At 40.2% G+C, this 288,358-nt stretch overlaps 5 protein-coding genes and 1 long non-coding RNA gene across 12 annotated transcripts; 4 read left to right on the plus strand and 2 right to left on the minus strand.

Annotated features, from left to right (window-relative positions):
* The first annotated feature begins 597 nt into the window (after nt 1–597).
* On the plus strand, nt 598–21,898 carry LOC124290209 (vicilin-like seed storage protein At2g18540). Its single transcript, XM_046726922.1, has 9 exons — nt 598–845; nt 1,580–1,846; nt 2,335–2,456; nt 6,888–7,029; nt 7,711–7,821; nt 8,700–8,847; nt 10,752–10,885; nt 18,426–18,527; nt 21,887–21,898. Exons 1-9 carry the CDS (start codon nt 675–677, stop codon nt 21,896–21,898), a joined length of 1,209 nt encoding a protein of 402 aa, XP_046582878.1. The 5' UTR covers nt 598–674.
* LOC124290226 lies at nt 18,136–69,518 on the plus strand. Of its 2 annotated transcripts, none has more exons than XM_046726939.1 (7): nt 18,136–18,527; nt 53,600–53,694; nt 53,952–54,032; nt 60,399–60,474; nt 61,454–61,564; nt 62,049–66,794; nt 69,353–69,518. In XM_046726939.1, exons 2-7 carry the CDS (start codon nt 53,623–53,625, stop codon nt 69,355–69,357), a joined length of 5,091 nt encoding a protein of 1,696 aa, XP_046582895.1. In that variant the 5' UTR covers nt 18,136–18,527; nt 53,600–53,622; the 3' UTR covers nt 69,358–69,518. The 2 variants fall into 2 exon arrangements, with proteins under 2 accessions (XP_046582895.1, XP_046582896.1); XM_046726940.1 differs by lacking the exon at nt 18,136–18,527 and adding an exon at nt 28,524–28,955.
* A 12,139-nt stretch (nt 69,519–81,657) lies between these two features.
* Nucleotides 81,658–94,485, plus strand: LOC124290220 (DNA damage-inducible protein 1-like). Of its 2 annotated transcripts, none has more exons than XM_046726934.1 (7): nt 81,658–82,070; nt 82,538–82,672; nt 83,834–83,974; nt 86,309–86,391; nt 87,190–87,278; nt 88,345–88,394; nt 94,261–94,485. In XM_046726934.1, the coding sequence occupies exons 2-7, from the start codon at nt 82,544–82,546 to the stop codon at nt 94,387–94,389; spliced, it is 621 nt and encodes a 206-aa protein (XP_046582890.1). In that variant the 5' UTR covers nt 81,658–82,070; nt 82,538–82,543; the 3' UTR covers nt 94,390–94,485. The 2 variants fall into 2 exon arrangements, with proteins under 2 accessions (XP_046582890.1, XP_046582889.1); XM_046726933.1 differs by having other exon boundaries at nt 81,659–82,105.
* Nucleotides 94,486–97,806: 3,321 nt separating this feature from the next.
* On the minus strand, nt 97,807–116,468 carry LOC124290196. The gene is made up of 18 exons (XM_046726892.1): nt 116,330–116,468; nt 115,965–116,069; nt 114,602–114,805; nt 113,911–113,988; nt 113,381–113,540; nt 110,877–111,034; nt 109,903–110,025; nt 109,487–109,598; nt 104,882–105,042; nt 103,847–103,948; nt 103,345–103,419; nt 102,751–102,874; nt 102,327–102,433; nt 101,328–101,513; nt 100,584–100,764; nt 98,918–98,950; nt 98,256–98,395; nt 97,807–98,135 (listed from the first exon to the last, which is right to left on the minus strand). Exons 6-17 carry the CDS (start codon nt 110,997–110,999, stop codon nt 98,259–98,261), a joined length of 1,464 nt encoding a protein of 487 aa, XP_046582848.1. The 5' UTR covers nt 111,000–111,034; nt 113,381–113,540; nt 113,911–113,988; nt 114,602–114,805; nt 115,965–116,069; nt 116,330–116,468; the 3' UTR covers nt 97,807–98,135; nt 98,256–98,258.
* Nucleotides 112,146–217,410, plus strand: LOC124290198 (myosin light chain kinase, smooth muscle-like). 5 transcript variants are annotated; one of them, XM_046726896.1, is made up of 11 exons: nt 112,146–112,177; nt 167,029–167,070; nt 206,393–206,457; nt 207,920–208,010; nt 209,392–209,595; nt 209,958–210,099; nt 213,251–213,450; nt 214,036–214,188; nt 215,032–215,077; nt 215,296–215,452; nt 215,933–217,410. In XM_046726896.1, exons 1-10 carry the CDS (start codon nt 112,161–112,163, stop codon nt 215,434–215,436), a joined length of 1,101 nt encoding a protein of 366 aa, XP_046582852.1. In that variant the 5' UTR covers nt 112,146–112,160; the 3' UTR covers nt 215,437–215,452; nt 215,933–217,410. The 5 variants fall into 5 exon arrangements, with proteins under 5 accessions (XP_046582852.1, XP_046582855.1, XP_046582853.1 ...); XM_046726899.1 differs by lacking the exon at nt 112,146–112,177 and adding an exon at nt 124,905–125,098; XM_046726897.1 differs by lacking the exons at nt 112,146–112,177; nt 167,029–167,070 and adding an exon at nt 177,849–177,950.
* LOC124290199 lies at nt 190,745–194,410 on the minus strand. The gene is made up of 3 exons (XR_006901854.1): nt 194,306–194,410; nt 191,745–191,800; nt 190,745–191,262 (listed from the first exon to the last, which is right to left on the minus strand). It is a non-coding gene; the product is annotated as an uncharacterized LOC124290199 (long non-coding RNA).
* Nucleotides 217,411–288,358: the final 70,948 nt, after the last annotated feature.

Below are 288,358 nucleotides of genomic sequence, written 5' to 3' on the forward strand. Positions count from 1 at the left end.
ACAAATGCATGCGATAGTCAAAGCGATATGACCGAGGTGTTGAACGGCGCCCTTCACTCAACAGTTACTCAGATTAAGGGCGTAGTATTCGATTATGACACATACATGTACTATCAATGCATGGTATACGCGAGGCTGACCTGAATTAAGAATACCCCTGACACTGTGTACAAATATGCCTGAGAGAATGACACAGAGTTGGCAATGTACTCTGACAATACTGGAACAACCAGACCATTGGACATTGAGGATATGTTGCCTAAATAATAAAATCTCATATACTTTTCTCCGATCCTACGTCTAAACCACCCTCGCTTCGGAATAATGAAGTTGGTGCATTCAGAATGTATTTCGGACGCCGCTTATATCAGTTTAAATGTAACTGGCGGTAAATAGGGGCTCGAATGAATGAGGTTGGAGTGAACTGTGATGAGTTTCAACTTAATTGAGTGCTACTGAAAAAGAATTATCACATTTTTGTCTTCTACTCAGATAGAAACACGTGTAGTATCTTCAATGGCTTTGACTATCAGTGCCATTATGACGTCATAATCACCTATGACGTCTTGTGTGGAATGCATGTTGTCATGGTGCTGATTGATGACGTCATCACAAAACGGCCACATAAACAAGCATGGCGGCCTTCATAATTATTGAATTTTCACCATAGAAAAATGGACAGATTAACCCTACCGCGGTTACAGAAGACCGTGGACGCGGGGAAATGTCTGCCGGCAGGAGACAGCCTACCATCTTGGTCCCATCTACCATTGGATGCCAAATTCCCCATGGTACCTAACCTTGCTGGAACTCTCACACTGTTTACATCAAAATGCGGAGCTGCAGTAAGTATAAAAGGATACCGGAAGATTTGTCAACGTATTGCCATGAATTGTTATCTGATATTATCATACGTTCATGATCAATAGATGTACTTGTATGTTCGTTTTTAAAATTGCACATAATTATTTTCTGTCGACTAAAACATTTGACTAATTCATGTTTTTGTCTCCAATAATGTTTGTTGTGGCTTTGTTGTCAGTTAAACTGTTCATTGCTTGTACTGTACTGATCTGTTGATCACTTTGTACCTCTGAAAAAAACTGGATCAAATGATCTTTCGGCTTGATTCCCACCCCTAATTACTCAGAAAATAACACCCGAAGGGAAGAAAAGACGATGTGTAGGCGATAAAGTGTATTGAAATGGAATGAGGCTCTGACTATTTCAAACTTGTACAGTGTATTAAATGATGGTACTCTGTAAAGTACCTTTTACGCACCCGTGAAGGTCCGGGTTAGAATATTGGCCTTCAGTAACCCATGCTTGTCGTAAGAGGCGACTAACGGGAAAGGGTGGTCAGGCTCGCTGACTTAGTTGACACATGTCATCGGTTCCCAGTTGCGCAGATCGATGCTCATGTTATTGATCACTGGATTGTCTGGTCCAGACTCGATTATTTACAGACCGCCGCCATATAGCTGGACTATTGCTGAGTGTGGCGTAAAATAAACTCACTCACTCACTCACCTTTTACACACGCATGATAACAATTAACTCATGAATTCATATATTGCAGAAATACCGCCGGAAGTCCAGTTCTGACTTTGACCTCACTGATCCGAATGGCATGTCCATGTCGAGCGAGTACCACCCCTTACATGACCCTCACCTTCGGTCTCACTACAGCGTTTCAAGAATGCGCAGACATCTCGTGCGCAACGGATTTATCACCGAATCTGGAATGGTCATATGTAATTTGAAGGAGTTCAACAAGTACAGGCAGTACCTCCGTAGAATATGTCTGATGGAACTGGTGCGGGAACGGAAGCGAGACACCCTCAGGGTGGGCAAATATACCACATTTCTTCCGATAAATATGTTTTTCTCTCATTGATAAAGAACTGAGTTCAATATTCACGAAAACACCCCACCCCCCACCCCCCACACAGGGGTTTGTAGAGTTTAATGTTCACGCAAATGTTCACGTACACCAGACCCCGGGAAAGTAAATCTTTATAATAGGTACAGACAATTTTTTGGTCTTAACTCTTAAGGTTTGGACCTAGGATAATATTTTGTCTTAAATCGGGGATCACGAACCTTGATCTTTGAGGATGTCTTGAGTGTTAGACCAAATTAAGACCAGGTTCCCCGTTGTGAGAAAAACAGCAGTGTCCCACTGCCTTATAGACCTACTCGTAGAGTCTAAGGGTACATGCATCAACTGAAAACTACATATCAAAACTCAATTTTATTAAATCTGTCTTTCACCGGTTGTTCCAACGCGTCGACACCTACCCTTTGACAACCTTCCTTCTTCCGTGTGTCCAGGAATCAAGCAGCGGGATGGGGATAGGAGAGCGGGCGGCTGATAACGACAGCAGCAGACTGACGTCAAGATTTGCCGAGACCAGACGAAGACATGCGGAGAAGATTGATGCCCAGCGAACTAGGTTAGTGACTGCGTGTTGTCTGGTTCTGTTGTAGGCTTATTGCTGCCTTCAAAGTCTAGTCAAGTTCAGTTGTAGCTTTGTTGCAGTACTGTAAGGTTACGCTTCCGCCTTATACAGTACAACAAGAAATTATTGAGAATTTAAAGATTGTAATTTTATATATATTTTTTTTCTCACTCATTACTCACGTATTAAATGTGAATATTAGCAGAACATAACTCCAGATTCAAAGACAGGTGAACAGTTTGTATTTTGTCAAGTCACCATGGGCAGCAATGCAGGCTTCAATGCGGCGGGGCATACTACTGATCAAAGAAGTTAGAAAGTCGTGGTCCATGCTGTCCCAATATCGGACCACCTCGTCTTTCATTTCAGCAATATTTGTCAGATTTTTCTTATTGACACTTTCCTTCATAAGTCCCCAAACATTTTCTATTGGATGTAGGTCAGGGCTATAGCTTGGGCAATCTAATAATGTAATATTTTGGGTCCGAAACCAGGCCTGTGAATGCTTTGAACGATGTTTTGGGTCGTTGTCCTGCTGGACAATTCAAATATTTCCATAGACCATGTGAGCAGATGGAAGTAAATGTCCCTCGAGAATATCTGTGTACCGCTCACTGTTCCTATTCCCTTCAAATACATAAAGGGGCGTTGCCCCTAACATAGATATGCCACCCCACACGCTAAATTTCGGACTGTACTTTGGACGCTGATACAAAGGTTTTTCAGTTTGTTTGGTCCAGAATTTCAGTGTATTAGGAAACAGCCACACAGAACTTTCATCTGAGAAAATCACATTGTCCCAGTTAAAATTTCTATGCTGTAAGCACCAGTTCAACCTTTGCTCCTTTTGTTCAGGTTTCATGATCGGTGATGGAATTCCTCGACTTTTCTGCCAACCCATTGCACACAGCTCAGTTCTAATTGTCTCTTTACAGACAGCCACAGTTCCTCTATCAGTCATATCCAGCCTTAAGTTTTCTAAACTCCTTCGTTTGTTTTTTAGAAACAAGAATACCAAGCCGCCTCCTGTCACCGACAGTCAATTTTCTGGGCCTGCCTGCGCCTCCCTGGTGCTCAGTGCCATATCCATTTGCAATATTTTTCAAAACACGATAAACAGTGGGCAAAGGGATGCCTGTTCTACTTGAAATCACTTTAGCTGATCTGATGTCCTTGTTATAATACTCTAAAATCAACTTCCTCTTCTCTAAATCATCCATACTGAGGATCACTGAAAATGTCGTCTGCTAGCAAGTAAACAAAGGGGGGATAACTCTTCACAAACTAATGAAAAAGGATGAACGGAGTTGTCTGTCTTGAATGAAACCAAGCACTTGATAGCTGGTCAAGGTTGTTTATACTAGAAATCCAGTTAAACATATTCCTAAAATTCTCAATAATTTCTGGTCATACTATATCTGTCTAGTTTGTTCAATGCCGCCTTACTGAGGGCTAGTCTGTTCAGTTGTAGGTAATATCAGACTGGTCTGGTTCAGTTGTGGCATATAATCCACAGGCCCTCGTGTCTTTGCGAGGATTAAAGATGTTAAAAAAAATAAAACATTTGAGATGACCCCCGACTCGACATGCTTCACAGTACAATACATTATGAGAAGGCCAGACACTTCGGTGTACCCTACCTGCCTGCTTTGCCGATCGCTACGCTACCAACGCATGCAATCGATTAAAACTTAATGTAAACATAATCATGGATGGTTGGCCCATCGAGCACCATTCATGACATCTACCAATTCTTTATTGTTATTTCTGCAAGTCGATTGAAACCCGATTTTGACTCTTAACTAAACGATCTTGACACAAATGGATGACGGTGTGTCCGCACAAAACGGGTGTGTGGTCAAAGCAAGCCCTCTGGTTGGTTGATGCTTGTTTAGGAGACATTTACAACTGATGCTCCCTTTTGAGAAGCCATTGCTCGAAAAATATTGTTACATTAAGCAGTCGATGAAAGAAAAAAATCCCGCGAATTTATAAAGAATTGCAGATTTGTAAGCGTTGACCAATCAGAGGGCTTGCTTCGACCACACCCCCGTTTTGTGCGGACATATCGTCATCCATTTGTGTCAGGGCGTGTCAGCTTGACGTAGGAGGAAAACCCGAAGTGATGCAGGTACTAGACGTTTGATACAAATGGTTTGGTGCTGACAAACCAAGACACAAAGTCTTGAACGCTCAAGGGACGCAAGTCTGCATATCGAACTTCGGTGCCTTTCACTTCTAGGTTTCATGAACCATCCCGAAATGGAAGACTTTTTGGGGTGAATATCGGGTGTTGTGAGGGGTGGTGTATTTACTTCCTGTCATTATAGGGATGGGGCATGGGTGATTGCTTTCACTGGCTGGGTGGTATTGATACAGTGATTATCTGTCACCATGTGATGTGGGTAATTGGGTGAGTTGGTTTCCCAAGCGACGAAGGTTGATAGCACTGTACTTTTAACTATTATTGAAAACAAAAGTGATGTTCACAAATTATTTTCACAAACATTCCCAACAAACCCCCCTGGCTATATTACATTGTACAGTTCTCTATTATCGGTCATTCTGTTGTATATGAAGTATGGACTTTGAATTGTATTTTCTTTAATAGCAATGAAAATACCGACTCTGTGGATTAAAAGCCCGATGCCAGAAACAAATTCCCCTTTTCAGCCTTATACACTTTAAGGAGGGATGTGTGTTCAGATACTGTTACCGCTAATCATTTTACATATACCTGAACATCCTTTTACCCTGCACCTTACCGGACACTGTCATAGTTATAAACTGGTGACAAGTGACGACAAGTGACAAGTTTGTTTCCATATAAAGCCACGCGGACCATAGTGCCGTATATATAATACATGCCCAAAGTGTGTTGCTTCTGCACTTGTATAATAATACATGGATGTTTATCATGGAAGATTTCGTTTCAAGATACATTTTTTATAACTGAAGAATTTACTGTTGACACAATCTGGTATAATTTATTAGTAGAAGGATTACTATAATAATGAGGCTGCAAAAACATTTCTATGCTCGACTGGAAATAAGGACATTCCAAGAGGAAGTGATACTCGTCATCAGTGGAACGTGAATTACAAGTGTACACAGAAACACTTGGGGATCATCATTTTCTTTTTACCGTTTAAACTGCGCTTTCAACTTACGTGATGCACAGCGAAATTTACAATACACACCCAATGAGTCCTAAGAGGAAAATACTTCTATTATATATTTCTCAACGTCCATTATATTTTTAAAATCACAAATTTTAAAACGAAGAATTTGAAATATTATCATGGCAATTCTGCAGCTCTATATCTTTACATATCTGTGAAAACATAGTCAAAAAGGCATTAACATTACTACAATCATGTGTAATCCAAACAGACCGGTTAAAAATAACGACTTACGAATATGAGGAACCAAGTTTTATTTTACCATTATCATGATGAATCAGTAACATATCACAGCAAGCCCTCGGTTATCGAACACTTTCCATATAAATAAGTCTGCACCAATACCCCATGCGCTAACGTACACACATGTAACTTCTGCCTACATCTCCTTACATAGGTTATAACTTGGGAATTGTTTGAAAACACAGTTTGTTCCCGAAAACTATATTTTCCTCTGTTTCGTCAAAGGAATGATTGTTTCCTGGAAATGCTTGATGACCTTTAAATACATGTCATGTGAAAAAATGTTCAGCTCATCCTATCAGAGAAAAAGATGCCGTTTCTACGCGCTACCCAAGGTCGTATTAAGACATTGCTTTTATGTGTTTGGAGAAGCATAATAGATGATTATAACATTGTATTAAACTATTTACGGAATTAGAACTTTGACGTGAAATGTGTTTTCAGGATCACAGATGTTGTGTAACGTTGCAGGCTCTCAAGGTCGACCGACAAGATGAAACATGGTGATAGCTATATTGCGAAATCATTAGGAACCTAATGGTCAACACTTTGTGAAAATCACACCGATTTCTATCTACCTACCTACCTATCTATCTATAGCTTGTAATATAACGAGTAGGCATCAAGAATCATTAGCAATTACTTTAATCAGGAAGGTTTTGTTTTCTGACTAGGAGCCATTTCAAGATACTCATGTGTGTGTGTTTGTGCAATGGAATCGCACGCACGCACGCACACACACACACCACATTAACCCACTTAATAGTAAGCTCCTACCTAACACATGTTGCCTAGGGCCAGCTTGCCTATACATTTATTTACACTGGCAAAGTTATCCGGTAGTTAACGGCTGTCTGGGCTGTGAACTTATCAAGCCAATGCCCAGGCCTTCTGAGAAAGCATCTAAGTGTATTATTACGTATTCGTTATAAATGAAAAAATGTCCGTCAGATACATGGACATGGATGACTATGGACAAAGCTGTGATATTTGGTTATAGACAGGAGATGATGGCAAAGTTGAAGGGCGAACAGATGGAGAGAAAGAGGCGAGAACAGAGAGAACGACATGCGGATATAATGAGGAGAAAACAGTACGAGGATGACAGAAGGAGGGACACACTGCTCAGGAACGCCGAGGAGGTGAGGGTTATTGATGAGGCGGTGATGAAGGAAAGCACCACACATTGTCTTTGGGGTTCCATGTTTTGCTGGAGGACACGATGCATGCAGGGAATATTATCTGCAGTCTGGTACGATACATTCCCTGGACCCACAACAACAACCTATGCAAAATACTCCTCTGTGCGAGAGATGTTCTCTTTAAGACTATCCTGTCATAAACAGGGACGATTGAAATGGTGACGTTACTTTCGAAACGAAGATACATGGATATGTTTGTTTGGCGTGGCGTGGCGTGGCGTGGCATCAGTTGTAAGATTCAATAACAGATTAAAATTTAATAACATTGCTTGCCAAGCGAAAGATATGTTTCACATTCAGGATAGTTTATCAACCCACCTGTGAAATACTGCATATTCCATTACACTCTGTATGTGATAAATAAGTATCACGATAAATTTGATTCAAAGTTTGTTTTCGTTCGAAAGTAAGATAGTATAGGTTTCAAATAAACAGAAAACAGATAACCACTGTAATTACCGTATGCAAAGAAGGTCGCCTGAACGCGTTGGTCTTTTGAGCACGTTTACATTTACAAGACTGCATCGTGCAGTTCAATCACGTTGCCACAAAATATGTCGTTTTTCTGAATATAAAAGCAGATACATTACGTCATTTTAACCAGTTTCTCTTTAACTGCAGACTGAGAGGCGGAACATGATTCTACTGCGGAAATGGCGACGACGAGATCGTGATCATGCTATCAGAATGGAAGCCATGAGGCGACAGAGGGAATCAGAACTCCAGAAAAGGGTAAGGGCTTCACAGGAGTAATTACGCAAGTAAATGAAAATAATATAAAAATCGCAACAGAAACAGATTTCGGGGGTTTATTGTGTAAAGGATTCGATGAGCTATAATACGAATTATGACAGATAAACGTTTTAAAGGGTATAGTTATCTTTGCTAACGTGAATGAAAGTCCGTTTCATTGGGATATTCAGCGATTAGAAGTCTTAGCTAAATCCTTGGGGAATGCGGTAGATGTGTCCCCTGTGTGGTCGAGTTTCCCCGCCGACATGGGTACACCAAGAGGCCGTATTCCCTAAGGAATATTGAATCTGCAACGAAAGAATCCCATCGACGTATTTATCATATTTAATTGATTTGAAAACAAACTGATGGACTCTGTGCATCACGTACATATAAAGTCAGTGATGATGATGATATATATATATATATATATATATTCTGCGACGTCATATAGCTGTAAGGAGCTTTAAAACGGTGCTGTAGCGCGGTACGTGGGCATCCATGATACCTCAACTGATTAATATAATTCCACATGTTAGTTACGGTTAACAAATCGACATCATTCGGGTGAGTGAGTGAGGTGTGTTTAACACCACCTTGAACAGTATTCCTGTTATATTACGGCGTCTCGGCTTGATGTGACAGGAAAGTGGTGAGAGAGTTTAGTTTTACGCCGCATTCAGCAATATTCCAGCTATATGACTGTAAAAAATCGAGTATGGACCAGGCAATCTTGTGATTGACAACTCCAGCATCGGTGTACACCAAGTAAAACTTACCAGTGAATCACAGGTATGCTTGGCCCAGGCTCGTTATGGCGGCCGTTTCATTAAACGTCAATTATTGAGCGTAGTTACTATTCACGTCCATTTTGTCAGAATAAAGATTCGTGGGAAACCAGAAAGCGCGTCCAAAGGGAGAGGCTGGACAGAGAGGCGGTCATCCGGGAACAGCTGAGACTTGCTACAGATAAGGACATCGCTCAACGGAACAGACACCTCGCGAGGCAGAGGGATGGCCAGATGTGTGAGTAGAGACGTGATCCAGTTTATGAATCTCATTATGATCAATGTAGTCAAAACAAAACAAAACGATATTAGAGCTGCGATTTCGGAATCTATTCCAATCAGAAGGGGAATTTTCCAGGGGGACTCCTTCAGTCCTTTGCTTTTTTGTTTGTCTTTAAATCCTCCGAGTTTTCTTCTCAATAGAGAGGATGGTTACCATCCCGGACCTCCTCAGCACAGATCCCCAACACCGCTTACTCATCTCCTGTACATGGATGACATCGAGCTCCTTGCCGAAGGAGATGCCAATTTGAAAGAACGGTTCTCCTTGTCGAGTCCTTTTCTAATGATATTGGCATGACATTTGGACTCGACAAATGTAATACTCTTCATTTGAAACGTGGCAAGGTATTTAATGATGGATCGGTCATATTACTAGGGGGAGGAGTTATTGAGCATCTTGTGGAAGATCAGGCCTACACCTATCTTGGAATGCAAGTTCGAGACAAGCAGCGATGGGAGTAAACCAGGTGAAGTCCTTCACCATGTCTGCCCAGAGTCGGTCTTTTGTGGAGAAGCTTTCTGAGAAACCATTGCATCGTGTGTACATGCAGTGTGTGGCACAGAATAGCAATCCCACCGACTCCTTCGCCTGTATGAAGTCGGCTGGTCTCAAATGTGAAACTGAGGACTTCCTTTTTGCTGCCCAGGACGAGTCACTTCCCACTCGTAATCGCATAAATGTGATTCTGAAGAAAATATCAATACGAAATGCCGCCTTTGCAATGAATTCACAGAGACTGTCCAACACCTTGTTAGTGGATGTCCTTCCTTGGCACAAACATCATATCTGAAAAGACATGATGGCATGGCTCGTTGCTTTTACTACCGTCCCCGTCATGCCTGTGGCTTTGACTCCGAGGTCCATCCACGGTACGACCCTGAACATGTCCAGGGCGTCATGGAAAATGATGCTTTTAAACTTTTGTGGAATATGCCTATATACAGCCTCAGAAGAATTCCAGCCAACAAACCTGATATTGTCCTTTTTGATAAAGCCAATGAATTTATTTATATCATTGAATTTTCTGTCCCTTTTGACAGCAGTGTGATTGGCAAGATTCAGGAAAAGCATGATAAATATGCGGACCTCGCCTTTGAAATGTCTCGCTTGCATCCCAAGAACACTGACGTCAGACTCCCCATTGTTCTCGATGCCTTTGGTTTGGTACCTCCTGATCTCTTGGCGCAGATCAGGAGAGTGACTAGGTTCTCCACCGGGAGCACAGCCCTTCTGACACTCTGGCTGCAGTGTTGAGTCTACATATTCTCCGGAAAGTTCTTGGTGGGTTCGACTAGGCAGCGTTTCCTGGGAGAAGTCCCATCGCTGTCTTGGCTGCATGTAGAGGGGGCGAGGGCCCTGAGCTGATGATGAGCCTTACCAGCCTGACTGTGCCAGGATCACCCGAACCTATCTGCTGCATACTTTCTTTAATCTGTAAAATATAATAATACAGTTTATTTGTAGAGCGCTAGACTCCATGCACAAGTGCATACTCAAAGCGCTACAAAATTTGTTTAGCAGGAATATTCTTTCCGGAACAGAACTGGTTTGAGGTGGGACTTGAAAGAATCTAAACAGGTGGCAGTCCTGAGTTGAACAGGAAGATCATTCCACAGTCGTAAGCCTATGTTTAAGTACGATCACCTTGGTGTTAAGATCGCTTTGTAGAACGGGTCCCAGGTGTGTCAGTTATCAAAACAAAGCGCAACAACTCCTGAGATTCCCATGTGGACTTGGTTCATACATGTATTTGTCAAAAGAGCAGACAAAATTTGATGGGTTTCGAATTTGTTTTCTCTCAAAACCTTTGGATCACGGTCGAAATATATATAATATTCCATACAAATGTGTTATTTCAGCGAAACTTCAACAGCTCAAGGCGTCTGCACGTGCTGCACGTGAAGAACGAAACAGGAGATGCGAGGCTCGCCTGGCCAGAAGAATAGCGGCGGCCGCTCGAAGAGGTAATTCCTTAATGCTGACATACTATGTGGTATTAGATGTAGAGGATACTAAACGACCTTCCGTGTAATACCAATTTTATTAAACGAGTTAATGATTTGGTATCAAAGATCGTTTGATACTAAATCTTTCACGAGTTTAATAAAAATGAGCTAGTTTCAGTTGAATTTGTCATATATATGAAATGAGAAATCATACATTTATCTGCGTTAACTTTCCTTTGGACAGCAGTTACAATTAAAAGAAAGACTTGTTGAAAGTTGTTTTCACAGTATCGCGTAGGGCTAGTAATTTTTGGAAAGGGAAAGGACTAGTGACATACAAAATCCACTAGCCCGGAGAGCCAGTTAAACTTTTTAGAGAGTGTCGATCCCTACTGTTTTAAAATAGAAATATAAAGCGAAGAATGTTCTGGATTTTCCTTTTTTCACTTTGAAAGAAGCTATGCAATGCACAATGGTTGCTCACATATACTGTGATTCAATTTGAAGGTAAAAGAATATTACCAAGTGGACAGATCTCAATAACTGTTCTTTCACAATACATTGCAATACTATCGGAATACAGAAGAGTGTATCGCAATATATCGCAATATGAAATTTGGGGCAATACACAGCCCTATTCCAGACTATGGTGGGTTAGCTTGTCGGTCGCCCATTTATGTTGGAAGACACATCTACAGCTTGTTCAGCTTGACCTGAGCTACTCTACATATGCATGACGCGGGAGGTCAAATAGCACAAATGGCAGATCGGGTTATCTTCATTAAATAAGGGTGCAGAGAATGTTATTCATGTTGCGTTCGTGCGAAGCGTGCATACATAGATTCGTTACAGAACTTGTCCCCGAAAACAACACTTCTGAAAAAAACCCCAATCATGTCATGTTTTAATTGAATTGTCTATACAGTCATATGCTATCTAGTTTGGTTTGCTAAGTTTACAACTTAAAGACAGACGTCAGTTACTTTCACAATCCGATTCACTCTCGCTATCACTCTCTACACCCAGTTCAATTATCACGTTTTCTATTTCATGTTCAACTGCAATATTTCTGTCCCAGTAGTCGCTTTCCAAATTTTTAACATGGGCACAGCAATCAGTCCACTCGTTTACACCAATCATCTGACACAGGTGCACCCCTTCACAATAATAGACCCAACCAGTTGTGACACGGTCACGCAATTCATTAGTGTTCACTTGTTTATTACCGAAGTCATCAAATTGAGTAAATAAACCCAAATCTACTTTGAAACATAGACTGGCTACCCGCCGTCGCCGCATGTAGAACGTAACGTCAAAGCATTGTTCATGACGTCACGTCACCATGACAAAGTGATATTTTGCCCTAGGGCATCGTATGGAAAATATGAACCCCGATATTTTCGCCTCGTAGGAAGTAAAATTACCTTCTTCAGTTGTAAGACTTATTGGGCATTAACAGACCGAATGCTACTAGAAACTGTAACCGTGACGTCTTGACGCCTTGATGGTAACCTTTACTGAGATGTAACCGTGACGTTTTGACATCTTGATGGTAACCTCTACCGATATGTAATTGTGATGTCATGACGCTTGATGGTAACCACTACCGAGATGTAACCGTGACGTCATGACGCTTGATGAGAAGAAGAAATAGAGATTATTATATAGGTAGTATTTTTCCTGTACCACGATTGGTAAAAAGACCGTCACATGATTGACTACAAAACACGATATTGACTTGAGTTTTCTGATAAATTACGATATTGACTTGGGTTACTAAAAATAGACAAGGAATCCCGTACGAAGGGGCTTCCCCCGCTTTTCAGCCAATCAGATCACTCGGATAGATGGCACAGTGTGTGCATTAAAAGTTTATGTTAAAACCCGTTTCTCTTTCATTATATAATAAAACAATTATAGACTCTTGTAAAGGTCGATATCGGTTTTTATTGACCTGAGAAAAACAATATCGGCCTCGCAAGCTCGGTCGATATTGTTTTACTCAGGTCAATAAAAACCAATATCGACCTCTACAAGAGTCTATAATTGTATAATCTCACCCAAGTGTCTACTGATATCAATTATATCAACACGAGTTGATAAAGTTACAAATATCCGAGGCTTGCCGAGGATATTTTTACCTTTATCAACGAGTGTTGATATAATTTATATCAGTAGACACGAGGTTGAGATTCTATTTATCATCCAAAATCATTCTTCATTAGTTTTCAATGAAACATGTACATCTCTCAACACTGTACTACCATTAGACTTGCAGTGCAGCGATGTCATAGCATTGTGACGTCATCAAGTTGATGACGTCATAGCATTGCCAGGGCATTGTACAAAATCTACTGTCAAAACGATATCTCCTAGGAGATATCATATGATCTCACACAAGCGATATCTCCTGTGGAACACAGTTTTGGATGATAAAAAAACTTTATTATCCTGAATGGGAATTTGCTGTACATCATCACAGAGCGCACATATGAATATAGGATAAATAAGATAAATATAAGAGCGTTTCTTACAGGTAAATGTTCTGTAATATTTTTTATCGAACACAGGTTAAAAATATGCGGGTAAAACAGTTATGATAACAACAGTGTAGGGCAAAAGTGTGTTTTATTACACTATACGGTAGTAGAGCGAACTGTATTTCTTAAGTACACATTTGCATGACGTCACACTCAATGACGTCACTGCCATGGTAACCGACGTCACGATGCATGCTCAGTTGTCATCGCCTCGTACAGCCTCCTACAGTAAACTACTCTGTTGCACCTCGTTTCTTGGTTTCCAGTTGCTTCATTCGGCTAACATCACTGGTGGAAACATTGCGTTTATATTTTCGTCAGATATAATGTCTCAGTTCGACTCACAATTAAACAGCGACACGGCAACGTTCGCAATGTTTACATTCCCACAATGCATTTAAGTTGTAGAATGAATGAATATTCACGTGTTTGTTATGAATGAAAAAATAGTTACGTCAGAATGTGACCTAATTGAGAGGTCATCGGTTATCCAATGAAATCGTTAGAATTTCATGTCAAGTCGTTACGACACAGCGCCCCGTTCCTGAAAGCGATCGTAGCGCTAAGGTGATCGTAACTCCCATACTTTAACATAGACTTACGACTGTCGTAGCGCTACGATCGCTTTGAGGAACGGGACCCAGGTCAACGCGATACGACACTCGTGTGACGTACGAGATTAATATGCAACTACCCATACGTTGACCACGTGGGTAATAAAAACTTTATTATCCTGAATGGGAATTTGCTGTACATCATCACAGAGCGCACATATGAATATAGGATAAATAAGATAAATATAAGAGCGTTTCTTACAGGTAAATGTTCTGTAATTATTTTTATCGAACACAGGTTAAAAATATGCGGGTAAAACAGTTATGATAACAACAGTGTACATATACAGGTACGGATAAGATTTGTATGTAAACATATATCATTTATTGCTTAAAAAGCCGATGCTAAACGGGATAAACGATTTCAGGGCTGTTTGATTTAAATTTTGGAATTTTGAAACGTGTGCCAGATGGTAAAAGTTTATATTCTCTGTTTAAAATGTGTGAAGAGTCATGTAAAATTTTACTTGCCAAAGTTAAAACTCTTTCCTCATACACGTAAGCCAAAGGGCCAAAGCCACTTTAAATGGGAACCTCTATCGAGATGTAACCGTGACGTCTTGATGGTAACCACTACCGAGATGTAACCATTACGTCATGACGCTTGATGGTAACCTCTATCGAGATGTAACCGTGACGTCATGACGCTTGATGGTAGCCTCTACCGAGATGTAACCGTGACGTCTTGATGGTAACCTCTACCGAGATGTAACCGTGATGTCATGACGCTTGATGGTAACCTCTACTGAGATGTAACCGTGATGTCATGACGCTTGATGGTAACCTTTACCGAGATGTAACCGTGACGTCATGACGCTTGAAGGAAACCTTTACCGAGATGTAACCGTGATGTCATGACGCTTGATGGTAACCTCTACTGAGATGTAACCGTGATGTCATGACGCTTGATGGTAACCACTATCGAGATGTAACCGTGACGTCATGACGCTTGATGGTAACCTTTACCGAGATGTAACTGTTACGTCATAACGTCTTCATGGTAACCTCTACCATATCTTCTCACATTGAATACAATATCACTTCACCTACAGACCCTGCACTAGTTACAGCTCATGTAAATAACAAACATGTCTCAAACAAACAAGGAAACGACTGGTTTGAAATATTTCTGACAAAACGTCATTAAACTATTGTTTCATTGGCTAAATGCATTACTTAAACAGATAGTTAAATATCCGTTGCTTCACTTCTAGATGTAACTCCCCTTGATACACGTCCTCTATAAGTCATCTGATCACACGAGTGAAAACATCCACCTCGGATATCATTCTAAAAAATGGAATTGGTAACAGGAACTGCCTACAGGCCGCGGTTGGTGCCGTCTAAACGAGTTCATAATGGCCAAACTGAGCTTCCATATACACTGACGCGACGCCCACAGTCTACCTTCTAAATACATTGTCTACGTGTAATCTAAACGTGCCTTTGGCATACTGTCTTTTAGCATAACGGCTGCTTACCGTGGGAAGCTGGGAGACTGGGAGTGTGTTCCCCTGTCATGCCATCTGTTTACCCACTGTGCCTTCACGTGAGAGTTGGTCAGCTGAGCCTGTGTTCGAATCCTTGGTTTGTCAGCACCCTGCTGGTGAACGTGAGTTAACATTAGTTTTACGCCGCTTTTAGCAATATTCCAGCAACATCAAGGCGGTGGACACCAGAAATGGCTTCACATATTGTACCCATGTGATGAAACGAACCCGGGTCTTCGGCGTGACGAACGAACGCTTTAACCACTACGCTACCCCACCGCCCCGCTGGTTAACATGAACATTGTTAACTTCTACTGTTTGTTTCAAGTTTTGTGGGTTATATTGAATATTTGAGACCTGGAATGAATATACTTTGATACCGAGGACCTTGGACGGAGGTTTCAAATGTCAGAATGTCCGCACATGCATACAATCACACATTTTCTGTCCAAGTTATAAAATGCAATCGTTGTGCAATTTGAATTTTAACTGAATTCCTGTTCAAGTGTTAAACCCATATCATTTACTCACTCTGAAGGACCCAACACTATTGTACACACTATGACATAGGCGAATGTTATTACCGTTCCAGACACACACCAGACCACCGTTCAGAACAGACTCATCACCTTTATCAATACTCAACTCACCATTTTTATCAGGGGGTCGTGGAATTACACCTTGACCAGTTCACTTCAGCCAGGCCAGATATAGTTCCGGCCCATGAGTAATTGCTGAATCAAATGAAAGATATTACTCTTTTTACTGACACAAAGATCGTTCTGTCGGCTCAAATGTTCTTTGTTTAGGTGATAACGATTAGAACGAATGGCACAATTTTGAAAGTCGAGCGAAGGAATCTTCGATTAAAGGAAAAAGATACCCAATATAATACCCCTTTTATCGTTATATTTTCATTTTGTTTCTATATTCTACTTACATAACATTTCGCTATAGAGCATAGTGTTGTGTTGCAATAAGCCTCTCTAATTACTGAGTTGCTTTGATGACAGATAGGTAATTTTGAACACTGAAGGACGCATTTGGAAAGATTCAATGTATTTGTTATTACTATGGAAATGACATACTATCTAATCAGAGGTTCGTGGAACAAAATGAAGAATTTTAATTTTTTTTTTTTAAATCAATAAGAACTGCGTAGGTTTATCTAACCACGCCATTGTGCCATAAATCAATACTCCATTACTCGTTTGTGATGTGACAACTACAATGAACGGTGAAAAAACGTTCTTCCGCTTGAACTGACTTTTTGTCAACAATGTTTTTATCTTCAATCGGAATGATGTGCGAGGCACCTTCTACTACAGCTGCGTACCTCGACCGGGATTATGATCAATCGCACCTTGACATAAATACGAAATAGACTTTCATTTCGCTTCTGGCTTGCAATAAACAACATCATATTGATATTCTGCGACATTGGGACATTGATGTCAAGTTCTGTTCATTTTCATATGGTGGTTGTAAAGGTATTGATCGTAACTGCTCGGGAATACATGTCGTGCTGACTAGGCAATAACTAACCTTTACGAAAGCACCGCTGGGTTTTAACCCACTTGGTAATATACTTGCGTTTGCTAAACGTAATGAATTGTGTTTGGATTATGGCTAAAAAATAGGGATTTTGTTTATTGGCAAGTTGTTATTATATGTTATTATGGCATTCCTTTTCATTACTAATATTTAAAACTGAAAGCCGTTTTATGACCGTTCATTATTCTTTCATCAGTATTGTACCAATGGGCGGAATTGTAGAATAGGCCCATTGTGCTTAGTATCGGTCCTAACCTACCTAGAAATAGGGGTTCGGTTAGGCATAATAGCATTGTGTGACCTTGGCCTCGATTAAGGCCGTGTTTTCAACGGTACCGTGAGTGAGTTTAGTTTTACGCGGCATTCAACAATATTCCAGTTATATGGCGGCGGTCTGTAAAAACCTAGTCTGCACCAGACAGTCCAGTGATCAACAGCATGAGCATCGATCTACGCAACTGGGATACGATAAAATGTGTCAATCAAGCCTGACCACCCGATCCCGTTAGTCGCCTCTTACGACAAGCATGGGTTACTGAAGATCAATTTTAACCCGGATCTTCACGGGTATCAGAATAACACAGTTACACATATGACATAAAGCTTCCGTTAAAATACCGTTCATTCGTGAATATCGAAGGGAAAAGAAGGCAGGTCTTTGAAAAAAATGTATTAGTACTTTATCGACAAAAAACCTTGACAATGTTATATTGAATCACGCATGACGGTGCTTTAACAGTTCATTGCAGAAAAATCTGTTGATAAGGTTACAGAAACCTTTCTTACCATAGGTTGGTGTTCAGTTTGTCGATAAGTTTATTTGACCTTATAGATTGAGGTCGAAACGTGCTGTTGGGTATATGTAGAGGGCAAGCGACGCCTCTGAGGACAACCTTCTTACTGTCCTTTTAAAGCTCTTACAGCATAAGTGACCTTTCGCGGTTGATTATTAATTATCCTTTAATTCTCCGATTATCAAACGAGCACGTCAAATCGTATCTGGCCCTGGGAGCGTGAATCGATCGAATCTGCAGTTGCTTTCATTCCAGTAAATCATTGCCTTGGAACTACGGTGACATTTTAAACGTGTCTGTGTATTGTACTTCAAGGACTGCTAATGGGGGCTTGAGATGTTTATGGTTGGAGACAAACCCCTTTAGCTCTCACTTTAGTCACATCATTGTCAAGTCTCGTCCAGTTAAGTCCATGTTACGACATTTCCCGAGAACACCGCTAGGTGGCCACCGTGGAGTCGGCTGGGGGCGACAGTGCCAGTGAGAGTAGGGAGGTTGGACGCCGCGGTACAAACTACTCGCTGCTTTGCCATATATGTAGATATACGTTTGTCGGTGGGAGGAAGGGTGATTGACTTGTGCTTGTGTTTTCCAGCACAACGGAGGTACCGTTCCAAGTGCAACCGGTCGCCTTTCAGGAGCGAATGGACTTTACAGCAAGTTCTCCGTCGGCTTAGTTTTCCGGATCTTGTCTCAGGTAAGTGCGTTGGAGATTGGAAGTTTGTTTTTGGGACATCCGTCTTGCTGGTGGACGAATGTCATTACAAAAGATTGAAGAAATCAGTTGAGGTGAATTTTGTGATTAATTTTGTAATTGATTCTCCAATGCGATGGGGTATGGCCGTATTGCGGCCGTATGGCCGTGGTGGTCTAGTGCAAATATCTTCTCACGTGTACTGTTTACGTCTGGACGGCATGTTCTCGTCAATCTAACCTTATTGTGAAGGAAGGTCGAACTGATTTAACACAAGAACGTACGTCAAAAGTGCAAATTCTTGACGTCAATCGGGAATTGTGGTTTTCTCAGACGGCGGACATGATCAGTGTATTGTTTCCCGAAACGAGATCTCTGTCGAATTAAGAAGTAATAGGTAATACAGAGTGAGTGAGTTTAGTTTTACGCCGCTTTGAGCAATATTCCAGCAATATCACGGCGGTGGACACCAGACATGGGCTTCACACAATGTACCCATGTGGGGAATCGAACCCGGGTCTTTGGCTTGACGAGCGAACGCTTTAACCTCTAGGCTACCCAACCGCCCCAGGTAATAGCGAATATACAGTGATGTGATAAGGTATTGCAACAAACATGGCAGACGTGGCCGGTGTAACATCAATAACATTCCCTAAGTAAATGTCATAGCAAACAAGCAGGTGAAGTTGCTGAATTATGCTAGTACTTGTCGATATATCCCTCCTGAATGAGACCACTGGAATTCCCTTCGGAATTGATCTGTACGAGCTTCGAATATAAACTTGCGGAAGAAAAGTCAAAATCTGCTGCACAGGTCAAATCCCGATGAGAGTTAATGTTTTGACCGTTTCATTTTCGCACATCTCCAGACATTTGCCATGAAATGAATACCCGGGGACTGTGCACGCAAGTCCTATTCGTAGTTTACCAGGCAGTGGTCTGACGTACCATGAACCATCATGAATGATCCAGAAACGTGTCCAAATTCTTTGTGGAGAATAGGCCACAGCTTTGTGTCGGGTATATCAATATTCTTTACTGAGTTTTCGCCTTCGACTGGTACCAATACATTTATCCCATTGCAGCTGACCTTTCAGCACATGCAGACATTCAGTCCTCCGCTTCATTGAGGCTTTTCTCCCAATACAGACCGCCTCCGTGGTGTAGTGGTTAGAGCGTCCGCCCGGAGAGCGGAGGGTTGCGGGTTGGATCCCCGACCGCGTCAAACCAAAAGACGTTAAACTATGGTACTTGTTGGTCCCTGCCTGGCGCTCGGCATTAATGGGTACATCAAGGACTGGTTGGCTCGGAGTCAGTATAATGTGTCTGAGTGGGGTATTCATGCTTCACTGCGGCATGGTATCTCAGTGGGCTAGCACTATAAAACCAGCTTCAGTCTGGGCTAGTACAAGCAGCCGCACATACACATACACACGCATGCACGTCGTCATATGAGCGAAATATTCTCAAGCACGACGTTAAACCCAATTTCACCTCACCTCACCTCCCAATACAAATGTTATTACGTTTTCCAATAACAACCTGTATCCAATTAGTCAACAACACTTTCTACCATCTGTTAATGCCCCATGTCAATTTCTCCCTGCACCACCTGACACGCTTTTGCAGGTTGATTTTCCAATATGTTATACCTATAGATCTTTCCCTGAAAACCTGCAGGCGTTTGTGAACTGCCCGTCTACACAGGGTGGAAGCGCTGTCCCTGCCAAATGTGGAGTTGCCCCAAAAGCTACGCTACCATCGCATGCACAAATGGATGGCGATGTGTCCGCACAAAACGCGGGTGTGGTCGAAGCAAGCCCTTTTGTTGGTTGATCCTTGTTGAGGAGACATTTACACCTGATGCTTTCTTTTGAGAAAACATTGCTCGAAAAATATTCGTACATTAAGCAGTCGATGAAAGGAAAAATTCACGCGAATTTATAAAGAATGTGCAGATTTACAAGCGTTAACCAATCAGTGAGCTTGTTTCGACCACACACCCGTTTTGTGCGGACATATCGTCATCCATTTGTGTCAAGATCGTTTAGTTGAGGGTCAAAATTGGGTTTCAATCGACTTGCAGAATAGCAATAAAGAATTGGTAGATCTTATGAGTGGTAATCGATAGGCCAATCATCCGTGATTATGTTTACATTAAGTTTTAATCGACTGCATGCGATGGTAGCGTAGCGATCGGCAAAGCAGTCGGATAGGGTGCACCGAAGTGTCAGGTTTTGTCATAATGTACTGTGTAGCATTTCGCGTCGGGGGTCATCTCAAAAAAATATTTTTTAAAACTTAATCTTCGCAAAGACACGAGAGCATGTGCTTCCACCCTGTGGTCTAGAGCCATTAGTGTGGTGCACAGATTTAAATTTAGTGGTTATATCTGACAAAGATTGTCGTCTGTTGTTACGTACCTACCGAAACAGTCTCCGATACTTTCTCTGTCCTACCAAATTCGGCTTTTCGCTTCGTTTCCTTTTTTGAAAATCTTTCCTATCAAACACTTATTCAATTCATATGATTCATCTTGCATAAATACTGTCGTGATTTGTTAATTGTTCGATATTGCAACAAGGAATATACCAATGTTTTATGAAAAAATTGAAAAACGAATGAATACATCCATAAATTTGAACGCTGATTTTGTGTGATTTATGACATTTTCCTTTCCATCATCGTAACCATGGTGACAGTTTACTTTTTGTGCTATCTCCCATATTGAATGACAATATCATATAATTTATAGCATTTGGTTTTTGCGCAATTTCAAAATTTGATGTAACTTCTCGATCAGGTTACCTGATAATATAAATGTTTTATAATCCACTCAGCTGCCTCCAGCAGGAAATTGACACCAAGTCTCATAAATGATAATATGAAACCTATTTTTAGAACACGGACTGTTTAACATGAGACGTTGAAACCCATATTTGCACTTGAGGAGAAAAATACATCGTTTAATTAACAGATATATACACAGGAAGAGGGACAATCGTTGCATGCCCTCGCGCTTTTCTGAGTTCGAATCCCATTACAATCCCAATAATGTATATATTTATTTATTATTTCTTTATTTACACTTTTTGGTTACATTTCCATTCATTTCAAAACATATTAATACATATATGTGCATGTAGATGTACACAACAATGAATCCCAATAATTTATACTATTATATTACATTCAATTGTTTTGTTTTGAGGAACCTCACGAATTGTGTGTTTATAACCTCTTTTTTATAAAGCTAGAAGTTATTTTCTTGAGGACGTGACCTGTAATGAAATTGGACGCAAGTAGGAGAATATTATGGGTGTAAATCACAGGGGGTTGTATCGCTTGTGTTTGTGCTGCAGCCCCGTCAGTGACAGTGTGTACGTTGATGCTAGTTTCTATTTGCGATACAAGCTCCTGCGTTTATAACTGACGTACGTCGACGTTAAAGAGTGAGAGTTAAGATCACCTTAGCACTACGACTGTCTTTAGTCCACGTGGTAGTATGAGTTACGATCCCTTTAACTCCGACATAAAGATGACATATCTTAAATGTGAAGTTGCTGTGTCCAATATTTCGATTTCACTGCTTGTCCAATTTAAAAGCAAAAAAAAACCCCAAAAACAACCATCGTTGGAGAAAGATTCTTGGTTTTCTCTGCCATGTAATTAGATACTTTTTTAAAAATATAACCATTTCCCTATTATCTCAACACATTCCGGTAACGCCGTCCGGTGATCAGGCCGGAGCGGATGTCTCATGGCTTAGTTAAGGCCGGATCCACTCTCTTTAGAGAACGAGGCAAATGAGGACCAATACCAGTGGATGATGTCTTGAAAGAATGAGCATTGAATATTCCATATTCATTTCAGTCGATTCTGTACGATGACTGGTTATGTTTCTCACATGTCCTAGAATCCCAACAAAGGTTTTTTAGATTTGTCTAACCGGCAAAATTTAGGATAAACAGGTGAGAATAATTACTTATCTGCCTTTTAGGTTGCCTTCCGATTTTCCTCTTCTATTTTCTCCCATGTTGTCAATAAAAGAAGAAGAAGACTGGTTTCTTTTCTTTTCATTGTTAGGTGAACATTAATTTACAAACATTGCCAATTCGAAGTCAAAGGCATGTTGAATCAAACATGTGTATGCGTATTATGGGAAGTTTATACCACCTTAATACTATTGGTTTCCGTCATTATCCGTGGCACCAACGTTTCACGATATACACTCACGTTCTGAAGAATTCAATAACATCGCTGTGCCTAAAACCATATTTTCTTTATTAGAACCGAAAGGATTTTATAAAGAAACGTATTTATGTGCTGTTGAAAATCCTCGGGATTTGCAGGTTTCCAATTTAGTTAAAACGATTTCCAATCAATCTGACTCATACTCACTTTTGTTACGTTAGTGGTGATGCACCAGATGTGCTATCGGCTCTACCGGAAGCGCTCTTAAAAGCTGCAGCACCTAAAGGTGACAGCTTACTTTCCCCCTGATCTGTTTGATGTGTATGTGTGATGTCGCTCTGGGGCTGTTATTAACGAACATGTAAACCTTTGTGGTGACGGCGGGTTGATGTTAAGAACATCACGGGTTAATTGTCGCGTAATCATCGTTTATATCCGTACGGGACCGAAGTATGCCCATAGAGCAAAACCTTACCGCGGCAATAGTCTGTAAGAGACGGAGATGAACCCAGTTATACAAGTAACTTCGTAGCGCTACGACATTCGTAAGCCTATGATAAACCGATATCGATAGGTCATAACTTTGTGGATCGGAAGGCTTTGTGGATCGGGACCTAGTTATATAAATGCTATGAACCAGTTATATAAATGCTATGAACCAGTTTTTTTAGAAGCAATGAACCAGTTATATAGATGCTAGACGGGACAATTTGAGGACTGAACTCGTAGACTGATGTATCTGTTGGGAATAAATTATCCCCGGTCCTTTTAAAGTACTGTAGACCGTTTGTGATTGAATGTGTTATTAACCTGGCTTAGAGAAGCGTTGTTGGTGTCTGGGTGACGACTCAACGGAAGCTGATGGCCAGTCCAGTTATTTCCATGTTAAGTGAGATGATAAATTGTCAGTGCGTCTAATCTGTTTGTAGTTAAGAGGATCTCTTTAGGAGCTGGATTAGCGGTCGGTGTCATTTGAATTAAATATCGGTTAAGGACTGCAGATAAATAACTTAATTAAGTACGAATCTTGGGAGTGTATCGGAATGGATGAAATGAATATGTCCATGCGTCAAATCTGACACTTTGTGACGATAAATTTCAGTTTTATACCCCGATGTTGTTCCTGCATCATTCACTTCCTCAGCGCCTGATGTAGTTGATGTGTGTGGGGGTGAGGTTGGGTGGGGTAGGGTATGGGGGTAGTTGATGCTGGTCAGTTCTGACAGTTTGCTGTCTAATGCTGCGCCCACAAATATTCTAGATGTATGACCGCGGCCTCTTAATAATCGAGCTTGGACCAGACGAACCAGTGATTAATTTTAAGATAAACGGTTTACTTTGTGATTTTGTATGAAGACTGTATATTTCATCGGCTGCTGATACGATATATGTTGAAACTACGAGACTAAGAGATATTTTAAAAAATCTTTTGAAACAATGTATTTTTGTCCCAGGCGAATTTGGTTTTGTAGAATTTCCTACGCCAGTGGATTCTTCGATAAAATCCTTGCAAGCTGAAAAAAACACATTAAACAGCCACATCTCCATACGTGTCAATATCCATAAATGTCAAAATATTAGGCGCTAATTACAAGTACTCGCGTCAGCAAAATGCAAATAACCTATCATCTTCCTTTTTCCATTAATTACACGCTTTCCTTCCCATTAGAACCGTTACCGTCAGATAGGACAGCTATGTAGAATAGGTATGGAAAAAGCAGTAGTACTAATGAAATTCGTTAATGTCGATCACGATCAGTTTCATAACACAGATGCCAATTACGGGTGTCTTGTCACATTGGTGCAAGCTTTCTCATCGCTACATTAGACAGAACGGTATTGTTTCCTGATAACCCGTTGTGACGGATCCGTCACGCTAACGCGCAGCCATCAAAGATAACATGTTGACGTTGTCCAGTAAACACGTTCACAAGCCACATGAGCGGTATTATTCAATGACGTACACAGATCTCCATGAGTTCGTTGAAAAACACGTTAAAGACTTTATTCAACTTTTACATGACGTAAATGTAACGTGTTGATAGCATTTGAACGTCTTTGATTATTTAGACACTAGCAGGAATTTGCGTGTTAAACTGTTTTATCTGGTTGGGTTGGGTTCGATTCCCCACATGAGGCTCATTTCTAGTGTCACCCACCATTATTTTTTGGGAATATTGCTAAAAACGGCACAAAACCATACTCACATATATCATATGGTCAGTAGAAGTGAGGCTATCATAAACGTTACCGTCATATCTTGACATCGGTAGAATGGTCGATATTAGTCATTTGCGAAAATACTGAAAATCATGTAATATAACAAAGGTTCATTTTACTTACAGCTAAGCTTTTCTATCAAGACTTCAAAGGCCTGGTTAAGTCATCCCAGAAATGTCCTAGTGGACAAACCAAGGGATGTTGTTACGTGATGATTCTAAAGTTGAACCTAAAAGGCTAACCCTAAATAACAGAGCTAATGTTAGGGGATCGGGGCCCCGTTCCTTAAAGCGATCGTAGCGCTACGACAGTCGTAGGTCTATGTTAAAGTATGGGAGTTACGATCATCTTAGCGCTACGATCGCTTTGAGGAACGGGGCCCAGTTCGTGATGGAACTTGGTATGAAACCAACACACAACCTCGCCATGTGATGTAATCAACAGTTGTATTCTAAAACTGACCACTAGGTTCACAAATCAATACAACACTCTACAAAGGTATCACTATGGCAGTACAGGGCCCCGTTTCACAAAGCTCTCCTAAGCCTAAGATCTCGTAACATTTCTCGTAGCATTCGTACCTCCTATGTTACAGTATAGGAGGTACGAATGTTACGAGAAAAGTTACGAGATATTAGGCTTACGAGAGCTTTGAGAAACGGGCCCCAGGTGATTACACCAATAAAGACAGTGACGGCAGTAGTCACATATATACTTAGCAGAATATACAGGTGAATGTGGTCATCGCAGACACTGCTTGACTTCCTGTAACCTGAGATGTAATGTGAGATGAGAGGCAAGAGTTAACTCCCCATATATACCTAAGACAAAGATGCTAGAACATTCTACAAAACTTAATAAGGGAGATGATTCTGAAATCAGCTTCTTGTAGCACTTTCCTGATCTTTCTGTCTAAATGTAGAACAAGTCTAAGTATAGAGCACACCACATCACCCTACTGAATGTCAGTGTATTACTATAATTACGCTTGGAACATTGTTACATAATGAATAACACTGCCACATAACGATATACTTCATATGACTCGTTGCTTGTCGACATACTGCTATACCATAGTCAAACCTTTACGGAGAGGCTTCAGATCTTACTGCCACTGTAAGGCCTAAAAAAGATATGTCTTGTTTCTGGTTTCCGTCCGCGTCAGTTTCAACCCAGCGCGTCAAGCGTATTTTTCCGGATTATAAATGGGCAAAGGGAGTGTGTACGATTAGCTGATCACTTATCAGTATTTTCTGCTGAACTTGAATCATTGAAGCTTGGAATAATTTTTTGAGACCTGTATCGGCGGTCATTCCATTAAATGGAACAAGTAGTTATACTCGGTGGTCTGGTTGACGTCGACAAGGACGTGGATCACTGATGATACTGAAGACACCCAGAAGGCCACATACATGAATACGGTGACGTCAATGGAATGGAATTCATCCGCGATGCGTCTAACGTCCAAAAGGACGCATTAGAACGCATCGCATTTAAGATTCGGGTTGAGTGTGTTTGAAGTAAGAAAACTGTGTTTTCTTGTATGCATCTAGTTTGGCCTGGAAAAACTGCCACAAGATGATTGCCATCCTGAGAAATGTTTTTGCGTCGCAGATTTAGACCCTATTACCAGAGTCACGTCACGCACCACCCCTCCACGTGTGTATCCGCTGAACCTTACACAGTTACTGTAGGATTATTGGTTTTAACTGCTTGTGGCCTTTCTTTCCACTACCTTAATTATACATCTGTATTTGGGAGCACGTTCGGATGGAAATTTGGTTTAAACCGAATTCGCGATTTTTCGACCGTTGAATGTCTCACAGACCCTGGCCTGGGATTCAGACATACATTAATTACTGTCCTGCTGACTGTTGTTCCTGAAGAGGATCATCCGGTTTGTGAAGGACTTGTACTGTCTGCGTGAGGTCTGGAGTCGTTTATTCATTAGCGAATACAACTGAAGTGGAGCCGTCTTGGACGCCGCAGTTTCGACTAAGAGGTGGGTCCCTCATGTGTGCCAGACACCTTAGGTCTCGGGTTCAAATCCTGGTTCTCATTGGGTATGTTTCACTGTCAGCACCATGACCGTGCTGGCTGGTTTAAAGAAACTAGTGAGCATGTTAAACCCGAACCCATTGGCCCATCATCCCACATAACATTGACACGATATGACTGAAATAAACCCAACTCACTCACTCACTCACTCACCATTTGAGTTTGATGAGTTCCAAATGATTTATGTCTGTCGTAAGAACAGAATTTAACAGGTAGTCCCAGTGCTATACGTCCTTGTGTGTCTCCATTACCAGTATGCTCCCTCCGAGCAGTCTTTGTTTCCTCGTTAACACTGAGCGACAGGCATGATCTGTGGCAGCAAGTACGAGCTGTTCACCTCCTTTGGTATGCATCGAGATCGAACCCATGACCCTCCGCTCTCCGGGCAGACACTCTGTCCACAACCCCAACGAAGTGTCTTTTCATGCTGCAAGACAGTGTCTTCAACGTTAGCCCATTTACAGACAGCTACTGAATTCACTGATTGTGCGTTTGATTTGAAAAACGCCAACTCTGTTGCTCAGACACTTAACCAAAGTGACACTTAAACTAAGGACTACATCACGTTGTATGTCCACCTTCGAGACAAGAGGTTGTATGTCCACCTTCGAGACAAGAGGTTGTATGTCCACCTTCGAGACAAGAGGTTGTATGTCCACCTTCGAGACAGGAGTGGTTGCATTCGACATACAACACAATGAAACAATGTCTTATCAATTTAACAATATCTGTTAAGTGTTTACTATTCAAAATTAACATTGTCAATAAAATGAAATAAATGTACACACACACGTTGATAAATAACATCGAATATACAGCATGGTTTCTGAGGTTCGAAGAATGTTGTGCATCAGACCACAGATCTAGTATGGATTCAACCGGAAGCATAGAGTTCCATCTTAAACGATATATCGAGTTGAAGTTCGAGCTAATATGTTTCGATCTGCATGTGTATGACTGCCAAGTGCCCATTACAATATGGTTCGGAGAAAATTGCATTGTTTAATACAAAGAGTTCGAGTTAATAACGGACTAGTCCTTTCATGACAGTTTTTCACGTATGATAAGGTATCCTTCGTCACAAACTATGCTGTTTAGCGATAGGCGTATTTTGAGTCCTAAGTAACGGTAAAGGAGGAAAATGTCTGTTAAGTATAGTCATATTATCCATATATCGATTTACGGACTTTCGATGTATTGATGTTTGATTGAACGTGAAATACCAACGGTGACGCCTTTGCAGACAACGTTCTTATTCTTGTGACAGTGATGGAACATAAGGTCACCCTATATGGCCACACGTCAATATGACCGCCAGACACCAAGAGGTTAATTGTTATACTCTTAACGCATCAATAGCATGACACAGAGTACAATATTTATTCATTTTATCATATGATCCCGTCCACCTTATCAAACGCTGCATCGATCTGTATGCAGCCTTGCCAGTTGTGACTGCACAATGCGCGGTTTGTCGCCTAAATTATCACATACTGATGTAGAGACTAGACAGACTCCGTCTAAACGCTTCCAATTCATACATACATACCACCACCGAGATACTGTGCCTGAAGGGAACAACGGCAACCATCGAGGTGTTCTGATTGGAATCGATCCGAACTCGCGTCAAGGAAACGTAGCGAACGGGAGAATTTTGCGGTACTCGTGACATGTTTGTGGCAAAGGTACAAGAAAGCGTCCAAATCAACCATTGAGAAAGGTAATTCGCCAGTTTGTGACGGACGGGGCAGTCGCATTGAAGACTGTCTTCAATCGGAACTGTTCGGAAGTGCTCGGGCCGTCATCATCTGTGCGGGAGAATTAGTGTCACTTTTGTTGCTGAAAGGGACATTTGGTTTGGTGCGGTGCTAGACAGAACCGTGTGCTCACATGATAGAATTCCTTTGGCGGATTGGCCCGTAGCGGCATTCTATCACTCCTTCATGATCTGATTTGTAGGTGAGTTGTGTACTTATGTTCTTACCATTTGTGGTTGGGGGTAATTTGTGGGTAACCTGGTGTTTGAGACTTTGGGGATATGGGCGTTTGTTTAGATCATGTATTGATGCCATTTTCTACTTGATTTATAATCATGTATATGGTGTTGGGATGAAGGTGCGCGTCATGTTTACGTTTGTGATATTATGTTTCACTGGACATTTCATATGTTTCATCATATATGTTTGAAACCTCTTGACATTTAATTTCATTTGGTCTAAATACCCCGCTGTTTCATATAAGGTGTTGTTGTTATGTTATTGAACAACAACAATTGAACAATTGAATCAATGTTTCATCATTATCCTTTCATCCCAGGCATGCCCTCTTGGGCAGAGGTCTGACGAAACAGTCGGCCATGGGAGTCAGCAATGCTGAACTGCCGCCATACAAAACGTGTAATGCAACGTTACGTCACTGCAGTTGCACAAAGGGTAGACCTGGCTCTCGAGAACCAGACGATACCATTCACACTGCCATTAACAACAATGAGATGTGTTCTCCCATGTGTTGTAATGCGACCACAGAACGTGACTCGTCCACCCCCAAACTGACGACGTTGAGTAAAGCAAGCGTCGCTAAAACGGTCTACCGGACCCCCATTCACCATCCGAGTTGTTGAGGTGAAATGTGGACTTATTATCTGTTAACAGTATACTGTCTTCTTGTGTACAGCTCGGCTTCTAATTGGGCTCAACCCCGAATTATCTATTAGCCGGTTGTGTGTCCAGTGTAGTATCGATTACGTCTAGGAATCAACTGACAATGATTGTCTTGTTGACGTGATGCACATGTTGACGACCGGTCCGCGGCAAGTAAAGGGTATTGTGTTTCATCGTACAGCTGAAATACTGCTGAAACAAATATATGCTCATGATATAGTCACAACTATATAAACGACTCCGCTTTTGGCAGAGATATCTTGTGGATGAGGAAAGGGTTTGGTCGCTTATGTTTCGATGGACACTGAAATGTCTGACAACTTCTTTTCGCGGCATACCTGGGTGCAGCATACCCAATGCGCATAGACGTTGGTTTTCAGCAAGCCATGGCTTTATGTAAGTGTTAATTCTCTGTTATTCACATTGGAAAAAACACCACGTGTCTATCATGCTCCAAAGAAACAGGCAAACAACCAAATTACGAGTTGCGCTTAAATTTGCAGGTGTAAATTGTTGATCATGAGATTGTTAATTTCAGAATAACTATATTCTCACTACACTTAAAGTGAAGCACTTACTTTTATCCTTTCATCTATAACCAAATCAATATTGAAAAATTGTTCTTTCGAATGTAATGATACAGTAACTCACATTGCTACTGGGTGTATGATGCTTTGAAGTTTCGTCAAGGAATTAAATACCATTGATATATACTCCTGATGTAAACATAGCTTCTTAAACACAATATCCTATACAGATCTGGATCTCAAAGCGTCATTTCATGTGTAATGTAATTTAAAAAATTCAGTGGTTTGGATTATGGCGAATGTTAAGCAATCGTGCACGCATAGTTATTTCGCAATCAGGGATAATGTGCCCTAGTGGAAGTCACTTCGTACGTTCTTTGGGAGGATTCCTTCCCGTACAGACAATATTCAGGTAGAAATTCTTTTCACCTTGACAACATGACGGAGTGAAGAAATACCCCCCTATTTTTCCGTGGTGTAATAGGACAGTGGTATATTCCGTTTTTTCATTCACTGAAACTTTTGAAAATTAGGTTATAAAATAATTGGCCAGCCTTGAAAAAGTAAAACCCAAACTTTGTTTCAGACTACCAATATATACCAAAACAATTTGTTCTTTTTTTTCCAAAACGAGCCTTACATTATCCTGCTGTTGCCCTTTGCGGTCAATACAACAGTGACGTATTTTGTATAATGGGAATTCTATTGTAGCAGATTTACGTCACGTCTTACTCTAGGTGTTCCAACCTGTTGATGGCGTCCTTCGGTTGAATGTGGCCAAGTCCAAATAGTCCATTACTTTTAGTGATGAGGTAAATCATGATGATAAAGTAAAACATACAGGTCCTTAAACCATCATGGTCAGGTCTACATAGATGGTCCATGACCTGTGATGAGGTATCAAACAGATTTCTCTGCCAGTCGCCGTGATATGGGGATGCCAAAATTATCATTTTCTGGACTTCAAGGAATGTCCAAATTCGCTATATGGACTATGTCCTTAAATGGTGATGTTTTATGCCAATTTACAGAAGTATAATTCATCACATGTCATTCTGAATTCCAATTTGAATTTCCCCTTACACATGCGGTTTGTCATTCCACGAATAATGAAAACAGAGTGATGATTGGCGTTATAAATCCCCCTTTAGTCCATATCATCAAGCATTTCATACCACGGGCTCACCAGGCACGTCCCCCCATGGGTTAAATAGGAAGCGATTTCACAAAGAGCGATGTAGATTTCAGAGACATTTGCACATTCCAATCTCCATGATTGGATTTAGCGATATTCTGGGGAGTGATGGCGAATTTCAAACGATCGGTAAACTCCCGTCACTCCGCAAAATGACCATTGCTTTCGGGCCTTATTAAATTTGCGGCTTATCTGTCGGAGAGTCACGAAATTACGGTTCGTTGTCAGTTTCCCGTCTCGTCAGTTTCGATCCGTTGTCGCGTGTCATGCAGTTTTACTTCCATTGCCACTACTTTTGAAGTGTGATAGGTCTCCGACGTTGCAGACGCCGAGGTTCTAGGTGGGTGAGCTGCACGGATACCTGATACTGTGGACTATTTACAGATACTTGACAGTTTCGACTATTTACAGAAAGGTCATTTCGCCTCCTCCCACACTCAAGACTGCGCGGGAGGTGACATTTGTTGTGCAATGTTGAGTACACAAGTAAGTTAGCATGATCCGAATTGCTTACATTCGTCTATGTCCGGATTATCAAATTTCCATCTGAACGAATCGTGTTTTCGAGTGGCGTGACTCCTGATGCCAACGTTGTTATTGTTTTATCATCCAGAAAATGGTGTGTGCGGATTATGGGGGTTTCGGGCTGACGAGGTTTCTCTCTCTGTGAGGTCCCGTGCGTGTGTGCGCGCATGCGTTGTCTGTATATGTGGATTATATTCCTTTCTTTGTGTGTGATATACTTATGTGTGATAATCTGAGTTCGAGTGAGTTTAAATACATTGAATTCAATTAATGTCTATGTCAATATATATTGTATCCTACGGGTTATACTGTATCGGTTTCTTCTTGAAGGGACTCAAATATGGTTTGTCTCCAGTTGAAAATCAATACCCCGATGATTCTGTGTAAACAATTCCCGGCTTGTTACTATTTTGTCAGTATCCACTGTAACCATACAGGATCGGAATTATTCAATACCGTAACTCCATGTACTTGAATATGACACGTTTTAATCTCATCAAATCACCAACTCCCACATTACTCATCAGCGTTAATGCTAGATCGATATTCGAATACAAAATCAATTTCTCTTTGAAAGCAGTTACATTTTGCTTCTTGGAAATGATTAGAGATTAGTGGAACTTTTCGGAAACGGTATGCCCGATCTGGACAACTTTGCTCGTTAGGTATCGTTTCCGCGAAGTATTAGGCAGGGTATTACGACAACTTACAGTGCACAGGGAAACGTACCTGCCAAGGTCATTGATCAATACTTCCACATTAGTGTACATTTGCAAAGATTGATTGCGGTCTAATTTTTCACTTTTATATCCTCCCCAGTTTCAGCAGCCTGTTGCGAGATACTGCGATTGCTAGAGATCTGTATTTATGCGAGCAATGCTGATTACAGTCTTCTTGGAGCGGTGTATTTTGTCTGATTACAAGCTCCTTATAGTGGCCATCAATTCTCAGAGCCTCGTTGCCTTCTTAACCCAGCAAATCATTCATTTTATCGTCAAAGAACTCCAAATAACAAACACACAGCAAGAGACGTTTTATTGCATGGAAATGTCATCGGTTTTATACGTATTTGTCCAAGATGATCAAAAAATTTGATTTAACGTTAATTGCCCATTTTCTTTGAGAATAGCTGAAGGTTTTATACAGTTGCCATGGTAACCGTTAATGTAACATGCCAAGTAAATACATGTACGTATGTATCCTAGTGTAAATCGATGGCCTGAATGCGTTATGTAATCTAAATTTCTCCAGTACGGAGATTATCCATAATGACATACGTGTTTAATAACATGGACATCTGGTGCCCAGACAACCTTGGAGAAAAATACGTATTGTTAGTAAACCAAGCTAAAGTGTGGTGCAGATGAAACATGTGTTTAGTCTAATGCAACTGTAGGCCGAGGCAGTTATTGGGGACTCTCTCTCTCTCTCTCTCTATATATATATATATGTGTACGTATGTATGTATGTATGGTGTGTGCGGATAAGGTGTGTGTCCGCCTGTTACATAATATATATATATATGTAAGGAAATCCACAAAATATTGAGAACAAACATGTTTCTAACTTTATATTCAGGTGATCACCGTACTGGAGGTAGGTAAACTTGAAACATGTAAGAGAGAAAGTCGTGTTGTGACATTCTTTTGGTTTTATTTCTTTACTCGTGTACTACTGTGCATTGCTGAACTTTGCCGCTTTATATGTAAATAGTTGCTGATGTTTTCGGACTCTGGTTTCCATGATGTCCTGATATTGCTGGAATATTGGTGCCACTCGCTCAGTGCCACTCGCTCAAGTGGTATTGATAGGTCCATGGTTTGACGTAGTTAATGTTGCGCTTGATAACACGTCTTTGATGTAGCCTTTGCGTAAAGGACTGACAGGAGGAACAAGATCCAATGGCCGTTATCATATTCTGTCTGCCACTGTGCCTTCAAAGAACAATTATATTGATGACAGATCTTACTTCAGCTGTTGGTCTTTCCCCTGCTCTGATCTTTTCAAAATGGCTTTGCTTTATCCGCTATCTGGAAGCCAAAACTCGGTCTGTGACACACTGAATGGTATTTTAGAGGCACCTGAACACTGTGTGAACAGGGCGAATGAGTTGGTCTCATTAGGTAGAAAATGAAGTCTTTTCCGGAGCACTGAAACACCGGACGTTAACATGGAGGGAAATCGAATTGCGTTGCGCAGACATGTTATGTTATCAGTCCATAAGATTTCATAAACATAACTCTGACATTTTGACACTGGTATGTTTTGTTCAAAGATTCCACAGAATTCTTTGTTATGCGTTAGGGCGCAAAAGTACTTCAAATGACACAAGTTGTTTCTCTCTTGAAAGTGTTTTGTGTGTGTGTTTCCTGTACCAAAACTGACCTCGAAGATTCTGTTAATTAACCATTTGTAAAGCAAGTAATTAAGAGTAGCGGTTCTTTGAATTGATATCTTCCTTGGACCTACCGCGCCAACAGGATAAATGTGAATACAATTTGCAAGTGACAGACACGGTTTTGACTGTATCATATTGACTGCCGGGCCTATGTGAAAGCTACACGATACACAAATCTTTCATTATACATGCCACACAATTAGGAAATGATATTCTGAGACTTCATCACCTGAAGGAAATGATGGCTTGGCTTTACCCTTTTCATTAGTTCCTGGACCTTCAATTTTCGCTTTGGTGCGTATATATTGCGAGTGTTTGTATTTGACAGGACTTCTGTTTGACTGAGCGGTCTGGGATGTAATTTGACGTACGCACGATGCCCCCGTCTTTACGGCGAGTCAGCGTTGCTATTTAACCTACATTTTGTCGAAAATCAATTTCCTAAGTTTCTATTGTAAAAACGGATAAAGAAATTAAGGGTTTCGCGACCTCTCGTCAAGCTCTCCTAAGAGATTGACCAGCAGACAATATTAACCTTTCACGACCAAGTTCCATTAGATTGTGATTTATCGCAGATTGTATGCGTCGACCAGAATTTAGTCTTCAGACTGGACGAAGGTTGTATACGCAGTCCTCAAGGCGTTAAGGTAGACATGGCAGAAGCAGACGGCTTCCGGTCCATCACGGTCTTTACGGAGGTTACTTCTCGGACAAACATCTGAAGGCTCTCGAATACTTGTCTGACCTTTTTGCTTTTCATTCAGATGTTGAACATATTAATATGCGATCTAATTTAAGAGATAGACGATGAGGGGGCGTTGTTTATGTTACAATATAACACTACAGGGGTTGTAAACCACGTGAGGCGCAGCGTTTTTGACTCCCTGAAGTCTTTTCAGCTGTAGGCTAAACAAACTCTTTGAGTATAGTAATAGCATTACAAGCTTTAGAAATATCAACCCACATTTAAGTAATGTTGTCTCCCTGAATGCATACAGATCAGTGCACGAGTTTACGTCAGGTACCATTTATCTTACTTATCCACCGAGCGAAACTAATCTATAGTTTCTGTTGCGAAACTAATCTATAGTTTCTGTTTCATGCACAACCTGAAAATGACGTCTGCTCTCATGGTCACAGTGGCGCAAGACTACATAACACCTTGGACATTGGTGACGTCATATGGCCTTCTGCTTTTAATACTCGTGGCTCGTCATCCTGTGAATTATTTAGTGAATATGTAGTGAAAGACCTGGCACCATTTAATAACACTCTAAAACCAGTTTTCACATAGACGTAGTTCGACCGGTGCACAACTAAATTACAGCGAGGAAAGCAGGACCTGACTTCAGTTCATTATGACGGTGTAGCAAATCAGGGACCTGGAGGTCGCTTTCACACAAGTGTATGATACAAATGAGAGGCTTTTTTGGCGGGTGTTAAGTTTGGTATTGCCTGAAAATTCTCTGAGACCAAAACATCCCAGTGAGATGATTTATTTACAACTGTTTACTCCAGCATGTGACTGTGAATTTTCCTCAACTCAACGTTCAGTCATTAATATGTCAATGCATTTATACCACAATAGAGTATCACATCATCGACAACAAAAAAGAAACAAATTATATTTCGTTTTCCTTTGAAACTGTATTGAAATTCAGGTCATATAGCAGAAAAGCCCCTTTGGCTTCAGATTTCTTTGAATGGCACAAAACAAAAAATCTCTTCGAAACGACTTGTTAGTGCATCAAACGAGGGCACAACTGTGCTGGTTAAAAATTTATGTTTGTTTCAAATACCACATGCAGACAGCCTGTTCCGTTTGTATTGTTACATCATCACATGGCCTTTATATGATTGAGGCGATTGATGGATTTGATAGTTCATGATCTGCCCGTGTTGGGGATTAAGTGAATATGAAAAAAATAATTTCCAGTTCATCAACTATGCTAGAAACCCGCAGGAAACATATTCCTTTTTTCAGGTCGATGGAGACTGACGGTTGTCTCTTTCAGTGTTCCAGCATGTAAGATGGTTGAAACGATCATGCTTATTCCACTAGTGACAACCGAATAACCTGATTGACATGATTGGTGAGGCTGACTGGATTGAGATACCGTCCTCATCGTCCTCACAGCTGTTGCAATGATGTAGGTGCAGTGTTGCTCGCCGGCCAGATTGCATATTGCAAATGTTGTTTTTACAAAAGATGTATTTGTGTATGAATAGAAAAATTTAAATTCGTCTGGGTTGTTAGGTGTAGTTAATATCTTTACATCGTCAGACGTTCGTTTGTTGATTAACAGACAGAATCAGCGGCTGTATACGTACTACTGGACCGGGTCGGACCATCATCAACTATACCTCTGAGCACACAATTGAGTGTGGTTTAGAAGGCTTTTTAAAGCCCATTTCTGGTGTCCCCCGCCGTGATGTAGCTGGAATATTGCTAAAAGCGGCGTAAAACCAAACTCAGTCAGTCAGTCAGTTGGAACGTTTTAATATCTCACGGATGGTCAAATGAACTTTTCCCGTGTAACTTTGTGCGAACCTTACCACTGCCTGCCATTAAAGTGATGTGTAGAGCTGACAGCCACATCTATATGGCCGTTTGTTCGATGCTACCTGAGCGGATTTTGGTTGATGCTCTTACACCCCTTGAACCTCATGACTTGGCCACTCATTGGTTGAAAGTGGCAGCTAAACCTTAAAGCGTCCGTCTGTATTTGTTGGCGATGTCGACTGTAAAGTGCTTATGCCCGTATTGGTGACACTCAAGTAAGCCAAAGCTTAATCTGCAGACTTATAAAGTTAAATAGGTGAGTTAAAGTGCAATGGGAATCTTCGACCGATTTGTATGGTCGTGTGTGTATGGATGCTATCATCAGGTCAGCCAGGTGTGCGAGTTGCACGTGTGAAATTGAAATTTCACAGCACACGCTTGTTGATTACCTGGCTGTTCTACCAGCAAGTGGTCCCCCTCGGAAAATATAGCGAAAAGTGACAAAATAATGGTCGTTTGTTGAGCCACTTTTTTATTCGGGTGTCCAAAATTATGAGACAAATCATCAGAGTTGGTCTGTCGATTTCATGTGACTGTGCAAAATTTGGTTGGTTGCAATAATTAGATTTTGTGAAGTTCATTGTTCTGAAATGAAATCAAATGGACTGTTGAAATAGTCATGTTCAAAGCGCAACCAGGGAGACAAGCTCAGTCGAAGGCTTAATGGAAGAGGTATATCTGAAGGTGGAATAGGCTGGAGAAGTACTGAGTTCAAGGGGGAAGACCGTTCCAACACTGGTGTTTATACAAAGTGGGAATAGTCAACCCATCACGCTTACCATTTAATTCCATTCTCTTTCCGTTTCTTTATCTGGTTCCTTTTCGAAAAATCGAAGGAAATCTGTGGGGAATGGCGTCCAAGGTTTTTTCAAATTGACAACTTCAAGTTTGCAGGTCGTAATATGTTTCTATTATCCCCAAGTCTCGGTAAAATGTAGTTCTCGTTTTATTTGTCCAGTTTATCTGGTTTCCTGGAGACCCTGGCACCATTTGACACATGAGGCTGAGTCGTGCACCACATAGGTAAAACTAAACCTATAATTATTATCTCACTCGTGTCTGTGTCTAACATGGATTTTTTCTGTTTCGGGAAAATAGCTGTTCGTCTGTAAATACTTAATGACCGGCTATTTTTTCTCACCTGCTAGACATACTACGTTCTTTCTTAGGATATAACGAATGTTTTCTTTCGTGGGCGTATATCCTTGACAACAGCCGCCATGCGTCATGGAGTTTTCGTTAGCGTCATCCGACCCAGTGGGCATTCCAGTTTGGAGTAGATGCCCTGTAACCTATGCATGTGTTAGAGGCGACTGAACCCCTGGTTGCCACATGGACAAACATGTCCCTGCTTTTCAACATTTTGCAGTGGAATATAACCAGACTCTGAGACTTTGGTGATTCCGCGTCGTACCCCGGCGGTGTGGAGATGTGCTCATTACATTAATCACCGGTGTGTCTGGTCCAGATTCTATTATCTATAGGCAGCCGTTATATGGGTTGAATATAGTTAAAACCAAACACACGAACATAGTTAAAAAAAAGAAAGAAATAATACAAAAATAAAGAAAAAGTAAGATAACATAAAATAAAATAAGTGAAAATAAATAAATCCGAAAACCCCGTAAAAACAACAAGCCAACAAAATAGACAAAAGCCACCCCAACCCCTGCAATCCACTCACCCCGAACTACCCACGAAATGGATATACTGTTAATCTTAATGCATCTGAGTTCATTGCAAATAGACTGTCTAAGAGGATTGTTTACATCTAGAATGAGAATCCTAGACTCCATCTTTACCAAAATACACCACGCTGATTTGGTCCATGCAGAAGTTAAATAGTCTCTGACTGTCATGTTTTGCTAATGTCTGAAGCGTGATTGATTGAATGAAAGATTCAATCATGTTTGTTTGATTTCGTGATATGAGTGACAGTTGTCCATGTCATCGGGTGTGCATGGTGACGTCAGGCCATTTCCTCGTCAATTACAATTACAGTTATCAAGTACACGAGCTTCTTGTCAGATGGAAGGCGTTTGAAGATGTATTAGATATCTTGAGAAACATTAAGCATGTGTTAGATACATTTGTCATTTCTGCCACATAGTGTGTAAAACTGATCTGGAAAAATGAAACGTTAGAATCTGGTCAAGCGCGTTTCATATCATTGTCACATTTTCTGTTGAAGCATCAAGTTACCAAATCTTTCAAATAATTCCAAGTCCAAGAGATGGGAGATTGAACCAGAGAAAATCTTGACTTGCTTCATTTGGGACTTTCGCATTGCAGAAAGAATGGGCGTAAGGTGTTCGCGAAACTATCGAGCAGAGTCTTGTTAGACAATAATACATCGTGGGTGCGGTGGAGTAGTCTAGTGGTTCAAGCGTTCGAAGGTCCGGGTTCGATTCCCCACATGGGTACAATGTTTGAAGTACCTTTCCGGTGTTCCCTATCGTGATATTGGGGGAATATTGCTAAAAGCGGCATAAAACTAAACCCACAAACTCACATACAAAGTGAAAGAGATGCTAAAATGTACACATACTAACTATTTAGAATTAAGAATAAAGTGAGTACAGGACCCAAATATCGGACAAAAAAACAGACATTTGTTCGGCACGATCCGTGACACGCCATGCCCCACGAGGCTAAATCGAAAAGTTCGTGGTCTCACAGATGTTGCTTCGTGTAGATATATTTTTCAATAAATGTTCTTGTAAAGACATAACACCAAATTACAGACTGTTTTCGAGAAGCAGTACCTAGTTAGATGATGAGATAGGAGTGAGGGAAACTGTGAAGGGGACAGGGAGATAGATGGACAAAAACAGTTTTGAGAACTAAGGCCATGTCACCAAAGAAGTACAAGATGGAGACCGAGGTAAACGCGCCTGTGGTTCAGATGAGAATAGACTGGGCCATTTGTATGGCAGCCATCCGAGATTACTTTGAAATTGAAGTGTGAACTATTTTGTTTGTGAGGCCACGACCTTGTCCATTTAACCTCTCACGTTTCTGTGTACGTTAAACCTCTGACCGTTACTTTTTGCTTTAATACGTGACTGACAACCACTTCTGGGTATATGATGGCTTCTTTGACAGGCCAATTACCGTAATTGTGAGCTTGCCGATTCCATACGCGCTGTGTCTGATCGTTTTCTTTAATCGAGTCACCCGTCAAGAGCTGATACTGATCCTTGAATTCTTATTGCGGCTGAAATCGCTACCGGATTGAGAAGGACTATGATTTACACACATCATCTGTCATACCGTACTTGTTATTGGGGAATATCGACAAGCTTTGACCCTGCTGTGTAGTAGGCTGAAGGAATGTGTCTGAGATATGGATTTTGGCTTTCTCAGAAACATATTAACGCCTATCACAAGCTTAACATATTACCGCACGTAGTTTGTGCTTGTTTGGAATCCACGTTTGCCCAGAGTCATGGCGCAACACTCCAGTATTTGAAAGCATTGTTAGTCTTAAAATACTAATTAGGCTTTGCTCAGTTAAATGTGCAACATTCGACAACATACAGTCTAAGTATGTCCATAGCTTTCAGAATAACGTATATCCCACATATTTAATCTATTTTTGATAAAAAGGCCAGGACTGAGAGTTGATCAATTTGATCGGATGATTTGTCTTTTGATAGATCGATTGTTTACAGACACCCGTCACATAGCTGGATGTTTCAGGCTGCAGTATAAATCAACAAATAAACAAAATTTCTGACTTTCCCTCGTTTATCAGTGCACGTCCCATACCAGTTTCATGCCATGTTTCCGACAAACAGTTTTCACGCATTAAGTCAATTGGTACAGTGAGCCGTAAGCGGCATCTCTCATCATCTAAGCTGACGGTCATTAACTCGATTAACAGGAATCCGCAAATTTGTGATTCCGGATTAATTCACAGTGATCGATAGCGACAGCACGAAATATGACCTTCATAGTTAATAAATGTCCTTGTGGAAACCAAGGATAAACATGAAACGCCGTCAGCCATGTTAGTGTTGGGGGGAATTAATACATGGAGATACATATCAGTAGTTCATTGCCAAATATCGTGACAAAGGCACTTGTCTTGTGGAATAACATGCCGGTACAGGATATAGCATGGACATCTCATTGTTTTGGATTAGCTACATGTGAAGGATAGGATCCATGCGGTGTAAGATAGCTACGCGATAAATCTGAAGTCCAAGAAGACCGAGGCGTCCATCAAGAAGTTCCTGGAGATTTGAACACGCTCACAACATTATGTATATTGAGGTAAAGAGTGCGTCTGAGAATATAAGGAACACAGACACAGACACACACACACACACATACGCACGCGCACACACGCACGTGTATTCATTTTTCATTTTTCTGACGTTTGTGAGAAAATGCAGGAAATGTCAAACAACCCCTTGTTCATTAAATGGGCTTGTGAGGCATTACTGAGATTGGATTGTATTCACGGAGCCCCCATTTTGAAATACTGTTAATATTTTTATAGTTTGTAAATATTATTAACATCCTTGATGGCAATGATTATATGTCTCACATATGAAACTTCCTTCGCAGTTAATTCTTTTAACAGTGTTGTTATGCACGATAGAAATACTTCCTTAGGTTGTTTACTTCTTAAATATTGGCCTCCGTTAGGTGAGAACAATGAAATGGTGTATGTTTACTTCCAGTTACCATTGTCATCTCAAGAATTACCAGGATTTCACTCTCAAATTATGTCACTAACACCTGAGACCGAGGCGATTTAGCTGTTCGTTCTACACTCACGACGAGTTTGTTACTTTTAGAGGATTGTTGACACATATAAAACCAAGACACAGGGAGGTCATTATTTCTCTGTGTTATTATCCATATGGTGAAACATAACGAGTGTTGATATATCATAATTATGTGCACATGTGCACATATCACTTTTGCCTAGCAACCATTGTTTCTTTATTTCGTCGTCTGTGACGTCATTAAACAATTAAACGTGACGTCAATGAAGAGGGCCGTCACACTTGCTTACCGTGTTTTACTGCACAAATGTACATGAATAAAATGGATAATAAAGAAATTATTATACTCGCAAGTGTGCCGCCCGACGTATACGAAACTCTCGCTCGGGCGATACAAAATTTCACACTCATTTCGTATAAGTCGAATGACACACTTGCTCGTGTAGTAATCTCTATTTGTCAAATTCCTAATTTGGTCAGAATTCGATGGAAAACTCCAGAAACTTGTTTTAATTTAGCATTTTCCCTTTCTACAGACTCCCATTTATCGGTGTTGTGAAGAGGCCGGTCTTGATTGATCGGTGTAGTTGGACGAAACGTGCTTGTTAAGCATTATGTTGACTTTCCAAGCTGGTTTTTACAGAGGAATGATAGATGCTCGTAAATAGAACTTGCATCAACAATTTCAACGATTTATGTGTTTCTCCCTCACTTTCTACATCTCATTGGGCGCTGTGGGGGTATTAAAACAAGATTTCTGTATTTTCGACTCATGTATTATTAAAATGTTTTATTTCTCGTCAAAATGAAAAAAATATAATGAAGTTTGATATTGACATTTGCAACTGGTGGTAACTGCGAGAGTTTCGTTTATCAGGGTGATAAACGAAACTCTCGCAGTACGTTAACCGGTCTCAGGTCTCGTTAACCGGTAAAGAAATTGTAAAATTACGTTCATTCAGAATTCTTTTGCAGCTTTAAAAAGTTCCCAGTTCACACAGAGATCGAGTCATGATAATCCGGTGGCTGATAATTCAAGCATTTTTCATGGGCCTCCTGATGCAGTGAGGCACTAGAAGCTCAGTTCCACAAAACGATCGTAACGTTACACCTATCGTAAGTCATGGGATAATAATACAGTTATAGACTGGTGATGACTGGTGAATACCTGTTTTTATGGCATATTGACTCCAATCCAGGTCCGACCAAAAGTCATATTGACCTGAGTTACTATGACGTCAAGCTTTTGTTTACATGTCACAGTATTGTTGACATAACGTTATTGGTTTGTAGTGAAAATAATATTACTTTTCTTGACTAAATGGACATGTTTTGGATTTTACATAATAAAACAATTATAGACTGGCGAATTCGGTCAATACCTGTATTGCGGGTCCATAATCAAATTAAATTATAATGTTATAATGTTTTTATAAGTCGCTCTGTGCACCATCCTCATTTTAGAATTAGTTCGTTCAGAAAAGATATTATTACCCACGTGGTCAACGTATGGGTAGTTGCATACTAATCTCGTACGTCACACGTGTGTCGTATCGCGTTGACCAGTGTCGTAACGACTTGACCTGAGATTCTAACGATTTGATTGGATAACCGATGACCTCTCAATTAGGTCACATTCTGACGTAACTATATTTTCATTCATAACAAACACGTGAATTCATTCATTCTACAACTTAAATGCATTGTGGGAATGTAAGCATCGAGAACGTTGCCGTGTCGCTGTTTAATTGTGAGTCGAACTGAGACATTATATCCGTCGAAAAACATAAACGCAATGTTTCCACCAGTGATGTTAGCCGAATGAAGCAACTGCAAACCAAGAAACGGGGTGCTACGGAGTAGTTTACTGTAGGAGGCTGTTCGAGGCGATGACAACTGACATGCATCGTGACGTCAGTTACCAAGGCAGTGACGTCATTTTGGTGTGACGTCATGCAAATATTGTACTACAGTACAAAACTCTTCCGCAACCCCTTTATGAAACCGGTTTCGGTTTGAAACCAAAATATTAACAAAAATACGCTATTTTGTCAGTTTAATGCATGTAAGACGTGGGTAATAAATAAAATACCACACTCGGTCTCATTACATACGAATTATACGAAACTCGTGGCCTTCCTATGTTATCTGACCTCGCTTTCGCTCGGTCAGATACCACAGGAAGGACACTCGTTTCGTATAATTCGTATGTAATGAGACCTCGTGTAGTATTCTCGATTTATTCCATATTAGGTAATATATATTCATTACATACTCATTTAATCTTACGACAACAACACAGCCGTGCAATACAACGGGCTCAGGCGAATTCCTGTATTCCGTATTGCACGGCTGCCAAATCTACTGTTTCCAATGTTCGGCAGTACTTGGATCCTTCCGTGTACCTGTGTACATTTAGTGAGAACCAGTCAGGTTAAAACAATATTTTTCTAAAACATTTGAAAACGTTGCGATCTCTGAAGGGTGTCCCAAATGAATTGTTTGAAATATTATTGTTACTGAATGAAAGTTGTTTTGTGTCAAATATTATTCTTTTATTGCTTTTATGATGAGAACTTGGCACTTGATTGATGACGTCAGGAGGAGGAGTGCGTATACATGTGTGATAAGGCCCTTGCGCGGAATGATACTCAGGTTACAGTAACGGTGCGGAATTTTCAATAGTGACTTTTGGAGTTAGATTAAAACGGTCTGTGTCATGAAAAGGGTATGTAAAAGATTCAGAACGTCATGCAAGCGCTTTTGGACAAAACGTATTTTAGACGGTTCACCGAAATATCCCAACTTATAGCTCCGTGAACGATGTTTGGCAATGGTGTCTCCTGAAGTAGCTTGGTCTCTTCCTTTCGGAAATAAAAATCAGACCAAGATGTATGGTCAGTTAACTTTTAGCAGAGTCCTTTGCACATTGCTACAGGGCCCGAGGGCGTGGTTGAATGGCGGGATTGTTATCAGCCAACGCAATAATCCAGCCTTAGCCTCGTTTCGAACCAACTTCAAACCAGCTGCGCGTCTCGTTCTTTGGCCATCGAACACGACCCCCCATTACGGCGGAGACATCTGAGTACGCACAAAAGGTCAGAAATCAATCAATGACGATATTCTGGCTGTTTTCCCATGCACCTCATCAAGAAACTTACGTCAGTGTTTAAACCTGTGCTCCTTTTTGTCAAGTTCCAATTGTTGAAGGTGATGAGGATATTTCCAGAACATCTTGTTTTCGGTTTTGTAGACGCAGGATAGGTATTCTCTTTGATGTTGTCTTTGACTTCGGTGGAATGGTGTCTCAAAGTCAATTGAAATAGAATCACAGCCACGGGTTCTACTTTCCGACTTGACTCGTTTCTTGCATTCTGAAGAACTCGTGTCATTCCGGAACACGTCGGGCTATATATGGTGATTGCGGATTACGGAAAGGGGCGAGTGGTGACGAATGTAATTTCTTGGTGTGTTCTTGCGATTCGTTTCCGTCGGGTTAAGTCATTCTCAGACCGTCTGATTTATAAAGGCAATTTTGGTCAGTCTAAGTAAACTGAGGCTCAGTATTATTCGTTACACAAACCTTAGTAGAAGGTCGCGTAAGCTAACCTATGAGCGACCTATGACCGTCCAATGAAACGCGAAACGGCCGAACGGATTTAACAGATCAGACAACGGCTACAATTTAGGGTTCGGCGGGACTTACAAAATGGCGACGCAAGATGAAATTGACACAAAACACAGATATTTGACCTGCAGTATGTATGCTTAGGGGTTTCTGATAACATGGTTACTATCAGCTGATATTTCCGCAAGATGACATTCAGGAATATTGACAAGTTAACGCTATTTTCATCGACTGTTTACTCAGTGTTGTGTGAATAATGGCGTCCTCCTCGCGTTTCACTCGAAAGCAATCGTGAAAAAAGCATTCGGAATCGTTCGAGTACAAACGTTTTCGAGGTAAGAGATCAGACGGTATGTGCGAATGTTATCTTTCGCGATTTGGTAAGCTATGTTCTGATTGATCAATTCAAAAGGTTAGCTGACGCGACCTTCTACAAGGTTTTGTTAGACTCAGTACGGCAGTGTAACGACTAATACTGAGCCAATGTTTACTTAGACTGCAACTTTGATGTGACACTTCTTAAGGGTGTTACGTGTTGATGGAATTGTTGAATCCCCATGGTCAATCTATTTCAGGCCAGTACCCCGTTACAAAAAAACATATAGGAACATATTGAAGTGAATGAAAAGAATTGTATGGACACTCTTTGTATGTAAATACTATGTTCCTTTCATAGTTGAATAACTGAGTAACACATGTCAGTTTACAAAAATCTCATCTTCGTTCGGAAAGGACAAAGGCAGACTGTCAAAAGTTGGGTTGACAGTTTGATTCTTAACTGAAAAGAAATTCCCGAGCTTTTATACGCAGATGGTACCCGAAGAAATTTTTTGATTTTGTAATCGATCTCAGATGGTTTTATCTAAAACGAGTTAGGAAGTCTCCAGGGACTTTAAATATTGTGGTTTTTTAAAATATTTTTGGTGACGTTATTTTGCCCAGAAACCACTTACAGATCAGAGAAGGGGCGTCTTTGATATACCTGATGTAACGTTGCTGGTGGTACCAACAGAGGGCTATTTCGGTTTGATAATAACGTCACTCGTCAAACTCGACATGATGAAACCGACAGCCAGTCAAGCTCGTACTGAGAGTTATTGAGAGGTGGTCGCACCGCTAAATCAATTACTTGCCCGAAACGTGAGCAAGTTATGTTTTGCCCCCCTTCAGTGATTAAACAGATTAAATTCCTGAACAAGACCAGAATTTTTCCTTTCCTAAACTTTTGCTGTGAAATACTTAATACAGCTGCCGTGCTAGCTATTGATCAAATTCGAAACACACAATTTGCGTGCAGAAAGTACATGTCCTCCTTTTGTAATCTTCGAAAACGATTATTTGTGTTTTCTAAAAGGTGTGAGGAATTTGTGAGACGAAATCCCCTATCTTTTTTAAAAACAAAATTGAATGTGCATAGCAAATGGAGCCCTTGAGAATTCTGGGTCAGAAAAGGTCGCCAGCAAACTACGCTGGTCTACAGGATGACGTTATGGATCAGATGGTCAAGTAAGTTTAATTGCACCAAATATACTCATCAATAGGTAAACGTGTATATTACACATTCAAGCATGCATCAGAACCCATAACACTCATAAAGATTTCTTAGAGTCCTTTTAAACATGTTCACTGTTTAACACGTGCAAATGGTTGACTTACGTAGATATCATTGACAGCAGTGGGCCACGCACTTACAGTTAGGCTTGTCTAAGAGTTTGAATTTGCAAAGACTCCCCTACTTTAACACCCTTGGTACCACGGAAACATATTCCAGTATGTAGGATTTTGCTGTTTACTAACTGACTACCAATAACCACTAGGTTATGATTTGTCAAATTTATTCGTTTAAACTACACCCATATCACAATTGCCGTCCTTTGAAAAGGCAGTCCCGGTATCTGTGCGACCAGATAGAACAATTTCACAGCTGAAGAACAGTTACCCAAAAAATCATCAAACGCCACGCATTGTATTACCCCCGCGGGGGCCATAGTCGTTCGATGTTATTGATTGCGATGTGCTGCAGTTTGAAGTAAACTCGTCATAAGTTGATGGCCGAGCAGAATGTATGGCAAGATGGCGTTGAACCGGAAATTATGCCCGAGATATCCTTCCGCCTCGTTAGGTCCGCAGATAAAACATGGAATTGTGAACCCCACAACTGGATGGGTTTGTGTAGCACATCCCATGACATTTACTACATATCTGGGAGAATCTCCATCAGCAAGCATGGTCTGAGATGTCGTCACCCGCTGTACAGAGTTGCGTCCCTTTCTCAAGACTGATCGCTGTTTGTGACCACCGTTCGTTCTCGTTTGAAGGCCAAGATATGTTCTCCATTTCGCGAACACAATCATGGTTTCGTCACTTGGTAGTTAGACATAAACACATGCTTATGACAGTCGTATAATGGGCAATGCTGACACATTTCTCTTGACTATGGAAACGGTTGGTTTTAATTAACGCCTTCGACCTGCATAATGCTCTCGTTTCCTCCACAACGGAGATGCCCAACTCGCTCATAGAGACCCTCTATCACTCGCTGTGCAGGGTTTTGTCCCTTTACTGCCAATGTAATATTATCGTTGGTCTGAAAGACTTTAAGCCGTGCCATTATTCATGGGTGTCATCAAAGTGAACGTCTCCGTTTGTTTAACGCCACACTCAACAATATCGCAAACATTCTGGACCAGACAACTCAGTGATCGCTACTTTGAACAGCAACCTGAGTCGTGAGGGTACAAACACATGTTATGAAGCAGAAAAGGTTGTTGATGGCCTATTGTAACACGGAATTATCTCGGGTCGAGCTTCTAAGACCCTTGAAATTCAACAAAACCTCATTTATGGCTGTATAACATTTATGTTTCGTAACGTCATGATGTAGGCAGGACCCTTTTTTCTTCACAGTGGCATTCTGCTTGGCTCCAGCTATTGACAACTCGAAAAATATTTGGCTTGTCCCGGACTGAAAAAATGGTTTAAAATACCCAATGGAATTTTTCACCTCTTTTTGTCACTCACGGGTCTGTGGCGATGGGAAAAATTTTACCATACAAAGCAGCACATTGAACCTACTTCACAGGCCATAGGTTTTTTAGACTCGCTTTTTTTATTGAGTGATGGACTTTCGATTCAGATTTTCGTGTTAGTCCGAGATTCCTCATCATTCGGAAGCAAATCGCAATGCGCTTTTAGCGTCCCATTAGAACCTTCTATGACACCGGTGAAACCATCGTTTTCTTTCTTATGGGGTCCGTACATTGTGTGTTCGTGTAATGCTAAGTACCCTTCATTAGGGCCACTGCTGAAATATTAGTCATTATGCATTAGTTTACGCTCCAAACCATCACTTTCCCCGTCTTTTTATATCTGCGTGCCTGCAGGGCTGTCCTCGACAACTTTGAGTCGTAACTAACATGCCAATTACTGACTTTGCGGTGATCAATATTTCGGCAGATTTGCTTACGGTGCCTTCAACTTGTACATTAATAACGTCGATTGATCCGAGCGCTTTTGATATTCCTCGCTTTATGGTGTTCGTTTTAGCGAAAGGAGGCCAGCAGATTGAGACAAAATATATAAATGATTGTTTTTGTGACAATTTGAAGGTTTAATATCTTACATTGAAAATGTACAATTTTGTGCACACTCGGACAGGAATTACCCATACATGTCGTGAGGCTTTGTTGGTGATGTCGACTGTGCACTCTCAGGAAATCGCCGTGTGTCTGCAGGTAATAATTACTCGTGTTTTTCATTTTGCCTGGCAGTAAGTAATATTCCAAGATTAGCTTATACACGATAATCTGACAAAAAATTAGGTTTAAATTGCTTAGCAAGATGACGTCATGTGGCAAGCATATTACAAGAAAAAGCGAGTTAAGAGTGTTCACTGAAGAGATTAAGGTTTGGTTTGTTGTTTTACGCCGCACTCAGCAATATTCCAGCTTTATGGCGGCGGTCTGTAAATAATCAAATCTGGACCAGCCAATCCAGTGATCAACCGCATGAGCATCAATCTACGCAACTGGGATACGATAACATGTGTCAACCAAGTCTGACTACCCGATCCCGTTAGTCGCCTCTTGCGACAAGCATGGGTTACTGAAGATCAATTCTAACCCGGATGTTCTCTGGTGTCAATGAGGAGGTATAGTGAGGTGACATGGGGTTCAGTGCCGCGTCCAAGATCATTGCTCTTTTTATAGCCCCGTACATGCACGAGAGTGTGTGTTTGTCACTGCTTGTACTAGTCCCGAATGATGTCGGTTTTATAGTGTCAGCGAGGCGACATATGACATGCCGCCGTTAAACACGGATACCCCCCACAGACAGTAACTGACTTGTTTATCCTCTTAAATACGGGGTACCTGCAACTGCAATTTTTTTAAAGTCTTTTTGGTATGAAGCGTCATACCTTTGACCTTCCACTCTCCTGTCTATCCTAAGAAGAAATCTTTCAGTCAGAATGAAGACGCAACACTGATTAATCTTGTTAAATTGTTTTAGGTTTTTAAGAAAACGGGTTTATAGATTTTGAGGATGCATGAAACTGATTTAAGCTTGGACTACGCACTGCGCGTCTATTTCTATTTCCGCGTCGTGATGTCTGTACATCATGAGCGCGACCTTGCTAGTGTTCATTTTTATAGGTTGTGAAACTCCACGTCCTACAATTGCGACAGGGATGCGATTCGGGACAGTCAATTTTGATGATTAATTATCAAATGAATATCACACGGTGGTGGTTGTGGAGCGATGTGTTCGCGACCTGGGTGCTGTTGTTCAAAACAACCTTAGCGCTAAGGCTACCTTAAGTCAGTGTTAAAGTATGGGAGTTACGGTCACCTTAGCGCAACGATCGCTTGTACAACGGCACCCTGGGCCTCCTTTCACAAAGCACTAAGGTGATCGTAAGTCACTAAGGTAACCTTAGTGCAAAGTTAAAGAATGGGATTTAAGGTTAATCTTAGTAAAGGTTGCTTCGTGAAAGGAGCCCTGTTCTGCTAGTTTTAAACCTTACACGAGCCATGATTGTTAGTTTCTGGGAGGCACCATTACGTGCACTTGTTCCATGTGATAAGACAGACACATTTCAATGTCCGCTTCAACAAATTTAGTGATACTTTCCTTGGCTGTGTTCTTAATCCTTTCAATAGTTCTCTTAAATGTAAGGAATAACAAGTTTGTCCCCAGTTTACACGCACACATTCCGTACTACTTTTCTTAAGTTTTAGTTAGTTACCTCCTTTCCCAAACATATCATTATGTTGATGTCAACGCGTGGATACGTCGACTGGGGACTTAGCTCATAATTAAGATGAAGTGTGCGTTGATGAAGACGAAGGCATAGTTGAGTTCAAACTTCTTTAGTTACATGTCAAACAAATGCACAAGACATACATGTGGGAGAGCGGAGTACCTGCTCAACCACAGGGCGTTTCCAACGAGCGGCATTCTCCTGCTCGTGGTCGTCCCTACAGACAGTCGGAATACCGGACTCGTACTCTTTCGCCTTCCCTGTCTACATGTAAGCATACTAAGTATATATACAGTTTTTGACAACAATGGACAGGCGACGACTCATCAATGGACAAACAGAAAACAATAGCACTTCCTTGACCAGTTGATGTGATGGGAGACTCAGCCAAGGGGGGATTACCAATGAAGGTTATAAATGTCTTATACAATATTAAATGGGCTGACAAGTCAATTTACAATGCGGTAGTGATAAGGATGTACAGTAGTGATTAAAAATACAGCTTAGCGTCATATATATATTACAATGAAGTCTCACATGTCTTGAGTACATAGTTTTGGACTTTTTAAATATTTGGACGATGGCTGTCCTGAATTAGTCCCTATAACATTGACATAAGTGCACGTGGAGCTTGTGACCGGGTAAACTTTGTTTTCTGAGCCGTCATTCAGATGTGGCTTTATGTGGAATGTTCATTGTCTTACCGTTGATGACGTCGTAGGTATTTGCCTCAGCGATAAAATGCTTGTTCAGTTTACGTCAGACCTTCGTGAAGACTCATTTCTTAGTTAATTATGACGCGTTTTTTTATTCCGATCCGTCCTTCTCATCAGTGACTGAGTTTTGTTTTACGCCGCTTTTAGCAATATTCAAGCAATATCACAGGAGTGGACACTCGAAATGGGCGTCACACCTTGTAGTTGTACCTATGTGGGAAATCGAACCCGGGTCTTCGGCGTGACAAGCGAACGATTGTACCACTAGGCTACCCAACCGCCTCTCCTGCTTGAGTGGACTCTCTTATGATTTATAGATTTCTAATTTCGCTTTCTGTCATGATTCAATATCGGCAATGTGTGACAAACAACACTGTCGACCATTATTAGCTGTTCCGTACCCTGATGAAAAGAACCACCCAGCTTTCACTGGCTGGATCGCCATAGCAATTACGGTTAGAATATTTCCCAAGTTAACTATTGTATGTAAGTGGCGAATACATTGATCGGGCGGTCAGACGCGGTGACTTTGTTTATTGAATTCCTCGACTATGGTCATATGCTGACGGACCTGAATCATGCCTTTAGATACCATACGTGTCAGGGTTCGAAATACCCTATATGTTAGCGTGCCATGGCACGGTAAATATTGAAATGGCACGGATAAAAAAAGGTCTTGGTGCCCTTAAGGCACGCCTAAAGATTTAGACACATAACTCACCTCTAGTCATTTAATCCCCAAAACATTTACGCAAATGACAAACAGAGTGATGGGAGTACTGATAGTTCAGTTATTGAAGAGATAATTGTGTATGTAAGATATATTGAACAAGTGAACCTGTCACAAAATTCTTAGCTATTAAAGGTGTTGGGAAAGTAGAACAAATGAAGTTTAAGAAAACCATCTCAAACAGAAGACATATCAGTGATAACAGAAAACAGGTTCAAATGATCATCATCATCGCTACAGTCATTTTTCTGAAAAACATGTGCCACAGTGGGCACACTTGATTTAAAATCTTTGCCTGGTGCCCTTAGGCACACTTAGAAAAACAGGTATTTCTATCCCTGCACGGTGTCATTAACTGTGATATGAATATTGGACTGGGCTCTTGCAACCTGGCCGAGTGTACGTGAATGGAGGAAATAATCCTCGGCAATGAATTTAAACAAATAGCTTTTTTTAGCTTTTTTTCTTCGCTGCTACGAACTATGAATGCACATAGATAACCTGACTTGGTACAGACTTGTAGCAGGTGCAGGAAGTAACGTTATGCGATTAGGCGCGTACCAACATACTAATATACTACCCATCAAAAGTTTAGACTCACTAGTGTAAATGTAGCCACTTACTTGTCCACTGTTCTAAACTAGCTTTTTGCAAAATATTCCATACTGTTTAAAGGTACTGTTTAGTTATGAACTGGTGTATTGTAAAACATATTCGTAACATTGAAAAGATTATTGTCATGAGTTCAGTAAATGATTAAAATCTGTGAAAATTGGCGAATTCTTAACAAAACTTTACACCAAAACGAATCTGTTCACATGCACGACATTTGCTCATGCCTTTCGCAATTTGAAGCATCATCCTTGTGCAATTCATCTGCATAAGGTTTTCAGTTGGTTCCCCCAAGTTGGTGGAGCAATTCATCTTCGATGTAACCACATACATATACATAACATATAGTGAGTGCTTTAAGTGAGTCTAAACTTTTGATGGGTAGTATATATAATGTCCATTTACATGGCGCTAAACTCCACTGGGGCTGCTCATAGCGCATACAAGGGTCAAGGAAAAGTAAAAACATGACAGTACAAGGTCAAGGTCACTTTAAAAATACACACGGAACAGATGAGTCTTTAAGAGACACTTGATCTGTTCCAACGACTGGGCTTCTTTGAGAGAGTCTGGCAGCGAGATCCATTTAGTGGCAGCTGCAACACTAGATGACTTGTAACCAAAGGACTTTTTCTTCCATGGTGGCGGTATGAGTCTCTGTACCAACATACAACTACTTTATGTGTATATAATCAGTTGTTTATGTTACAAACTGCCACAATTACAAAGTTTGATTCCCATATAAACTTCTACCAACAATCAAACTGTGTTCCCCCTGTGTGAGCTGCACACCACCTTCTGAGACCTCAGCCCTAATGTTTGGGGTATTTAGGGTGACGTTTCTGTTAGCCATAGCTCCTGGGTCAACCTTCAAACCCCGTGTCGGACGCTGCTCACACAACGTATTATTAGTTGGTTTATTGACGATCAGATTATTTACAGGTCGCTGTGATAAGGCTTGGATATTGCTGGCGGTGCTGTCAAAGCAGAGACGTAAAATTCGTTTTGCAAAGCCGGTTTTTTGCTAAGATTTAATCCTTGTTTTTGCAGGAAGCAGCGAATCGTTAGAGTTTATGCAGATGCTGAACGCCGCCATTGACGAGGCCGTAGAAAGAGTCACATCACAGTCAGATGTAGACGGAACGGTATGTTACAGCACGTGACCAGTTCAGCTAATCAGAATACAGGAATTGCAATTAATACTTTGACAAATGTAATTATATGATGTTTATGCAGATACCACTTTTTGCTTGACTTTTAGTCGTATTTGTACTTTTGTTACATGTAGACAGAAACACGTGGACTAAAACACAGGAACCTGAGTCAAAGCCAAGACGTGATGACGTCCATTTTGTTGTTGTTGTTATTTATACATTTTACCCTTATTCTGTCGTCCGTGTAGTCTGAAGGTGGCGACGAGGAGCTGGAAATGCGAAGATTTGCTGCCGACTTGGTTGAATCCGTTGTCAGCAAAGTAAAAAACGTGGGTACCATTTTATAAAAAAAATTAACGATCAATATCGTTTTAAACATAATATGTAAACGATTATTTTCTGTGAGATCACAATGTTCGGTTTGGTTTCGTCCGGTACAAAAAGTCCTGTATTGGCACTTCCTGGTGTCAGTTTTCGCCGATTTGATCACTTTGGGTTTTAGGTTGGTTTTTAACTGAACATTTATTAAGTTAATATATATATAGTACTGAACACTTTTAAGAAAGATAAAGCTGCTGGGGCCCGTTTCACAAAGCTCTCGTAAGCTTAAGATCTCGTAGCTTTTCTCGTAGCATTCGTACCTCATATACTGTAACATAGGAGGTATGAATGCTACGACTGACTGACTGACTGAGTTTGGTTTTACGCCGCTTTTAGCAAAATTCCAGCAACATCAGGGCGGGGGACACCAGGAATGGGCTTCACACATTGTGCCCATGAAAGCCAACGCTTTAACCACTAGGCTACCCCACCGCCCTATGAATGCTACGAGAAAAGTTACGAGATCTTAGGCTTACGAGAGTTTTGTGAAACGGGGCTCTGAATGGTATCTTAGATATCTTAGCTTTGTAGATTTATAAATTTGCTTTTTTCGGCACACATTTGAAACATTGTAGATGTCAAGTAGTTGCAGTTATATTTCTTACTCTAGTCTTCATTGAACCAAATTCAACTAAGACAAAATTATCCAGGCAAAGAAGACCCTTTACAGACTGCTGCAGGAATGATTGATTGGTGAATAAACATAATCCAATTTAACATCAGTTCTTTCAATTTTCAGTTATATTATATCCAAACTCGGTATTCTTTCTTCCCCTCCTCAGTAAATTAGTCATTATCCTATTTAGGAAGAAAACGGTATTAAATGGCCTCCTTTTGAGACACTTTGCTCCAGTAAATCGATTGTTCAGATGTTAAAATATCATTTTGTGACTAATTAAAACGGATAACATGCTGTTGTCTTGTTTTAGGAAAGAACTATCACATGTAGTTTCAACTGAGCAATGTCATAATGCACACAGCCAAACATCATTATGTCGAAATTGAACACCTACGTAAATATTTCGAGTAATCCGGGGTGCGACATAACCGCAAAATATCGAACGTAAGTGCAAACGAATACCCTGTCTTGAATACGCAGGGACTAGGCTCTTTCTTCTCGACAACCGGAAGTTCGACACATCGAGATTCGACACGTCGGTGTTTGACTGTACAATATATGTCAATATTATACGTCCCTATCGGTTATTTATTTTCAATAGTGGGTCGTATTTATTAAATGCAATATCCGTTTGAATGATTCAGAGGTAGATCTACCCTACGATGGAAATAGATCCCTCTCCACAGAGCAAGTGTAATCTATAACCTGAGAGTGATGTGCCTTTGACATGACCGGATGCACTTTTTGTCCTTTTTGTGACGTTGATGGGAGTAACAGTTATCAGCATTCGTCACCGCTCGCTCTTTTCCGTAACCGTCTCGGAATGACACGAATGAACATTTCCAATATATCTTCGCTCCCGTCAATTCTTTTAACTCTGACAACGATGCTGAAAATACATATGACTTTATCAATTGCGAAATTCAGAGACTTTCATTTTTTCGCTCTCTGTAAATCTATCCTGAAATTTTAGAATTTCCTTCGATGTCTTACGTTACCATGAGAACAGTGATCCTAGTTCCCTTATGAAATTCCGAGATCATATTAACTTCAATTTCCTTTGGACCCGGTCGATATTCAATAATATCTAAGTATTGATTTTCATAGCACTGAGGCCACGTGCTATTTGTACGAAAGAGATCATGGCTAAATCCGACTGACACAGATACTAACAATGATCTATCGGCGCTACTGAAGTCGGGGAATGGAAATGAAGTTGGGGCAATATCTGTGTTTAAGGAAACAACAGGGAATTGAACTCATGAATATTTGGGTGACAATAATATTTTGATATGGATCTATGTGTGATGTTATTAAAGATACGACACACGCGCAAGAAATGAAATTTCCACGAATGACGCACGACGTACAGAGAGAATATACCTAGAGCTGCGTGGGATGTTGACTTTCTATTTTATGTAAACTATCTTTGTTTCACATTACGCAATTTACCAACAGTGAAAACAGAGTATATAACTCTTACAACAGATGTTGACTTATAAGTGAACTGAATACTACAAGAACTATTCGAACCAATTAATACTAAATCTAATACTGAAATTTCCTTTCCTGAAAAAAACTTTATAAAATACTATGTAAAAGTCATTACTGAAACCTAATACAAACATATAAAGGATCATAAGTGGCCATCAACAAGGTGATGCACTGCCATACTTTAACATCGACTTACGATAGTCAAAGTGCTACGGTCGATTTAGGGGAACGGGTACCCGACCCTTAACAAAAGCTGAGTTCCCTTTTTAAAACCTTTTCCCTAGACTCAACTGTTGATACATGGATGGATCTTAAGGTAATACCGTATTAGCCCCACTTAAACAAATATACGATGTTTGCCCTTACTTGTAGAAATATTAAATATTTATCCTTGTGTACATGAATACTATACCTGGGAACTGAGGACAACCTCGTTGTAAGGTTGGAACGGACACAAGGCCACAGGTTGCCGGAAAAGTGTTCTAGTATACAATACACTGTATACAGAGGCACACTTACTACTGGGATCATGGGTGGGCTTTCAGAGTTCCCTCCCCTTGTCGGTTCAGGATCGTTGGTTCAAATCTCAGTTCCGCTTTGATTATCATTCAAGAGTTATCAACATCATATCTGTGGTTACTGCGTCCCTTTAATCTTTCATCCATTATTCAACTTACAATCAAAGTTGCGAAAAACAAGGGACACGGTACGGTGTTCCATTTGCCTAAGGCGCCGCAAATTACCGTACCGAGTTGCATGCCAGAAACTTTTGATGATGCGTTAAAATCCAAGATCCTCCGTGATCAGTGGGTTTTAAAAAGTGGTAAATGTTTAAGCTTCCATGTTTTCTCCCACATTGTCCTCGATCCCTTCCGCGTCTTTTAAGTGGATTAGTGTTCAAGGAGACGTTAAGAAACTCACTCACTCAATCATTGTCAAAACTGTTTTACTTCAGCTGTCAACATTCAGGACATATGTCAAGCTTTAGGGTTCGTATGATGACCATCCTTTCCCGTAAAAATTGTAACAACTTAAATAAAAAGAAATTCTATGTTCATTAACTATTCCAATTATAATCCAAAAAAACCCCATCCTCTACATAGCTACAGTATTCTGTGGACGAAAGGTAGTGTTATAAAGAGATTCCGCTGACTTGAGTTACAGCCTTGACGTTCGTAACCTGTACTAGTAAATGCATATTAAGAAAATGCTAATGACCATTTGTTTAATATTTGATACAGTTCACTGGCGAGAGGAGACAGTTATTGCGACATTCAAGCCATTAACGTTGCCGTCAAGTCGATGGTGTTGGATTGCCTCTAGGCAGTTGTGATAAGTGGCAGAGATACCTGCCGTTTAGTATTAAATTCCACATAGTTAGGTATATTGATGTCTTCTTACTGTGAAATTCGATAATGTAAGCTTTTATCAAAGATTCGTATTTCAACCTTGGCGAGTAGCCTGAAGTTATTGAGGTGTGGATATAACGTGTAATTATAGTCTAACGTAGACTTGCGTAGTCTCCATTGTGTTACCATGACATGAAAAATTGAAAATATAAAGTTGAGATTAAGATCAGTAAAATTAAAAATAAGTTAACAAAAAATACAGTTCAAATTGAGGTCAAATTTGTGACAAAATAGAGGGATGGTTTAAGTGATTTGAGTTTAATTTCACACAGAATTCACTTTTCAGAATGTTTGCAGACCATTATTCGATTTGAAACTGAAGGTTGGGGTGCAAGGAGATACATGTCTCTTCGACATCGGTTGTGGGTTGGGATGAGGTGGGGACAGGACAGGGGTAGCGGTGATGGTTTAAACTTACTGAACAGTTTGGTGTAGCCATAAGTGAACTCGCAATAATGGAGCCATTTTAAATAGTGAACTAGATTTATTGACGACAATACGATACTGTTTACTGTTTTGTGGACCGAATATTTCTTGGCAAGCTACGCCCATTTCTCATGCTGCTGTTACAGCTTAACCCCAACGTGCGTAAGGCGACATCGTGTTTATTGCGGCAATGTTGTATTCTTTGAGGAAAGGCGCCTTTAACCCACTTTTTTACGCAAAGCAAACGCTTGGAAAACAATTTCTGTGAGATTTCAACACTTCTGTGGAAATCGGCACAATAAGGCAGCTAGAGCTGCGTGACCTCATTGCTCTTTCACAAAATGTGCGTCTGAAAATAAAAATGTTTTAATGATCAGTTAAACTTTGTTCTAATTATGAAATTCAATTTAGAAACAGCAGAAACAATAATAAAGTGAATGCAACAAACGTTCATATCATTTTATCTAGTATTTCATAGCCAATATCGTTCTGTAATTGGCTGACACACAAATAATGCTTCAAACATTGTAACGTCTTTGTAAACGTCCATTTAGACACTATCATGGTATACAATCATGCAACAACGACCCAGGGGCGGACCTGGTTGTTATCAAACCTATTACGGTACAGGATACTGTGAATTGTGACTTGCCCCAAGGGTATGTGACGGCTCGTCAATATCGCGGGAAGAGATCTCATTGAACATTTCATGTCAATCATAGCTCGGTGTCACTTCGACCGAGCTCTGGCCGAGTTAAGAGGATGCGCATGTGTACAGTGCAGGTAATCTGGTTATTGACTGTTTTTAATATTAATAATCTGTTAAGTTGGTGCATCTGGTGATTTAAAACGTTGCTTTGATGAGATTGAGGTTTCCCCTTAAACTGATTTGTTCTTGATATGCTTTTAAAGTAGTTAACATACCGAAAATCACTTCCGTTTAATTACTCCTTTGAAATTGTTACGATTATCATTTCATTTGAACCGGCATGTCAAATGGGACAAATAGACCGCCAAATGACGTAATTTATACCAGGTTGGTAGGCTTCCGCTCAACTGATTTTCGCTATGGGTTCACTAAGATGTAAGTTTATTTTCAATGACTCGAAGCTGTCAGTCTTTTTAACGAATCAATTTGAAATTAATACTACTGTCTTCTGTACATTAATCAAACATTCTCTTTGAAATGAATCATCAAACGTTGTTACTAAGCTCGAAGTTGTTTTCATTTTCGTAAAGCATATTTATTTTACAGAAGTACGTTATCTCAGTTAACGTTGGATGTATGTCGTTCCTTGATTTATCTACTCTAATTATGTAGCGAAAAATATCTGACATTTGACTTCAGTTGATTCCGTAATTATATGTATGACAGTGTTTTGCTTCACTTCAAGAGAATTAAGAATGTATTCGATCTCCGATGAATAATACAAGCGATATATGAGTTCAGTGGCACACATTATATTAACCTGCGTCAAAAGAATGTCAAAGTATGTATGGAAGGCGATTTCTAGTGTGGGGAAATTTCGACATTACGGTATATTACGACATTGACATTTGCAGCAACGTTTACAGAATACGAGTTATTGTTATTTTTGTTGGTTTTATGTTGGAAACTGTCGTGATATTTAACATTACTATATTTCGATTCCTGGTTGAATTGTGAAATCACGAGCATTCTCTGTGCACCCATTCGTGACCAGCTGTTGTCATTCCGATACAACCCGAGTTCCTCTTGCTGTATACGGAAGTGAGTGAGTGAATGTGTCACTCCGCACTAATCCAGCTATATGGCGGCGGTCTGTAAATAGTCGAGTCTGGACCAGACAATCCAGTGATGAACAGCATGAGCATCGATCTACGCAATTGGGATACGAGGACATATGTCAACCCAGTCAGCGAGCCTGACCACCCGATCCCTTTAGTCGGAATACGGAAGTCTTGACGAATGACATCTGTCATGGCGAAGGCAGCACCGGGGATTAGAGAGTTCGTGATGAGGGTGGGAGTTTTAGGGAGTGTGGGTGATTAGAGATAGGCAACCCGGACAGGGGATAACAATAAACAGAAAGTTGAGTGACAAAGTGACGACAACAGTAGACACAAGGTGACCCAACATGCCAATATTTTGTTAATTATTGTTCAGGTTAAGATTCGACCCGTTGTTTATTTAATTGCAGTCTTTGAAACAGGAGGGTGACTTGTGTGATCTGTTTCATGTTATTGCCCCTGGAAATGCCGTAAAAGTGTCTGGGCCCTTTTCATTATATTTTATGATCATAGTTTAGGAACCCGTTTTTTCTGTACGATGTGTTCATTTCAGAGACTAGATGTTTGTCTGCCCTAACGCCGGAGTTTTGTTTCAGGAGATCTACCCGGCGTACCTCCGTCTGTTGGAGTCGGGGGAACAAGCCTCCCCTTCTATGATGGACTCTAATGATGGTAAGTACAGATTCCTTCACTATAGCGCCACCTATAATAATGATCAGGAGCATAGGTGACACTGGCGCCGCAAATCGATCTTCAGTGGGAGGCGTGGGCGTGCCACGATTCAATGACAGTGGGCTCGGATTCCGGTCCCCCCTGATAATGTTTCAAGGTGTGTCAGCACCAAACTTGTGTTCTTGGGTTTCCCCAAAGCAAGGGCCTGCATCCCTCCGGCTGTTTCCTTCAAGCTGACGCGCTGCAATACTGTTGAACTTTGACGGTCGAACTATCTCACTCAGAATGGCCACATCGCTTTCCCCGGACATAACCTGTTTCTGTGTCTCACAGTCAATCAAGGCTAATATATTTATACTCTATTACAACGAGTACTAGATGTTCACTGCTGAGACTAAATACTACATATGAGACTAAGTAATAGTTTGCATTGGATGCAACATGATATATTAACACAATCTCTCGGAGTTTGTATTCTTAATGAGGATACGTAGGGGTATATGTCTAGTCAAACAGGCAATACTACTTCGGTCATAGCGTCCCTGACTCTAACCTAGTCTGTGTCACATTCCTTGAAGCACATTATTTCCGCCACTGCCCAACGCTCCCTGCAATACTAAAGACCTAAATGAAGCAAGTCTAGATTTCCTAAGATTTTGAGTCTACCATCTCACTGGGCTCCTTTTCAGTTTAAAAGAAATTGTTTGTTTTTATTAAAAGTAATTCTTTCAGATACTAAGCGTAAATCTAAGTCTCCCTTTTCTCTCGTTATTTTACCCAATTACTACATGTCAGATATACTAGTAAAAGCAGTTAAGGAACAGACGTTTTCTTCCATGTCACCATAGTTAAGCATTCATGAATTTCCATTACGGTCGTATTAAACCAACCTACCTTTTCTGAGCTTTTCGAAACAGATTTCTTTTGCAAAATACCGGTTATGTCTGACAATAATTTTGAAACTCTATTGTTCATGCAGACTTGTATGATGACTACCTATATGACCAGAACGAGCTGGAGCGACCAGACACGGGCACGGATGAAGAACTGTCCTTCATCGCGCAGCATTCCGACGAGAGCTGCATCGGAGGTAGGGACTTCGTTGGTGAATCGATGAATATGAAAGTTGTATTTGTTGTTTAACGCCCCAGTCAGCAATATCCTAGTTATCTGGCAGTAGCCTTCATTTAAACAACACGTGAAGGTCCGGGTTAGAATGAACCTTCAGTAACTCATGCTTGTCGTAAGAGGCGACTAATGGGATCGGGTGGTCAGGTTGACACATGTCATCGGTTCCCAATTGCGCAGATCGATGCTCATGCTGTTGATCACTGGATTGTATGGTCCAGACTCGATAATTAACGGACTGCCGCCATACAGCTGGAATATTGCTGAGTGTGGCGTAAACCTAAACTCACTCACTCACAAACATGTAAAGTCTTTGAAACCCTTTCTTGATGTCCCCACTCTAGAAACAGCTGTAATATTGCTTAAATGCACGTTAACCCACACGCATAGTATCTCTTCAAAGCCTCTTAACCCAACTTGCTTAATTTATATTCTTTTTTTTTCAGATTCAAGGCGCAGATCAGTACGGTTCAGCTTCGACGAGTCAATCATCCCAGCTCCCATGGACAGTCTTGACGTCATGGGCACCGGGTCAAGTCTTAAACCAGTGTCTGAGCACATGCTCACGCCGGTCCCATCTCCTTTGCCTTGCGATCCGCTTACATCAGAGTTTGATTTTGACATAAAGGAACCAGCTATGCCCACGAAGCAGGAGAGTGGGTTTGTCGAATCTCTCTTGCTCCGTCTCCTGGATGACCTCAACAACAGCCGCATCAAACGAGACGATCTTCTGAAGCTTACAGGATATTGCATGGAGGTCTTGAGAATTAAATATGTTTCAGGAAAGAGAGCAGATGATCTTGCGTCATCTCCCTCCGATCATGTTGCTGACGACCTCGTGAGGTTCACCCTCAGTAAGATCTTAGATGACATCCGATCGGGATCAGTGAGTCAGGAGGATCTAACAACTATCACCCAATCTATTGTGAGAGAAGCTCAAAATGATGCAGAGGCTGATGAAGACATCAGCGAGCAAGCTTTAGACAGACTGATATCCAGAACCTTGTCCAGTGCAGCGGAAGAGGCATTTGATGAGGATGATCATATCAGTGACTCAGCCCTTGAGGACTTTGTTACAACAACGCTGAGTAGGGTGAAAAATGACCTCGATTCAAAAAGCCTGCCCCAGGATGGAGTGAGAGAAATCGGGTCAGCTGTGGTCAGTGCCATTCGTGGTGGGGATTGTAGGTTGGAAGGTGATCTGAGGAAGACTCTCAACAGTGTCCTTGACGAGATGGAAGCTAACACTATGGTGGGTGCTGTTATGGATAAGGTTGTCACGGCTATTGTGTCCTCGTACCATACTTATACATCCAAGGAGAAGCCACATACAGAAATGATTGAGTTTGTCTCAGATATCCTAACTCAGATTTTTGTGAGCATCAAAGCAGGGGAGTTCTCAGAAAATGAACTCATGCAGATTATCAGCACACGACATGACAGCAAGCGGTCAAGGAAGGATTATGTACAAGGAATGATTGACTCTGTTTTGTACCAAATCGACAGTGGCACTATAACTGAGGAAGAGATACAGAGCATTGGGAATGCATTGGTCAATACTGGCCGCAAGCTTCTCACTGACAAAGGCATCCAGTTCTCATCAGCTGAAGGCGTTGATCCCATGGAAATGACAAGTACTGAAGTTGCAGAACAGGTGGTGAAAGAAGTCATGGACAATATTCAGGAGCATATGGATGATGAAGAATTTGAAAAAGAAGCCCTCAAAGCACTCGCAGCCTCCTTCCTGAAAGTAGGATCATCCACTTTGGAAGGCATATCAAATGTTCCAACTATTGGCAGTAGCCCAGGTGAAAGCTATCTGTCCACAATGAAACGACCCTCTCCAACCGAGTCCTCACTAGCAACTGATGTGGTCTTGGCAGCAATGGACAGGATCACAAGAGATCTTACTGAGAGGAATATACCTGTTCATATGCTTTCCTCAATCGCCTGTTCCCTTGCACCTCAGGGGGAGGTAACGCCATCAATATATGTATCTGAGGAAGGGCTGCATGATGCCAGTTCCTTGCCTCAACATATGAAAATGACTCTTATAGATATCACTCGCCTTCTCAGTGAAGATAGGGTTGGGTATGATGACGCAAAGAAAATATTTGCAATCATTCTTCAGAGTTACCTCATTGGCGATCCTCAGAAGTGTTCGAGTCGTATACAGATCGATGAGAGTGATTCCTTCATGATTGAGAACCTGATAAGTCTGACTTTGAACAAGGTGATGAGATGTGTAACGGAGGATGTGAGCTTACAGAGCTTGCCTCTCTCGACCGACACAGAAAGTTTGGGTGTCACGAGGCTGAGCAGTGTGATGTCTGGCAATGATTTGGAAAAGTTCATATGGGACACTCTTCACAGAATAGGCCAGGAGGCTTCAGTAGAGTCAGTGCTGTCGCGACCACCAACTCCAGTACAGTTCAAAAGTTACGGTTCAGTGGACTCTCAGAACATAGAGTCTCTGGTCAGACAAACATTAGTGCAGGTCGCCCAGGATATAGCTGAAGGCATTACCAGTGACACTTCGCTGGTCGACACAAGACGTGGAGTAGAGGCTGCTATTTCATCTTCGTCACAACTATCATCCAAGATTGTAGGCTTTGTCACCTCAGTTCTGCAAGAGTTGATTGTGGGCTTAGAGCGTGGAACGGTATCCAGAGACTGTGTGGCTGAGTTTATGACAGAGATATGCCCAGGTAAAGACTTTATTAATATGGATGTGGATCTTCTCCACAAGGACCTTCGGAGAGTGGTGAATGATGTGTCTCAGAGAAGGACAGCATCGGTATACTTTCATGCAATCGCTGACCGATTTTCAGCATTTAAGTCTCATTTAGATAGGACCAAATCTGTGATGACACCAGAACTTAAAACTGTTGGTAACATTTTGTCCAGTGTGGATGCAAGCCTTCTGATCCAGTTTGTTCAGGCTACTCTGTTAACGGTGTTAGGTGGAATGCACACTCCTAGGCAATCCTCTCTGCAACATCTGAAACCAGAAAGTGTCACCTCACTCCTTAAACACGAATCCTCCATTATTGCCAGGAACGTTGTCAATGATGTTATAAAACAAATACAGAGTGATATTTCCAGAGGGGTTCTCACGATAGATGAAAATACAAGGAAACGATCTTCAACATTGGCAGACATACTTGTTGACGATTTGTTAAATGGGATTCAAAGCGAGTTGGATGAAGGGTATTTGACACTGGACGATTCTACAAAACTTCAACTTATTTCTAGGGTCAGAGTGAAGTCCTCAGATGACATTACTCCAGGAAAGAGGAAAGAATCGTCGGAGGTTCCAAAAGAGACAGAATGTTATGTGTTACAGAGTCTCCAATCAGTTGTGTCAGAAAAAAGACGATCCACGGACGAAAGGACTGTGGATGACACCAGAAGCTCCTCAATTCTTCTTGAAGAATTTATATACAGTCATCTGGAAGTCGCTGTGGAATCGATACAAAATATGACATCTTCGGCAGAGGGATCCAAGAAGACATCAACTGAAAGTGCCAACTGCATGTCTGACTCCAGTGTTCGGGGGGCATCTTCACTGGTACTTGAAACTCTGAACAAGACGATTGCCGAGATGATCGTTGAAAATGCAATAGCTGGGATAAAAGATGAAGTGGCAGACGAGGCGAAACAAATCGCAAGTTCTAAAAAGTCTTCAAAAGCTTCATCTGAGGATATTCCTTTAGATAAAGTCTCATCTTCTGAGGTTGCCAAGTTTGTTCTTGTAACATTGAATCAAGCGTTGGCCAATGACTCATACTCTCAGTCTGATATCAATGTCCGAGACAGCAAAACAGGTTTTCAACCAGAAATATCTCAAGTCTCTGATCCTCTTCAGGCAGATCAGGCAGCTCAGGCAGCTCCTCCAGAAGACACAGAAGCTAAACAGGACACCTTGACATGCGTGAACGATCTTGTTGCTGAAGTGATCAGCCAGACCATTACAAACATCAAACAGGGAAAACTGAGCCACATGGAGTTGTCCTCACTGGCTGGAACGTTAACTGGCACCAGCGACCAAGTGGATGGCCTGCAAAACACCCTTGTGAATGCATTAGAAGGAGTGAAGACCAATATCGTACACGGAGTTGTCAGTTCGAACAATATGGAAAATGTCGCCCAGCAGATTGCTACTTTACCTTTGGAAAGGGATGACGGATCTGGCCAGAAAGGTGCTGGCAAAGTGGAGGCGGATACTGATTCTAGCATTCACAGTATGGTGAAGGATGTGGTCTCGCAGATTGTTGTATCCCTCAGCGAAGCTGAACACATCGCGGCTCCCGATGGCGAAGATACCAATGGCAATCAGCATGTGTCACCTCCGTCACTTACGGAAGGTATGGCTGACGAGATCCAAAATCTTGCCAATTTGACGCTCGTGGAGGCTCCCACTGGGTTGGTGCCAAAGGTTGTAAATGCCCGTAATTCATTCCGTAGCCTAGTCCAACCAGAATCATCAGATAAGATGTCCATATCTAAAACCTCCATGGAGTCCTCTGGAAACTCGGACGAAAGTCAAATTTCTGTGGATCGGGAAATTATTATTGAAGGTAAAGACAGGCTCCCAAAGAAGTCATCAGGGAGAGTGACAAATGAGGTAAGGAAGAGGACGAACAAACAACAATCCAAAACAAGCGTATCAAGTGTATCATCGGGCGATTCACACCAAGAACAAATTGTGAAACGAAGTCAGTCAAAGGATGCATCAGCTTCGAAATCGAGCTCCGCCGAATTGAATAAGAGTAGATCAAAGAAAGTAATAAAATCAAGTGACACTTCCCTTACAAAAAAGTCAACACTTCAGTCTGTTAAGTCACGTGACAGTTCTAAAAGGGCCATAGATAAAAGCGCAAAGGCCACAGCCTCGGTGCCAGCAATCACAATAAACACCTGCAGCTCTACCGCTAACTATTCCTCATCCTCATGCACCACCTCAAGCTCAGAATCACAGGGGGAGCCGAAGACACAGAAGGTCACGGGGAAGCAAGGGGGTGCCAAGGACGTTCCAAATGTCAAGGTCTCAGAAGCTCCAGACCCTGACAGTAATGGAAGTGATGTGTCCCAGAGCAGCAGTCAGGCAGATGCAATGAAGGTTCGATCTGTTTGTGGGTCTCACACAACGCAAGTCAGAGTCAGGGAATCCCAAGTTGACGCCAGTCAAGGTTAGTAATTGGTCAGTGTGAAAATCCGGGTGAGAATTGGTCTTCAGCAACCCATGCTTGTCGTAAGAGGCGACAAACGGGATGGTCAGGCTCGCTGACGTGGTTGACACAAGTCATCGAACTCAATTACGCAGAACGATGCACATGCTGTGGATAACTGAATTGTCTGATCCAGACTCAGACCGTCTCCATATAGCTGGAATATTGCTGTATGCGGCGATAAACAACAAACAATATTAAAAAATTTAAACTCCAATGAAGACTGAAAACGTTTATACGTTTTTGACAGGTGTTGCTAAGAAATACAAGGAATTTGGCACTCGTTTCGCAAAATCTTTTAATTCTTTTTGGCTCCTTCAGAAAATAACGCACTGATCACCACGGTCCTGATATAAAACCAAATGTTTTCAATGACCGCAACAATCTTCATGTGTTGGTAGTGTGACGTCATTCCGACCTTCCTTCACAATAAGATATGATGTCAACAATGCCGTCCGGATGACGTCAACAATACACTGCTGCACGTGAAGTGATATTTGCACTAGTGCACATACCATTTTTATGAAGTCTGTTCTTCAATAGTGCATAGTGGATAATATGGCACCTGTTGCTGTCAGTCGTAGAGCATTCACTCACTAAGGACATCTGTGTATTATGTAATATCCATCTCTAACACCGTGACTCTAAAATCCTGCAAATCCATCTTTGGAATTCCTTTCTTCAACCATTCTAAGATCGATTACACACTGACATGAAAATGCAATGTGGCACGGTTTCGTTGTGTTCAGTTTGGTCTAGTGCTGCATGCCACGAAATCGGAATTAAACCGTTCTCCGGTCCACATTGACAATAAATCCTGTCGATGTGTTTGCCGGTCATAATATTTTAACGAAATACTCTCATACCAGGGAAAAATGAAATATATCTTACAACTTTGCAAAAATGGAAACTTGATCTATCTTCAAAATCTATTTTCAATGTTGTGTTCTTCGTATTAAATATACTCATGCCAATAATGGTTGTCACCCCCTTCCCCATGAGTAGATTATGAATATAGCAAAGAAATATGAAAAATGCAAGAAACATCAAGAATTAACATTTCCGGAGAACAGATATGGATGTCTTTTATAAGATCGATGCTTTACATCAGTGCTAGTGAAAATAAACAGGGAAACCCAATTACATGGTACGAATATAGCGTTTTCTGTTAGCAATTATTCCAGACCTTACTGTTCGCGGGGAAATCGTTAGAATACAATGACAGTCTAGACCAAACTTGGACCAGGCATCACACCTCAGGGACTAATGAGACTTAAGTAAACCCTGGTGCGAGTGAGACTGAGACTAAGACTGAAATACTCATATATTCTGAGGAGCAAAAGAAAGTATACCTCGCTCAAGCTCGGGACAGTGAACATTAATTTCACTCAGAACATATTTCGCGTAATCACCCGTACCTCGTGGGTTATTCTCTAATTATTATCCATATGGTGGAACATGCGCCATGTCATATTTTCAGTATGTGCACTAGTGGACATTATCAATTTTCCCTAGCAACCAGTGTTTCTGTATTTCGTCGTATGTGACGTCATTAAACAATTGAGCGCGACGTCAATGAAGATGGCCGTAACACTTGCTTACCCACACTCCGGCACAGCGATGACTTAACATAACATCACTGCCACAGGCTAATTTGCATATCACGTGACCGGACTTTTCTCTTGTTTGTAATCAAACGCGCATATTTATAATAAGAATAGACTGGAATCACGAAAGCTTTTCGGCGCTCTCTTCATAATGTTTTACATTGTTACATATATATTCTTCCACAACTGCGACAGTAAGGTCTATGACAGTACCTATTTAGATATCAAACTGGCTGCATCGTTTGCTCTTCGTCGGCTTCGATGACAGCACATGGAGCCGTACAACCTATGTAAACAAAGGATCGCTACGCAACTCGAAATAGTGTTACATGTTTTTTGGATATTTTCTCAGTGAAACTAATTCATTCTATTAAAGATGTTTAGTTAGATGTGTAGACTCGTCAAAAATAAAAGTGTAAATGAAATCTGTACATTATATTGAATGGACGGTGCAAGATGTGACGAATCGTCACATTTTTCTGGCCTGTGGCAGAGGTACTATGATGGCTTGCCGCATGGAACTCTGGGTAGGAGAGTGTTGCTTACCGTGTTTTACTGCACAAATGTACATGAATAAAAAGGATAATAAAGACATTATTACACTCTCAAGGTGCGATTTATACGAACCTCGTGCAAAACCATACAAATACAAAATACAACATTTCACACTCGTTTCGTATAAATCGTACGACACACTTGCTCCTATAATAATCTCTTTTTATCATTATAAAATATAAAAAATATGCCAGATGCTTGTACATTTCTGAGAGGTCAATAACAAGACGGAAATGGTTCAGTCAGGAGTTACGAAGGCGCACGTATATTTCAATATTAGATCAATACAATAGTCAACCGCCAAGTCATCATGTGTAAATGTACGCCCTAATTACGATGTTTCTTGCTTTGTTTCAGAATAGAAGTCACGTGACCTTTGAATGAGAAAACGAGAAATCCCACAATTAAGGAAATATACGTGCATCATAGCTTTTAGAGTAATATAACACCACTTAGGGAAATCACACATGACTTTGTTTATGTAATATATTATATTTATTGAAATAAATTATGTTGTTGTTTAGTTTGTGTTTACTGAACTCATTTTTTCCATGAGTGAGTGAGATCGGCTTTGGGTCATGGCTAAACTCAAGTAAGATCACGGCGGTGAACACCAGAATGGGCTTCAGACATTGTACCCGTCAGGGGAATGATACCGGATCTTGACATGATGAGCGAAAGATTTAACCCCAAGACTACACAGCTAGTTATAATGTGTCCTAGATTGTTATTTATCGCCTCACTCAGCAATATTCCAGCTATATTAGCACTGAACCAGACAATCTAGTGACAGGCATCTTCAGCATCCCTCCGCTCATGTGGGATGCGATGACCATAACCAAACCTCTGAGTCAGAGCGCCCGATCCTCTAGTCACCTCCTACGACAAACATAAGTTGGTGCCAACTTGGTGGGGATCTATATTCCTTAGTTCCAGGAATCACCATCTGGTACAGTAATTCATCACAGACATATTTGGTACATATATTAATATTTTGGATCATTGAATTGTTGGATCAGTGACGCGGGACGAGGAAAACCTCCAGAAAATACGTATTGTAATACTGACTGACTGAGTTTGGTTTTACGCCGCTTTTAGCAATATTCCAGCAACATCAGGGCGGGGGACACCACAAATGGGCTTCACACATTGTGTCCATGTGCTTATTGTAATAAAGTAACAGAGGACCCACATAGGTGTGGGCTGTGATCGGTTGTTGTTTAACGTTGAGGAAGCAATAGACAAACTTATTCAAGGTGGCTGCGTATACACGAGTCTAGATATGTCAATCACGCGACTTACAGCGTGAACCATCATCAAAGCCATTGGGGAAAAGCTACATGTCATCAGCCAACCGACCACCCATGTATATGGACTCGTTCGACAAACGTGAGGAACTAGGTGTCTCCTCCCCAAAAATCTCCACATGTGTACCGAGTTCCATAATCGTCAGTCAACATCGTGACATCTCTAAAGTAACGATATATCCTGAACAAAACCAAAAAAGTGTCATGAATTATTTGGGGGATATGTGTGTGATTTTGTGTGCGCCGTAAGAGGCTACTAACGGGATCGGGTGGTCAGGCTCGCTGACGGGGTTGACATATGTCATGCATCCAAATTGCGTAGATCGATGCTCATGCTGCTGATCATTGGATTGGCTGATCCAGACTCGATCATTTACAGACCACCGCCAGATGGCTAGAATATAAACAACAAACAAACTAGATATGAAGAATGATCAATTCACCTATAAATGAATTATAAAACATAATACACAGTCTCTTTAAACATAAGATAAGATAAGATAAGATAGATAAGATAAGATAAGATAAGATAAGATAATTCTTTATTGTCCCAAGGGAAATTTGTTTTGCATCCTACGTTCTCCAGTTTTTCATTCATAAAGCAGCCATACATAACATTGCAATTGGTAATCATGACATAATCAGGATATAAATATATCAATTTAGTACACAAACATAGATATTGAATAGAATTTTGACAGTTAAAAGACAAGTCATTCACAGAATTTGTTGTTAATGCATCTAATACTAGCTGGAACAAATGAGTGGCGAACCCTGTTTGTTCCAAAAGTCGGCATACGCAGCCTGCGTCCAGAAGTGTTCAACACCGTGTTCACATTTACTTTATGTAAGAAAGGACGAAGTGATGAAGGCCTTTTGAAGACGTTTATAACATTTGGAAAAACCTACGAGCACTTGTGAAATAACCAACGATAGGTTTCCGGGATTTAGCATCTAATTCAAAGGGAAGCAACTCTGTAAAGCGAATTCTCAGGCAGAAAATTAATTCCATCGCATGCTCTCAACATGAAATCAAGCGACCAGGGTTTTCTTTCGAAATATTGGCGTCTTGCTAATGTCGATAAACATGCCAATTTTCCACCGAAAACAAAATGACACAGCTCCAACCGAAGAAAAGATCGGTAATACATTTTGCAGTCTGTTCAATGCGTCAGGTAATTTACGGTGACAAGGAGTGCATTCGTACGAAGACCTTCCCAAGCCCGGCGATTACATGTCTTACTTCCTGCCCAAGTTTTCCTTTACATAAAAGCTTCAAAGACATGAAAAGATTCATTCATACGCACGACATTACAAATCATAGAATCTTCACTAATAGCAGTGATAAGGCTTGAAATAGTTCCTTCCATTCCCTGCAGCCTGCGTCCTCCGCGCAAGTTGATCGATACGACAATTGTAAATCGTTACCCACCAAGAACGATTTACGACATCAGCGTAATTGTAGCCTGAAGATAACCCTTACAACGAGGTTCTGCTGGTGGGACCACTTCTAAAGAACGATCTAAACGAATTGCTATTGTGATGGGATAAAGACATGAGCAATGGTGTGGTTGTGTAAATATAGCGTATATGTCACATGATTGTAGCGTGAATATTGCGTATATGTCACAGTTGGATGGTAGCGTGATTATTGCGTATATGTCATAGTTGGATGGTAGCGTTAATATTGCGTATATCTCACAGTTGGATGGTAGCGTGACTATTGCGTATATGTCACAGTTGGATGGTAGCGTGAATATTGCGTATATGTCACAGTTGGATGGTAGCGTGAATATTGCGTATATGTCACTGTTGGATGGTTACGTAAATATAGCGTATATGTCACAGTTGGACGGTAGCGTGACTATTGCGTATATGTTTCAGTTGGATGGTAGCGTGAATATTGCGTATATGTCACAGTTGGGTAGTAGCGTGAATATTGTGTATATGTCACAGTTGGGTGGTGAGGTGAGGTGAGGTGAGGTGAAATTGGGTTTAACGTCGTGCTTGAGAATATTTCGCTCATATGACGACGTGCATGCGTGTGTATGTGTATGTGCGGCTGCTTGTACTAGCCCAGACTGAAGCTGGTTTTATAGTGCTAGCCCACTGAGATACCATGCCGCAGTGAAGCATGAATACCCCACTCAGACACAGTATACTGACTCCGAGCCGACCAGTCGTTGTTGTACCCATTAATGCCGAGCGCCAGGCAGGGACCAACAAGTACCATATTTTAAGGTCTTTTGTTATGACGCGGTCGGGGATCGAACCGGCGACCTTCCGCTCTCCGGGCGGACGCTCTAACCACTACACCACGGAGGCGGTCTACAGTTGGATGGTAGCATGAATATTGTGTATGTGTCACAGTTGGGTGGTAGCATGAATATAGCGTATATGTCACAGTTGGGTGGTAGCGTGAATATTGTGTATACGTCACAGTTGAGTGGCAGCGTGACTATTGCGTATATGTCACAGTTGGGTGGTAGCATGAATATTGCGTATATGTCACAGTTGGATGGTAGCGTGAATATTGTGTATACGTCGCAGTTGGGTGGCAGCGTGACTATTGCGTATATGTCACAGTTGGGTGGCAGCGTGACTATTGCGTATATGTCACAGTTGGGTGGTAGCGTGAATATTGCGTATATGTCACAGTTGGGTGGTAGCATGAATGTTGTGTATATGTCACAGTTGGATGGTAGCGTGACTATTGTGTATATGTCACAGTTGGGTGGTAGCATGAATAGTGTGTATACGTCACAGTTGGGTGGTAGCATGAATAGTGTGTATATGTCACAGTTGGGTGGTAGCATGAATGTTGTGTATATGTCACAGTTGGGTGGTAGTATGAATATTGTGTATATGTCACAGTTGGGTGGTAGCATGAATGTTGTGTATATGTCACAGTTGGGTGGTAGTATGAATATTGCGTATATGTCACAGTTGGGTGGTAGCATGAATGTTGTGTATATGTCACAGTTGGGTGGTAGTATGAATATTGCGTATATGTCACAGTTGGGTGGTAGCATGAATGTTGTGTATATGTCACAGTTGGGTGGCGGCGTGAATATTGTGTATACGTCACAGTTGGGTGGTAGCATGAATGTTGTGTATACGTCACAGTTGGGTGGTAGCATGAATAGTGTGTATATGTCACAGTTTGGTGGTAGCATGAATGTTGTGTATATGTCACAGTTGGGTGGTAGTATGAATATTGTGTATATGTCACAGTTGGGTGGTAGCATGAATGTTGTGTATATGTCACAGTTGGGTGGTAGCATGAATGTTGCGTATATGTCACAGTTGGGTGGTAGCATGAATGTTGTGTATATGTCACAGTTTGGTGGTAGCATGAATGTTACGTATATGTCACAGTTGGATGGTAGCGTGACTATTGTGTATATGTCACAGTTGGGTGGTAGCATGAATGTTGTGTATACGTCACAGTTGGGTGGTAGCATGAATAGTGTGTATATGTCACAGTTGGGTGGTAGCATGAATGTTGCGTATATGTCACAGTTGGGTGGTAGCATGAATTTTGTGTATATATCGGAGTTGGGCGGTGGCATGAATATTGCGTATATGACACAGTTGGGAGGTAACGTGAATATTGCCGATATGTCACAGTATTGTGATGTGGACGTTTTGGGATATATCCAGCGTATATGTATAGTTGGGTGCTTACGTTATTATATATCACAGTTATGTGGTAGCGTAAATATAGTCACTGTGTATATGTCACAGTTGGGAACGACAAGCTGACTTATCCGTGAACAAATCGTGCCATTAGCGGTCAAGCGGATCCTTGAAATGGACGGAAAGGTGAAAACTATGTGAATGGATCGCTGAAAACACTAGAAGAATCAGGTAACAATGTTGTGCACGGGAACTGCTTAATTATAACAACTAAGGTTTAAACTCTAGAAATTGATAGCACATCTCTTGGTGTAGTAAGTTCGGTGATCTCCGGTAAAGCTCGTGAATCTATAATAGGAAATAAATGAGGGATAAAAGAAAGTTATTTAATGTAATTGAAAACTTAAAGAAACGTTTTTTAAATTCGATTGTACCTGATTAACCATCACTCATTCCTGCATAGTTTGTAAAAAGTAATTTGTGGCTGGGTATTTCTGTGTAAAAGTACTTGATTCAATATAGACGGGTAATAAATGAATCGCGATCACGCGATCTTTACAATGTTGGACATGTTAGAAATTTGTGCCGTAAAAGGCAAATTTATTGATTTTCCAAGTTAGATGTTTTCAATCAAAATTTATTAGGAAAATAACCTTTGAATATGATTTCTGACGAAGCGCCAGTACTGTTCATGTTCTAGAGATAAATTTAGTTTCCTGACTTCAGATATTTTCAACTGAGAATCAAACATATCTTAAAATCAACTGAGAGTTTCCTTTGGTTACCAGTGTATATGCTACTGTCTGTCTGAGTTTGATGTATCGTACAAGGAAATGACATTGAAAAATGTAATATCTAAATTTAGCAACGCGGATTATAGAATTATGACCAGCTATCTCTTATATGAAGAATGTTCAATTTTTATATTTGAAAAGAAACTCAACTCATCTTTTGTAAAGCCTATTTCTGGTGTCCCCCACTGTGATAATGCTGGATTTTTGCTAAAAGCGGCGCAAAACTAAACTCACACTCAACCGTTCTTTATATGGTTACCTATCTACCGAGCAGTGATTTTTAACATTGCGAATTGCTTGTTTTTGAATTTGGTGCTATGACATTTTCTGTTTGGAAATGATAATATAATGAATATATATGTTTTTAAGAAACTCATTTGGGCTTTGTACTTAAAATTTGCATGAATGTAGACTTGATCTCGTCACTACATGGCTGGAATAATGCCGATGTGAGGTAAAACCAAACTCAACTCAACTTTCAACATTGCAATTGAGTGTTTCCTGCTCCTCGGAGCAATCGTATATTCTCATAGTTTATAAAAATACTCCATGAGTGGGTCTTAATTTGTCTCGAACGAAAATAATGAGTAGATTAAGTAGCACGTGCCCTGTTTTAAGCATGAAGCGATGCAGGGGACACTTCTATACGTGTACCTCGTCCTATGTACGCACGGTGTTAAAATACTCCTTCATCTATACAGATCACGTTGTATTTTAATTCGGGGATCTGTGCTCTCTCTTTGGTATTCCTACTCAGACTGATGTATCGACATGGTAGCTAAATGTGTGTCTTGACCCCTCCAAGAAGGATCTGGCAAATGTGTTAATTCCTCCTCGTGCACTGAAACTGTGCTTCTGGTAACATGTTTAAGTCTTCACATGGACGATACCAATCAGGTCTTCGATAACGTCTCCTAGCTGTTTCCTTGGGCAGGCTAACCCACATCAACACACACGGATCTGACACAGTCCATGCCAACACCGCACTGTGTGTAAGCAATTTGCGTTTTTCTTTGTTAACTGTGGGTTCGCATGCTGTTATTCAAATTGGATAGCGTCGTTTATTTCTAACCAGTAATTATGCTTTAACTCTGCGTAGTAATGTGCCGGCAGTCGGTCCTGTTTTCTTTGACTTGTGAACTTTGGGATCAAACAGTTGAAAAACGTCAATCTTTTTTTTCAACGTTCATGATTTTATTTCCTTTGTGGATGAACCTGATCTTGGCTGACACATATCCTAGTTTACCATAATAAAGAGATCAAAGAGACTTATGTTCAGTGATAATTTTACCAGTGGCTCTTTTTTCATTTTATGCTATGAAAGCGAGAGTAATTGATGGTTTGATTAATAGGGAATAGTCGTATTATAAATATCTAAAGTCAGACTTATTGAACTCTTTCAAAATTGATATAATTTCTTCATGAACTTCCTACATCACAAATACATATATATGTGCATACTGTTGTAAACATGTTAACGTTCTCTTAATCGATGGGGGCGGTGGGGTAGCCTAATGGTTAAAGCGTTGGCTCGTCACGCCGAAGACCCGGGTTCGAATCCCAACATGGGTACAATGTGTGAAGCCCATTTCTGGTGTCCCCCGCCGTGATGTTGCTGGAATATTGCTAAAAGAGGCGTAAAACCAAATTCACTCAGTCAGTCAGCTTAATCGATGACCACCGCTATATAGCTAGAATAATGATGAGTGCGGCGTAAAAATAAACTCACTTACTCTAAATCAATGATGTGTTTGTATTTGCGCCACCAATGCTGTTTGATTTGACCTTCTCCTTCCATTTAGTAAGGTTTGAGATATTTGAGAACTATGAAAATACTTGAAAAAGAGTGATCCAATCATACAGCATATGGCTTTATAAACTACTTCTAATTTATTGCGTAGAACCTTTAGCTTGATAACAGTGTAAGAATCTACACGTCGCTCAGTGGTTTCTTCCCAGTTGTCAGGAGGGTCGTAAGAATTCATATTTCAAAATGAATGTTTTGGTTTTGCCTGCTGTCCTTGAAAAAACACAGCTGGACACAGCTGGACACACTACTGGGCACTTCTTTAAAGGATAGCAGGGAAGGAATTATTATTTGGGAAATTTAAATGATTGCGTTTGCAATAAAAATGGCTGATGCACAAGATCTAAAGCAACGCTCCGATGCCTGAGAAACAAGTGCAATGATGTGCAGACTCACGTTTGTAAGAAACTGACGAATAATTCTCAAAAGGGAGAGAATGTTTTATACTCGAGGATAGAAACTGTGAAATCTGGTAACTGAACTACGTCTACTCGATAAAGTTAAATGTCGCGGCATTAACCCCCTCGAGATGCTGGTCTAAATATCGGTACCTGTCTAAAACTACAAATGGCGGGATGTATAACACTCACAAGAAGTAAGGGCCACTAGGGCCCCGTTTCATAAAGCTTTCGTAGCGCTACGACTATCGTAAGTCAAAGTTACAGTATAGGAAGTACGAATACTACGAGAAAAGTTACGAGATCTTAGGCTTACGAGAGCTTTGTGAAACGGGGCCCAGATGCTTTCTGTAATTATAACAATAGTAATAATATGCAATGGCATGACAAATTAACCCAAATTCTGTGAAAGAATCGGGTGTTCTCTCAACTTCTCTTGAGTAGTATATTTTAACGGTACCCAGGACTTCGAGTTTCAAGAATTCCAGCCTATGTGTTCTTACACGCACTTACACGATACACGCTCTGGCAATGATGTAATGCTATAAACCCCGTTGTTTCGCCCTGTCAATTCATGTGTTACTTTTTAGCAAACAAATCTGTAAGCACACTCTTTCTATGGATGGTGCGGTGGTTAGGTAGAAACGAGTACACATAGAGTTGAAAACACTAAACGTCACTCTTGCACTGAATCATTCCCATCACTTCCTGATGTGGACCCGCCGTGATATTGCTGGAATATTGCTAAAAGCGGCGTAAAACCAAACTCAGTCAGTCCTGATGTGGATCCAGCTCAGCAACACCATCTGGTGTTGGAAAATCAAAGATGGCACCAAGATGGCTGAAATGTATCATAATTATCTAGTCAGTTTATACCAATTCTCACTGGAATATGTTCAGGAGTAAAATCAATGACAAGTACCTCCGTGAAAGAATATGTTCCTTGCATTCAATGCAATCCATGTACGTCTTTGGATTGGGTGATCAGGCCCTACGACTTGAGCGTCATACCACAACAACGCGGGACGCTGCTCAGACCCCAGTATTATTTACAGTCCATAGTCATGATGGAGGAATATTATAGAGTGCGGAGTCAATCATCAAGCAAACTATGGGACAGAACAAAATTAAATGTATTTGTTTGTTTTGTTTGTTGTTCAAAGTTGCCAGTTATGTGTCTCAGACATGCCGTACATCTCCTTGTGTAGTAGGTTGTGAAATCTGTTAGAACATTGTGTCTGTTTATGGGAAAGTGCCTAAATGAAGTTCGTCTGACCTGCTTATTATGAATAGATGCCTGAAATACATGTGAGAATTTATTTTGTTAAACGCCGCACTCAGCAATACTCCAGCAAAATGACGTTGGTAATTAAACAATCGTGTCTGAGCCAGACAACCCAGTGACTGAGTGAGTGAGTGAGTGAGTATGGTTTAAAGCCGCTTTTAGCAATATTCCAGCAATATCACGGCGAGGGACACCAGGAATGGGCTTCACACATTGAATCCATGTGGGGAATCGAACCCAGGTCTTCGGCGTGACGAGCCAACGCTTTAACCACAAGGCTACCCCACCGCCTCCCAAATCACCCCCATCCCCCATGTGACTGACATCGTGAACAGCGACCTAGGCAAGAACTGAACAAGTCACCAGCTTAGATCACAAGTCGGAAGGGCTGATTATAAGGGGATCGGGTGGAGACAATGGCTTATTGTTTGGACTGCTGTACAGTGATACCGGACCAGAGGAGTTTTTACAGGTCGCCGTGATACAGGTGCAATGGTGTTGCGGTGTAAAACAACATTCATGTAAACGCTGTTCCACAAATTAACCAACTGCCAGACTGTAGGGGCGGTGAGGTAGCCTTGTGGTTAAAGCTTTCGCTCGTCACGCCGAAGACCTGGGTTCGATTCCCCACATGGATTCAATGTGTGAAGCCCATTCCTGGTGTCCCTCGCCGTGATATTGCTGGAATATTGCTAAAAGCGGCGTAAAACCATACTCACTCACTCCAGACTTTAAAGAGCGTATCAATGACGATAGGGCAGCTTAGTGGTTAAAGCGCTCGCTCGTCTCACCGAAGGGCCGGGTTCGATGGGTGAGATCAGTTTCTGATGGTTCTGGCGACATTGACGAAATAGTGTTGGACGGTTACGTTACGCCCTTTGATGGATTGGCACTAATACGTAAGAGGTACTTTTTCAAAGCATGTCTCTAATTTGATTACTTGCACGAGGTGCCCGGCGATAATCTTGTTATCTGCACTGCAGCCCTACAACTCCAGAACAGCGTCTGTCTCAAGTCTCTGAAGGCCTTCAATAATTTCCAGTATGCTAATCACACCGCCCGTGTTAACAGGCAGACCACATGCAAGTGGATGCCAGAATTCACCTGTACACGGGGAAATGGAGTTTCAGACAAAGATCTGCCGTATGGCTGGTGTACCATTAGTGAGTGAGTTTAGTTTTACGCCACTTTTAGCAATATTCCAGCAATATCACGGCGGGGACGTCGACACCAGAAATGGGCTTCACACGTTGTACCCATGTTGGGAATCAATCCCGGGTCTTCAGCGTGACGAGCGAACGCTTTAACCACTAAGCTACCCCACCGCCCCGGTGTACCATTACAAGGATGATGTTTCATGCGGGTATCATGATGCTGGGTATATCTAATAGTCATCAATGTGAAATATAGATTTTTATTACCCACGTGGTCAACGTATGGGTAGTTGCATACTAATCCTGTACGTCATATCGCGTTGACTTGTGTCGTAACGACTTGACCTGAGATTCTAACGATTTGATTGGATAACCGATTACCTCTCAAGTAGGTCACATTCTTACGTAACTATTTTTTCATTCATAACAAACACGTGAATTCATTCATTCTACAACTTAAATGCATTGTGGGAATGTAAACATTGCGAACGTTGCCGTGTCGCTGTTGACATGAGTCGAACTGAGACATTATATCCGTCGAAAAACATTAACCAGTGGTTTTAGCCGAATGAAGCAACTGCAAACCAAGAAACTGGGTGCTACGGAGTAGTTTACTGTAGGAGGCTGTACGAGGCGATGACAACTGGCATACATCGTGACGTTGGTTACCCAGGCTGTGACGTCATTACAGTGTGACGTCATGCAAATATTGTACTACAGTACAAAACTCTTCCGCAACCTCTTTATGAAACCGGTTTCGGATTGAAACCATAAAAATAAAAATAAAATACGCTATTTTGTCAATTTAATGCATGTTAGACGTGGGTAATAAATAAAATACCACACTCGGTCTCATTGCATACGAATTATACGGAACTCGTGACCTTCCTATGTTATCTGACCGAGCGAAAGCAAGGAAGGACGCTCGTTTCGTATAATTCGTATGCAATGAGACCTCGTGTAGTATTCTCTATCTACCATTGCTTAGACATCCTACCCAACATTGTTTTACTGTACACCTGAACATCGAACATACTGATGTAGGGATGATGATGATGATGGTGATGATGACGACGACGACGACGACGACGATGATGATGATGATGGTGATCAATACCCATTCAGACAGAGTGTCAAGTCGGGACAGGAGATCCAAGGGAACCACCTTCCAATCATTGAGGGCGTAGGTTTTGGACATTCCTGGAGATTGTCAAAGAGAAACCTTCTTTCCCAACAGATTAGGCCCATATTGTTGACTCACGTAACGCTGAGTCTCTGAAAATGTATAATTTTGGGTGAAACCGGCAATTACATTGGATCTACTGGAACCCCTGTAAGAGTGGCAATGTAGACCGGAAGTTGCCGACAGGACGGCGGTTGATGCTATATGCATCCGGTACAGTGGTACAGACTACCCATATTGGGGTACAGTACGAACGTGGCTAACGTCTAATCATTGTATCTCACCGGGTTCCCAGCCACATCAAGACACTATGATATAACTGAAGAACTGCCCGTGGTCACGTTAAAGGCCACTCGAAAACCTAGGACACATTTTCATACCGATTGTACGCTGTTTTCACCATGTCTGGCGTGTCTCGCGTTTCTTTAACCTAAACCAGACAGTAATGATTAGAAAGTAAAAATGTGAGTGAGTTTACCGCCGCTTAGAACAGTGTTCCAGTTATATATCGACTATTTTTATGTGGCTCGACGTGACGTAGGTGCGAGACGTTTACCACTTTTGTGAAACCTACGGATATGGTGCTGACAAAACTAGAAACCTAATCGGGACGAACCGGGATTCGAACCTACGATTAGTACCTCATAAGGGAGGTAACTCTACAAAGCGCCCAAGACTAATGGGTTACCCCTGAAACAACGCACGAGATACATACGAGAGCAACAAATACAGATCAATATTATCCTGGTCATGTATCTATAAAAAAGATCGGTTTCGTGTAAAGATATTTGTTTGATGTTTTTCAAAGTCAGTGCCTCTTACAACAGAGGAGGCTTATAACAGAGGGGCAGACAGCTGGTAGCCTTGGAAGTATCTGTCTAAACAGCCGCCGATAGCACACCGTAACCAACTAGTATGAATTAGTAATAGACGCTTAATGAACAGGATTTGATTACGTCCGCATTGCCAAGTCGATAACACGTTGCCATAGAAACTTCTAAACACGTTCGCTCAAAACCTTTGACATTATGTCAAATCAATATAGACATCGGTGGTAATGGAGATCCCGTTATTTAAACATATTCAGGTGATGGTGTTGGTTCTTGACATGGAGAATTGGTAGAAACAAACTGCCGCAATATTTGTTAATTATAGATAGGCGTAATTTCACACGGAAAGGGTTGCCTTGAGAACCGTCAGTATCCAAACATAAAAAGAAATGTTGTTCACAGTAGTCTGTGTTCTCCGACGTCCGCGCGTTTGACTGTCAGTGGCAGGTGTCTTCTCTGACGTCCGCAGGAATTTGCTCGGAGTCGCCCTGCCATTTAAGAGACAGGTACTCCACGACGGCTAATCAGGTCGGATAAAACTGACATACCCGTGCTCCAGCTTATTGATTTCCACTCAGGCCTCGAGCTGGAAACAGTGTAACAAATGCAATACATCTTCGGTTGTTACATTATCTGACCACATTAGCCAATCAAGGGCTTTGTTTTATTAATAGACAGGTGAGGAACGTGAAACGTCTAAGAGCTTAAACCAGGTATGGCTTCTTTCTGCGTTTTACTGAATGTTCGATACTTGTTATGAAGGATATGTGCAATGTGAATTGATTTTGTGTCGGGTGCAATTTCGTTCTATAGATTGTAACGAAAGGAGTATGTTGACGAGCACTGGTTGTACGATCGTCATCGTAATTCGATACATGCGTTCATGATTTGTAGATTTGAGTTAATTGCTTCATCTTTCACGAAACATGACCTGACACTCTATTTTGATGACGCTGCATTTCTACAAATGAGTACACAATCGCTCCTTCAGAAATGTGATACAGTATAGTCGATTAATTCATTACGATGATATGGTACTGGAATTTATGAATACCAATTACAACATGTAGATAAACGTAGATATTAACATATAATGTATGTTTTCTTGATATTTTTTTAATGACATACCTGCAACTATTTCATAGCCTCAAATGACTGATGACATTGTGAAATTGGCTGCTTTGCGACAGCAGAGGCGACCGAAAACCGGACGTTCAGGGGACACAACTCTTTTCAAGAACAAAAAATCAACATCAGCTGAAGAATCGGCGGAAACAAACGTAAGTTTCAATTTCAGTATGTTTTCATCGATGCTGAAACGTTTTTATATCGTTCAAAGCACTATTAACGCATGCACGCACGCACACATGCATTACAATGATAACTTTAGCTGGAAATTATGGCTTGTTTTCACAGTATATGTTCTCTCACTCTCCTGACATTTGATCAAAATATGAAATGGTCATATATGGAGACAACGAGCTGGATTGACGTCGTTGTAATTTGAGGCTTGATGTATGAGGTCAGAAGCTGCAACTCGTTATTTTTGTAACATGTAGGAAACAATTAAAAATTTTAATTATAGCTCACTTGAGCAAAGTATGAATTTTAGACATGTGTCGAATTAATACTAACTCACCCTCGATTTCTCAGTTCATTATTTCATAATACTTCTCATCCTCGCTTATACGGTTCAGTATAGCATGATACTGCACAGTCTCGATTATCCAGTGCACTGTATCGAATACTACTCATTTTCGATTATCCATTGCACTTCATCATAGTACTGGACAGCCTCGATTATCCAGTGCACTGTATCACAATACTACTTATTTTCGATTATCCATTGCATTTCATCATAATATTGAACAAAGTCGATTATCAGTACAGTATTTAACAGTAGCCACTGCATGTTCGCCATTCATTTACGATTAAAACCTTAGACCCTAAATTGCATTCATAAAGAGCATGACATTGAAAATAGCCGTCCAATCGTGTGTCATGAACCCGATGCAGGACATGACGTCACTTCCGAAACTAAGGCATTGTGGCAAATGCATGCAAGAAATGCTTTTGGACTACGTTGATTTTGCCCGGTGTTGATGTTTTGCGGTGACCTGGACCCGACTTAACACAAAAGTTGGACTTACTGTACTGTGATTTTACACTTATTGGGATACTGTGGAGGCATGTGGTGAATTTTACAAATCAGATTCTATCTAATGATACACATCATCTCTACAGTAACCGTTGTATAGGTTAAAGTTTAAAGCGTTCATTTGTCAGAGAAGGCTGGGGTCTTATTCCTGACATGAGAACAATATCCTCAGCCGCAACATGGCTGGAATATTGCTGAAGCGATGTAACAGCACACTGTCTCACTTACTCTGCTGTAACTTTTGTGACAAAAAATATGATTATTATTATTGTATTTTTATTAGGATCAACAGGATGCGACTGTGCTTTTGCTGGAACCCCCCAAGTCACGTGCCACACGGCGACGTCTTAGCGGCGAATCGGACTTCGATGACGTTTATGGCTCCAACGAAAACAAATGTCCACTTCCGTTTGTCAGCTGTAAGGTAAAACCTTGGTTATTCCGAAACCTTCGCGGACGAATGGATGAGGTTTCGTTTTAAACAGTCAGTTTTTAAACAGTCACTTAAAGCACAACACCTCCTGATTAATGCAGAGCTGATGCCCAAATGTTTCCTTAGTTAGAACTGGCCTTCAGCAACCCATGCTTGCCGTACGTGGCGACAAAGAGGATCATTGACTTGGCTGACACATGTCATTGTATCCCAGTTGCGATGATCGATGTTCATGATGTCAGTTGCTGAACTGCCTAGCCTGGACTCGATTATATACAGAGAACTGTCACATAGCTGGAGTATTACTGGATGCGACGTTGAGTGAGTGAGTGGGTGAGTTTAGTTTTACACCGCACTCAGCAATATTCCAGCTATATGGCGGCGGTCTGTAAATAATCGAGTCTGGACAAGACAATCCAGTGATCAACAGCATGAGCATCGATCTGCGCAATTGGGAACCGATGACATGTGTCAACCAAGTCAGCGAGCCTGACCACCCGATCCTGTTAGTCGCCTTTTACAACAAGCATAGTCGCCTTTTGTGGCAAGAATGGGTTGCTGAAGACCTATTATACCCCGGATCTTCACGGGTCGATGCGACGTTGAACAACAAAGAACTAACAAATAACGCAACAATCAATTTCCAATTATGCTGAGTTTTGTCCCGAAGATGGCCAGTTTCTCAATAATGTCAGCCAGTAAGAATTCGATCACACATCGCCAGTGGTTGCTGGTCTGACTGTCTTGACGCTTAAAGCATAACTAGCTTGACGGGTCTGTGCGCTGCATCCTTGCGACATTAAACAATTAACTGTCCGGAACCCAGCCACGACGATCCCATGAACGTGTGGCATCATTTCATGCCTGCCTACAAGATGCTCATCAAACTATATTTATTGTGTGACTATTGGGGAAGGAAACAGTTCATGACTTGCTGATCAGTTGTATATAGATGGAACACACAATAAGAAAGCTTTATGAGTGAGTGAGTGAGTTCGGTTTTACGCCGCACTCAGCAACATTCCAACTATATGGCGGCGGTCTGTAAATAATCGAGTCTGGACCAGACAATCCAGTGATCAACAGCATGAGCATCGATCTGCGCAATTGGGATACGATGACATGTGTCAACCAAGGCAGCGAGCCTGACCACCCGATCCTGTTAGTCGCCTCTTACGACAAGCATGGGTTACTGAAGGTTCATTCTAACCCGGTCCTTCACGGGTTAAAGCTTTGTGAACACGCTACAAACGCATATATCGTGGTAATATTAAATTCAACCAGAAGGTACCGAGGAGAAAAAAAATCCAGAACCCCAAATACATACATATAAAAAGATAAAACTTTGTTGTGTACTGAAGCTTCTTAGGTCTGAATTAGAACTAATCCAATTAGAACTGTGACCCCGTCGCACCTAACTCACTTATCCACTTGCAGTGGCCATCCACTTCATTGTATGTTCCTCATCTCCAGCATGAGGTAGCGGATCAAATAAAATATGAAAATTGAAGAAAGTTTTCACTACCAAACCTTTTTTATGAAATAGAAAAATTGAGATCACTTGGACATAGTTTTTGAATGAAATTGTGAAGTAGATCGTGTCGCTTTGCTTCGAAAAAGATAATTTGCTTCTTTTTAATAAATACAGATGAAGAAAGATCTAGCTGCAGGTGCGGATACAGCTTTTTGAGAAAGGGGGGACGGGGGTGGGTGGTGCACACTATTGAGAAAAGGAGGGGTGCACACTTCATTTTCACACGAGTTTCATTTAACAAACTTTCAGCACAAAGGGGGCGGGGTGCGCACCCTACAAACCCCCCTCTCTTTGATCAGGCTAAGAGCTGTCCTGTTTTTATGATCTTGAGATTGAAACACAGAGAAAAGACGGACTATAACAACTGTATGTCTAACACATGGGAGATAACCCTTGAAGATGATGTACTTAACAGCTTTTAGTAGGTTTCGTAATAAGACCCCGCAGTAGCACCTTACCATTTAGTAGGCTGTGATATTATAAAATCCAGGAATCAGATATAAATGCAGTTTACCCCCAAGAATACCCATTTTCACAACAACGTTACAATATTTCTGACACCAGTAATAATTAAACACCTTGAAATAATACTAGTGCTGCATGTCAGACTACATTTCTTCAGTAATGTTTTACTAATACAGGTCACATAATATACTCTCTAATTCTGTACATTATCACATCAAGCAAGTATAAATACATAATGGAAAATATAACGTAACCTTCTTAAAATATTCTGTGAAAATATTCTGAGTAACAAAAAGAAAAATCATGTTGTTTCTTTAAATTTGCAGGTTTCCGACATCGAAGTGAAAGCACTTATCAGTACATCGTCCAAACAGTCCCTCATCAGTAGAGAGATGTATAGCAAGACGAGGTAAGTCACATCCCATACAGAGGACCAAAGGGAATAGAGGACCAGTATGAATTATGCACGATCTGGGTGAATTAGAATTAGAATAGACAAGCCGATCGCGAAATTTGTTTTGATGAGTTGTCTCCCTTTGATCGTTTTACGCGTGAGGAACCAGACGGGACTATGATCAAAGGTAATCATGCTTCAATACCAGATCATATTTGTATTATCAACAAAAACTGTTGTTATATTTACAAAAGATTTACCATGCGATCCTTGGTCAGTCATCTGACACATCAACAAGTGGGAGAAATGTGTATGTTTGTGTCGAGAGAAATGGGATTGGGGTGTTGGGCGTGGTGGGCGTGTGTGCGTGCGTGCGTGCGTGCGCGTGTGTGTGTGGTAGGCGTGTGGTGTGTGTGTTGGGGTGGGGGTGGGCGTGTGGTGTGTGTGTGTGTTGGGGTGGGGCGTGTGATGTGTGTGTTTGTTGGGGTGTGTGTGTGTGTTGTGTGTGTGGCTGTGTGTGTGTGTGTGTGTGTGTGAGTGAAAGGTGGAAGTGGGCGTGGTGTGTGTGATGGGGTGGGGTGGACTTGGACATGTGGTGTGTGTGATGGGGGTGGGGGCGGGTGTGTGGTGGGCGTGTGGTGTAGTGTGTGCGTGCGTGTGTGTGTGGTATGAAGGTGGACGTGAGGTGTGTGGCGTGGGTGTAGAGGGGATGGAGTGGCGTGAAGAGTGTTTCAAGCAACTTGACGCATTGTTGATTGTATCAAGAGTGGTAAGACTTGACATCGTTGATCGTCATCATGGAATGTGTTACAGAAGCACGAGTTCCGAAAGCCGTCGGCAAATACTTCGATCTGTCCTGACACTCGGAACCAAACAACTGGCGATCAACTTGGAGGTGCAAGGTACGTACTTACGTATTGACACGTGCTCTTTGCATCCACGTACGATTCGTTCACCTGGTCCAACTTATCGAATGCGATTTGTCCCTTGCAACATATGGAAAACGGCTTGACCAAACACAACCGAATACAACCCCTCCTGCACCCCTAAGCCTGTCACCTCTGGTGAGTGAGGTGATGCTTGACAGGCATGTCAGCGATATTCCTATTTCAGCATGACAAAGAAAAACAAATGATTGTCACTGTTACCATTGATATTAGGTTTGATGCCATTTTTTGGCGATCGAGCAATACCACGTGGGGACATCAAAATGGATTTGAAACATTGTACTCATGTGTGGATTCGAACCTGTGGCTTTTGTGGCAAGTGAACGCTGTAACCACTAGCCCACCCCACTGTCACCAGAAACAATAAACCTTTCTTCTTGAAACAATGACACACACCCTAACCACCACGTCCTCATTAATCGCTGGTATTTGGATACCGGGGCTCCATAACCAGCCCCAAGGGTGCCAGTGGCATGGAGGGTCGGGAATACTAGAGGGTAGGGTAAGTGCGTGGATGAGGTATACCGTTATAGTTCCAAAGGGTACTAGTGGCCCTGTCGTCTAAGGCGCCACAATTCCTAGTTAGGTAAGCTCCCGAAAAGGCCTATAAGCACCTATCACAATTCCTTTGTATCATGCAGAGTTGCGTCCCTTTGACGTGATAGGAACCCATGATGGTAAATTCGCCCTGATGATGGTTGCTAGTTTTATTAATACTACATCAATGCTCGTGGGTTTCAACAAAGTGGTTAACGTCTACAAACCTGCATCAAAAGCTTTCCTCAAAATTCCTGTGATGTGAAACCAGGCTCAACCAATCACTAATAGTAAATTAAACAGTTTCTCTAAATGTATATCGGGGTAGCCTAGTGGTTAAAAGCAGATCACGCCGAAGACCCGCTCAAATTACAGACATGGGTACAATGTATGAAACCCATCTATGGTGTCCGTAATATATATAGAGCTGAAAGCGGCACAGACCTTTATTCACTCAATCACCCGAGAACATCTTGCCTTTCAGATGAAATACCGGATATCGTGCTGGGCATCGACTTTCTCTCACAGTTCAAGGTAAGTGACTTGTTTGACGTGTTTAACAGGTGTACCTACAATTAAACATCTCCACTACTGAACTACTGACATCACCACTACTGAACTACTGACATCACCACTACTGAACTACTGACATCACCACCACTGAACTACTGACATCACCACTACTGAACTACTGACATCACCACTACTGAACTACTGACATCACCACTTCCTTAGTACTGACATCACCACTTTCTAAGTACAGACATCACCACTACTGAACTACTGACATCACCACTACTGAACTACTGATATCACCACTTTCTAAGTACTGACATCACCACTACTGAACTACTGACATCACCACTTTCTAAGTACAGACATCACCACTACTGAACTACTGACATCACCACTACTGAACTACTGACATCACCACTTTCTAAGTACTGACATCACCACTACTGAACTACTGACATCACCACTTTCTAAGTACAGACATCACCACTACTGAACTACTGACATCACCACTACTGAACTACTGACATCACCACTTTCTAAGTACTGACATCACCACTACTAAACTACTGACATCACCACTACTGAACTACTGACATCACCACTACTGAACTACTGACATCACCACTTCCTTAGTACTGACATCACCACTTTCTAAGTACAGACATCACCACTACTGAACTACTGACATCACCACTACTGAACTACTGACATCACCACTTTCTAAGTACAGACATCAACACTACTGAACTACTGACATCACCACTTTCTAAGTACAAACATCACCACTTTCTACGTACTGACATCACCACTACTGAACTACTGACATCACCACCTGACATCACCACTACTGAACTACTGACATCACCACTACTGAACTACTGACATCAACACTTTCTAAGTACAGACATCACCACTTTCTAAGTACTGACATCACCACACTTCACCACTACTGAACTACTGACATCACCACTTTCTGACATCACAGACATCACCACTACTGAACTACTGACATCACCACCACTGAACTACTGACATCACCACTTTCTAAGTACTGACATCACCACTACTGAGCATCTACACATCACGCCTACTGAACTAGCACTGCCCTGGACATCACCACTACTGAACTACTGACATCACCACTTTCTGCGGGGTACTGACATCACCACTACTGAACTACTGACATCACCACTACTGAACTACTGACATCACCACTTTCTAAGTACTGACATCACCACTACTGAACTACTGACATCACCACTACTGAACTACTGACATCACCACTACTGAACTACTGACATCACCACTACTGAACTACTGACATCACCACTTCCTTAGTACTGACATCACCACTTTCTAAGTACAGACATCACCACTACTGAACTACTGACATCACCACTACTGAACTACTGACATCACCACTTTCTAAGTACAGACATCAACACTACTGAACTACTGACATCACCACTTTCTAAGTACAAACATCACCACTTTCTAAGTACTGACATCACCACTACTGAACTACTGACATCACCACCTGACATCACCACTACTGAACTACTGACATCACCACAACTGAACTACTGACATCACCACGACTGAAATACTGATGTCACCACTTTTGAACTACTGACATCACCACTACTGAACTACTGACATCACCACTACTGAACTACTGACATCACCACTACTGAACTACTGACATCACCACTTTCTAAGTACAGACATCACCACTACTGAACTACTGACATCACCACTTTCTAAGTACAGACATCACCACTACTGAACTACTGACATCACCACTACTGAACTACTGACATCACCACTTTCTAAGTACTGACATCACCACTACTGAACTACTGACATCACCACTTTCTAAGTACAGACATCACCACTACTGAACTGCTGACATCACCGCTACTGAACTACTGACATCACCACTTCCTTAGTACTGACATCACCACTTTCTAAGTACAGATATCACCACTACTGAACTACTGACATCACCACTTTCTAAGTACAGACATCACCACTACTGAACTACTGACATCACCACTACTGAACTACTGACATCACCACTACTAAACTACTGACATCACCACTACTTAACTTCTGACATCACCACTTCCTAAGTACTACTGACACCACCACTACTAAACTACTGACATCACCACTACTGAACTACTGACATAACCACTACTTTACTTCCGACATCACAACTACTTAATTGTTTACATTACTACAACTAAACTACTGAGTCATGGTGATTTGGCGCACAGTATGTCACCGTGCCCGCCAGTCTTTACGCTACCACTGTTTGGCTTGTTTACAATATTGATTACTTACAGCCCAATATAGTTGGCACATGGCTGACTGCAGAGTGAACAACAAATACCTGGACTCTAAGTACAGCGTCAATCTTCAGCGAAAAGCGAGTGGATTAATCAATGCCACGGTTCTCGATACAACATTAAACGCATCTTTCTGTCTTTAGTCACAAGTATACAGACATAAATACGGTATCGTGACATATGTGCTGTTTAAAATGGAATTATTGCAAACTGAAATGTGTTGCCGACGCTAAAAACTCCGTGTAATTCAATAATTGCCAGCTACAGCTGGTGTAAAGACAGCGGTTCCATTGTAATCTGTGGATATGATGTTGTAACGCGGAAAGTGGCTATTTCAGATTGAAATGTCAAACTGGTAGCCGTGTAATTATTTCGATAGAATCTAATATTAACGTGGAAATGGAGCAGTATTTTCGTTATCTGTCATTTTGTCATGTCTTGCAGGAACTAAACTTTGTCTTCATTTGAATGCAAAACAATAATTCTGGGGCCGTTGTGCTTTGTTTTAGGTGCGTGTATATCTCAGATGAAACCTTTGTGAGTGAGTGAGTTTAGTCTTACACCGCACTCAGCAATATTCCAACTATATGGCGGCAATCTGTAAATAATCGAGTCCGGACCAGACAATCCAGTGATCAACAGCATGAGCATCCATCTACGCAATTAGGATACGATGACATGTGTCAACCAAGTCAGCGAGCATGACCGCCCGATTCTCCTCTTACTTTTGAACTACTGACATCACCACTACTGAACTACTGACATCACCACTACTGAACTACTGACATCACCACTACTGAACTACTGACATCACCACTTTCTAAGTACAGACATCACCACTACTGAACTACTGACATCACCACTTCCTTAGTACTGACATCACCACTTTCTAAGTACAGATATCACCACTACTGAACTACTGACATCACCACTTTCTAAGTACAGACATCACCACTACTGAACTACTGACATCACCACTACTGAACTACTGACATCACCACTTCCTTAGTACTGACATCACCACTTTCTAAGTACAGATATCACCACTACTGAACTACTGACATCACCACTTTCTAAGTACAGACATCAACACTACTGAACTACTGACATCACCACTTTTCTAAGTACAGACATCACCACTACTGAACTACTGACATCACCACTGGAACTAAACTTTGTCTTCATTTGAATGCAAAACAATAATTCTGGGGCCGTTGTGCTTTGTTTTAGGTGCGTGTACATCTCAGATGAAACATTTGTGAGTGAGTGAGTTTAGTCTTACACCGCACTCAGCAATATTCCAACTATATGGCGGCAATCTGTAAATAATCGAGTCCGGACCAGACAATCCAGTGATCAACAGCATGAGCATCCATCTACGCAATTAGGATACGATGACATGTGTCAACCAAGTCAGCGAGCATGACCGCCCGATTCTCCTCTTACGACAAGCATGGGTTACTGAAGATCAATTCTAACTCGGATCTTCACGGGAATCTCAGATGAAACAAACACAAAGTATACTGTCTTTCATGAATACGTGTATCAAAGTTATGTTTTAGAACAAGTTTGCATTGCCTCGAAACCTGTTCACATTAGTCAGATCCAGTCATCAAGTCTATGCTTTCGGTTGCCTGGCAGTAGATGTTGCACCAAGTGAGGTATATTATAAGGACTTTATTTAATGTGTTGTATAATTATTATGAAGCCATATTTAATTTCTATAATCGACCCTGGCATAACCATAGATTGGCATATAATACGCGTTTAAAACGCCGATCGAAGTGCGACACTAGAAAAGGTCGGTCTGAACCTGAATGTGAAATATTCTAAGCAATTATTTCCAAGACACAGACACTTTCTCTATTATAAGTGATGCTACACATCCGTATAGAAGGGGACCCGTAAAGACCCGCGTTAGAATTGATCTTCAGCAACCCATGCTTGTCGTAAGAGGCGACTAACGGGATCGGGTGGTCAGGCTCGCTGACTGGGTTGACACACGTCATCGTATCCTAATTGCGTAGACTGATGTTCATGCTGTTGATCACTGGATTGTTTGGTCCAGATCCGATTATTTACAGACCGCCGCCATATAGCTGGAATGCGGCGTAAAACTAAACACACTCACTCACTCACTCACTGACCCATATAGAAGGGTTACTTTTAAATTTTGAGATACTATGTGTTGACTCAGAAAAATGGTGTTTCCGGGAATGAGGGACTAAAGGGATACTTGGCACCTCAAAGTGATATCCGTTCGTTCTGTCATACAAGTTCTTGAGATAAATAGTCAGAAGATGGCCGAAAAAAACCAATTCGTTATAAGCATGTTCATTGCAAACGAAGCTTACTGTAATGACTGACTGACTGACTGAGTTTGGTTTTACGCCGCTTTTAGCAATATTCCAGCAACAACACGGCGGGGGACACCAGAAATGGGCTTCACACATTGTACCCATTATGGGGATTCGAACCCGGGTCTTCGGCGTGACGAGCCAACACTTTAACCACTAGGCTACCCCACCGCCCCTCTTACTGTAATGACATTGTTAACAGCGAAAATATAAGCTAGTTGAAACTGTTGAGGATTGCGCGTGTGAATCGCGCGTTTATACTAATTTGATTCTGTGAGTGATTTTACGGGTCGGTTCATGGCATTTTCACCCTGCGCATCTGTTTGTGGAGCTGTGGTACTTCCATAATCAGAGTTACCTCCCTTATGTCGATCTGGCATTGACAAATCTGCCTTCAATGTTTGATAAAATTGGTAAACTTTGATTTGAGTGGAAGAAGAAAAACGAAAACAGCAAACCCAAATCAAACCAAAAACCAACGGTTTCTGCTGGTCAGGTTGCCCAACTCCACAAACCCCGTGGGATTCAGGGTAGAGGAAGCGCAGCAGCTTCTTTTTGACTGGTTTGCCTGCCCCAGAGCGTTTGCACAGTGTTTCTGCCTTCAAGAGGCGATTTGGTTCATTGCGAGTGATTCCACGGCACACCTTGTGGCTCACATTACTGTACTAGATTGTTTTAGAGACCGCGCGGCGTAAAATCACTTACATTTATTTGCAAATGAGGCCATTCGACCTACAGTACAAAATAGTACATATTATAGTTGTTGAGTTACCAGATGTGTACACAGTATGGATCGAAGAAACTTGTTTGCTAACAATGTTTCTCAGAATAAACATATTTCAAATATTTCACAAAGTTGTTAATGATATTAATATCTACGGATGTACAGAGACTTTGAATGGAGACGTAGTGTCCACTTGATGTCTTTGGAATAAGTCGTTGCCGAAGACTCTCATCTTACAGTTGTATATAACATGAGCTTCATCTTCAATATTCCTCAATTAACATGTAGCAGTTTACTGTTGGTTAAAAATCTATGCTAAGCTGTAAAGTTAAAGGTGTTTGTAAGTAAGTATGTTTAGCTTTTAGCCAAAATAGTAGGCGTGTTATGAAAACATCATCATTGATGAAAATTATTTTATATTTATTTGTACATTTTGCGAAATTATGTTTCAGTGCGAGATGAACTTCAGGGACAGCGTACTGATCATGGGACGGGACGATGACGTCAAGCTTCCGTTTCTACCGGAAACGGAAATACCACTGAAGTTTAGAGTGCACCGAAACGTGGCGGCATCGTTTTGACGTGTTCTGTTTCCACACAAAAGTTATGCAATTGTGAACTGGTGTCGGTGCTTGCTGTTTATATGTTAAAGCCTTAATAAATTGTTGTTTATTGTTTAACACCGCACTTAGCAATATTTCGACTATATGACGGCGGGCTGTAAGTAATCCAGTCTGGACAATACAAGTCACAAACTAAACGAGCACCGATATGTGCACTTAGGATTCGACTTGAAGCAATTGTTGAGTAAGTTACCCTGACATCCCGATCTCACGAGTGACTCTTACAAGCTGACATCTTAATGTAAAGTATTGTGATGATATGCTCTTTTAAGTCATTGAATGATTGTGTGTGAATGATGTTTAACGCCGAATTTAGCAATATTCCATCAATGTGAGGACGACCATGCATGTCATCGTATCCCAATTGCGTAGATCGATGTTCATGCTGTTGATCACTGGAGTGTCTGGTCCAGACTCGATTATTTACAGACCGCCGGCCTATAGCTGAGTGCGGCGTAAAACTAAACTCACTCACTCACTCAGGACCCCGCAAACCAGTGGTTGACAGCATGAGCAACAACTCATGCCTTGTACCATGACATACAATCAATCACAGATTATATGGCAAGTAGTGGGCTTGAGTATACTCAGGTTACAGTTTTCTCGTTGACTGAAATTGGGTTGGAACTTGGATGGTGCATGTGATACTGCCTTCGTTGGTTCATACACGGCAGATGGTTCATACACAGCAGATGGTTCATACACAGCAGATGCTCTGAAAAGGTTTGTCTTTATCTCCACGATAAGGATAAGGTGATAAGGTGACGCTAGAACATAGAGAACGAGGTTCGAATCTCTTCGAATATGCAAATTAATTATATTATAAACTTTCTTAAATGCAACTTCATTACCCCCTGGGATCACAACGTCTCTTTGGCTCGTGATGTGTTCGGGAGTCTGCGAGTCGTGACATGTTAGTGTGACGTTGGGTTGTCTTAATTGTTAATTAAATACACTCTTTCACTCCGTCACACTTTAAAGTGAATAACATGTGTGGTTTATGAGCATCATAATCAAAATAGAATGGTTGGGAAGGTTACATAAGTTTCATTTGATGTCTGTTAAATGTATCTTGCCAATTACTTGTATATGTATTTTCTGGGATACCTCGTTCTTTGTTTCATGTGATACCCTGAAAGTAATAATTTGTTTATGTATGTGTAATAGTTGTTAAAACATATACTGATGAAGAAAACTAAAGGAGCACGTTCACGTAGTTCGGGTGATGTTTACAGCTGTGAAACTTTGACATGTAAACAGTGTAGTTAGTGAGTGGAGTGCTGGTACTGTATGTGTTCACAAAACACCCCCTGACACGTGTATCCCGTGCATTGCTAACAGAAGCATGCACCTTGATATCCATCTCCTTATTTCTTCTCGTCAGTATATACGTTAATAAACTGTTGGAATTTTTTTTCAAAGTTGTTCTGTTATACTGAGTGAGTGAGTTTAGTTTTACGCCGCACTCAGCAATATTCCAGCTATATGGCGGCGGTTTGTAAATAATCGAGTCTGGACAAGACAATCCAGTGATCGACAGCATGAGCATCGATCTGCGCAATTGGGAACCGATGACATGTGTCAACCAAGTCAGCAAGCCTGACCACCCGATCCCGTTAGTCGCCTCTTGCGCCAAGCAAAGTCGCCTTTTATGGCAAGCATGGGTTGCTGAAGACCTATTCTACCCCGGATCTTCACGGGTCTGTTCCGTTGTATGTGTTATAGAGGACTTGTATAGTGAGAGAAACGAGTGTGTGAGTGAATGAGTGAGTGAGTGAAAGACGGAATGTTATAGTCCATTTCAATATCCTGATTATGTTACGACACACACAGACAGACACATTGACACGTCTCAATGGCATTGTGTATTATGTATTATAGCGCTTTAAAACTTATTTATATCTTAAATTAAATCTTACACTGTACACTAGGCCTCCTGGCCCCGAAGGGCGGTGGGGTAGCCTAGTGGTTAAAGCGTTGGCTCGTCACGCCCACATTGGTACAATGTGTGAAGCCCATTTCTGGTGTCCCCCGCCGTGATGTTGGGGGAATATTGCTAAAAGCGGCGTAAAACCAAACTCAGTCAGTCAGTCAGTCCTGGCCCCGAAATACAATAAACTTCTGTATTCTGTATTCTGACACACTGACCTACATCTGATGATGTGGATGGGTCTGTTGAACTGAGGAAATACCACTCCTTGATTGACACACATAGCAAGTGTGCGTTTCCTGAACCGCACGTGTTCTCCGCGCAAACCATATTCTATATCTGGAACAAACACACCTCCAAGAAAAGGTGTCGTACTGGTGCGTTCGCTGTATTACGAGTTGTACTTTGTATAAAGGAGGCAAGTCTTATTGTTTCTCATGTGTTTCAAAAACCTTTTGAACGTTCTTCAAGGTAAAGAACCCTGTGATGACAGAACATTTTTTTCTACTTACAAGTGATTTTGGCCACGTCCCTTGCGGCTTGTGTGGGTGAATAAGTGAGTGAGTTTGGTTTTACGCCGCTTTTAGCAATATTCCAGCACAGCGGGGGACACCAGAAATGGACTTCACACATTGTTTTCATGTGGGGAATGGAACCCGGATCTTTCCAGGATTTGGTTTGTTTGTTTAACGCCACACCCCTGCTATGTTCCAGCTACATGGCGGCGGTGTGTAAATAATCGAGACAATCAAGTAAGTAATACTAAATTATCAGCACCGATACAATGACAAGTGTCAACCAAGTCAGCGAGCCTGAACAACTGATGCCTTTAGTCGCCTCTTACAACAAGCATGTTTGCTGAAAACAATTCTAACCCGGATCTTCACAACTTGCGGCTGGACGTTCGAAAGGGCAGGCGGCCATAATGACCATGGAATATATTAAAATATGTTATGAATTTCAGCAGTCACAGTGCTTACTAGTACTTAGTACAATGAATGGTCCAGCCAGAATACACAGTTACTTCCCTTAGGCCTATCAGGACACTTGGTGAATCAGCATCGTACTCGCGGGTCTTGCTCTGCATGTTAAACCTGCATCGCATGGAACATTCTTGTCACATGTATTGGAAGCTGACATGTCATTATATACTGAGGGAAAAAAATATGGGATCACATGAAAAGGCAAGTGTTCCTTTATTTTTTTCCAAGGTTTCTTCACTAGCTTTGTATCGCATAGCTTGTGAATAAACCTGGGAAAAAAACAAGGGATCACTTGTGCTTTCATGTGATCCTTTATTTCTTTCCCTCAGTATATATCACTGATATATTGTTCACAATGGAGTTGATTCACTCTCTCACTCAAACAGGAACTGTGGAGTAGCTTGTTGCAAATGGTAGCACATGCCCTTATCATATATATACGTGTTCAAAAAATAAAATATATACTTATTTCAAAGTTTAATGTTCTCACGTTCTCACAATATCTACAAATATGGTGTAAGGTACCACGCAATTCGATTGCTTAGGTATGTACATAAACAAGATACAATTTAAGTATATTTGAGGGACATTAAACATACAAAATATTTGAAAGCCAGGCATCAAATGTTTTATGCTACTGCAAGTAACAGCTAGTTTTATGCAATGCTTTGTTAATACGTGTGGGCATACATTCGTTCAATTAGTAATAAGATCAACGAATGTGATTTATATATTTATATTCTTTTGTTTTTCACAAAAACTTGATTTAGTGTCCAAGAATGCAACATATTCTCATGCCAATAATGGTTGTCAACCCCCCCCACCCCAACCCCACACTCCCACCCCACACCCCTCTCCAATAAAAAAATTGAAGGGGGTGATAACCATTATTGGCATGAGTATATTTGATGTAATCATTTATCAATGTTATCCATGACCAGTGTGTCTTTCATTTCGTCCGGTTTCCTTAATTTCAGCGCCATTAAAGTGGAGATTACTCCCAGAAACAATCCAAGAATGGACATGCCTATGGCTATGCCGGCAACAGAACCTGAAAAAAATGAAAGTGGGAGGCTGCAGTAAATATGTCCAGTATGTATGCAGTTAGCGTAAGCCAGGGACCCGTTCCTCAAAGCGATCGTAGCGCTACGACAGTCGTAAGTCTATGTTAAAGTATGGGAGCTACGATCATCTTAGCGCTAAGATCGCTTTGTACAACGGCACCAGGGTCTATAAACTGTCGTACAAAATATAGTACACAATATGTGCTTTGGGGTCATTCAAAAATATACCACATAAGTAAACGTGGGGCACGATAGCTGTGGTATTTTGCAATAATCCCCAAACACCAGGTGTATACTTTCTTTTGTGCGTCAGTATTTATGTAACAGTTTGCTTCTGAAGCCGAAACCGAGGTCTATTCAAACTGTAAATTGTGACATCATCATTAGACCCGTTCAAATGATTCTAAAAGCGGCACAAACACAATCACTCACAAACACGATTCTGAAATAAACTGCAAAACAAGAAACCGTCCTTCATTAAAGCTACTTCAGAGGACATCATACTTTACCTCCTTGCCATCCCGACGGTGCACCAACCGGACCTGTAACACAGAGGTCATGACAATTAGTTCTGATGCCGTCACATACCGATAAATATAGGCAATGTTTGCCCTTAACCCCGAAAACCTGCAGGCTCTAATATAAGGACCCAGAACCATAAAAAGTTGTTGGTCCTGATCAGTATGTGTAGGCCCTATATTTTAGCTACAATATAAGTACTTCCCAGCAAACACAAATGTGACAACTAACAAACTGAGTTAAAGAGTTTAATGTAACTCTAGTGACTGACTTGTCTTATTTACAACAAAATCAACATCCAAGTCTTCTGAAAAGTCTGTAATCTAAATTGCTTCCTTGAAAATGATAGTTGTTTCACTAACAGACAACAGCTGCTGATCAAGATAAAAACTAGAAATTACTCAATGATATTTTCTGAAATATAATACTCTTAGTTATTGTGAATGAAAAAGCTGTGGGCCATTAGGAAATGCAGGAAACAAAAGCTCTGGGTTCAAGTGGTTTTCAGTAGGCTTCTGGCCAAAGGACCGACACTAATTTCTAACGCTGCTGTACAGTTCAGCATGCCTTTTATTCACCAGAACAACCATGCTTTGACAAAATAAGCATGTCAGTTGTCAGCTTGTGTATTCCATTAAAGAGAATGTGTCTCTTGGTGTTGGATCGGGTAAACCGGTGTGAGAAGGCCATACACGCCATCGGGGTACGATCACACACAAATATAACCAGTTCGTCTTGGCGATATTCTTTACAGCGGGTACCCAATCCAAGTACTAGTATACGCGGGGCATTAAATCTAAAATAATGAATTTTTATTTCAAATTCATATACGGATTATTTCAACCTAGGTGACCTCATCTGGTCTATCCCTCCTACAGTGAATGGGTGACTTTGATCTAAACGCCGTAATAACATTGTTTAAGTCATGTTGTGACGACTTAAACTGGACTCCGTCTTCCCACACCACAATTGAGTGAGTGAGTTTAGTTTTACGCCGCACTCAGCAATATTCCAGCTATATGGCTGCAGTCTATAAATAATCGTGTGTGGACCAGACAATCCAGTGATCAACATCATAAGCATCGATCTTCACAATTGGGATACGACGTCATGTGTCTACCAAGTCAGCGAGCCTGATCACCCGATTCCGTTAGTCGCCTCAAGATTACGACAAGCATGTGTTGCTGAAGACCAATTTTAACCAGGATCTTCACGGATTTCCCATACCGCAACATAGACATAACCAGTTCGACTGTTATTTTCTAGGGGCGGTGGGGTAGCCTAGTTGTTAAAGCGTTGGCTCGTCACGCCGAAGACCCGGGTTCGAATCCCCAAATGGGTACATTGTGTGAAGCCCATTTCTGGTGTCCCCCGCCGTGATGTTGCTGGAATATTGCTAAAAGCGGCGTAAAACCAATCTCAGTCAGTCAGTCATTTTCTAAAGTAGTATTCTGTGGATAGTATTGGCCATAGCACTTTATTGGAGTGTCTTGAAATGAAGCGGAAAGGGGTAGAACAATCGACATTCCGCTTTTCGAGCCGACACCCTCTCCACTGGACTATGGAGCTCTTTCAGAGACTGTATGTTATCAGTTGACATGTAAGGACAGAATAGATATCTATTGCCAACCCACAGTGGTGACAGTTTAGACTTACTGCTGTGACTTTGCTGCGTTGTCTTAGCAAGAGGAGGGTGGAGAGTGGTCCCTTGGTGTAGAGTGGGCACGGCCATGGTTGGCCCGGAAGTAGTTGTATCCGTGAGGTCAATTAGAGTACCGTTAGATGACCTGATCACTTCCTTCATGGAGTGTGGTACTCCGGTGTATGTGTAGGTTCGCTGCGGAGGGAAATTAAGACAGCTGTAACCAATACCTGCATTTTATTTGGAAAATTCAGATTACTCATAATCGGCTGAATATGACTTTTAAATACTATTTTAGTGAGTGAGTGAGTTGGGTTTTAAGCCGCTTTTAGCAATATTCCAGCAATATCACGGCGGGGGACACCAGAAATGGACTTCACACATTGTACCCATGTAGGGCATCGAACCCAGGCCTAAGGCTTGACGAGCGGACGCTTTAACCACTAGGCTACCCCACCGCCCATACTATTTTAGATATTATTATATTGACTTGCTTTATTAAAGTAAAGTATTAATGATATCAGTAAATGGTTTTTGCAGGAATATTCAAGCTACGCGATGGTAGTCTTTGAACAATCGAGTCCCGGCAAACCAGTGGTTGATAGAATGAGCTATGAAACTGGGGGTACGATGACCCACAATCAAGTCACACATTTGAATTGTCATCCATGGTAATCATGGAGCAATGCGAATAAAGGGTTAACCGTGCTGAAAGGCTGATGAAACCATCCCTGCAGCAACACCTATCTGGGACGTACCGTGCCCGAGACAGGCTTGACAATGGTTGATTGAAACGAAAACTGGCCAGAGTCCAGAGTTCGACGGAAGTTGTTGGCGGCGGTGTCTGAGCTGATGGAGTTGATGGGGTTGCCGGTGTCACCTTTGATCGGAGGCGGTCCCAGCAACGTGAATACGACATACACGCCTTTGTTGTCGAAGTCAGCCTACAAAACACGGGTTTAACTGGAGGACGCATTATTCACAACAGCGAGTAAACAGTCGCTCAAAATAGCGTTTTTGGCAATATTCCAGGATGTCATCTTGCGGAAATATAAGCTAATAGTAACCATACCATCAGAAACCCCTTAGCGTATATACTGCAGGTCAAATATCTGTGTTTTATGCGGATTTTCGTTTGTTGGTAGATCAGTGTCAGTGACCAGGGAGAACAAAAACCAAAAACCGTTTTGTAAGTCCCTCCGAGTAGCCGTTGTCTGATTGGTTAAATCCGTTCGGCCGCTCGCGTTTGATTGGACGGTCATAGGTCGCTCAAAGGTTAGCTGACGCGACTTTCTACTAGGGTTTGTTTTATACGGTATAGCAGTGTAACGAATAATCCTGAGCCTAGGTTTACTTAGACTGACATTATTTACACAGTCTGAGAACTCCCTGCTACGCCACTACTGCTACCAGTGGCGGATCCAAGGGGGGAGTTCAGGGGGTTCGAACCCCACCTTTTGAAAATGACTTAAGACCACATTGAAAAAAAAAATTGCGTTGACGGATCAAAAGAGGTTCAGGGTTTTTTAAACAAAACACACCCCACCCCCAAAAATAAAAATATTTTTTTTTACTATTGCTGCTTCTACTACTACTTCTATTACTACTGCTGCTACTACTCAACTACAGCCACGACCTGCATCTTTCCCTCCCATGTGAAATATGCGAACTGTAATTGTGTGAATACAGCGACAACAACAGCAATATCTACAAAGCGTCTACTACAACTACATCTCCCACAGATACCTGTACACTACCTGCACGGCTTGTATCCTGGGACCGGAGATTCCCATGGCGTTGGTTATCGCGGTAGCCATGTTGTATTTGAACAATTTGGGTTTTGGTGAGATGGCCCAAGCGTTACCTGCAACAACACTGAAAATGTTGGGATTGAAAGGAATTTGCTGGTTTTGTTGATTCGTACTTTCACAAAATGCAAAACGAGACGTGGTCTAAAAAAAGAAACCAAATTCTTGAAGAATTCCCAAAGTGCAGCGGCAGCTTTTTTGAAAAGGTAGTTTTATATATTTGCAGGTCCTATAAGATAGTAAGTTTGATTATTAGCTTTAAGGGAGCTAGTTAAACATCGTAATTCGACTCAGTGTGCTCGAACACCTGTAAACTTCCGAATCGGAGCTATTAATTACATTGGCTTAGTCGAAGTAAAACAGGGTTACCTACCTTTGAGTGTGAACCGGAAGTTACGTAGGTCTCCCTTCTCATAGCAGTCCGAGACGTCAAACATCATGATGTCCGGCTCGTCCTCCGTGAAGTCAAATATGTTGTATATATATGTGGCATTCACCTACCAAACAAACATATACACATGTACATTGTGGTGGAATAAAAACACGTAAAGTAGAATGTTAATTTGTTCAAATATATAAATAGATACATTACAAGGTGGTTGAAACACGTCGCAAGAAGATGTTATGTATCGGAGATTACAGTTTAAGACGGTTATCAAGTTTACAGTGCTAATCTCTATTGACGTATGGGGGAGCGGTTTAGTGTCTCTTTAAGCAACATTACAGCAAAATGGCGACCGGTAAGCTTCATGTGGGGGTACAACCCGAGAGGGATGCAGTTAGGAGTTGACGAAACACACAGAGATAGTGCTGGGAATTTGAAGCGTAAACATATACACGGCCAATCTGGGATTTAAACAAAAGACCAGACTTTCAGAATCTTGGTACGCCCAAGGGACGCAACTCTACACAGCAAATTACGGCGCCTTAACGACTGGGCCACCTGAACGATTATATAATGCTGTACCCCAGGTATGTTGATCTTAAGTCTCATTGGCGCTTTCCTGATGGACGGTCCGAACTCGCTTATGAGCCAGTTATCCTGGAACACAATGACAATGATAACACAATTATTGTTTAACCATCTCCAAACAGTTATAAAGCTTCATTGTGATGTTGAAAAATATATGGGCTGGCTATTTCACAATTTAAACATGCCTTCTTCTCTCTCTCTCATGTGCCACATGATTAAAGTATGTAATACGACTCCCCACCACGTAGAGTCGTAGTGGAATGTAAAATCGTGGCACCACCTACGTAAAAAACTGCATTGATTAATGTTTACACCACATGTGAAGCAAACAGATGTGATCTTGGTTATTTAACAATTAAAAAAATAATGCCAAAGAATTCCTTTACTTATAAAGGTTGGTTAAAGGAGCGTTTAAACTCTTTATTCGCTTGGACCTAAATATTATATTAATGAAAAGATGCTTTTCGATACACGAGGCATAATGTACACCACTCACTGTAGAGAAGTACCATTCCCAAAAGGATGTTTGATTAAGACCCGGTGGAAAATCCTTTCTTTTTCCTATCCACGTATCCATGGTGATGCTACGTTCCGTTTTCTAAACATAAAACATCGTTTCACTTTACACCACGTTACACAGTTTCAAAATATAATTTAAGAGAAAACAAAATAAATTAAAAAGTATCGTACCACTTTTGTGTCTGAAGGACAAATCTTTGAATTGGTTTGGAATTCAGTCATTTCTTTCAAGAATCACTTCCTTCTAATGGATCAAGTCTCTCGACCTAAGCTGTCACTGACGTTTGTTAACTTCCTATTTGTTTGAAGATTCGGTGAGAGATGCATGCACTGGCACATCATCCTAGTTTAAATATGTGGTTAGAGTTTCAGAAATATGACGAGAGTTGTTGGCGGATGTGTCTTCGGCTACCATTGGACGACACTAACCATAGTATTCATTGGTCGTCAGTATCGAATGAAAACAAAGTTTGAGTAAGTAAATTTTGAGCTACACGGTGACAAATTCAATCGCTTAGATTACACCGTGACAAATTAATTCGCTTTGACTTACACGGTGACAAATTCAATCGCTTAGACTTACAGGATGATAAATTCAATCGCTTAGACTTACACGGTGACAAATTAATTCGCTTTGACTTACACGATGACAAATTCAATCGCTTAGACTTACAGGGTGACAAATTCAATCGCTTAGACTTACAGGGTGACAAATTCAATCGCTTAGACTTACATGGTGACAAATTAATTCGCTTTGACTTACACGGTAACAAATTCAACAGCTCCGATTTACGTGGTGACGAATCTCAACATGCAACTTAATAGCATAGAACAAATTTTCGTGGTGAAGACATGCCTCTATGTAAACTCACATTCGTAACCATGGACGCTAAACATAGGCAACATTATGATATTACAGGCTTCCCCACCATATTGTGACCTCCGCCTGTTGGTCCAACTTATTAAGATAGCTGCGCATACCAACAGTGCTACCAGAATCAGCAGTGCTTACCTGGCCAGAGTATACGAAGGCTCCGGAAGTGAAGTCGAAGAACTGTTTTGGACTTTTGATGCTGATATGGTTCAGGTCGGTCAGCTGGGAGTCGAAGACGTCCGTGGAGAGAGGAGCAACCTGACAGTCACCTGACGCCATGTCCACCATGTATGATACACCTGGACACATAGTCATTAGCCTCTGTAGATATACAGGTATCAGTTTTATACGTCAATGCTGACATGAGATACAGTTCCCTATATCTATCAAGCAGGAAAAAAACAAATAAATATAACGTTACAAATCCAATAACGTAGACTTTCACGGTGACAAATTCAACTACTTAGATTAACATGAGACAAATTCAGCTATTTAGACTTACACGGTAACAAATTCAGCTACATGGACTTACACGGTGACAAATTCAGCTGTTTAGACATACACGGTGACAAATTCAGCTGTTTAGACTTACACAGTGACAAATTCAGCTGTTTAGACTTACACAGTGACAAATACAGCTACACGGACTTACACGGTGACAAATTCAGCTGTTTAGACTTACACGGTGACAATTTCAGCTGTTTAGACTTACATGGTGACAAATTCAGCTGTTTAGACTTACACGGTGACAAATTCAGCTACATGGACTTACACGGTGACAAATTCAGCTATTTAGACTTACACGGTGACAAATCCAGCTACATGGACTTACACGGTGACAAATTCAGCTGTTTAGACTTACACGGTGACAATTTCAGCTGTTTAAACTTACATGGTGACAAATTCAGCTGTTTAGACTTACACGGTGACAAATTCAGCTACATGGACTTACACGGTGACAAATTCAGCTATTTAGACTTACACGGTGACAAATTCAGCTACATGGACTTACACGGTGACAAATTCAGCTGTTTAGACTTACAAGGTGACAAATTCAGCTGTTTAGACTTACACAGTAACAAATTCAGCTGTTTAGACTTACACGGTGACAAATTTAGCTGTTTAGACTTACACAGTGACAAATTCAGCTACATGGACTTACACGGTGACAAATTCAGCTGTATAGACTTACACGGTGACAAATTTAGCTGTTTAGACATACACGGTGACAAATTCAGCTGTTTATACTTACATGGTGACAACTTCAGCTGTTTAGACTTACACGGTGACAAATTCAGCTGTTTAGACTTACACGGTGACAAATTCAGCTGTTTAGACTTACACAGTGACAAATCCAGCTACATGGACTTACACGGTGACAAATTCAGCTACACGGACTTACACGGTGACAAATTCAGCTATTTAGACTTACACGGTGACAAATTCAGCTGTTTAGACTTACATGGTGACAAATTCAGCTGTTTAGACTTACACGGTGACAAATTCAGCTACATGGACTTACACGGTGACAAATTCAGCTATTTAGACTTACACGTTGACAAATTCAGCTGTTTAGACTTACATGGTGACAAATTCAGCTGTTTAGACTTACACGGTGACAAATTCAGCTGTTTAGACTTACACGGTGACAAATTCAGCTGTTTAGACTTACACAGTGACAAATCCAGCTACATGGACTTACACGGTGACAAATTCAGCTACACGGACTTACAAGGTGACAAATTCAGCTATTTAGACTTACACGTTGACAAATTCAGCTGTTTAGACTTACATGGTGACAAATTCAGCTGTTTAGACTTACACGGTGACAAATTCAGCTACATGGACTTACACGGTGACAAATTCAGCTATTTAGACTTACACGGTGACAAATCCAGCTTCATGGACTTACACGGTGACAAATTCAGCTGTTTAGACTTACAAGGTGACAAATTCAGCTGTTTAGACTTACATGGTGACAAATTCAGCTGTTTAGACTTACACGGTGACAAATTCAACTGTTTAGACTTACACAGTGACAAATTCAACTACATGGACTTACACGGTGACGGATTCAGCTGTTTAGACTTACACGGTGACAAATTCATCTGTTAAGACTTACACAGTGACAAATTCAGCTACATGGATTTTCACGGTCACAAATTCAGCTGTTTAGACTTACACGGTGACAAATTCAACTGTTTAGACTTACATGGTGACAAATTCAGCTACATGGACTTATACGGTGACAAATTCAGCTGTTTAGACTTACACGGTGACAAATTCAGCTGTTTAGACTTACATGGTGACAAATTCTGCTGCTTAGACTTACATGGTGACAAATTCAGCTACATGGACTTACATGGTGACAGATTCAGCTGTTTAGACTTACACGGTGACAAATTCATCTGTTAAGACTTACACAGTTACAAATTCAGCTACATGGACTTACACGGTCACAAATTCAGCTGTTTAGACTTACACGGTGACAAATTCAACTGTTAAGACTTACACAGTGACAAATTCAGCTACATGGACTTACACGGTCACAAATTCAGCTGTTTAGACTTACACGGTGACAAATTCATCTGTTAAGACTTACACAGTGACAAATTCAGCTACATGGACTTACACGGTCACAAATTCAGCTGTTTAGACTTACACGGTGACAAATTCAGCTGTTTAGACTTACACGGTCACAAATTCAGCTGTTTAGACTTACATGGTGACAAATTCTGCTACTTAGACTTACATGGTGACAAATTCAGCTACATGGACTTACATGGTGACAGATTCAGCTGTTTAGACTTACACGGTGACAAATTCATCTGTTAAGACTTACACAGTGACAAATTCAGCTACATGGACTTACACGGTCACAAATTCAGCTGTTTAGACTTACATGGTGACAAATTCTGCTACTTAGACTTACATGGTGACAAATTCAGCTACATGGACTTACATGGTGACAGATTCAGCTGTTTAGACACATACGGTGACACAATTCAACTCTTTAGACTTACACTTAGACAAATTCAACAGCTTAGACTTACACGGCGATATTTTCCATGCTTCAAAACAAACTGTGGGGAGATATCGAGAATCGGCTTTGTGAGTGTGCCCATGAAGAGAGTCGACCCCTGTTTTCCGTCGTATTGAAGTTTTGGGGACAGGTGGTTGAATTACATGATGTTGAATCCGTACTTCGTCACATAAACCTAGCACAGTCAAGAACGTCTAGCATTGGGCTTCCGTTCTCACGGTCGGGTGGCCAAGTGGTGAAAGCACTGGCTTGTTAATCGATTCCCCGAGTCGATTCTATGTGTGAAGCGATTTCTCATACTGACCGTCATGACTGAACTGGGTTCTGTTCTGCATAGCGATATCAGCTATAAGTCATTCCTTACTCTCAGGGGCGGTGGGGTAGCCTAGTGGTTAAAGCGTCCGCTCGTCACGCCGAAGACCCGGGTTCGACTCCCCACATGGGTACAATGTGTGAAGAAAATTTCTGGTGTCCCCCGCCGTTATATTGCTTGAATATTGCTTAAAGCGGCTTAAAACCATACTCACTCACTCACTCACTCTTTTGAGTAAAACGATCCTGAATGCTTTCTTATAGCGGCTTCAAACATTACTCTCTCATCTGCTGTCTTCGTCTGACTTATCCAGTGGCATGTAAACCTTCAGTGACATAACCCCAAATCCACTTTGTCACATGGCGTTGAACGGAAATGGTAGTTTTGGGCTACCGGTAAAGCGGATATCCCACGCATTTCAGTGGGGGATTAAATAATATTAAAAAAAGTCCCTAATTTGGCCAAGACTGAGCTTGACATTTCGAGATAACGATGATGAGGTTTGCTTTGCTCAGGTGACGAATAGCTGTATGTGAGTGCCGTACGTCAAACCGACCACATGAGAGATTTATGCAGGTCGCTGACGCTCACCTCTGAAGCAGGTATGGGTATGGGTGCGACACAATAACGGAACGACCATAACACACACACACACACACACACACACACACACACACACACACACACACACACACACACACACACACACACACACACACACATCTCCAAACAAACACCTACCCACCATCACAACAAGAAAGGGAGAGAAAACACCCATCACCCACACACACACACACACACACACACACACACACACACACACACACACACCTCTCACTCCTTAAATAAATAAAAGTAAAAGAGGCACCCAAACCATTAATCAACAAACACACAAATATCCAAAACAATATAAACGAAGACAGATGTAAAAGAAAATGCCCACATCAACAAACGAAAAAAAGACCCCAAGATAAAGACAAAAGAACACGGAAATCCATATGAACAGTTAGACATGTGCACAGTAATTATTTAAAGTGAAACCCTGCTGTTAAACCGGAAGCCTCCCTGACAATTTTGGTTAGGAATGTCTATCGAGGTGATAAAACGTAACATCCACGAATCGCTAATCCGGTTTTTGAAAGTTCTTACCCTATTTATCTGGAAACCCAATCTATCCAATAATGTTTGGAACGTTTATATTCAAATCGACATTAACAATTAGCAATATTTCAGCAACATTTTGCGGGGATGCCATTAAATGCTTCACCAACTGTATCAATGTGGGGAATCGAATTATAATTCGACTATACTATAATTCGGACAAGTGTTTACACGGACGATTTCAAAATGAGCTGGATAGTCCGGGTTAAAGAGGTTCAGTGTGTACCTGCGTTGAAGTCGTGGATTTCTCTTCTGGCAACCATCGGCACGAAGACCAGTCCCCCTGGCATTGGTTTCGAGTCAATGCGCACCATCTTCCGGCTATAGTCGTACCATTCCTGAAGGTCAAAGATCTGAATATTTTCTTTTGTGTTTGGCCATCCACTAATATTAATGATAGTGACCTCGGTGACCACAGCAATAACTACAACGTTGAATACGATAAATACGACGATGCTGCTGTCATATATAACTTGAGTGAGTGGGGCGAGTTTACGGCGCTTTTAGCAACATTTCAGAAAGACCTCGGCAAAGAAACCAGTTAAGGGCTTAACACACTTCAGAGTGACAATAATCATCATCATCATCATCATCAACATACATAACAGACAATTAAATATAAGAATACAAATGTTATCTTACGTCATAAGCCCCGATAGCGTTGTAATGTGGGACAATCATCTCTGCTCGGAAGGAAAAGTAGTTCGGTACATTAGGAGTAGTTTTTGTATTCTTCCGCCCGTCGCAGTAGATGCCCCCTGGAATCTGAAACATACAACAGTCACGACTGGAGTTTCCCTGGGAGGTGTGTGTGTGGTGGTGGTGTGTGTGTGGTGGGGGTCTGTGTATGTGTGTGCGTGCGTGCGTGCGCGTGTGTGTGTCGGGTGGTGTGTGTGTGTGTAAATAACTGTTTTACACTGTCATGTAACAACACAAAGATAAACTGAAAGGTAGATTCTCACTGGGTGTGAGTTAATTTGGAGAACATACTTACTGTAACAAGAAATAACGTTGACGTGTACATAAAAACAAATAAATGTGTATCAGTTATGGTACCCTGCCGATAAGGATATATCCAAATGAATACGCTATAATCAATTATATTCCTGAGAGGAGTGACTTGCACTGGGATGAAATCACTTTTGCGTAATTTGGTCCTGGTGTGGGAACTGATACTACTATAGCGGCACACAGGGCGGTGGGGTAGCCTAGTGGTTAAAGCGTTCGCTCGTCACGTCTAAGACCCATGTTCGATATTCCCACATGGGTACAATGTGTGAAGCCCATTTCTAGTGTCCTCCGCCGTGATATTGCTGGAATGTTACTAAAAGCGGCGTAAAACTATACTCACTCACTCACAGCGGCATACAAAAGTGCAGCGAACGTCAAAAGGACATAAAACCCTGAATTGCCTCCCTTAGGCGTGCCAGGAATCTATAATCGTGAATTCGCACTTATTTTGTTTCAAAGTTTTTTCGCACCATATCCATCTCCCTATTTCCACCAAAATGACAAACATGTGAGCCCGCCTCTTCAGGTGTTTCTCCCAAATGAACATGACATGCCACATGGCGTGAAGTTCTAGCCATAAGGGCGTAATCATAGATTATACTTACTTGAAATACACTGTAATCATCGATGTACTCTTGGAAGTAGACGATGTCGTATTGTTCGTGTGACTCATAGCTGTTGGTGCCGGTGCCGATTTTTCTATGGATCAAGCTCCTGATAGGCGCCATGATGGCACCAGAAGGAGTTGTCCACGTCTTTCCGTCTGAAGTCAAACGTAATACAACTCTGGGTTATAATAACTATACATTCAATATTACCACATATCACCGATGAGGTCCACGTTCCGTCTCAAGTCAAACGTAATACAACTCTGGGTTATAATACATATACATTCAATATTACCATATATGACCGGTGAGGTCCACGTCGTGCCGTCTCAAGTCAAACGTAATACAACTCTGGGTTATAATAACTATACATTCAATATTACCACATATCACCGATGAGGTCCACGTGCCGTCTCAAGTCAAACGTAATACAACTCTGGGTTATAATAACTATACGTTCAGTATTACCCTATATGACAGATGAGGTCCACGTCTTGCCGTCAGAAGTCAAACGTAATACAACTCTGGGTTATAATAGCTATACGTTCAGTATTACCCTATATGACAGGTGAGGTCCACGTCTTGCCGTCTCAAGTCAAACGTAATACAACTCTGGGTTATAATATGTATACATTCAATATTACCATATATCACCGATGAGGTCCACGTCGTGCCGTCTGAAGTCAAACATCAGTCAGAAACAACAGAAACTTGTGAATTTAACATTCAAACGTTTAGCAGTTCCAAAAGACCAGGGGATCTCAACTGAGAATGTCCTTACTCATAAACACAAAAGAAAAAAACAAAACAAAATGTTTATTTGATAATCATGTATTGATAGGGACTTATTTTTTTCTGTTTTGGAATATTTTTTCGGCTACTGTTTTCAACATATATAGCAACGTTTTGATAACGTTTGTACTTGTCTTGTCTAATTGAGTTTTCGAGTGTATAGTGTGTTTTGTCCGGTACTGTATATTAATACCTAATCACTGAAACTGACATGCAGGCACAAGTCATGGACTATGTCTGCATTTCATATCGAAACAAAGCAGACAGTGTCAGTAGCTACTGAAATAGCAACCGAGGGCTATTTCCGATGTTTATTTCAGAAGCAATTACATCCGCTCAACAGTGCCACTTGTTCATTCACAGCGCATTGTGGACCCAGTTTGTAATCGACCAATTGACGGCGATTATCTCAACTCTTTCATTTACAACGCTGATATAACAGGCTTGCTTGTTCAGCTACACCAGCTGACAACAGAGGGAACGAAGCGTATGACAGATTTCCAAAGGTAAGTCTGAATGGAACAATTGTAAACTGATTAATTCCAAAGTTCTGTGATTGGCGAAATGAACATGGAATGGACATGCAATGGACATGCACTGGACATGCACTGGACATGCTATTTACACCGATGCACCTATGTGTGGAGTGGTAGACGTCTCACACCTGTTCCTTCCTCGTGGAGATTGATTGAAATACAGGGTGGTGGGGTAGCCTAGTGGTTACAGTGTTCGCTCGTCACCCCGAAGTCCCGGGTTCGATTCCCACTCGCGTACAATGTGTGAAGCCCATTTCTGGTGTCCCCCCGCCATGACATTGCTGTAATATTGCTAAAAGCGGCGTTATGGTTTTAGCAATGTTTCAGTAAAATCACGGCGGAGGACACCAGAAATTTAATGTGCTTCACACATTGCACCCACGTGGGGAATCGAACCCCGGGCCTTCGGCGTGTATAGCCTAGAATTAACACATTAATAGTAGATCAAATATAACATACGCATATATAGCTTGTATAAGACAGAAAGACTAAAAGATGAAAATATTTTCTTCTGAATCAACAGTTGTCATGACTCTCATCAAATGAACTAGGATAATACCGTGGCGCTCAACACTATTACATAAACACGGTGACGTGCATTAGAGTGAGTGAGTTGGGTTTTACGCTTGACGAGCGAACGCTTTATCCACTCGGCTACCCCACAGATTCGCCTGCATTGGAGGGAAATCTGTGAAAGACGCAATGACGTGTTACACGGAAACATATTTACAACAAAAGATTACCAAAAATATTAATGTGAGAAAACGTGACTTTCTCAATCAATTCTGCAATATATTCAGGTAAGGCCTTAAAAAATTAAAGTGATACTTTTTTTTCTATTTTTCGCCAACCTGCCAATCATGTATTTCGTGAAAAAGTAATACATTTGGAAATTAAAAAATCTAGCCTTCTTTAAGAATGGAATTATAAGAAAATATATAACCCCTGTGTGATGGAATCTAATGTATTATAAACAGGTGGGTTTCCTATTGTACTTGGGCCTGTGTCGCTGAGTACAACACTCCACTTCATTTGACACTCATGAATAAATAAGATATATCAAATTGAATCGAATATAATGTTATATCACACAAAGGGCGACCACATGTTGGTATTTGATTTCTGGGTTCATAATTTGATTCTTTACAAACTAAAGATGTTAGCTGAATTTACCTGAGAAGTAGAAGTCGATCTTGATCGTTTGTTGTGTGTCATGGTGGTAGGTGCAACTCTCCCAGTACAGCGCCGAGATGTTCCTCACTGTGGCTGTGCCCTTGTATGTCTCATTGTAGAACTGCCCGAACTTCAGCGCTTTGCACGCTCAGGACCTCGGCTGTAAAAAGGTAGGGCGAACATTCATACGGGCGCCTCTATATAACGAAACCCTGTTTAGACGGAGATACCCGTGAAGATCCGGTTTAGAATAGATCTTCAGTAACCCATGCTTGTCGTAAGAGGCGACTAACGGGATCGGGTGGTCAGGCTCACTGCCTTGATTGACACATGTCATCGGTTCCCAATTGCGTAGATTGATGCTTATGCCCTTGATCACTGGATTGTCTGGTCCAGACACGATTATTTACTGACCGCCGCCATATAGCTGGAATATTGCTGAGGGCGGCTTAAAACTGGCCCACTCCCATAAACCCTTACAACCACTCACTCACTCATTCATTCACCCAGTAACGATGAAACGTACAAACCTGCTGTTCCATTGACACTTTGGAATGGTAAGGTGAACGTATCACCGGCAGCAAGCTTCGTCACTGCACACGTATTATCTAGAAGTAGAACGGCGGTAACTGAACCAAGGATCGTTGAATACCTGAACCTAAAACTATATCTTATATATAAAATGTCAACATAAAAGTTAATTTTACATTCCTGGGATAGTTTAATGATGGGAAAAGTGGTGGGAAATCCCCAATTAGTTTCAGAAGAACTGCATTATATGTCAGCTTTGAGAAAAGCAATTCACTGTGTCATAACCATAACAACACACGCATACACGCACACACACGCGCGCGCGTACACACACACACACACACACACCACCCCCACCCACCCCCAACACACATACGCACGCACACACACACAAACCCCAAAAAACAAAACAAACAAAAATACAACAAACAAAAACAAAACCCCAAACCAACAAACACATATCAAAATCAACGAAGCTATTAAACCTAACACCCCCCCCCCCCCTCAAACCCAAACAAAAACAAATATATTTTGAGAAAAGATTGTTTAACTTCCTATCTTAGACTTGCCCCAAGAGTAGAACCAATGCATACCTTGTGATCAATGCCAAATTGGTTCCCGTCACGATGTTGCTGAAATATATCCGATGTGACGATAAATATTAACTAACTCACTCACTTACACGCATACCTTGTATAGTGAAGTATTCGTTGGTTGTGTAGTCCGATATAAACAACACGACCTTCCCTGGGTCATACACCCCGGTCAGCCTCAGGGCTGCTCTATTGCCCGGTCCGTCAAAGAATTCTTCCACATAGACCCATTTCTTCTGCTCAATGACTTTCCATTCCATTCGGGCAAGGTATGTATCTGCTAACTCCGGCAGAGCGCTGGCTTAGAAACATAAAGATACACCTTGTAAGGTTTTCATATCAACATGACAGAAATTTCATTCTCCAACTCGTTAATCCGATTTAAGCATTTAAAATGGTTCAATTGGTGGGCAGATTAATGGGCGAATTATTATAGCATAGACGTATTTCTTCATTGTTACTTTTCGCTCGTCACGCCGAAGACCCGGGTTCGATTGCCCACATGGGTACAATATGTGCAGACATTTGTGGCATCCCCCGTCGTGATATTGCTGGAATATTGCTAAAAGCGGCGTAAAACTAAACCCTATAACGCATCGTTACTTTTTGACGAAAAACTGCAAACTTGTTACTGCACCGTTAAACACTCACTCCTGATAAAGGCTAGTCTGTCATACAGCCCCTGAAGTAAATATATCCAAGAAAACCCACGCAAGTCTAGAAAATGTGGCAAGTCTAGATTTCTGAAAATGAAGAAAGTCTCAGGGCTCCTTTTCATTACATTTTATTTTTTTCACTTTTAGCTTTTTTTTCTGTAAAATATTTTCATTTCAAAGACGAGTTGTTAGTATAGACAAAGGATTAAAAGACAAGCACCAAGTCGTACCAACACCATCATCTCACAATTAAACTACAACATTCAGAAATGTCACGATCCAACCCCGGTGGTCAACCCCGACCATCGCCCCTATTCCAATCACTACCCCCATCCCACCAGGATCCAGCAAGTGTTTGGGTTCAGAATAGGCCCCCCAGTAGCTTATTCTTCTCGTCGACCCGTGACGATCCGGGTTAGAATAGGTCTTCAGCAACCCATGCTTGCCACAAAAGGCGACTTTGCTTGTCGTAAGAGGCGACTAACGGGATCAGGTGGTCAGGCTCGCTGGCCTGGTTGACACATGTCATCAGTTCCCAATTGCGCAGATCGATCCTCATGCTGTTGATCACTGGATTGTCTGGTCCTGACTGGATTATTTACAGACCGCCGCCATATAGCTGGAATATTGCTGAGTGCGGCGTAAAACTAAACTCGCTCACTCACTCACTATTCTTCTCGTCGTTTGTCGATTGCGTTGCATCGTACTCAAAGAACGTAGATCGAGGCTCATATCAGCATCATCTGAGTAGAATCGATCATGGGAGACCTTTGCCACACACACATCAAAAAACATTATTCATACCTGTATCATTCCAATTCGGTGTACACACACTGGTATCAAGCTGACCGGAAACGCACCGGCTGACCCGGAAGTCGACGAGAAACAGTAATGCAGCCAAACAGATAACTTAAAGGAAAATATTTCATCAACATTAATCACATCACATATAAAATATTCATGATAATAATCCAAACAGTGAAAACGCACACATGCCATTGTCAAAATTCATACAAAATATTAAAAAATGTAGAATAGACGTATATATTCATGTGCAGAATTTTGTGTGGTATATGTTCAAATAATCCTGATACAAACTACGAGGGATGGGAATACCTTAGTTATTCGCTAATGATGTAAATAAAGGCAGTAATTTGGCATTTTCTTACCTCTCGCCATGACCCAGTGATATCCGTTGAGTTCATGTACATATCTTTGGGGAGTGGACACAAACCGCCTATTGTTGAGGTGGAGAGTACAAAAGTCGAAGCCCTGATAACGTAAGCTCGACAGTCACACATAGTAACCGAGCCTGATAGGGATGCAACAGCCTTCCTCCATGCCACGTAACGACTTTATCGCATGCTATTTTATCTGAATGACCATCCAACATTCTTTCTCCCAAGTCAAACGTTTAAAGGATGCTAAGCAGAGCCTTGTTCATTCGGTTTGGTTGTAATACGTATAATCTGGATAAATGTTATCTGAAGGTTTGTCATCCTCGGTATTTCAGGGAATTATATCTACGTTATAGTGGGATAAATGCTTTGTGCCATTTCACACGGGTTGAACGCTATTTGAACTATATCTCGGTATAATATTTTAATTACACATTGAACTACTTTACAACACTTGATATGTTAGGTTTGTTACTACAGAAAAGAAGCTTCGTTAACGAATGTTGTCCAGGGCATTCATTATAATAGAGTGGAGATATAATATGCCTTTTATAATTGGGGATGTATTCACTTCAAATGTGTCGTAAGTTCTCATTCCCGGTTCAGACATGATTTATATATCCAGGAAATGATAGATTTTAATGTTATTTATATTTACCTGGTCATCATAGAGTGTATGTGACACAAAGGAAGGTCGTATTTCGCTGGGCGGAGTTGCGTCCCTTAGGCGTGACAGAAATATGATATCTATGATCATGGGTTCGAATCTAGGTTTTCTCCGACCACGTTTCTGGGTTTCCAGAACTAAACCTTTGGTTAACAATCGGTCTCTGAAAATATATGATTTTGGAAGAGACAAATAACGCCATTTGAACTAAAAAGGTGGAAAAGCTGGACTTGCTTCGTTTAAGTCTTCGATTAGGAGGGGCGATTGGGTAGCATGGTGGTTGAAGCGTTCGCTCGTCACGCCGATGACCAGGGTTCAATTCCCCACATGGGTACAATGTGTAAAGCCCCTTTCTGGTGTGTCCCGCCGTGATATTGCTGGAATATTGCTGAAAACTGTGTAAAACCATACTCACTCACTCACTCTTCGATTAGAACGAAGGGAAATTATATGGTTCAGGGACTGTGAGAATAGACTACACTATGCCCGTCTTCGCGGGTTTCACTTCGGGAGACGTTTAAGACCAGCATCACTTCAGGGTTTCCTCTCAAGATGAAGCTGAAACTCCGTGCCACAACTGGGATGCTGAATTCACTCACTCACTCAAAGGGGAACAATAACTGGGATACTGAACTCACTCACTCACTCCCTCAAAGGGGAACAATGCTCCGGGATCCTAAACGATATAATTATACTGACAGTTTTACTCAGTTAAATTCATCTTAAATAATGAATTCAGGCACGTAGCAAGCCATTTGTTTCGTGTAAGCCTGATAGGTTGTAAAGCTTTACATCTAGATAGTATTGAGGGCTTGCCCAACCTTTTATATGTAAGCTAGAATCATGTGTAAGCCCGGGCTTTTTCATAATGGCAGCTAGGCCCCTGGTATTGAACTGACGTACACAGTAAAGTACACGCCTGGTGTTTTGGGACTATATTTTGGAAAACAATGTAAATATTTTGAAAAGTGTTTTATTTGTGACTTACAAGCTACCAAGATTTTGTAAGTGTGGCCAACCCGAACGACAAGAGGTTTCTTTTATGCGTCAGTTTAGTATCTTGTTTGAGATGAGTAACGTCTCTCAACCGGATATTCATTAACTGTTTGACACCCATTAGACAATTTGAGGCTGCAACTGATTACAAACCACTTGCGAGTAAGCCAGCCTCGTTCAAGTACCCAGTTGCCCTTTAAGCTCACCTCATGACATCTCTGAAACACACTTCAAAGCAGAGTTGACCGCACTCACTCACTCACTCATGTTTGTTGCTCACACAGGCACGATTTCTGTTCTCGTGTCATGCATGTAATCAGAACATATATATCTATTTATCGTTTGTTTATTTGTTTATTTACCAAATACTTCCCAACGTTTCTTTGCTGTTACAAATGTATAACCTATTTTTTTACACACGTATGAATATTTCGTATCATATTTCACGATGGAATGAAATGTCACTTGTATCGCACATGCTGCTGTGTGTCTTCATGTAGAAACGCATATAATTACATATACCGTAGTTCCTCTATAATAGGCTTGAACTGTCAATGCCGAAGCTCATTGTTGGTGATGACTGCCAGTGTGTTGAATCAGGTTGAATTCAATGATATTTGCAGACGGTTCTGACAAAAAGCCTTGAGTTGTGTCCCTTAAATTCCATATTCTAGGGTCATGGATTCGAATCCCAGTTACAGCGCAAATATGATTCTTGGTTACTCCGCTTGTCTGGGCTTATAGAATGTTTCACTTAGGCTTTCCTCTTACTTTGAGCTGATACGCAGTATTGGAGTGAGTGAGTTTACTTTTACGCCGCACTCAGCAATATTCCAGCTATATGGCGGCGGTCTGTAAATAATCGAGTCTGGACCAGAAAATCCAGTGATCAACAGCATGAGCATCGATTTACGCAATTGGGAACCGATGCAATGTGTCAACCAAGTCAGCGAGCCTGACCACCCGATCCCGTTAGTCGAATCTTACGACAAGCATGGGTTACTGAAGATCAATATTCTAACCCGGATCCGCAGTATTGAATTTTTGATCAGTAGCCTTAGCCTAATATACACGTAAATTTGACTTTACATCCAGCAATCGTTAATATTGCTTTTTCAATATTTAACAAAAGACACATATGTCTGAAAAGTACAGCTGAATGCCGATGTGTCGATCTATCCTATGTGTCGAACTTAGTGCCGGCCCCAGCGATTACACCATTTCTTTCAACGAACATCGATTACACCATAGGTCGAATCAGATATGTCCGATTGTCGGTTGTCTCGAAACGCACTACATAATTTATCAAACACTCAACGTCTCGTCTCTTTCTCGGTTTATTAGCATGCAGTTTTTGTACAGCGTACGGTAGCGCTGTAACTCGTGCGAATGAAGAAGGCATCAGCTAAAGTGTGAGTTCTGCCGTCGTGTTAGCCTTGCACCGACTCACCGGTCGAGTACTTAATCAAGCAGACACCGTGGATGCTGTAGGGTTGAAGAATACCCATACAGGTTTAATATATTGCCCATATTGATTTTCCTACACTCGTGAATATAAATGTTATCCTTCCTTCGAACTGATAGCTATTCAGAATAAATGTTTACAATATTATTGCCAAGAATTGAGAAATGTTAATTTGTAATGAAAAATGGTTTATGTACAAGCAAAGACAAATGCTTAAATGGTTGATGCTTAATGGGGCTACTTTAGTCTACCGGCTGTTGCAAATTTTCAGATGAATATACCGCTTGGCAAATGACACTAGCAAATACACTTAAACATTCACAATTCTACTGTCAGATCCTGTCTGATATCACCCGTGAAGATCCGGGTAAAAACTGATCTTCAGCTGCTTTTCGTAAGAGGCGACTAACGGGAGGTGGTCAGGCTCGCTGACTTGGTTGACACATGTCATCGGTTCCCAATTGCGTAGACCTATGCTCATGCTGTTGATCACTGGATTATCTGGTCCAGACTAGATTATTTACACACCGCCGCTATATAGCTGGAATATTGCTGAGTTCGGCGTAAAACTAAACTCACTCACTCACTGTTATCATGCAGCGTCAAAGTTCGAGGTATACTTTCTTTTTGGCCGACAGTTTAGGTGTTAAAGTTATACCCTGTCTGTTTCTTATTGTTTAAGTATTAACTGCTAACTTTTAGATTTTAGTACATAGGGTTGTGTTTTAATTAAAATAGCTTGGATTGCCAAACTGCCTTCAGTGCTGACATGCATATGTATACACCTTAAATATACAACAGAATAGTATGAGGATATATGACCATACATTTAAAGTGGTTCATACGACATACGTTCATATTGATCTGGAAAGTGTGTGCAGCAATAACCTGTACTGAAAGACCTATTGACCGACAACGTATATCGGGGAACCCATGCTAATACTCACAGGAGTGAGTGAGTGAGTGAGTGAGCGGGCGGGCGGGTGGTTGAGTGAGTGGGTGAGTGAGTGAGTGAGTGAGTGAGTGAGAGTGGGTCGGTGAGTGAGTGAGTGAGTGAGCGAACGGGTGAGTGGTTGAGTGAGTGAGTGAGTGAGTGAGCGAGCGAGCGAGCGGGTGGGTGGTTGAGTGAGTGAGTGAGACTGGGTGAGTGAGAGTGGGTGAGTGAGTCAGTGAGTGTATTTGTTCGTTCGTTCGTTCGTGATATTAAAATCAATGTGAAAGGCTATACAAATTGTCATGGGAAGTAACTGTTGGTAGCCTGTATCTTTAACAACGTCCATACATTCAGCCACAGATGTGCATCCACGAATATGATGGCGCATGCGTGTGAGAGCAGCGACGGGTCTGATAGTGTACACGGGAGTAGCTGATCGACATGTATGGAAGCCTGTTTTGAACATAACACTGTCTTTATGTCAACACGTTTTGATGCTTGGGGAGCACTAGCATTAGTTGAAAAATTAAATATTAGAATTTGGGTAGCTGATGAGGGTATGTATAGACATATAGAAGAAAAGAAGGATAACCAGACATAGATTTATATACCTGACCTGAGGTGAATGATGGTGCTGGCACTTTAAGAAACATTATCAAACGATTTGGGATTCGTACAGGAGATATTTTCTACGACGATACTACATGTATTATATAAACACATGAAGCCTGAACACCTGTAACCTGTCTTCGTTAATTCCAGCCATTATCTCGGTACTGAGTTGTTGTAGTTAACGAGTTAAAGAGTAAAGAGAGACCCTTTTCTATGGTACAATTTCAATTTCGTCTTCGAAACCTTTTCGTTTACCATAATCTGCGTATCTTTTCAAACTGTATTAACGGTTGTTATTTCAATGAAAGAACAACCCAGAACCTCGATAATGCAAATAAAGGGATAATGCAAATAAGTGAGTGTGTTGGCTATGTATGCCGATGTAACAGTTCGTCAATGGTATGCTTCGGAGGTATCTTCCAATAAGACAATCCTCCCAAAAGACAGACCACCTCCCAAAAGAGTGCCCAAAAGACAGACTGCTTAAAACAACATGTACCTATCAAACAGATGAGACAAGGCACCGCAGTATTTTACATCACATGTCAGATAAAAGCACAGATAACACTTAGTTAGAAAGTCACTTGAACATCATCATTTTCTTCTTTCACCTTGCTCTTGGCATACAGGTAGCCATCTAGAAGGTTGATCGGAAAAAAGTCACGGGAAATCTTCAGCAATAAAAACATCCTGTTCTCCAGTTATTTGCAAAAACTAATTCAACAACATATAAAAGGGCTTATTGAGGACCAGCTTGGTATATTCATGAAATTGTTGATATTACTTTACGCTGACGATACTGTCATATTAGCTGAATCAAGTGATGGATTGCAAAAAAACTTTGAATGTGTTTGACCAGTATTGTAAAGAATGGAAACAGTGTGTGAATTTAGATGTCTGTGATGAACTTCATTTTTTATTATACTATCCACCACTAAATCAATTTCTTCCCCAATATTTCTGTAAACATCGTACTATTGAAAAATTTGTTTATCTAATGAAATGTGATTATTCACCACATAACTCTAAAGTTGCCAATTTTATCAAAACTGGACTTTGCTCAATGTTATAATATGTATCAATATGCTGTATGTTCTGTGTCACTATATGTGATTTTTTAGAATAAAATTTCGGTTCTATTCTGTTCTGTTCAGTGAAAGGATAAGTAATATGTTTTGAGAAGAGCACAGGAGATAGGAGTGTGCTGTTACCATACTCTGTAGTGACTCTGGGTCAGCTCATTAATTAAATAGGGGTGGACAGCATGGCTCAGCTAATTAGTGTACCCACTGACTGTCTTTTGGGAGTGAACCGTTTCGGAAAACTATGATGCGCGATTAATCCAAGCTGTATATTTCTAAATTTGTAATACATTTGGAATCAGCAATTGTGTGTGAAAGATTTTGCTAATTTTAAATCATACTTCCGTGTTTATCAGTATTTATCAGTTGGCTCGATTCCACTGCAGCTCAAATTCTTTAATAGTATCTGGAAACCGGTATATACATGTACAATAATACTCCCCGAGGTCTCATATGTCACATGACCTACATGGAGCATGACTGTTATTCCCTGTCAGTTTGTAACGCATTATACTATGGTAACCTTAACGACTTTCCAGAACTGTTACAGTCTGCCCTACATTACCAAAGTTTGATGTTCTGAGGGCAAAACGGTACATATCGTTAATTGGAAGTACAACCAATTTAGTGTATTAGCTATTGACTCATTGGACGGCGATAAGGCTAGGTTCACCAGTAATTATTACACCATGGGTCGTTAGCCTACACAAGTACTGACTAGGGAATACAGGCAGTATAGCTCGGGGATGCTGCAGGTGTACACCCCCGGGGTTAGGATGTTTTCCTAGGTTCAAGGTATGACGCGTGGATGTTCTCAGCTGGAAACTACGTGTGGGTGGCCTGATGGTTAAAGTGTTCGATGTCCTGTCGATGAGGTTCGAATGTCTATTGAACCATGAGTAGTGTTGTATGTAAATACAGTTTCTGTAGAAGGAATGATCAGAGTGCGGCGTTAAAAGAACAATAACCACTATCTGAGTTTGTAATTTATTTCGTGACGAAAGGGCGGAACAGTCATCTTAATTGCCGCATTTCGCTTAATGACTGAGTTTGGTTTTACGCCACGCATTTCCAGCAACATCATGGCAGGGGACACCACAAATGGGCATTTGCCCATGTGGGGATTCGAGGTCTTCGGCGTGACGAGCCAACGCTTTAACCATTAGCTACCCCACCGCCCCCATTTCGCTTAGAACAGCATTTAAGTGAGTGAGTTTAGTTTTACGCTGCACTTAGTAATATCCCAGCTATATGGCGTCGGTCTGTAAATAATCAAGTCTGGACCAGACGGTCCAGTGATCAACAGCATGAGTGTCGATTTACGCAATTGGGATACGGTGACATGTTGTCAACTAAGTCAGAGAGCCTGACCACCCGATCCCGTTAGTCGCCTCTTACGACAAGCGATCAAGTTAACCCGGATCTTCACAGGTAATCACCATTATGCTTTCTTTTATTAGATTCTATTGCCGCTGTAGCTATAAACATTTTGTAAGATACATCAAGTAATGACATTGGCCTCCATTTTGTCAAATGTTGTTTAGATTCACCTGATTTAAGGAAGCAAGAAATAAGCTCTGTTTTGACATGTTGAAAAACCCTCACACTTGAGGTGGAGGAAAGCAGAAAGTGACTCACGTCTTAGCTGTTTATCGTAATGGTGAAACCCGCGGTACTGATGAAGCAGGAACATGATCTGGGTGAAGCGGATTCGAACTCATTGTCACAGATTGGACTTCATGTTAAAATATTAAAATCACGTAGTACTTTATACTTCCCCTAATTAAATATATAGGCCATGTCAAGCGTATAGTAATAACATAAGCCCTGGCTAATAATATGATTCTGGCAGACTTAGAAACATATTTAGAGCGAATCTGGGATTTAAACCGCGATCATAACACACAAAGGGACGCAACTCTACATGCTGGACTGCTGCGACATACAGCCCACGGGACCCCCATGCTCACACATATGTAATAATAGTCCCTGAACCCAGAACCATATTATTTTCCCTACTGTCTAGCCCTCCATGCAGTGCTAAAACATTAATTAAATGAAGAAAGTCTAGATTCCGAATCTCTGGTCTCCCTTGGGCTTCTTTTCAATTTAAATGGGTTTATTTGTTACAATCTAAATGATATATTCCGAGACTAAGCGTTAGTCTAATGTTATAACTTCACCCAACGTCATGGCGACAGCTTGATAATCAATTTCCTAAATTGTTTTAAAAATTAAAATAACATATATCTGAAGTACATCGGTTTGTCATCTGAAAACAAACACGATCATGAAAACTTGAATCGTTATGGTCCATTGATGCTTAATCCCAGCGTTTGTTTGTCTGAATTATATAAGAAGAGAGGAATGCACAACTGTTGCAATGGTCTAGCACTGATAATGGCGGGAGTTTACACTGGAGTGTTATTTCAGACAAAGGAAAGCATGTCCTGTTTGACGCTAACTTCTCACAATGACATGTCGGAGTTGTACATTTCAAAGGAAGCAGACGTAAAAATGTTGTTTAGACGCAGGCCGAAATGGACTAATGCTGTTTCTTTGATCATATGTGTCTGATTAAATTTGTAACGAGCATCTCAAGGCAGAGGATTAGATTGCCATCTTGCTACTTACAGCCTATACCATCCCTCACCCCCGCGAAGCATCTGTCTACGGTTTTCATCCGACAAGAAACCGGGCGGATATATTCCGCGGCACAACTAAACACCCCTTTGAACGTAATAGACTCGTCCAAAACGATTAAGTTACAGTTCGGAAGCAGCATCGAATGTCGTCTGCTTCTACGATCGCAGACGAGTTCCGGGTTTTGGTCTCTGCTCAGATGCATGGAGAGAAAATTACGATCCAGTTCAACAGAACAGCTGCGAATTTGGACGGAAGGTCTGCCGCATAGGATTTCCATCAACAAAGAAAGAAGTTGTTACATCGGATTGGAATTATAGTGCTCAAGTTTTCTTGCCACATTTCTTGTGAAGATAAGCAGGTATGTTGATGTGTGTGTATCCTCCGTGTTTACTTTGTGTCGGGTCATTGAAGTACTAAAGTAGACAAGTCTGTCTCTGTTTCCTCCTCTCCTCAACTTTGAAAATATGTCCGTGCTTGTAATTAACTAAGTATTAATCATATCACAAACACGTATCATGAATATGCTTCATAATGATGATATAAGCAACTGGATAGGCTAGTATCAACTTTACTTTTCCCACAAGAGACTTTTGTTTGGACGAAAAACAACTTCCTTTGTTTACTCATGATGAATATTATTCTCGCTGCACAAAATCGTGTATCTTTAAATCCATATGAGTCATATTTCAAATTGTGGACTTGTCGAAATGTTTCCCGTACAGACTCTGAGCTTATTTGTTATAAAACAGTCACCCCCATTTAAATCTATATCAAAACCTCCATCTCATTTCTAGTAGCCTGTACGTAGCCTCTTCAGCTAAAAATATTATGCATAACCTTATTTCGGGGACTATATTATCTGTGTCTCCTGCATTGCCTTCATATTTTCTGGAAGTATGAGTAAATTTTGACTCATTAGTACTAGCAGACAGTCCAATTTGAAATAGGTCACACTCGGAAATTAACCCCTTCAAGCATCGTCAAGAAGTGTTCATCTAGCTGCAAGAACTGTTCTTGATAAACAAGCCCTAGATTAAGTCAAATTGGGGATGACTTGGCAAGATGCCAACGATTTGTCACGTCATTCCTTCCAAAACTTTCGCAGAGGTTTTTGTAAGGCAGTTTTATCTCCGTTCGTAGATATCACCACCTCTCCAGAGACACTTCAGGTCAACATCACTTACTGTAAGATAAACAAAGAACATCTCTTTGCTGCTCATTCAGTATTTACACGGGAAATACAGCAAGGCGGTCATGTATGGTTTCCCCGATGTCTTTGCTACACAAAATTGCCGTTGTGATAAGCTGCGTTGGCTGTGTGGGTTAGATGGCTGACTCTGAGAGTGTTGGTTCGAATCCCGAATGGGACCCAACCCAACTAAAATACTAGAACATGCACTTTACCGACAAGTGTAATCCCAAATATGAAATATGTTACGTTGTGATATCTTATTTAGTAATTAACATTGTTGTAATGGTAGCCTGTGTGTGTAAAATCAGCATTACTCTTGACGTCATGTAAAACATCGTCATTATCGCCGTCGTTTGTGTGATTTTGCTTTATATTTGTTAGGGGCGGTGGGGTAGCCTGGTGGTTAAAGCGTTCGCGCGTCACGCCGAAAACCCGGGTTCGAATCCCCACATGGGCACAATGTGTGAAGCCCATTTTTTCTGGTGTCCCCCGCCGTGATATTGCTAAAAGCGGCGTAAAACCATACTCACTCACTCACTTTATATTTGTTTGTTGTTAAACGCTACACGTATCAGTATTCCAACCATATGGCAACAGTCTGTAAGTAATCTGGACTAGACAATCTAGTGATTGACCTCATCAGCATCGATCAACGGTCCAATTGGTTACGTTGACATGCATCAACCAAGCCAGCGGGCCTGAACATCCGATCTCGTCAGTCGTCCTGGGTTCAAATCCTCGATTCATTCCGATTAAGAACCTTGCTGTTGCAACACCAAACCTGCTAAAGAGTTTGATTAATAGATTCACATACGAAGTGCGTCACTTTTAGCTTCAATTTCTCATTTGATAACCAAGGTAAAAATCCACAATGAGTGGATCCTATGAGAAGCAAGGGATATCACCCTGTACAGCATGATCTGACCTCACGAACTAAGTGGCCGCCGATCCCCGTGAATATACTAAGGAAGGGGTCTTAGAAGGGACCAATGTCATTCATCAGTTTAACTAGTTATTCTTTTGCATAATTGTCCAAAACCCCACTTCTTTGAGTGGCATTTAGAGGTTGGTGTGATGAACAACGAGGAGAGTTCTATTGATATACACCTTCTTTAATATAATATGAGCGACGTTTCGGTGTAGCTACTAACACCGTTATCAAGCAAGTAGCTACACCGAAACCACACTTGCTTGATAACGGTGATAGTAGCTACACCGAAACGTCGCTCATATTATATTAAAGAAGGTGTATATCCACAGAACTCTTCCTCGTTGTCCAAAAAAACCCGGCTGATAACCCATCATAATCTTTTCTTGAGCTGAAATATATAAATCACAATTATGTTTGGCGAAAGGCGAATGAAGGAAAGAAAACATAAAAACGACGCACTGGGGATGATGAAGATGTGCTGTGTCTCTCTGCTTACTTCGTCATTGTTTTTGCATATTAAAGATTACATAAAAACGCGGTCATGAGACACCATGCCGATATATGATACAGCTTTCTTACATCGTAAACCATGTACATAAAAACACTTCTTCTATTATCAACAACGGGTAAACTGCCTCAATGCACGTTTTCGTACCACCATCAAATACCATTAAAGAAACGTATGGCTATAAGCAAACAAGATGTCAACCAAGTCTATTTATCATTGTTTCATATTTCACAAGGTACTGATAATCTACTCGTGTCAGCGTTTATATAACCAACGCGGGGATGATTTACGTCATACAATTTTTGTTATTAATGAGTTATCTACCCCTGTTTATCAGAGCTCCGTAGCAGTGCCGGGCCACTGCTTGAGCAGGTAACTCACACGTCTGTAATGACTGCCTGCTTTGTCTGTATGGAGAACTCTCTGTTTCACCTTTCTTCGCCGATAGTATCATGCCTTGCAGAACGCCATACACCGTCATTAGGTATGTAGGCATTAATCTTCAACGACGCATCTCAAACAGAGTTTAAGTTTCTTGTAGACTTGGCAGACTTGAATTGCAGCACTGGGTTTGAGGTTATCTTGAAACGCAGATTACAGGAGCGCTGGATCAGTGTTGTTTATCGCCTCGTTGTCGTATTTATGTCCTCGTTCTGAAATACCGTGATTGAGGAATGTGTTACCTTCCATGTCGAGGTCTCGGGCAATTTTATTGAGATGCTTGCTTCTGATATCCTGTGGAATTAAACGCCAGACTCATAGATTTCATATTATGATATTTATTGTAGAATGGAACGGGTTTCTGTTGGCACAGGCGGATCCAGAGGGGTTGGGGTTGTGGGGGTTGGGGTTGTGTGTGCAGGGTTGCGCGCTGCCCCTTTGTCCTTTTGACCTTAAAGTTTATGAAATGACCATTAAAACGGGTGAAAATTAAGTGTGCAAACCCCCTCCTTTCTCAAGAGTGAGCACCCACCTTTCTCAAAAAGCTGTATCCGCCCCTGTTTTTAAATCCATCATTTTCGAGAACCGATCATTATTTCGAAAATAAATATTTATAGCATATATACTGATGAGGTTCTTACTAGAACGTGGACCACCTCGGTATTCTTGTTCCCTGTCTGGTGGATTAAACACGGACTGGTCTCCTCGGAGTGTCTGAATATCTCAGTACGCTAGCTCTATAACCGGCATAAGTTTGTACAAGGTCAAACACACACAGGTACATACGCACGCACGCGCGAACATACGATAAAGTCTTCATCAGTAATATAGCGTAATATCGTCGCTTTGTATGTCCCGAAATTCGGGTAACTCGATAAGTTTTAGATGACCCCCTGTGTTTTACAGTGCATTAGGAACTATGTTGCTTTCCGTGTTGTCTATTCAAAGATATAACATTTTATGGAATGAAAAATCCTTCCGAGAATTAGTGGAATATGTGCACACATATTGATAGACTGAGGCTGGTTATATTTTAGATACAGTTGCCAGCTGCAACATGTATTTCAACGTGAGCTGCTGTGTGTTGGATTCATGTGAACAACTGTTGCTGGAAATTGTCTTCACGATGTCTAAATAATATGATGTATGTCCACGGTGAGAGCCCTGTAACAGCTGTTGCAGTTGTACATCAATGGGATCCATGTTTATGACCAGGAAAATGTTTAATGTCCGTAATCAAATTCTGCTGCTTGAATATTATTGCAATAAGCAGGTGCTCGTGAATATCACATGCCCAGAATACAAGCGCTGTCCCCTGTGTCACCCCAACGACTGATGGCCAACTCTTGATATATCTGATGACATGTTCATGATGATCACGATCTTGTTTATCGACATGTGATTAGATGCCAATATTACTGTGTGATATCATGCCAATATACCATAGGATTTCTGTCTGTGATGTTATGATAATTATCATTTAGGCTATGGTGTCCTGTACAGAAATATACGTCATCTTTGAGAGAAGGATATATCTGTTATATAGATATATGCCAAACTTATCTATTAAACTTCACTGTCCATATCGCATACGATATCATGCCCTTCCTGCAGAATGGATACCCTTGGAATATTAGCGTGGAAGAACTTAGCGACAGCTACCTGTACAGATGATGTTTTGCTCCCAAGTTACATAGGATATTGGAGGTTTTCTGCTTGTCACTGTCCCAGATTCGAGTTTCACAAAGTGGCTGCGATATGCCTCGACACAGCTAGTCTGTCTCACAGTCCCTGATCCACTTTATTTCCCCTACAGCTTAGCCTTCCCTGCAGTGCTAAAGCCCTAAATGAAGCAAGTCTAGATTTCCCCAGGTTCAGGATCTCTGGTCTCCCTGGGGCTCCTTTTTAATTTATAATAGGTTTGTTTGTTACTATCAAAATTATATCTATTCAGAGACTAAGCATTAGTCTACTTGTCAAAATATACTCCTCACAAAAAGTTAAGCAACAAGTATTTTTTTCCACATATTTTCTTCATGGGTATATGAAGTTATTACTTGGCATATAAGCCATGCAGGAGAACCCTTTACGATTGATGAACTTAAAGCATTTCCCATATTGTTTTTCTGATAACATTGTTAGCACCGCCTGAACGCAATCACCCTCAAAACTCACATGCAAAATGCATGGAAAACATGTGCTATACACGTCGCACATGCGTTCTGATTGCGTTAAAACTGCCAGCAACGACAAATTGTTGACAGTAACATTTGAGAAATGGCTAGGCGTCACTTGACACCAATTGAAGTTGCTCAAATTGTTGGAATGGTGCAGGGGGGTCAGACCCAGAGTGCTGTTGCCAACCATTTCAATGTTCATCGAAGCGTAATATCCAGAGCGATCACTCGTCACCAACAGACCGGATTGATGACTGAGAGACCACGCTCAGGTCGTCCAAGGGTGACAACTCCCAGAGAGGACCGATACTTGGCCACCCTAGCCCGGCGGAACAGGTTCACCACAGCCAGATCTCTCCAGAATGACCTCCAGAGAGTTGCTGGGAACAGAATCTCCACACAGACAGTGAGGAACAGACTCCATGCTGAAGGTCTCAGGTCCCGAAGACCAGTGCAACGTATCCCACTGCCTGCACACCATCGTCAACAGAGACTGAATTGGGCTAACCAACGACGTAACTGGAGAGTCAATCGCTGGCGTAATGTTCTCTTCACAGATGAGTCAAGATTCTGTCTGGACTTCAATGATGGTAGGGCTCGTGTGTGGAGAAACCGTAACGAACGATACGCCAACTGTACGATTGCTGAACATGATCAGTATGGAGGTGGGAGTTTGATGATCTGGGCAGGAATCCAAGTTGGACGACGAACTGATCTTGTGGTCATCAGACGAGGTACCATGACAGGTGTGAGGTACCGAGACGAAATTGTCACACCTGTGATCATTCCGTGGGCTCAGCAAGCAGGTCCTAACTTCATCTTCATGGATGACAATGCCCGTCCACATCGAGCAAGAGTTGTCACTGATGTTCTTCAGACCAACAACATCACCCATATGGACTGGCCTGCAAGGTCTCCTGACCTGAATCCTATTGAACATGCTTGGGACATCCACGGAAGGCGTGTGTACGGCCTCCACGTTCGTCCTCAGACTCTGGATCAGCTTGAACAGGCATTGCGGAGAGAATGGCAGAACATTCCACAACAGACTCTAGACAGACTCATCTGGTCAATGCCTAGACGTCTTGAAGCGTGTATTCAGGTCAATGGTGGCCATACACGTTATTAAACTTTGGATCAGTGCTGAAAACTGACAGTAAAAGTGTTTTCAGACATTTTCATACCCTGATGCAACACATTTTGCACGGCTTTTTCAGTGACACTGTTTTTGATGATTTGCAAGTCAGTTATTGTTCAATGAATTTTGATTTCTTTGTTGGAAAAGTGTGTGGATATGCTTTATCTTTGTTATGTTTGATTCAGTTGTAATGATCATGAGTAAAGGCATATGTACTGACCAAAAATACACTTGTTGCTTAATTTTTTGTGAGGAGTATATGTTGCTCCCAGTCAGTGGGGTGTATTTAACCAATGAGTAGACTTTGGGAAATAATTCAGCATTATTCGTTTTAATTAAAACTGTATAAAAAGCTGTTTCATGTGAAACTCACAACAGGAGTAAACGTAGTCTGTCTCAGACACCCCAAAAATAAGCAATGTTCTGGGCTCCATTTGGATTCGCTTTGTGTATGTCTCTCTCTTTGTCTGTCTACCCCCATCTCTCACTTATATTATTTTGAAATAACATAACTTTATATAAATCTAGGGTAGAAAATAGGTTAGAATTAGTGAGAAGTGGCGCTTTTGTGCATTATTCACGACAAGTTCCACTCTTGCATTCTATCGGTTAATTGCAGGATCTGTATAGAAGTACAGGTACACATATAGCTGGTGTTATGAGAAAGTCAAGGTATATATTCTTCTTGCGTAAGTTTTCATGCGTAAGTGTTCACAAGCAAGCCAACGTAATTGTGAAATAGACAAATGTGCTTGTTTTGCCCATGTATGCATTGAGAAGTTGGAAGTTGTATCCATTCCATAACTATGCTTGTTCCCACGATATGACCTTTTCATAAGTTTATACCAACTGGAATTCAGGCCAGACACCCATTAATGGTATCAGTATATGTCGACATATAGCAACAACTTCCTTGCGTTAGCACCAAACGTCTATAGTGCTGGGATTTACGTTCTTCCAGGTCTGAGGTCTCATCACTGCTGCTTCGTAAACATCGTCTTATGGTCCCTCATAAACATTTATGTATCAAGGTCCTGAGGCCGAGATTTTTATCGCCATCACGGGGCGCCCTCTGTGCTTAATGGCTTATCGTGAATCTCAAGGGAGATAATCGCAGCTTCCTGTTGCGCTATAGCGAGGCGCTGTCTTATCCCGTGTGGTATCTTGTCTGTTTCAACTCAGCCATGTTGTTGAGTGTGCGTTTCTGCTAATTAGTAACTTGAGACCGGCCACTGAAGCAAAGTTCAAACTGTCTTGTTACTTTATCCTGAGTTTAGCCATTCATGAAAATGGAGGTCCCTAGTTTGTAAGACGGTGTGTAGAATTCTTGTCACAAAATGGACAGTCTGCATACGCGGAATATCTGCATTTAATTTAATAATAAATCTGGATTTTTAGGGGAAGTGCGCAACCAAATATATTGTGTAACTGAAGAACAAATAGCCTAGTGCGTTTGCTTATCATGTCGAAGATCCGGCGTAGTGGTGAAGCCCATTTCTGGTGTCCCCCGCCGTGATATTGCTTGAATATTGCTTAAAACGGCGAAAAGCCATACTCAGTCAGTCGAAGATCCGGATTCGATTCCCCACATAGGTACATTGTATTAAGCCCATTTCTTGTGTCCCCCTCTATTGATGTAAACTAAATCCACCCACTCATCCATAGGTGGAGGCGGAGAGCAGCTGGACGAGTGCACTTAAGGAGTCTTGAAGCACAAGGAGCCCATGTGGTATATATTGCTGAAAGCGGCGTAAAAGTAAACTCACTCACTCGGCAATATTCCAGATGTATGACAAACTATCCAGTGATTGATATTATGAGCAATGGCCCACGTGGGCAGGTAATGTCTGTGACGGGCCGAGCCACCCGATCCATAAAACCGCCCATTTTGACCATTACAGGTCGGTGGGGACTTTTTCTAACACGAGGCTTTTCCAAATAATAGTCAGTCTTGAAGGACTTCGCCCAAAAAGCGAGTGAGACCATTCGTGGCATTGGCTGCAGACATACATGTCAATAGTTTCCACTATGGGAATACATGTAGTTTACGAACATGCGCAGTGTAGGTAATTACGATCATAAGAATTCTCAGACGTACAAGTAGACCATTCATTTACGTGCTGCGTAGAAAGACTGACGCCTAGTGATGGAGAGTACACAACCTTCTCCACATCATATGGCTTCAATAGGATGGCGATTGATGTCTACCCTGTGGGTATCTAAGGTCAAGCGGCAAACGTCTGGGGGAGGTCGTCACGCTTATCAGTAGGACGCTAATTGAGAGATAACAGACATTCACTTTGATGCGCATGTCAGATCGCCATTGCCGAGTCGACAGCTGTGATTCGTTATCACTCGCCCAAGTTTATCAGTGTACTTATTATCCACGAGCTAGTTGCCGTGAATGTAATTGGCTCTTCGTTACTAAGGGGTTGGAGTGTTTCTAAGGTATGATTCCGTCGAAATATGCCGTCCAAATTATGGACTTGAAGTCTTCATTAAAGTCTCTCACATCCTGAAGCCACTTTTTTCGAAACAACATTTTTCGAATGATCCCGAGCAAGTCGAGGTACTTGCTTTATCAAGTCCAGACATCTGAACATACAAACATTCACTGGGCTCTTGTATATGTTATGTATTAAATATAATCATGACTGTGTTTTCAGGACAGTTAGTCTCTCTTTCTTGTTGATAGTTCTAGTTCTGAACGATTCACAAGAAAGCCTTTCTCAAATGTCTTTTGGATTACGGGAAGAGTTGGTACTTAGTATCCCGCGCTTTTTTCGTGCATACAGCTGAACGTTCGTCAGATACCAATTGTTGGGGATACAAGTACACGTGTTTCCATTGATAAATCGTGATTGTGATTAGGTACAAAATCAGAAAACATTTTCAAATAATGTTAAGTCTGACATTGTAAACGTGCGCATGACATTTGTTTTGTATGTACTGAAAGAATTATCGTGATACACAACCAGTTTGTCCTCGTCTTTTTGACCGCTGGGTTACCTGTTCCGCCAACAGAGGGATGCCTGTAGTCTGCCATACAGTCCCTGAAACAAACATATCCAAGAAAGCCCATTCATGTCTAGATTAGGGGCCATTCATAATTTATGGGTGGGGTGGGGGGGGTGATGATTTTATGGAGAAACATGTACAATGTGAATGCCATCCCCCCAAAAAACTCATGTACAAAATAAGTGACCCCCCTGCATGTGATGTACAAAATCAATGACCCCCGTCCCCTTCCCATAATTTCTAAGCATAATTTGAAACATATTAATATGTACAAAATTGCTGACCCCCTAGCTCCCCACAACAAAATAGGTGCCCCTTAAAAATCATCATCACCGGCCCCCTAGCCATAACTTTGAACGGTCCCTTATGTGGCAAGTCTAGATTTCCACAGTTTCAGGAAATAAAATACCTGTATATTTTATTATTAAACTTTAGGAACTGTTTCTTTCTGTAAACTACGTTCATTTCAGAGACTAGATGTTAGTCCAGGATGCCTGATGTAAGCCGACTGTGTGATTGTACCATCGTCTTCAGTTATGCATCTATGTCAAGACAGGTCATCACGACATAGTCCTGATTAGGCACAATCCCATTGACTCACTTTCCGTACCGATCCTAGGCGTTCTCCTGCACAAGTAGCATGTGCTTGCCGCGGTGCTACCGTTGTAAACGTAAACCACCCCCGGGGGTTGGTGAATATGCCTCATCTCTGTATGTGTGGGTTATGATATTATTGGAGAACGTCGAGAGGGACGAGGTACTACATGCAGCGTCATCGTAGTAACGCTTAAGTGTATCACTGTAGTGCGTAGTAGTGGGCTATATAATTGGATGGTCACGTTTAACTTACTTTGTATCCCAGTCTCACTGAGCCTTGGTTGGATCAAATCCAAGACAATCTAGACAATCTAGACAGGAGCCTGCAGTCAACGTACACTTTCATTCGTGACCAACACGTGCAAGCTGAAAAGCGACTCGTGCGCTTTTCGTGGCCATTTTATGACTGAGTTTAAACTGGCGTGGCTGAAAGAGTGTGGTGAACTCGCTGAACTACTCCCAGCCTTTATTGTAGATGCTATTTAAAACAAATCGGACTTCAGTTAATGTAAAGTATGAGTGAACACAGTTAACATTATCTTGGGGTTATTGTTTTAATATGCATATTAAATAAAAAAAAGGTTTCTTGACACTCCAGGTCATACACAGATTGAAGGTAACTATCACGGGCTATAGTTCGGCGCGGTGGCCGTTTTCTCGATTTTTGGAGGGTCCGTTTTCGCTGGGGTCCGTTTTCTCCGTATCCCAATATCACTGGTCCGAGTTGCACGCGCATTTATAATCTAAGGATTTACAATACCTTAAATACTTTTGAGAAAACATGACGGAACCGTGTCGCGATATTAAATGATCGATTTCAATATTGTTTGCGTTTGTGGAGGTATGATCGAAATAAACCCCCTCAACTGCCATACTGTGTATGCAATCTGTGCCACCGCTATTCGCGTTTTCAGCTCGATAAGCAGTTCATTAAAATACATATATCAATAGTAATAACTCCACAGACTGCATATTGAATAACTTTTTTTCACAAAAACAACGGCACGAAACCAGTGACATCTTTCCGAGCAATAATCTTCACATATACAGATATATATATATGTCAGTATCTTGGTGGGCGTGGCATAAGATATTTTTTTGAAAACATAACATTTGCTGATCAAATGCTGCGGTACTCTGCTGATCAAATGCTGCGGAATTCTTGTAATGTACTTATGACACACAAAACCATTATGGCAACTTCGAAGCTGATCATCTGAAAGCATTAGCAGGAACTATCGGAAAGTCCCAGATCCATACCACTTGATTCACTTTAATCGCATTAAAACTTACTACATGCGTAGGCGGTTGTAGGCTACTGTGGATTACTGTGAGCTATTGTAGGTTATTGTAATGAGTGAGTGAGTATGGTTTTGACGCCACATTTAGCAATATTCCAGCAATATCACGGCGGGGGACACCAGAAATGGGCTTTACACATTGTACCCATGTGGGGAATCGTACCCGGGCCTTCGGCGTGCGTAACGAGCGAACGCTTTAACCACTAGGCTATCCCACCGCCTCGTGAGGTGAGGTGAGGTGAAATTGGGTTTAACGTCGCGTGTTTTGCCCGTGTATGTGTATGTGCGGCTGCTTGTACTAGCCCAGACTTAAGCTGGTTTTATAGTGCTAGCCATGCCGCAGTGAAGCATGAATACCCCACTCAGACACATTATACTGACTCCGAGCCGACCAGTCCTTGTTGTACCCATTAATGCCAAGCGCCAGGCAGGGGCCAACAAGTACCATATTTTAACGTCTTTTGGTATGACGCGTTCGGGGATCGAACCCACGACCTTCCGTTGCCGGCGGACGCTCTAACCACTACACCACGGAGGCGCCTCGTAGGTTATTGTAGATCACTATGGGTTACTGGAGGCAACTGTAACCACATCCTGGTCAGAACTCCTGAGTCCTAGTTTGGAACACAGACTATTCATCGAAAAGAAGAATTACTCTCACATCCTCGAGAATGTTTGAGGATTCGGTAGATCTAAGCTTTTCAAAGCGGATGACGTTACAGCTGTACACCAGCCACTGTCAAGGTGTATCCTGTGTACAACACCCGGATAGCTGGTACGATATTGTTCTCAAGATATTGTGTCCTGTTCAGTCGAAACACTTCTTCGTGCTTTTGACTGACGAGAGGTTTGACGGAAGGCAACTGGTTGTCGATCTTTTGTGTTTTAATTCCGGCTATCCTTCCGTTTTATTGTCTTGGAGAGAATTTACCACGCGAGGAAAGTTACCAGATCATTTTCAATACGGAATATACAGTTTTATTTTTAACCCAAGGTCATTCTATGACGGTGTCTTCCGATAATTATGATTAAACCATTGTGATTACGTCACGTCATTGTCTCGCGGTTGATTCGGAGCCAGCGATTCAGTGGGTATTCTGACAGTTCAGTTTAGAGAATTACCCCCAAGGTCTTTATGACAATTTGGAGAAACGTTTTGTTCAACCCCAAAATGCTTTACGTCAGAGAAACCACTCGAATATGTTGGTTCCAGGAGTAGACTGAAGAGGAGCTATTAATTTAGGGTAGTGAAACCTGAGGCCCCTTTGAGTACATTGTGGTTTGCCTATTTCTGGAGCCCCCGCGGTGATATTGTTGGAATATTTCGATAAACGGCATACAATCATACTCACTCACAGAGACACATGTGCACACTCATAATGTCTCCATTACGTCATCTGTAGCGCACTAAATTCTCACCCTAACAGATGTTCAGAGGGATTTGTTATTATTCAATCTCAGTTAACTTGGGAGGAAACTTAATGGCTTTATAACCAGGGTGGCATTAAAGGGGAGCATCTCAAACATCAAAACCCAATAATGTAATAACCAATAATCATAAAATGAAAAACAATTATAATTTATACAGTTATTTTGAATTATGCCAATCAGCTGTAAAAAGTAATTGTCAGCTAAAAATCCTTGGGATTAACTATGTATTGACAAGTTTAACCAATTATAAAAAGGTGGTCAGGTTTGCTGGCTTGGTTCACACGTCATCGTATGCCAATTACGTAGATCGATGCTCATGCTGTTGACCGCTGGATTGTCTGTTCCAGACTCAATTAATTACAGATCGCCACCATGTATCTGGAATATTGCTGAGTGCGGCGTGAAACAACAACCAACTAAACAGGATCAAGGCTGATGTTTGTAGCATATATGATTACATATCACATAGTTGAACAGGGGAATTAAGGCGTGAGTGGGAGTAAGAGTGCGAGAGGTTTTACGCCGTTTTTAGCAATAACCCAGCAATTTCACTGCGGGGGACAACAGAAATGGGCTTCACATATTATTGTACTCTTTTATGGAATCGAACCGGGTCTTCATCGCGACAAGCGGACGCTTGAACCACTGGGCTACCCCGCCACCCCGCGTCATACAGAAGACGTTTATATTTGTATTTCTTGTTATCCTGTCTGGCGAAAGGTCGTCACAGATCAGTAACACGTGTCTGAAGAATCCATCTATTGAACAGGGGACTGAGCTTGACGCGGTGCACTGAGGTTCACGCTCTCAGTGTATTCGTGATGCGCCAGAGCCCGGCTGTTTCTATGATAAAACCACCCACTGCCGTTATAGTTCCAAATATAACACATGTGACACTGCTGATGTTGTTCCGGATTGTGTAGATCCAGGGATTCAAATTCCAGGTAGTGATATTTCTTTAGTTTGTTGAACAGTTGATGCCCCATGATGTATAAATTTTACGATCTACGTTCAATCCATGACGGTTATTTTTATATGGAACGCATTACATCCAGAATCTGAACCCGACAATTAGAACCTTTGTACCTCGATGTAGATAAACATTAGCTTTGTTGTTATTTACGATGTTGAGTCAGTATGTATGACTTACTCGGACCCGAGATGAGTAGGACGAAGTACCTGTAATTAATCAGGAACTTCCCCTTGACCTGAGAGCACCACTTCGTTAACGGTCCACATCTGGTGCAAACCTGGCTTGTGTTTGGACAGCTTCCAGGGCGTAATTTGGGTATAACTCATTAAGGATCGACCGCGATGGCACCTGAGTCAGGCAGTGATTACCTGCAGTGTAGGTTGTAGTGCAGGGGGTGGAGGCTGCAACTGCTTGCCCCCTCTCCCCTACACACATGTGCACAAACACACAATGACAGGGTGTGACACCCAGGTACACATACATACAAATGTACACACACATGTAGCATCTTCACGGACAAACATATACACACATGCACACACTCATATACACAGAGATACATATAGACACATACTGAGAGACATGCACACACATGTATCAAAAACAGACACACACATGTACACACAGACAGACATGTACACACAGACACAAGTACACACAGACACATGTACACACACAGACACATGTACACACAGACACGTGCACACAGAAACTGTACACACACAGACACATGTACATATACAGACACATGTACATACAGACATGTACATACACAGACACATGTACATACACAGACACGTTCACACAGAACTGTACAGACACATATACACACCGACACGTGTACACACAGACACATGTACACACAGACAGACACGTACACACAGACACATGTATACACACAGACACATGTACATACACAGACACATGTACACACAGACACATGTACACACAGAAACTGTGCACACAGACACATATACACACATACACACAGATATAAATCTGTACAAACAGACATAAACATGTATAAACACAGACACATGTACAAACACATTCACGTGTAAACAGACAGACACATATGCACACACACATGTACACAGAGACACACATGTACACACACATACACACATGTACAAACACAGGACAAACAAAAACAGGAATACTGATACTGAGCGGAAACTGCTGCCTTAAATACAAGCAAGAACCAACGATATCTAAATACAAGCAAGAACCAAGGATATCTAAATACAAGCAAGAACCAACGATATCTAAATACAAGCAATAACCAATGATATCTAAATACAAGCAAGAACCAACGATATCTAAATACAAGCAAGAACCAATGGTATCTAAATACAAGCAAGAACCAAGGATATCTAAATACAAGCAAGAACCAACGATATCTAAATACAGCAAGAACCAATGATATCTAAATACAAGCAAGAACCAACGATATCTAAATACAAGCAAGAACCAAGGATATCTAAATACAAGCAAGAACCAAGGATATCTAAATACAAGCAAGAACCAACGATATCTAAATACAAGCAAGAACCAATGATATCTAAATACAGCAAGAACCAACGATATCTAAATACAAGCAAGAACCAACGATATCTAAATACAAGCAAGAACCAATGATATCTAAATACAAGCAAGAACCAACGATATCTAAATACAAGCAAGAACCAAGGATATCTAAATACAAGCAAGAACCAGGGATATCTAAATACAAGCAAGAACCAATGATATCTAAATACAAGCAAGAACCAAGGATATCTAAATACAAGCAAGAACCAAGGATATCTAAATACAAGCAAGAACCAAGGATATCTAAATACAAGCAAGAACCAAGGATATCTAAATACAAGCAAGAACCAACGATATCTAAATACAAGCAAGAACCAAGGATATCTAAATACAAGCAAGAACCAATGATATCTAAATACAAACAAGAACCAACGATATCTAAATACAAGCAAGAACCAATGATATCTAAATACAAGCAAGAACCAAGGATATCTAAATACAAGCAAGAACCAAGGATATCTAAATACAAGCAAGAACCAACGATATCTAAATACAGCAAGAACCAACGATATCTAAATACAAGCAAGAACCAACGATATCTAAATACAAGCAAGAACCAACGATATCTAAATACAAGCAAGAACCAAGGATATCTAAATACAAGCAAGAACCAATGATATCTAAATACAAACAAGAACCAAGGATATCTAAATACAAGCAATAACCAATGATATCTAAATACAAGCAAGAACCAATGATATCTAAATACAAGCAAGAACCAAGGATATCTAAATACAAGCAAGAACCAAGGATATCTAAATACAAGCAAGAACCAATGATATCTAAATACAAGCAAGAACCAACGATATCTAAATACAAGCGATAACCAATGATATCTAAATACAAGCAAGAACCAACGATATCTAAATACAAGCAAGAACCAAGGATATCTAAATACAAGCAAGAACCAACGATATCTAAATACAAGCAAGAACCAACGATATCTAAATACAAGCAAGAACCAATGATATCTAAATACAAGCAAGAACCAAGGATATCTAAATACAAGCAAGAACCAATGATATCTAAATACAAGCAAGAACCAACGATATCTGAATAGAAGCAAGAACCAATGATATCTAAATACAAGCAAGAACCAAGGATATCTAAATACAAGCAAGAACCAACGATATCTAAATACAAGCAAGAACTAAGGATATCTAAATACAAGCAAGAACCAAGGATATCTACATACAAGCAAGAACCAATGATATCTAAATACAAGCAAGAACCAATGATATCTAAATACAAGCAAGAACCAACGATATCTAAATACAAGCAAGAACCAATGATATCTAAATACAAGCAAGAACCAAGGATATCTAAATACAAGCAAGAACCAACGATATCTAAATACAAGCAATAACCAATGATATCTAAATACAAGCAAGAACCAACGATATCTAAATACAAGCAAGAACCAAGGATATCTAAATACAAGCAAGAACCAAGGATATCTAAATACAAGCAAGAACCAACGATATCTAAATACAGCAAGAACCAATGATATCTAAATACAAGCAAGAACCAAGGATATCTAAATAAAAGCAAGAACCAAGGATATCTAAATACAAGCAAGAACCAAGGATATCTAAATACAAGCAAGAACCAATGATATCTAAATACAAGCAAGAACCAATGATATCTAAATACAAGCAAGAACCAATGATATCTAAATACAAGCAAGAACCAACGATATCTAAATACAAGCAAGAACCAACGATATCTAAATACAAGCAAGAACCAAGGATATCTAAATACAAGCAAGAACCAACGATATCTAAATACAAGCAAGAACCAACGATATCTAAATACAAGCAAGAACCAACGATATCTAAATACAAGCAAGAACCAATGATATCTAAATACAAGCAAGAACCAACGATATCTAAATACAAGCAAGAACCAACGATATCTTTTTTCTTGAATTCGATGAATCCTCACTGCTAGGCAAGAGAGTATAGAACAGTGGCTGAATGTCGCTTTGTAAACCCCGCTGTTAGCTGTGTCCTAGACTAATGCTTAGTCTCTGAATCGATATAATTGTGATAGTAACAAACGGGTCTAGGTCAAAAGCCCCTTGGTACAAAAGCCCCTCGGCCAAAAGCCCCTCAGGACAAAAGCCTCTCGAAAAATGACCAAAAGCCCCTCACTTTACGTATTAATGGGAAAATAAGATTAAAGACAAGATATGATTAACAACATGATACATTTTATTGCTTGATCATATAATGACCCTACATACTATATAAATTAATATGTAATTAGCAAATATTTTTAGAGAATAAGAAATATATATAATCAAACAAATGAAAACAAGAATTATAAGTGACATGACATAATAATTCTGGAGCTAAACCTGACATGATATACATATACCCATTTCCTCCTTGGGAAAGCCTGAGATTGGCTATGAGAATGTTTGTTTGTCAAGTATTATTATGAAATATTTGAAACAAATGTTTTATTGTGAAATACATGAATCGAGGGACGTTTGACAGGGGTGCTCAAATTAGCGAGGGGCTATTGTCTAGAGGGGCTTTTGGTCGAAGGGCTTTTGTACCAAGGGGCTTTTGTCCTGAGGGGCTTTTGGCCGTTCCCCTAACAAACAAACCTCTTATGCATTGAAAAGGGGCCCCAGGGAGACCAGAGATTCAGAAAAAAATATAGACTTGCTTCATTTAGGGCTTTAGCACTGAAGGGAAGGCTAGGCTGTAGGGAAAATAATGTGGTTTAGGGACTGTGAGACAGACTAGCTGTGTCAAGGCATAACGCAGCCACCTTGTGTAAATTGAACCTGGGACAGTGACAAGTGCCACGTGGTTGTTGGTAGGAGCTAGTGGTGGTCCGATTAATTGAAATAATCGAAGATTTTCTAAGAAAACTCACTTCACTTTCTGGAAAGTCATGACTGAATATTTCTCGAAGAATCTTGGAAGTTTATGTTACACTGGAACTGAATCATTTTACACTGGATGTGAAATTTGGAAATGTAATTTGTGCAGTTTCAAAAAACAACAACAGAGAACTAAATGTTTTTTCTTTATACTTATCTGCAACTACAACCTGAATAGGAAAATCTAAAAAATGACGCGAACCAATTTTTTTCGATGATTGGTCGTTGGTATTGAACCAATCATCAATTGTGAGATTTCAACCAATTCCCAGCACTAGTAGGAGCAAGGGCCCACACTCACTGACATTCCCACGTTATACCGATACCATATATATACAATTCCAACATTTACGCGGTACAGGGGCAATGTTATCACGGAAACCCTCCAGAGTTGATCGTAAGAGAAGTTTCTGTTATCTGTCAGGTAGGCAATACTAATTTCATTGAAGTTCCTTAATTTAACCACCGTTAGGTGGTTGAACTATCTCTTTGTGTGAAAACTGCTTTACTGTTTTGATGAAGGCGCTGTCTGCCTTTTTTGGAGTAGCAAAAAGTGTCATTAAACGTTAAGGAATCGTAAAGAATTTGCTGTTAATGGTTTGATGTGTTTCCTGCTCTACCAACTACGATATCAAAGACTTCCGTGATATTCAGCTTCATTGGTTTCGACTTGTATCGCTTCTCCACCTGTGGTAGGTCGAAGACCTGATGTGGCTTCAGGCAATAGTCGACCACAGCATGCTTAACGCTAAAGCTCTGACTACAAGTACTTCCTGGTTAACTCGTTAGTCGTTAGTGCCCATAAAGGGTCACGTGACCTATGACGTAAGCACTACGTGTGCACAGCTGGATAACAAATACTTCTATATGAAGACATGACGGAGTTAGTTTCCTGTCCTCGACCACACAAACAAATGTCCTTTACTGGAATGGACGTGTATATGTGGCTGCTATATAGTGTTCAAAAGGAGAAACGAGTTTTTTGTGTGAGATCCCTTTGTAATCCATCCGAAAATGTATTGCTTGATTTTTTTCAGTGCGTACTAGGTACTACATTAAAGCACGATTATTACGAAACGCTTTCATTACAGTTATTCCTTCATGGTATGACAGATTAGCATTATTTCGTGAGTGAGTAAGTTTAGTTTTACGCCGCACTCAGAAATGGTCCAGCTATAAACAATCCAGTGATCAACAGCATGAGTATCAATCTGCGCAATTGGAATACGATGACATGTGTCAACCAAGTCAGCGAGCCTGACCACCCGATCCCGTTCGCAGTCTAGACTACCAGTTGTCCGACTTCCATGTTTGTGGAAGCCGCGATGGCTGAGCGGTCTAGGCGTCTGACTTTGTGTGCTGGCGATTAGGTGCCTGACTCTGAGGGTGTGTGTTCGAATCCCGGATGGGACTCAACCTAAAAAGTACTAGAATCTGTACTTTACAAAGAAAGTGTAATCCCAAATATAACATATGTTACCGATCCCGTTAGTCGCCTCTTACGAGAAGCATGGGTTACAGAAGACCAGTTTTATTGGTTCTTCACGGGTGCGCTTATAATGTAATGACGGATACACTGCAGTTGTTTCTTTGGTCCCAGCCACTTGCAGTGTGTATAGGTAGAAATGCGTATAACGAACTACGGTTAAAACGAGCTGAAATTAGTAGCCCCCTTGACTTCGTTATAACCACAGTTTACTGCATTTCCGTGATAGGACGGTGGCATGTGTATAATACCCCATGTCTTGTGAAGTACGGGTAATGTGAGTGATTGAGTTTAGTTTTACGCCGCACTCAACAATATTCTAGCTATATGGCGGCGGTCTGCAAATAATCGAGCCTGGGCCGGATAATCCAGTGATCAACAGCATGAGCATCGATCAACGCAATTGAATGCGTCAACCAAGTCAGCGAGCCTGACCTCCCGATCCCGTTAGTCACCTCTTACAACAAGCATGGGTTACTGAAGACCAATTCTAACCCGGACCTTCACGGATGTGGGCAATGTAATACATACAAAGGGAGATACCAATACGCGGAAGGAAACCTGATGGTGGAGGGGATGTGAGGTCACAGTCTGTTTGATTTCAGGCTTTTTGAAGTGGAATAGACAACCTTTGTATTGGTACATGTATCGGACTGAATCAGAGTGATTTAACGAGTGCTTTCAGTTCATGCTGATTCTGCACCTTGCTCAACAATATGTTTTTTAAAAGATGTTTGTTATGTGTCCAGTTTGTAGCGGCATTCAGCAACCTTGTTTAGGATTTTGTCGGTGTGTTATATCAAGGCATTGTTTTGATCGGTGAACATATCTGACATTGCAAGTTGACCTTAAAATGTGTGTATTGTTTCCCTCTTGGTCATATTTAGTTAAAAAAATATGATTTAAGTGTGTAATGCAGAACATATAACTAATTATATATCATGCAGTTGGCATTATCGACTTTTGACTGTTTTAGTGATCTATAGCGCCGTGGCGATCATCTTCAATACAACGTGGAAATGATTTATGGAAACCAACTTCTCTTATGTCTTATTCTCTTTTCTCTTATATTATCAGAGTATTTTATCATTTTCCTTCCATTGTTGGTACGGGTATCTCTCAGTTCATCTCAAATCTAAAATAGACTAAATTGTTAACACTGTAAGTAAATTCGCTGGAGTCAGATTTGAATGTTTATCATCAATATATGAGCGGCAAATCGTGAATCAAGCTGTCAAAATTATATCTGACCCAACTCACTACTTAAATTCGGGATACAACCTCCTCCTTTCAGGCTGCCGGAACAAAGTTCCAATTGTAAAAACTAAGAGAGCCCGTATATCCCTTATTCCAAGTACCATATCTCTTTTAAACAAATGTGAAGATATTTAAATCAATGAATTTGTATAAATATGTTATGTATAAATTGTATCTCTCTGATGTGTCAGTAGCTCTGCTGATGTAACACAAATTCCTGAAAAGGCATTAAAGTATTATTCTATTCTATTCTATTCTATATACGACACTACAGGTTAATTCTTATACGTACTGTTGTTAAGCAAGACTGCTGTTTACAGACATGACTGACAAGGTTCTACACCGAAACATCGCTATTACAGTTTTCTGAAGAAGTTGTTGTACATAAACTTATGTTATCCGTAAACACCTAAAGATTGTCTATCAAACAAACATTCTCAGCAAAAGTCAGTTGTCTCGGGGTAGCGGACCACCGTAAAGTTCGAAGGCTGTCGTCATGACGACCGTAATATGCTTGAACTGTGAGGAGGAATGCTTGAAAGAGTTAATATTTTGCTCACATAACTTGGTCTAAACTGATAAATATATCTGAAAACTATATTTATGGGACACTAAAATAACCAACCACTCTTCTCTGTCAGCCTTGTATATAATTAGTTACACCCTTCTTCTTTAGCCTTGTATATAATTAGCTATACACCGTTTGACATACTCCGCACTCAGTATATGCTAACATGCTTAAGGGTTCAGTGGCAACTGGTGCAACTCCGGAGCCCCTAAAATGTGATAATGTCATTAAATTGAAAAATAATTTCATTTTAAACGCGCATAGCACATGCAAGTTAATGATGATATGAATATAATATTTGTGTCAAAATCTTACATACACGGGAAGGAAGTGGTTAGTTTGTTCTCCTTGCGTGTCAAATTATGCAATATACTTTAGAACATTTCGGAAGGTAAATTATTAAAATACGTTGATGGGATTTGCAGGTTTTACAGGCGGTTATCGTGATTTCGCTTACTGATGAATCCACGCCGCGCCATCTGTTCGTTACATGAAGCAGTTTGAAAGATAAAAAGCAAACTCTCTCTTTGAGCATTGGTTTCAACACGTTATCAAGGTAATAAAGTCGAGCATATCGTTTGCATATCCGACAAAAGTTCATGTCCTGTTGTCTGGTTTTCCAGAAGTGTGTTGGTACGCTTGTCTGAGGAAATATGAGGCTCAGTGAAAGACTTCTTGAGTTTCAGGGATTACTTTTAACTGTGTACGTTTTTATCCTTGTACGTTTTGCAAAAGTAAGGAATTAGATAACCAAACATTTGTTTTTTTGCGTTTCTTTAAACACCCAATGGGCACGCTCACTACGGGGGACTACTTTCAGAACATACGTTACAACATTGCCCACACTCCGGCACAGCGATGACTTAATATAACATCACTGCCACAGGCTAATTTGCATATCACGTGACCGGACTTTTCTCTTGTTTGTAATCAAACGCGCATGTTCATAATAAGAAGAGACTGGACTCACGAAAGCTTTTCGGCGCTCTCTTCATAATGTTTTACATTGTTACATATATATTCTTCCACAACTGCGACAGTAAGGTCTATGACAGTACATGTTTAGATATCAAACTGGCTGCATCGGTTGCTCTCCATCAGCTTCGATGACAGCACGTGGAGCCGTACAACCTATGTAAACAAAGGATCGCTACGCAAATCGAAATAGTGTTACATGTTTTTGGATATTTTCTCAGTGAAACTAAACCATTCTATTAAAGATGTTTAGTTAGATGTGTAGACTCGTCAAAAATAAAAGAGTAAAAGAAATTTGTACATTATATTGAATTGACATTGCAAGATGTGACGAATCGTCACATTTTTCTGGCCTGTGGCAGAGGTACTATGCTGGCTTGCCGCATGGAACTCTGGGTAGGAGAGTAAACATTGCCCCGGTATCACTGATGTCGTATCGCTGTCGACATGCTGAGTGTGTTTGTGATTGCGTAATCATTCTCCGCGAATGAACACAGCTGCGCTCTGTAAATCAATAAATGCAAATTATTTGGAAGGAAAGTTTTGGATAAAGAAGAGCCCCATGTTGATCTCTTAGATAACTAGACCCGTGAAGATCCGGGGTAGAATAGGTCTTCAGCAACCCATGCTTGCCACAAAAGGCGACTATGCTTGTCGTAAGAGGCGACTAACGGGATCGGGTGGTCAGGCTCGCTGGTTTGGTTGACACATGTCATCAGTTCCCAATTGCGCGATCACTGGATTGTCTGGTCCAGACTCGATTATTTACAGACCGCCGCCATATAGCTCGGATAGTGCTGAGTGCGGCGTAAAACTAAACTCACTCACTCACTCTTAAGTAACTAAAATATTAAGTGACATCGTAATAAGATATCATATATACTAGCCACATGAAGAAACTGCATTGTCAAAATATTATCCCAGTTGATAAGTACGATAACAATGTCAAAGGTACATATAAACATTCGGCGAGCTCGTCGATGACGTTGTGTCAGGATAGGCCGTATGGCGGGACGTCGTGGTCTAATCCCGTGATGACGTAAACGTTGTCGAACTGTTTTGGGGTGGATACGGCAAAGTCCTGGGATGGTTCGGGCAGTCATCACCACAGTCTGAAACCTGTGGCGAAGATGGGTCACCCTTATCCATCTGTCCTGTCTTGGCGTTGTTACACGTGGACGTCCAGAACGTGGCCGTCCAGAACGTGGCCGATCGATGACGTCATTCGTGTTCTGGTAGTGTCTCACCAGTGCAGAAATGGTGTTCCGGTGGCAGTGGAAATGTGCAGCCACTTGTCGTTGAGACATTCCCCCACGGACCATCCCAATGGCCTCATGACGTTGTGCAGATGTGAGCCTTGGCATGCTATGCGTTTCAATAGCCGTTTAATTTTTTGAACGATCGCAAGGGCAGGGGTTGAGCTTTCCAAAGTGACAGTATTGTGTGGCATTCATTTGCTCTGTTTCTCTTTCCCGGAATGCACGTGCAACAACGTATTGCACGTCTCAAGGACGAACCCACTGACGTCACGGAACGTGGCACGTGCATGCATGTTGGATACATGTCACTAATCTTATCCTTATGTGTCTACACAGGTTTGATAAATTTAGATTTTAAATTTTTGTATGCACAGTTTCTTTATGTGCCTAGTATATAATCTTTACCTTTTGATTGCAACGAGACATATTAATGTCACCAAAGTCATCATTAGGTGAAGCCTATTTTTACCTGACTATCAACCTTCCCACAAATCTCGCAGAATGTAAATTGACAAGATTAAAGGAAACAAAACCCAAGCAAACCAGAAATAGCCATCCTTTTAACGAAAAGGTCTCGAAAGCTTTGGATTACGTCGGAAAGATAGCGTGAACAAATTTGGATTTTAGATAAACCACGACAGTATGCTATCTGTGAACACATCCGAAAGAGCACATTTTCGGATTAACAGATCATTACACGTCCTTTCTGATCTGTACAGATTTTCATAGTAATCGCCCTCAAAGCGGGTTGATGGTGTTTAACTGTACATGCTGCCAACACGCAAATAGTGTTTGGTTTAAAGTAATTTAAAAGATGAAGTTGTGTTCAAGAAATATCTGCGTTGTTTACTCCCCTCCCACTGCTTTAGAACACACAGTTTTATTGACCGAGCGTTAACCGTCCTTTCCAACACTTGACCAGCTATAGTAGATGTGAAAAGAAGACTGCCTCCGTGGTGTAGTGGTTAGAGCGCCCGCCCGGAGAGCGGAAGGTCGCGGGTTCGATCCCCGAACGCGTAATACCAAAAGACGTTAAAATATGGTACTTGTTGGTCCCTGCCTGGCGCTCGGCATTCATGGGTACAACAAGGACTGGTCGGCTCGGAGTCAGTATAATGTGTCTGAGTGGGGTATTCATGCTTCACTGCGGTATGGTATCTCAGTGGGCTAGCACTATAAAACCAGCTTAAGTCTGGGCTAGTACAAGCAGCCGCACATACACATACACACGCATGCACTTCGTCATATTAGCGAAATATTCTCAAGCATGACGTTAAACCCAAATTCACCTCACCTCACCTGCTGTGTATAGAATCAGATGTGCGGGAAATGTCGTTTCACCAGTCTCCTCGTTCAGCGAACGGTCAATGAAACATATTAAGGAGGCTCTCGTAAAATCGTCATTAATGGCCCGCAGTAGGCTGGAGGCGTTGGTGTACGCGGACGGCGTTATAGTGAGGCGCTCGGATATTCAACAGTGTAGATGTCGAGAGACGAGCGAGATAGAGGATGAGTGGGTAAAGAGTGAGAATAGGTTTCTGTGTTTATGTTTTTCGTTGTATAAAGCCATGTCTTTTGATGTGAGATGGCCACGTTTATTTTTGAACTCATGACCCACGACCTGAGATACTCAGTAAACCTGTTTGTTTCCATAGTGTATGGTTGTACATTTCGTTTGTATTACTCTCTGAAATGTTCCAGCTTTGGCGGGTATGGTGGTACAAATATGGTACTTGAAATACTTCAACCTCATTTACTTTTTTCATGACAGAATGAGAACTCTCTGAATAGTTACAGCACTTCGTACAGTGTCCTACCAGACGACGATAAAACATTAAACTCAGTGTTACTGCCTTACGCTCGGCAAGGAGTATTAAACAAGGACTGTCATTTCAATCTGTTAACAGTCTACTATGTTAACTGCCGAATAGTATGTCAGAGGTCAGGCACTATAAAACCGGATCTAGGTTAGACACACACACACGCACGCACGCACACAAACATCCGGGATATACATCGAAATCATCCCATGGCCGTAGATAGGTTCGAATCCAGGTTCTTCCCTGATTGGTACACGTCCACGATCTGGCGGCTATCCCAGACAACTGATATGCTGTTTAAAGTGACGCTGTAAGTACAGCACTATCAGTCAATATGCATGTGCTCTGTAACGAGTACGTCCATTGAAAGCACGGCGCGTCAAAAAAGGGAATGTAAATATCGTAGGCCCACAGTTTGTCGGTGGGATAAGAGGAATATAAACGTACAATAACAACCAGCACATAGTTATAAAAAGACTCATTAGGCTATCACTTTAGTGACGGAATACCTTTCAGCACTTGGCCCCGTCGCCTTGGCCCATAATTCACTGTGCAGAGTTCCGTCCCTTTGGCACGACAGGATACGGAATATGAGCTCTAGTCCTGGAACCGCTCAGACCGACATGAAACCCTCCATGAACTCCAACTCATAACCAGTATTTCAGTTGCTGTGGGACATACATATCGTACTCGAACCCGGGTCTTGGGCGTGACCAGCGAACACTTTTACCACAACCCTAACCTCCAACGACTTACTGATGCTATAAACCGATCAGCGTGTGCCAAGACTTGTCAGACTGTGTGTCAAACTTCGAACCCTTGTAACTCTTTAGGGTAGTCACATACATATGATATTGATATTTTGTTGCTTTTAAAATGATATTGTTTGTTTTGATAATCATATTGTAAGGTTATCCAAACATGTATTTTTGTCAGGGACTGTTCTGAATTACATGTTGGTCATGTGCAAAAAAATGTCAGCATTTTACTGATTATCATAGAACGATATAGGGAGCTGAAATTACCTTTTCGCTGTTTATTTCGCCAGGAAGATGTCTGTTTCGCTTTGACATTCACAGCCTCAGTTATCAGTCATAAACACGCAGCACTGCTAACTACACTCAACAACAGCAAAAACAAATAAACACATATGTTATCACTATATAATAATAAACAGGCCCAGGTGTGTTCATGCTTATTGCAATCCAGGAAAACCTGCCCCACCAGACGTTTCATATCAGAACCTGTATGATAGTGAGATGTATTTGGGCAGGCCGTCTCACAATGTGTAAACTGTATGGTGTGGGTATTGGTGGATGACATACTCGCTGGGTCTCCACTGGGTATACTCGTCATAGGGAAGTAGGGCAGCCAAGTCACCTGAGTGAGTGAGTTTAGCTTCACATTCCGCTGTACCCATGCAAAAAATTCCACCAATATCACGACAGGGGACGCGAGAAATTAATGGGCTTCACACATTGTACCCATGCGGGGAATCGAACCCGGGTGTTCGGCGTGACAAGCGAACGCCTTAACCACTAGGCTACCCCACCGCCCGTCTTCTCAAAAGACTATATGGAACACTTTCATTATAATTATTCCTTCGTGGTACGGCAGATAAGCTTTCGTGATATGAAAGGATTAGCTGTTCTGTAACGTCTTGAGGTTACATATACGTTATATACTGCAAATAGTAAACATCACATTGGCCGTAGATTACCCGTTGAAACATGTTACATTTGACTTAAAGGACACTGAAAATTATATGAAAGAATCATTATAATCAGAGATGACACTGGGTGTTGGCGAAAAGGGTACCCAACCTGTAGCAACCGCCACTTGCACAATTTGCATGAAAAGTACGCGTTAGGGACCGTTCATAATTTATGGGGAGGGGGAGGGGTGTGTGTGATGATGATGATGAGTTTAAGGGGGGTCACCCATTTTGTTCTGAGGAGGTAGGGGGGTTAATCAACTTTGTACACCTGTTTCTAGGGGGGGTCAGCAATTTTGTACATATAAAATATTTAAATATGCTAAAAAATATTGGAAGGGGAGGGTCTTTGAATTGTACATGACATGCAGGGGGTTGTCACTTACTTTGTACATAAATTTTAGGGGGGTCATTCACATTGTACATGCTTCTCCATAAAAATCATCATCACTCCCCTGGCCATAAATTGTGAACGGTCCCTTAGTTGCTGAATCCGCTCATCAGTACTGCTTCCATACGGGGGCGGCTATAAACCAAACAGACATAATAAGTTACCTGTCATTCGTAAACAGCAGGAGAGAATGAACGTTAATTCTGATATAAACATTGGATAAAAAGAGGAAAAAGGTCTGTTTAACTATCGCAGTGTGCAGTGTGTTCCAGTTTAAATCGTAGCCGGCCTCGCCGATGACTCACTGTAAACCAGTCCAGCAGCCCTGGCATGTTTTCATCCCATGTTTGCATTTAACGATGTAAAAGCTGGCTACATTGAAACTGCAATCATTGAGCAAATAGGCCCGTCAGCTCAAAACACTGAATGTGGTGCGTATTTCCCAGCCATTTTGTTAATGCTGAAGTTAGTGAGTGTGTTTGTAAGTGCACTTTAAGTGATTAAACATGCAAGTGTACTGAAAAATAGGCACGCTGATTAGGGTCCCACTTCCGCAGATTGGTAACATTAGCATATATTGCACATGCAGTTAATAAACACAAGACCGACCGGTCAATGTACATGCGTGTGTGTTTGTATTTTTTGTTTGTTAACAGATAAAACATGCAGTACTTGTACGAGAAAGAGAGATATGTGCTCTGAAAACAGGGATATATTTTGTAAATCCAGGTTTTAAATATATTGTCGACGTTGCTCGAATTGACATTACTAGTATTCGATTTTAGTAGTATGCTTGTTATATTGGACGAGGGGGTGAGCTCATCCTCGATAATCTCCAGGGTATACGTTCCGACAAATCTCCACTATACCATGGATGCATCTACGGCGGGGCCCGATGATTTTATTACCTCCCTTGGTTGGCTTTTTATCCAATCAGGTGTCTACGCTGGGAACTTGAGCGCACCAATCACAACTCACTTTCGCTTTTTAAATTATCTAACCGATTAAACTATCGCTATCTTTGTTGCTCGGTTGTAACGGCGGCATGTCTGATTGGCTACTGTGAGAATGCGGAGTCAGGAAAGGGAGGTAATAAAATCATGTTCCAAGCCGTAGGTGCATCCGGGGTATAGTGGAGGTTTATCGGAACGTATACCCTGGAGATTATCGAGGATGGGGTGAGCTGTATGACGATTTGAGGAATGCCGCAGTAGCGACAGGGGGTTGGGTGCCACGAATGAGCTTTACACATTTTATGTAGCCATATTGGGATCGAACCCGCACAATTTACTGTTAAAACGTCACAGACCTTACGAATATGTAATAAGGAGAAAATAGTTGCATTGACTGTGTGATTAGAGTTTATTTTTCCCGAGTTTAGATTATGCATCTAGAACACGTCTGAAGAGACAAAGTGTAAGGGCGTTTAAATATAAGTGGGTTAGGTTGGTGTAACATAAAAAGGGGGAAACATCTGAACATAAATATCACCCAAGCACTTGACCGGAATCAAAGGGTCTATATATACCGACATGTCAGAAAACACCTGAAGGTTCGCAGGACAGATAGGGGCAGGCCGCCCCGCGGTGCACGTGAAGATGATGTGCTCGTGCGAAGAGTGCATTGCAATGCATACGAAGAAGGTGCGCTCGTGCCGATAGTGCATTGCTTTTGACGGAGTGGTTGACTCTAAAAGCTGTTTCCCCGTGACACCTATTGTGACACCTCACTAGGTCTACCAATAACACTGTTGTACAGTGACGCCTCTGTATGGTCTACCAATAACACTGTTGTACAGTGACGCCTCTGTATGGTCTACCTATAACACTGTTGTACAGTGACGCCTCTGTATGGTCTACCAATAACACTGTTGTACAGTGACGCCTCTGTATGGTCTACCAATAACACTGTTGTACAGTGACGCCTCTGTATGGTCTACCAATAACACTGTTGTACAGTGACGCCTCTGTATGGTCTACCTATAACACTGTTGTACAGTGAACACTAACACTGTTGTACAGTGACGCCTCTGTATGGTCTACCTATAACACTGTTGTACAGTGACGCCTCTGTATGGTCTACCAATAACACTGTTGTACAGTGACGCCTCTGTATGGTCTACCTATAACACTGTTGTACAGTGACGCCTCTGTATGGTCTACCAATAACACTGTTGTACAGTGACGCCTCTGTATGGTCTACCAATAACACTGTTGTACAGTGACGCCTCTGTATGGTCTACCAATAACACTGTTGTACAGTGACGCCTCTGTATGGTCTACCAATAACACTGTTGTACAGTGACGCCTCTGTATGGTCTACCAATAACACTGTTGTACAGTGACGCCTCCGTTTTGTATTCCCACAACAGTGTTGTACAGTAACACCTCTCTTTGGTCTACCAATAACACTGTTGTACACTGACACGCACCTCTGTTTGGTCTACCCTTAACGTCATGCCATGTCTCCACGAATGATCAACCCTTGGTGCTGTTGTACCAGTATTGTTACAGTTTCTGCAGTGACCCTTTAGGGGGCTCCGGGGTGATGGGTTATACACATGGAATCAATGAACCTGGCAGATAACTCGACATCAGCGCTATATGTTGGCATAAAGGAAAGGTCAACAAGCAAACGCCAAGTGGATTCCGCGATCTTACAAGGAAACGTGGAAACAATAGCTCACAGAGGATTTATTTACCTTGGAAGCCTACAGTTACATGCTGATATTTGATTGGGCTTCTTTGGTATGCGTGTGTTACCCGAGCTTGGGGTATATGTACATGGACAAAGGACGATTAAATCAGACATGCATATTTTAATAACATTGTTGGGGTTTTCGTTTGTTGCACTCAGAAATATTTCAGCTATACAACGGTGATCTGTAAATAATCGAGTCTTAAATTGTGAAGATCCAGTTTGAATTGATCAGTAACCTATGCTTGTCGTAAAAGGCGACTAACGGGGTCCAGTGGCCAGGCTCACTGACTTGGTTGACTTATGTCATCGTATCCCAATTGCGTAGATCGATGCTATTGATCATTGGATTGTCTGGTCCAGATTCGATTATATGCAGACCGCCACCATATAGCTGGAATATTGCTTAGTGCGGCGTAAAACTAATCTGACGCACTCACTTAAGCAGACAATCATGTGACTGACATCATGAGCATCGATCAGCGCAATTAGGAGAAGATGCATCAACAAAGTCACCAAGCCGGAACACCCGTTTATGGCTTTTATGAAAAAGCATACTATCCTCTTACAAACACCAAATCTAACCCAGATTTTCACTGGTTACATATTATAAGTATTACATTAGATTACAATATTTCAAAGTATCATCTTATAGTGCTTCTATTCAAATTAGGTGTCCTGAATGTACTAGTTTTTGTGTTCATAAACTCTGTGACCCAACACAAAGTGGTATTAAAATACTTTCGTGTCAGGATTCTGTATTATTTCACAATGAAAAGACCCCGTGGTCTTCAGGCTTTTGGTCATTGTCTCTGATCCGTTCGCGCATGCGCACTAAAGATGTGACTGAATTATTCCCGTGACCATTATGCAAGGCAGGATAATTATCTGAATCCTGTGTCTTCTGTAACAGGTGTCTGTGATGAGGGTCACAATCGGTGACGGGTAGGCGGATAAGAGGTGACCGTGTTTGTGGACAATGAGATCTACCTGGGTTAGCGTGTCATCGATACTTACCTACTTCCTTGTTGCCCTAGGCAACTGGGTTCGCCCGCCATGTTTCACTATCCACATGATACTCCTCAGGCAAGAACGGCGTAGTGATATTACATGATTCGCTGTAAACCGCGTGACACCAGACCGCGCCGCTTGTAGTTCGTATATCAGGGCGGCCGTTATAAAGATAGTTACAATTTACATTACAAAATAAGCATACTGCATCGATTTGAAGACCTAAGCAAACTGAAGCAGTTTGAACAGTTATGTAAGGTTTTGGAATGTCTGTCTGAGTTGTATCGTCTATTATTTCAGTGGTATGATTGTTATGTTATTATAATCATTTGGCATTAATATTAATTATGACCCCATTTATGACTGTTTAATAAACACTGACGTAATTCCACGTGGCCCGTGACCGTTTCTACTACACACTCCTTCTTAGCTACAGGCTATGCTACGAAACATCAGAATCGGTGCAGATTGAATCATCTGGCAGCTGTGAATGGATGATTTTGTGTAAGAGTTTTGTGTCTTTAATGTACTTGAATACAGTAATGAAAACTGATTATTTTTCAATAGTTAGTGCTGCTAACATGATGCGAGCGGATGATTTTTGTGCAGAATAAGCTTCCTGTACTCGGGAAGGGAGCTGGTTACGATAGTCATTTTCTTAAAGACCAGACAGTGTTCACATGTACTTGTTATAGCTGTTCAAGGTTTAGTTAATGTTTCAATGAAAATGACGTTGCTGTGGAAGTCAGTGGGGCAATATTTGGTTTAACCAGGGAGACTCTATAACGTGTTGTAGATTATCCCTGGTTTAACCTATATGATTGCGGTTTCATGCATTAAAACCATGGCATGTCATGGTATCCTAATTGCATAGGTCGAGGCTCATGATACCAGCCACTGGATTGTAAGGTCCAGACTCTGTACACATTAATCGAATCATATAGTAAACAAACAAACAAACAAACACAGGCAAACACGACACGGAGTTGCTTCCCTTTGCTGTGAACAAACGTTAAGAATTGGAAGTGATGGTGTCCACAACAAGTGTGAATGTATGAAAATAATCTTCCACCGCCCAAACCCATAAATAACCGTATTCCTGACGTAAGTGAATCATTCAGTTTTAGAGTATCACCCTAACGACACAGGCGGATTTGTTTATGGTATCAAGAAGTGTTAGATGTTTTATTGAAGTTTAGATGAACTTCAGATGCAGTATCGAATGTTCGCATGGCATATACTCGTTATCCACCATCTTAAAGGAAAAACGTTACGGTCCTCATTCGATAAGAATGTTGAATTAATTTGATACGGACATATCACGGACGGCGTTATTGAATTTCAAAATGATAAAAATCAGCGGTCATTTTCGTTAAATGTTATCTTGGTTATTGCGTTGTTATCTTGCTAGTTGTGGCTACAGTGGCGGTAAACAGGCACGGGCAGCACGACGGAACCCTTACAGCCATGAGGATCTCGTTAACATTTATCACATACGCTAACATTTACCCCTCTTCCGCGATGACAGCTTTGGGCTATGAGATAATGAGAGTTATCTAACTTTGATCTGTAAATGTCAAGGCCGTTTCAGTGCAGGAGGATGATAAGGTGTACCACTGACGTTAATGGTCGTGATGACTACAGGTTTTATTTTGAGAATGTGCATTCGAGATATTCACCAGCATTACGTAACGGTTTGGGTTTTACGGGAATATGCTGAATAACGCGTTTAAATTGAAGACATATGCCATATGACAACCATAAGATACCGTGAGGTATAAGATGGCAAAACTGGGTAGTTCTCAAAAGGCTAACAGTACATAGAGATCTTTTACAACGCGGTAGGATATTACGTGATCGTTCTTTCAGTTAATTTTTGTTTTGATCTTTTACGAGGTAGAAAAAAAGAAACATCTAAGAATTTAACTATGTAAAATATACACATGTAAACATAATTCCCACATAAAACAACTATAATACGACTAGAGAAACGTCGTCGTGTGGTATCAGAGAAATCATGTCATAATTACCATGACACTATGAACAGCACAACTGAAATGAGATGATTGGCTTCTTGCTTCAAATCTAGGGAACCATTCTCTGATGATTTGTGAGCGTGATCGAGACTGATTATTATATTTTTATATTTAAACAAAGTAGTAATCGCTGAAGACCTGTGTCACGCCGGGTTCCCTCTTAAAGTCATCCTCTGATGCGCAATGATGTTATTGAAATATTGCTAAAAACCAAACCCACCCATTCTGACCGATAACTATCTCCAACGCCTAACAAACGTGAAGAATGAACAACGATATTCACGCACTGATCCACACTGAATAAAACAAAATCTGGATCATGAATCTATATGCGGATCCTTTTTGTAATTTTGTAATTTAATACTTTTGTCGAATAAGAGCTCCCTAAACACATTTATGTTCCCTTACCGTTTTTTGTTCAATAAACTTTTGAAACAAATTTCGTATAATCACTGTCAACTGCCAACCAGTTAGCTTATAAAAATCAGTTAGCACAGTTATTGCTTAGTGATAACTTCCCTTAACAGGTGCCATAACTTTACTACGGGCGTACGTGTCAGCCTGAAGGCGCCGAATGACGCCCGGGCAAGGGCTATCGGAGAAGTGGCTTCATTATTGATGTGTTTTAGCGCACTGGTCTTGCTTGCTGTTTGTGGAATGCGAAGTAGATAACCTTTTAGCTGGACTGTTTTGACAGGTGTTAATCGCCGTATCTGCTCCTGCCTCAATCTACATCAAATTGACTGAGTACATGGTCAAGTGAGTTATAATGTAGGTCAGTTGCACGCTGAAAAACGCGCAGAGGAATGTGAAAATATCTACTAGTAGTCATTATGTATCTAAATGTTAAAAATTTCCGACTCAAAACCAGTTAGAGAGCAACCGATTCCTCTGTATCATTACAGTTTATAGGTAGAGCAATAGTGATGCTTGTTACATTTCCCGAATGTTAGTAAAGTAGTGTATGTTGAATCAGGAACATGCATGCTAAAGCTTCGTCGAAAACACGGTATTGTATTATCCTGTAGATTGCAGCGGAAATCTCCTGAACTATTCTCTGTTGAAATACTTTGTAAAAGAGCCAATTGGCATGAATAAAATGGATACCACATTAATAAAATTAGATTTGATAAACATTGAACAGAATTATATGGACCTAGTGCTTTGAGGGGAATTCACAAAATGACTGACCACTTTTGTATTTTTGTGTCGACACAATGTGCGTTTTCCAATGTATCGCTTTTAACAAGTACTGTATCGGTTTTATGAAGTATTGTTTCAGTTTTATAAAATATGATCAAGTTTTGTATCGGTTTTATCAATTATTGTGTCGATTTTATCAAGTATTGCATCGGTTTTATCAAGTATTGTATCGGTTTTATGAAATTTTGTATCGGGTTTATCAAGTATTCTATCGGTTTTATCAAGTATTGTATCGGTTATTTTAAGTATTAGAAAACCAGAAACTTCATTTGGAACCGAGGGGATATTTCCGCAACTGCCTCCGCCGTTGTTATAAAGGCTTCCTTCGTCAACAAATACTCCAAACAGATCGCCCGACCTTGTTGCAATAAACAGCCTGCCACCACTGACCAGGTTCCCCACCAACCCAAACCAAGGTGCTGATAAGCAAAGAGTCTCTAACATATGGAACGCGCCATCCAGTTTACTTTCCCCGCTCTTCCCCATCTGGACGGAACTTGTCCGACAGGCTTACCCCAGAAGGTGTTTCCGAGGCAATGCATTACCGAGACCACCCCATAAAACAGTCGTTCAGGAATGTGTGATAGGTAGCATGTTGATGAAGATCTGAGGTCATTTACAGAAGGAATTGACCATTGGCCTACTTCAAGATTCTGGAAAAACAATCTCGCAGTCAACTTCAATCCCATCCAGTATTGATACCATATGCTCTTTCTGGTGTTGAGAACCTATAGTGTTTTGGGTGGTTCAGGGTTTAATCAGATTATGAGCTATTTACATTGTTTACGGTTTATTTTCACCTCGGACTCATCCTACAATAAACGTTATCAGCTGATTGGTGCCAGTGTTACGGTTTGGTTTCTGGAATGAAACAAACATCCTAACATTTCGGTCAGCGATTTGATTTGGGTCAAGTTTGAAAGGTCATTGAAATCTGTATTGAAGTATATTGTTTCAGAATTTGAGTTTGAGCTCGTATATACTGTACAATGCCAACAAGAGCATAAACATGTTAAACATTTAGAACATGTTCAGAAGTGTATCATGATTGGTTATTTGGCCTTCAGAGTTCTCGTTGTACTCCTTTCACAGATATCTTTCAATTCACTGATCTGATAACTACTCCGGAAGCTAAGTTCTACAAGCAGTATGTACGTACGTTCTTAAGGCGATAATAAGGTTTATATACAAGTGACAGAACCAACTGTGTCATTGAAACTTTGATAAATGAGTGAAAACCTCTATATTATTGGTGACGTTTCTTGTTGTGCTTTCTAAACAAAGACTACGCGATAATCTCTTTCAGTCACAGAAAACATCATCACATGGAAATCCTATATTTCTGCCATAATCCGAACAACTGAAAAAGTATTTAAGGATAGCTGGCCTTCCTCAACATTTGAAACATCATATTCTAGATGAGATTTTGCGATTGTTATACTGGTGGTATGAAAGTATTCATAGTGGAGAGCTTATCATGCAAGCTTAAAGGTCATTATGCTGCTGAAGATGAATAACACATCGTCTATGTATTGAATTCTTTCTTTTAACAGAGAGAAAGGTTCATTGGCTTTATATTTTACTAAATATCCTCTAATCATGAATTATATTTCTATCGTGCAGAGTCATGATTTGAGTGGCCATATATTGAATGAAACAGTCTCGCTGTATGTCAGTTCAACGTTTGGTACTGGCGTTCGAGTGTCCACGGAAACAGATCCCATTGAAAATGGAAAGCATAGAGTTCTCTGTCATTCGGTTTGTCTGTCTGTCATTCGGTCTGTCTGTATTTGAGTGTGCTTATCCAACTGCCTATGGCGTAAAGTAAAACAACGTTTACTATTTACCTCCCATGGGTGGTCGAGTTGATGTGCAGAGTTGCCCCCCTTAGGCGTGCCAGAATCATATGATCGTTGTTGGAATCCCACTTTCACTCTGATAATGTTACTAGGCTGTCAGCTCCATACCTGTGCCCCTTGGCTCCAGTAAGTGGTATACGCGTGCTTGAACCACCTGGGTCTAACACTGTGTCGTAACTCAATTACCTAAAGCGTAGTTAAACACATCATACACTCACTCACTCACTCACTCACTCAAAGATTGTACAAGAAGTCAAAATTGAGTCCGCGCTAGGTCTCTTTGAACTCTAAATCATTACCGTCATAAAGTAGGTTCTTTTCTGTGAAACTAATTTGGCAAAATCCTGTACGTAACGGACGTCAGAATAGGCCCCAGAAACATTCTACAGAACAGTCATAACTTCAACGCGTGGAATATGGACATTATCGCTCCAGACGGATCACGCTGTGTTTAACATAATGTTCTTGTGTGGATGCTAATAGAATAATAACCTGCCAATTTGAACGAGTTTCTAGAAACCTTGACTTGTCATTTTACGATTGTTTAGTGCAATTAAGTCTGAAAACCAGTCTGACATACATCTTCCAGCCTGATCTAATGTATATACGAGGTACGAGTCGTCAGTGAAGGGCATAGTTTCAGGCGTTGCCCAAGAGTCCTAAATGCTATCACGTGGGTGCAAAAAGTTCTCTGAGCTAACAAACGTGTTTCATAAGCAGGGAGGGTTGTACTTCTAACTGGTGTTCATCTACCCGCTGTTCATCTGACCTGCAGACGTTTCTTTTAACAAGCCTGGGGCGTTTCTGCGTGACTCTCGAACTTTTGGTGCAAGAGTAGCTTGGCATGTACTGTCAATAAGCACAGTGCTTACAGTTTATGGTTCAGTCAAGCATTAGAATATTATATTGAAATTAAAAGTGGTTGAACTGTGCACCTAGTTTCGTAAACAATGCACACGTGGGAATAAAGTAAAATGACTTATCTTACCTTCATGTAAAATACTTTAATTTCATTGGTCAATGACGATTTAACAAGTTTCCGTGTCACCCTCTTAGAATAAAGTAAAATGACTTATCTTACCTTCATGTAAAATACTTTAATTTCATTGGTCAATGACGATTTAACAAGTTTCCGTGTCACCCTCTTAGAATAAAGTAAAATGACTTATCTTACCTTCATGTAAAATACTTTAATTTCATTGGTCAATGACGATTTAACAAGTTTCCGTGTCACCCTCTTAGGAGGGTGACAACTGGAAAAATATTACCCGCTGCCATGGTAACCGCCAAGCTCTCTGCAGAGAAGCTGAAGCGCTAACAATCGTATGACGTCATAATATGACGCATGCCGTGCCCGGAATTCGAAAACCGTTCGATCAGCTTTTTTTGTGTTCACTTTGTACAGATTTATTTTACCGACTTTCACTGCTTTATTTAAGCTATGTTATACATAGAGTGGTTTGCACACTCAGCCTAAACATAATTAACATTTTTTGTAGCAGTTTTATGCTTGTCAGAATATGTTTCACTGATGTTATAAAAATCCAGGCGAGAGGCAGACGCCATTTTGCTTGCATTTCATATAGTCGGTAGCGATCTTGAACATAAACTAAAATATTTTGTACATTTAACATGGCGGTAAGATAAAAACGTTGTATGCCAATTTATATTGGCACACGCCATATAAATTTGGTGCACCCCACGAGTACGCGTATGGTGCCAGGAAGCCAGGAGATTTGAACTCAGTACTCGGCCCTATCATAGCTAGCACTGAGATACACCTCAGACTACTGGGATCCCTTCACTCTTATAAAGCAAAGGATGTGCCTATCTTATAAAACAAAGGATGTGCTTATCTTATAAAACAAAGGGTGTGCTTATCTTATAAAACAAAGGATGTGCTTATCTTATAAAACAAAGGATGTGCCTATCTTATAAAACAAAGGATGTGCTTATCTTATAAAACAAAGGATGTGCTTATCTTATAAAACAAAGGATGTGCTTATCTTATAAAACAAATGACGTACCTATCTTATAAAACAAAGGATGTGCCTATCTTATAAAACAAAGAGATTTATTGCGAAAGTGTTATAGGAAAATACAGCAGAGGGTATTCACTGACATTGTCTCCAATTAAATGAAATATGGCATGGCGTATTCCCTGAAATAGTCGCCAATTAAGTGAAATACCAATTGCTAGGCCAAAGGTTTTCAAAGATCTACAACGTTGAATTGAATCACTTGTCTACATAACCCTAATCCTGCTAAAACATTCACCAGACACTACAGATTTACTGTCTATGTTACGACCAAATATCCCAACTGTTTGATCACGTCTGGACTTCGTCTTGATAAACCTTGTAAGCATGTTGTAAACGCCTAGTCTGGATCTACCGTGCGTATACCTTGACCTTGACCTCTGAACCAGGCCATACGTTGTCCTGCAGAAAGCTCCTGGGTCTGTTAGTCATGTGTTGTCTAGGGGCTGCATATTTGGGAACAGCTAACATCTTTCAATCTGATAAATACATACGCTAACGATGTTTGTTAATGACGTTGGCCTTAAGTGGTTTCAAGCGAGGGAATGTCAGAATCATACTTGTGCGATTTTTCGCAGGAATACTAGGAATTAGGGGTGGGTATTGCAGATAATTTTCATATTGCGATGCGAAAGCATGTATTGCGATATGTATGGCAATATATTGCGTGAAGTATTTTTACTAAAAAAAATACTTATAATCGAGGTAATGCTTGATTTATAGAGCAAATACACAGCAAAATCACTATGCTTGATTAAGCTTTAATAACAACTTTTATTCATGATTAAAAAAAAAATGTGAATAATATTTGGCACAAATGAAAAAGGAAATATCCGAAGATTTCCGAGTGTTACGAAGTTTTCTGAATGCAAGTCAAAATACCGGTTTTCGATCAGCGTATTGCAATACGTATCGTTTTCATGTCTGAACCGGTAAATACCGGTAAACCGGTTATATTGCGCAGCCCTACTAGGAATTAACCTAACAATTCGCAATTTGGTATTTGGACGGATGCTCATCCCATCGGCCACGTGTCGACCAGCGACTGCAGTCTTTGGGGAATTTAATACTCGCGGTCTATATAATAAATATTGTAACTGGTGCTAAATAGGACAGTTTTCTTTGCCGCTGAACAGTATCTCAGATTTATGACGACTTGGCAGCTTGATGTGGGGAGGGAAACCCACAGTGATGTAGGCCTTAGACCTCTGGGTGTGGTGCTGACAAACCTCAAAACATTATCAGTACGAATCTGGGATTCGAACCTTCGATCATAGGTTTCAGGGACTGTGTACTACAGATGTGAAGCACCCCAGAGAAGCTGGTCCGAGACCCAAGTAAATGTTCTAAGCGATCCAGTGAAAGCTTTTAGCTTTTGAAAGTCTCTTAAGTTTTTTTCGGACTTCGGATATGTTGTAAACAAATGACATCTTGAATAATAATTCACATCCCATACAAAAACATCCCTTTAACTAGAGTAATATGTCATCTACGTACGTATATCATATACACACATGGTAGTTCATGGTACGTGCATCGCATGTCGTTTATTGATTCAGTTAATCAGGTACATGCATGGAAAATCAGCAGAAGTTAGAAAGTGCTTCTATCTACCCTGCTGTGTGTCAGCAGAGTAACATGTGTACACCATCACGTTCTGGGCAATACGTGAGCTCGGAAACTGCCGATATTTAAAAAAGATAGATAAACGTTTGTTAAATAACTTCCTGGGGAGAACACGGTTGATGTATCGCAGTCCTCAGCTGCTGGGCTGGGGAAGTGCATTAAAGAATGAAGCTGGAATGTTGCTACTGATCCATAGATCATAGCTTTGAATTGCATCTTTTTAACTCTGTGATAAGCTTTGTGATCAAGCACAAAACATCTCCCGGGGTAATAACGCATTCCAGACAAGGATGTGGTAGGAAGATGCCAAAAAGTTATATGTTTGTTGCTAAAGAGTTAACTGTACATCTTTCACAGTGTCTCATTTAGGAATTTCTTTTCGTTTAAAGGTTGTAAACTTATTAAATCCGAAAAAAACCCTCAGGGCCTCTCAGAATTAACATATAGTGAGATTGGCCATCATTTTTACATTCAAAACCTGTTGATTGAGTAATGTTGTTGGAGGCTCTACATAGTACAATCTTGACAATTTTAACAAAATTGTAGAAATAAAATATATGAGCAAAATAGGGGTGTATGATTGACCTATCAAATTATTGATTTTGAAACTGAAATTGACTAAATCAATATTTACTTCAAACATATGTTGCTGCCAAATACTAAACATGTTTAGAGTCCGGATCTGCTGACCGAGTGTTTGGATTCATGTTTATGATGATTATGATGATATGTGTGATTACCAAACCTGAGTGCGTCTCCTGTTGCATCAATCTGTCTTGCCCTGATATAACATCTCCTCCCCACCCACCATCTACATGTTTATGTATATGTCTGAGTTTTTAAATACATACATATTCCCCTTTTAGTCGAATATGCGTTTCAAGAACTACAGAACAAGGAAATGATATGAAATAGTTCCATGTTATCTGCGTGTGTGTCTATCCTAACAAAACAGACATTAGATAATAACAGCATATATGTTGTTATGCAACTCGCGGCTCTACACACCCTGATGGTAAACACCCAGGCATACCTTTTGCAATGCAATCCTAATGATGCAATGTAAGCCTTCAAGAACGTGTTTGTTATTTTTCTCCAAGCCCAGGAAGATGAGATAATTGTGGGAGGAGTGCAACCTGTTTTACTGGAAGGGATGCTAAGAAAGCAGGTGCTTCTTCCTCACTCACGTAACTCTAGGGTTGGGATTTCTTCAACAGAGGTCTACTGCAAGGGGGCGATAACGTTCCTGGACTCTTGTAACTTGCAAACTGTTGAAGCTAATATACATGTATGTTGTATGTTTGCATCCTGTGGTAAACAGAATATCGTTAAAGAACGTGCCTGATAAAGTTCGGTTTGGTATAAATGTTACGCTGGATGTCAGTGAAACAAAAATAGGTTTATTATTGCTGTGTTTTGCAAATAGTGAGTGAGTTGGGTTTTACGCCGCTCTTAGCAACACTGCACCAACATCACTGCAGGAGACACCAGGAAGGGCTTCATTCATTGTACCCATTTGGGGAATCGAACCAGGGCCTTCAGTGTGACGAGCGGACGCATTAACCGTTAGGCTACCCCCACCGCCCCTATTTTAAAGTAAAAGTGACATGGAGGAATTTGGCTGTCGTGATTATTGGTCACATTTCATGGGTAACGAAATTAATTACCAGTGAAAAATGCAAATTTACAGACCTAAAGAGCAAGGGGCCGGACTTCTTAGAATAGTCGGTTATTTGTTAATGTCCCGAGGCTTTTCACAAAAGCACAAAAATATGTTTTTCATTATTTACAACGAAGGTGTTAATCTTTACATGTTTTCAACGGTTGTGAAATTTAACATATGTTATATTTGGGATTACACTTTCTTAGGTTGTGATTTTGCTGTGAAGTGCTTTAAGCTGCATATCAAAGATGTATTTTGAGGTTCACTTGGTATTATTTGACTTTTTTGTCTTCCATTTAAATTAAAAAGGCGAGACAGCAGTTTCAACATAGGAATACATGTACATGTATATGAAAATACATGATTGTATTTATGTCTAACGCATTTCCATCTAGCTGCACAGTGTGTTCATCTGTGGCCAAGGGGTAACCTTATACAAAATATGTCTTCTTATATGTCTCAGTGCAAAATATTTACAAATGTTCTTTTTTCAGATTGATCGGTACATATTGGACTTGGTTGCAAAGAATGTCAAGGTAAGAAACTTACTATGCTGACATTCCATACTGATATTCAAATAAAACTTTAAATGACTCTTTTAAAGTTACTTTGAAAGCACTTTTAAAGTTACTTTGAAAGCACTTTTAAAGTTACTTGAATTCATATTGACTCTTCAGTTTCTCAAAAAGACCCAGAGAACCCTTTAATCATCAAGCCCCTCCCCTTACCTCCGCGTCACTGGAATGAGTCACAGGTAAAGTTCTCACGGTCAAGCTGTTTATCTGTTGCACGTCGTGTACTGGTGACGAAGTCAACCAAAGGTATTGAAACTATCATACCTTGAAATGTATCCACACACCATAAAAACATTCCACACTATCTGCACCTTTCAAGTGTCTATTGAATACCATGAAAGGGTGAAAATCAAATCTTTGAAGGGATATGTACTTTGATGTCCCAGTCTCAAAGTATTTAACATTTCTAAACAACTATATCCAGTCTCAACTGAAGAAAGAAATAGCTATTTATTGCAGTATGCGCTTAAGAAATCATGCTTGGTCGCGACGGCAGGTGTATTAAAACATGTGAGTGAGTGGTCGGTCGGTCGGTCGGTGTCGAGTGAGTGAGTGAGTGAATGAAGGGGCGGTCTGGTGAGTGAGTGAGTGGTCGGTCGGTCGGGGTGAATGAGTGAGTGAGTGAGCGAGCATGCGGTCGGTCGGTGAAGCGGGCAGCCGGGTGAGTGAGTGAGTGAATGAAGGGGCGGTCGGGTGAGTGAGTGAGTGAGTGAGTGTGGGTGGGTCGGTCGGTCGGGTGAGTGAGTGAGTGAGTTTGGTTTAACACCTCTTTAAACAGTATCACGGCGCGTCAACCTGATTTGCGCAGATAGTGATGCAGGTCTCTGACGTTTACCAGAAACCCACGAGCAGGGGTATTGTACAGGGGTACTATTTTCTGGAGACACTTTACACATTAACTGGACCCAACGTGAAGTTACTATATCGCATTGACCCATCATTTTCAAAATCTTGGATCGCTTCTGGGATGACGAGTTTTCTGAATTTACCTTTACGTTTTGATTTCGTTTTCATCAACCATTTTATGTTGGGTCATGTTGACATCATTCTATATAGTCCTCATGTAACGTGGACATGTAGACATCGTACAGTCTCTGTCCAGTAATAGAGCAATCACTAAAAGTGGCTCATTACCCTGTCAGAGCACGTGAGTTACAGTGCACCATAGACTAACAACTAGTCTCTGAAATGAACATATTTTACTGAAAAAAACGTTCATAGTAAAAAAATATATATATAATAAAAAGGAGCCCTCAGACTTTCTTCATTTTCAGAGACTAAACAAATCTGCAGAGCGATAATTTCTAGGAATGTCTCTACACGTGCAAGGATTCTTATCACCCATTACTGACACGCTGCTGAAAGTGTGTGTGACAGGACATTTTATTGCCCCCAACACCCCCCTACCCAACCCGACCCCCACTCCCTCCCAGTGTGGTGTGGGCAGCTCAGGGGAAGTATCAAGTGTCTCAACACCATAGCTCAGAGTTAGCATCTCTTGAGATTAATCCCATGGCTGGACAACTGGATGTATCCAAAACTCCAACAAAGATATCAAAACTGCTTAATATTTCTCCAAAATCGAAATGTTCTGTCTGCACTATATGTGGCAGTTTGATTGAAGTCGCATCGAACAGGAGAAAACTGTTTATTGGAAGTACTAAGACAGAGCCATGTCTTCTGATTGAAAAGGTTTTACAAGTAACAGTTAACAGGGAATGTTCTACACATACTGTGTGTAGAAAATGTTTACGTGAGGTCACCCGTGTGGACAATACTTTGTGCCGGCTTGTGAAATCCTTTGAAAAGACTGCCATCGGTTTGTACCAGTCCTGTGGAACTGAAGTCACAAAACGACTGAGATCCGAAGACGATTCTGAATCAAGGGATTCGCTCAGGAAGTCTTTATTCCAGGAAAGAAGATCAGAAATCTCCGATGAAACAGACACTTCACCTTCTTTCACCTGTACCAAGGATACCGACTCAGTCAGAGTAAGTATATTATCCCATTTTGAAACTTGTAAATTGCACCAATTTTGTTGTGAAGGGAGTTTGGAACCACCAATACTATGCCATATTTACTGTCATAGAGTGTCAGACAAATATTTCATTTGCACTGAAAACATTATCTCACATATTTTTTAATTCTCCTGGAAATTACTTATAGGAAGGTTTATGATTATGGACTTATTACAATTTTATTATAGGGGGATATTGCAAAAGAATCTAAATTAAAGCACAATAAGAGGAAATTCATAGTTCTATACCATGGGATTTAACCTCACTTCTCTTCTCTATGCAAATTCATGAAAAATGCAAGCATTAATCAAAAGATTCTGGCATAATTTCATGATTTTATTAAACAGACAAAAAGATATAAAATTGATCACTACAGTGTGTATGAACATGTAGCTTATTCCTCATACACGACACACCTCCATCATATTTATAATTGGTATAATCTCCTGTATCAAAAACAAACACTTTCTTTGTAGTCTAAATACGAGCCCCATTCCTTTTCTTACTTACAGGGTACTTAATACGGCAAATGGTGTTACAAGATTAAATAGCTTTCGTAAATTGCTTGTTGCCACATGGCTTATTCCTATTCCTGACTGTGATTAAAACCTTTCAATGTAACCAGGAAGTGACTGTATGTTTTACACATGTCAACCTCATGTATAAGTGTTATATATACTTTCACTGCTCCTAACATCAGATGTGAGTCCAAGGTTTGCGACAGTGCAAAGCAAAATAAATATATATTGATAAAAGAGAGATGGTCGAGATCTGAGGATAGGGTCGATGTATCAGTATTATTGAGACAACAAGGTTCAATTACTTGAAGATCATTTTATTGAGAACAATAGTATCAATGAATACAGGAAATTATTCGGAAAAGAATGTATATGTATAAAATATATGAACAATATTTCAGTGCATACACATGACTGCAAATAGGAAATGTCTTTCAATTATTTATGATATGTTGTCATTGCATTTTGTTTTGAATATTAAAACTAACCACAAATATATATAATTTTATAGTACCCGTATATATTTAACAGTGCTCTATTTCAGGTAACAATTACTACTTCTGATGGTTTCAAGAGGACAGTACTTCATCCCTTATGTAGTTTGGCACTTGCGACTACTGCTCCCGACTTCAGAAATCTGTCAACTTTAATATTGGGTACAGAAGTATTGAAACCTTACATAATAAGAGGTGTATGTGGTGTAATTCAGGGAGAAATTGCTGCACTATCTTCCAAGAAAGAAGCTTCGATTCTAAGGACTACAACTGCATCTAATCTTCAAAACCTATCTTGGGAAGCTATAGCAAACGAATGGAAAACGAAAGCGCCAGCATACTGGTCACTTCTACAAATATTTGCATCAAACCCTTCTTTGCAAAGAAATAAGACAAAGGACGAACATTCTCTGCTTCCTGCAATAGTTTCAGCTGGTTCAAAACTGTTATCTATTTACAACCGGGAACTGAATGGCCTGCAACACTTAAACAGCATTATACTTCTAAAAGGTGGAGCAAAGAAATCTGCATTTAGAAGACTGTGTGTGACTAATGACAGCACAAGTTATTCGACAGCTATATCTGATATAGAGCATCTATCTGGAAAATGGGATGTGAGCATAAATGAGTGGAAAACACAATGTGAAACTGATGGTCTTCTTGAACGTGAATACTTACAAAATGTTTCAGAAGCAGAAAAGTATGTGGCAGAACATGGGGTCTCTCCAAATGCAATACTGCATCTGGACCAGGAGCGAAAGGCACTTGATGCACATAGGAGAAGGATGCATCCAGGCTACTATTTCGTTGGTGACAATGTTGACTTTTATACAAGAGTAAGGTTTATGTCTTCAAAACACCAGAACAAAAGTCAGCACATGTTCCAAATATGTGCTTACAAGAACAGAGTTGATGGGAACACTTTGGATGATTCAAGGCCCAAACAAGACGCAAAATCAATTCCGTTTTCCACACTTCTGCCTGGCCCAAGGGAACAGTCTATCCTGATCACCGAATTTGCCCATATTGTCGCAAAGAAGTGGATTGAGTTTATTCCCTGTTTTCGCGTTTTTGAACCAGTTTTGCCACCATGTATACCGCATAAATACATGAAGGAAATGCGGAAAAAGACAGAGAGACTAAATATTGGCGTTTTGGAGAAGAACGAACAGTACAATGATGAAATGACTGACATCTGTGAGTTTATTCACAGATTTGTTCCTGGCCACGATGAGGGAGAAAGCTGCACAGAAAAGCCACAGAAGGTTCTGAGTGGTGGGGACTATCTTACGTTTGAGAGACATAAACAAGCTCAGACTGGCAAATCAAATGGCAGAACACCATCAAAACGACTTCAAGGACTAATACCCAAAATTGAAGAATTCCACAATCAGGCAGAGTTTCTTAAATTGATTTGGAGCCTTCTTTATGATACATCCTCATCAAACTCAATTGGAACGTTGTACGCAGCCAGAAATAAAATGAATTCAAGGAATGTACCATCAGATCCCCATGATAACTACTATGCCTCTTCAGAGTTTATGGATAAGGTTACCACTGCCTACATCATTGCTGGTGGCCTTCATCACTTCCATATGGAATCCATAAATGCTAAACCTCAACCAGAATATGAAGGTCCAGTTGGGGACAAAGAAACCATGATGGAGTACATCATTGGACATGCCTGCCAGTTTGTCAAGAATCATGGCAGCCCTTCTGTGCCAAACCTTCCTCGTTATGGCATTCAGACAAATGACATCACATGCAGATACTGCAGCAAGACATATCAAAGGCCAATGTCACTAAGAAAACATGAAGCTCGGATACATGGACATCCTGATCCAAAGTTTAATCAGCAGCCTGAGATCAGCCCTTCTGTGGAAGCATCCTCCACATCTACAAAGTCCACTGTGTATGACTACACAAAGCTGTGCCTGACACTCGGATTGCTGAGACTCAATCACAATGATGCCATCAAGTATGGGGATGGCGAGAGGCTGTTACGAATAGCACAATTCTTTTGTTTATATTACAAAAGTGGAAAGTGCCCTAAATATGCATTAGCCCTTCTTGAGACTACTGCACAAGCGCATGGTCTTCTTTCAGAGAGACAGGCAGAAAGATTTGTGTGGAACAGGACCGTCAACTATCAGGGGAAAATAGACACCAACCATCCCAATGATCTTGACCTTGAGCATTGCAACAAAGTATTTAAGGAAGATGTTCATACATACAGGGGAAAATACACTCAGAAAACTATCCTGAGGGTTAGCAGGAGTGCACTTGTCACTGACAGCATTTGCAAGAAGTTTGATAATGTGTCTAATTCAAGACAAAGTTCTGGGAAGCACAAGAAACCCGATGTGTCAGAGGACATTCTACAACTGGCTGAACAACTACACTCTGTTGGAAATGTATTTAACAATGATGACAGAGTTCATGATCACTTTCCAAACTTGAGAGATCCATTAACATCACTAGACATGGAAGACATCCAAACTTGGATTTCAGCAAGTCTGAAGAAAATGAGCTCTAAACTGTGCTACAGATAATTTCATTCACTCTCTGAGCTGTACATCAAGACAATAGGGTTTCTTCTGGTATTCTCATCCACCTCACTGTCAGTAGATATGTCTTCACTGGATGAAGTGTCACTTGAAGAATCTCTTTGACAATACCAGGAGGCAAATATCTTATCCAGGATCACTGATTGATTTTTGCCACACATTTGGCTACATTCACAAATGTCCACGCAACGGCACTGACATTTGCATTTCAGAGCACAAAGATCACAACATTTGTGAAGTGGCTGCACTGGTGATGGAGAACTTTCAAAATGTTGTAGAAGTTCCACACGGCGACATGAACTTCCTTTACAATACTGTTTCATGCATGGCATGGCTGCATTTGTCCCTGACAAACACCGTTTATATTTGATCAATATGGCATGTGCTTGTGTATTATGATCTCTTCCACCTCTTCCAGTTTCTTGCATGTAATCCTCGACGTCATACGCTGGCCCATAGTGAATGACATGGCCTACACCTTGAACATCGAGACCCATGCTGAAGGATGTTGATACTAAAACAACACGCTTTATACCTTGAGGATCCATGTATGAAGAACAAATGCTTTCTTTGACTTCATCGTCTGTTTTAGAGTGGAACATGTCAAATAACCTATTTCGGTCATCATTTGGGCCCTCAGTCTTAAAATCTACATAAGACCTGTCACCAAGAGAATCAATCAGATATTCGTAGAGATCTCCCATCAGTCGTATTCTTCTGAAGAAAATGATCATTCTTGGAGTGTTCTGGGCATGTTCCAGAAGTAGATCTGCAAGCCATGCAAAGTCTTCAGTTATGTCGTTTTTACTCTCACACAACCAATATTTGATATTGCATTTATTTGGGCTAACAATAATGTTTTCACATTTCTGAATGCACAGTTTTTCTTTGATGAGCCCCTGAGTTCTCAGAGATGCAGTGGCTGTGAGGGCAATCATAGGGACGGTTGTTAGGGATCTTAGCTCTCCTAGCTGTCCATAGGCTGGTCGAAATGGAGCTTTGTTCTTGTCACTGGACATTCCACTGTAAAGACATGTGAAACTTATTACACTCGATACTCATTATGTCACTGAATACACAATGTGATTTAGAAAGTGGTCAAATGTAACATGTTATATTTGGGAATACACTTTCTCAGTAAAGTACAGATTCTAGTACTGTTGGTTGAGTCCAATCCGGGATTCGAACCCACACCTGCAGAGTCGGGCAGCTAATCGCCAGCACATACAGTCAGCCACTTAACCCGCTCAGCCACCGTGGCTTCCACACAAAAAAATCGAAGTCGGACAACTGGTAGTCTAGACTGCGGACTTTGTGTACTCAGCCCAAAAAAAGCACTAGAATCTGTACTTAACTGAGTCCCAAATAAAACATATGAATCATTATGTCATAGTTTCATTAGTTCTGTGTACTTGTTCAGAATTTTAATCAAAAGTTGAAGTGTGTGTGTGTGTTTGTGTGTGTGCGTGTGTGTGTGTGTGTGTGTGTGTGTGTGGAGATGTCAAATAGAAATTTAGTTATTGACAGTATCATGTTGACTTTTAATCTGGATTTGGAATGTGAGTTGTTCAGTACTGATGTTCATGTCAGTAAGGTTTCAAACTTTAACAAGCTTGTGAACATGTAAAGACTTGGTTCATTTTCCAAAGCAGGGAGATAAACGTATTGAAACAATACACGTTTCAATTTCTACACTTCATAGTATGTTTGTTTGTCTTCATTGTAATGGGGTTGGGTTTTTAATGTTTTGATAATGCTTTAAGTATGCTTGTATTATTGATAGGCTCTGATTTGAAGTTTAAGCATTTTGTTCTAAATGATTTAATGTAATCCAAAGCTCACATTTCAATTACAAAAGGACATTTTCTGCAAGTGTGTCTTTCATGTGATGCTTGAATTGAGTTTCATTGTTACCTTTCCTAAGTAAGTGGTTGTTTTAAATACACTTGATTGACAATTGGGTTGTTTACTTTACATTGAGACTCCACCTAACCCGGGATTATGTCCAAATTCATCCCATTACTCACAAAGCACTGGATTAATTATACACTAGTTTCTCTAACATTACGACATCATGTTGATACAGTATCTCCTCTAGGCCCTCACTCTCGGGGTGGTATACAAGCAAAGCAAACATTGTAGTGAACAACAAGCTACTGCAAACAATAGCTTTCACTGAGCACAGATAGATTAGCTTGTCAATGTAAATATGTCCTTTGGTTTGTTTTTGTTTGTTTGTTTGAGATATATATATATGTCATCTTGCATACTTACAATTTGGAAATACAATGTGCCTCATCGATGAAAACTGCTTTCAGATGTTTTTCTTTGTCCAATTCAGTCACTAGATTCCGATAATGTCCAAGAATGGATTCCGGGCTGGTAAATATGATATCAGCTGCTCCATCTCTTATGTCTTCCACAGACATTTTCTCTATTGTAGATACCAAACTGTCATCATTTTCCTCCGGTGTAACATCATTCAGGTACACTGCTTTAAGCCCTAATGACAAACATTTCTCTGTTTGTTTCTTCATCAGGGCAATCAATGGTGACACCACAATGACAGTAGCATGGCTTGTATTTTCTACTGTTTTATATAAATGAGGAGAAATTTCAAAAGTCAGTGATTTTCCACTCCCGGTTGGAGAACAAAACAACACATCCTTACCACTCAAGTATCTTTCTATCACTGTCTTCTGATTTGGACGAATGCTCTGTACATTTGCTTTCGTTAGTGATGAAGCAATAACCTCATCAATGTTCCAATTCATGTTTACTTTGAGATGCAAAACCTTTCTGAATCCTCCCCTCTCATCACCAATGTAACAATGAATCAGTTAAGAAACCACAGGGATTTTGTTAGTGAATGAATGAATGAATTGTTTATTAACGTGTCACGGATTAGTCTAGGATTTTGTGAGTCTTTAGGTTTGTGGTACGTGCAATAACACATGTTGCCTGGTGGTGGGAGGACAGGGCAGGAGGTCTTGGCCTAGTGTGGGGTCTTGGGGGAGCGGTGGGGGAGGCTCCCCATGAGTTAATACTAAACACCAGTGACAGCTAGAGATCAACTGATAATTACAAGCCATATTCTGGCTTGTGAATTCAGCAGATTGGTACAGACCCTGAAGCTGAGGAAATCTAGACTTGCCACATTTTCTAGACTTGCATGGGCTTTCTTGGATATATTTGCTTCAGGGTCTGTACGAGAGACTAAGTGCACCATTAAGGGTTCACTAGTTAATGCAGTGATGTAGAAGAGCTGTAGCACACGATTGTGTCCTTCGGAGGGGCTGTAGATTGTCACTGTAGACTAAGGCTTAGTCTCTGAATATATATAATTTTGATAGTAACAAACAAGCCCATTTATATTGAAAAGGAGCCCTAGGGAGACCAGAGATTCAGAGACTAAGAACATCTGCATTGGGGCTACACGTGCTGGGGTCAGAACCTGAGGAAATGTAGACTTGCTTTATTTAGGGCTTTAGCACTGCAGAGAGGGCTTGGCAGTAGGGAAAATAATGTGGTTCAGGGACTGTGAGACAGACTAATTGTCACTGCTGCTGTCAGTAAGTTAGAGCTGATAACTGGATAAACTTTGACAGGAACAAGAAAATATACAATCTTTACATTTCAATGTGTGAATCTTCTTCAGCCATATTGTGGTAAGTACATCATGGAAAATGGGTGTTTAACTGTCATTATTTAGATGTAATTGATCTTTGAAAACTGCGTAATTATATGCTCAAATTAAACAGGATAGTTGGAGTTCTCTCATTCCAATACATCTTTGTCTACCAATACATCTGGGCTGTTTATAGATAGTCTAAAAAGTCGTGTGGACAAGGGGAATTCTTTGGTATAGTATATAGTACTGGTATAGTACTTTAGGTCTTCCAACCTTAGGGCGCCGTTGGATAGCTACCTTTACACTTAGGTCTTTCAAATATCGCCATTTTTACGAAGGGGTGACGTTTTTGTAATTGGTTCTTTTCGCCGTTCACCAACAATATGATGTTGTATTCAATCAGAGTATTTTGTTTGGACAAAAGTATTTTCTCACAAACATTATTTTACCATATGCTTCAATTTTTCTATATATATAGCACGGATCATGACAAAATTTCAGTCTGCAGTGGTATATGGTCGTCCCTACGCGAGGTGTCATGCGCTCCCTTGACAACGTGACGTGACGAATAATGGCCCACCCGTGTCAATAGAGACCTGTGTTGGGTGGTACAGTTTAAGCAAACGGGTGGGAGGACGGCCTAGCGGGTATACATCGTCCTCTTGCACAACGTTAAGATATTACTATTTCCGGATACAAACATGTATGGATATCTTTCCTATTTCTGTAGGACCGGATGAAACTGCAATGCATTTACTTGAAATAACTACCATAGAAACTTTGGGAAGACATACTATGAAGAAGGAGTTGTGTAAAAGTTTAGTTTTAAAGATTTAGGCTCATGTAGCTGTTAATGTTTACAGGAAACATGAGGCGGTTATTTGAAAGGATTGCCTTTTATATTTAATGAGTAACCGGATGCATTGAAACCCCTTCGATACGGCTCGTTGAGTCCCACTAAAATTCACTGATTTGAAGACGTTCCCGATTATGGAAGCATTGTTGCAGAACCATGTCACGTTGTATGCATGTAAACGTTTCCAGAGGTAATCAGACGGAAGGTGTTTTTCGGGTAAATAGCGCCCAGACTAAAGGTGTTTCACGGTATACCTGATCACAATACTAAACAATTGGCTATTGGCTCATTCATTCGTAGATCACCAGTATCTACACAGTATGAACAAGTTCGGATATCCGTAAAATCTCTCCCTAGATGAACTGACATGAACAAATAAGAAAATGATATGATACAAATGAACGGTGCGTGGGGACGTTGTTCACGAAGTGACAGAAAGAACTGTTAATATACACGTTTATATACACCACAAAGCATCAGAACAAAAAGAGCAAATAAAGTCAAATATAGCAGCTTTAAGCATTTGGAGCTCACCACCATGCAGTGGGACGATTATTCGCGAATGTTTAACGTGATGTTGACCAAGGAAAATCGGCTACACCTTTTTTATTGTAATATAGATGAATAGTAACCGGGTAAAAAGTTCACCTTGTCGCACACAGGTACACAAGAGAGCGCCATTTATATATGTGATAGCCTCGGCGCCCACATGGATAACGAAAAGGATATTGAGGATGTAAATGCCATGTTAGAAAGGTTAGTAAATCTGGATGATAGTTAGTGTATGCAAAATGTTGACATGCTGTGGTAAAATCTCTTCATCCTTGACGACATGATCTGAATGGCGCAGTAGGGTAAATATACATCAAATGTGTTAGACTGCGTTTGGTTTCAAGGTAAATAATAATGTAGTGTTGAATTAACTGACGAATTACGTACCGATCTCTGTATTATATGCCGTTATAGTAAATATATATTATGAAATAATGGGAAATTTCAGTACATATTGGCATATATGTTCACTCTCTTGTACTGAAAAACATTTTCGATATTGTTAGATATCATAAATTGGAACTGGCAAGTGATATAATCTTCTCACAGGCACGATCAATACTGGTATATCTGTGAACGCAATGTTACTGATAACTGATATTTTTCTTCCATCGTGATACTATCAATATTTGTATATATCGTGTTAACACAAAGGTATGACGGTGTTATGATACATATCTCCACATGTGATATATTCACTATTGAGTATATGTGTCAACACAGTGGTGCTGGTTAACCGATAAGTCTCATGACTGAAAATTGGTACATATGTCAAAAGAATGTCTTACGTCATGGTATTACTGAATCAAACTTTACCTACACAGTCACTTATCAAGAGGAAAGAAGTCTCTCGTACATTTCACCGGTACTAACAGTCTTTAAAGATGCATCATCACGTTATGATGAGAAGTATTTTTTATACTCTTCTGGTAACACAAATTAACATTTGAAAGTTTGTTGACCGGCTAAGTGTATGAGAGAAAAATACAATACAAGCGATACATTTTGTTCTATAACTGGAGCACTTAATACTGACTTAAGCGATACTTTTTATTCTATAGCTAGAGCACTTAATACTGACGGCGTCAGTCTACACGTCTATACCGAAAAGCCCCTGTCACACTATGCAAAAAAATAGAAGTTGTTTTCCATAGTACTTTGTCTATTCTGTTCTTAAGTCTTAACTGAAAGGTATACCATGTGTTTTCTGTGCATAACGGAATTATCTTTGTGACGTATTAAGTGACGTTTTACTTGAAGTCTTCCGGGCTCTGGGTGTCGTTCAATAACCTCTTCAAACACCCCTACGTCTGGAATGAATACGTTCTTGTTTGTTTGCTGAGATGGTAATTTCAACCTTTACCCACTTTACACGCCAACAAAAAACCTGGTTTCACATAACACACTGAAAATAAAGTATCAAAGAATTCTGAATACGCTTGACCAATTTACCCATTTACCCAGAGGCTACGTCGTGGCCAGTTGTTCACAGACATTTTTTTCTGGCACAGAGCGGAAATGTAATTAACTAAAACCAGGCCACCGTGGTCTAAATCAAAGTAATCCAATAATTTCTGTAGGATTCCTACTCTGTCAGTTGGTGTTTGACGATACGCGGTTGCGAGTAATTGCAGACATATCTCTCACAACAAAGCATTGATAGGATTGTAGACACGCTGTGTACATCGACCTGAAGACGTGCTTGTGATAAGACAGAGGTCAGTAATGGAATCAAGAGATACCTGGACTACTCCGGTGGAGCAACAGGGGCCTCTGTTTGTGTGGGCGGAGGGCATCGTACATTTATAGCGTCTTAATTGATTTCCCTCAGGGGATCTAAGACATAATCGGTTCTCAGTACCCCATGCTTGATGTAAGTGACCGTTCATTTGATATTTTGGAAAAAATGTTGTTACAGAAATTAAGACCAAACGATACCTGGTTTTAAAGAGAGGAGTTGTTCATTGGACGAGGTGGGTGTTTTGAAACAGTTTGGGGATGCCCACAGGTTGGGATTCCTAATCATAAATTCTAATGTGAATATTTACTTTTTTCGGAATGTCTTTAGTACCGAAACAGTTCACATGCTTCGTTTTACTTCAAATCGTGAAAGACCCGTGAAGGTCTGGGTTAGAATGTGCCTTCAGTAACCCATGTTTGTCGTACGAGGCGACTAACGGGATCGGGTGGTCAGGCTCGCTGACGTGGTTGGCATGTGTCATCGGTTCCCAATTGCGCAGATCGATGCTCATGCTGTTGATCACTGAGCCTTGTTTACCTTGTTCATAAAACAGATTTTTATATTTATGCTATATGGGGAAGGGTGCGGTAACCTTGTTGATAAAGTGTGTTGACTAATTGCGCGTGTTCGATTCTCCATATGGTGGTTGGCAATGAGTGAAGCTCACTCCTGGTGTTCCCCGCCGTTGATAGTACTAGAATGTTAATATTGTACCCATTCAGTCACGGATATAATATATGAAGCGCTTCGGTCACCTATAAATTATAACAGGCTTACCGACGTTGTAAAGTAATTAACATTGTGTGCCATAGGTACCAAAGCACGTTCAATATAGGTCCTCCTGTCTGGGTGAGGACACAAAGAACAGTCTGTTCGACAGAGCATTCCTTGTACAGTGAATGTTCAAAGCAGCCCTTGTATGTCGGATAGAGCAATGTAAATATATGACGTTCACCACTGAATCTGAAGTTTACAAGACATTGTCTCGTCCTTTAAAACTCATGCTTGTACCAGTTGGTTTAGTGTTTAGTTTGTTTACTTTCAGTGCACTGTCAGTGAAATCTCCTTAAAAGTAATCTACATGTGTATGAATCTGTGAAAGCTGCCGCAGTTGACTAAACCATACTCTTGGGTTTTTCCTAAGCAACAGTCAGGAACAGTTTAGTTGAGATTCTGAAATATAGAAAGCACATGTATTCGTGAACCAGGAAGAACTTGTATTGTAAGAACTACGATATTATCTTCTCAGGAGTATTCCTTATACCTTTAGTCATAGTCTGTCTCACAGTCCCTGAACCACATTATTTTCCCTAATGCCAAGCCCTCTCTGCAGTGCTAAAGCCCTAAACGAAGCAAGTCTAGATTTCCTCAGGTTCTGAATCTCTGGTCTCCCTAGGGCTCCTTTTCAATTTAAATGGGCTTCTTTGTTACTATCAAAATTATATATATTCAGAGACTAAGCATTAGTCTAAGTCTAAGCGTGTAAGAGGCGGATGTTACTGCAAGAACAGGCTATAGAGAAAGTGTGTAAGAGGCGGATGCTACAGCAAGAACAGGCTATAGAGAAAGTGTGTAAGAGGCGGATGCTACAGCAAGAACAGGCTATAGAGAAAGTGTGTTAGAGGCGGATGCTACAGCAAGAACAGGCTATAGAGAAAGTGTGTAAGAGGCGGATGCTACAGCAAGAACAGGCTATAGAGAAAGTGTGTAAGAGGCGGACGCTACAGCAAGAACAGGCTATAGAGAAAATGTGTAAGAGGCGGATGCTACAGCAAGAACAGGCTATAGAGAAAATGTGTAAGAGGCGGATGCTACAGCAAGAACAGGCTATAGAGAAAATGTGTAAGAGGCGGATGCTACAGCAAGAACAGACTATAGAGAAAGTGTGTAAGAGGCGGATGCTACATCAAGAACAGACTATAGAGAAAGTGTGTAAGAGGCGGATGCTACAGCAAGAACAGGCTATAGAGAAAGTGTGTAAGAGGCGGATGCTACAGCAAGAACAGGCTATAGAAAAAATGTGTAAGAGGCGGATGCTACAGCAAGAACAGGCTATATATCCCGGTCTACGAACACCTGGTGTCATCACTAATGTTCAGTGATCTATTCATATTAGTTTTTTCACAGCATTTTGCATTTTACGCCCAACGAAATCTGTTCAGCAGAAAAGCGAAGCTAGTTATTCTTTGTCGTTGACGTATAGTATTTAAGTTTCTTCGGTCTAACAATATGCCATCAATTTGCTTCAAGCTAATAGTCCTAAACCGGGAAGAAATGTCAAGAATGCAATCAGAGTCGATTTATGAATTCAAGTGTGTGTCAAACTTCACAAGGAACCTTAAATAAACGACCCTTATCTTTTTCATCGTATTCTTAGAAATTCAATTTGCAGTATCTTCCTCCTCCTAACATGACTTCCTGTGTTATGATTGGTGCGTCCATGCCAATGGCTCCTGGTGATTGCGCCTGCCTGACTCCCTCGAATACATAGGTAATTGGTGGAAATGAACTCGTATAAATCTTGTTCAACCGCTGGGTTTGTGTAAACTTAAATTGAGCAACCCTTTGTTCTTTCTGGTCATCTGCCAGAGGAATGGCATGTGGTATTTACTGATTTTGATGAATGCAACTTCTGAAATAGTGAAAGGGTTGAAGTGTGATATTTCAGGTTGTCTAATAAACATCTATTTAAAGAAGTTTGATTGTCGTGGGCATCTTGCATTTTTATTCTGACAATGTACTAAGTGCAATTAAAACAATCGGGATCCCTCTTTCATCACGATTACAAATGGAGTGTTACCTTAAGGTAATACCTTGAGTGTTCTTAGTGCACACAGTATCACATACAAAATAGCTTCTTACTAAATATGGAGTAACAGAGATTTTAACGATTATATATTTTGCTGTCATACTGAAGTTTGATAATTGACAAATTTGGCACATTGCTTGCTGCAATTAACGTTGAGTAAATGTCAAGATTAACTGATACATTTGACTATAAAACCACGACATCATCGTAGGATGTTTGTCACGAGGCGCGGACCTTCGTTATCCACCGTAAATTTACGTTACGTCCTTTCTTCGCTACCGTTCAAACCAAATGAGACAACGATCGCGAACTGGGGCGGAAATTTGCGCTCCGTTCGCGGTCCATGGCACATTTGGTTTGAACAAAGGTGATGCCTTTCTTCTTGAAATCTAACAGCCAATTCCCCAGAAACAGCAGGCAGTAAAGTACCATATCATCAGAAAAGCATGACACACACATTTACCATTAGTATTTACACATACGTCAATACCATTCTGTCTTGAGACAACGTACAGGAGAGATAAAAATGTTTCTTCATTTGCTGACTCTCAGCAGATTGCTGTCAGGTCAATGTCTTACAAAGCCCCAATTTCACCGTCAAATTGACACAGGAATTCTAAATGCATTGCTTTTGATAGATAATGTACATGTTCCGTGGGTTCACCGACCGAAGTTTACAGCACGAACTCTACATCACTTGTCTACGTGTCTGTCAAGCAGATACTGTGTGTTTTTTAAACCTAGTTAACCTCTGTAGTGCTTATTCTGGCTTGTTGAGATGTCAAAGATTCATGCAATATCTTGAGTGTGGTGAGCCTCTTGGATGTTTATCAAATCTCTTTTAATAAGTAGAGAGAAAATTACACTTGAAATGAAACGGACATTTGTTGATATCATTTCCAGCTTTCTGTATAAACAAAAGGTGGTTTTTGTGTGTGTGAGAAATTGAGATCACTTTGTGGCAATTTGGTTAAGTGTCTCACATGAAACACCTGCAGTGAAGTGGTATTGTATCACTGTGGTATATGGTAATTTAAACTAAAATCAATTTGGGATTTTCTTTCCAAGTGCGGTAGTCCAGTGATAAAAAGCGTTCGCTCGTATCGCCAAAGACGTTCGATCCCCCACATGGGAAAATGTGTGAAGTTGTGAATTTATGGTGTCCCCAGCCGTTATGTTGCTGGAATAATGTTAAAAGCGGCATAAAACCATACTCACTCACCAGCTCACGCTTGCCCTTGATAGCAGGTCAAGAAGTTGGTTCTTTCTCTAAGTGGCTTACAAATATGTTTATGGAAGGTTCAAATATGCCCATATTCCCACCGACCGCCATCGACCGAAATTGTAAATGGCGCCCGTTGTACTTCCGCCTGGTTAATTAGCGCGCATGCATCGATTGAGCTGACAATGTAGGTCTGTCATTGGTTGTCTGGTTCACACAATGTCCAATTAGGAGGCGAGACCATGACCATTGGTTATTGAGTGGTAACGCACTTCCGCGAAAGCCTCAGGGCATGTGTTAATAACGTCGGATATTGCAACATTGGGGATGACGAAGCAAGGACAACGGTGAGAAAAGTGATGGGTGCTACCCTTGGGGCAGGATCGCCTCACCTTTTCTCCAACATAGTCTTTTGTTCTAAAAGTCATTTTTATATTTAATTGAATGACTCAAAGGCGACGGGTGTCAATTAAGAATGATTCCCATACTTGTGATACTGTCAAACTCGCGCAGTGCATTCTGTGTCTTGTTGATTTCTTATTATTACGGAATAGGTCTTTGTCCCAATAACATAGAATTTCAGAGTGACGCTGAAGAAATCACAACTTGCAGAAGTATTGAAGATTTATTCGGGAGAGTACGTATAAATTAGTTTCATGAGCTGTATGACAACGTTGTAAGTAGGGATATTTGTAATCCAGCTTGACCTTTCCTACAAGATTTTAAGTAAGACGTTACGTTTGATATATATTCTCAGTCCTTACGTTACAACCATATCTTTAAAAGAGTGGATGAAGGGGGCTATTTTCTGAAGATTTATGTGCTTTTGCGTTTAATAAACAATATATTTCACCCACATTTATTACATGCGATTGCATTTCTTCACTCTTCAGTGAAGCCCATTTGTGGTGGCCCTCGCCGTGATATTGCTGGAATATTGCTAAAAGCGGCGTAAAGCCATACTCACTCACTCACACTTCACGATGGCCGTGTAGCACTCCTTCGCAAGCCTCACTGTGAAACATTTGGAACTTAACGGTTTGTATCATCACTTAACTGATATGGGGTGTTACTTAAGAGTAATATCCTGTTGAATTTAGGAATACAGCTGTCGAAACCATCCACAGAGACACATTAATGAAGAGCAGCTCTACGTTTCCGCCAACGTGAAAACGATCTAAAACGTTGCACAACATAACAGAAGATTTACCAGCTTCTGCCAACCCTTCAAGAAAGCATGATGCTCCCCTTATCAAAACAGTGCGCACATCCCAAATACCTATTCACCATCATTCCCGAGGGGGGATATTTTGACAGTCGAATCACCTGGAGATAACGGTTCAGCGAGTCTGAACTTGGCATAATATTGCCAGTGGGGATTGATTTCTTGAACATGTGTATGTTCTGTACGTACAGCGGCGTGGGGGAGGTGGGATCGTGGCATGTACTCGTAAACACATTTAGCCTTCATCATTCCGAAAGAATTGTGTGAATAACATTCACATGATTGTTGGTTTTTTGCTGTCTCCTTTAAAGAACGCTATGGCAGAACGCTTCTCAATGAAGTGGGTGAAGTTGTAACATTTTCTCATTGACGATTGTTCCAACTTCGATAGATGGGTACTGATTTGCAGAAGTGGTATTTAATACATTTTACCTTCGTTTCATAAAATAAGGGTAGAGCATTGAAAAGCAAAAAATTGATGCATTTATACAAAGACGTTCAAGAATTAAACAGGTGAAGAAAACATTTCTAAATGTATCCATATTTACCTGATGTCATATTTCTGTTTTATTGACTTATATATGTGCATAAACATGACATTGACGTAATACCCGTACATCATCTATCTGTATATACCTAACTTTTGTACATATGACATGATAACCTTGGGAACCAATTAAAAAGAAAAGGAAAAAAAGAGAACCCCATTTCTGGTGTCCCCCGTCATGATATTGCTGGAATATTGCTAAAAGCAGCGTAAAACCTAACTCACTCACTTAAAATAATAAGTGTTACAATTTATCCGTCACACTTATTCACGTTATGTATCCGTTGCGCATTAATTTCCTTTCTGTCGTTTCTGTAAAATACGTCCCTCTTTATCTATATATCTAAACAGTCAAAGGAGCAAGTTCTGCAAGACCACTCTTATATTCAAGCTCTGTATCACATATTCACTCCAGGGACAGGAAGATTAATTACCAGTAATGGAGTTTTCGTACGTTCAGTCTAATTTTACATAAATATTTCAGATTTATGGGTGTAATCTCACTTTACAAGATAAATCTAATATGGAGAGGCTGTGTCTGACGAGGCCTTCTACACATTCCCTCACATCCTCGCAGACTTGGGTCAGACAGGGTCGCTCTCTTCTCCCTTGAGCTTTAGTAATATTAGTGAAAATATTTAGACAAGAAGGAAAATGGCCAGAACTAAACATTGATCCATAATTCCTTTGCGTGATGAAAGTAAAGTTCACACGTTCACATGTGGACTGATTCGAATTTGTTCGCTACAATGTCACCTTTTATCTTGTTTGATAAACAAGGAATATCTAGTTTAAATCACACTGTAACATATTGTAAGTCGCTTTCTGCTTTCATGTTAGACAAGTATTATTATATATCATTACAGCTCCCTATAGTGCAATGTGTATCTGGTGAAGTCGTATTGAATGAGGGCTGGTGGTGATAGAAATATAATTTTGAGGAGGAAGGATCAGTCACGTGGTCATTTTTCAGCCAACTGCCTGTAGCTAAATGTCCGTGGCCATGTTTGATAAAGACGTGCTTCCTCCTCTCGCTTTTTCAGCATACCAAAGTAAGATAGCCTCGCATCACGTTTCCTCTCCTTAGGGAAATACCTTAGAATGGCCGATAAATATTGTTGTGGAGTGGCATTCCTAATACAAATGCCGCTACATTAGTGACGTTGATGTGTTTATCGGCGAATTAGTCATTACCTCCCTTTGTATATGACATCCATTTCCTGATGTTTATAGCGCTTTTCTTGAAGGCTGTAATTGCAGGTGCATATCGGAACTCTTCCTTCGCTGATTTTTCGATCCCAGGGTAAAGCGTACTCTCAGACACAAAGGTGCTGTTTATATAAGGTTGATCTACAGTGCAATTTCTTTTAGAAGCTATTAAGTGTGCGGACGGGGTTCGTCAGATATAACGTCATAATAGAACCGTTATCTGAGGTACGATCAGTGGGTCGTTTGGTTACAATAAAAGATGACTAGTTCATACATCGATATTGATCCAGTTGTTAACCTCGGTAGTTTCCGGAAACCGACACCAGCACTGTGGTTTCCAGACTTAAACGTTATCGAGCTGCGAATGTCGTTGCCCCATGGTCTTGTTATTCATGATACTTAGCTAGTAGAATGCAAAACCGAACTTTTGTTAGCTAGCAATTCGTATTATACGGATACAACGACTATGTTAAAGAATACACTATTTACTTCAAATAATATATTTGTTGACTTGGAAACCCGATAACCAGCGTTTTTGTTCAGGAAAAAACAATAGTTGTTTTTCGTCATGCTTTGTACGACTGCCATCAGATACGATAATTCTTGTTCATTAAGACACGGTTGGCCAATAGGTTGATGTTCATATTCTTTGACATGTCGGGAAACACGTAAGCAAATGCATATACTGACTGACTGACTGACTGAGTTTAGTTTTACGCCGCTTTTAGCAATATTCCAGCAACATCACGGCGGGGGACACCTGAAATGGACTTCACACATTGAACCCATGTGGGGATTCGAACCCGGGTCTTCGGCGTGACGAGCGGACGCTTTAACCACTAGGCTGCATATACAGTAGGCTACGTAGTTGAATTGAAAATGTCTACTGTATCCCGACGCCCTGTAAATATCATAGATGTAATCAAGAAAACCTAACCGGTGGTTGATAGCATGACTACCTACCCATGCAGTAGGGTAATAAGACAACCATTCGGATTAATCATTGTAATTACTCAACCCATATATATATAAGTGTTTTTGACCCACGGGTAAGGACTGAATAGAATCCGTTCAAACCACATGGCTACAGCAATCTTTACTTAATGGAAACTTTCGTCGTCCTCGCTTAGATCAGTTTGTGGGACAACTAACCAAGGCCGGATGATAGGATCTAAAGTAAACGGAGATAACTGGGCTCTTGAGACAACAAACTTTGAGATAAGAATATTTGATATATACCTAAATCCAGTTTGTTTGAGATAAGAATAGTTAATATATACCTAAATCCAGTTTCTTTGCGATAACAAAATTTGAGATAAGAATATTTGATGTGTGCCTAAATCCAGTTTCTTTGAGATAACAAACTTTGAAATAAGAATATTTCATGTATACCTAAATCCAGTTTCTTTGAGATAATAATCTTAAATTATAATTCAACTTGATATATATCTAAATCCAGTGTATTGGTTTGTGTTCGAATCCATGATTCGCTCTCATTGCGTCCATAGGTTGTCAGAACCGCGGTCGTGGTTATAAAAATTGTATTCCTAAGCTGGAAACACAAATACAGCTGAAAGCAGCGTCACTAGGTTTCTATTTCCCTATTTGCCATTTATGCATCAAAACAAATACATTATTCAGTATAAAACAGTCATCCTTGAAGCCAATTTATCTACAGTTATGTCTAAACCGGTTTGAACAATTTCTTTATCTACTTTAGTCTGTCTCAGAGTCCCTGAACCACATTATTTTCCTTTCTGGAATGCTAAAACCCTAAATGAAGCAAGTCTAGATTCCCCCAGGTTCAGGATTTCCCATCTGACTGGGGCACCTTTTAAATTTAAATGGGTTTATGTGTTACTATAAAAACTATATATATTCAGAGACTAAGCGTTAATCTAACATCTACTTGTGTCACAGTAACCCGCCTACTTACGGTTGTACTTGGTCAACCTGGAGTGGCTTCAAGCCCTGTACTAATGTCTGCCAAGTATACAAGTACTTCCTTACACATTCAAAACAAAACCACCTACATAGTACGTATTGATTACATTGTTAAACCATATTGCACTGACGAGGTTCACTTGACAATTAATCATACTATCGGTTGCTGTGTTTACTGTAGGCTGTAACACGCCCAGGGAAAGCACTTCCTTTGTTTCCGTCAAACACGTGGAATGGCCGGATGGCTCGCGAGTTTGTTATTATCAAATTAATTTGGGAATGAAAAATGTTTTGGAAGACAATGAATGGTTGAGCGAGTGAGTGAGTGGGTAGGTGAGTGAGTGAGTGATGGTTCATGTCTAACAGTGTTTTTTTACAATCCATGAGCATATTATAGTGCTACCACTCAAATGGTTAGACTCAGGACGAATCTGGAATCACAGGACCATGGTAATTCCTGTAATTCCTGTAGAGAATAGGGCTGTCACAGCACCATCGGTCATCTGAGGCTCAAGATGTGTCGGTCTACTGAAATAAGGCTCTGGTTTGCTGATAGGTATATGTAAAATGGCCAGCGGTTAGTTGAGGTCTTATAGTTTAGACAAAACCAGAAAACAACATTCAGATTTAAAATGTTCAATTATATGTAAGAGCATGTTATCGAGTACTGAGCCTTCCACGTGTGCTTGTTCCGAGTGTCCGCTGAAGTGTCAACACTCACTTTCCCACAAAATATAGCATAAAGGCAAGACTTTTATGGATGTCAGCTTCTTTATTGTGATGGGCACGAGGTATAATCTTACTTCTTCATCTGTGATATGCCTCTATGCGTAATAATTCTATAAAAAATGGTAAATATGCCATTCAAAGAAAATATATTAGCATAATTTATGCATTTGAAGGAAGTTGACTGAGGCAGACGTCGTCATGTAGATTTAAAAATATCATCTGTTGCCGTCAATCAGAGACACTTTTGAACTTTTTCTAGCTAGTTCCCAGGACTAACAAATAAAAATCTGGTGAAACCTTAACAAAAATATACGGATAATAGATACGTAAGCCGCAGCTGGGATGAATCCCACTGTTCGATATGGACCTGAGGCGATACTTTGAGATAACGGAGATGGCAGGGTGTGAGATAGCGATGGTCGTATCGACATCATGTGCGGGAGATAAGATAAAGCTACGCATGTGAGATAAGATATGGATGCTGATTTTCATAAATCTCTCATCGGAATAAATTTCGCTCTGCGTGCCAAAGGTGTCACGATCCGAATTAAGCATTTCCTTTTTCAGAAGCTAAATGTCGTTTTGTTTATACGCAGAAAACACACGTGCAGCAAAATCAAATTCAATATATTATGTTGGTGTCATTGAACGCCAAACTGCATAGATCAATGCTTATGATGTCAGTCACTGGATTGTCTGGTTCAGATTCGAATATATTCAGACCGCCGCCTGCTGAGTTAGGTGTAGTCTGTCTCACAGTCCCTGTACCACATTATATGCTAAAGCACTAAATGAAGCAAGTCTAGATTTAATCAGGTTCAGGGCTCCTTTTAAATGGGTTTGTTACTATCAAAATTACTTATATTCAGGGACTAAGCGTCAGTCTAAGTGAGGCGTTAGAGAATATACAATCGCATACCCAAACAAACAGTCAACCAACAACCAACCAACTTATTCAGTTAATCGATCAACAAACAACCAACTTAACCAACCAATCGAGCAACATACAACCAACTTAACCAACCAATCGAGCAACATACAACCAACTTAACCAACCAATCGAGCAACACACAACCAACTTAACCAACCAATCAAGCAACACACAGCAAACTTAACCCACCAATCGAGCAACATTCAACCAACTTAACCAACCAATCGAGCAACACACAACCAACTTAACCAACCAATCGAGCAACACACAACCAACTTCACCAACCAATCGAGCAACACACAACCAACTTAACCAACCAATCGAGCAACACACAACCTACTTAACCAACCAATCGAGCAACATTCAACCAACTTAACCAACCAATCGAGCAACACACAATCAACTTAACCAACCAATCGAGCAACACACAACCAACTTAACCAACCAATCGAGCAACACACAACCAACTTAACCAACCAATCGAGCAACATTCAACCAACTTAACCAACCAATAGAGCAACACACAACCAACTTAACCAACCAATCGAGCAACACACAACCAACTTTACCAACCAATCGAGCAACACACAACCAGCCTTTACAACCAGTCAACCAACACAGCCAATCAACCAACACACATCCACACAAACCAACCGCCTTTTCGAACCAACCTACCATTTCAAATGCACTGGCAGTCGCCTAACGGCACTTACCAGTAATAGGGTATACAACCTGGTTTCTATACAGCTCATTAACATGTTCATTAAAACATAGGTTCCTAATGAGTTCATGTAGGTAGCAATTAGCACCTGAAAGGTTATCGGTCAAACTCCACCTATGAAACGTGATAGCTTAGCGATAAGGCGTCATTTATTGCTTTAATTACTCGACTAGTACTTCACGTGGTGTGTGTCTCAAGCAGTTGGCCATATTTACGGTCTTTGTACACTCGCGGAGTCATTCACTTCATGCAGCTGGCACGCTTCCAGCTCCCACGAAGTCACGTGACTGTTTTTGCGGCGTAGCTTTGCCCCCGAGTTGAGCCGCACCTCTGTCTGCGATGGATGTTGCAGATTCCTGACTTTCGTCATGCGTAAGAATTCTGCCAACCTTTAGGTTTCGAAATGTTTAGTCCAATTGCACTTTGTCCTTTGATGACCTGAAAAGAGGACGTAAACTGAGAGGAAGAACCTGCAACTAGGATGTCGTAACTGTACACTAAGTACGGTAATTTAAGTACGAGTGACATGATGGTACATTAAAGATTATCCTCATCCCGTTACCGACGACTATACGCTAGACTAACTCTTAGTCTCTGAATATATGTAATTTTTATTGTAACAAATAAACCCGAGATTCACACACACAATAATATTGTTCCTGATGTTCATATATGCGTCCATTAAAATACATGTAGTTCATCGTTGACCTTCAGTAAGGTAGCCATGCGTTTTCCTACTGCGGATGCTAAATATTGAGAATCCAACTCATGAACACATCCTGTAATTTTGAAGATTTCTAAGATGCAGGAGGTCAAAGTGTAATGTATATTACAGCCGAGGAGAACGTGACGAGAGATTGGCGCCTGCACGTGCCAGCCACGCGCGTTTAGGTGTCGTATTTCTGTAAACAGGAACCCACCGTTCAGCAGCGGAGCGTGCATTCCGGCTGGGGCAACCTTTTGACGCTGCCCTCACCTGTAAACGATGAAAGGGAATTTGGGAGGGACGAGGCGATCTGGCGAAGTGGAATTTTCCCTGTTTATTGTGTTGAGCTCTGCTCGTGTATCGAACCTGTTGCAACAATGACCTGTATCTGATTCACTCGACAAGAATCGGGGGCCAACAACTTGTTGATTGACGATGAATAATTGGTAGATCTTCCTGTTTGATTAATCGTTTAACCTCTCTCCGAAGTTTTAACGTCATATCGGTGTTCTTGTCGTGGGGAAGCATTCGCTCGTAACGCCGAAGACCTGGGTTCGATTCCCTACATGGGTACAATGTGTGAAGACCATTTCTGGTGTCCCCCGCCGTGATATTTTTGGAATATTGGTATAAGCAGCGCAAAACTAAACTCGCTCACTCGTTGTTTGGGTATTCCGTGCGCCCCTAACACTCCTCCATCCCCACCTCATCCGACAAACATTTCAAAATCCTGGATCTGCATCCCGAAATGACATTCATCGATTAAGTTATCTGTATCGAGACGTTTTCATAGTAATGAGGGGCGGTGGGGTAGCCTAGTGGTTAAAGCGTTGGCTCGTCACGCCGAAGACCCGGGTTCGAATCCCCACATGGGTACAATGTGTGAAGCCCATTTCTGGTGTCCCCCGCCGTGATATTGCTGGAATATTGCTAAAAGCGGCGTAAAATAATACTCAGTCAGTCAGTTATAGTAATGAACTTTATATTACAATTCACGATAGTGATTATTATTCTCACTCACTCTTATTGCGGCGCTATATATCATGAAAGAGTCAGATATTTCAACACATTTCACCACTGACGCTTGAAAAGTGTTTCATGTCGAACAATTAAAATGGTCAACGCCCAGGTAAACAATATTATCAGTAGGTATTACATTTCACTTAATGCTTTGACCGTCCATGACAATAGTATCAAGGGATGTTGCATATTTCACGCTGTGTATGTGTGACCATGATACTGACATGTAGTGTCCTATAGTTAACCGGGAAATACCAGGATGTTAGATCGTGTCGATATCTGAGGCACAGCTCCATCACGTATTACTCAGAGAGGATCTGATCACATCAGAGAAGTATTAATTAAAGGTAAAATATTTACGATTCAATTCCTCCTACAAAAAAAGTAACTGTGTATCTTTGTAACGAAACTGTGGGCAGGAGAAAGAATAGATCTGAAAACTAGAGTTGACCTCAAATCAAAACACAGCGATGACTATTATTTCGGTATCGAATGCATCAACCTTCATATATGGGTACCCGGCAGTTGGCTGGGTGGCTACGAATGGTTAGTTAGGGTGGGCGTCATTCAATCTAGCAGATAGTCGCACCTGCATAGATCTTTGTGTAGACCTGTGTTTTGTCCCTGTCCCTAAATATTGGATTCGCCTACTGAAGTAACGATCTGTGTGTGCATTAACACTTCCTACTGCATATAGTTTAGATAGTCATCTTTTTTGCTTGAAAATATTAAAAATGATAATTCATTCGTCAACACCAGCTTCCGTATCTTGAATGAGTGTCTACATGAATGTTTACGACACTGTATAAACACCCTATAATTCAGGTCGGCGGGGTAGCAGACAGACAGACAGACAAAAACATGTTCAACCTATATTTACCTATTATAGACTTGCTTGGGTTTTTGTGTAATTTTGTTTAAAGATCTGTATAATTCTCTAAGGTGAGAGAGTGAATTTAGTTTTACGCCGATTCTAGCAATATCACAGCTGGGAACACCAGAAATGGGCTTGACAGATTTCACCCACGTGGGGAATCGAACCCAGGTCTTCGGCGTGACGAGCAAACGCCTTAGCCATTGTTCTACCCCACCGCCCCTGATGATCTAACTGACTGACTGACTGAGTTTGGTTTTACGCCGCTTTTAGCAATATTCCAGCAACATCCTGGCGGGGGACACCAGAAATGGGCTTCACACATTGTGCCCATGTGGGGATTCGAACCCGGGTCTTCGGCGTGAAGAGCCAACGCTTTAACCATTAGGCTACCCCACCGCCCCTTCAAAATTTCAGAGGATACAAACATCAGAAACCATCTCAGTTAATAATTAGCACCAACAGCAGAGTACAACCATCTCAGTTAATAATTAGCACCAACAGCAGAGTATAACATTGTACCCATGTGGGGATTCGAACCCGGGTCTTCGGCGTGAAGAGCCAACGCTTTAACCACTAGGCTACCCCACCGCCCCCATAATGCTCTAAGGAGATCCATATAATTGAATCTTATGAAGTGGACAACTGTTCGGATGAAAAGTAATGTAGTATAACAACATTCCACAGCCCACTGCATAAACAGTCACCGCTTTATCTCCTACTGTGTAGGCTACTATTGAGCGTTGAAATAGACAAAGGGCGTATCCATTATCTCGGACACATGTCTGTCGCCAAGACCCGTTTCCTTGTACATATCAATGTGGGCTTCTTTATAGCCCAGTGGGATAGCTCTTTTAATACGGTGTTTATACTATATTTACCTTAACAGCACGTGACTCATAGCTTGTCGATATACAATGGTGACAGTTCAGAAGAAACCCCGTCAACACGCTGTCGATATGTTTCCCACAGCTTGTATATATCAGCAATGATTGACACGGGAAGAGCTCGGCACATGTCTGTGTAATTGATTAGTTTAGTATGTCAGTGGACTATGGGTAGAATGAGAGCGGTGAATATTATAGCATGCTGTGTCAGATGATGACAGTTTGATGTATGTTATATGGGAGTGGGATAATTGGCCACTGCTTGTTCATGTCGCCCTCGGTGGTTTTATTACACTGTACGACGTTTAACGTCACGGATATTGATGCACCTAAGGAATTTCCACAATCATAAGAAATATGTGCTAAAAGTATAGTTCACTCCGACTATAACGTGAGAATGTGTTTTATGAATCACTATCAACGGGTGATGATAGCAGGTGTTCGCGAAAATACTAGCGTATCCTGCCAACAGGTGTCACCAACAGGTGTCACTCATGCAAAGACATTTGATTTGGTCATCTGTAAAAAAACACACGGGAACATATGATAATTAATAAAAACTAGGCAAAATAGGAAATTATGTTTTTTAGCACGCTGAATTTTACTGTTAGAATTTAATCTTTCTTATTTTCCCAAATATTAAATCTCCAGTTTATACACGACAGCTGGTCAGTTTATACAACTTGCTAACATCTTGAAAGACTCATTCTCCCCGAATGTTATATAAACCGCTATCAAGTCCAATATGTGATGTGTAGTTGTCTATGTGATGTGTAGAATTGCTTGATGCAAGTTGTTGAGTGGAGTGTTTTAAAAAAGGTATTATTTCAGTTAAATCACAGCTGTCCATTATATGATTACGGCTTGATCATAAGCAGGTGTTTATGAACCGTTATAAGATAGTGATCCTGATGATAAGGTGTGTCCTGACCCATCTGTATCATTCGTCACAAACACATGCAGGGCAAGTCAATTGTTCACTTAAAACACAACACAACTGGTTTGACAATCCCAGAATGTTAATCGGCAGCGTTATATAGCTTGAGTAATACTGACTGCGTCATAAAACAACATTCACTCTCTATTCAGTACTGTGGGCGTGATCACGTTGCCATGGGCAACTACGGCTCAGTATGATAAACACTTGCTCCACATTCAACATTAACACTATATATATCTCGACGTGATAGCCGATGTAGGTTTTAATTAACGAAGCTCCATTGCATCATCACACCCAATAGACAGAAACGTCTTTGCAAGTCTATATTAGTCAGTATCTGAGCAAAACATTGTTTGACGAGAATGGTATTTATCAATATCGTTGATTTACCTGAGACACATAAGATAATATACTGTGTAAGACCCACTTAGGCTATTTACGTGGGTCGATATGGGACAGGGCGGTGGTCTTTAGAAATCGAATAGTTTCTTTTATACATCTCAACTCCATATTGACATAAGATACAGATGAGTCACATCCCCGCATACCTGGTATTGTAGGAAAACTCAGGTAGGGGGCGCTTTGATTGATCTTACCTGCGAGCAGCTGAGAATAACCTGCATAATTCTTTGAGTGCCTAAATTATGCAGAAAATAGATTTTCTCCTCCGTGAAATACTTTGTTACTGTCGTAAGGAGGCGTGTTGAGTAGCGGATACAAGACGGAGTGGGCGGTCAACCACGACGCTGCTGCGAAATTTGAAATATAATGACATCATACAGTCAAAGACCTATATCACTTGTGTAAGAATGTTGAGTGGAGAGTTTCTACAACTGGAGTCGTGAGCTGTTAATATTGTAATGAGATTCTGTACAACAGGTTCCATGTTTTACAACAGGGATACATGAATATCGCTCTCAAAATAGTTCTTTGAGAAAACATTTGCGTAGACATGTGGACAATTCCAAACGTTTAACGCATAATTGCCCCAAATTGTTTACCGGTGTAGTACCCTAGTTTGACTTGTACCAAATGTGTTTTCAGCTACAGAATTGACTTTCCTTTGCATGTGTTTGTGACGGGTGGGCAGATCACTCTTTGATGTGAGGTATATGCACAGTCATGCTTATGTTAGTGTTGTAATCGAACAAGGGTTTTTAACACCCTTTTTCTACCAGAGAATATGCGTTTGTTTTCATGAATATTAATTTTCAGTTGTTACCTTTTTAGATGATAAGCACCCTCTGCAAGAGTTTATTCAAGCTGTATATTCATAACAAATGAATTATGGCCTATGCAGCGTTTGTCATTAAAATGCAGAATTTGAGAATATATATACACCCCATAAACATCAAGGTCCTAAGATATACCGATAATACCATTGTGAAGACATGTTATATACATGTATTTTCTGTTTGGATTGGTGAAATAACATCCTACAGGTCAGTGTAATTCTGTTCTTGTTTAATGTGTCCATAACAGTGTCTAAACTCTTATATCATGCCATCACGTGAAATTGACAATGATGTCTCGTGCTGTGAGGTTTATGCGCCTCGTGGACAAGTAGCGTGACGCCCCGTCATCGACACTTGTTAATTTCATACCCGCTGAAAAACACACCGGTAGGTTTCGATGTTAATGTTCTATATACAGCGTTAGAATCATTCCCACGACATTCGCCTGTGACATTAACAAGCGTGTAAATAGCTCTACACAGCATGGGTCTGTCTCTGTGTGCCCTGAATGTGACATACATTTGGGTCAGATTTGTTCTTTCTTACCTTCAATTACCTGCCTCAGAGAGTCTGTTATTGTCAATTTCAGCTTTGAATAGGCGGATGTTTGAGATATTTCGTCGCCATGTCAATAATACAACGCGTTCTTTAAATTCCTTACTCGATTGTGAAATATGTGTCGGGTGCTTGAACATTCAATAAATCAGAATCAATTAGATAGAGCCCTTCCTGTTTATTGAAATCGTTGACCTAGAGACAGCGAGTGACGGCTATCGTTGCAGTCAATAAATTCCGAGTACAGTCGCTTTCCATATATGGCATATTTTTACCCTGGTTCCTGTATACGCTCATTCATAAATGGGCGTATTTTATTAGGATCTGGTTTTCCACGGAGATCTGAGATTTACGTACAACAAATTCAGTGATTACTGCTTAGAACATAAAATAAATTTATTTAATGGTATTTAACTGCATATTTTTTAAATGAAGATTATTTATGAACTTTAAACAATTTACATCAGTTTAACTTTGATTAACGCAGAAAAGCGTTATTGTAAAATGCATATATTTGGTGAGGGTAGTGAGCTAACACCATTGAATATAACCCTGCTAAGAAAGCTGTTGTAAGTAAGATCTGTTCACGATCAGCAATACTTTAATTGTTGACATAGATCAACGAAAGATTACAAATAAATATCTCAAAGCCTCACTGGCCGACCAAACAAATGAGCCTCAACACCTACCGACATGGGAAATGTTATCTCGACGCTGACTGGCTCACGGTCGTTAGCGCCAGCCAATCAGAGTTTCTCACACGTTTTCCGAGTATCGGACCCTTACGTCAGGCTGTTTTCACCAAGGCACGTTGTGAAGCTGTCATTAAGCGAAGGCGCGGCACATAGAAAGCACCAGAGAGAAGGAGGCAAGAAAGGGATGTACAATAGTGAAACTCGTCAAACAGACAACAGAAAACAATGGGACATTACGCTCAGCCAGACGTTTGTGATAAAAATCTTGAAGCCGAAGCTGACTATACGGATATTTGTTTCTACAAGTTGAAGTAAGTTTTTTATTCGAATTATACACCTAAAATGAACATTGTGAAAAAAAATCACAATATTTACTTTCGTAATGGTTGGGCTGATGTTTGTTTGATAATGGCCTATTGCTAAAAACATTCTGATTCTTTTATTGATATCGATAAATCTCATAATGGGTTATGATCTTCTTAAACTGATATTTGAGGTATCAGTCTGAACTATGTATAACAGTGGAAACGTGTTATACATAATGTTATGCATAATTTTTTGATGCAGGGTATGATAGATATAATACGTGTATTATATGTAATAAGTAAACACATCCATTTCTGGTACATGTGCATATCTAAAGTACGTCGTACAGGAATGCATTTAAACCCCACCTTATGTTTACTTACAGATAACTGTCATTAAACGGCGTTAACACTTCGTGTTGTACATGCATTGTATATACATAACCAATCTTATTCACTGAGGTAATTTACAAATAGTTTATAGTGTCTGTATATCAGTGAAAGATCTGAGGCTGATTTCACATTTGATGTACATTTCCCACCAAGACACCTTCAAATCGGCGTTCATATCACGTTCTGTCGCTCACCTTTAAAGGTCAAATGAAAGCAAAGCACTAAGCGTTACGCCTTTTCGACAGATTACGACAGGAATTTGACAGTCTGTGACTGAAATAAATCACCTTATTAGCGAAGACGGGTAAACTCTGTTCACGTGCTTGCTTTAACAGCTGATGGGTTTGTTTCACAGTTTCAACAAGAACATTTATAATGACACTTATGCTGTTATTAAATTACAATTTCCAAACGTTTGTCAATTTGGACAGTATAATATTTAATGACGCATGCACGAATAATAGTGAGTGAGTGGGTTTAGATTAACGCCCCACTCAGCAATATTCCAGCTATATGACAGCGGCCTGTATCGAGTCTGGACCAGACAATCCAGTGATCAAAGCATAAATAATAACACACAAAACAGTCGTAGTCGTGGACGTTCCTAAGTCGACGTACTTGTGTAACATTGACATTTATTGCTAAAATCGCCTGTAGAACTGCCTGGGGGTAAATGTTACGATTTATTTTGCAATGCGACAGTAATTGACTCCCTAATCTGCAATAGATCACTCATATCGAACAAAATAGGTGTATCCTAGAGAATCTCACCACGCCGTTAATTACAGTATTTATACCCTCCCCGCATCACTCCCTCTATAATGACCAGGTATTACAGGGAGAAGTGTTAGACTGTAAAGAAGATATGCGGTGACTCATGCATTAACATATGAATATGAGCCTTACTTCATAGGGGATAATAAAGGAATGTATAACAGCTTTTGTACACACGCTACGCAGTATGTCGAACGTATTCACTTGTGTGACAAACCTGTTTTGAGTCTAGTCGAATGGTGAAAACTGTTATTGCATTCTTGGAGGAATACAAATCGTCTTGTTGTTTTCTTCGCAAAGCATTGGATAAAAACATATTGATTTCGGACGTTGAAATAATGAAATATACTCTTGGTGTAAACATACTTCGATACTCAGTGATGTAATGCTCATGGGTCATTTGCAACAAATGCAACTGGAAGTATTATTCGTTCCTTGATAGGCAAGCGTTATACATTGTAATCGTCATACCCTTCTTGGGTTATAAATATGCTTATACTACGCTCCTACAATGGTTTCTATTATGTTAATGGTGTTTCGGGTCTGTGCTTGGAATGGGTAACACATCATACAGATGGGTGAATATTGCGTTTGCATTCAGTGAATCGTTTGTGATCAGTTGAATGGCAATGCAGTTTCAAAAGGACATATCTTAGCAAGTTTCCTGACATTGAAGTAGACCCTGTACTGTGTTAGATTCTGCTGTGTCCAGTTTGAACATGTCGATGAATAATAATCACTATCGTGGATAGTTATGGAAGTTTATGACCATGAAAACGTCTCGATACAGATAACTTAATCGATGACTGTCACATTGTGGGATGCAGAGCCAGGATTTTGAAATGTGTGCGGGTGGGTGGGGATGGAGGGGTGCACGGAATACCCAAATAATAAGTGAGTTTGGTTTTACGCCGCATTTAGCAATGTTCCAGCAATATCACGGCGGCGGACACCAGAAATGGGCTTTACACATTGTACCCATATAAGGAATCGAACCCGGGCCTTCGGAGTGACAAGCGAAGGCTTTAACCACTGGGCTACCCCCCAACCAACGAAGTGACTTGACCGAGGGGTCATTAATATTGTAAGGTGTCCGAAATACAAGGTATCCGCTACCATGCATCTCCCAGCTCCATCTCTGGATTCAATACCGGACTGAAATCTCACAGCATAAAACAGGTCGTGTTTTGATAAATAATGCACAAAAGAAAACCCCAGCTCACAGAATGTGTATTTGACTATTTAAATAATGCGTGCTTATCGAAGTATCCACAAGTCGCAGTCAGTGATTGTTGGTAATTTTAAGCAGATTATTCCTTAATCCCGTCATGACTGGAGATGGATGTTAAATGAGCCGTATACACAAATCAATGTAGTCGACACGGTTGTTTAAGTTGCCGAGCCGTCGATACATGTACCTCGTCAACCAAGGTTTTGGCATCCTGGGTTGGACTGAAACTATGGATGAAACATGCAAATTCCATCGACTTTACGCCACGCACCAGCGAAGACAGTAAAATATTCATGCTTGAATATCGATTTAGCTTGTGTTTCATGTTTTGAAAACACGTGGAACGAATTGAAGTTTCACAGAATCACTTTAGCTCAAATCGAAGTCATTGAAGCGTATCCAAAGAATGACTACTTTCTTTAACCCCACACCAATCAAATCGATCACCCACTCCATCAGCACTGAATAATCTAACGTCAAACAATAATCTAAACATCTTTATATGGCGTTACCGTAAAACAATCGTTATGTAAAGTTGACGCACCAGGCCGATTGAATCATAAAGTGGTCTGAGCCATATGGGGTTAACTTCTAATTAATTGTCTGTACGTTGATGAACAAGTCACGTCACGTTAAGATTATATTGATCAGTTACGGAGATGTATAAGTGCCTTAGTGCACGCATAACTTATGTTTGTGCTTATAGGGAAGTAGGTATACACGTCGGTGTGTCAGCCATACATGGTATCAGGCATACACTGTACACTGTGTGAATATACTGTGAGCCCCTCAACTGGGCGATGGACGACTTGCCAGAAACTTTAAGGTATATCCGTGTTCTGTGTATATGCGTTTTCTATATGGTTAATATAAGTATAATTATGTTTTAATATTCACGTAGTTTGTATATGTCAATATGTGCATTCACATATTCATAGAATCACATGATTAGACATGACCGCTTGTCTGCTGGTACGAGACAAGTGAAAATCTTAGTTTTCTATGGATGTAGCGGTTGCCTTACACTGCTTCAATAAAGATGACATGTTGACTAGCTCTGTTATTCCGACACGGCATCAATAATCTTAATACGCAATACAGCTATGGCTTATCAGCTCTTAGCGGTGGATTAACTAAAATACCCTCTTTGGACCTATAATTGAAACGCGTTTGTAAATTTCAAATTCATGTGATGATATGCCCTGGTCGGATGTTTCGAAGTTCGGATAACTCGATATTTGTTCCATAAATATCGAGACAACAGTGCTCGACTGTATATTGAAATCTATATCTGCATTTTATCATAAGTATAAACATAGATGTTATATATCTTATACCCAGTTATATTTTTGGTTCTTTTTTAATTACTGGTATTTTCCCAAATAATTCTCGAAGAAGATATGATTTCGCATTGGTCACGTGATACCATGTATCTGTTTCGTTATGTCTCAGTAAATGCGTGGTATTCGAGTTATATTTTATTTATATATGCACATTTTACGAATTGGATAGTGGTGAATCACTGTTTTTATTAACACGGTATGATAAAGGTCAAAAGAGGTCATTATTTGACTGCGCGAGCATGATAACGCAACATGATTACGTAACCTCATTATATAGAGTGTGTGTGTCACCAACACCTCGCACAGCAGTCCGACGTTTGAATATTTTCTTTTGACATTTTACTTGTAAACTTCTATTTTTATGGGTTTTTCGACCACGCAAAAAGCGCTCAAGACGCTCTTCCAAAGAACCAGACGTGTGAATGTTTGGTTCCAGAAATCTACTATCTCCATGGACGCATCTGATCCTTCTGTTGAATTAGTTAACGAGGAAAAAGCTATTATTATCGGATCAGTGGTTTTGTATTCATCTCTGCGCTCCGTGCTCAGGCTGTAAAGCCACAGCACGGAACACCTCATCGTGAAACTGTGTAGCTCTGACAACCAGGACGAAGGTTGTTATTGACACAGCAAACCGATGTACTGTGTCAGCGTTGATTCAGCGTGTGTCATACCTGTTGTACATTGCACCTTGATTACAGGTAAACAGACAAGAGTCCCCAAAATTCAAACACTGAACGCGGAGGTATTGGTTGAATCACTAATGAAATGGTTTGAGCCAAGCAAAAATCTCGTTTGATGGTTCTTAGAGGGATTAGGTGACGTTCTACTCTCCCTTTTTGTTTTCCGAAACAAAGGCTCTAGTAATTGAGTAGTCAGGTGTCTGACGTAGGTTCGGGTCTCTTGATCTCGTCGCCATTTTCCGGGTCAAGTTATAAATGTGATGAAGATGGCTGAAACACTGATAATGATAACTGTACTGCTGGTAGTGTAATGTTTGTTATGGTAATTATGAAGATGGTTGAAACACTGATAATGATAACTGTACTGCTGGTAGTGTAATGTTTGTTATGGTAATTATGAAGATGGTTGAAACACTGATAATGATAACTGTACTGCTGGTAGTGTAATGTTTGGTATGGTAATTATGCAGATGGCTGAAACACTGATAATGATAACTGTACTGCTGGTAGTGTAATGTTTGGTATGGTAATTATGCAGATGGCTGAAACACTGATAATGATAACTGTACTGCTGGTAGTGTAATGTTTGGTATGGTAATTATGCAGATGGCTGAAACACTGATAATGATAACTGTACTGCTGGTAGTGTAATGTTTGTTATGGTAATTATGCAGATGGTTGAAACACTGATAATGATAACTGTACTGCTGGTAGTGTAATGTTTGTTATGGTAATTATGCAGATGGTTGAAACACTGATAATGATAACTGTACTGCTGGTAGTGTAATGTTTGGTATGGTAATTATGCAAATGGCTGAAACACTGATAATGATAACTGTACTGCTGGTAGTGTAATGTTTGTTATGGTAATTATGCAGATGGTTGAAACACTGGTAATGATAACTGTACTGCTGGTAGTGTAATGTTTGTTATGGTAATTATGCAGATGGTTGAAACACTGGTTATGATAACTGTACTGCTTGTAGTATAATGTTTGTTATGGTAATTATGCAGATGGTTGAAACACTGATAATGATAACTGTACTGCTGGTAGTGTAATGTTTGTTATGGTAATTATGCAGATGGCTGAAACACTGATAATGATAACTGTACTGCTGGTAGTGTAATGTTTGTGTAATAATGCAGATGGTTGAAACACTGATAATGATAACTGTACTGCTGGTAGTGTAATGTTTGTTATGGTAATTATGCAGATGGCTGAAACACTGATAATGATAACTGTACTGCTGGTAGTGTAATGTTTGTTATGGTAATTATGCAGATGGCTGAAACACTGATAATGATAACTGTACTGCTTGTAGTATAATGTTTGTTATGGTAATTATGCAGATGGTTGAAACACTGATAATGATAACTGTACTGCTGGTAGTGTAATGTTTGTTATGGTAATTATGCAGATGGCTGAAACACTGATAATAATAACTGTATTGCTGGTAATGTAATGTTTGTTATGGTAATTATGCAGATGGCTGAAACACTGATAATGATAACTGTACTGCTGGTAGTGTAATGTTTGTTATGGTAATTATGAAGATTTATCAATGTCTACAGTATTAAACTGATAACAATGATAACCAACATGATATAACTTAACAACTTTGATGATAATGAAAATGGTTGCTGCGATCCCAAAAGACGGAGCGGTGGGGTAGCCCAGCGGTTGAAGCCTTCGCTTCTTACACCCAAGTTCGAACCACGTACAAAATCTGACGCCTATCTCTAGGGTCTCCCGTCGTGATATTGATGGAATATTACGAGCGCGGCGCCAAACAACACTAACTCCGAAATGACGATGTAAAGAACATTAACCCTACCGAGTGGCGTTAATTAACCACCTCGAGATAATTAACAGAATTCCTTAGAGTTCTGCATCATTGGTAGAAAGTATGGGAGCCATACCAGCCGCATCCCTTCTCCTCACCCCCGTGCTGAAACCCTTCACCCTTACAGTCTTGATAAGTATAACATGTGATTTATCTATCAAGGTCCACGAAGAAGCAAAGGTCGAGAGCAGCAGGCAGCCTCGCATGTCAGCCTATCTGGAATTCTGTCATCAAAGAATTCCAAACTTTTGGTCCTGTTTCGACCCTGTGTTCCTATCCAAATCGTCCTTCGACGGAAAGAAAATATCTTTCAAGCTTTCAAATAAACAAAACAGTTGAACAAATAAATATCAACATTCTTTTCATATTTTATATACGCCTTTTCGACCTCTGAACCGTTCGAGGTCAAATGTTTGGTATACTAATATTTTCTTTCAAAACAGGCATACAGTAAGGCATAGCGAGTTGATTTCAATTAAAGAGAAACTTTCATGTTTCTTATATTGCGGTGTACGTTGATCTGCACCAGTCTAGACATACATACGAAGATGAATATCTTTATGTAACTCGATGAATGTTTGACAAGCATAAGGTATATGTTTGTATTGACTTTTCCCAAGCACATCATTTTGGCCGACTTTTTGTACCCGTGATTTCTTAAGGGAGATGTGTGCACATGGTTCTTAACACCTTCCCATTACACTGTAAAGTTTGTTATCGATTGGATAAACAGTTTGAGCCCTCTGAGATGGCTCGAATCGTGCCCTAGGATTTACATTGGGGTAAAAACCATAATTCTTTGTAGGAATTCACTCTCGATGAGCTTAATCGCTAAGATTTATCAACTTATTCCACACACTTGAGTCCATAAACGTGATATACCATAAATGTGGTTTTCTTGCACGGTAGACGGGATATTGACATAATTGTTTAGGAATCGTGAAAGTTTGTTGTGTTTTTTTTCTCAAGAAACAGTGAGTTTGATTATTATACAGATGCACAGAAATGCACTGAGGGAGGTTTAGATGAAAATAGACGACCTTTGAAACTTGCCCTGTTGACAAAGGAAGTTAAGGTCAGAGCAGTCTGGTGCAGGGGCAGCGTTATTTAGAGACCGGACACGCGGTCCAGGGTTAGGTCACAACGTGTTTGACCACCGAGGGATTTATGAATGACCGTCGTCGCTGAAACACTTAAAATACCCTTGTTTCGTTCCCACAAACCACAAAGCAAATTGTGAATGATCCTGGGTCCCGACGAGCGACTCTGGACTTCCGATCCTGGTACACTGCGATTCATATGGCTACATCACTTAAGTGCAAATCTCACGAAATCACGTCCACCTGTCTCGGAGTTTACCAGCAGTACTTAACACGCGGGTGATAATCTACTTCACATCGACGGGAAATCGGAATGTGGTTGGAAACATCTGATTAGCTACTGTGCACATGGGGTCAGACACGGAGTCCTCGTTCATGGTTCCGTTGTCAAAGGAGAGGATGGGTTGACGTGTTACACTGTTCAAATGACACGGCTATGCTTGGCATTAACAACTTGTGATTTCATTCACTAGAAACCGCCCCATTAGCTGATTTGGAATAAGGGACTTGAAACTGAGTCTAAAATGTTGCCGTTGCAACGTCGAATTTCACGTCTATTACTTCAAGTTAGAGAAACCCGCTGTCAAAAAGTCACCGAAGACGGGTTGATTTGAAAAGTTGCTGATGCATTCATGTTCAAAAGATATTTGTCATACTTTATTAGAGTTGAATTTCTATTTTCATGTACCGTTAATTATTTGTCATAAAACGCTATCGCGGTTTGATTACTATTAAGGAAAAACAAAACGTCAGTAGAACGACAGGAAAAGTACACCGATTATCATCATGTGACGTTAAAGCACCAAAACATATACTGTGATATGTTATATTTAAGTTCCGAATTGTTCATTAATACATTGTCTTTCTATCGAGTTCAGAGATTGTTCATGAAAACTGGCACTGAGTAACTTCAAATTGCAGACTCAGCAAAACCCTCACACGTGAGATTGTATATGTAAATGACTTTTTTTTTTCAATTTTAGGTGTGCTATGGAGAACCGCGGAAGGGTGTCTAAAGTCCACGTGGATGAGAGTGAACCAACAGGAGGTACGTTATTATAGAAACGAGGCTTTAGTAATGGAAAGAAAGAAACTAAGAGAACGAATGTGAAGAAATGTACCAGAAATGAAGCACACACATTTCAAGAACACAAAGCGAGAATTACGGAATAGCCATTTATCTTCAAAGAAACGGTTTCTGATCGTTTGGAGGTTAATCTCTCAATGCATGTAGGCTAGTTTGTGTACGGACGTACGCCACACACGTACATATATCACGAACTGGGCAGTTTATGTGACCAGCTCCTCGTTTGTCTTGTCAAACAGTTTGAAATTTACATGTTGACCTGACAGAGAAACAGCCAAGGTTTCGTCCCTTTTGTTAATTGGCCACGGCGCCAACGCTCGACCTTCGCAAATCTTCCAAACGCATACAGTGAGTCGGAGAGGTCCATTATTTATTTTGTTTTCGCCCACACCGTTTACCTATAATCGATCATCAGTTGAAATTCCAAATAGCGAAACTCTGATGTTTGTGGGAATTTGCAGGAGTGGTGACGTCAGAGCGCGAGATGGCTGCTTATATGGACAGGTAATCTGTCATAATGGACAGGCTGCCCTTGTCTCACGTGCTGTGTGCGCTCGACGTCATCAGCGTTGTTGTTTACTCTCGAAATCAGCATGGTCAAGGCTTCTGTAAAGACCATTTCTGCTTTCTTAGGCCTTTGGTCAAATGTTAACAGTGTATACGAACACGAATTGTTCTCGAGAAGAACAAACTGTATTTCTCTTCCAACCAAATACAACAACCGTGAAGGCTATGGCAAATACGTGAGATGAGCAGGTCGAATTGTTGTTAATTGTTGTTGATTGCTGTTCAAATAGCCAAACAAATACACGAAAGTGGTGGTATTTTCTAATCTGCCACTGTCACGATAAACGCTTATAACCGCCGACTGTTCTTCAAGGTGGCAATGACCATGAACTTTCAGTGGGGTTTGCCAAGCAAACACGATCGTCTTCTGAGCAAGAGTTCGGATCATCTCAAGAAATTAGACCAAGGGTTCTAATCAAATTCTAAAGCTGCATATAAGCATGGCAATTTGAAACGTTCTGGCGTAAATCTCATGTTGTTTGTGATATCATTGATAAACGGGAAAATAGTTATTTTTAAAACGTTATTTGACGTCACTCTGTTTACGTTATTCAATAAAGGTGAACAAAATCCAACCGAAAGACGTTGTGGACTCAAACATTTATAACGCTTTGAAACTGAGAATGCGACATTTGAAGTTTATGATGCGTCTTTGAATGTCGGCTTCTCATGCCAATAAAAGTGAAAATGTGTAACAAATAAAAGTAATCAATAAAGGCGAACCTTTTTATGACGTCGTTATGGCTCCACTGATCAATCAAGACGTTTGAGAAGACGAATTTTAATGCCTTTAGTCTGTTGACTGTGAATGAGTCAGGGGTATGGACAAAACATGACGGTGCTGTCTCTTTTTCAGGTGATGAATTTCCGTTTGAGGTGAAAGAAGTTCAAATTAGAAAAGACAAATGGGTCACAGATGAATATCATATCGACATGCTGTTAGGAAAGTAAGTATAGTTTATATAACATCCTGTTAAAAATTAATAAATATTACCCATTAAGGTAGATTGATCGAGTGGAAAAACTGTCCGATGCTTGCCCATGTGAATTATTTCAATGTTCAACGAAGAATTACGGATTCTGGTCCCTCGCCATTTTGTGATGTAAGTTTCTCGTCGAAGGTCCTTTCACTGAGGGCAAATTATCCAGAATTTCTCGTAGCTTGTAAGCTTTTCCCTACCTATCGGTGTATGATGTAACATATACTCAGTAAGCGAAAGAAGGTCCACACGAACACTAAATAGCTTGTATTTCAATGTTTATGGTTGCTACAACAACAGCGATATGGGCGCTAATGGGGCAAACACGTCTTACCACTGGGGAGGTATATGTTTTCCTTAAAGTATAAACGCGGAACATAATACCATGCTGTGTTTGAATTTTGAGGAGTACTTTTCAATTTGAACAAGACTAGTTGCCAGACTGATTGTCTGGTCGAGATTTGCCTACTGGAGTCTTGGTATCCAGCGTTTTATTTATCCCGTTTTATTAAAACACACAGGCCATTCATCCTTGGCTTCTCATATCAGCAGGCAGGTCAGCGGTGAAGCTGAAAATTTCAGAATGTATGATAAGCGATCAGAATGGCGAGAAAAATGAAAACATGGCGCCAGGGTCTGACCCGCCGAAACACTGAGATCATTCACCAGCTGGTCATGTGACCGGAAGTACTACCATCTTGCGTTGTGAACAAATTACTGGTCTGATGGTTATCAGATACATCTTTGGACTATTAGAAGGGCTCTTGGAGACTTGGATCTGTCTTTTGGCATCTGTGAACAAATATGCGCTTCTTTTAACTGCCATAGGTGTTTAGACGGGGCTGAAAATAGTCGCAATTGAAAGAAATCTTTGAAAAGTGTTTATATTTATGGATGTGAAGTGTGAAGTGTAACGATATTTAGCAATTTGTAAAAGGTCGGAATTAGTTTATTCTTGGTATTTTATATTTATAATCATACCACTGTGTCTGATCCCTTCTTGGGATGTTTGTGTCTGAGGAAAGAGATAGTGCGTATATATTAGTTCCGTTTTAAGGGCTTTCCAGGGTGTGAAAGCCATTTGCCTTAATATTGTAGTGGCAATATATTTGAAACCACTCAATCAAGAAAAATCCCTAACTTATGCAAATTAGAAACCATATCCCTCATTCTGATCCAAAAATATGAGACGTTTATTCAAGGAATTTCTGAAGTGAGTCAAGATTTCTCTAGTTTTAAAAATTATCTTGGCTTGTTTGTATTATAAAGAAGCGGAGTTGAGAAGGAAAACATTTTTGGGGAGTAAATATTGTTTTCACAATGACTAAGGGCGACACTGTAATTACAGGGGCAAGTTTGGCGAGGTGAAAAAATGTCGCGAGAAGCGTTCAGGTCGGATGCTGGCGGCGAAGTTTATCGACATCACCTGCGCATCAGACAGGAAGGACATCGCCAACGAGGTGGACATTATGAAGTCCCTGCAACATCCCCGACTACTTCAGCTGTATGCTGCGTTTGAGAACAAGACCTCCTTCTGTCTCGTCCTTGAACTGTGAGTATTGGTTTTAAATGATAACGCTTGTAAATGATTTGACATTTATACTTTGGCATTTGATTGGCTAAGCATGCAATGTTTTTTTTGCGATTGTTTCCAAAATACAGTTCTAGATCACGCCCACCGACAATTGTTTTCCGATTGGCTAATAAATAAGACTGAGTGACCATTGTGCTGCATTAATATTGTGTTTTGTGTTCGTGATTAAATACGCATTTTCTGTATACTGATTGATAACTGTTCTAAGACATTGATCAATGCACGATTCTTCCAATTTAAGTTGACACACCATGATATAACTGAAATACTCTTCCAGTTCAATACTCACTCACTCACTCTGATGTTTCCTCTCTCGACAGCATCAACGGCGGTGAATTGTTTGAGCGCGTCATCAACGACGACTTCATCCTGACTGAGAAAGCTTGTGTCATGTTCCTCCGACAGATCTGCGAGGGAGTCGGTTTTATGCATTCAAAGAACATACTCCATCTTGACATGAAGGTAAGGGAGATAACTGCTGCTGGCCAGGCGACACAATAACGCCGAGGAAAAGATAGGAAAATTAGCAAAGTTGAAAAACGACCTGACACCGGTAATAATATTTTCCTCAACGAAAGATATGGAAAACGTATTTATCTTGAACCTCAGGATGTAACACAATATCTGTTTACGTTGAAGTAGTCTAACCTTACGTATAGCTCTCCTTGTGGGTATCTTCTTATTGCAAGTATTGGAACCTCTATATCACTACTAACGCAAAGGTATAGTATAGGGGGGCGGTGGGGTAGCCTAGTGGTTAAAGCGTTGGCTCGTCACGCCGAAGACCCGGGTTCGAATCCCCACATGGGTACAATGTGTGAAGCCCGTTTCTGGTGTACCCCGCGTGATGTTGCTGGAATATTGCTAAAAGCGACGTAAAACCAAACTCAGTCAGTCAGTCAGTATAGTATAGGAGGGGCGTAGCTGGAGAAATTAAAATATAAAGAAACAGTTTGCAATAAACACCCATAACACTTGTCAGACACAGACCAAACGCGAACAAGTCTGTACACGATGTATATCTAAAACAGTTCTCACAAAAATACCTACCTACCTGGACGTAACACACTGATGGTGTAGAGTAGTTTGATCAAATTTATGATCAAATACAGATGTTCTCAAAGACTGATAAACATCGAAGACAATTTTGACACGGGGATGTGGGTCAAGCTGACCAAAGGGCATGTAATTATAACCAACGACTTAAAGAAGAACCTGCTATGGTGTACTTTAATGTTTAGCTTTTTGTGACATTAATTTTGGGCAGGTTTCAAAGTTTAAGCATTGATATTTGTGCTCTGTAGTAACATCTCCATCTTGAAATACATGCTTCTTCCCACATGCGATTTAAGTTTATGTGATGAAGCTGTCACTTTAAAGCCAGGTTTGCCTCTATACGTACGTCCTTGAAATGCCATTATCACACATGGCAATCTATAGACCGCTGCGCGGGGTTTCCTGTGGGCCACGCGAGCATAATGTTAAACGTTTAGTATTTTCTCTGTCATAAATATCATCCCCACACGTTTATACCTCTTATCAAAGCTCGTCTGCCAAAAGGCATATACGTGTTGCTAGGCAATGACGTCATACGTGCACGGCGTTTCTAGGACTGTGCCTACGAGGTCATGACCTCCAAGGTTATTGTTTCTCTGTAATGATTGGCTGTTGATGGAGATGCGGTGGTGTTACACCTGTTTATGATGTTGATGTTGTGGAGGAGGATGTTGCCTGCCAACATGACGCCCACATTTGACGTACATTGCAGCTGCTTTGTATACATGTACTTATTTTTCAATCTGGGCGTTATGATATTAAATTTACTTGTAATACACTCGAACACTGATCTAATATATCTTATGTATATTTTACGGCTTTCTACCTCCAAAAGCTTTCATTCGAACGCATTGATCTCAAAGTGAGGCCACGCTAAATAGCTTGTAATCTATTCAGAATAAGTAATAAATTAGCAATAATGTTAACATGAGAGCTAGCATCTTTATTATTAAAGTTAAATGGTGTGAGCTCGTTCTAAATGCATATTTGCACCAAACACAGTTATTTTAATTTCCTAAGGAATAATATAATTTGGTACAAAATATAGAATCACCTTGAAAAATCCTTTGTTACATAAGTCATGTTATTTATGTTTAGGTTATTCAATAGGTATGCTTGGTGTCTTGTTAAAGGTTGAAAAAATCTTGAGTATAATGTTATGCCATTTGTTTGAAGTATAATTACTCTATACTTATTGTATATCAAATAGTTGTATCTAGTAGAAAATGCGACAGAAAATGCGACAAAACATTTCCAAAATCATAAGAAATCATAAGAAATATCCCGATCTGCCTATTTCCAAGTTTGGTCTTTGGGGGAACATCATGTAGGGTCCCTAGTTCCACATGTTGATATCCAAATGTCAGACGGTTAGCAATTCGCGTTGCTGCAGAACACATTACGGTCGCGCGTGAGTCTGAAAACCCCACCCCAGATGCAACGCTCGGACCCATGCAGAATTCTCATGGAATACCACGTCAGTGCCACGAAAACACAGTCTGATGTATTCCATGAAGGATTGACATTCTCCTCTCATCAGAACATCATTTCATAGTCATCGGACTCCGGCCATAAATGTGAATATGTGATCGGATGCTCTGTGTAAACATACCTGACATAACCTTCATGCTGCTGGAGACAATAATAGCGATTTGAATCTATGATCATTTGTTAAACAACTTTTATCCTAAGTTGAATAAAATTCTGAGATTTATATGTTCAATTGGCAAGGTAAAATTATGAAGATTCGCAATCTTAATTTCACTTTATTTTATTTAATATTTTGTTTAAAGTGAAATTCATCTGTACGTTTTCACTGCAAACAGACTATAAGTGTATATGTTTTATGACAGGAACGCTGTACCGTATCAAGGACGTCCCCCTTTGACATTTTCATATCGGGAAGACCCTTACGTAGAATTTGGCGTTATCGTTTGCACAGTGGCTTAAATGTATGTTGAGGTTGCTTTTTGTGATGTGTAAATAAACCCCCGTGTACCTTTGATATTATGGCTTGGGACTATTGACTCCGTTGCGTAACGGTATTCTTTTATGGTTCAGCCCTTTTGTGAGGCTGGTGAATTTCAAGATTAACATGCAGTAGTATTCCAACAGTATCATGGTGGGGACAGGCAGAAATGAACTTCTCACTTTGAATGTAATCAAACACCGCATTAGCAAACGCTTTAACCATTGGGCTAACTGCTTCATTCACCCCGAAGTGTATTCAACTTATGGTAGTTTGAATGTTGCATTTCGTTTCAGAAACCCTTTTAAATAATCAGTATAATTGGTCTTCTATACGATAGTTACATACACTCGTGAACTGTGTGTGATCTTAATTACACCCAGTGAGGTGACAACATGTTATCTTTCAATGTTAAAGACCTCGGTTGATGTTCATGCTATCAGCCACTCGTATTCATCCTGTTAGAAATCTGTTGCACTCAGCATGCACTCACACAATAGAGACCGCAAGATTTACGTCATTAATAAGGATTAGACAAGGTTATCACCACAAATACACCAGCCCTGATGATAGTTTTCTTTTTTTCAGCCTGAGAACATCCTTTGTCTGACTCGAGAGGGAAACAGAATCAAAATCATTGACTTTGGTCTGGCCCGGAAGTTCTGCCCCAAAGAGGATCTTCGTGTGTTGTTTGGAACCCCTGAGTTCGTCGCGCCGGAAGTTGTAAATTTCGACCCTATCAACTATGCAACAGATATGTGGAGCATCGGTGTCATATGTTATGTCTTGTAAGTATAACGTTGTTGACATCCTTGTAACTTTCTGACATCCAAATGAGATCATTTCTATCTTAACCAATGGAGCTGTCGCGAACCTTAGTTGGTTCCCTAACGCCACATCTTGAACCGAAAAAACTTCTCAAAGATCGAGCTTCGTGATCCCCGATTTAAGACACAATTTAGTTTTAAGTCTAATTTTTTAGAATTAAGACAAATATGGACTTAAGACACTTTCATGATCTCGGGACCTGGACTTCTATCGTTGTCACCTTGCATTTGACCTCCACTGTACGGATCGGTGCTGGACCTGAGTGATGTCAACCATTGGGTTTCCTGTACGACTGAATGTGACAGTGTGCGACCTTGGTGACCGTTGCTCAAAGAACCTCGGCACCATGGTTTTGTATATCCCAATCTCGAGTTGTTAATGGACTTTGCAACTAACAAGAATATAATCTGGGGTGCAAACAATAAATATTCACTCTCATATGTAACTTGGCAAATTATGTAGGCTTTATGTTTTCAAATGTTTAACTGTTTCTTGGTGAAATACAAATTGAATGTTTTAACATGTATATATTTACTCGTTTTTAGGTTATCGGGATTATCTCCCTTTATGGGTGACACCGAGGCCGAGACGCTTGTCAACGTGACCACCGCTCAATGGGACTTCAATGCCGAAGAGTTCGACAGTATATCCAAAGAGGCTAAAGACTTCATATCGAAACTCCTTATAAAAGATCGAAGGTAAAAAACAATGACATGCTTTAAGATAATATCCACAAATGCTTACAGTTTGTTTAATTGCCAATGAATGTTCTTGTTAAGGCCAAGATGATATTCATAGGCAAAATACATTGTGTGTGAAATCGTATCCTACGGGACGCTCATGCTCTTAACAACGAGTTTCTCTGATGAAGTGGTCAGTTGTTGACAACGACGTAAAGATAATTCCCATTTTTGAGTCAGGCGTGTGAGAAATCAGTCACGTTAAAAATTCTAAATACATATAAATTCAAATAGAATTTGTCCACTGTCCATGCACCAAATAAAATCTGTTAAAACTGATTGATTGAGGAAGTTAAAGCAGGTTACCGAGGCTACAATTATATGCCTAATGGATACCTCATCGGTCTTTTCATTAAATGATAAGTGTACAGGGATAGAAATCTTGCCCGAAAACCATATCCGTTTGTCTAATGTTAAAAGTATTTGTACCCGTGAAGGTCCGGGTAAGAATTGGTCTTCAACAACCCATGCTTGTCGTAAAAGGCGACTAACGGGATCGGTGGTCAGGCTCGCTGGCTTGGTTGAAAACATGTCATCGGTTCCCAATTGTGCAGATCGATGCTCATGCTGTTGATCACTGGATTGTCTGGTCCAGACTCGATTATTTACAGACCGCCGCCATATAGCTGGAGCGGCGTAAAACTAAACTGACTGACTGACTCACTAGAAGTATCTGGAGTTCATTTTTGCCTCAACCATGTCGTTAACTCACTCACCCACCCACCATTGAAATAATGTATATATATAAGACTTGCTAAATACGTATCATGTCAATATTCAGTATGTTTCTTTTGGCTTCAGAAAACGAATGTCGGCAGCAGAATGTCTTGAGCACCAGTGGCTAAGAGTAAGTATTGTGATAATCTGAATAGATTATATGAGTATTTTTTAAATACATTGAACTTTTTGGCATGTTAGAGAGTAGAATAGAGGTTTAGTACACCCTGGTTAATCGAGGATGTCCTCCATTGTGATTAAAATATTTTCATTTAAACTCAATTTTTGTGACTCGATGACTTTCTCTTATCATGTTATAAACATGTTGCATTATTTTCTCTTCCACAGAGGTCGGTAAAGCGTGAAAGTCATATTCCCGAGAGATCTCTTTCGAAGAAACGTTTGCGCAAGTTCGTGTACAGGCGGAAGTGGCAGAAGGCAATAAACGCCATGTTGGCTCTCAGGAGGATGGGCGTAACACTGACGTAGTCACGTGTTTCACGAGGTAAATCATTATTTTCACTAATCGGTACATATTCGATTACCAAAATAATTTCGCTGCAATTATAGATAACTTTATTATAGATAAATGATATACTTGAACGGTTGTATTTGGTCACTGATCGAAACCCACTGGCTTAAAGATCTAGAGTAATTCGTGACCTAAATTTTCACAGCGGAATTCCTTTTCTGCGCATGACACCGATGGTACAGTTAACATTTCGGACATTGAAAGGCTAAAAATAGCTCGGTAATATGAGCATCGTTTGAGGAATAAGCCATGCTATGAATGATTACAATATGACTACCTTTACGAGGGAATTCTCGTAATCGTTATCACTTAAATAACGCATCATTCAGGTATCATATACTTGTTAATGGTGATGCATTATAATTGTATTGTCGTAAATCACTTAATTGCAAATGAAGTATTTAAGACTGGAGTTTGTTCAACTTGTAAAGCACGTGACTCGTTCTTTTTCAGATAGACCTATGAAAACCTGCCACGCATACGCTCAATGATGAGATCTGATTGGATGAGAGATCCTTCCGGTTTTCTCTCTGATGGTGATAAACAGTTAAACCCCCACCGGTCTCGGGTGTTTCCAACACGATATCATCGCAGGGAGTGTAGCGTCAGTATTTGACTCTTGGCCTTTAGAGCATCGGTGCTGTTAAAACGCAGAGCACATTGCCAGTTGCAGGAACTCTATCAACAGACACCTTCATCGCGTGTCTCTTGCGTGCCAACGAACATGGATAATATCACATCAATGCCTCGTTACTATGGCAACTTGTAGCATGCAATACCGCCTGAGTATATTGTGGACCAATTCGGTCATCTGTGAAAGCAGTTTCCGATAGCAGTTGTGATTATTATAAACTTGTGTGCGGTATTCTTAAAACAGTTTGAACCGTAGATCCCTTCACGCACACACGGTGACGTCACAGATCACGTGAATACGTATCGACAGATAGGCTTTGAGGAGAATGTGTAAAAAGGTTGGCGTGCAACATTTTCGCGCCAGAAGGACCAGAGATAATTGTCATTGTACATTTCATTGAGCGCCTGTTAATTTGGAGCTCATTGCAATATCTCCCCTATGTGTGTTGATCCAATAAGTGTTTGGTGTCTACTCGTACCATCGATTTCGCAATTGGTGAGTTGACACCACATGATTTGACGTTTCGATTGGTTGTACATATTTCCATACCCTCTCCCTAGAACCCATTTCACTGCATCGTATGTATTTAGCTTTTTCAGATGTTGTAATTTATTGAATCTATTTCATCAGTCATGTAGTCATAGCGCTACTGTGGTGACGTATCTTGAAATCGACATGACGCACCTGTTATCTGGAGATGTCTATTTCATATCCAAAAAACAAAACTATCATTCCATTAGGCCAATAGTACATATTTTATACACATATACCTTATAAGATTTATGGGAGGGAATTATACAATGATCATAACATTTTCATGAGAAATATAAGCGATTGTCATAAGAAATATAAGCGAGTTGTGGGTTTTGGTGACAAATTTTAAATGGAAAAAATTATGCGGTCATTTTCGGTCACTGGTGTGTAGTCTATACGGGTTCATATTTCAGCCATGTTTCCAGATGCGCATGCGCAGTAGCGTTGCCTTCCGTCCACGCGGCTACAGTGCGACTTTCCTCTTCTTGTAAAAAACTATGGTGCTAGCTTGTAGACTTATTACAGACGAGTCCATTGTGATTGTGGAGGTAGGGTGTATATTTACAATAGAGGGGGCTGTGAGGATGGCTTCTTTCATCAAGAATTAGCACCCTTCTTTCATACAATAGAATTTCCGGAATCTCAAATGGTCGCGTTTGAAAAGTAATGCCTTAGTTTCCAGGCTTTCTCTTTTTGAGTCATGACTGGAAATGCTTACGTCTTTTTGTACAAATTTTGAAATATCAATAAATGTTCAAAAACAGATTTGTTTGCTTATATATTCGTCATATGAATATTTGTTATCCCGAGGGGCCGCAATGCGCCGTTGACAGTTGCGTCTATGAGGACTACCAGATAACTACTATCGTTGGTTCGATCCCTATGAAGGGGCGGTGGGGTAGCCTAGTGGTTAAAGCGTTGGCTCGTCACGCCGAAGACCCGGGTTCGATTCCCCACATGGGCACAATGTGTGAAGCCCATTTCTGGTGTCCCCCGCCTTGATATTGCTGGAATATTGCTAAAAGCGGCGTAAAAATAAACTCAGTCAGTCAGTCGATCCCTATGAAACGGAATCAATTAATGCCACACTCAAAATAGAACTGCGCAACATGTAGTTGAACCAAACTATGTTGAAGCGGTGTCGTGCCGGGAAGGCTTAAATTTATTTTTCAGATGTCCCGGGAAGGCTAAAATGTATATTTCGGATTTCCCCGGGAGAGCTAATTTCGTTCGAATAATAATGACATGTCCATTTATATAGCGCCAGACTCCACACCAGGTATGCTCAGCGCTAACAATGAACAGCACAGCACATTATTACCCCGGATAACCCAAGCTGCCTGATAGGCGCTAGAAGGTTATAGTCACATGACTTATCCCACCGGGTACCCATTTTCTGCTGGGTGAACAGAGGCAATTTTGAACAAACTCACTTGCCTAAAGTGAGACCACATGTATCACATGTGCTTCGTTGTGGGGCACTACTGAAGTCCCAGAAACTCTCAGGAGTCAAGCTGACAAACACGGTCACCCACCCAACGTCTATCACCTCTCCGCGCCCAGCGTTGCTTACTTCACCTGATTTTTGACCCGAGCTCTATGCACTGGATCACAAGCATATCCCTTATATATGGACAAGGGATACGAATATGGCGTAAACCAATATTCACTCACTGCACGTTGAGGGTATTCGTCTGGCATTTCAGTGGGCACATATTCTGTGTTTTGATCTTGTTGTTAAATTCCACTCTTCATAATAATCCAGCTATATTAAGGCGGCTTTTGAATAATCGAGTGTGGATCAGACAATCTAGTGATTGATATTATGAGCAATCGTCCACGTCGTATTGGTGCATTGACACACCATTAACGACGTCACCGACTCTGACCACCAACAGACCACCTGCTAGCGCCCACACGTTGGCTAAACATAATGAGAATCACAAAGCATTCTACCATGACTTAAGTAAATACTGGATTGTGACTGGTTAACTAAAGTCATTCAGAGGTATATAACCACGTTATATACCTCTGATTTTCCAACTCACTATGTATCCTTTTAATATCTTAAAAACGCGGTTATGCTACGCGTTCGGGTTTGAATCAAATTTAGAGCTATTATAATTTCGTTATATACCTCTGATGTTCCAAACACAATATTTTTTCTTCTATACTCATGCAAATAATGGTTGTCAACCCCTTCAATTTTTTTAATTGCAGAGGGGGTGTGGGGTGGGGGTGTGAGGTGTGTGTGAGGGGTTGGGGTGGGCAGGGGGGTGACAACCATGATTGGCATGAGTATATAATATATTGCAAGAAACAAGACAAGATCGTACAGGTAACAAAATGAGACGTCAGCATAATCATTTCAATGCATTGAATTTTAAAACTGTAATGAACGATGGGAGGAAAAAGACAGAAGAATAAGATGTGGATCATGATGTGAATTAAACTCTCCAGCATGTGCATACAGAACATGAAATATTCAGTCAATGAAGAAGAAAAACACAAGAGAATGTTCACATACTTCAAAGTCATAGAACAAAATCATTTTCCAGTGCCAAAGTTTCCAGTTTACAGTTTCCATTTTCCGAAGCTTACACACAACCAAATGCTTTCCCATATACTCCTACAATTACGTCACATAACCCAACTCCAACAACTGAGCACTCAGCAGCCACTGCATGAACATAGCAGCACAATATGGACTTACATCATTAATAACATTGAAACACTGACCACCTCAGCCAGTTACTTTAACCACGAATATAGTACAGGAAACGGAACCGGCCACCCTTAGTTCCGCACCAAATGCCACCAGCTTGAATTATCCTGTGGCCATATTCAGGATACGTCATAATGCTAAAACAAGACAGCATTAAGTATTGAAAAATGATCAGTTTTAATCACTGTAAAAGACAAATATATCTGAACGTAATACCACTGTACCTGATGTGTGAGTCTGTGCTTTACTGCTTGTTGAACAACTGTTCATGATTAAATTGTTTGAACAAATTATATACAGCATTGAAAGGTGAGGTGAAATTGGGTTTTACGTCGTGCTTGAGAATATTTCGCTCATATGACGACGTGCATGCGTGTGTATGTGTGGCTGCTTGTACTAGCCCAGACTGAAGCTGGTTTTATAGTGCTAGCCCACTGAGATACCATGCCGCAGTGAAGCATGAATACCCCACACAGACACATTATACTGACTCCGAGCCTACCGGTCCTTGTTGTACCCATTAATGCTGAGCGCCAGGCAGGGACCAACAAATACCATATTTTAACGTCTTTTGGTATGACGCGTTCGGGGGATCGAACCCGCGACCTTCCGCTCTCCGGGCGGACGCTCTAACCACTACACCACGGAGGCGGTTGCATTGAAAGGGGTTGGGTGCAAGTTATTCAACTTATAAAAGCCCGCTTCTGACAATTACACATGTACATAGAAAAAGATAATGGGAAATGAACAGAAGCAAGACATAGCACATATTAATTGAAACGCTTACTACGTACAATGAATTTATGGACTTGACTAAACATATTTTCGTTTATAATTTGTGTCGACTACTAAGGCTGTCGTACAGAATGGTGTTAATATCTAAGCTAACTTTTAGGATTTCAAGCATTTTATGAAATCAAACCGGCAGCTGACATACTTTGGACATTTAATAAAGACAAATGATTAAATGTAGAAGGGCCTGAATGTTGATTGTGTTTTTATATTCCCTGGTTATCGTCATAGCATCACTGACGTGTGTCGGATCTGCTAGCCAGGCTACTCGTGTACTCACTAGTGGTGGTCCGATTAATTGAAATAATCGAAGATTGGTCGCAATGACAAAACGACCAAGCAATCGATCATGTTTTCTCATAATCGTACACAAACAATTTTGGACCACTTGTTCGCAACAACAATATTTTTCAAAAGGTTGATTTTGTCTCAACATTGCATAAGCACTACAAGCTCGTTCCAAGTCATGATTAAGTTTATCTTAACAACTCCAGGAAATGCATGTTCCTAACACACTAGTCATCCTTTAAAGATGTGAAATTTGCAATTGCATTTTGTGCAATTTGCGAAAAAAGACGAGATAACTACATGTTTTTTCTTTATTAATTGTGCATTATCAAACATAACCAGGAAAATTTGATAAATGACGCTAACCAATTATTGTCGATGATTGATCAGTTGTGATGAACCAATCATCAATTATGAGATTTAAACCAATTCCCAACACTAGTACTCACAGCCGAATATTCCTTGTGATCTCGGAGTAGACATTATTTTATGCATGTGTTTTTCCTTGCGTTTGGATGTTGAACCGATTTGAAAGTCTGGGCGTTTTGTAAATTTCTATAAATAATATGGTCAATGTTATTATAGCAAAACTACAGTGCGTGTGTGATAATGTTCCTCACACATCTAAGGGCTCAGGGGGCGGTGGGCTAGCCTAATGGTTAAATCGTTTGCTCGTCACGCCGAAGACCCGGGTTCGAATCCCCACATGGGCACAATGTGTGAAGCCCATTTCTGGTATCCCCCGCCGTGATGTTGCTGGAATATTGCTAAAAGCGGCGTAAAACCAAACTCAGTCAGTCAGTCTAAGGGCTCAGCCAAAGGAAACTCCGTTGTGTTGACAGTCCAAGGGAAATAACTCTTTGTGTAATCGTTCTTGTGCTATGTTGCACTACCCAGAGGCGTTCAAATCAATCTTTGTGGAAAGGTTCCTATTTACAATTTCATCGAAACAGTGTCGGTGGGGTAGCTTAGTGGTTAAAGTGATCGCTCGTCACGCCGTAGACCAGGCTTCGATTCACAACATAGGAGGTATGTGTGACGGGTAATTCTCCAGTCAACAGTGGTGATATTGAAGGAATATTGCTAACTTCAATCACTCAGTGATCGGAACAGACTGCCCTCAAGCAATTTGTTGTCAACGACATTGTAGCACGATTTACAATGACTTCATCTTACTGCTTTTTCATACGTCTGTAGAAGATCACGCTGTGTTGTAGTTTGGCTGGCAATGATTATATTGATGTTTACTCGACCAGAGATTAATCGTACTTGGGATTCTGTCAGAGTCCATATTACACAGTTTTCGCCAAAGTTGTATCGTTTCAAGTTTATGCTTCATGGAGGGAGCTGTCCAACCCATTTCACCTCGGACTGATAGATTAGGAGTTTTACGTCCAACAGCAAGGAAGAAGCGGCAGGCCTTGTTCTGTACAGCGTTAATTGATGAATATTCTCTTGTCCCCCAAATAGCAGAACCGTAAGACAGTATAGGCTGAACAAGATTATTATACAATGTATTAAAAACTTCATATGCCATACCACCAGCTGATTTAAATTTACATATTATTACTCCGAGTGCTCTATTTGCTGATTTTGCAATTTCTTTAGCTGTAAAGTTGAGGTCAAGATGTTCTTGAAACGAAATGCCCAGATACTTATAAGCACCACTGAAGCCGATATCATCTTCTCCAATGGAAAATTGATATGAAGATCGGGGTATGGATGGCGAACGGTAATGGACTACTCTCGTTTTCTTTATGTTGACTTGTAGTCGCCACCTTGAACACCAGTTCGCTGCACAGTCTAACATGCGTTGAAGGGATTCCTCGCTTGGAGCTAAGAGAGCAATATCATCTGCATATAGTAGGATACTCAGCATCTTATTATCAATTTTAACACCACAGTCTAAGTTATTGATTTCCGTTGCAATGTCGTTGACATAAATTGAGAATAAAGACGGGGACAAAACACAGCCCTGTCGTACCCCAGATATTACAGGGAATGCCTCTGTTAAACAGTTGTTGACACGGACACTTGACCAAGTGTTGTCATACATTGCTTGTACTGCGTTCAAAAATTTTCCATTTATACCAAGTTGTTTGAGCTTAAACCACAGACATTCACGATCAACACTATCAAATGCCTTCTTGATATCAATAAAACACACATATGTTGACAACCTTGAAATTTTTCTATTATTTATGACTGAATAAAGACTGTAAATGTGTTCTTGGGTGTACATTGTAGCTGTATACACCAGACAGGAACTGTGTATATTGTAGCTGTATACACCAGACAGGGGAACTGTATACATTGTAGCTGTATACACCAGACAGGGGAACTGTGTACATTGTAGTTGTATACACCAGACAGGGGAACTGTGTACATTGTAGCTGTATACACCAGACAGGGTAACTGTGTACATTGTCAGCTGTATACATTTGGTAAGGGGAACTGTATACATTGTAGCTGTACACCAGACAGGAACTGGAGAACTGTATACATCGTCGCCGTATACACCAGACAGGGGAACTATGTACATTGTAGCTGTATACACCAGACAGGGGAACTGTGTATATTGTAGCTGTATACACCAGACAGGGAACTGTATACATTGTATCTGTATACATTGTAGCTGTATACACCAGACAGGGGAACTGTGTACATTGTAGCTGTATACACCAGACAGGGACAGGTATATTGTAGAAACTGTATACATTGTAGCTGTATACACCAGACAGGGAAACTGTGTATATTGTAGCTGTATACACCAAACAGGGTAACTGTGTAGCATTGTAGCATGTATACACCAAACAGGGGAACTGTGTACATTGTAGTTGTATACACCAGACAGTGTGTACATTGTAGATACACCAACAAGGGGAACTGTGTACATTGTAGTTGTATACACCAGACAGGGGAACTGTGTACATTGTAGCTGTATACACCAGACAGGGGAACTGTGTACATTGTAGCTGTATACACCAGACAGGGGAACTGTGTACATTGTAGTGTATACTGTATACACCAGACAGCTGTTGTATTGTGTACACCAGACAGGGGAACTGTATACATTGTAGTTATATACACCAGACAGGGGAACTGTGTACATTGTAGCTGTATACACCAGACAGGGGAACTGTGTACATTGTAGTTGTATACACCAAACAGGGGAACTGTGTACATTGTAGTTGTATACACCAAACAGGGGAACTGTGTACATTGTAGTTGTATACACCAACCAGGGGAACTGTGTACATTGTATCTGTATACACCAGGATGGGGAACTGTGTACATTGAAGCTGTACTCACTATTCACGTGAACTGTGTACAGTAGAGTTGTTATTACATGGCAGTGTTTTTTAATGTGTAACAATTTTCCATTTGTAATATTTAGTACATGTGATATTCGGTTAAAAGCTATGATGTGCTATATTTAGACTTGTGCTAAATTTAGACAAAAAGATGCAGAAAGTGCTGTATTGTACTCCAACCCTTTGGGTTGTTGGAGAGTTAGGTACAGAAGAGAACTCTTGCTTCTCATCGCACGTGACACCAGCACTGACTAATGATCATTATACCCTGGGAACTCTGCTTGAGCCTTAACCCATCATCTGCCGTAGTTCAGAAATTTCTGGCATCTTTTTCGTAATTGTATATGGTTAGTTAACTCTTACCTCTCATCTCATATGGCATCTCTAGTTACCAGAAAACCAGCATTGTATGTGGCGGTCATTATACCCCTTTTAAGCCCATAATTGCAAGTTGGAATACTGTTGTTGTGAGGTAAAAAGCAGCATCGCTGTCATTATTGCTATTATCGCTGCTCTTGAATTACCTTTGTATTCGTATGTCACTCCTCTTCGTACTACCATAACAGTACCTCTTAACACATCTGTCTGCACCAGATAGGGGAATTGCGTACAGAACAGCTGAACACATCAGACAGGTGAATGATCATAACCACCTATACAGGTAAGTTAAAACTGAAATATACTGAAAGTCGTCCACCTGACCTATTCTTCCATAGTGCCTTGACATGTTGTTTTTGCCACGAGAGGGTTGTCACAAATGGAAATCACAACTAAAGGAAGCTCCCCTCTTTTCCACACTATCTCGAAAGTCTTCCCCTCAACAAAGAAACTACATCCCAAAACATCTTGAAATACAGACTTTGACTTGATCTGCAAAGCTACAACCGATGACTCATTGGGCAATGCGATTCACATTGTGTATACATGACATAAAAACATAGCCAATTTTGCTGTCTTTAAAAGTATTTCACTTTGGCGACGTGTGATGAGCCCTCATAACAATGATGAGGATGCAACGATGAGGAAAATCACAATATGATACGTATCTTGATGATAGCAAGGACCCGTGAAGATCTGCGTTAGAACTAGTTTGCAGCAAAACGTACTTTTCATAAGAGGCTCGCATACTTGGTTGACACATGTCATCTCATTTGCGTAGATTTGACATAAGGTTCAATTATTCGGATAATTTATCTTTAGAAAACACATTTATGTAATGTAATATAGAATGTGTGTGAATAACATCCCAGCATGTATACGCGTGAAGATCCGGGTTAGAATTGATCTTCAGCAACCCATGCTTGTCTTAAAAGGCGACTATTGGGATCGGGTGGTCAGGCCCGCGTACTTGGTTCACACATTCCCTCGTATCCCAGTTGCGTGGATTGTCTGGTCCAGACTCGATTATTTACAGACCGCAACCATGTAGCTGGATTATTGATGAGTGCGGTGTTAAACAACAAACAAACATGCTAATTACAAAATGTGTATGTTATCCTATTTTGCGCTGTTCTAATTTGCTGACGTGGAATGTTAGTTTTCGAGACAGGAATACTTTTCAAAAAGCGTTTCCGGATGAGTGAGTGAGTGAGTGTGTTAATATTTAACGTCACATCGGCAATATCTCAGCCATATCGTAACAAAAACAATTTATACAATACAAAAATGAAAACATTGTGAAGAGTTTCCGGTCGAGATTTACCTAGGCAATATTACGTGTATAAACAAAATCTAGAAATTGAACATTGTACTTGAACCACTTCCCGTACTCTCGAGATTTTTATGCATCCCTTGAACGTATTTTTCTGATATTTTCTGATTTCACTGACTAATACGTATAATAAAAAATATACCTTAGTGACAACAAAGTGTGTTTCTCGTGTTTCCCATTTACAAAGACAAATTCTTAATAAGCTAAATCGTAAAATGCCGAAATCTTTATTTGCAAAGTGCAGTTCCGCTTGTCCATTCATTATAACAGCAGGAACATTGATTCCTAGGCTTTGAATTGATGATGCCTGCCGTAAATGTATGTTACGAAACACAGGATCCAAATATACAGGGTATGTTATGCGACTGCGAGGCTTCATAACATAAATGATTTATGTCACATCGGGAAAACATTGTTCCGCCCTGATATAAATGAACCTTTCTGCAAGCCAAAGTAACACTTTTCATGAAACATCTGTCCTACAAGTCTGGGAGCAGTATTTGATACACACCTCACTGTTTACGGGCAACTTCCATGCAAATGCTAAGTGATGCAGGGTGATCTTCGCCATACCATGTGCAGGGCATTGGATATATATAGACTTCTGTCAGAAGTAAAGCAGAGATTGTTCTTCAAATCATATACTCTACATCATATTGTCAGACCTCTAACTCTTGGTTCCTCAAGCTCGTGATCACATGCAAGGCCTTGAATTCAGTATTACAAAACGCACTTCTCACCCCGCTGACTGTGGAATTCTGGCAAATCAGTTTTATTTCAACATTGCCCGCGAATAAACTTTGTGTGACGCACTAGCCCAGTTAATCGTTCAAAATTCAATACGATACCTTAGGTGAACGTTATATATATTTGATGTGATACAAGATAGTTCCAAACATTCCGTCAAATAGACATAGGTGTATTAATGTTTGACGTACTCACATGAAATGACTTGAATATCGTCCGGTGACGTTACGGTTTCTTTACGTTGGCAAAAGCAGATACGTGTATATGCATGCACATGTGTAAATCTATGGTAAATTTACAAAAATAACCGAATTAAGATTACCGGTCGTGAGTAATTATAAGGATTGTTACACTTCTTTTTGCATTTCTCGACAGATAACATTAACAAATTTAGTATATTATCGATCCTCTCCGCTGCACGATTTAATACAATGTTGACAGTTATCATTCGAGAACACTAAATGTATGTTGCCTCACACGATCATGTTTACTGTAAACTAGAAACGGTGCTTTTTGTTACAGTAAATAGTATGCATCGTCATGTATCGCAAAACAGCTCTCACTGTCTGTACGTGTGTGTGTACATGCTTACTGCACCACCCCAAACCATGCACATAATGCTTTGTCTTCCAAGTTATCAACTTGCAGGCTGTAAGGTCAAATGGAATAGAACCTGACCATATTCTCTACAGCTTAAACTGTACATGCCGTACAACTTCTAGTAACTCTACTAGCCTACCTCCCATATATGGTGGACTCTGGATGCTCAGAATCTCATGAGGTCGGAGGTTGACTATGCGGTCAGTGATGGGCGAGGTGAGGTAAAATTGGGTTTAACGTCGTGCTTGAGAATATTTCGCTCATATAACGACGTGCATGCGTGTGTATGTGTATGTGCGGCTGCTTGTACTAGCCTAGACTGAAGCTGGTTTTATAGTGCTAGCCCACTGAAATTCTATGCCGCAGTGAAGCATGAATACTCCACTCAGACACATTATACTGACTCCGAGACGACCAGTCCTTGTTGTACCCATTAATGCCGAGTGCCAGGCAGGGACCAACAAGTACCATATTTTAACGTCATTTGGTATGACGCAGTCGGGATTGAACCCGCGACCTTCCGCTCTCCTGGCGGACGCTCTAACCACTACACCACGGAGGCGGTCGGTCAGTGATGGGAGTAATGTATGTGTTGATTGTTACCTGGGACAAAGGACTGGGGGTTGTTAGTGACTAGGAATCTTGACTTCACGAAAATGTTAATTGTAAAACTCTTTCACATGTCAAGCATATTTCAAAGCACGCTAACTAACATGTTAAGATGACAAACACATTTCCAATCAAGATTCACAACATGACAGACTGTTACGTCACGTTTGAAGCCAACAGTGAAATGGGCTTTACAAAGTTCACATATTTTATGAACGCTTCACTTGTTATCATAAATGCATATGACGTTTTGATTGTAGTCAGTTCTTTACACCAAATTACAGAACATCCTCTAGCTCATATAACATATGGAAATACTGTGCTTAATTTATATTGAGGTAAACTAACTTCAGGAGACAACGCACAGGCTCATTAAATGCACATGACATTGGAAGGAAGACCATTGTAGTCAGCAGAGTGTACCCATACCTAAGGGTCTACCCATGCTATTCGGCAATGAACATACATTTGTAGAACAATGTTGTTGTACGACAAGTGCACACTGGTGATTATTATGATACTCACCAGCATGTTGAAGCACTTTCATATTTTGAGGGACTTTGCGGGTTTTGGCGGGTGGCCTATTTGGCAGGAGATGTTTGTGTACGTCCCAAGGTAAGGTGTACATCTTCCGAGTTGTTTATACTTACTCGTGTACATGGAGTCTTAGAGTATAGTGACACGGATAGAAACTCAGTTAATGAATGTAATCAAGAGGATTTGCAAAATGAAAGTCAGTGCTGCCTTTTTGGGGCTTTACGAAATTCGAGTGGATTGTATCCCAGAAAGTTTCACTGTTTTGCGCAGTTTTCTTGAAAAAGTATCTTACTTTCCTCAATACCATATTTCTAAAACGTGTCATTTCGTGCGAAATGTACCTCACATTAATGAATTAAGTTTACTCCATGTATGAGCACAACTTCTATGTTTTTCCAACACCCAAAAGGGCCCAGTAAACACGTGATCGGGTGAATCTCACTGTTTGTTTGTTACAGTGTAAACACAGATTATTTATTGATATATCTTGGTGTTAAAGGGTCTTGCTGACGGCTTCCAATAATGCCGGCAAATCTGAAAAAATGTATTACTTCTGAAATATTCCATTTCAAAGCACATGATAACTAACATATAGAGATGTCAAAGACATTTCCAATCAAGATACACCACATGATAAAGCGGCACAGAAGACTTTTAGTGAGTGGGTGAGTGAGATTAGTTTTACGCTGCTTTTAGCAATATTCCAGCGATATTATGGCAGGGAACACCAGAAATGGGCTTCACACATTGTACCCATGTGGGGAATCGAACCCGGGTCCTCGGCGTGACGAGCGAACGCCTTAACCACAAGGCTACCCCACCGCCCCCGGAAGACTTTTATCTGACGTTTGAAGGTGATAGTAAACTACTCTTTTGAAAAGAGAAACATATTTTTATGGACGCTTCAATTGTTATCATGAATGCATATTGCTCCTTGATTATTGCCTAACATCACAGTCAGCAATACTCCAGCTTCATTTATGACGGCGGTCTGTCAATGATAAATGTTGGACACGACAACCCAGGAAATGACACCATGAGCATCGTAGGATACGATGGCATGCGAGTCTGACCACCTGATCCCTGTAGATGCCTCTTTCGAGAAGCATGGTTGCTGAAGACCAATTCTAAACGCGACTGCATATAGTTAGTTACAACTTTTCAAATATTACTCTATTGCACATACTACGTATCTGATATATCAAGCATTTGCTCAAGAGCAAGGTATTCTCCGCAAGAATACCTACTGGTGTTAATAAGGGAGAAGATTCAGGCGATTGCCTTAACGCGTTTGGGAAACTGTTAAGGAATATATTTAATGTATAGGCATGGGGATTAGGTTGAATAGACTTGCATTACATGAGTTATTCCTTTATCTCGTATTATTTGAAGGACACAAAACATTTATGAATAAAGTGAAAACTATAGGCCTTAGGATATATCCTTTTTTGGGCACCTGAAAATGTACTAAAGCTAGTTGTTCTCGTAATTTAAGTGATTAATACATTAACATTTTCCCATGACAACCCTTTAGTGCTAATTTATGCAATTTGTTTTTATCTACATAGTCAAAGGCCTTCATAAAGTCAATGAATAAACAGTTGAACCTATCACGTGGTTTGCACAAATATTTGGAGATCAATGTTTATAGAGTGAAGCTATTGCCACTTATAGAGTTGGTAAACCTAAAACCAGTTTGTGATTCGGATATTAAATCGTTCAGTTCTATCCGGGCCCTCAAATGTTGAAATTATTTTTCGATATCATTAAAAAATCGATAATTGTTAGAATCTGTCTTATCTCCTGACATGTGGAACAATCATATCTATGTATATTTCAAACTGTAGGGGGGCGGTGGGGTAACCTAGTGGTTAAAGCTTTCGATCGTCACGCCAAAGACCCGGGTTCGATTCCCCACATGGGTACAAAGTGTGAAGCCCATTTCTGGTGTCCACCGGCATGATATTGCTGGAAATTCGCCGCTTTAGTAATATTCTAGCAGCATCACCGTGGGGGACACCAGAAATGGGTTTCACACGCTGTACACATACTGGGAATCGGACCCGGGTTTCATGACCAGTGTGACGAGCAAACTCTTTAACCACTAGGCTACCTCACCACCCCACACCCATACTTCAAGATCAACCCAACAACCATATGACTGGAAATGGGGAGTCCAGTTGAGCTTTGGCGGTGCCCGATCTGTAAACAGCACAGTACAGTTTGTGTGTCAGGATTGTGTGTCTCCGGGGATATGGAACCCAACCCAGTACAAGGACAGTGTGGTAGAGTGTCCAAACTCCATTATCAACCAAGAATGTATCAGGTGAAGAGAAACACCAGAAAGTAACCGCTCAACCCTGAATGACCTCTGCAAGCAATCTAATCACATTTTACCCCCATTTACAAGAAATTTGATTTGTTTTTATCTCTGTTTAACACTATTCAAAATATTGTTTTGGAATACAAATTACAAACAATCGATTCAGAAGTTGATAATTTAGAAGCTCATTCTGATCGAAATATCCTACTGTTTCATGGCATTAATACTGAACAGGGTGAACATAGAAGGAGTGTGAAGATTATGTCTGTCTGAATGTTTTCAGGATATATCATTTGAAAGAGCACATCGATTCCCTTCAAAGTCAGGAATTAAACCTGTAATTGCGAAATTCACTTTCCCCAAAGCAAAGCATGTTGTTCTCGATACATTCAGAAAATATGGAAGTGCAATAAAATCTTTCGGTTTTCTGATGATTTGGCTGAACGTGTACGTGGAATAAGATCTCAGTTATTCCTATTAAGGGAAACCTACTTTCCTGAGTTAAGATCAACTGATCATATTTGTGGCAGAGAGTGACAGTGATGAGTTGAGTGTTTGTACAACGCATACCTCTACTTCAACGACAACACAGTCTGCTTCATAGGACCTTGGCAATGTCCCAAATAATTTATCCACACATTTTTCTGATCAAGAAAGTTACACCATTTGGACATGGAACATAAACCCGTAATGGAAATAGTAGCGACTAAACTCTTCCACGAGTCGATGAAATGTATTGAAAGGCTGACATAGTAACGAATGTTCAAAAGACAATATTTGGGTTGGTGAATTAGGAATGCATAAGTTACAAATGAAGCCAGTAGGCTGTACGATATTACTGAAAGCGGATGGAAGGTAATTTAGCGAAACTGGCTGATTGATTGATTTATGTGTTGGCTGATTACGCAACACTAGCTTGATTGCAATTACACAAGGGGCAATTAACCAAGCGGATGAAGGGTGTAATTGGTTGTAACTTCACATCTGTTATATACTGAGGCTGTGAGAGGAATCGATGGGTTAATAAAATACGTGTCACTATCAAAAGATTCTATGGAATGGTATAGCCTAATTAACGAACTGATTAATGAAAGCTGAACTGTGAAACCGAACGTTTAAGGTATCACCTATTGGTCTATTCTGCGGTCTTAAAAATAATGTATTTTTCGTGTGTTTGTATTCAGTTTGAAGCATGGGTTGCTCGTAGCAGATTCACAGCAGGAGACATCATAATCACACGTCTATTTCATATCAATTAATAAAGATATGCTTATGATATAGTCGGAATGGTGCAACAAATTCGGATTTTACTTCTTTTAATGCAAAACCTAACTGATTTTATGCAATAATTTTCGGTTCATGAAAGTGTCCATGCTGATGTCCGAAAACCTGGGTGATATTTCAGATTTTGTACGAATATGTAATATTTGAGCAGGGGCTCTGCGATTGATTCATTGTTTAACATTGAAATACAATACAGGCACGTGTAAATTCTAAAATATGGTTCTATATTACAGAGACCACTGACTTCAATATCTGGGCTTTGTGTGGTTCATTTGATGACTTCGTACATTATGTGTTTCCACTGTCGTGTATATAACAAGCCGTTTGTACCTATTATCTGACGAGATATTTACGTGGGGAACTTTTACTTGTTTACCGATCAGGATGTACATAGGACACACTTCTTTCTATCTAAACGCATTCCACCATCAGCACTTACAGGTTTTGCTTTTTAATTGTGTTGTAATTGCATTTTTACTAACAACAACTTGGCTGGAAGAACGTCAACAGTTACCCTAAAGTGTCTTGTCTGCCTCTTTGACATTTGCCACATCAAGACACTGATTCTTCTACGAGGGCTCTCGGTACGCAGTCATATTTATCACTTTAGCATACTATTGAATATACCTTTGAATTATATTCGCCAAGACACGCACTTTCCTCTTTAATTTTGTGCAGTTCATTTTTAGTGTGTTTTAGAATGCAGAAATTCCTCATTGGTATACATCTTGTGAAATTTGAGAGTACCGCATATGCTCCCCTTCTGATCTGCTTCATTAAACATATAGACCCGTGAAGGTCAGGGTTAGAATATGGATCTTCAGTAATCCATGCTTGTCGTAAGAGGCGACTAACGGGATCGGGTGGTCAGGCTCGCTGACTTGGTTGACACATGTCAATTGCGCAGATCGATGCTCATGCTATCGATCACTGGATTGTCTGGTCCAGACTCGATTATTTACAGACTGCCGCCTTATAGGTGGAATATTGCTGAGAGCGGCGTAAAACTAAACTCACTCACTTTAAGCACATATATATTTCTACTCTAATTGGAGGAATGAAAACAAAGCAATTTATGCAAAGTGAGTGCGTGAGTGAGTGAGTTAAGATATAAAGTCACATCGGCAATATTTCAGCCATGTCGTGACTAAAACAAGTTCTAAATTCATAATACATGCATATAATATATAAAACCCTGTCAACGAAGGACAGTAAAACCACTAGATTATCACAGATTGAGTTAAAACTAGCTAGCATATATTTTTAAAAGTAGAAAATTATTTTTGGACAATACGATGTAAAAATGGGTTATAGATCGCCAACAACTGAATTTATGCAAAGCAGCGTTAGGGTATAAGTGTGAAGTATCTGACAGAGTATACACAATGGATGAAAACTACTAGGGAGTATCATCACGTTTCGATACAGATCCTCATACAATTTCCAAACTAAACATGTCTACGGATGTAATGTGTATTTAGTTGATTTGACATATTACCGTCAAATAGCTGATTCTCCCAGCTGATTGACCCTGCTGAACTGACCCAGAGAGACCACTGAAACCGTCATATCTGTTCCATATGGACATCTGTGCCTCAAGATTCAGAGTGACAACAACATCTGAACAAGACGCCAACATTCCACTTGCCATCTATCCCTTTATGTCAAGCAATACTCGAGCATCTCAAACCTGTGGTGTCTCCTTGATGTTTTTGTCTTTGCATTTGTGTGCATAAATCCTTAATAACAGGTAATACTCTTGAACGGGTATCCTATATTTCAGGATGCGTTTTTCTCGCGTATATGAATTGATATACTAGTAAAGTATTGAACCATGGCAGATATGAATATACTTGACACCTTGATTGAACTTCTGTCTGAATCCCTTGTTTTGATCTTGCAAATCCGATGAGAAATTACATGATGTTGTAATACTACTGGGGTATCCAGGTGTTAAACAATAGAAGAAATAAATTTATCCGTAGGCAGAGTCACACATGTCGATCAACAACTATTACTGGCGAGATATTGCTGAGATGTTATCATAGGAGGCGTTAACTGCAACACACTCAAGGACTCAATACGTTGCTTGAGTCGCTTTGTGTCTTTACGAATGTACAGTTGGTGAGATCAGCATTGCAGGACTTCAGTTACCTAGATTGTGTAACTGTTTACACTGCGTATTGTTTTGAACCTCCACTTAACAGTAAAAGTTAGACAAAGTGTCTGTTAAACAGACCAAACTTACCTCATTTGAACTGGGTCACACACGGAAGTAACCAGATGGTTGCGGATCACAGGGATGCTTTTGAGGTAGAAGAAACAAGTTAAAGATGGCAATTTGGGGAGACCGGTAGACACAAATGACTAGTGGTACAAAACTGTATGAACTGAAGTCAACAATTGGTTATACCTTCTTGGGTTGTCAGTCAAGACGTGATGAGGTAATTTTACGACGATGTCGTATTGGCCACACATGACTATCTGCTGAAAGCAGATGGGGATGGACCCCCCATGTGTGTCTCTTAAGATGAGGTTTTCACCATCAAGCATATTCTGCTTGACTGTGTAGACTTATCGCCTGCAAGGGACTCACACTATGATGCAACAAATCTGAAAGATCTGTTCTCCCGCGTGAGCGCTCATCTGAACTACCTGACGGAAGTTGATCTGTATCATAAATTGTAACTGTGTAATGTGACTAACAAATTGCCTGCCTTTAGATTTAGTGCTATGCCTTTTTTCTGTCTTTAAATGACAATGAAATGAATATATGGTTTTGAAATAAAACTCATTTTGACTCTGTATTTACAATGTTTATTAATGCAGACTTGTTCTCGTCACTATATGGCTGGAATAATGCCGATGTGACGTAAAGCCCAACTCAACTCAACTTGAATGGTTTAACACGAACATTCCTTTCGTAAGACCACAAACGTTTCTCATATAAATATGCACTGAACATTTCAGCACTTGGAGTTAATGAATGAGTATGGTTTTACTCCGCATTTAGCAATATTCCAGCAATATCACTGCGAGGGATACCAGAAATGGGCCTTTCTCATTGTACCCATGTAGGAAATCGAACACGGGTCTTCGGCCTGAAGAGCGAACGCATTAACCACAAGAATATCCCACCGACCCCACTGGGAGTTAAAATCAAGCAGGTAGTGTAGATACGATGCGGGAAAAAAGACAAATATCAAAACCAAATCTTGAAATCATCACTTTACGGTTTGCGAACAGCCGTGAGAAACAATGTGTCAATTTATTGACTTCGGTCGTGACAGATCGTAAATATTTATAGCGAGGGAACAACGAAACGTGGCAGTTTATTCTTGTTGGCTGTGGATCCCGGTAGAAAAAGTTAATGGTTCCGTTTTAAAATTGAAATTCTTCACTCTGATGTTTTACACTCTCCTCACTGTGATTATGTGAGTTGAAAAATATTATGAAGTAACGATAAACTGAGTGTGTTCGTTTTGCGAGGGCGTTTGTCATTAAAAAGCAAAAAGAACGAGCGCAATCCATTTCTCACGTCTGTGAAGTGGTTAGGATAATAAAGGCATTGTTGCATTATACGGCAAAATCCATGTGTTTCCTTCTAAAGCAGTTTTATAAACATACATATTCCTGTTTTAATCACTAATTTATTAAGCCATCACTCCTGGATGTCATGGGAATTAATATGTTTAAAGCCCCCAACATTCCTCATTCAGAAGAATGTATTCTATATCGTGAAAATGACCTAACACAAGCCCAAAACAACCACCAGCAACCCAAAACACCAAAAAACACCCAAAACAAAACAAAGCAGGCGATGCTATGTTTCCTTAGATATCTCATCCTTATCTGTCTAGGATCTTTAAGTTATTTTCCAGCATCTAACCGCAATATTTGGAAGATCGAAGGTTGACAACTCAGCCTGATTGAGTTGACAAGATGGCGAAATCCCGCCTATTACACAACTTTTTGATGACGATTGTGAAGTAAGCGAGCTTTAATAACAGTCTTTAATGTTTCATATTATACTGACATGACATGGCAATACTATACACCCAAAAATAAAACTATAATTAGTCACATGCTTTCGGTTCTTATCCAACACAGGTAAGTACATTTTTACACGAAAGAGAAATGTAAAAAAACAACAAAACAGTAATGTACTTGCCGCATTTGAAGGTAAAAATATTTTATCAAAGTCGAAATAATGTCTCTTTGAAAAGGGATACAGACACAAGTCGGATATAGAAAGACACAAGTCGGATATAGGCACAAGTCGGATATAGGCACAAGTCGGATATAGACACAAATCGGATACAGACACAAGTCGCATACAGACAAAAGTCGCATACAGACAAAAGTCGGATACAGACACAAGTCTGATACAGACAAAAGTCGGATACAGACACAAGTCTGATACAGACAAAAGTCGGATACAGACACAAGTCGGATATAGACACTACGGTTTGTGAGGGTCTCCTCACGACAGTCAGTAGTGTTTTAATGCGTCCACTTTGTTTGAGAATTTACAAATTTCAATAACGTTAACATCATAGATTGAAACATTACACTCTAAACATTTTCAGGGTGTAGACGGCTTCAGGGATTGGACAGTGTTGCTTTGATAATAGAAAACATGAAGCCATCCCAGCACAGATTCAGGTCCCTCAGCATGTTTCCGCAGAAAGCAATTAATCATGGCTGTTCTCCAGCCAAGCTGGAAAAGAAGAAGCATAACGGTGGGTGATATGATTACAAATCAGAAATCTGTGATTATTGTCAACGGTTTTCAAATTTGGATGATGAAGTGGGATGCTTGTAGGAAACCGTTTCTTTTTCGGCATTGGTTTAGAATGTTTGTCGGGGTACGTTTGTACGAATAGTTCTTTCTAGGGTGAATATATCTTTAACCTGTCTTCTGTCAGTAAATCGGTTAAGGGCAATTATTCATTATTTTGCGTCTCCTTATCACTTGTATGTGTGAATTATTTCACTTGTTGTTCCAGCAATGTTCCAGCTCCATGACGGCAGTCCGTGCATAATCGAGTCTGAACCAGACAATCCGGGACTGATGTTGGGAACATCAGTCAAGGCAATTGGAATAACATGATAAGTAATATTATTTTTTTGCAAAGTCAGTGAGCCTGACCACCTGATTCCGTTTTCGCCGCTGACAACAAACATCTTGATGTTGCTAATCAGAACAGAAATTCCTTTGCAAGCCTTGACAATCATCTGTCAGTTTCCTTCCTGTGATCGATTAGAGTTACCTTTGAGTCTAAGGGTTGAATCACTGTTATATGATGCGCATCCTTCCAGACAATCCAGGTTCTTGTACTCAAAATGTCCACGATAGTTTTGATCAAATTTCCATGTGGGATCCAGTGCAATGAGGTCTTCAGGAGAAGCAGCTACCCTCTGGACCAGTCCCTGATGTTGAGTGCCTGGTGTGATACCAGCGATGAGTCCCATAAGGTGTTATGGCCATCAACATTACATGCAATAAAACTTAATGATGTGGCTTGGCGTCAATCCAGAAATATCAGTTCCATTTGATTATGCATCGCTGATTCCAAACTTCTTCATTTCTAAATAGGATGAACAAAAACCAAGACTTGATATTACATATCAAAAAGTATTTTGATGCGAAGAGATGATGTAGTTGAGGTGATATCAGGTCGTGTTGCCCACAATATCATCTATCCTTGGTGTACTCATCATTATTCCTTTCCAAGTATTCAGTTACTTTGAGAAATGCAGAAGTTTGATCATGATTACAAAACTGTCGACTGTTTCATGGAACTAAAACAGTTTTGGTACCTTGCTCATTGTTGTAAATTCACATAACTGCGTCAGCAGCATCTAAATCTGGGGCAAATCAAACAACTTTCCTCCAAAATAAATGAGGGTTCTTTAGAGCGAAGTATTCTTGTAGGAACTGAAGATGAAGTTCTTTTACTGGTGTTTCTGGGTCGGCGGGGTAACCTAGCGGTAAAATCGTTCGCTCGTCATGCCGAAGATTCCCCACATGGATACAATGTGCGAAGTGCGTTTTTCGGTGTCCCCCGTCGTGATATTGCTGGGACATTGCTAAAAGCGGCATAAAACTAAACTCACTCACTCACTTCTAGCGTTTCTCTCGTGTTGCAGTACTTTGGGCCTCATAAATTAAATATTGTGATATATGACCGAAAACGTTTTCTATACGTATTTCTTATTGCCTCGGCACCATGCCAGCTCTTATCCTTCAATGTAATTTCTTTTCTTAATCGTTAATGCTTTAATATTAATTTATATAATTAATATGGAAACTTATATTACCAACTCTCGGCTAAAGTTTCTGTTCTTCAAAGTTGTTGAACTCAATTATGTTCTTTTATGAATGATTGTAACACGTTGACTTTGTAGAAATGCACATTTCAACTGAAATTACTACTAAAAAACATCTGAAACGAACACACAGACTTATTCGACGTCTTTAAAATAAAAAAAATAAAAGAAGAAACAAAATTCTAAAGAAACAATCAAATGACCCCCCAATCCCCAACCCCCAAACCATAAAAACCCCTAAAATAAACAAATACAAGCAGAGTTACGTGTAACAATTTCACCCTGAGACATGTGGATGGAACAACTTCCCGGAAATAAACAAATACAAGCAGAGTTACGTGTAACAATTTCACTCTGAGACATGTGGATGGAAACAGACTTCCCGGAAATAAAACGTCCATTATTGTAATTGTGTCACTTGTCTGTCATTTTGATTAGTTCCACCGTCTAGTTCAATGAACAACATTAGGCTTAGTCCCTGATACATGACCAATAAATAGGGCTATTCCGTGTGTCTATTGTGGAATGGTACATAGCCTGTATAAGGAATAAACGCTACGTATTTAGCTGGCCAAGGCTAGCGATCTATTATAGTCATTCAAAAGATAAACACTGTATTTAGAGAGCCAATACAGGGTATTTCATACCGTCACAAAACACGAGCGTTACAGCCTCTTTATCATATAAATTCTATAATGGTTTTCATTTTTCATAATCGATAGCTGAACATTGCAGATTTTAATTTATGACGTCACAAGGTCAGTGACCACTTAATCAGATTGTGTCATAATAGGCGATATGTACAATTAAAATTGAAAAAGAGTAGGCACTTTCCAGTATTTCAGACTATCATGTCGATAAAGATAATAAATATTTTATGACCTATGTATATGTAGCTTACTGAAAATAAGGGGCTTGGGGTTACACTTTCTTCACGTGAGCAGTCTTAAGGCAAGCAGCCAGTTTCCTGGTTACTTTCTGAACCAGTTATTGTTAGAAACTGGTAATGCAGACGCAGAAAAGGTATTCAGAGTACTGTTTCAAGTTGTCGACTACAGCACTGACTGACAGACTCGGCGTCTTGTTTGATTGTAACGACAGAAAGTAGTACCACCTGACCCCTTTGAACCGCTATTCTTATCTATAAATGACACCAATGTATGCCGTTTTTATCTGTCATCTTTATCCTGCAGAGAAACCTATCCGTTATAATTTTTGTATTACCGAAAATAGATGTATATACATAAAATGTGTATAATGACTGCAAATTAAGGGAACTAAATTTATCAGATCTGTTCTATGTGAGCTATTCTAAACATAATACTCTGCTGTCTTGATGTATCTATCAAAAAGTGATGATTTCGCGAAGGCGGTGATCGTATCCTGCCTCATCTGTGGCACCTGTCCAGGGCAAGTCAACTGTTCATCTAAATAGACTAGTGAGAGCATAAGTAAAAATGGTAACTGATATTGAATACACATGTATTATTTTTGGGATGTGACATTGAATACAACGATGACGTCCCCTACGCATTCACTCCGTCTATTGCTGCAGCGTTGGTTATTGCTCTGGTGAAAAGAACAAAGTTCAAGTTTGTGAACGGATATTTGAATACGTGAACAGATATACACCTACATGGAAACTACCGACTATTTCAAACACACGTTGTCAAATATATATAAACATGTTGTTAAAATGTTTTAAATGGTAGTGATTTTTAAGACTGATATTGACAGAACTGTCTATGCTTAGTCATAATTTCTTAAAATGATAATCATTTGCGTTTCTGTGAGCAGTGAAGAAAATCCGGCTCATTCCCACTTACCCAACTTGCTGGGGGGCATTAAAGGAGATTAACAGTTACGGGTCAGTGATTGTGCAGGGTGATTTTGTTACTCCTCCTTTGGTTGTGACCCATAGCCTACACCAATGGACTTTCTTCCGCCTACCGTGATAACCCAGAAGTTGGTCGACTAGTTCGCCTTGCGATCATCCTCCCTCTCGTCCCTTCACAAGATGTCACTGGTTTGGTTCCAGAAGTTAGAAGATGCTCCAGATCTCTTCCAGGACTGTGTGACTACATACTAGGTGGAGGGTGATCATGACCGTGAAATGTGAAACCATTTCAGAACGGAAGGTTCTAGGAAAACAAATCAACAACAGTTACAAGGCCACTGACGTTTTTAAGAAGGAGCAAGCCTGGGTAGAGGCATGTGGTCTACAGCTAAGAAACGGTTCCAGACCTCCACCTAGGAAGAGAAGATATGTTGCACTACCATGCCTTGGATATGTACAAGAGAGAACTAACAATTGGTGCCGGAACTGTAATGCTAACTGGTTAGTCAGTGTGAAAGGTGTGCTGTGAAATATTGACGTGATATGATGTTGATGTTGTATTAAGTTGTATAAAAGGATAACTTGAATGACTGCATAACTGGATAACTTGTACATATATAGACAAACACTGAGTCAAAAGTAGTAGTATTTTATCCCATTGGGCCCCGGATACTATTTCGCAGGGAACAAAATAAGGGATTAAAGGGATTATCACACCCCAGTGATTTCTTCTACTTAAACAATAGGAGTTGGGTAAGTGGGAAGACCCCGAAAATCCCAGTGATCAACGACAGATGGAATGAAGCGCCTGAAAATACCTCTCCCTTCTTCGACTGACTGAAATACCTCTTGCACACCCTTACATGACCTGTGTGAAGTTTATAGTTCTAAGATGTTATATGCTTGGGGAAGCATCGCTGTTCGCTCTTTGCACAAGTGATTTGTAGTGCTCAAGAAAGCATTTTCATTAATTGTTTTATTACAAGCAATCATGTGACAACGTCCCATCGTCAAAGGAATTCCAAGAACCGAATGTCCTACATTGCCGCACAGAGGAAAGTATATGTAATGTTTGAAGGTGCCAAAAACTTAAACAAACGGAAAAAGATTATTGGATGGACAGGGATTTGATATGGACATCATAGTTGAGTTTTAGACCTCAGGTATGCCGTTGTTTTGGCGACTGTTTTCAGCTTAGCAGCGTTTGGATAACGTGTCTAATCCTTTGGTCAAATGCAAATGTCGTCTCTCATTGGAATGATAGACTTTAGTCCGACCGAGTATTTTGTAAGAAATAAATTTGTTTTAGCCTTGTCCATGTTATAAAGACCACGGGCTTCTAAGGCAACTATATATTAGCAGCTACAAGATGTGTGGTCACTTCCAGTGTCGTAGTCGTCCTTATATGCAGTACTATGACAATGGCTCTACTAATTTATTGTGTTACAAGCTCCCGTGATAAATAAGATGTGAGGTGAGGTGAGGTGAAATTGGGTTTAACGTCGTGCTTGAGAATATTTCGCTCATATGACGACGTGCATGCGTGTGTATGTGTATGTGTGGCTGCTTGTACTAGCCCAGACTTAAGCTCGTTTTATAGTGCTAGCCCACTGTGATACCATGCCGCAGTGAAGCATGAATACCCCACTCAGACACATTATAGTGATTCCAAGCCGACCAGTCCTCGTTGTACCCATTAATGCCGAGAGCCAGGCAGGGACCAACAAGTACCATATTTTAACGTCTTTTGGTATGACGCGGTCGGGGATCGAACCCGCGACCTTCCGCTCTCCGGGCGGATGCTCTAACCACTACAACACGGGGGCGGTCGATAAATGAGATGTAATAAGATAAAAACAACGTTCCTACCATTCCTCATTGGACAGAGGATTCCTTTGGTTTCAGGTTTCACGTTTCTGTTCTGCTTTAAATATTCTACTGTAGTATCTCCACCGAAAGTTGTTAAGTCTCTGACAACGTAAGGTAACCTCCCCAGCACCCACGTGTCAGCATGAAAGAATTCTGATGAGAGAGTCTGTAATTTATATCTTCAGTGTCGATGCTGTTTCTCTTTGCAATGAAATAAAACAACAACAATTTTCCATTTTACGAATCCAACTTTACAGTGAGCATGTCACTCAATGATACCAAGTGTTAATGAATATTCCAGCTATACCACGGCGGATGTAAATAATCGAGCCTGGACCAGTCAATGCAGTGATCAACAGCATGAGCACAAAAAAATTCTACGCAACTGGAATGCAATGACATGTGTCAAACAAGTCAGTAAACCAGACTGAACACAATCCCCGACAGATGCGTGTTTCAGTTAAAACATTATGAGATGGAATTTTTTTATTTAAACTGAGGGCATTACACACAAAATAAGACTGACATCTAGTTTCCGGAAAACATAATCGAGGTCAAGAAGGCATCGTGGTAAGTTGACGTTCATTGTCAAATGAGACGACCGTTAACGCCTTTACCCCTGGGAGGTCAGGTCATGTTTGACGTTGAGAGACCTCCAAATGCAGGACGTTGACTTCCGAGCAGGGTATCCCCACCACCACCAGCACGCACTCCAAGAGGTGCGTGACGGAGACACTCAGAAATTCCACTCATCCAACGTCCAAACGAATACGTCCGGTCCCCCGAGAGAGTCGTAGAGGAACCATCCCGTACAAAATAGATACAGTTACTACCGCCGTTTGCTCGCGCTTGATTGAATTGCTCGACTTTGACATTCTGCCGACTGGGAACATTCCTTGTGAAAAATAATTTACGAATTCCATGAGAAATTCTTGCAACGAGCGAATAAGTGGTCCGTAATAAGAGGCCGCTGAGCTTGTATGAACGGATTAACGGGATCGGGTCGGCAGGCTTGCAGACTTCGTGGTTGTCAGGCATGCTTGGGATTGTATCCCAATTGCTCAAATCAGTGCTCACGATATCAATCATCGGATTGTTGGTTCAGATTATTTACAGACCGCCGCCATACAGTTGGAATATTGCTGGTGCTAACCCCCAAGAACAACCAAATAAATAACAATAACCCCCCAAAATCCCCAAACTCATAAAAACACGCAAATACAAAACAAACAAAACTGATAACCATATCTTCATTTTGGAGTTGTCATGTTTCAGTTCTGAGAAAGATAAATTCCCTTGGAATGACTATTATTTTTCCTTTCCAGTTTGCTTTTGTCGAATGTAAAAATATTCCGTTATATAACACTCATGAAAAGATTGGATAGGAGTCTATTTGGGTTTGTAAAATTCCTTGAGATTCTAACCAAAACATTTTGCGCAATGCTCAAAGCTCCAGTTACATAACAAGAGACCACACTATATGCTTATTTGCAATGGTATTTTGACAGCTAGGTAAATAAATAGTTAACGCACATACACATAAAACACAAATACTTCTGCTGATGACAGAAACAGGAAACGTTTCCATGTTTACAGGCAGAACACCTTTCTTCAGAGGGGATAAACCGTCTGGATATATTTGTTGCTCTGTCGGGAACAAGGATTATCGCCTCTTCAGGTAGCTGAACTGCCGCATCTCATTATAATCTGTCGCTCTTGAGGTATAAGTAATCAGACACTTAAAAGGATCTTCTAATGATGAAAATAAATACTACCATGCATGGATACACCTAATTTGGATCAAATATCAATTGTGATACCTATCATATTGTTATGTAAGATATGTTATATTTTCTGCATTCATCTACGTTGAAGTTAATTTTCATCTATTTTGATAACTTTTGATAATATCTTTCGCTTATAATGGGATCAATTGCAACTGGACAATAATCTCCGTGACCTTTCCGACTGCCTGTCATCGTGTGCCATTTTCAGGAATTGTTCCCAATAGTTTGTCGCTTGGTTGCCTGGTTCAGATTTAATGTGCTCGGAATATTATTATTTATTGCTTGAGTATTATTGACGTTAAACCACAAGAACCCACGCACCCACAACTGAACATCTAATGTCGACATAGAAATTCTCAGCACAATAGCGTAATATTTATAACGATCACCAGAAGTGGACATAAGGAAATAAATAAATCAGACCTTGATCTCGGACAAAAAAGAAAGATGACGAAAGGGATTAGGATTTACGACACTGCGAATTGACAGTTACTTTAAGTTCGTTATTTTCCTACCCACGCGAAGCATAGTCAGTGCACTAGCATGAGTTTTACTTTATATTGCCGTGGTACTCAAATTCTGTTTATGCTGATGTAAGCAAATGTCCAGCAAACGGTGCTGGATAGAAAAGTATTTGATCAAGACGGACTGCAACTGTCTGTGAATCATAAAAATGATCCAATTGTTTTTATTGTGAACACGGTTAGGCAAGTGGAATCTGCACATTCAACCATGAAAAATGTGATGTGTCATAACCCCATCGACTGGTGGAAGAAGGTTTCTCTTTCTAATATGTCAGACTTGCTCGTGTTGCTGCACGTTTACGGATTTGTAATAAGCATTGCATTTTAAGATCGTCCTCTGTTAAATCCCTTGTTGCACTCATTCGTATTTTGAAGTACGTTGGCGGCTCTGGTTGCTGAAGGTTTACACTTATTGACATCGTGATATCAGTTGAGATAATAGAATCTTTTACAACTCATGGGTAAATTGGCCTTTAGCTTCACTCACTCTACAGGCTATCGGTAGGGCAAGTCACTTTGACTAGTTTCGAGTTCAAGCCAGTGGTTTTGTATCGGACCCATGGGACTTTAGAAATGCGTTTAATAATGAGTGTTTGTGTACATATATAAAATTCCCATGGCCTCTGCAATTTAAAACAAGATCCAATTATATAGAACAACGTTACATTAGATAAAAAAGGAACTGAACTGTTTTAATTATGTCATCGCTTTCTATTTAAGTGATGGCCCATCACTTCTCTTCTTCTTTATCTTTTCATCAGTTGATGTTGTTTTTGTCCTGATCTCCTAATACGTTCAGTTAACAGACCTGTTCGGACGTTAAGATTAAAGTATATACACATGTGCAATGTAAACTGTACTTTCCTCTCTAAGGTAAACTTTGTTTGAAGATTTTCGAGCCTCACATGTTGTATTATCCAGACAGCGTATGTTTTTTCAACCTTGTGAGATACCGTCGGATGTTATGCTGGAGTGTTTTCTCGAATCGTAAAATTAGAACTTGAATTTTTTAGCTTAATGGTCTTTTAGAGTTTTTTAAAGTATGTGTGGGTGTGAATGATCTTGGTTTAAAACCGTGCTGAACAGAATTCCAGTTATACCTCGGCGTGTCAGCCTAATGTGGGAGTGAAGTGATGGATATGTCAGACGTTTACCACTTCAGTGTATCCACGGGCATTGGATTGGTGCATACAAAAGCATAATAGTGGCGAACTACGATTTGATGACACAAAAATATGTTTCTGGCGTACAAAGGACGCATCTCTGCAAATCTCTGTCTGTCTTCGTTTCTCCACCCCTCACCGTCTCTCTATCGTCCTCTCTCTTTGTTAGTATGTACTAGAAATATTGTCGACATCGCTTAAAGTGAGATTTCCAAACTTACAAATGTACACACAGAAGACCCCTCATGTTAATCTAGTTATCTTCACAGCCAGTAACACGTGACACGTGTTATCAAAAGGTTTTGTTGACTTTGGTAGTTTTAATCTTATGCAAAATGTTTATGCCTAAAGAAATCCTACATACCAGAACATCATTAACAGTGTAAGGTTAGATTATGGACATTCAGTAATAACATCACAGAGATGTTTATAAGAAGGTATTGTGTTAGTAAGCGGGTGGGTGAGTGTGAATGTGTGTTTGCAGCATGATTAAGATAAATGGAAGGTATTGCATCGATGCTGATACATATATACTCTTCAAAAAAAAGGAACCATACACGGGAAAAAATTTTAGGAAAATATTTGGACGGGCATCGCCGACGCATGAAAAACGACACGGAACAAAACGCAACGTTTCACAGCGTGTCCAGACAGACCATCTTAAACCTATGGACCCGATACAACAATACTGGGAGTGTTAATGACAGACTCAGGTCAGGTCGACCTAAATAAAGATACCACCGCCGCCCAGGGTCGCTACATCCGATTGAGACATCGGCCGCATCATCCACAACAATCCAAATCCCTGGACTGCGCCGAATCTCCGGACAGTGCGCAATTGGCTATGGGAAGCCAGACTTTTTGCCAGAAGACCAGTTCAACGTCACGTCGTTCCTTCATCAACGTCACGTCGTTCATCAACGTGAACGCTTGATCTTTGGAGTATGACAATGCTCGACCTCACGTTGCACGTGTTTGACAGGACTTCCTCCAGCAAAACAATGTTCTGGTGTTACCTTGGCCGCCTCAATCACCCAATTTGTTCCCCATTGAACAGTGATGATTTTACTGTAATTGAGCAATGATGTCATGTGTGAATCAAGTATATGCACTCAGCAAATAAACTTCAAAACAGTATGTATATTTTTTTTTTTGAAGAGTATATTTAATACGAGGAGAGGAGATTCATTCGCCTTTATATATGTCGTAGTCCAAACCATTTCATACTCGGAAATACACGTGATATTCCTGCAGGCCTTTGGCACGGTTCGCAAAAATGATACAAACGTTATCGTTGGCAATTATTGTGGTCATACCTTGGTGACATATAGCAGACCGAAACAACCAGTAACATAATACTAATATGGACGTTTGCGTGGAACGTTCTTCTGTGGCAAAGAAAGCATTGGGCTTCATGCTGAATTATGTGTAATTCTATTTCGGAGAGTACAGTTATTAAATGCATGAAATTCACACTCTCAAGGCTTTTTGCAGATATATCATTCATCACCATCCTTAAAGTGATGTATAGATAAGATGTCCATTTTTTTAATTATGATTAACAACAGCTTGTCTTCTCTAATATGTATATCTCGTTATCAGTTTGCACAGAGAATGATTTTTTATTTCCCTTGCAAAACGAGCTTTGTTTCCAAAGAATATGAAAATCGACGTCAATATCATTATAAACTTCAAGAGCAAAGGTTTACAGTCTTTGCATTTATTCTACTGTCAGTGAAAGTAAATGCATTTCAAGAAAGGTTTAGGTTGAATAATACACACCTCTTCACAATATCCACTGCAAAAGTTTGAAAGCGAGATTTCTTTCTCCCAGTACCCGAAGCAGCAGGTGATGACTGATTTGCTATTAAATTCAACAACTCGTTCTGTGTGTGTGATGAAAGGTGTGGCTTATGTGGCTTGCGTAGGCATGAATATAATAAAATATGCATGCTTTGAAGAAAGTTAAATTATACTTGTGACATTTATTAACCTACAATTACCCCTGAATGATAAAATAGGTCAGTATGTTGCGATGTTTCATATTCACCTTATTTCACCCTCAGGCACAAAGAGTCTTGTAAGGATAACAGAGGTTTTACTAATGTCAAACTACTGTTTATCCTGTGAATCAGTTATTATCCCGTGAACAGGTCTCCGGTATACCATTATAGGCAGGCTGAAGCTAAATAGGATCTAACTGACAAACTGTGACTTTTCCAATTGTCTGTCATGGTGGCCTAAGTCGCCAGTGCGTTGTCACGTGATTGTATGACTTGGGAACAAGATATTGCTGGAATATTACTAATATAAAACCACATGCACGCACAACTAAATAAGAAATACAGGCACCGATGACCTTTAACAGTAGTGTATCGAAACATCAAAAGTAACATTCTCAAGAAGTGGACATGAAGAAAAACATGAACCCAGCTCATCAGTTTGGACCCTCGAATGGAAAATAAAGATACTAGACGACAGGGATGAGGATTTATGACAAAAAGTGATGACCTTCCCTTTTCTCACTACATCCAGCGTACCCTGTGTCCTGGCAGTATGAGTTCATCCAATTATCCAGGCACTTGAGAAGAAAATGTTTTATACTGACGTAATCAAACGTTCCATGGTTCTGGTTAGAAAGTATTTGATGAAGACTGAAACATTGTAAAACTCAAAATGAAGGTTCCAAATCTTTAATGGTGACCACTTTAAGGCAATTGAAATCTGCACACTCAACTATGAAAAATGGTGTGCGTCATAACCCATTTTGAACTGGTAGAAGCATTCTCGTTCAAATATGTTTAATGGATATTTCAAAGATATCAGTTATCGTCCAACACTTCTAAATTGTTTTATCTTGTCATCAGTTAAAGTGATGAGAGAGATTATGCATGTAGTGTTTGTCGAATTGTAGCATTTCGTTTTGTTAATGTATCATGTAAATGTGGGTTTTGGATATATGTGGATCGAACGAGTTATCGTAATGTGTGAAGTAAGCCTGAAGTGATTCAGGTCTCAAACAGTTTCCACCTTGGTGAGACCACTGTTATAGTGCAGATCCACCTACAAATATTATCGGAGCGAACCGAGATTGGAACCCACGATCATGGGTTCATCGAATGCCTAAGGGACGCAAATCTTGTGTCTCCTAATCCCCCAACCTCGAATTCTAAATGATAGTTCCCTTCAGAGTCAAATAATAATAATTGTTGAGATGTCAAACTATAACTTAAGTCACTCAATGCAGTACTAGATTTTTCTGAATACAATGTATATTCTCTATCTGTCATCGTTCACTCAAGACAGAATCGACACCCGATATTGTGAGACGCACCCTGCTATCATCATATACATGTATATTTGAAATAATTGAATTGTTAGAGAAATAAGTGTGATTCTTTCCCGAGGAAAAGAATAAATCGTAAATATTACGCAAAACGATAAAATTAAAGCTAACCACTGAGCCTAAATCCGTTTCATTGGTCAAGAATTCAGAAACTTTGGTTTCAGTTGGTTTCCACGCTTGAAGCCAGACAACTTGTTCCGTGTAGGTTTAGGTACATATACTGTTTAATTGGCTTCTGGTGTAACCCAGAGTTGGATACCACATTGAAGCTTCCATCACTGTACTCAACCAGGAAACCTAGATCATTATATTAGCATTCAGCTTCTCAGAAACTCGGAACCAGTCTTATTCCTCCGTTTATCATTCACTGCTTTACCAACACTGAAAAGCTTTGTCAACTTTTACAATGAGACTTTCAGTAGATCCCTCAACACAACCAGGAAACCTAGATCATCGGATTGCCATTCGGTTTCTCACAGACTGGGAACTAGCATTTTTCTCACTGTAGATCATGCACCTCGCTGCAAAATACTGCTTTACCAACATTGAAACGCTTTGTCAACTTTTATAATGAGACTTTCCAGTACTTTTCAAGAAGTAATTACAGGTTCAAAGGTTCCAAAACCATTTGTCACTTGCCAATGATAACATAGTAACAATTAGATAAAACTCTCTGGCATACCAATACTGACGTAAAGATTTCGCACTTCACAAACGTTCATACATCCACCCATGTACATCGCAGAAATGTTATCCTTAATGTGTTTGCACAGCAGTTGGATTGGCTTCATGTTGATCTAACTAGTCCGACAGGCAATAACTTCATCGCTCGTTTTATGAAAAGGTTTTGTTGACATCGGTAGTTGTAATCGTATGCAATCGGTTAATGCCTTCGAAAAATAACTTAACGTGCAGCCGTGCCATCAACAGTGTAAGGTTAAAATAGTGTAATAACACCACAGAGATGTTATTTCATTTTCGGCAAAAGAGTTTTCAAAAATGCATTTCATGTGTGTGTGTTTAGCATGATTAAGATAGCGCTTCATCAATACTCAGTTACAACTGGAAGAAATTTATTTAGAACCTGGAGTAGAGGCTCATTTGTCTTTATGACTGTCGTAATACAAACCATTTCGTACTCGGAAATGTGCGTAATTGTCTTGCAAGTTAGTGCCAAATTTCTCACCAAATTTACTGACGCACACAAATAATAGATTAATCAAATGTTATCGATGGTAATTATTGTAGTCATACTTGGGTCCATTTTAACAGACCGATACAATCAGTGAATGTTGGCGTATGCAGTGAGCATTTTCTGTACCAAAAACGCTTTCAGCTTTGATAGAGAATATGAACACCGGAGTAAATATCATTATAATTTCAACAACCAAGGTTAAGAGCAAGTGTAGGATTAACAGCCATTCTCTTTTCTGTAACGTACTTTAAACGCACTTGACAGTTTTATTTCGTGTGTGTTTGGGTTAGTTTAGATTGAATAATACACATCCAATCAAAATGTTGCACTGCAAAACTTGAAAGTGATATATCTTTTCTCAAGTAATTTGCAAGTGAAAAGTAATGACTAGTTTGTTATTAAAAACAGCAACACATTCTGCGTGGTGGAATGCACAACGTAGCTTGCGTTGGCGTGAGTATGCCCACGGCAGTGAAATACCATTGAATAGGCATGCTTTGGAAGGAGAGATGAGGGTATTGGAGAAAGGCCTCATTTTGGACATATCTGCGAGCGTGTGCTTATTCAAACAACGAAATATGTTTTTGTTCAGTAGAAGAGTGGTATAGTCTAAAACATATATATTCTTCACAAGTATGTTTTTACTGGAGTAAAGTAAGTGGAATAAAGGTTTTGTGGTGGGTCTTTGATGTCACTTCATCTCCAAATTGTGATTCTGAACTGATCCGTACTTGTGTTGTATTTTCGAAATTTAATGAATCCAAATGATGAAAAGCGACAACTGCATTGGAATCTCCAGGAAATGATTGATATTGGATTGACATGGATTTGATATTTATATGATAGCTGAGGTTTAGACTTCAGGTATGCCATTGTTTTGGCGACTGTTTTCAGCTTAGCAGCATTTGGATAACGTGTCTAATCCTTTGGTCAAATGCAAATGTCGTCTCTCAATGGAACTTTGTCTGTAGTCCTACAAAGTCTTTTGTTTTAGAATAAGAAATACATTTGATTTAGCCGTGTCCATGGTATAAAGACCATGGGCTTGTAACGGAACTATATATTGGAATCTACAAGATGTGTGGTCACTAACAGTTTCATAGTCGTCCTTATATGCAGTACTATGACAATGGCCCTACTAAGTTATTACAAGCCCCAGTGATAAATAAGATGTAATATTGCGTATTCAAACAACATTCCTGCCATTTCTTATTGGACAGAGGATTCCTCGAGAATTATGACGAGAGAGTCCGTTCTTTATTTATTCAAACTTTCGATGTTGTTTCCAAATGTAATACACCCCCCGACCCCACCCCCAATCTACATTTTCCAGTGTAGGAATCCAACTTTACAAGTATTAATTAATGAAGAAGAGGTGAATGTACGTGGGTCGGTCAAAAAGTAGTCGGCCTAACTCTATTCTTGATGTCCAATGTTTGAAACGCTTCCATTTTATCATAAAGGAATCATTAGCAAAGCCATATCCAAAATTCACATATGTGGGTAATGTGGTTAACGAGATATCAGATATACGTCTTGGGTAACGGTATGCCTTCAGATAATTACATATAAAATATGTTCAGTATAGCATTGGATGACTTTCCGTCATAATCAACAGTCAAAGAGTTGGATTGCTTGATTTATATTTAGACGAGGGCTAGTTTTTAAGGACATCCCCATTATAATTAGTCTTTCAAAAACATTGTGTCGAGATGTCCAAGCTGACTCTGTTTATAATATATTGAGAGCTGACACTTGTGTGACCATTCAGTATTTAGTTTGAACCCTTGCCATCATGTATGAATAAGTGAAAACATTAGAATATGTTATGTCCTTATGATTACGTCATTTGAAAGGGGCGTGTAGTGAGACCAAAACAAGGTCTTTTTTCGGTAAACATGAAGGGAGGAGTCATTTTAACAAGCGATTTTCGTTTGAAACTGCTTTTGTATGCACTTTAATATCTAAGTTTGAGTCTAGCGGACTTCTACCTCAAACACACAAAATGTGATTGCAGATTTTGTTTCCTGAGGTTTGTGATGCATTGATTGCAGATTTTGTGTTTTTGGGGAGTACCAACATAAAAAGTCAAAGGAAATGGGGATCGTGGTGCAGGAACATAGCAAAACCAATTTGCTTGAGGTTGACAGATAATATGTAGAAACAAAAACACAAAACAACCCAGATGCATTTGTATCGTCTTCTAGGTGATGACGACTACTTTTTGACCGACCCTCATATCCTGCCTCACTCATAATATTGTTGTTGCTTTTTTGGTGTAACACTGCACTTAGCAATATTCCAGCTATATGACGGCGGTCGTAACTGATCGGATCTGGACCAGACAATCCAGAGATCAACAGCTGGCTTCGAGCTTCCGGAAAACAAAATTCGAGGTCAAGAAGTGACAAGGGGACGTTCAGTTATCCTTAAATGAGAATTACGTCGGCATCCTAAGACGACAGATGAGTTTTTCAGTGAAAACCTTGTGAGATGGAAGTGTTTAAATTATATATACTGAGGGCATAACACTCAAAACAAGACTGACATCTAGTTTCCGGAAAACATAATCGAGGTCAAGAAGGCATCGTGGTAAATTGACGTTCTGCTATTGTCAAATGAGACGACCGTTAACGCCTTTACCCTTGAGAGGCCAGTTCATGTTTGACGTTGAGAGACCTCCAGTTGCAGGACGTGGACATCCGATCAGGGTATCACCACCACCACCAGCACGGACTCCAAGAGCTACGTGAAGGAGACACTCAGAAACTCCACTCATCCAACATTCAAATAAAATACGTCCGACAGTCGTAGAGTAACCATTCCCCCACAAAATAGATACAGTTACTCCCGCCGTTTGCTCTCGCTTGATTGAATTGCTCGACTTTGACATTCTGCCGACTGGGAACATTCCTTGTGAAAAATAATTTACGAATTCCATGAGAAATTCTTGCAACGAGCAAGTAAGTGGTCCGTAATAAGAGGCCGCTGAGCTTGTAAGAGCGGATTGGTATTTTAATACTATGCCGCTTGAGATTGTAGATGAGTTTAACTACTTAGGTAATCTGATTACATACACAGGTAATTTCAGATTTACTCAAAAATTGTTAGCTGGTAAAGGTTCAAAAGCTATGAATGTTCTGCTCCATAACATTAGAAATGGTCACCTTTCTGCTAAAACATGTTGTGGTCTGTTTGATTCATTTGTTACATCTACTATGCACTATGGTTGTGAATTCTGGGGTATGCAAAACGCAATTGAAATTGAACGTGTACATTTAAAATTTTGTAAAAATATCCTTAAAGTTCATCACAATGTTACTAATATGGCTGTATATGGTGAACTAGGTCGTTTTCCTTTGTATATAAATAGATATTTAAGGGTTGTAAAATACTGGTTCAAACTGCAATGTACATCAAATTGTCTGGTGTGTTCTGTGTGACCCAGGATGTGTTGACGCTAGTACGTTTTGATGTCATTTTAAGCAACGCTTAATTGATATGAAAATATTGATCGGGAGAAAAAATATTGTATCTACTGTAAAGAAAATAATGTAAATGTAATTGAAGATGAATACCATTTCGTTTTAATTTGCCCAAAACATACAGTTCATCGAAAACAGCTGATTAAACCTTATTTTTGAAAGAAACCAAGTACGAGAATGTCGGATTAACAAGAGTAATAATCACTGTTTTAAATGGTTCCCTATTTTTTGTCGGATTAACGTGATTGTCGGATTAATGAGTGTCGGATTAACGAGAGCTGACTGTATGTTGAAATTTTTGGAATTATCAAGAAACCCATCTAAAGATAGTATTGCAAAATTATGTAAATACATAAAGTTATGCATGTAAGTACCGAAATGTTTTGTCCAGCCTCCTTTTGTAAATGTACAAAATATGTATATTTTAACGGATAACCATATTCTATCATGTATACAGTGTAAAATGATGTCGAGGGGCATATAGCCCAAGTCTTTACTGAATAAACAATTGAATCGAAACCTTGTGAAGAATAATTTACGAATTCAATGAGAAATTCTTGCAACGAGCAAGTAAGTGATCCGTAATAAGAGGCCGCTGAGCTTGTATGAGCGGATTAACGGGATCAGGTCGGCAGGCTTGCTGACTTCGTGGTGGTCAGGCTTGCTTGTGATTGTATCCCAATTGCTCAAATCTATGCTCATGATATCAGTTTTCTGATTCTAAAAAACACGCAAATACAAAACAAACAAAACTGATAACCATATCTTCATTTTGGAGTTGTCATGTTTCAGTTCTGAGAAAGATAAATTGCCTTGGAATGACTATTATTTTTCCTTTTCAGTTTGCTTTTGTCGAATGTAAATATATTCCGTATAACACTCATGAAAAAGATTGGAATAGGAGTCTATTTGGGCTTGTAAAATTCCTTGAGATTCTAACCAAAACATTTTGTGCAGTGCTCAAAACTACGGTTACATAACAAGAGACCACATTATATGCTCATTTTGCAATGGTATTTTGACAGCTAGGTAAATCAATAGTTAACGCACATACACATAAAACACAAATACTTCTGCTGATGATAGAAACAGGAACCGTTTCCATGTTTACAGGCAGAACACCATTCTTCAGAGGGGATAAATCTTCTGGATATATTTGTTGCTCTGTCGGGAACAAGGATTATCGCCTCTTCAAGTAGTTGAACTGAAGCATCTCATTATAATCTTTGAATAGGAGTGTGTCGCTCTTGAGGTATAAGTAATCATATACTTAAAAGGATCTTCTAAAGATGAAAATAAATACTACCATGCATGGGTACACCTCATTTGGGTCAAATTTTAATTGTGATACCTATCATATCATTATGTAAGATATGTTATATTTTCTACATTCATCTACTTTGAATTATCTTTCATCTATTTTGATAACTTCTGGCGATAAGAGCCGCTAAAAATAATATCTTTTGCTATAATGGGATCAACTGGACAATAATCTCTGTCGTCTTTCCAACTGCCTGTCATCGTGTGCCATTTTCAGGAATTGTTCCCAATAGTCTGTCACCTGGTTGCCTAGTTCAGATTTAATGTGCTATGAATATTATGATTTATTGCTTGAATATGACTGACGTTAAACCACAAGAACCCACGCATACACAACTGAACATCTAATGCCGACATAGATAATCTCAGCAGTTAATAGTGTAATAATAATAACAATCACCAGAAGTGGACATAAGAAAATAAATGTATCAATTTCAGACCTTGATCTCGGACAAAAAAGAAAGATGACGAAACTAGGATAAGTGTTACTTTATATTACCGTGGTACTCAAATTCTTTTTATGCTGATGTAAGCAAATGTTCAGTGGTGCAGGATAGAAAAGTGTTTGATCAAGACGGACTGCAACAGTGTGTGAATCATAAAAATGATCCAATTGTTTTTATTATGAACACGGTAAGGCAAGTGGAATCTGCACATTCAACCATGAAAAATGTGATGTGTCATAACCCCCATCGACTGGTGGAAGAAGGTTTCTCTTTCTAATATGTCAGACCTGTTCTTGAAGGGATACTTTTAAGGGTTTGTAATACGAATTGTATTTTAAGATCGTGTTCTCTTCAATCCCTTGTTGCATTCATTCGTATTTTGAAGTAGGTTAGTGGCTGAGAGTGCTGAAAGTTTACACTTATTGACATCGTGATATCAGTTGAGATAATAGAATCTTTTACAACCCATGGGTAAATTGGCCTTTAGCTTCACTCACTCTACAGGCTATCGGTAGGGCAGGTCACTTTGACTAGTTTCGAGTTCAAGCCAGTGGTTTTGTATCGGACCCATGGGCGTTTAGAAATGCCTTCAGTAATGAGTGTTTATGTACATATATAACATTCATATGGCCTCTGCAATTTAAAAAGGATCAAATTATATAGAACAATGTTACATTAGATAAAAAAGGAACTGAACTGTTTTAATTATGTCATCGCTTTCTATTTAAATGATGGCCCATCACTTCCCTCTTCTTTATCTTGTCATCAGTTGATCTCCTAAAACGTTCAGTTAACAGACCTGTTCGGACGTTAAGATTAAAGTATATACGCATTTGCAATGTAAACTGTACTTTCCTCTCTAAGGTAAACTTTGTTTGAAGATCTTTTTCGAGCCTCACATGTTGTATTTTCCAGACAGCGTATGCTGTCCACGGGCATTGAAATGGTGCATACAAACACATAATAGTGTTGAACCACGATTTGAACAGACAAAAATATGTTTGTGGCGTACAAGGGACGCATCTCAGCAAATCTCTGTCTGTCTTCCTTTCTCCTCCACTCCTCACGGTCTCTCTGTCGTCCTGCCCCGTCTTCTTTCTTTGTTAGTATGTGGTAGATGTATTGTCGACATCGCTTAAAGTGAGGTTTCCAAACTTACAAATGTACAAACACCAGACCCCTCATATTAATCTAGTTAGCTAGACAGCCAAGAACACGTGGCACGTGTTATCAGAAGGTTTTGTTGACTTTGGTAGTTTTAATTTAATCTTATGCAAACAGTTTATGCCCATACAAATCCTACATACATGTACATAATTAACAATGTAAGGTTAAAACAAGGATGTTTAGTATTCGTATAATATTACAGAGAATTTTAGGTAAAGATGTTTGTAAGAACGTATTGTGTGAGTGAGCGAGTGTGTGAGTGTGTGGGTGTGTAAATGTGTGAGTGTCTGTTTGTAGCAAGACTGTATAACTTCGATGCTGAGACATATATTTAATTTGAGGAGAGGAGGTTAATTCGCCTTTATGAATGTCGTAATCCAAACCATCTCATACTGGGAAATGCGCGTGATATTCTTTGCCACGTTTCGCACAAATGATTACAAAGGTTCTCGTTGGCAAGTATTGTAGTCATACTTGGGTCACAGACCGAACCAATCAGTAATATAAGTGAATGAGTGAGTGAGCTTAGTTTTACACCGCACTCAGCAACATACCAGTTATATGGCGTCTGTAATATAACACTAATATGGACGTATGCGTTCTGTGCCAAAGAAAGCATTGGGCTTCATGCAAAAACAATGTCAAGAGAACTACATTATGTTTGAACTGTAAGATATGTTTGTCATCCAGCGTGCAACTGAATTATGAGTAATTCTATTTCGGGGAGTACAGTTAATAAAACTAATGCATGAAATTCACTCTCACAATGTTTTTTTTTAGATATTTTATTCATCATCAACCTTTAAGTGATGTATAGATAAGATATATTTGCCCGTTGCTCGTATATGCTGTTTAGAATAATTTATTGCAGATATAACTGCCCTTTGTTTGAGTTATGAATAAGAACAGCTGGTCTTCTCTAATATGTATATCTTATTATCAGTTTGCACAGAGAATGATTTTCAATTTCCCTTGCGAAAAAGAGCTATGTTTCCAGAAAATATAAAAATCGACTTCAAGAGCGAAGGTTTACAGACTTTCACGCATTATCAGTTGTCGGTGAAAGTAAAATGCATTTCCAGAATGGTTTAGGTTGAATAATACACACCTGATCAATATATCCACAGCAAAAGTTGTAAAGCGAGATTCCTTTCGCTCAGTACCTGAAGCCACATGTGCTGACTGGTTTGTTATTAAACTCAGCAGCTCGTTCTGCGTGTGTGATGCAAAGTGTGGCTTATGTCGCTCGCGTAAGCATAAATATAATAGAATATTCATGCTTTGAAGAAGATATCGGTTAGATTATGCTTGTGACACTTATTACCCTACATTTGATGAAGACTGAAACATTGTAAAGATCTTAAAGAAGGTTCCAGACCTTTATGGTGACCACTTTAAGGCAAGTGCAATCTGCACACTCAACTATGAAATATGGGATGGTGTGCGTCATAACCCATTTTGAACTCTGGAAGAAGCATTTTCTTTCAAATATGTTTAAGGGATATTTCAAAGATTTTTTAGGAACCGGTGGGGTAGTCTACTGTTCAATCCCTTGTTGAACTCATTTGTATTGCTTGGTAAATTGGTGTTTCTGAGCGCTGACACCTGACAGTTTACAATGCCTCCATATTATATTATATAAAGAAGAGAGACTTGCACGCAGACAAGAACAGCGTTATGTTAAATGAAAAATTGAAAAATGATAGACTCACTGTTATAATCATATCACAATTATAAATTTTCAATTTTCGTCCAAACTATCTTGTCATCACTTAAGGTGATGAGAGAGATTATGCATACAGTGTTTTGTCGAACTGTAACATAAGAATGTTAATTTACTGAAAATATTTCGTTGGTTAATGTATCATAAAAATGTGGGATTTGGATATATGTGGGATCGAACGATTTATCGTAATGTGTGAAGTAAGCCTGAAGTATTTCAGGTCTCAAACATTTTCCACTATGGTGAGATCACTGTTATGGTGCAGATAAACCACAAATATTATCGGAGCGAACCGGGATTGGAACCCACGATCATGGGTTTATCGAATACCCAAGGGACGCAAATCTGGTGTCTCCTAATCCCCCCAACCTCGAATTCTAAATGATAGTTCCCTTCAGAGACAAATAATATAAATTGTTGTGATGTCAAAATGAACACTTAAGTCTCTCAATACAGTACTAGTTTTTTTTCTTCTGAATGCAATGTTTAATTTCTATCTATCTATCATTCACTCGAAACGGAATCGACACCCAGTATTGTGAGACGCACCCTGCTATCATCATATACATGTATATTTGAAATAATTGAATTGTTAGTAAAATTAGTGTGATTCTTTTCCCGAGCAAAAGAATAAATCATAAATTTACGCAAAACGATCAACTGAAAACCAACCACTGAGCCTAAAGCCGTTTCATTGGTTTCTCTGGGAGACTACTTGTTCCGTGTAGGTTAAGGTACACATATATACTGTTTAATTGGCTTCTGGTGTAACTGAGAGTTGGATACCATATGAAAGCTTCCATCACTGTACTCAACCAGGAAGCCTATATCATTGGGTTGCCCTTCAGTTTCTGGGAACCAGTCTTATTCCTCCGTTTATCATTCACTTCGCTGCGAGATACTGCTTTACCAACATTGAAACGCTTTGTCAACTTTTCAGTACTTTTTAAGAAGTAATTACAGGTTCAAAGGTTCCAAAACCATTTGTCACTTGCCAATGATAACATAGTAACAATTAGTTAAAATCACTCTGGCATACCAATACTGACGTAAAGATTTCGCACTTCACAAACGTCCATACATCCACCCATGTACATCGCAGAAATGTTATCCTTAATGTGTTTGCACAGCAGTCGGAGTGGCTTCATGTTGATCTAACTAGTCCGACAGGCAATAACTTCGTCACTCGTTTTATCAAAAAGTTTTGTTGACATCGGTAGTTGTAATCGTATGCAATCGGTTAATGCCTTCGAAAAAAGAACTTAACGTGCAGCCGTGCCATCAACAATGTAGGGTTAAAATAGTGTAATAACACCAGAGAGATGTTATATCATTATCGCCAAAGAAGTTTTCAAAAACGCATTTCGTGTGTGTGTGTTTAGCATGATTAAGATAGCGCTTCATCAATACTCAGTTAAAACTTGAAGAAATTTATTTAGAACTTGGAGTTGAGGCTCATTCGTCTTTATGACTGTCGTAATGCAAACCATTTCGTACTCGGAAATGTGCGTAATTGTCTTGCAAGTTAGTGCCAAATTTCTCACCAAATTTACTGACGCACACAAATAATAGATTAATCAAATGTTATCGATGGTAATTATTGTAGTCATACTTGGGTCCATTTTAACAGACCGATACAATCAGTTAATGTTGGCGTATGCAGTGAGGATTTCCTGTAACAAAAAAACGCTTTCAGCTTTGAGAGAGAATATGAACACCGGCGTAAATATCATTATAATTTCAACAGCCAAGGTTAAGAGCAAGTGAAGGATTGACAGCTATTCTCTATTCTGTACCGTACTTTAAACGCACTTGACAGTTTTGTATTTGGTGAGTTCGAAAAGAAAAGTATATATTTTTAGGTTATTTTAGATTGAATAATACACATCCAATCAAAATGTTGCACTGTAAAACCTTTAAGTGAGATAACTTTTCTCCAGTAATTGAAAGCAAAACGTTATGACTGATTTATTATTAAAAACAAGAACACAATCTGCGTGGTGAAATGCACAGCTTAGCTTGCGTAGGAGTGAGTAAGCCCACGGCAGTCATATACCATTGAATAAACATGCTTTTGAAGGAGAGATGAGGGAAGTATGGTATGTTACACAGTCACAATGAAAAACAGATTGACGTTCATTGGAGAAGGGCCACATTGTGAACACATATGTGAGTTTGTGTTTATTCAAACAACGAAATATGTTTTTGTTTAGTAGAAGAGTGTATATATATATAGTTTTAAAACACATTCTTCACAAGTATAGGTTTTACTGGAGTCTAAATTCTAAGTGGAATAAAGGTGTTGTGAAGGTCTTTGATGTCACTTCATCTCATCGTAGGGTCATCGTCACTTGCGTTGTATTTTCTAAATTTTATGAATCCAAATCATTCTGAGGTGACAACTGCCTTGAAATAAACACAAACATGTAAACTTTCCATGAAGGCACAAATTGTAGGTGTGGGTACAAGTGTGTGTGTGCAGTGTGTGTGTACAGTGTGTGTGTGTGTGTGTGTGTGTGTGTGTGTGTGTGTGTGTGTGTGTGTGTGTGTGTGTGTGTGTGTGTGTACAGTGTGTGTGTCTGAAGTGAGAAATATATATATAGACATTAGTCATCAGTCCTGAGTCCAACCCAGTTTCAGCAGAAATTCCCTGATGCGGACAACGTCACCTACAGCCAATAACGTCACCTTGTTGGTAATATCGTATTTCATGCAAACGGGAACAAATCAGGAGATTGAAGCAATAAGCAACTATATACGTTTTGCGAATTCAAAGAAACAACTTTTAATCTCACCTATTCCTTGATGACATTTCGAAATTGCAAAATGTATAAGTCCTCTATTTTGAAGTAACACAATAAATAGCCAAAACATATATTTGTGCAGAAGGACGTGATCCGAGGTAATGCAATTTTATTCGTTGTCTTGCCATTATCAGGCTCGCTGACTAACTTGACACATGTCATCGTATCCCAATTGCGTAGATGAATGCTCATGCGGTTGATCACTTGATTGTCTTATCCAGAATTGAATATTTACAGACCGCCGCCATATACCTTGGATATTGCTGAGTGAGGCGTTAAACAACAAACCAAAAACCAACCAGCCTCCGTGGGACGAAGCGTTCACCCATCCTACTTTGCAAGTTCGATGTACTATTAAGTTCCTGCCCAGTGAGCCGAACGTCCATCTGAATTTACAACGCCAACGTCAGAGAATAATCAGCCTATATTATCTGTGGAAACTGACTCTACTGGGCGCAAAGGAAAGGCAATGATGAAAAGATCAATCGTGAAACATCTTCAAGACAAGAATGATGATCAGGATGGGCAGTTCTTCAAGGCGAGTTCACAAGGTGCATGACAGATATGGATTACACCCACGCAGAACACAATCTGATCCATCTGTAGTGCCTGGCTATTGTCCATCACTTGCTCTTCAGAAACTGGGATGCTTGGAAATAACTTAAATATTTCCAAAGTTCTAAGAGATATTGGATGGCAGAAATTGATAACAATGAACGAATTGGGAAACAACCAGAACAACCAGACTGAAGTATGGCAGTAGATGTTATTTCCGCCAAGAATATCGAAAGACGATAGGGGTAACGTGGGGTATTTCAAAACCGACCTTTGGGTTCAGAAGTGCATAAAACCGCCCCGATTTCCCGCAACAGGACATACTGTGTATACGTCTCCCAATGGCAGCCCTTTGACTAGTTCAGCCGACGTTGTCGGCGGTTTCATGACTTTGACGCACACGTCAACCTGTCATGTTCACATTTAATGGATGGTTTAGATCATACAGATGTAATACTGCTGAAACAAATATCTGCTTATTATGTAGTTACAGCTGCTTTTGGCAGAGATTTCTTATGGATGTGGAAAGGATTTTGTCACTTCTATTTAGATGGGCTTAGTCATGCTGAACTGGACAACAGAGGTCGTCAGTGTGTTGTTCCGATTGTACGTGTTGTGTCCGCCCTGATCAGACATCAGTACTAAACCTGCCTGTGAGCATGCAAAGTCTGTTCTTTTCATAATTTAGTTACTTGCTGCTAACATATCCTTACTTAGGCTTGACTGTCTTTGTTTACTAGTTTCCGCCGTTGTTTGGATGTGCACGCATGTGCCCATGAATAAAAAGAAGGATGGGCAACGTGTATAGGATTTGATGTAAAACATGTAGTTGTACCACCATGAACATGTCCCTTAACTGTGATCCCAGATTACATGCACTGAATAGATACTGTCGAGCCGAAAAATTGGTCATTAGTGCGTCAGAAGAATCCATACCACTGGACTGGTGCAAGACATCTATTCAAAAACTGTGCAACGTTCACACGACACTTGGGTTATGCATATCTACTTCATGTTTCTTGTGTGTTTTTCAGCATAAGATTATATTATTATTTCTGCCACGTGTTAAACAAACAAAGCTACATCCAGGAAATTAAAGTATGCTTTTGATGCACAGTTCGTTATGACTGTTACATATAAATTCTTTCCTCATCAGGTCCAGCATACCCTGGGTGCTATCGTACTGTGTGTGGTATTCAGGTAAAATTCGTTTATGCTGACGTAAGCAAACGTCCCATCGTGCTAGTCACAAAAACTGTTTGACAAGACTATGTGACTTTGTGAAACTCATAACAAAATCTGTTACAGCGAACACCTTAAGAAATTTGCAATCTGCACACTCAGGTATGAAACATGTGTGACAATAGATAGTTAACCGGGAACCAGTCCGTAAAAGAAACCAACAAGCAACACGGCAATATCTATATCATTAACACTTGTATTCTAACATTAACTTATTTACTACATACACAAATCACTACGAAGACGTCACTATGGAAGTACAATTACAAAGGTACCATAAAACGAAGCACAGTGCAGTGTATCAATAAAGACAGAGATGGTAATATTCACCTTCAGAAACTGTCATCCATCTTCCAACATTAGGCCCAGGCAGAGTACCGGTATCACAGGGTAGAGAGTGATATGGGCTGGGACGGGTAACCCGGATAACCGGGACGGTTGGGTAAAGCGTTGGACCCGGGTACCCATCACATTACTCGGACTCGCTTTGGTGACGTGACTAATAAATGGAGAATTAATTTAATGTGTTTGTTATTATTTTATTAACAAGATTTTTGTCTTATGTTCGAGATTGTGGACCCAATTTGCACTAAAAGCTCACAAGACATCAACTGTCGACAACTAAGCATGTCACTTGTAACATAGGTTGCAAGTACGCAAAGTAGTTTATTGTTTACTAGGGCTGTAACGATGCATCGAACTGTAGATGAATTGCAATTGTAGAGTCTCCGATAGCAATTAATCGATGGCAGAAACGAAAAACTATCGATGCATCGATAGTATGTGTGACTATCGATAGTTTAATAATTAACTTCCGTTGATCAATTCTCAATCCAAATTGGTATTTGGATGGTTATATATTTTTGCTAAATAATTATGTTGGTTTTCCTCTTTGAGTGCAGATTTAACTGTCTACTTAATCTGGGTTTCACGTTTCTTGTCAGTTATTAAAAGAGACGGAAACTACTTGTTTTTGTTTCATATAAACTATACATTCATTTGGGAAATCACTTCAAATGGGACAATTCACGGAGAAAAAACTATTGTAATAGTATTGCAATATACACAGTACAACCAGAAATTATTAAGAATTTAAAGATTGTAAATATCTTTTTCCACTCATTACTCATGTATTAATGTGAATATTATCAGAACATAACTCCAGATTCAAAGACAGGTGAACAGTCAAGTCACTATGGGCAGCAATGCAGGCTTCAATGCGGCGGGGCATACTACTGATCAAAGAAGTTAGAAAGTCGTGGTCCATGCTGTCCCAATATCGGACCACCTCTTCTTTCATTTCAGCAATATTTGTCAGATTTTTCTTATTGACACTTTCTTTCATAAGTCCCCAAACATTTTCTATTGGATTTAGGTCAGGGCTATAGCTTGGCCAATCTAATAATGTCATATTTTGGGTCCAGGCCTGTGAATGCTTTGAACGATGTTTTGGGTCGTTGTCCTGCTGGAAAATCAAAACATTTCCATAGAACACGTGAGGAGATGGAAGTAAATGTCCCTCGAGAATATCTGTGTACCGCTCACTGTTCATATTCCCTTTAAATACACAGAGGGGCGTTGCCCCTAACACAGATATGCCACCCCACATGTTAAATTTCGGACTGTACTCGCGCTGATACAAAGGTTTTTCAGTTTGTTTGGTCCAAAATTTCAGTGTATTAGAAAACAGCCACACTTTCATCTGCGAAAATCACATTGTCCCAGTTAAAATGTCTATGCTGTAAGCACCAGTTCAACCTTCGCTCCTTTTGTTCAGGTTTCATGATCGGTGATTGAATTCCTCGACTTTTCTGCCAACCCATTGCATGGACAAAGGGATGCCTGTTCTACTTGAAATCACTTTAGCTGATCTGATGTCCTTGTTATAATACTCTAAAATCAACTTCCTCTTGTCTAAATCATCCATATTGAGGATCACTGAAAATGTCGTCTGCTAGCAAGTAAACAAAGGGGGATAACTCTTCACAAACCAATGAAAAAGGATTAACGGAGTTGTCTCTCTTGAATGAAACCAAGCACTTGATAGCTGGTCAAAGTTGTTTATACTAGAAATCCAATTAAAAATATTCCTAAAATTCTCAATAATTTCTGGTCATACTATAGTTGGGCGCAATAGACTATCGATATCGCAATAGTATGTTGCAATAGGTTATCGCTATCGCAATAGTTGTTTCTACCTCAATAGTCACGCTATTTTTTACATGTAAAAGACTCAGGACGCAGACATCCACCTCAAATAACGGGTGCCCGGGTCGGGTCGGGTAATAGGGGGTCGGGTACCCGGGTAACAAATTTGGACCATCCCAGCCTTAAGAGTGATCACACAAAATGCTGGCGTTAGTGTGGCCTGAGATGAGAGATAACCCCCCTTTTATACCTGAGCAAAATATGCCTGAAAATAGCACAATTTTCTCTAAGGCAGATAATTCTGGAATTAGCTCGAATAAGCACTGAATGTACTGGCACAATGTACAGTTGCCGTACAATGGATAAGACTGCCCCATATAACAGTGTTCTAACATATTTCCACCGTCAGACGAAGAATTCTCTTTCAAATATGTCAAACTGACATTTCAAAGGGATTTTCTTATAGAAACGTGGGGTGGTCTGACTTAATGAACACAGATGAATATTTAAGTATGCTGAGTCAATTCTAACGGACATGTTTGTTCCGAGACATTAAAACTGACCCCCAATGTGTTGCAAGACAAATCTATTTCTGAAACGTTTTGTTTTTCATCGAAATCTCTCTACTTCTATTCAACAGGCGTAATTCCGAATAATGTAACGGGATTTTCCGGTTCATCGATCACTTGATTGTCTGGTTTGTTTACAGTCTGTAGTCACGGAGCAGGAGCTGGGCAGCGTCAGGCGAACTATGCAGGCTCATTTGTCTTTATGAATGTCGTAATCCAAACAATTTCGTACTGGGAAATATGCGTAATTGTCTTGGAGCTAATGCCATAATTCTCACTACATTTACTGACGCACACAAATAATAGATTAATCAAACGTTATCATTGGCAATTATTGTAGTCATACCTGGGTCCCTTTCAACAGACCGATACAATCAGTTAATGTTGACGTATGCAATGAACATTTTCTGTCCCAAAGAAAGCATTGAGCCTCAAGAGAGAATATGAACACCAGCATAAATATCATAATTTCAACCACCAAGTGTAAGATTAACAGCTAAATTCTATTAACGTATCTTTAATCTTTTAGCTTGTTTGGTGTATTCGAAAAGAAACATATACATTTTAAGTTATTTTAGATTGAATAATACACATCCAATCAAAATGTTGCACTGCAAAACCTTTAAGTGAGATATCTTTTCTCCAGTAATTGAAAGCAAAAAGTAATGACTGGTTTGTTATTAAAAACAAGAACACAATCTGCGTGGTGAAATGCACAACTTAGCTAGCGTAGGCGTGAGTATGCCCACGGCAGTCATATACCATTGAATAACATGCTATTGAAGGAGAGATGAGGGAAGTTTGGTATGATACACAATCACAATGAAAAACAGATTGACGTTCATTGGAGAAGGGCCACATTGTGAACATATCTGTGACTGTGTGCTCTGTGTTTTTGTGAACATATCTGTGACTGTGTGCTCTGTGTTTTTGTAAACATATCTGTGATTGTGTGCTCTGTGTTTTTGTGAACATATCTGTGACTGTGTGCTCTGTGTTTTTGTGAACATATCTGTGACTGTGTGCTCTATGTTTTTGTGAACATATCTGTGATTGTGTGCTCTATGTTTTTGTGAACATATCTGTGACTGTGTGCTCTATGTTTTTGTGAACATATCTGTGACTGTGTGCTCTGTGTTTTTGTGAACATATCTGTGACTGTGTGCTCTATGTTTTTGTGAACATATCTGTGATTGTGTGCTCTGTGTTTTTGTGAACATATCTGTGACTGTGTGCTCTGTGTTTTTGTGAACATATCTGTGACTGTGTGCTCTATGTTTTTGTGAACATATCTGTGACTGTGTGCTCTGTGTTTTTGTGAACATATCTGTGACTGTGTGCTCTATGTTTTGTGAACATATCTGTGACTGTGTGCTCTGTGTTTTTGTGAACATATCTGTGACTGTGTGCTCTGTGTTTTTGTGAACATATCTGTGACTGTGTGCTCTGTGTTTTTGTGAACATATCTGTGACTGCGTGCTCTGTGTTTTTGTGAACATATCTGTGACTGTGTGCTCTGTGTTTTTGTGAACATATCTGTGATTGTGTGCTCTGTGTTTTTGTGAACATATCTGTGACTGTGTGCTCTATGTTTTTGTGAACATATCTGTGACTGTGTGCTCTGTGTTTTTGTGAACATATCTGTGACTGTGTGCTCTATGTTTTTGTGAACATATCTGTGACTGTGTGCTCTGTGTTTTTGTGAACATATCTGTGATTGTGTGCTCTGTGTTTTTGTGAACATATCTGTGATTGTGTGCTCTGTGTTTTTGTGAACATATCTGTGACTGTGTGCTCTGTGTTTTTGTGAACATATCTGTGACTGTGTGCTCTATGTTTTTGTAAACATATCTGTGACTGTGTGCTCTGTGTTTTTGTGAACATATCTGTGACTGTGTGCTCTATGTTTTTGTAAACATATCTGTGACTGTGTGCTCTGTGTTTTTGTGAACATATCTGTGAGTGTGTGCTCTGTGTTTTTGTGAACATATCTGTGACTGTGTGCTCTATGTTTTGTGAACAAATCTGTGACTGTGTGTTCATTCAAACATATGTTTTTGTTCAGTGGAAGAGTGTAATAGTTTACGACATATTATTCACAAGTATAGTTTTTACTGGAGTCTAAATTCTAAGCGGGATAAAAAGTTTTGTGGTGGGCTGGGATTCTGGGATGTATGTGCGAATGAGTGTGAGCATTATCCTAAGGTGCGCCATTCCTACATGAGGGAGCACTAGCAATATATGTGTGGCTTCAGGTAAAATGTTATTTACACTTGTTTACCTAAACCAAATAGAAACAGAAAATTCGTAAAAAACTGGCGACCTATTTCATAAAAAATCAACATTAGATACAATTGTACATGAAAATCAAACAGGTTTTATACCGACTGACTGACTGACTGAGTTTGGTTTTACGCCGCTTTCAGCAATATTCCAGCAACATCACGGCGGGGGACACAAGAAATGGGCTTCACACATTGTTCCCATGTGGGGATTCGAACCCGGGTCTTCGGCGTGACGAGCCAACGCTTTAACCACTAGGCTACCCAACCGCCCCGGTTTTATACCGGGGAGATGTATGAGTGAAAATATAAGACTTCTATATGATATTGTCTTTGAAACAAGAAGGTTAAATAAACCCGGCCTATTAGTACTAATAGATTTTGTAAAATGCCTTTGACACTATCTCCAAAACATTTATAATACAGGTAATGGAAGCGTTTGGATGTGGGCCCAATATTATCAAATGGATTCAAATTCTGACTGGTAATAATACAGCAGCTGTGATACAAAATGGGCACATCTCTTTCTGTTTCCATCAGGAACGGGGCTGTAGACAAGGAGATTCGGTCTCACCTTATTTATTTATTCTTGCAGTTGAAATATTAGGTATTATGATAAGGTCGAATCCTGATATAAAGGGTATAACACTTAATGATACAGAACAGAAACTTGGACAATATGCGGATGATACACAGCTATATCTAGATGGATCCGAGACAAGTCTCAATGTTGCAACTGAAACACTGAATAAATTCTATCAAATGTCAGGACTCAAAATGCACATAAACAAGACAAAAGCTATCTGGATAGGCTCAATGACAGGTAGTAATATAACTTTAGCCAATGACTTTTATATTGACTGGCACAGTGGAGACTTTGAGATCTTAGGAAGAACACTTAATGCTTCTCTTAAAGACCTTTGGGTAATTAACACAAGAAAACGCCTAGAACATATCAATAGATTACTTGCTAGTTGGCGAAGAAGAAACTTGACTCTAATCGGGAAAATCACTGTTATCAAAACTCTAGCAATTTCTACTCTAGTACATATTTTCTCAGCACTCCCTAACCCGCCAAAACATTCATCGATGAACTCAATAAAATAATATATAGTTTCATATGGAATAATAAAAATGATAAGATTAAAAGGTATAATATCAGTAGAACTTACGAGGATGGAGGCCTCAGAATGATTGACATTGAATGTTTCATTAATGCTTCGAAATTATCATCATTGAAATGTCACTTAAGGAAAACTTCAAGTTTTAATAGCATCTTTCCCTTAAGCCATCTGTACTTTCTCGGTTCTAATGCTGTTGATTGCTTATCTGGCAATGATAATCCTTATTGGAGAGATGTTTTATCTGCTTGGAGAGTATTTTATAAAAAGCACACCTTTGACAGCGATGACTTAGACCAAATCTTGGCTCGGCCACTTTGGTTAAATCATTTCTTTAAATCTTCATACATGATAAGAAATTGGTATAATTGCGGTATACATTATGTCAGCGATATTTGTAATGAAAATGAATTTCTCAGTTTTGAAGATGTAAAACAGAGGTACAAAACAAGAGGAACCTTCTTAGATGATCATCATTTGTTAAATGACATTCCAGTGATCTGGAGACGACTTGTAGGAAACAGAACTCTCTGCTTAAATCAATTAAACATTAATAGAGTTTACCAAGATATGATCTCAAAAGTTAAAGGCTCAAGGATATTCTATGATAAATTGATTAAGAACAACAATACCCTTAAGGTACTAGAGTATATAATGTGGAGTGATGTATTCAGATATTACTGGAAATGTACAAATGATTGTAAGCTGTTTTCAGTACAGATATATTTACAGAATAATTTATACAAAGAAAGAACTATTGAGGATGAAGCTAGTTGATAACGATACTTGTACATATTGCATGTATTTTTTTTACTGTGATTTAGTTAAAAACCTTTGGCAAAATATAGAACAATTTGTAAATACCCACCTCCAGTGTAATGTCACATTTACAAAATTCAATATCATGTTTGGAGTGTGCTCCAACAATAAAATGCTAAATAAGATAAAACAACATGATATATATATATTATAAAACAACAAGCCCTTTCCCTTGAGGGATTTCTTAAGTTATTAAAAGATATATGTACAACTGAAAACTATATAGCAAGGAAAAACAATAGCTTAGATCCCTCTATAAGGAAGTGGAAACATTTATATACCTTACTATATGCTAAGCATTGAACTCTACTTATAATATCAGCTGATATTACAGACCCCACTCACTACAATCACACTATTCAACCTTATCCCTCCAATTTTATATTTTATATGCCCTCTACAGAAACTTATGTATGATATCTTACGTATCTATATATCTGTTATAACCTTACAAAACACCACTGATGTTATATATATATTGTCTTTTACGTCATATGCATATTCATCTGAGACTGAGACTTGAAAGGGAAATAAAAAAAAAAAAATGTTGTTTACACTCAGGTGTGGTTTACATTTTCTTTTATTATATTTATTGTTCCATTTTTCATTTGGGAGATATCAAAACAGTATCAGCAGGAAACTCTGATGCGGACAACTACAACTACCTATGATCTCAGCAGGGAATATCGTCAACTTTAGTTTGTAGCATCTAATTTAATGCAAACGTGAACAAAACACGCAAAGCTATAAGCAAATATTTACGTTTTGCGAATTCAAAGAAATAACACTGGAATTAATTCTTTCCTTGATGGCATTTTCAATTACAAAATGTGCTATATTTGGAAGAAAACATAATTACATAGCCAATACAATTATTAGTGCACACTGAACTGTATCAATTTAAAGTCGCCTGTGTTTTCAAAGACAGTGTGTCAAAGTAACAACTCCGTCTGCAAAGCATAAACGACAAACGACTGTAACACTGGGAGGAAGTGATCCTAGGTAATAATACAATTATATTCGTTGGCTTGCCTCCACTTGCAGTTCTACAAATGATGCAGTCGTGGCACCAAGTCCTTCGCTTACCTCAGACCAGTACAACATGTACTCCCACAAAATCAATACAGAGAACTGTATTGTAGGAGTAGACTAGGAACAGTTATGACAAATAGACAGTAAGTAATGCTATAACCATTACCGGATCCCACTCATGACATGTGAGAATATCGTGCGAATCAAGACCCTAAAGAAACAGGTGGATTTACAGCCAACCGTTTTCCCGATGGTTCATAAAACATGTTATATATTTTAGTTACGTGCTCATTGCTGTCGGTTACATCATCTTCAGCGTCCCTTAGAATGTCTTTAAGTAGGTTAGCATCGACATTGTTTGGAAAATTGTTTTGTTCAAATCGAACGCCCCCTCCTGATCACTTCGTCGCATATGAGTAAACAGTAAAACGATAAAACCGAATCAGACCCAGTTTGATTGAATAGGTGAAAGTAGTAACCTTGATGATAAGGTAAATGCAAGCCACAAAACCCACCACTAAAACCTCTTCGTGAACCAGCGTCGGTTGTACAATCCGACTTTGTCATGAGCATGTATTTAAAAATTGAAATACGCACACGTCACACGACGTTTACGCACACGTCTTCCTGCTGGAGGCGATCATTGACGATTTGATTACCGGGAGCAAGGGCTTAGTCTTGCTGAACTGGACAACAAAGGGCGTCAGTGTGTTGTCGCGATAGTACATGTCGTGTCCGTCCAGATCAGAAATCAGAAAGAAAGCTGCTTGTGAACATGCGATATCTGAAGTATTCATAATTCAGTTAAGTGCTGCTAGCATATCCTTACTTAGGCATGATTGTCTTTGTGTTCCTAGTTTCCGTGGAATTGCACGCATTTGGAATTACAATGTCCACGGATAAAATGGATTGATAGGGATTTGATGTAAAGCATGTACCACTGTGAAGATGTGGCTCAATTGTGCTCCCAGATTACATGCACTGAGTAGAAACTGTCGAACATTAGAAATGGGGTGTGGACACTTCTTGTGCTTCTTTCAGCAGCAGTGTAAGGATACTCATGGTCATATTTCTGCTCCGTGTCAAATCCGTGCTATTGGTAGTGAATGAGGAAACAAACAGAAGTATTATCAACAACAATATCATATTTTTGAAAAGGCCTCATCTATAATTCTTTGATTAAACATCACGTAATTTCCAGAATCCCAGGTTTGTACACCGTTACGTGATGTGGAGAAAGCAATATGGTTACCTGCATGCCTAGGATAGCGCAATGTGTGTATCCGTAAAATGGCATTCATTGGGTAGTAAATGATCTCTGGAAGAAAGAATCTTTGGGTGTGTAAGGGTAGTAAATGGTCTTTGCGTGGTAAATACGAGTTAGAACTGTTCTTCTGCAATCCATGCTTGCTTATGAGAGGCGACAAAGAGGCGAGGTTGGTGTATAACATGTCATCCCATATGTGTCAATAGATGATGTCAAGCAGCAGATTAAGTGGTAAAAAACATGATTATTCACAAAACCCCATCCTATAGCTGGAAACAAAGGGTTTATGTGTTTGTTATAGATTTGGAAATTTGGTGTGCATATGTTAAATAGAAAAGAATTTATAATTCGCATGTTTATGGGCATGTATGGATACTTTCATGGTGATTTCTTAAATTATGCAGATCAATCTGAAAGGAAGATTGACGGCCTTTATGAAATTCCAATTAGATTTAGACTGGAAACGTTTTGGAAGAAAAATCCATAAACTGGTCAATAGATAGTTGTAATGTTCCGAATTTAAGTGGATGTATCTATGCATCTGAATACCATGCACTGTTCTAGACTCCTATTAGAAGAAACAACATTTACGTTCATTTTGTTACGACATATCGACAACTTGGTAATACACATAAAACAAAAAAAGTACCTTTGCTGATCACAATAACAGAAAACACCTCCTTGTTAATAGACAGAACACCGTCCTTCAGAAAGGATAAAACGTCTGGATATGTTTGTTGCTCCGCCGGGAACATAAAATATCTCCTCTTCAAGTAGGTGAACAGCCGCATCTCATTATAATCATTGAACAAGATAGTATCACCCTTGAGGTGATAGTCTGGAGACACTTATCCAGAACATTTCCCATGAAAATATATTGTTCTATTTTGCTGATAAGGTCAAATTACAAATGTGATACTTTATAAAACTGTGAGTCAGAACAATTTTAAAAATAAACATAAACATTTGGAAATACACCCAGCTGCGTGAATAGTTGGTCTTCATTTTATAAGGAAAGGTGAGTGGATTGTGATCAGTGTACATTTGCAGTGGAAACAAAGTAGTACCATGGTACACATCAAATTGCTGCAGAGCTGAGAACAAAATAAATGGTATTTTCCAATGCTGGAACAATTTCTCTGATATTTTTAAAATGTCCTTGAAATATGTCAAACAGGATGATCAAAGCCGGATGTCTCTTTCTGCAATAGAAAAGCTCCAGTTCCAGTGTCACTTGCATCTATGGCCAATTTGAATTGTTTCTCAAAATCAGTCAAATTTCACTTTATCAGCTCAGCAAATAAGCAAGAAGGGCAGACACCATTTTGCGAGATTTATGGCAGTAACCAGTAATTCCCAGAAATGACAATAATTCGTTTTTTTGTTTGTTTTATGCCTGTGACATGACCTCAAAACTGTACATGTGCCTATGCAAATTCGCACTTTTCTAAATTTACAGTCAGCTGGCTTCAGTGAGCCTTTGAAAGAAGGCACTGATCCTATTTAGGTGTTCCTCCAGTTTCGTGGGATGAGGGATGATGTCATCAATGTAGGCGCAAACTCTCACTAGATGGCCGCTGATGTCGTTCATGAGATGCTGGAACGTGGCTGCAGGGTTCTGTAGTCTAAATAACATAATTTTGTAATGATAAAGTCTATCTTGAGTCACACAACCTGTCACCCTCTTGGCATACTCTGTCGGTGGCATCTGCAAATACCCCTTCATTAAGTAAAACTTGCTGACGTACTTGGCTTGACCGATTCTGTCGATGCAGTCATCAATTCTTGGTATTGGGTAAGAGTCCGTTTTAGAAACAGCGTTCACACCTTTCATGTCGGTATAGCATCTGTAACCAGTTGAATACAAGGTGAATTCCATACACTTTGATCTGGTTCAGTAATGGTTTCGTCCAGCATGCATTGAACCTCCTTCTTCAATACTTCAAACTTGATTGACCATGGTCCCTGGTGATCTTCCTTCAATTGCTGAAATGTAACTGTATTATGAATTTACTGCCGATGTGACTATAAATGTTAACACACTCACTCACTGACTGAATGGATTCATATGACATAGCTATTTGTAACGGGCACAGTGTCACTTACATCATGAAACACTAAATTGGCACAGCCAAGCACATTCGAAACAAATGAGCGAACTCTTGAATAAACTGTGACAGTTAGTCAGTTAGCAAATTACCCAGCTGAATATCTGTTTTAGCTTAAGTTTCATAATTACGTAGCTTAGGGCTGGCATAGTCAGCAATGCCATTAAACTTTATAAAGGCACATCTTTGATCAGTTTAATCACAATTTGATACAATATATACGGGAACAACAGTGGCAAACGCCGAGTAGGTACACTGTCATTTTATTAATGACACTTTTAATAATATTGGCATGACAGAATTGTATCTTTTTATAGTGTCCTTGTGTTAACATAACATAGTCAGTATCATTAACAGTTAACAATAACATATGGCCCATGAAATCTAGCACGTACTTGTTGACCAGGGATTTCTCGTTTGAGACTTCTTGTCATAATATACTTTCATCTGTTCCTAGGATGTTTTCAAATTATCCCGAGCAACTCCACAAACCTTTGAAATGATGAAACATAAACCAACAAACTCATTTCTGACCTATCATTAAGCCATTGCCGTCTGCAAGATCTTTAAAGGTTCTCAAACAGTATCGCTAAGACAATGTCATAAGGGCTGAAAGCTTAGTACTCCTGACCAAACACCCTCACAGCAAACAACAACCAATGAGCGCCTTTATCTCAGTCCTTCTCAGCCTCCATACAGTAAGTGCTTATCATATTCTCAAGAGATTAAATCTCTCCAGAGGTCCCTTAAATTCAGGATGATATGCACTAGACGTAACATGTGTTAGGCCTAACTGCTGGAATACACCGGACAATGGAGCCTTGATCTGTCTGCATTGACTTAGGCAAATCAAACACAGCGATGAACCTAGCATCAGCCGAAATTTTCACATAGGAATAGTCTCTGCAAACCTTGTGGAAGCAAACATGACAGTAAACAAAGCTGAAATGGGTTTCAATGGTGAGGCTGGTGTGTTCTGATTTGGTTTGCCAACATTAGACATACCTGACAGGTTTTGAAAATTTCAACCATATTTTGGTCATATTAAGCTAAAGAAAACTTGAAGAAAATGGTTACAAGTTTTGTTCTTGAAGGAAGCCACATCCGCTCGGTTGAGTGATATTTATTACACCAAATTCCATCAAGGTATATGATTTGGAACCCCAAATTGCGGTATTCTTCAACTGTTCTGAGATAAGCTGATCGCATGGACAGGATTGTGTACTTTTCTCTAAACACAGCTCTGTCATCTCCCCTTGTGGTGTACCTGAACCCCATTTCTACCAGAGCTACAATAAGTGTTGTTTTCGAGACATGTATTGTATCTTTGATCTCATCTTGTATTTTAGCACACGTCGGTGGGACTTTGCATTCATACAGTTTATAAACTGCACGGCGTATGACACCCTTATCAAAGCTATCCAGTTTGTGTTTCCTACCTGGTTTTGATTTTGACACGACCCCTGAGGTAACTGATTTGTTTACAACTTTGTAAACCTGACTATATGTCAAATTAAGGAGCTTTACACATTCTATAGTAAACCCTGTTATAGCTGACGAGAGGTTTCGCCCTTTGTTTCTCCAGTATGAAATACTGGTATAAATTTGAAATTAATTGTTCTGCAAAGATATAAAGTCGCATGTTGCCAGTTCAATGCTCACACACGAAGTGAAACTCCTATGGGTCAACAAGATTATCTATGTGATTTGAATTAAGACTTTTTTGCGTAATTATTTTGAATATAACTACTACAAGAGTTCCATCTTTTTCACACATAGATGTTAAAAAACACCAATCATTTACAATCATTTATGTAATTCAGTTAGTTGAGGCTATATGAATAATTATAGTCTGTATTTCAAAACTACAGTTTGTATTATATCATATATTTACGAATGTTGTTAGAGCGTCAAAATGTCCTCCTGTGAAATCACCCCTCAAGTGCATTTTTTCATCTGAGCTTTAATATCCAACTACGTAGAGTCGTATATGTATCTTATATGTGCTTTTATCTTGTGTCAAATTCATCATATTGATATTGAAGCCAAAAAAGCATTTTCCAATCATTTCTGGCCTTACTTTAACCTTAGCATGAGTAACAACACAATAAGGAAATATATCTGGAAGTTCTTTTTTTCAAGATTTTCAGTACTTTCCAGTGCTAGACTCATGGATCAGGCCACACATTTGCCCCCTGCCAAGTCATTCCCAATCAGCAAGACCACACTTTTGAAAGGAAGAGTTTCTATGAACCCCACCTTATCCAACTCTTAGTCAATCTGCAAATACATAAAAAAGTGAGGCCAACTAGTACAACCACACAAACCCTCTGAGTGGGCTGATGACTCCCCACAACGTGGCGGTACACCATCCAACATCAGAGTTTGGAAGGACCAGTATCCCTCAAAACGGTAATGGACTTAACATTGGAACTGTCAACTTTAACTGATACAAAACCTTCACCAACAAATGGTAAGTACTCCTGTCTCACAACAAACTTTGATGACTGGTGATTATTTCCTCAAATCACTGATGGTCCACTGGCTTTCAAGCCATTTCAAATTATTAGTCGCATTTTCAAAATGTAATGAAAACGTTTCAACATCACTTTGAGAGAAAGGCGGAACAACTTTAATCTGCCTTGAAAGATCTGTCACTTGTTGACATACTACGAGTGAGATGTCCTTGTAATTCGAGTGGTTTCCTTTGAATCTGAAACTCTGTCTCTTCCCTTTCTTTCTCAGCTTAAATCTCAATTTTTCTTTTCTGTTTTTGAATTTTACAGCCTCAATTTCCAATTGCCGCATCTGAATTTTTGTTCGATGGTTATTTCTTCTCTTTCCACTTCAGAGCCAAAACGTCAGTCTTCTCAATCAAGGCCAAAACATCATCATCCAACATTTCTTCCTCAACCAGAATGTGATCAAAATTCTCTTGACATCCTCTTCACGCATATCAGATTTGATGTCAAGTAATATTGGCCAATTTAACCAATTTAGGCCTTTTGAGCCTGGAAACTTGTTCTAAAGAAGGTTCTAACAAACGTCTCTACAGGCAACACCACAGTGATTGTTGGTTTCACACAATGTCTGACAATAGAATTTTAATCAAATATTTTTGACAAATAATTTAATGAAATATTAAATTTCATTCCCGGATGAAAAGATCCGTCAAAGATCTTTGTGTGAAACCACCAGACAACAAAGCAATGTGATATAATGAACATTGTTGAGACATTGTTGAGACATTGCTGTACAGCGTGTAAGACTGCTGCATAACAGTATCCTACTAACCTATCTCGACATTTGGAAGAAACATCCTCTGTCAAATATGTCTGAGGGACATTTCAAAGGATTTTTTTGTAGAAACATATAGGATCGTCTCCCTTGTTGAACAAATTCGTTTTCCTGAGTAGAATGGCGTTTCTGAGCCCTAACACCGCCATATTAATGTCTCGCCATACATATGTAATAGCCATGAATTTGTACTGACCCAGTTAACATGACACAAGAAATAGTTATAATTACTGCATTGTCTGAAATATACAAATGGCAACATTTACAACAGCTTAGTGATTGATTTAACATGCTGACTATGTACAGAATGATTTAAGACCAGAACAGCATACGGTTAAATGCTAAATGATAGAATGAAAAGTGATCTAGTATTAATGATGGTCCAAAGCTTCTGAAATCGTATTTCCTTGTCATCAGAAGTGTTTCGGTCATGATGTTATATATAAAACTCACAAACCTATTATAACCTTGATATACAGGTATCTACGCATTTATCTAAACTATGCTCACTCTTTACAGTAGTTTGGAGAGTCTTGAGCCCCACGTTTCGGAATATTTTGTTACTGTATTTCACCCAACTGTCCCTGAAAAAAATAACATTGCATATTTGTAAGTTTGAACGAGGCGGGTTCAGCGCCACTCTGAACTTTATTCTAGTTATATCAGCTTAATGTGGGAGGAGGTAATGCACGTCCCCAACGCTTTCCGCTTTAGCAAAACTCGAGAGTACGAACACGGTGCAGATAAACCTACAAACATAATCGGGCGACAAGGATTCGAACCCAGGATTATTGGACGCAACTCTGGCGTCCCCTCTGGTGTCTCCTTATCTCACAAGCCCAAATTCCATCTGATCTGTCCCTTAAGAGTCAGGTCATGATATATCATTGTTGATGATATTATAAGTTATTACACAGAATTGGTTTGTTCTAAACACACTGTTTCTTCTCTAGAAATATTGCTGGTTCGAGATGAAACGACACCCGTAAAATATATCATCACGAAACTCACCCAGCAATATCTAACATTGATCAATCACAGTTATTTTTGAGAAGTGAAATACGTGTGAATCTTAAAACGACTTAAATGACCAATATATATTTAAAGTGATAAAACCCTAAATATAATAGAAACTAATAATGTTAGAGCTATGTGAAGCCTAAATCAATCAAGAACCTGGGCCCGGTTGTTCAAAACTCTGTTATCTTTTAACCAGCCGTTAAGTACATTTAACCGACTGTTACCGTATAACTTGTTGTTCGAAACTCTGTTAACTTTTAACAGGCTGTTAACGTGACGTTAAGTTAACACACCTAAGGACCGCCGCTAACTTTTTAACAGTGTGGTTAACTCACAAATGGCGTTCATGGCTAACACTGCTTTCATGATGCCAGTTCAGCAAAGAAAGGATAGGGTGTATCGTGGACTGGGCTTCGATATTGGAAATTATTCTGACGAAGAGTTACATACGAAACTGTAACTATGTACATCATAGGAACTAAAATACATGTTGTACAAGTACATGATGCCTACGTTTCATCTTTTAACACTTGTGGAAAGGTTATATATGCTTTACTACACTAAGTGTGCGAATTTCTTCTGTAAATATTATTGAAACAAACACTTTCAAAGAATATAAACGTACCCCCCTATACCCACGTATGATATGATATTGAACAAGGCTAAATGTAGATAATTAAATTAGTTTCATGAAAAAATATCCGAACGATTACATTATGATACTGAAAGTGTAATCGGCGGGATATGGTGATTGCGTATACTCTTATTCTACCGACCTTCACCTCAGAGAAATTGCCAAATACATTCCCTTTTTTAAGAAAGAGAAGTCCAGAAATGCCGATTATTACCGTTGTCGTTCTGCGTGATTTTGCGTCAGTCATGGCGTCACGCAGCACAGAAACTTGACAGTTTCGTGTAAACACATCACATTCCTGTATTGTATCTATTTTTAATTTCCTATTTCTTGCTACTATGCTCTTTCCATGCAAATGGGTGTCTGAAAATTTGAGAAAATGCTACACAGTGTAAAGTCTGAAATTGTCTTTGTTTACATTTCAAACAGGTGTTGTCTTTCGAGCACAGCATTTGTTTCCACCCCCAATATCTTTCGTTTCACTTTATCTAGACACTTGGTATTGGTGACAAAGACCAGTTGTAATTAGATTCTAAAATGTATGAGGAATTCACGGTGGTAGGGCTGGGACGAGTAGGAAAAAATGGAATCGAGTACCCGCATGTACGTACCCGCATCGGAATCGAGTACCCGGAAATGTAAGAAATACATTCGGGTCAACTTTCTGAATATTCAATCACGATTTGACAGAGATTATTATAGAAAACTTGAACAGTTGGTAATAAGACATTAAAACTGACCTCAAACTATTTAATTTACGTCTGTTTAACCAATATAGAGAGTAACACCATTACTTACATTCCTCGTTATAACAACGAACGTTTCGTTCCTGCTGCTACTGTAACTTAACTACTCACTGCTCATGCACAGATAAATTACAGTCATTAAAACTATGCTCCATTAATCGGACAATACAAATGATGTAAAAACCCGTGAATTTCCGGGTTAGAATATTGATCTTCAGTAACCATGCTTGTCGTAAGAGGCGAGTAACGGGATCGGGCGGTCAGACCCGCTGACTTGGTTGACATGTGTCATCGGTTCCCAATTGCGCACATCGATGCTCATGTTGTTGATCACTGGATTGTCTGGTCCAGACTCGATTATTTACAGACCACCGCCATATAGCTGGAATATTGCTGAGTGCGGCGTAAAACTAAACTCACACACTAACTCACTCAATGATGTAAATGTGTGTTACGTCAAAAATGAAAAAGACAAGCTATTGTCTGCCCTTGTCATTACAGAGCTCTCTCCCCTTTCCGGATACTCGATTCCTAGAAATAGGACTCGATTCCAGCTGTACCCGACCCGGATTCGAGTACCCGAGTACCCGTTCCAGCCTTAGAATTCAGTAATTCATTTGTCGCCGCTGAATATGAAATATAAGTGATGTAATTGGTGTTTCAATACCGGCCTTCGCGAAACGTGATTTTGTAAACACTATCCAATAGGGCGCAAAGTGCACTTGGGCGTTCGTGTGAGTGTATTTATGAAAACATCTGAACACGATTCCAGGTTTATCGGCAACGTTTCAGAATTATTAGTGATTTTATGAAAAACTGATATCATTGTTAATTAATATGCTATTTTTGAAAGTCTATACTCCAAGTAATTATCCGATTTTGTTTTGATATGTCCGTCTGGCATCCCTTCCCTTAGATGGATTTTAATTATATTTTTACTAATCATTTCAGCAATAGGCCTAATTTCTTTTTCATTCTTCGAATGTTTTAATTGAAGCAAATCATCTTTTAAAAATGCTATATAAATTGAAGAAAACTTAGTTAGCATAAACATTGCTCTCGCAACTGATGTGTAGGAAAATAAACAAAACATTATTATGTATCTATTTCTGTTGTGAGTGATATGCAGGCCTAATTCGTAGTCACTTTGATTAAATGTTATATTTGAATATCGAAACCTTTTTGTCACAGCGAACACAACACTATCTCTTGTCATATTACACGATAATATTTGGAATTATTAACTTATTTTATAACAATATCTGAATGCTAATGTTATACGTTGATAGGCTCATATAAGGAATACACTGGCACAATAGTATTTCTCTGCCGAATCGTTGCAGCGTTCTATAATATACTTATGAAATATAATACATGTTTTCCGTCCTTGAAGACATTGAAAAGAACTATCTATGCATTAAATGGAGGTTCACCTGATTAATGAGTATCGAGGAAATTATGTTCATCTATAAATTAGACGCAGCTTCATGTTTTTCAAGACATCTTTCCGGAATATGCGTCTGTGGAGGCGTTCAGATGATGACGATATTGCACAGTATTATTCATGAGATTCCTGTCAACAGTAAGGTCGGATAATAGATCGATTTTATTCAGCAGTGTTGGCCGTGAGGCCTATAGTACAATCACAGTTTGATCTGCTTGCACGTGGTGCTAGTAACATATTAAGTTTCTATTGGCATTGAATGCATATTTCAGATAAAAGCTAATGGTATTAATTTCACAACATCTATATTTGGCATTGTGTGTTCATACATTACAATTTTTTGACAGACTTGGCAAATAATTAATAAATGATATTGAAAGCATCTTCATGACTTGGCCATACAGTCATGACAATTTAAGGAGTGAAAAGTGAGCGATAGGTCTTGTGGAATTCAAAGATTCATTAAGACTGTAGGCGTCTAAGCTTAACTCTGTGTGTAATATTCATACATTTTCTATCCACGGACAACATGCTTTTAATATTAATAATATGTTCATGGATTCATCATATTTTATCTATAGCTGTGCTATAGTTTTTCATTAAAATGTCATTTCTGTTGTTGGAATTGAAGTAAGTCCCACACAGAGCTGGGATCATATGTCTTTGAAATATAAATTATGCAAACGGCTGGAACCTTGTGTTCCAATACAAAACTGACTGACTGACTGAGTTTAGTTTTACGCCGCTTTTAGCAATATTCCAGCAATATCACGGCGGGGGACACCAGAAATGGGCTTAACACATTGTGCCCATGTGGGGAATCGAACCCGGGTCTTCGGCGTGACGAGCCAACGCTTTAACCACTAGGCTACCCCACCGCCCCTCCAATACAAAACGTTCGTAGCGCTACGACATTCGCATGCCTATGATAAACTATAGAGTTGTCTTCAACCATTGACTGGATTACATTCTCTTCGTCAGCAGAGAAATTTCGACTTCTCTTTTTCCTTGGGGTGCAGGCGACATTTTGCGTTTTCATTTTTGGTAAACCGGAAATTAAACAGAAAACGGAAAATGGGATATATGGAAGCTAACCAGTGACATTGACCACACTGTTAGCTAACGGCATGACTAACCATGACTAACCATGTTTTGAACAACGCACATTTAACGTTCGGTTACCTAACGGCCGGTTAAGGATTTAACCGGCCGTTAGGAGTTAACCGGCGGTTAAGATAACCGAGTATTGAACAACCGGGCCCTGGAAGACAAAGTAACGTTGATTTCAGTTAGTTTCCATCCTGGAAACAAGATTGTTTCGGTTTGGTCATACATACTGTTTACTTGGCTTCTGGTGAAACTGAGTGTTGGATACCTCAGGGGAAGCTTCCATCGCTGAACACAACCAGGAAACTAACATTATTAGAATTCTGACAAACGCATCCCTTCACTGATCATGTATCCAGCTAAGGTCCATGCAGGTAGTGAAAGTAATGTACGTCCCCGCAGTTCCCAGTATGGGGATTTATTTCAGTTGTTGGCGATCTATAGCCCGTGTTTTATCTTATATTGTCTTCTTTAGTTAAAATGTTTTAGCTTTACATGCTAGTTTTAGATTCATATCTGTGATTCTCTAGTGTTTTTTACTGTCCATCGTCCACAGGTTTTACTCTTCAAAATGTTTAAATTTTTTATTGTATGAATTGTTTTCGTCACGATATGGCTGAGATATTGCCTGTGTGACGTTAAATATTAACTCACTCACTCACTCATTGATCATGCCCCCTCCATCACTGAACACCACCATACCGATAACCATTCAGTTTCTGACAAACTGGGAATCAATCTTAATCCTCTGTGCATGTTGCACCTCCAGAATATCGCTTTACCAACATTACAATGCATTCTCACTTTTACAATGTGACATTCCAGCACTTTTCAACAAGTAGTTAAAGATGGTTTAATGGTTACCAAACCAATATCATTTGTTAATTACTATGTATCAATATGTAGTTGAATACACTCTGGCATACCAATATTGACTTAAAGATTTCCCACCTTACAAAAGTCCAAACACTCACTCATGTTCATCTTACAAATGTTATCCTTAATGTGTTTGCTCAGCAACCATCCAGCTATTTGGACAGGCATTAACGTCTTCGGTAGTTGTAATCGTATGTAATCAGTTAACGCCTGCGAAGAACTCCTCAACGTGCATCCACGCATGTGTGTGTAGCATGATTAAAATGACGCTTCATCAATACTCAGTTAAAACTTAGAGGTATGGCATCGCTGTTGTAGGAGTGGAGGCTCATTCGCCTTTATGGATGTCATAATCCAAACTATTTTGTACTCGGAAATGTGAGTAATTGTCTTGCGACTCTGTGTCATATTTTCCACCAAGTTTACTTACGCACACAAATGGTCCTTCAATCAATCGTTGGCAGTTATTGTAGTCATACTTGGGTCCCTTTTAACAGGCCATTGCAATTAGTTAGTTGAAGAATGCGTTGAAAATTTCTGTACCAAAGAAAGCATTGAGTCAAGCGAGAAAATAAGAAAACCAGCGTAAATATAATTATAGTTTCAAGGTTAAGAGTAGTTTTAAGATTACCAGCCATTCTCTATAATACTTCTGAAATATTCCATTTCAAAGCACATGTTAACTAACAGATATTCGGTAACCTATTTAATAGCATTTGCATGTTTGTTTTCGTGTGTTCGAAAGGTAACGTGTATGTTTTTAATGTATTTTAGATTGAATGATACGCATCCAATCAAAATGTTGCACTGCAGAACTGAAGAGCGAGGCATCTCTTCCCTAGTAATTGAAAGGTGTACTAGTGTTGTTTTGTCCAAATGAAACTGAAGCAACAAACGCTTTGAAACCTTCAGTCCTGATTATGTAAGCTATCCATTACCCATGATGCGTGTGGCGTGCGAAACACATCTGGGATGAAGACACTACCCTGATGTAGATCACCCCTACTTACACATGAGTCAAACCTACGTCGGTGTCGTTTATATAAATGAATACTGTGATCTGCTGTTACATTTATTATTCTATATCAATAGTTCACGTGAGACATCCCAAAACAGTATCAGCGGACAATCTCAGATACGGACAACATCCGTTACAATGAAGCCGGCAGATGATGCCATAAAGTATAATCTTTGAGCACCGAATGTGTGTCATGACGCTTATTTGTTAGAAATAGAATGTCATGTTGCGTATCGATATCCAATGTTAAATAAAACATAATAAAGGTTATTTATATTTGTACGTAAAAGAATAGAGTTAAAACAACACAGACATTAAAAAGTACATTATATAATTACTATATACGTGTAGGTTTACAAATGAGTTAAAATTACTGCAGCGTAAGTACACAATAAGACACAACAGAGTGGAGGTACTGAACCCAATAGTACTACAATTACATTTAGATAAGGGACACTTGCTTTGTTAGTATTCATAACGAAGAGTACATTGTTACTTGCAGGACTACAGGCGACTATCGGGATGTGATGGTCACGGTCGCGAACATGGTTGATACATGTCATCGTACCCCATGATGTGGCCAGATCGAGACTGATGACATCAATCTCTCGATTACCTGCAGAGCGTCGGCTTATAGCAGGCGTAATTACTGAGCGAAGTACAGATTCTCACTGCCATTTCAGAAAACAAAATTTTTGCCTCACGAACGGCACCGATGACAGCGTAGTCATTGGTCAGCGAATTTGAAGCTGAAATGAATATGATGCCCACGCATGATTTAAATGAGAAAAACATCACGTTTTCATCAATCACATCAGAAATGCAAACGTGGACAATCGTGAGAAGCAATAAGAAAATATCAACTTTACGTTTTGAAATATAAATATATCTTAAACTAACACAATCCGTGATGGCATTTTCAATTCACAAAAATGTGCTACATTTTGAAGAAAACACGATTGAATAGCAAAAAAATCTATTAGTGTACATAGAATGTGTTAATTTATAGTCGACAGTGTTTTCAAAGACTGTGTGTCAAAGGAACAACTCCGTCTGCAAACATAAATGACAATGCATGCGACTGTAACATCGGGAGGAAGTGATCCGAGGTAATACAATTATATTCGTTGGCTTGCCTCCACTTGCAGTTCTACAAAGGATGCAGTCGTGGCACCAAGTCCTTCGCTTACCTCAGACCAGTGCAACGTGTACTCCCCCAAAATCAATATAGAGAACTGTATTGTTTCTTCTAATGTGAGTTAAAGAGTAGAATGAAAACAGTTAAGACAAATAGACAGTGCGTGGTGCTCTAACCTTTTCTCATCCCCCGCCGGTGACATGTAGGAATATTGTGCGTATCAAGACCTGAAAGAAAAACGCGGATTTATAGCTAACCGTTTTCCCGCTGGTTCATAAAACATGTTATTTATTTTAGTTACGTGTTCATTGATGTCGGTTACATCATCTTCAGCGTCCTTTAGAATGTCTTTAAGTAGGTTAGCATCGACATTGTCTGGAAAGTGGTTATGTAATGATCTCCCGGCTCCCTGATCACCTCGACTTTGACTTGTCGATAGTGACGGTGCGAGGTATTTGCGAAAGGGTGAGCGGAAACATTTTGTATAAAACAAATAATAATGACAGAAGCCCTTACCACATCCAGAAGAAACCGCAGACAAAGGCAGAGTCGATTGTAAAATTCCGACAATATCCTGATTGCCATTGGCACATGCAAGGTCTGGTCAGTTGATCCCCTGAAACACAACGACGTATGAAACAAGTCATGGTCAAAATTGGGAATTGCATCGGACATAATTTTGTTATCGATGTACACATGTGTCATGTGGCTCTTTGCATCTATACAGCGAATTTATGATACGCATGAGGCGCTTTGCGGGTCTGAGATTCTGATTCGTCAGCATAAAGAAACAAGTCTGTATTAACTGCATTAACTGGCCCCCATTGGAATGCCTACTCCTTGTCTGAAGGTCTTAACTTCAAATTGTACATAAATAATAGATGAGGACGTCCAGCATTTCCTTTACGGGTGTCGCAGTTATTTCCAGAAAACATTGCTTTCATTTTTGACAAAATGTCCCGAACCCCTGTAAAATGTGGTAATTGTGTCTGTGTGACAATGTTTTGTAATTTTTTGTCCTTAAGTTGCTTTCCTTTATTATTATTTGCGGGATAGTGCTGTACAACGTTAAATTTTAAAACTGTCGAATATTTGGACAAAATTGAACTTGATTCTTTGTTGAGTTGCAATAGACAGGCAAATACTCGAGGTTTTGAGAATCCATTGTTCTCGAATTCGTTCTGTGAATATAATGATTTGCATTGTATTCGGGATTGTGGTTTATCTGTGAGACGGGGATGTGGTGGCACATTTACTGGATCGCGCAGTATACCTATCTTTGTAGGCAGTTTTATTGACCTTTGAATTATACCAAGTTACATACAAAATGTCGTTGATCGAACAGTTAATGTAGGGATACTGACACACACTGTTAATGAGGCTTTGTCATTGGGAACATGGACAAACGTTTTGTGTAGGGCAGCCAGACATTTGGATAACATGTAGCTTGGACAGTGGAATGGCACCCGACTAAATGCACTCTAAAAGACATTCAACAGGTACGTCAGGCTCTTCTCTTTTGGTCATTTTTGCCACATGCTTCGACAGTGTCTATAAAGATTGTAAAGTTGTTATTCCAATTGGTATTTCAAAATAGGTAATTGCATTGGACATTTGTGTCACTGATTTGCGGAATCTGGAAAGGTTCTGCACATGTCTTCGATCAAAACTGTTATTGAAACCCTGAATTGAAGAGCTGAAGCTGCTGTAATATTACTCGACATAGAGAAAACTTTGAAATTATCCTTATTCATTATTGTAGATAATTGTGAATAAATATGCCACCTTCTTTCTACGACTGCTAGGTTTACAGTTTGTTCTTTTATAAAGTATATGACACATACTTTATAAAACACACTTGTCAAAACTGTCAGAGATATTAGATTCTAGTAATTGATAAAAATGACTGAATTGAGATACAACCAGCTTGCAGTATGACCATAGTTGCTATGACCGCCAACGATCTTGAAGGACGACAATTGTAGAAATTGACGTTATGGGATAAGAAGTGCGTAAAACCGCCGCGATTTGTGGAACATTCAGTCACTTGACATGGTACACTGCGCATGTGTCTCCCAATGGCAGCTCCATGACAAATTCAGCCAACGTGATCCGCGGTGTATGACGTTGACACACACACGTCTCTCTATCATGTCGACATTTTATGGATGTTTTGGAGATGTTGGAGGTGATCATTGATGATTCGATTACGGGGAGCATCGGTTATGTCGTTCTGAGAGACAAAACGTCGACAAACGCACATTGCAAACGAGACAACAAATGTTGTTATTTCATGCATAAACAATGAAATGGAATAAATCACAACTGTATGAGGTACCGAATCAAAGAGAGTAACAGAAATAATGATCCACAGAAATTGATCGAACCGCTTTGAAAGTGACAAAATCAGGAATGATACCTGCAAACTGTTGAATGTGTTTTGGTGTTACGTTTTACTGACACAGCTGTTTTAACACCTATCTTTTTCTTATCAGTTGTTTCAGGATCCCCGACTTTTCTGAGAGTATATTATATGGAGTGTAATTTCTAACACATTTTTATCTGAACGCTATGAGAAAGGTCAGGATATGAAAGCCAGCTCTGTAATCTAAGAATTTATTACTTCAAGTGTTAGTTAAATGTGAGATGGGTCTCTGCGCAACTGGTACAAATTTACCATGCATACATACGACGTGTTCATGTGGAGAGCGCACAAGCCACAAATCAGGTGAAGCAGGCATCACTTGTTGCGCAGAGTTGTTGGATGGGTGACCGAGTTCTTAAGTTTTACTTCTGAGGAGGTAGCAAAAGTAATGTAAGTCCCCACGGTTCCTAGTATGGTGATCTACCTTCAGATGCTGGCGATCTATAGCCCGTGTTTTATATTGTATTGTCTTCTTTAATTACACTTTTTTAGTTTTACATGCTAGTTTTATTTTCATATCTGTGATACTCTAGTATGTTTACTGTCCATCGTCGACAGGTTTAACTGTTCACAATGTTTTCATTTTTGTATTATATAAATTGTTTTCGTCACGATATGGCTGAGATATTGCCGATGTGACGTTAAATATTAACTCACTCACTCACTACTTCTGAAGCTTACAAAGGGCTTTGATCCTGCCCAATAGTCTGGCACATGCGGGGTATCAAGTGAATTTGGGTGAAATTATCCTTTATTTAGCCAGAAGTGAATGGGTACCCGGTAGGATGTGATGATGTCTCACAAAATAATGAGTGGTATACTTTTCAGGGAGCTGAGACTGAAAGGCCAGTGAAGAGTTATATACCCAAGCTAACAAATAGTACCACTCATAGACATGTGTGTCTTAGTATTGGATTGGCAATAGTTTGGGGCA

This window comes from Haliotis rubra, unplaced genomic scaffold, assembly GCF_003918875.1.
Source record: "Haliotis rubra isolate DU_JTF1 unplaced genomic scaffold, ASM391887v1 Scf46, whole genome shotgun sequence".
In the NCBI taxonomy this organism is placed as follows: domain Eukaryota; kingdom Metazoa; phylum Mollusca; class Gastropoda; order Lepetellida; family Haliotidae; genus Haliotis; species Haliotis rubra.

Coding starts and splice junctions, on each gene's coding strand:
- LOC124290198 (XM_046726895.1), top strand. CDS start 197,962: ATGGGACATTACGCTCAGCCAGACGTTTGTGATAAAAATCTTGAAGCC. Junction 198,048..206,392: donor ATTTGTTTCTACAAGTTGAA/GTAAGTTTTTTA, acceptor TTTCAATTTTAG/GTGTGCTATGGAGAACCGCG. Junction 209,596..209,957: donor TTCTGTCTCGTCCTTGAACT/GTGAGTATTGGT, acceptor CTCTCTCGACAG/CATCAACGGCGGTGAATTGT.
- LOC124290196 (XM_046726892.1), bottom strand. CDS start 110,999: ATGGCGCCTATCAGGAGCTTGATCCATAGAAAAATCGGCACCGGCACC. Junction 103,420..103,846: donor GGGAATGGTACTTCTCTACA/GTGAGTGGTGTA, acceptor ATTGTGTTCCAG/GATAACTGGCTCATAAGCGA. Junction 100,765..101,327: donor TCAAGCCTGTCTCGGGCACG/GTACGTCCCAGA, acceptor TTCCCTCCGCAG/CGAACCTACACATACACCGG.
- LOC124290226 (XM_046726939.1), top strand. CDS start 53,623: ATGCAGATGCTGAACGCCGCCATTGACGAGGCCGTAGAAAGAGTCACA. Junction 60,475..61,453: donor TATGATGGACTCTAATGATG/GTAAGTACAGAT, acceptor TTGTTCATGCAG/ACTTGTATGATGACTACCTA. Junction 61,565..62,048: donor CGACGAGAGCTGCATCGGAG/GTAGGGACTTCG, acceptor TTTTTTTTTCAG/ATTCAAGGCGCAGATCAGTA.
- LOC124290209 (XM_046726922.1), top strand. CDS start 675: ATGGACAGATTAACCCTACCGCGGTTACAGAAGACCGTGGACGCGGGG. Junction 846..1,579: donor CATCAAAATGCGGAGCTGCA/GTAAGTATAAAA, acceptor CATATATTGCAG/AAATACCGCCGGAAGTCCAG. Junction 7,822..8,699: donor AATCAGAACTCCAGAAAAGG/GTAAGGGCTTCA, acceptor CCATTTTGTCAG/AATAAAGATTCGTGGGAAAC.
- LOC124290220 (XM_046726934.1), top strand. CDS start 82,544: ATGACTGATGACATTGTGAAATTGGCTGCTTTGCGACAGCAGAGGCGA. Junction 82,673..83,833: donor AAGAATCGGCGGAAACAAAC/GTAAGTTTCAAT, acceptor TATTTTTATTAG/GATCAACAGGATGCGACTGT. Junction 86,392..87,189: donor GAGATGTATAGCAAGACGAG/GTAAGTCACATC, acceptor AATGTGTTACAG/AAGCACGAGTTCCGAAAGCC.